This window comes from Ptiloglossa arizonensis, chromosome 2 (assembly GCF_051014685.1).
Source record: "Ptiloglossa arizonensis isolate GNS036 chromosome 2, iyPtiAriz1_principal, whole genome shotgun sequence".
Classification (NCBI taxonomy): Eukaryota; Metazoa; Arthropoda; class Insecta; order Hymenoptera; family Colletidae; genus Ptiloglossa; species Ptiloglossa arizonensis.
In genome coordinates, this window is record NC_135049.1 from 25,841,461 (window position 1) to 26,127,649 (window position 286,189).

The 286,189-nt window shown below is 47.8% G+C and overlaps 14 protein-coding genes and 1 long non-coding RNA gene across 38 annotated transcripts; 10 read left to right on the forward strand and 5 right to left on the reverse strand.

Moving 5' to 3' along the window:
* Positions 1–461: 461 nt before the first annotated feature.
* On the reverse strand, positions 462–3,849 carry LOC143143808 (85/88 kDa calcium-independent phospholipase A2-like). Its single transcript, XM_076305522.1, has 3 exons — positions 3,237–3,849; positions 3,078–3,168; positions 462–2,795 (listed from the first exon to the last, which is right to left on the reverse strand). Exons 1-3 carry the CDS (start codon positions 3,458–3,460, stop codon positions 723–725), a joined length of 2,388 nt encoding a protein of 795 aa, XP_076161637.1. The 5' UTR covers positions 3,461–3,849; the 3' UTR covers positions 462–722.
* On the forward strand, positions 3,809–5,876 carry LOC143143811 (uncharacterized). 2 transcript variants are annotated; one of them, XR_012991252.1, is made up of 4 exons: positions 3,809–4,103; positions 4,350–4,478; positions 4,577–4,713; positions 4,894–5,876. It is a non-coding gene; the product is annotated as an uncharacterized LOC143143811 (long non-coding RNA). The 2 variants fall into 2 exon arrangements; XR_012991253.1 differs by having other exon boundaries at positions 3,810–4,103; positions 4,379–4,478.
* A 4,501-nt stretch (positions 5,877–10,377) lies between these two features.
* Sei (potassium voltage-gated channel seizure) lies at positions 10,378–146,487 on the forward strand. 15 transcript variants are annotated; one of them, XM_076305041.1, is made up of 27 exons: positions 10,378–10,512; positions 36,169–36,399; positions 53,142–53,300; positions 58,449–58,599; positions 58,876–58,971; positions 78,272–78,458; positions 80,047–80,215; positions 81,957–82,025; positions 83,688–83,812; positions 84,304–84,384; positions 122,043–122,286; positions 122,826–123,007; positions 124,745–124,765; positions 130,749–130,903; positions 131,193–131,313; positions 131,386–131,506; positions 131,595–131,904; positions 132,664–133,000; positions 136,391–136,459; positions 137,448–137,632; positions 137,799–137,923; positions 139,647–139,742; positions 140,113–140,253; positions 140,785–141,112; positions 142,045–142,122; positions 144,121–144,360; positions 145,363–146,487. In XM_076305041.1, the coding sequence occupies exons 1-27, from the start codon at positions 10,437–10,439 to the stop codon at positions 145,691–145,693; spliced, it is 4,428 nt and encodes a 1,475-aa protein (XP_076161156.1). In that variant the 5' UTR covers positions 10,378–10,436; the 3' UTR covers positions 145,694–146,487. The 15 variants fall into 15 exon arrangements, with proteins under 15 accessions (XP_076161156.1, XP_076161157.1, XP_076161162.1 ...); XM_076305042.1 differs by having other exon boundaries at positions 144,124–144,360; XM_076305047.1 differs by lacking the exon at positions 142,045–142,122.
* An 8,714-nt stretch (positions 146,488–155,201) lies between these two features.
* Mccc2 (methylcrotonyl-CoA carboxylase subunit 2) lies at positions 155,202–162,951 on the forward strand. 2 transcript variants are annotated; one of them, XM_076327757.1, is made up of 9 exons: positions 155,202–155,476; positions 158,815–159,068; positions 159,141–159,412; positions 160,004–160,151; positions 160,734–161,149; positions 161,225–161,359; positions 161,757–161,893; positions 162,500–162,585; positions 162,652–162,951. In XM_076327757.1, the coding sequence occupies exons 1-9, from the start codon at positions 155,366–155,368 to the stop codon at positions 162,767–162,769; spliced, it is 1,677 nt and encodes a 558-aa protein (XP_076183872.1). In that variant the 5' UTR covers positions 155,202–155,365; the 3' UTR covers positions 162,770–162,951. The 2 variants fall into 2 exon arrangements, with proteins under 2 accessions (XP_076183872.1, XP_076183873.1); XM_076327758.1 differs by having other exon boundaries at positions 155,362–155,476; positions 158,685–159,068.
* A 97-nt stretch (positions 162,952–163,048) lies between these two features.
* On the reverse strand, positions 163,049–204,390 carry Qsm (Zona pelucida superfamily protein qsm). 2 transcript variants are annotated; one of them, XM_076327759.1, is made up of 8 exons: positions 203,918–204,390; positions 170,136–170,237; positions 169,882–169,991; positions 169,324–169,499; positions 165,299–165,529; positions 164,791–164,938; positions 164,029–164,173; positions 163,049–163,966 (listed from the first exon to the last, which is right to left on the reverse strand). In XM_076327759.1, exons 1-8 carry the CDS (start codon positions 203,988–203,990, stop codon positions 163,722–163,724), a joined length of 1,230 nt encoding a protein of 409 aa, XP_076183874.1. In that variant the 5' UTR covers positions 203,991–204,390; the 3' UTR covers positions 163,049–163,721. The 2 variants fall into 2 exon arrangements, with proteins under 2 accessions (XP_076183874.1, XP_076183875.1); XM_076327760.1 differs by lacking the exon at positions 203,918–204,390 and adding an exon at positions 177,553–177,682.
* A 5,133-nt stretch (positions 204,391–209,523) lies between these two features.
* Positions 209,524–215,761, reverse strand: Conv (insulin like growth factor binding protein acid labile subunit convoluted). Its single transcript, XM_076304219.1, has 11 exons — positions 215,509–215,761; positions 214,481–214,768; positions 214,167–214,404; positions 213,855–214,101; positions 213,080–213,334; positions 212,696–213,012; positions 212,321–212,618; positions 211,763–212,243; positions 211,428–211,691; positions 211,128–211,356; positions 209,524–210,302 (listed from the first exon to the last, which is right to left on the reverse strand). Exons 1-11 carry the CDS (start codon positions 215,759–215,761, stop codon positions 209,966–209,968), a joined length of 3,207 nt encoding a protein of 1,068 aa, XP_076160334.1. The 3' UTR covers positions 209,524–209,965.
* Positions 215,762–221,759: 5,998 nt separating this feature from the next.
* On the forward strand, positions 221,760–223,196 carry LOC143143247 (uncharacterized). The gene is made up of 4 exons (XM_076304301.1): positions 221,760–222,129; positions 222,191–222,234; positions 222,311–222,576; positions 222,641–223,196. Exons 1-4 carry the CDS (start codon positions 222,090–222,092, stop codon positions 222,747–222,749), a joined length of 459 nt encoding a protein of 152 aa, XP_076160416.1. The 5' UTR covers positions 221,760–222,089; the 3' UTR covers positions 222,750–223,196.
* Positions 223,197–224,737: 1,541 nt separating this feature from the next.
* LOC143154876 (uncharacterized) lies at positions 224,738–235,594 on the reverse strand. The gene is made up of 13 exons (XM_076326900.1): positions 235,513–235,594; positions 234,746–234,863; positions 233,866–234,624; positions 233,522–233,631; positions 233,350–233,450; positions 233,211–233,251; positions 232,716–233,143; positions 232,654–232,667; positions 232,462–232,562; positions 231,851–231,956; positions 230,071–231,612; positions 226,617–229,563; positions 224,738–226,560 (listed from the first exon to the last, which is right to left on the reverse strand). Exons 1-13 carry the CDS (start codon positions 235,592–235,594, stop codon positions 224,738–224,740), a joined length of 8,172 nt encoding a protein of 2,723 aa, XP_076183015.1.
* A 44-nt stretch (positions 235,595–235,638) lies between these two features.
* On the forward strand, positions 235,639–237,364 carry LOC143143606 (uncharacterized). The gene is made up of 3 exons (XM_076305027.1): positions 235,639–235,858; positions 236,056–236,196; positions 237,159–237,364. Exons 1-3 carry the CDS (start codon positions 235,639–235,641, stop codon positions 237,362–237,364), a joined length of 567 nt encoding a protein of 188 aa, XP_076161142.1.
* Positions 237,365–239,898: 2,534 nt separating this feature from the next.
* LOC143154877 (uncharacterized) lies at positions 239,899–240,596 on the forward strand. The gene is made up of 3 exons (XM_076326901.1): positions 239,899–240,091; positions 240,179–240,279; positions 240,381–240,596. Exons 1-3 carry the CDS (start codon positions 239,899–239,901, stop codon positions 240,594–240,596), a joined length of 510 nt encoding a protein of 169 aa, XP_076183016.1.
* Positions 240,597–244,901: 4,305 nt separating this feature from the next.
* Positions 244,902–248,909, forward strand: LOC143154878 (uncharacterized). The gene is made up of 8 exons (XM_076326902.1): positions 244,902–244,978; positions 245,127–245,275; positions 245,329–245,475; positions 245,570–245,968; positions 247,414–247,545; positions 247,644–247,856; positions 248,352–248,781; positions 248,867–248,909. Exons 1-8 carry the CDS (start codon positions 244,902–244,904, stop codon positions 248,907–248,909), a joined length of 1,590 nt encoding a protein of 529 aa, XP_076183017.1.
* A 4,778-nt stretch (positions 248,910–253,687) lies between these two features.
* LOC143143576 (uncharacterized) lies at positions 253,688–258,520 on the forward strand. The gene is made up of 2 exons (XM_076304966.1): positions 253,688–254,000; positions 258,174–258,520. The coding sequence occupies exons 1-2, from the start codon at positions 253,688–253,690 to the stop codon at positions 258,518–258,520; spliced, it is 660 nt and encodes a 219-aa protein (XP_076161081.1).
* A 3,021-nt stretch (positions 258,521–261,541) lies between these two features.
* Positions 261,542–263,378, forward strand: LOC143143038 (uncharacterized). Its single transcript, XM_076303878.1, has 3 exons — positions 261,542–261,646; positions 261,738–261,941; positions 263,160–263,378. The coding sequence occupies exons 1-3, from the start codon at positions 261,542–261,544 to the stop codon at positions 263,376–263,378; spliced, it is 528 nt and encodes a 175-aa protein (XP_076159993.1).
* A 143-nt stretch (positions 263,379–263,521) lies between these two features.
* Positions 263,522–282,355, forward strand: LOC143143039 (U-scoloptoxin(01)-Cw1a). 3 transcript variants are annotated; one of them, XM_076303879.1, is made up of 6 exons: positions 263,522–264,033; positions 278,496–279,065; positions 279,241–279,312; positions 281,720–281,842; positions 281,969–282,070; positions 282,160–282,355. In XM_076303879.1, the coding sequence occupies exons 3-6, from the start codon at positions 279,241–279,243 to the stop codon at positions 282,235–282,237; spliced, it is 375 nt and encodes a 124-aa protein (XP_076159994.1). In that variant the 5' UTR covers positions 263,522–264,033; positions 278,496–279,065; the 3' UTR covers positions 282,238–282,355. The 3 variants fall into 3 exon arrangements, with proteins under 3 accessions (XP_076159994.1, XP_076159996.1, XP_076159995.1); XM_076303881.1 differs by having other exon boundaries at positions 278,578–279,065; XM_076303880.1 differs by lacking the exon at positions 263,522–264,033 and having other exon boundaries at positions 273,188–279,065.
* LOC143143036 (uncharacterized) lies at positions 264,732–273,358 on the reverse strand. Of its 5 annotated transcripts, none has more exons than XM_076303875.1 (5): positions 273,312–273,358; positions 267,237–267,417; positions 266,496–266,717; positions 266,109–266,255; positions 264,732–265,709 (listed from the first exon to the last, which is right to left on the reverse strand). In XM_076303875.1, the coding sequence occupies exons 2-5, from the start codon at positions 267,339–267,341 to the stop codon at positions 265,191–265,193; spliced, it is 993 nt and encodes a 330-aa protein (XP_076159990.1). In that variant the 5' UTR covers positions 267,342–267,417; positions 273,312–273,358; the 3' UTR covers positions 264,732–265,190. The 5 variants fall into 5 exon arrangements, with proteins under 5 accessions (XP_076159990.1, XP_076159991.1, XP_076159987.1 ...); XM_076303876.1 differs by lacking the exon at positions 273,312–273,358 and adding an exon at positions 272,756–272,798; XM_076303872.1 differs by lacking the exon at positions 273,312–273,358 and adding an exon at positions 271,376–271,859.
* Positions 282,356–286,189: the final 3,834 nt, after the last annotated feature.

The following is a 286,189-nucleotide window of genomic DNA, read 5'->3' on the forward strand; positions in this document are numbered from 1 at the left end:
TTATCGAGACTCACAGCTTACCTTTGATGCTGCTGATGGATCGTGAGAGATTAAAATGAAACAAGAGTCGATGCAGCCTAGAAATTTAAAACTGTGTCAGTCTGACAACACAAATACCCAACGACACTGTATTAAAAACAACGGATTAACTTTTTTATTTTGCTCTGCATGAAAATTGTTTTAACATACTACTGATATTCCGATTAAAATAAGACTGAATGTGACATAGTTTAAACCATATTTATCTACTAATATGCATTGAGTTGCACATAATTGACTTATAAAAAATAATTAATGTAATTACAGGGAAAGATTCTATGTATGTAGGAAAGTATTAACAATTTATAAGTAATCGTTTTGGAAGAACTCACTAAGGATGGGGTTCAAGAAATGACTTATGAAGGTTACAATTATGAAATTCCAATAAAATAAATAATGTATTTGAAAAATAAAAATTTTATAAATAAAGAACACCAGTACGAATCAACGCATGGTGTTAGATCTGAAAAATATTTTTTTTGAAAAACAGATCAAATTCACAAGATACACGGTAAAGTACGTAAAAATGAATCGATCAAGAATTCGGTGTATTAACTTTTCGTGGACGACCCATAGTGTTACATATTTTAATATTCGCCATCCCCGAAGGGTTAACTAAATTAGTCTAATCATATGAGTCAACGACTCTTTTACTCTTTCAATACAGGTACTATATCAATTTTCTAGATACCGCTATAATCATCGCGATTTAACACAACAGCTAATTCGTTTATTTGAGACCTATTCGCGTGCATGAACGCTTTCGCGGTCCATATCATATCAGCCAGAACCTCGTCACTCTTTTCGTCCATGGCTATATTCTGCGACAATTGAGGATTAAATCTATAATAGGGCACTCCAATCATGGAGCACCAGTTTCTAGCACGGTCGACAACCCTTCCGTCGCAGGCAGTTGCCTGATCTACCAGCAGTTCCGCAAGAACCGATATACCCATGGCTATCTTCGCAGTATCCCATAGAGTCTCGGGTAGAAAAATATCAATGTCCTTCAATGGGCTAGTAGGTACCAGCCCTGTGCCAAGAGAGACAACCAAGGACAGAGGAGTGACTTTTTCGCGGCCAATAGCACCCAGAGCTAGATTGTACTCGTGAATCTCGGTCATGGCGTCCAAAGTTGGATTGTTCGCTATCAATCCACCGTCGAGGAATTTGCCAAAGGCTCGAAAGTACGAAGGAGCGGCACCGGTCGCCCTTGCCGCATGCCAAACCAATTGTTTGGTCGGTGACAAAGCAGCGCTGGATTCAGAGTTCTCGAAAATACGCAGTAGAGCACTCGGCGAATCATAGTTCCGAAATAAGTGAAGATCGACGGGTTTCTTATCCGCCAAGACACCGGTGATCATTATTTTTGGTTTTTTGAGATTCGACATAACCGCGGTCGCTCCCAAACTGTCCTTCAATACCTTCTCCAAACCTTCGCTACTGTACGGTCGGGATCCAACGAAAGCTTCCTCTTTGATTCGGAAGTAGAGTGCCTGGCATTCTCGCAAAGATTTGCCAGACGCGAGACCGAGAGCTAAAATTCCACCGGTCGACGTACCAGCGATCCAATCGAAACATTCTACGATTGGTTTCTTTAGAACCGACTCGATCTCCAGTAGAGTTTGCACGAGAACCAAACCGCGAATCCCGCCTCCGTCGAGACTGAGAAGTCGTCCGCCTTTGATCTGCTTGTTTCCCTGTGATGCCATCTTATCCATACCGGCGACATGAAGCATTTGGTCTAGAACTGTACGAGGAACAGCCTTGGGAGGCTGCGGTGGACCAATGCCAATGAAATTTTCATTGTGCTTGCAACCTTGATGGCAGTTCACCATATCTGGTGGACAACGCTGAGCTCCCACTGCGTCTAGAATGTACAGTATCTTCTGACCGTCGTTGCTCTCGATATTCACTCGGTGACGTGGCGTTTCCGACTTCCAATTTTCAGCATCGATATCCGCACCAAAGCCTATCAGAGTTTGAACTATAGGCAACGTACCTTCGGTAACCGCCAAATGCAACGGAGTATTGCCATCCTTGTCAACAATATTCACGGAAGCCATATGACTCAAAAGAGCCACTATACACGGTAATCGTTTCCTCATTGCCATTATATGTAAGGCCGTGCGTCCGTCAAAGTTCTGAGCATCTATATCACAATTCATTTCGATCAAAGCGTTAATAACTTCTCGACTTAGAGACCAGTGCAGTGGTGTGCCACCGAACTTCATATCATCGGAATGAAGAACATTTTGTTTACTGTGAAGTAGGTCCCTGACGTAACCCGGACTAGAAGGTTGTCCCTCGGAAGCAGGAATGTTGACATCTGCTCCAATCAGAAGAAGCGCTTTAACGCATTCTGGTTTATTATTGAGACACGCAACATGCATTGGCGTGTAACCATCACTGTTACGGCTATTCAGACAGTTTGGCAGATCCCCACCAAGAGCTAAAATTATTTCTTTGGTAGATAGGGCTGCGTAATGATACACAGTATTGGCACTATGATCTAAATGTTCCAAGGAACATTTAGCTTCTATCAGCATTTGTACCATACGCAGATTATTGGTTTGTACAGCAACTTGGAGAGGCGATATTCCTGTATTTGAATCTCCACTATTTATTTGGCTACTCACAGCATCATAAGTGAAAGCATTGTAAAGGGCTAAATGAGCCGCCAAATGTGCCAATGTCCAAGTAGGATTCTGTACTAAGGTGTCGCATAACTTTTGTATCTTACCCACGTTACATATCTGTATAATAAAATTGTAATAATTAGTAATCTAGAATGTTTTATGCCTTAATCCATTTGCCATCGAACTGGTTCCTAATAATCAATACAATTAACTTTGAATAAAATATTTATGCGGGGCTACTGAAGACATTAATAAGCACAGATAAAGATCTTATAATCTATCTATGTTTTGAATAAATGGATAAGGCTGCAATAGAATCTGACAGATAAGTAAAATACTGTTGACAGCAAATACATTGAGAAATTTCAGTGTATACCTGTGGAGACAACCACTAGTTACCTCGCGACAAATTTGTATAAGTAATGGAACTTTGTCTTTGTACATTAGGAAATGGATTTCTGCTTGCTCCTTATCGTCAGATCTGTATAAACTAGAAACATTTTAACAGATTTAGTATCGCAGTCTTTAAAATGGAACAGAACGTATCAAATTTGTTACCTATATGCTTGATATAATGTTTCTGTGCACGGTCTATGAAAGACGATCTCATACTTTTCGCAATCTTTTTTTCCAGGACCATAAAGTATAATACTATCCTCACGACAATGAATATGCCGATTACCGTATTGTTCAGGTTTGACATCTTGAACTAGGTTCGGCGGTACATCCGGATGTACAATATTTCGAAAAACATTGTTAGCAATCGTTCCCAACCAAGCCATAATGAATAATTTTTAGGTTACCAATGTGAACAATGCAACTTTCAATCGACCAACAAGACTGTTTCAACGATTCAGCACGTTGCATAAGTTGTTATTAGTCATTTCTTAGATTTAGATTGATGAATCGTAGGTACGCAAAAAAAGCAATGAAAATTACTAACAGAGTTGACAATCTTGAGATTAATCGCAAACAAAATATAGAATAAACATTTCATCTTACGGGGGTGGTATTCTAGGATCTGAATTATCGACCTTACAAAATACGAGTGATTTTGGGGCGACCTCTTCGTTTAAAAATGCGGATTTTGTAAACTGTATTCAAGCGAAGTATCAGTCAGCACATGTAAACATAGAAACCTCATTTTTGCAAGTACATCGTTGAAAACCTACTAACTTAGAAAATATTGTAACAAAAAGTTCCGTTTTCAAAATTATGTGTCTGTAAGTTTAATATCTTGGTTGTATTAGTATACATTGTATACTGCATTCCTTTCAAATAGGCCGTAGGAAAGACAGAAATCGAGACACGCGTCTCTCGAAGTAGTGGATAATCATTAGTTTTGGATTTTTCGGAAATTGTGAGCTGTTTTCACACGACGCATGTTTTTCCTGTTGGTTCAAAGATGCCATCAAATTAACGAAGGTTAGGAAATAGTTTACACTTCTACTCTCAGAACGAGTAGTTTAATATTTTATAGTACAACACGACTTGGATCGATTAATGTATTTCAAAATATGATCCCATTTAACACATCGAGTGTCGCGCGAACCGACATGTTTTACTTTCTGTTTAAACTGTTTTGATAATTTCGTATAAAAAAATAATAGTATCATGAAATGTATTATAGTAAGTAGATCGTAAAAGTACGGTAATAATGTACATTTCCAGTGATGCTATAAAAATCCTTACTTATCCAGCGCCATATTGAATTTCCCTCACCACTATCGTACTAACACGTACCATGTACGAAAATTTGGTACTTTGGACAACGTCGGAGAATCGAGTTAGTAAGCAAGTGTAAGGTTTAAAAAAAAAAACACAAAAACGAAATTATAAAAAATACACTAATAATTGACCAACTTGAATAAAAGCATAATTATGCTGGGTAACTTTAGGGAATTATCAACAGTCTCGTTCAACGAAGCAGATAGGACTCCCATTCCAGGAACAAGTTAACCTTACAAAAATCACTATTAGAGAGGAACGAAGCCGGTAACGGTCTTCCACGAACGGAACAAAGATTTACGACAAGGTCAGTGACTTTCATAATCGAATTACAAACTGTGACTCGAGCAAGAAAGAACGAATAATATTGGTTAGGTTGAGGTTAGGATATTTTCGAAATACGTACGAATATCTACTCAGGAGGACAGAGCCACGTATCTGTCATAAATCGGTAACGGTCCAACATCTATTTGAATTGCCATTGCAGAAACAGAATCTATCCGGACACGACTCTGACTTCCAGGAACGCACGAAGAAGACTATCTACTATCTAATTGAGCCAAACAGGTTTTAACGCGGGAGGTCTTATCCAAAAGGTAGTATCGCGAGGAGTGCTACCTTGGTACAATAAAAGGATAAGAAATTTGGTTGGAAAAAATTATTATTCTATACGCTAATAGTAATTATGCGTACAAAAAATAAAAAGTTAAACGTTAAACTTTATCGAGAAAAAAAAATCGTACATAAAAATATACAGTATAGATAGATCGAATTAACTTTTCCAGAAAAATTGAATCGATATTTTCTCATGCTGTTCGTATCGTTGTTTTTAATCGATCTTTGGTCGATGTTTCACGTTTATTCGCTCGTAATTTCAATTCGCGTCGAACATGCTCGATTATATTTAAATAAAGCGATCCAGCTAGGTGCGAATAACTTTAGGACAACTGTATAACAGCTATTCTCGAACGATTCGTGTTTTGGATTCTTGTCACCGTAAAACACATTATCTTGTTAGCGAGTTTTCAAGATATTTAAATAATACCACTTGTCCATATTTTCCTTAACGATTTCTAAATTTCTAATTCCCACCGATGAAACACAACCCTGTATCTTAACACCGTCTCAATAGTTGGATCAAAGTTTCGTATTCTCCAGTTTCCGCCAAATTTTTATTTTACCATTATTTACGAACAAATTAATTTTGCTTTCATTCAAAGAGCTGACATTTTTCCAAAAACTATAATCTTTATCGACAACGTTCAGCGAATTCTAATCATTATTTTCTATTCCTAATACTTATAGCGGCTTTGATCGGGCTATACGACCGTGATATTCGTATCTTATCACGCGAAGTAACGACGCACTCGTTAGTTTATTAGTTTTTAACAAAGAACGAGTCGAAGTTTTCAACGAAGAACGCGAGCGTAGAAAATGTATTTGCCGAGCGAGTTTTGGCGCTGTCTTCTTCGATTTCTCGCGCGCATTGGAAATTCCAGTGAGAAATAAAGTTACGTTCCGTCGGTGACATCGTGTACGTAAATATTAATTTTTTACGCGCACTTTCATCTTATCGGATATTTCTAAGAACACGACGTATCGACGAGACCGTGTTACGGTTGTCGTCGTTCGCGTACGATTTCTCGATATTTAATTCATCGATTCGAACGAGTTCGATTTATCCGCGATCGATCACGAAGAACGGTACCACGGTAAAATGGCTCTACGCTCGTACCGACCGTTGCGTGTCACGAGTTTGCGTTTCCTCGCGTTCGAACGATTTCTTCGAGATGCAATGTTTCAACGGAAGGTGTCAAAATAATCGAGGCTGACGGAACGCTATCGATAGACGATATCGATAACTAATCGGGAATCTCGCAAATCGCGTTAGACGAATCGTAGAAGCAACCGCGACGTGGAAAGTCGTAACGCGTTCAATCGTGGGTAGAAAATTTCTTTTTCGATCGTTGGCGAAGTTTCGGTGTTATCAACGACGGAAAATGAGACAAAAATGGCGCCAGTGGATGTCAACGAATACCGTGCTAAATCGATACGATCGTGGTCGTTCGTGGCTGGTTGTTTCGATATTTCACACTTTTCAACGTAGAAACCGCCAATTAACCTCGATGATCCGCGAAATGGTATCCGGTCGGCAAAAACGGTAACCGTTTGTCTCGACGACAGCTAATTTACACCCGTGAGCGCGTTCTTTGTCGGAAGGCGATCGTTCGCAACGATTTATAATTAACCTTGCGTTCGAGCGCGAGGTACAACGAAACGTAGAGAGGGAACGGTTAAACGAAAAGAGAGGACACGTTGCACGAGTGACGGATCGACCGGCAATGCGCGTTGCGATCGAAACGAAACAAACGAAACTGCCACGGTTGGTAACGATTTCGTATTTTCCGAAACATCGCCGTCCAATCCCCTTCCGCTGTTAAATATCGAACGATCTTTCAACGACGCGTACGGTACAGTCTCGAGAGCAACGTTTCATTTTCGATTCGATTCGCTACTCGGTAATTCCTCGTCCATCGAGATCCCCGTTGCGACGCGTTGCGATCGTTGACGATCGCTTCGCCGATACTTGTTCAATTTTTTGTTCAGGAACTCGTGACCGACCGGGACGGTTCTCGCGGCGATCGTTCGTCCGCGCACGGTATCGAGATCCTCGAGGCATCGTCGTCCCGTTGCGTTCGTACCGCGTCCTTCGTCGAAGCGATCGCGTACGAACAGTGGCGAAAATCGGCGCGAGAATTCGATCGGTTCCGCTCGCCAAGAAATCCAGATTATCCGCGACTCGTCGTTGGCCGGTGGCCGGTGTCCGGTGGCCGGTGGATCGGTGTGGATTCCAGTCGGCGGAACGAGGACGACACGGTGCAGAAAGGGACGCGGGACCTTATCAATATTATCACTGGCTGGCGAGGGGGCTACGATAGGGCGGCGTAATCGGGTGGTGTGGGACGTTGGTGGGGACTCGGTTACGTATCACGCAGGCGCGAGCCGACGACCCCCCTAACCTACCGTCGTCGCCGGCGTCGTCCTCCTCGTCGTCGTCGTCGTCGCCGTCGCCGAGAGAGACGTCGGCCCGTCGTGCCTCCTCGTATTTTCAGTACCGACCGAACGACGGCGACTAACCAAACCACGGAACAATCCCTCCCGGAAGAAGAAGCCACCGTTCGCGTAGATCGTCTCTTCGCTCGGCACGCGGCATTGTGACGGCTCTCGACGCCGGTAAATTCGCACCGATCAAAAGCCAGCAGCACGCGGGAAAGCAACAGTGTTCGCCGACCTGGCACGAGCGGTTACCTACCACCAGTGCCGGCTTCGAATGGGACCGTTCACCGACGGAACCGTCGCACGCACCGGATACCCTCGCGGGGAACGATCGTACGTACAGTGACGCAGGAACCTCGATCTCGTTACTCGTCCGCGAGGCGTGGCGAACGAACACGCTCCGAGGGAACGAGCGATACGGAGCTACGGGGACCTTTCGCCTGTGAACGCTGGAGGCTTCTATCGTTCGTTTTCGTCGTCGATGATCCCTACCGAGGAGAAACAACAACGGCAGCGACGACAACACCACCAGCCACCGTGAACGAACGAAACGAATCGAACGAACGAACCGGGGAAAGTTGTTACGGTGCTTTCGGTGGGCAGTGTCAGTGGCCGTCGCCAACAGGTTACACGAGCCGATGAGTATTTCGAGAAATATCGGGGAGTAGTCGTAAGAGCCCGCTCGCTCGCTCGCGTTGCCAGTTATTGTCGCGGAGAATGAAGAAGAAGTACAAAAATAACTGTCCCTGAGCTCGTCGCTGAAAATGCACAACCGGATCACCCCCGCGAAGCAGGACACTCGATTCAGGGTAGCGTGCCGCGTTACGGGCTACTCCTAACACGCTGGAAACGGGGATCGACGTTCGAAACCTCTAACCACCAACGAACGAACGAACGAACAGATCGGCCGAGATTCGTTTACGTGTAAACGCGAACGCGAACGCGTACAACCACCACGTGCCTTTCTTCTCGCATTCGAGACACACGCGTCCATCTTTCTCGGCTTCCGCACCCGTTGGTTCGTTTCTTTCTCTCTCTCTCTCTCTCTCTCTCTCTCTCTCTCTCTCTCTCTCTCTCTCTCTCTCTCTCTCTCTCTCTTTTTTCTCTCTCTTTTTTTTTTCGTTCTTCCCTACCCCCGTTCCCTCTCCGCCATCCCCTCTCTCCGCCCCGTCGGCCCCCACCACTCCGTCCCCCATCGAATCGGCCATGACACTCGCAATTTTTTACCTTCCCACGATCGACGATCTCGCGGGCGAGAAACAGGTGACGGCGTACGGGCACTCGGTGGCGTGTCATCGTTGAACTCGTGGCATCGACGGCAGCGCACACGTTCCTCGACGTATACACATATATACACACACACACACACGGACACGTACACATACACGCATACGTACGTAGACACAGGCCACGGCGACCGACTCGTAGAAATGTCCGCACAATGCGCGTCTCCGAGACGTCGTCCGCTGTTCGTTACTCCGGATGCAGAGAAGTTTGACTTGGAGACGACGAGGTCGAGTCTCCTCCGTATCCTCCGCGAGTCGTCCGTCGCCGAGAAGAAGGTGCGGTTACCACGGCCGCGATCAACGAGACAGCTTTCCAATTTCTGCGAAGACGTCGAAGCGCGTTCCACGAGACGCGTCGTTGTCCTTTGGTCCTGGTGAAACGACACGAGGAGGAACGAGAGGAACAAGAAGAAGAAGAAGAAGAAGAAGAAGAAGAAGAGGAAAAAGAAAAAGAAGAGGAGGAACGAGGAGCACACCGTGAATACCGTGCGGGAAGTGTCGTTGGTGTTCGAGGTGGACCGTAACGGTGGTACCGAGCCAGAAGGGTGGGAAAGGGTGTCGTATCGGGGACGAATCGAGTTACGCGCGAATCCTCGAACCCGTAACCCACGTTTCCCAGATTCGTCGTTCCAGGTACCCTGTACCGGTATCTCGTGGGAACGTAACGTGGCGCAGGGTGTATCGACTATAAATAGATGTTTTCTCGCGTGGATCGTACGTCTTGAGCCGAGCGGACATCCGAACAGAGATTATATATACGGTCGGGCCTCGTGACACGCACGTCGAGACGACGCGAGACGACGCGAGACCGACCGACCTTCCCCGTGTCCTTGGATACTCGACGAGTAGGATGAAACCATAAGTCACCGCTACGGGACCCCCACCCACCCCCTACCCCATTCCGCTGCTGCCGCGAGCGTACCTTTACTCGTATCTAGGGTAGAAAAGAGAACCGGGTCCAAAGGAAGTCGAGCAAAGACGTCCAGCCTTCTCGAGGAAAAGAAAAAGGGGACTTAAGCGCGTTGACTCTGTCCAGATACGTGTACCCGAATTTTCTACCATCGGCACACCAGGATACAACGATCGTCTCGCGCCGTACCAATAATTTAGGGGGACGCTCGGAGAGAACGCGAGCGCGGTAAACGCACCACGCGTCGTCTCAACCTTTAAGTGGAACTTCCTTGGTGGCCACTTCTCCTCGTTTACTATCCTCGATACTCTCCCTGACCCCGTCCCTACGTCCCCCATCCATCCATCCATCCAACCCTTTTTCTACGCAACGAGTCGAAAGCTGAACGAAAAGGAACAACGTCGTCCGATTAGCAACGAATCTTCTACCTTCTACTTTCTCGTTCTTCGTTTCGTTGATACTTTTTTCTTCAAACACCCACTCCTCCCACCCCTCCACCCACACCCCCGTTCCGTTTCTCGCCCTACGAAAAGAACCGCGCAGCGCTCGGAGAACGAACTGTGACGAGCCTCGCCGATTATTAGCTGGTGCTTCTCTCTGTCCTCGATAATCGTTATGCTCAACTCGTGCTGTGCTTTTTTCTACCGTGCTTGTACGCATGCTGCGAGTGTTTTCTCAGTGCTCTAGTGTTACGCGTTAATTATCACACAGGCTTAACGAGCCCTCGATCGAACGCCAAACGTCTCGTCGGCCCAGTTACCTGGGAATATTCCTGAGATGCCTGTTAGACGTGGTCACGTGGCGCCCAGGACAACAATCATCGAAACCATCATAAGGAAGTTCGACACCCACGGTGAGTAGTCGTTCGAGTTGTTCGTTTCACCCCCGTGTCGTTACCGGTGAAGAAATTTCACCAATCGTCGAGACGAGTGTCCCGTTTTCCACGATTCGATCGAATCGGGCTACCACCTTCGATACCGTGACTTCTTCTCGATCGTTGTTTTTTCGTTTTTCTCGTCTTTGGTAAGGTTCGATCGAGCGACGAGAAGGAAACAAAGAGACGATCGGTGAGCGTGCACGTTGACGAAACGTTTCGTCGAAACGGACGAAAGACACGGTTACGGATCAGAGCCCGGGTTCGAGCTCGATGCGATAAAATTATCGAAGGTTGTGTACAAAAATAAACGACAGAGGTCGATACCGTCGAATAAAGAGAGCCGGGAACTGTCGATTGAATAAATTGTGCACGTTGCGCGTCTCGGTTTCCGTCGATGTACCAACGATTTCTTCTTTTCTGTAAATTATTTCGAGGAGGAACTATACCGTGTCGTTAATTGGGAGAGTAACGAACGCGAGGGGGTGCCATCGAACGAATCGATCGGATGTAAAGAGAGAATCGTGAGAATCGTCTGGGCAACGAGAATTTCGAGAAAAAACGAGGGAACGAGTTTCAAAGTCGAAATTTTCCAATCTTTCGGTAAACGAGCCTTCGAACGATAGCAGATTGTATCGTAGAACAGCGAACAATTGTTCGGACAAACGGATCGTAACTGGTACGGTTTGTTTACGCACTTGGAACGAAGGAATTGTTCGCTCGTCTCGATTTTTCTAAAAGTTAAGAAACCTTAAAATTGACTCGTTAACCGAGACACCGGTTGTCCTCGGTTCGGTTCAGTTTCGCGTCTGTACGTCGCTCGCAATTGTGCCCGCGCCATTACGAAACAAGGTAACTAGTCGAGAAACTACTTATCGCAATTATTTTCAACTCGGTCATCTTTTTCCCATTACGTGTCTATTTAATTAACGAGATACGTTCGACGCGTCATTCGTCTCTGGCAACAGAAATGGGTTAAGGGGAACGCGGTACCATCGTTAAGCAGAAACGTGGACAATGTTGAGTAATTTTCGTTTACAATTAGTCGCGGATTCTACAAAGATTCGCCGGCAGGTACGACCGAGCGCGAATCTTTTTTCGTTGCGTAAAAATTGCGGATCTTTCGTTCTCGATCGATCTCGAATGTTACGAGTTTACGTGCACGTGCTCGTTGCCGAGTTTGTTTTTCATTAATTCATCACGTGCTGTTTACACGTAGATCAAACATCGATAAAAGGCACTCGCGTAATGGAATATTTTATTTAAAAGTGGACGATCTATTTCACAGTTCGACGTCCACTCGTAGACCGTTTGTAATGGCTCGCGTTCGAAATCGTTTGCGCTTTTCTATTTCCGTTTATACATTCGATCGGACCATCGGGATAAACCCTAACGAATTATGGAGAAATTTTCATTTATATTACGACTCGTTCGAACGATGAAAATATTACGAGGGAAAGTCAGTTATGGAAAAAGTTACGAAAAGTTGCTCGTCCGTCTATAAACTTTACGAATTTCCCGAACAGAAAGGAATTTATTCGAAATCGATAAATTCTGCCCCTCGGTTTGATTTTCCTTCAAATTTTTCGCACTCGTAGATCCGTGTAGTCGTTGCAAATCCCCCTTTAAATTTCCCACCAAGTTTATAGGGGAAGTGCCGCTCGACGAAGATCCTAAATAAATATGAACGATCGAAGATACTTTAACGAGCCCTCCACCGAAGGCTATTATTTCGCACGATTTATTCGATCGAAAGAAATTCGCATTAACGGTTGCATCGCAACGATAACTGATACCATCTCGATTGCATCTATATCGAACCTTTTTAACGTCCTTTCGGACGACACGAGAATCGATCGCGATTTATACGCTACCTGTGAAATTTGTCGATCCAAAAATAACGCAAATAATGCGTCGAGAAGATCCGAAAACGTAATTATCTCCAGGTCTATGCTTTACCGGGTAACGCTATTTACGTACACTTCTACTCGAGATCCTCTTCGTCCCAATCGTCTGCAGCCGGTTTTGTACACGGAAATGGATATTTGCAACGTTTATTTAGCAATACGGATGATCCCGAAGTGGTAGCTTTAATCTCGAAACGATTAAATATTCCAAATGTGAAATAAAAGGACACGGTTCAATTGGAAAGAACTCTCGAATTACAAATAAAAAGATCTCTCGAAATTGTAAAGAAAATTCACCACGTGGATTGTTATCGATCGTACGACCGAAACCGAGAAAATTTCGAGCGAATCCGATGTCGAGCGAAGGGCTTGGAATTTCGTTAATTTCGAATAAAGTCCTTTGCGTCGTCCATTTGTAACGCGTTTGTCGACGTCTTTGATTCGATTGTACGCTTGAAACGGTGCGGTAACGTCGAATACCAAAAGACGAAAACTACAATGGAAGTACGGAAGCTATTGATTTTTCACCGTAAGCGAGGAAAATCTTAACGCGCAGTTGCAAAATTCGTACGTGGATAATCGAGACGCGGGAATCGAACACGATGGAAAGTGTACTCGGAATTCGGCGACACCGTGTCGCGAACGATGAATAATTAGAAAACGAACGATAGAAATAAACATTCGACGATCATTTCGCGCAACGTGCACGTTACGAACGATTCGAGCTTTGTCGGGTTTTCGCGCGCGTGCTTCGTCGATATTGTAAGCTCCCAAGTGTTACGCGGTGACATTGGATCCTCTTGTAAGTTCGTGTCGCGCGGTGTGTTTGTACTTCTCGCGATACGTTTCGTAAACGCAGAGAGCTCGAAGAACTTGGTCGAGGAAACGGTTGTGCTTCGATTTGGTCCGTGGATGACGTTCGAAAGCCACGAATCGTCGAGTTGCGAGAATTTTGTAATCGATGAAGCAACGAGCGCGAGCACGGCGACAATCGCAGCGAATAACATTTTCGTCGATCACCGGGGAGAAGTTATTTTTCATCGGCTCGTGCGCGCGGAAAACGGTTCGATGGTTTTCGAAAGTGAAACTTTAATCTCGAAGACGAGCCGCGAAACGAACCAAGACAGAGTTTGACGATCCGACGAACGAAACGTGGAATTTGACGTGTTAAACGCGTGAAAATCGTGCGTGGATAGACATCGGAGGGTAAACGGGAACGATGCCAAAGCTGGACGTACGTTAGCTTTACAGGTAAGATTAAAAATATTACTTTATACGGTTGAGAAATAAACGGCAGGAACTTACGGGACGATCTAATACATTATGGACCTAATTTGTCGATCGTGTCCATGGAGTATTATGTCCTTACACCGGTGTTGAAACGATCCGATACGAATGTACAATATTGTACCGGGTCTATTATTCCCCGAAGGCCAAGTGAACAACTACAATTATTCGAAGAATAATTTAAAAAGACGTTAGCCGTAGAACGAGGATAAGTGGGCACACGGTGGATACTCTAAAAATTTAGTAGAATCGATCGAAAACAACAGCCCGAACAATAGAAAATCGTAAAAGATACGTTGAAAAATATTCACTTTACGTTTGCCCGTAAGTAGGGTTTGTTTCGAAAGTAAAGATACACGAACGATTCCTATTGTGGCGTTTCTTTTGTGTGTCCACATTATGCATACTTGCGAACACCGCTTTTGTTATTATTCCGAGAAACGCTGGACTTTTATACCGTATCGTAACAGTAGTAATGGAGACGGAACGATTCCGTATCGATTATTCGTACTTACGTAATGTATTCCATGGTGACTAACGCCCGAGCGAGTTTAACGAACGATTTTCGGTGCGAACGACTGTACGTTAATCGCGTTAACGCGACGTTCGAGCCACCAATCTAATAAAGCGAAATTGATTCCGCCGTTTATTCTCGGGAGTCCGTTGACGCTTCTTTTCATAATATCCGGGATTGTGGAAAGTTTAATGAAAGTTTCTCGAGTGGCGGGCGCCGTTTCCTTTTCCACGGGAAAAGATTAAAATAAAGTTAGCGGCTACGTAGGATCGTCGTTCCGACCGGCTCGATATAATCGAAGTTTTTCCAAGTGCTCTACCTGGGATATGGAACGAGCAGGCATCGAGCCAGAACTCCGTTTTCAATATTATTTAAAACATCTCGACGGAGGCGAGGGTTTACGGTGGGGGTGGGCTCGGTTAAACGGAGGAAAGGGGTAGTTCTGTTTCACAATGGGACAATGCATGTCACTGGCAATATCACTCGAGGCATGCCCGAAGTCCTTGCAAGGGAACGGACCTGGAGAAAACCGACAGGGTTGGGGCTTTGGATTGATTGTACAGAAACGAAGGAGAAGCCGGCGATTTCTTTCGCATTGTCGCGATTCACTGACGTCAGTTTCCTCAAGGAAGATTAGTCGTCGCGGTGAATTTCTTACGCGGATTCCCGGCGAACTTGACAATCGGTCTCGACTCCGTTCGAGAACCCTCGTCTGTTTATCGTTTCCGTTGAGAGCATCGTTGGCCGACCCAACCGTCCCCCTTGTTACGTTCCCTCGCAATTAAATATAGCCAAACAGGAGGAATGCCAATTAACGACCGTCTCCTTGCGTCATAGCTGTGTTTCTAATTTAGCTTCCTTGTGTTTCGTATAAAAAGATTTCGCCGATCTTCCAAAAGAATACGGCGCGTGTTCTCCCGGTTTCGTTGCATCTGGTAAAAATGGTTCGGTTCGCGGATTTATTTATCTAGAATTTCTACGTAACTGGAGGAATCGTTGTCTCCGCGCGAACGATGGTTCGGTTCGCGGGGTGCACGAATCGCGCAATAATCCCGGAGAGATTTCCCCGTTAAACAATTTCGCGAAACGATTGAATTAGAGACGAGAGTCGATTAACCGTGAATCGCGTTTTAATTTATCGGAGATTTAAAAGAGAAGAGACCGATCGAAACGAACGTTCGCTTTGCATTCCCGTTGATTAATTCACCTTCTGCATCGAGCAACGTACAAGGAAGTAGGGATCGCGTCAATAACAAGACGGATGGTCTTTGTTCGTGCCTTCGCGCGGAAGAAAGTTAAACTAATAGCGTCCGAATAAAAAAGGCCGTTTGAAAAATCTTGCCTCGGTGGCGCGGTTCTGTTGCATGTCTGCCGGGGGAGGGGGGAGGGGGGGGGGGGGGGGGGGGACCAAAAAAACAGTGTGCACCGAAGAATTTGCGTGGCGGTGACGTGCCAACAAAGACCATAAGTCGATGATAAAGTGCCGAACTCGCATTTTTAGCTTCGTGTCTTACCACCTTAAATGCGCTCCCTCTCTTCGTCTTCGATCTGTGCAACTTTTTGCGGTTAATTCGGAGCGCAGCGCGCGGCGTGGACGCGCAATAATCGAGCGTGGTCGAGCTCGACGTCGGTTCGTTGTCGAAACAGAACGAAACTTTTCATCGTGGGTGAGATCTCCGAATCGAAATTCGTTTCCATGATCGTCGACGATCGACACGTATTCGCCAACTCACCGAGACACGAGTGCATTCGCAGTGGAGCTCGCGCGGATTAAGTGCTACGAAAGAGCCCCTAATTCTTCGCCCGAAGGATCGTCCGGTGCCAAAAGATACGATTCTCGGGAAAACATTTTGTCGCGTCGATGATAAAACTCGTCGAAACGTTGGAATTTTTGAAAGGGACGATCGCGACCCAGTTCGCGGAAACTTGTCGCGTTTAGGTGTACGTTTGTCGTTACGATGAATTCGGTGCACGTTTAATGCAATCGCGAGGGCAATGTTAGCGACATCGACGAGTCGCGCAATCATCGTGCAACCGACCGACTCCTGCTGTTCGTCGATTAATCGTTATCGATGGATCGTCGATGTTCCGATTAACGATTGTCTTCGTTCCTGCGGCAGAACCTCGATAATCCGAACACCGTTTGCGCAAACTTTGGTCAATCGAGGCTCGATCAACCGAACGTTGTTTAGTCGAATTTCGGTGAACCGTAGATCGTTAAAACAACGCCGTTCAATGAACGTTTCTCCGCTCGTATTCTCTCGTATACTTTGAAAGATGAACGAGAACATGGCGACGCAATTTTACATAACATGTCGCAGCGTCGAAAAGGCGAACGGAAAACGATAACACTGATCGCGCGGGGCTCGATGAAATTATAGAAATAGTTGTCGCGAGCCGCGGGGACGACCAACAAGAAGAAGACAATTGTAATAGAATTTTTCCACATCACCGAGCATTTCCACCGTTGTAGAAATAGTTTTGAAACAGTATCCGACCTAAATAAAAAGTAATTCCGTACGAAGCAACGATATTAAGAAGTGTATATATATATATGTATCGATCGGTAGATGAGAAAGATTGGAAAATGAGAATGGAGAGTCTACAGCTTTTTGGCTTACTTCGACCGTAGAATATTCCTCGACGAACGATCCCTTCTCTCTGTGAGGAACCAATTGTTCGATTATTTGCAAGAATCGATTATCCGAATATTGTGCTCTCAATTGGTCCGGACGATCGAGATTGTACCGTGTTTCGTCGCGATCTGCCCGGTTTCCTTGCTCTTTGCCCGCTTAATTCGTTTCGTGGTTTTTCCGCGCGAAAATTTCAACCGGATTTCTATAAGCATCCAAACGGAAAAACGAGTCGATGAGGTTGAGTATCATCGTTCGTTGACAAAAGCCGCGGCTGTCGTACAGAAGGGCGCGCGGTAATAGGTATTAACGCGATAAATTCTTGGGAAACCTTTGGAACGCCAATTTATATAATAAAAAATATGTATGCCAGCCCCTTCAGGGTGGGCTTTTGTCCCAGTGGCATTGCTGTCCGTCAAGCCTTGGCTTCTAATCTGACGTCCTCTCTATAGCACGGTACATCCAACCGCGTTCACTCATTTTTTTTTTTTTTTCCCTTCCACCTTTCTCCGCTCCTTCCTCATCAGCCAGCCATCTTTTCGATACTCTTCAGCTGTCCGCTTGTATCGTAATCGAATACGACGTTCGAGGGCAATCTATCTCGCACGCAAATACCGACAAATTGCATCTGCGAGCCTTGAAAAAGCTAAATAGTTTCTAACGACGACTGCGTAATCGATTAAAACGTTTCTAACGCGAACGTTTCTTACGCGAGTGACAAACGAGCTCCGCCGACTGCTCCTTGGACGAGTCGAACCCTTTGTACCGTTCGAAATGGTGATCCGGTACGAAAAACAGGACGTGGAAAAGCCGGAGCGTGTACGCTTTCCTCGCAAAACGCAACCACCGCTTCGGAATTAATTCATCTTTCCTCGAACGTTTCAAAACCGCGTTCTTCGACGAACCGGTGTAACGAGACGAGGGTCCAGCGAGTTCATCTATCGATTTCGATAGTTTTTCGATCGTTGAGAATTTCTCTATCGTGTAAAGATTTGGATGATCGTTTCTCTTTAGCTTCTTCCTTTAGTATAGAAAATCTCGTTCGTCGCGTTAATTATTGTATCGGATTTAAGGCGGGCCGTAGTTAACATTTCAACATCGTAATCCAGGAAAGCGTTTCTAGAACGAGTGATAAAATCAAACACTATTGTATATACGCACGTGGAACAATCTGAAAGAAAATTTCGACGCAAGATTACGCGAACCTACAGAGTGTCGACGAGAGTTCCGTTGTCCAGAGATCACTGCAAGATTAATAATCGTAATATTGAACGGGACAATTTCGCAACATTCAACACTGAACAGAATTATCGCGAAAGATTAACACCTGAAACGACACAAGTATCAAATACTTCGAACAACGTAACGATTTGCAAAATGGTGCTTGAAAATTGTCCCGTTGAACATTCTCGGACACCGTTGCACTCGTTCTCATCGTGGAACGATATTCCCCAAATATACGAGCTACAGTTATCGAATTCAAGTCGCTCGGACGCGCGACAATGTTTATTTTTAATTTTAAGGGGATCGTTCAGGTGTAAATTTTCCTTTACGTTCTTCGAGTTCTTGGAATCGAAGTCTCGATCGTACAGTTAACCTCAGAATAAATAGACTGTACATAATAACTTCCATAACTCGTACCAGTTACGTAACTACCAAAAATAATTCGAATCTTCGCGGTGAGATTGGACACCGATGACATCATTTTGTACACGAGATACGTCCAAGTACCATTGCGTTTTCTGTGTTACGAGAAAGTTTCCTTTCTCCTTTTCGATTCTTTCGTTGCATCGTACCGTACGTATTTCGAGTTCTTGCTCCGATTAGATATCCCGATCGCAGTACCGTGTAATTTTATTTTCCACTTTGGTAATGTTGCAACATTTCCGTAAACGAGCAGCTGGAAGGTCGAAACGTTGAAAATTTCAATGCGCATCGCGTTCGCTACGGTATCACGTTTCACCGGTGCCACGAACGATAACTAATCGCGTAAAATATTAACGACGAGAAGTTACAATCGGCTCGCGAGTATTTTCTCCGAAAAAGAGAAAAGAAGGAGGAAAAAAAAAAAAAAAGAAACGAAAGAAATTGTTGAACTGGCCGAGGCCGTCGGGTGTGCCTGCGAATTAAGATAAGGGTCCGGAAAAAGGAAGTTTCCGATATCGCGAAAGGTACGGGAGGGGAGGTCCGGAAGACTCGTGAAATTACATTCGAGCGGGTTCCGTTTCGATGTAAACAGAAATGTCGTTTGAAATACGGTCGGTTCAGGAAGCTAAGATTAGGGATAATCGTGTTATTAATCATGTTTAGGGGGTTATTCGTGTCAAGGACAGGTGGTTCGTTAAGCCCGCCCTGAATTGTGCTCACGCGTACACGACTCGGTCGAAAATGTGACACCAGGAACCTGGCACGAGCTTTCGTTTTCGTGTACGAAGCTATTAAAAGTCGACAATTGGTACCGCCGGTGCTTTAAATTGTACTTCGCGGCAGGAAGCTGATATCGTTGTTGTTGCTTATAAATTTCTCTTATCTCGTTCACCGTTTCATTTCTACCGTGTTGTAAAAACGGGTCCAACTTTTCCCGCGATCGTCAACGATACGGCAAATTCTTGCGGGATGTTCGCGAACGAGATTCGTTAACGAGAAACGTTACGTAAGATCTCGAACGTAAGATCGGTTTTTCGTCGCGCGTTGCTTCTCTCCGGAATTCGAACCGTTTGTAAAAATTCGTCGACGATAGTTCGTAAAGGAAATCTCTTTCGGTGCGGCGCGATCGTAACGAAAAGTTCTCGCGTTCGCGTGAATTCGACTCTCTAAATTTACAATCGATTTCCGGTGTTGCTACGGCGCCGAAAACTCGGGGAATATCGGTCTCCGGGAGAATCGTACGCTGGTCGAACGTCGATTCGATGTTCTTCTCTGGCGATCGGTCGTGTCGAGACGGTGGTTCGTAACAGCGCGGCGGGTACGAATTCATAAATTCCAATTGGATCGGTGATTCATCGACGTCAACGACGTCGACGACGACGACGACGACGATGGACCGGGGCCGGCTAGATCGGGACCTCGAGGAGCTCTCTGACCCACTTATCCCTTGACTCGCGTAGCGAAAATCGCGCGCCAAACGAAACGGAAGAAAGGCGTCGTTTGCGTCACGTGGCTTTCGCTATCTTCCACCGAGTATCTCTCTCGGACGTTGTCGCGTTCGCGGGGCCAGGAACCGATAACGACCGATCGTGGAATTCATCGAAACTGCAACGAATGTACACGCAACCCGTTTTCGTATCCACGTTTTCGCGTTTTTACTTGTCCGCGATGTTCCCTCCATTGCCATTTACGCGCGGCGTACGTGTACATAATCACGAGGATACGTGCGCTGCCGCGCGATAAATTCGTCCAGAAGCTTTGGGCTGCTGCCAGCATGGATATTTAAAATTCTCCGCGGTCCTCCACGAACCCCCTGGTTCTTTTTTTCTCGACCGTGGCGAAGGAGAAGGAGAGCCGACCAGCGAGGGGCCGAAGGAGGAGCAAGGTATCGCAATCTATGGATCTATCGATGCTAATGGATGGGTTCATCGAAGCGGTTGCCAATCGAACCGATTGCTATAATTACTCCGGCTTCGAATGCATTATTCACGGTCGTCGCTCGCGAGGAGGGACGCGATTATGAATAATTCGACGGCGTAGATTTTTTTCACCGGTGAAAATGTCGGTTATCGTCTCGTCGTTGTTACCAAATTCTCGGTAACCGCCTAACGGACGCGAGATCGAACGTTAAATTAAATATTCGATCAGTGGCGTTTTCGAACGAACGTTCGATCGCCGTCGGGGTAACTCGAAAGAGTCCTTTCGTTCGTTTTCAATTTCTGCATGGTCCCGGTGGTGGTTGATTTCGCGAGAAGCTTTCCACCGACGAACTTTACGGACCGTCCTCCCGAAATTGTTACACGAGCCGGGAAACTTGGAGCAAGACGTCCCGTAAAGGGTCGCCCCGTGATGCCCTTCGCTCGCAAAATTGCACAATACTCGTTGCTATTCGTGTTTGCGCGATGCACACTGGTATTTACTTTCTCTCGACCGACTCTCGACCGACTTTTAACGAAATGCACACCGTCTCCCTCGTTCTCAAAACGAAACGACGCTCGGAGATAACTCGAGACTAATTAAGCCCGGTCTTCGGACTAAATATTTTTCCAAGACGGGTTGCACGAAGATGGGTGGGTGGCTGGTTTCTCTACGTGCGATGGCCCGTAAGGTCGAAAGAGGAACGAATCGGTTGCCACGAATCCCGTAACCAGAGCACGGGAAACAGCCGCCAAAGATAATACGGAGAGCCGAGTCGAAGCAGGAAACATTCGGCAAATATTAAAGGCAATCTCGAGCGAGTCGACGCAGCGTATTTACGAACGTGGATTTGGAGGCACCAACAGGAACGACGGACTTTTCGATATCTTCGAGCGAGCCTTTCCACGGCCTTGATTCTGAGATTGTCCGTAAGCTGCGTTTCGCAGCTTTTACGCACGTACCCGTATTCGCGTATTTATTTCGTTTGGAAATACGCGCGGTGGTATTTTTAACCGTGTCGAAATATACAGGTGTGGTGTTCGTTCGAGCGGTTTCTTTTCCCTCTCGGCGGTGTAACTCGTCGTTTCGTCTCATTCCCGATTCCCCGGGGGCAAATTTTCCACAAACTCTCCCGCGACGCGAACGTGTGTACACTCGTTCCGCGGAAAGAGTCACGCGTCCCGGCGAAGAAGACGCGTTCTCTCGTCTCGCCTCGTCTCGTCTCGTCTCGTCTCCTCTCCTCTCGTCTCGCCTCGCCACCAATCGGGAGCTTAACGCCTGCGAGAGAGCTTTATTAGAATCGCGGGATCCGCGACGTGAAAATAGAATCGGAAACTGTTCTAGCTAAATCGGGAGCACCCGGTCCTTCGTCGATTTATCGTTGAATCGATTCCCCGGTACGATTTCGGTTTCTTTTCGCGCGACGAGCCGAACCGCGACACCGGATGGATCCCATCCGTTCGCGTTGTTCGATCGTTCGCACGACAGGGAAGAGATCATTAATTTTGAAACGTGTTACTCACCGTCGCGAGTGTACTCGCTGCTTCGAAGATCGCTTTGCAAAGCGTTGATCGAAACACGCCCTCGTTCCGTTCGCGGAACACCGACGTACGTATAAATAATCGTTGCTCGATGTCGATCGAATCGACCTTCGCTTCCGGTCGAAGAGTTCCGACGGTTTTTCGAACGACGTCGGGACGAGCGCAAAATCGTCCGTGCCCGCGACGTCCCGCGTGGCGTCCGTGATTTAACGTAGAACACATGCGTCGCTAAAATATCTTTCGAAATCGAGTACCGACTGGCCTAGGCACCATTCAAATTAGCGTTATAAATATCGCGCGATACCTCGCTGGAACCACTTTCGTCTACCGAGATACACGAAGGAATTCCTCGCCGAGAATCATCGCCAGGTGTCACCGAATTCTTCCGATCGAATTCGAAGCGGATCAATTTCGAACGAGCGATCGATCGATCGATCCGATTCTGTAAATTCGAACGCGTGTACACTTCGTCGAGTACGTCGAGATACTCGAATTCCACGACTAGAAATTTTCGAAGCACTCAACGCGACTAATTATCCCATTTCGTGGGATTCTCGCCGGTTCGGGGCTCCCCTTTGAGCGTCCAGCTGCGCGGTTTATTATTTTTCATTTTCTCGATGCTCCGCAGTCGATTTACAGCTCTTTGAAGATCCCACCCTTCGTTCGTACAGTGCACTTCTCGGTGCATTTGCAACACCACATGGTAACAATCGTTCGAAGCGTTGCCTCGCGCATCGGGGTCATGAAACCGGATGAATTCCCAGGCTTTATTGGCGATCAGCTTTAGAAGAATCACCGATAGGCTTATTTTTCTTGAAACGAAAATTGGCTATCGAAGAATACCTTCGCATTCGCGATTCTATGAGATGAAAATAAACCACGTTGAGCGTGAAATTTCACAGAAATCTCTATTCACCGATGTCCCGGCATTGAAAGCTAGAAGACCGTAATTATTCTTCGTGATTTTTATTTCAACGAGGATCTACACGTTTCCAATTTAACGCGATTCTCTGTCTTGAAACCGTGTCGATCGAATTTCGTCGCATTTCCATCCACGCTCCGTTTCGTACCGTTTCTACCGTATAGATGTATACTTTGTAATAAAAACGTTACTCGAAACGATATTTATGCGTGTAATTCTCAGTTGAAAGATTCGTTGATCAATTTTCTAAACTTCGAGTTGCTATAGATGGCAGATTATAGTGTGTACGCGTAAATAATTTTCAATGTAAACGTGTCCGAAACCGAAGGAAAATATTGTGGCAAGATTGGAGCGAAATTGGTCGAGGAATGCTAGACAAATTTTTGATTTCTCAATTTAAAAAATTAGAGTCAATCTAAGCTGCTAAATTTCGACTCACTTTTAAAATTTCCTTAATTCGCAATAGTATTCGTACTGACAAACAAACAGAAAATTCTCTTACCGATCATTATTCAGTATTTATTCAACTCGATAAGAAAACCTAACAAGTAATTCGATTCGAATTGAAAAATCAGTTGTTTAATTCGAATCAACGGTATGATAAGTCAGACCACGGCGTTATAGGTGAAATATTAAGTTTTGTATTTAAATGAACGTATATATTTATTGCTCTTTGACATCGACGTACACATCCATTAACGTAAGATCTTTCGATCTATGACTTACAGCTGTGAATTTATCGCGAGTCTATAGCTCGCGAAAAACACACCGAATCGTTTCTCTTGTACTTTGTTTGCATATCGCAAAAAATCAATCGTTCGTTTTTCGTATCCTCTTCGCGAACCTAATCTTTTCCACTTTCGACGCGTAAAATACACACGCGACACGCGGACCCATCGATAATGCTCGAAAGATGTTACGAATTAATCAAAAACAAACGTATCGACGAATCAAACAGGCTCAATTCGAGCAACAAAGTGCGATCAGATACGAGCGTAATTTTTTTAAACGTGACCCATTTATCGAGCTGATCTTTTTCGTCGGTGCATCGTCGAATTATCATTTTCCCTCTTAAATCTACGAAACCGATGAAACGCATTATGCACCGTGCGGCTTTATAAACCCGCTAATCCCGCGTGGTCTTAACGTTACATCGAACTTCTCAAAATTAGATTTTACCGCGTAACGGATCAACTGTTGCACTTCCGAACGAGAAAGTCGATCGCGTAATATCGCGGCAACGTTGAGAGCACCCGGTATTAATAACGCGATTGTAACAGTTTCGGGTATTCGTCAAAAGCTGTGGTCCGATTTGGATAGCGGTACAAATAAGGTAACCCGACCACTGTTTCGATCGTAATATCGATGTGTATTTACCAAAAGTGTCTGTTGACTTATCAACACCTACACGAAAATTTACCAAAAGTGTCCGTTGACTTATCGGTACCTACACGAAAATTTAGTAAAAGTGTCTGTTGACTTATCAACACCTACACGAAAATTTAGCAAAAGTGTCCGTTGACTTAGCAACACCTACACAAAAATTTACCGGAAGTGTCCGTTGAGTTATCGATACCTATACGAAACTTTACCAAAAGTGTCCGTTGACTTATCAACATCTACATGAAAATTTACCAAAAGTGTCTGTTGACTGATCAACACCTACACGAAAATTTACCAAAAGTGTCCGTTGAGTTATCAACACCTACACTAAAATTTACCAAAAGTGTTCTGTGACTTATCGACACCTACACGAAAATTTACCAAAAATGTCCGCTGACTTAGCAACACCTACACAAAAATTTACCAGAAGTGTCCGTTGAGTTATCGATACCTACACGAAAATTTACCAAAAGTGTCCGTTGACTTATCAACACCTACACGAAAATTTAGCAAAAGTGTTCTGTAACATATCGACGCGTAAAATTTCGCTGCGGTATTTTCATCGCGATCATTCGTTAAACTCGTAGAGTTAATCTTTCGCGATACGAATAGATTACGATTAATCTCGGTTCACCGATAGGATCGATCGGCCCGAACGCGCGGTCGGTTTACCGTCTCGTGACGCAGTTCCTCGAAATATTCCGATGCGTTGAGTTACGGGCTGCGGATTTTAAAACTGTCGTTCTTTCGTAGAACTTCTATTTTCTTCGACGACACGGGCGCACCGCAAGTGCGTTCTTGGCACGGGAAGCTCGCTGCATACTTGAACGGAGTCCCCGTGGACATCGGTTTAAAGAAACCGCACACGACGATGACTAACGTCACCGGGGGAGAAAGAAAAAGGAACATGGAAGGAAAGTTACCGGACCCATTCACATCCGACGATTCCAACGGGCCTCGTAATTCAACGAGCCCGCTCCACTTTCGCGACTCTTAAGTAGCGCGTCTCGATGGTACACACGTTGGCTGTATAAACGTACACGTGAACATCCGTGGGAGACGTCATCGGTTTTAACGCGATAATTCCAGCTTTCGTCTACTCGAGATAATCGTACTTTCGGAACTCGTTGTTTTTTTTCGTTCCAACGGTTTTATTTTCGCTCCGAGTATCGTAACGCGAGTTCCGCGAGCACGATCGAGTTAAACGATCGCGGAGATCGCGAAATTTTTCGCTGGAACTACCGTCGTGCGAAGCGAACGAGATTGCCCGGATAAAAAATATTGTTCCGATAACAAACAGGGAAGTGCGTGTAATAACAAACACGGGTTATACTCCGTTTGGATGTTTACGTAGAAATTCAATGTATTGAAAAAAAAGTAGGTCCATTGAAATATACGCGGAGGAATTTGTTCACCTCGAGTCACGATTCGTACAAATTACAGATTATATTACTCTTTTTATGAAACACACGATATCTACATCTCTCGCGTAGCTTTTATTCGCTATTACTAAAATTGTGTTTTTTTTCCTCTCCCCCTGCCGAGCGGTAAATAAAAAACGTAATCGGATTAACGGTCAACGATTACGATTACTGTATAATCAAGCCGGTGATTAATGATTACGATCGTCGAGCGATCGATAATTATGATTAACGAGGAACAGAAATAACGAGAGCGAATGTAACCATCGGACACGATTAACTCGTTGATCGTTAATCACGAAACGATTGAAACTTTTGATTATCATCGAATCGACGAGTTTGCAATAAAAAGCTGATGGAATTAAAAATTTGTTTGTTTTAGGTACGATAAACGGCGCGAAATTTATTTACATAAATAGAGACGACGTTTCGAGCGGTAAGTATTTCGGTCCGCTTCGGATCAAAATACTTGCCGGCCGAAACGTCGTCTTTATTTATGTAAATAAATGTTTTACCGTTTATCGCTACCAACGCCGACGTTTCTTTACGATGATAAAAAAAAAATCTAAAACGAGCCGGTAAAAAAAATAAAGTAACCTTTCGTCGAACGATCAGAAATTGTGCGTACAGTTTTACGATTATTACGAACGTCGATCGATTTTAAAAACGATCGCGAAACGATCGATTACCCTCCAACTTTTGTTCGGGGGTAGGAAACCGTGCGTAAGACCGATAACTCGAGTTCCACGATGAATCAAATTTCCTATGGAAAGCGGCATCATCGACAATTTTTGTCAAAGAGCAAACAAAGTCTCTCTGGAGCGCACTCGATGAGTATGCAAGGCGCTACTCAGCTTCCATACATTTTAAATAAGAGTGTAAACAGTGGCGGGGAATTTTTTTTTCGCTCGATACTCGAGCTACTTTTAATATCTTATCGTTGAAGTGGAAAATCGTCGATTCCCCGCGTTCTTTTTTTTCTTTTTCGAGGAAAATTTTTCGTCGTCGACTTTCAAGCTCCGCGCGCTCGGGTGTGCCGCTCGCGAAATATCGGGTCCCCATGGTGTGCGTTGTAATTCCGGCTTCTTAAAATTTCTGGTCCCGAAAGGATCGAAAAGAAGAAGAGAAAGGTGAACAAAAGGCCCTCGCCGTAGTTTCACGTGCAAACGCGTTACCCTCGCCCGAGTGATATTGCGATTCAACTACCCTCTTCGTTCTAGCACACTATCGACAGGTTGGAGGCGTTCCGTCTTCTTTCTTTTTTCTTTTTTCTCCCCTTCTCGCTTCTTTTTTTCTCATACACTTGTATCGCGACATCGGGAACCTCTTCGACCTGGGTCACAGCCGGACCACGGGCCGGTTCTATGTTTATACATAGGATGTTTAAACCGTACCGCGTGCGCGAATTTAACTTGAACGCGACGGCAAGGTCGCTCCAGCTTGTCACAACATTGCCAGGGGCCTAGCGTGACTCCATCGTATTTTCGGGTTTTCTGTAAGACGAATCGGCCACTCGTTTATCGTTCAAGGACTCCCGGAGGGATAAATCGAGAATCACCGTGGCGAGTATCGATGCCGGACGATTTACCATACGCGAAGTATAACCCGGTGGAGTTTAATTGAATTGGACGATCGTTTATAACAGCCGCGCGAAAGAATTAGTGGCAGGAAGCTTCTGGGAGATCTCTCGGTTTCGGTGTTGAATCGGTATACGTCCTTCTTTTGGGCTATTTACGACCCCGATGTTACAATTTATTACGAGAGAAAACATGTATCGTCGATCGTTACGTTTGTTTATTTAGTTTCATCGGGCGGAACAGCTTCACGAACAACCCGCAAAGTCCATAGCTCACGGTTGTCAAAATACACGATTATTTTAATTTCTCTCGAAGATCGTTCGCATTTAACGCGTACCATTCTAGAACCACTCAACGTTCTTCGCGTTGATTCGTAATTCGGTGTATTTCCTTCGGTTCAACGTCGAAAGTAATATTTTTCGATTTGGTTGAAACTTTGCGCGTTTCTGAAAATGTTACTTTACACGTTCGGGGAAGCAGTCGATGCCAAAGAGAAAATACCAAGCTGATTAAAAGATAGGAGAAATTGTATACGTAACTGTACAGACTGTGCGCATATCGCGTACATAAATCAGTCTTATCGTCTAACTCGCGACACCAATGGTATATCATCGACCATGAGACACAGAAGGAATGCTTAGGTAGCTCGGTCTGTGGAAAATTAAGGGACAACACGAATGGTAGAGAAATTGATTCTTGGATCTGGGAAGAGCCATCGATGTTCATGCATTTTTATCGCATTGTGTTTCACAGCGATTGTCGCATAAGAACGATCGAATCGCGTTAACGTTGGTTAACAACGGTTAACGTTGTTCCGATGGTTTCTCGGCTACGAATTTCCCAGCCATCGCCGTCTATTAGCGATCGAAATATCGTTAGTTTAATCGTCGAGGCTTTAAACAAAAACCACCTTTGAAGGGCGATAAATTTCATCCGTTTGTAACACGAACGACATTAAAGGCGTCCGTTATGTTACTGCACGCGAAAGATAAAAGGAACGTCGCACCGTTCACCGTAAATGTGAAATATCGATTTAAAAGTGCTATATTCTGTAAATTAATACACGTCGTGGAGCATTTGCCACAACTTTGAACACTCGTATCGTCGTCGAGGGTAACGAAAATTCGTTACACGATTACGATTACACGTATTTACAACTGACCAAACGGAGGAATTAAGCTCCGAAGTTTAAGCGAGTTAGAGTTTGTAAAAAATCTACGAACGTTGCTTACTTTCGATGCAACTCAAAAAATAACAGCACCTTAACCGTCGTCGTCTCGACTTGCGGAGATATTTTAGTTCGGATGGTAGTTTCAGAGATGATATTTACAAATCGAGAGGACATTCGTTTTTTTTCCAGGTCTACAAAATGAATTTTCTCTTTTATCACATTTTCTACAAGTATACAGCGTCTGGTATACGCGTGTCAAGTATTATACCGAAATTCGAAATAGGAACGAAATTACACCGTCTTCGAAGCACAATGCGCATAAAGTTTCTCTAATCTTTTCTTAGATAACTTCTTTACTATACCTGTGATCTTTTCATACAAATAACACGTTATACTTTCATAAGTATATTAGTAGATTCTCAATTCTAAGTCGTGAATCTTCCTACGAACCCGATATTACCGATTCGAGTAACAAAGTTTTACAAGTGTCACCGTAGAAAAAGCGTGCAAAATTTTAAAAGTATTTCCCTCGAGAATACGCGTGAACTGGTCCCCAATTCGAAAATACCTACTAAATCTTCGAACCGCGTGTTTGGAACTGTTCGAGTCGTACAATTTTCGAAGACTCGAACTCGAAATGTAAAACCTCCTTCAAAAAAATAAAAAAACGATTTTTCAAAGCTTTTGGAATACCCACCCTACCGAAGCTATCACGAAAAGTAAATCGATGCCATACGCGCAAGTAGAATATGGATAGGGTCCGGTCACTTTATCTCGCGAATGCTGACCCGAACGTCTGACCCAATACGCACGCACGGATGGTTCTTCTTTCTCCGTGGAATACTGTCATCGTAAAAAATGACGATACGCGATCGTTCGGTTTGGCGTGTGAAAAGTTCTCGAAACTTCGCCGAGTCCTCCCACCGCTCGAGTTCCATTTATTTTTCCGAAGAGTGGAACGCGTCGATCGTGGTACAACTGGCGCGAAAAAAGATTCGTTCGCGAATGGCAAGCGACGTTGGCTGTTCGCGTTTACGAAATCCGTGGGATTAAGGGCCCCGTGGTCGGTTTAGCGACTCGGAAAGATAAGAGCTCGGGCGGTCAGTATTCTGGAACAGCACGGATAGCAAAGTAGTTCTCGCGGCTAAGTGACATCCTTGGCAAAGGGCCCAGCCCTGCGAGGCTGTCGGGGCTGTCTCCGATGCGAACTCGGCAAAATCTATTTCTAGTTCGGCCGATAAACTCGGCCCGAGATTCGTGAAAAGAACTGCGTCGGGTTCTTCGTCACCCGCTCGCGTTCTGTATTTGTTTTCCGTGCGTCTTTGTCCCGCGGCTGCGGCGTATTTACCGATATCGAACCTTTCGTACGGTTCGCCCGTGAAAACGAATATTTCTTTTTCCCTTCCTGGAAATTTTAAACCGCGCGGAACACGGTTCGGAAGATCGTTGGATGGAAAGTTGGAAAATCGACGAAGTCGAGGCGAATTGAACGATATCTGCGCGCGAGCGAAGACGGATGCCGGCCATGTTGTTTCCTCGATAGATCAATATTTATTTTTACGACGGAAAAGGTACGTTTTCTCGAAATAGGTGTAAACACGCGAGCAATGTTCGCGAAAACTGTTTCTCTCCGGCCTTCGAGGGAAAAAAAAAAATTCCCAAGGAGACCACTTTTTTTCAATGTTCTCGATAAAACGAAACGTATGCCTTTTTTCAAAATCTCATACCCGCGGTTCGGTGAAATATTCCTTCACCTTGTTACGAAGTATTTGGAGAGAAACAAGGGTCGTTCAGGGCGGAGAGGCGGATTTTGAAGTCGGGGAAATGAGGTTTCGAGGGCCCCTCGGATTTGAGGGAAATTGCTGGGAAAAATGGCACTTTGTGTTCTTTCTCGAATATCTTCGGTTGTTTTTGCGTAACGAGAAAAAGCACACCGCGGAACAGTTTCTCGGCGAACGATTAGACGAATGGATGCGTGAAATTTCGAAATTCACGTTTTCAAATCGAATCTGCGAACCGGTTGTAAAATCGTTGACGAACACTCGAACCCGTGGACACTTGGACTTTGAATATCACAGTCGCGTATCGCGGAAAGGGATTCGTTACTCCGGGCGATCTCGAGCGATCGATTTTTCGCGTCGATTTCCCGAAGCGAGCGTAAAAAATTGTTGGCAATTAATCTTTGCCGGACGAAGGGATACCTTGCTCCGTTTCACCTACGGTACAATAGTGGAAAGGAGTATTAATCACGGTTAAACTACCGAACGCAACGCTGTCGTGTCCAGCACCGTTTAGAATTAGTCCGCAATTACTATCGATCGGTCGGAATCACAGAATAAAACCATGTCGAGTTTCTTGCGGAATAATCGAAGTCAAAGCTGGCAAAACAAAATAAATTATTCCGTTTCAGCGCCTCGGCTACGAGGCGGCGTACTTATCCACCGCGGAATGCTCGATACACGTTCGGAGTAATTAAACAAACTTTACCGTGAAACAAATTGAAATACTCGTAGCGGGTGGAAAAATTCGATAACGAATGCAGTCAATGTCGACGAAACTTTTGATCGATACTCGCGTACGTAGCAACGTAAAACCCGCTCGTATCCGGCTACGACGTGCCGAGTTGTGCGTAACTCTAACGATAAATATTTACCGGTTTCGCTTCACGAATCTCGGGTTAATTAGCGAAAGGAACACACGGGGTTTCTCTTATCGTAGCTACGAAACGGTTCTTGGGATCGTCGCTCCTCCGCAATTGCGAGCATTTTAGCTGAAACGATGGCGGAAAATGTGATATCCGTGGAACAAAGAGGCGGATGAAACGAGAGAGTCCGCGCGAGAAAATGAAAACGAGGAGCAGGAATTTATGGCTTAGCGGGGGGAAGATTAAATTATTCCGGTAGTTACGCGAGAGCGCCGTTTTAATTCTTCCGCGGTGCAAAAATATTCGGTTGCTTCCGCATTAGGCGAAAAAGAGGAGAGGGGAAAAAACAAACAAAATGAAAAAAAAAACAAAAATAGAAAAATTCAACGAGCAAACGAAACATCGAACGCGTGTTTTATTCCGCGAGTTGCCGTTCCGGGTTTACGACCGTCGAACGAATTAAATTACACCCGGAAATATCGGACGCGTTTCGAAAAGCTCGAGTTTGTTACGAGATTGTTCCGGGAACAAATTTTCGCGGCCAACTTCGTTAACTCGATCGAAAGTAAAGTAACTTCCCGTCAATTTTCCCGCGACGTTCCGTTACGTCGAAAACAAATTTTCTTTCTACGTCGTTTGGCGCAACGTTACGATCGAAAACGTGTATCGGTGTTCCGTGACCGGTTTCGATCGGTTCAGTTCTTGGCGCGCACGTATCGGTACGATTCGATTCTCCAAGTGACGATCGGTCGTGATCAGTGTGTATCGAATGGTTCGTTCGAATCGTCCGTTCGAATCGTCCGTTCGAATCGATACGATTCGATTCTTCAAGTGACGATCGGTCTTGATCACTGTGTATCGAATGGTCCGTTCGAATCGATACGATTCGATTCTCCAAGTGACGATCGATCGTGATCACTGTGTATCGAACGGTCCGTTCGAATCCTCCGTTCGAATGGTCCATTCGACTCGTCGTTCCTGAACGCTCTAGCGATCGGTCGTCGCGCAATATTCGCGATAATGGCACGTCCTGCGTAATGTTGATCAACAATAGGCACGGGCCGCGCGTTCCAGCGCATTTTCAATTTCCCTTCATTAAACGCGTTTGTCCTTCGCAGAATGTTTAGGTATTAGCGAGGGTAGACGAGGGGCGCGGCTCGACGGTAGCCGTGGCACGCGGTGCAATTCAATGTGCACGAGGCTGACATTTCTCTCGGATTCTGGTACGACGTCGGTACTCTTGCGACGCACTTGAAAATCGTCCTCGAATTAACGCGCACGGATTCGCCGTTTCTCCGAAATTTCCATCGTCGATTCGATCGGCTGGTTCGCGGCGGTGCGACGCGTTAAACGATGTAACGGAGAGGCGACACGGATGCCGGTCGATCGTAGCGTTGTATTTTCCATTATTCGGAGCCTCCGGATCGATCGGTCGCTTATTAAACCGTTGATATTACGAACGTGTATTTTACGCGTAAATTTTACACGATTCGATGGGCAAAAAGTGCTGCCGGATGACATTCGTCGCGCATTAATTCGAAACTCTGCCCGACCAACGGTACGATAAACGTACCGTCGATTGCTACGTAACAAAGTGGCGGATCGGGACGAAAAGTGAACACACCGAGTGAACATTAAATTCGAGTACGTACTCTTCTTACGCGAATTTAAATCGGAGTAACGCGTGCCACTTTTCTTTTAATACCGATACAGCTCACGGACAATGTACAATCGACGAGAGAATTACTTGGCGTTGTTTTATCAATTTCGATCGAAAGACGGTGTCGCGATTTTACTCGCGATTGTGTATTTAAAAATTTTTTTAAATAAACTACGTGGTTCGTTCGTAACGTTCGTCGATAAAATATAGATTTCTCGTACAGAGGCGCAAGTGCACTCGTTTCGCGTCAAACATCGTATTCGAACCAACGGTTATTATTTTAATAATCGTCGAGGGTTTCGTTGAAAATTCAATCATTTGATCCGCGATAAACTAATTAAACGTATTACGCGCTCGATTTGTCTCGAACAGCTTTACAAGAGATCGATCAAGTACGCGACCTTGGTATTGGTTTTTCTCTTAATTTATCGTTTCTTCGCTCGTTTCGGGATTTGGTTACGGACAGGTGGAAATTAATCGGAAATGTGGCGTGTACATTTTTTCGTACGAAGCTACGTTTTCGAGATAATTGATTTTCGACATTTTTGGGACACGTGTACGATCGAGCACGACTTTCCTAACGCACCTGCTCGCTCTTCATTATTTCGACTCGTGTCGGTGTTTGCAAACATTTACGGCAGCCTCGTATTATTTGTTTTAATTCGCCTGGTACGAAAATATTCTAATGTTTACAAACACCGGTACAAGCTGGAGCAAAATTTACCGATGGGTCGCGTCGATCGAATTGTATTCACTCGCGTACCCGAAAAGATTAAATTCGATTCTCTCGAGAACGAAATTTTTCGTAAAATGTACTACTTTACGTTCTCGATTTACTTCTTCACGGAGAATCGTCCCTCGATCGTCGATTTAATAACAAAATACTACATTTTGCGGAGACTTCGTACACACGATATGGCAAAAATGTTATTAATTTATCGTTTATAATTTACCACGTATAAGTACGTTTCGTACGGACTCTATCGTAATTATTTTCGACGAATATCGAGGGGTATTCGCTCGTCAAAATAGTTCGAGTCTTTATCGGGACGATGTTCGACCTTTGCCCGAATAATATTACGGTATTTTAACAAACCTCGAAAGATATTTCGGTTCGATATAGCGGCGGTTCTGCCACGAGAAGTCGGTTCGTTGAACATTCAAGGTTGACAAACACCTGGTACATTTATTTCTTTAACAACCCTTGTAAAATTTGCTCCGTATGTTCGCGTGTGATATCGCAGATTGCCACTCAAGGCTTCCATTGCGGTTGCCTCGAATAATGTACACAGTCTGTAAATACTTCGGATCAGTGGAACGTTAAGTTACGTATCGCAATTAGAGTTGTCAGCAGCAAATAAAGTGTTCTCGTAGACGACGCCCGGTGCACCAGAAACCAGCGTATCCTCCACCGTAACATCGATTCGAGAATTCAATTCGAATCGACTACTCGCGTTACAATTTCTTTTTTTCTCGCAATTTCCACATTCTAATTTTTCCATCGATATCCGAACAATTTTTCAACCCGGTCTACTTCGAACCGATATCGTATTTTTACGTAGAAAAAGAATTTCGCAACGATTGTAAAAAAAACTTGCCCGTAAGTACCACGATTTTTGTATCGAATAATTCTCCTTCTTTTTTTTTCCCCTTACGCTTTAACGTCTCGTCCGGTTACGAAATCATAATTTTCCATTGTTCCGTGGAACAATTGGTTCGCCTTAAATAGACCACCGTCTACCAGTCAAGGTATTCGTTTCTCTCTAGCCGAAACGGATGCAAGCGTGTCCGTGCGAGCCGACTTTAGCATTGCGTGTGTAGATTTCATACGAAAAGGAGTTCCTTTGACACGTACGGTGAAAAATGTCCAAAAAGTGTCCCCGTCGCTCGAAACGAGCCGAATTAACCGAGGCTTACGACGTCTGCGGCGGACAAGCTTAACGGCTGCTACCAAAATATTTTATGGTGTGCACTGTAATGCTGATGCCGGATTTAGGACGAAGGTCGCAATGGGAACGAGAAATTTCGCGATTTTGCTATTCTAGAACCTCCTAGCGCCGGACGACTCGATGCGACGAGACATTTTATTTTTGTTGCTCTCTCGGATCTAAACCGTCCGGTCCTACGTCCGTCTGGTCGATAATTTTGATCGGTGTTTCGCGAAAGTTTCCAAAGAAACAAAAAAAAAAAAAGAAATCTTCTCCAAGAAAAATTTTCCATGCGCAGAGAAAATTTTCCAACCTCGAAACGACGAACGTTTTCGCGGTTTTCTTTCGACGAAAATCGTCGCGTTTTTCGACCACCACCCACGCGATTCGCCCCCGCCTTAATTTTGAAGAATCGACGATCTATAAATACCGCGCGTCCAGAATCGTCCGTTCCCGTTAACTGGTCCATCTCTGCCGCGTGCTTAACAAGAAAAGTTAATTTCGGATATACTCGGAAGGCACGCCAACTACCTGCGCTAATGAGCCGATGAAACTTCACTGTAACCGAGGCTCCCTCTGTTCTCGGTCGTTCTGTACATTCCAGCAACCCCGGATTTATTTTAATGCTCTACGCACGTCCGAGAGAGACACACTACACTCCCCTCGTAACAAACATTCGAGATTTGCGACACGGAATACGAGCCACGTTCCATGAAAATCAGAAGAGCTACCGGGTAGATGGCTCTTCAAAGACACGTGGTCCGCATAAAATTTCACCGGTCCCTCGATCCCCGGAACCGTCTTCCTCGGATCTAGAACCAGCCACGTACAAACGTAATTCATTGCGGCTAATCTTTCCTCCGAATCCCATCGGATCAACACCGATATTATTATTCGTCCACCGGATACGACCGTCCGTTAATTTCCTAAAATCTATACCCGGTATCGACACGGTTGCGAGAATACTGCCTTCGTTCGTGAATACAACGCGCGCAAAGTTTACGAGGATCGCACGGAAGGAACCGGTCGCGATGGAAAATTACGAATCGGTAAATAAAGATATGCCGGTATTCTCGTAAATCGGTACGACGTCACTCCGGTATTTTCACAAACGGTATTTCCATCGATCGTACCAGTGTTTTCCAGAGTGGGCGCCAAGAAAATTTTTAATCTAGAAAACGACTCGAATAACTTTTTTCTTTCGATGTACCGGTCGATCGAGTCGAAGAATCGTGGCGGTGTATTTTTCGGATATTTTCAACCACTTGTGCAAGAAGGAGTAGTTCTTTCTTACGATCTTTCGAAAAGATTGAGAAGCGTTTATTTAAATAGAAGTGCGTTCTTGCGAAACGTAACCGATAAATATCGATGCAACACCGTGTTTGTTTTATTCCGGTGCCGGTCTCCGTCTCGGTTTCAACCGAGTTGGATCGGTCGTGGATCGCTACTATTAAAATCGATTCGTCGATGTTCTCGTTTTCAGATCGAAGTTTTTTAGTGGCCAACGCTCAACACGGACTATGTCACATAATATACTGCTCGGACGGTTTCTGCCGGCTGACGGGCTTCTCGAGGGCGGAAGTGATGCAGAGACCGGCGATCTGCGAGTTCCTTCATGGACCAATGACGTCGCCCCATGCGGTCGCAGCCCTCCGCGACGCCCTCGCCGCCGGCGTCGAAAAGCATTTCGAGATCCTCTACTACAGGAAAGACGGTGAGTTTCACGAATCGACCATTTCTTCCTTCCTATTTATTAATTTTACGTCCAATCGGTACCGATCGCTTCGATGCCCCGCGAATTTTGCTACCCCTAATTTTCTTCCATTTTTCGCCGAGCACGAAAACTTTCATAATTTACACCTTTCGGAATCACTTCGTTTTACATTTTCAAGTACGATGTTCTAAGCTAATGCACGAGAAAGCGAGTCAGCGAGCTCCTCACTTCCAGTATAATGTTCGCGGAGGGAAGTTTGCACTTTCCTCGAATTCTTTTTCTTTTCTTATCGAATGAAATCGTCGCGGTCTCCGAATCTCGTCGGCGAGGCGAAATTCCATTCGATGCGAGAACCGTTAAGGAGAAGTTTATTCCGGTCGTAGGATGTTCCGGTAGCGCGGCTCGCGTTTCGCGGAACGAGAAGTAAAAATTTGGAACCGGTACTGGCACGGTACCCGCGGCCCGAAGTGTCGTACGTAACGGGGAACCGGACATCCTGAATTCCGATCCGGTGTGTCGACTAATCCCGTCTTGGCAAGCCCTTTTACCTTTCCGGGGGACATTGTTTCTCGGATTCTCGAGAATAGACAAAGCGATTTGTACCACTGCCAACGCGTTCTCTTAGAAACTCTCTCGCCATTTACGTTGTTCTTCGTCTACGTGTACGGCAATCGATATTTATTCCGAGCGATTATCCGGCGAACGGGCACGGAAACTCGCGAAGACCCGCGTAAACAGGAAAACCACCGGCGCTCGGTACGCGAATCGCGCTCCAACGGGAAATATTAACGTTAAATTCCATCGTTAACGGTACACGCCCGCGCGGAATCACATTTCTTCTTTCATCGAATTACGCGGCGTCGATGAACACAACCGAAGGTTGATTCGATGTTTATTTAAATGCGTGTCCCGTTTTTGCGTCGAGCAGCTGCAAAGTTCCCTCCAAAGTACTTTCCAGTCCTAGAAACCCCGTCACTGGTATTAGCGATCTTTACATCGCTGTTAGACCTCGCCGTACGATCGTTTCTCCTCTATAAAGTTTAGCGTTTTAATAATTCCGTTTGCTCGTGCGTTTCCACGAATGCGTGGGAAATTCATCGGTGAATCGCAACGATCCCGAATCACCTACGCGAACGAATCAACGATCGTTGATCATCGATCGGCGATATTCGCGATACCACGAAACTTTCGGATCGGAGTTACAATTTTGAAAAATAGGAACAACAATTCCACGACTCGTTTTCTCCAAAGTACAAACGTATTCCAATTGTTCCGTTTGGTTGCTCGCGGAGAACGGAAATCCTGTCGTATCGGTGCAATTTTCCCTAATAGAACTTCGAGTTCGTTCGATTTCCGGGAACGTGACCATCGGGCGGGGCGAAAAGAAACGAAACGTACAACGATGCATCGTTTAACGCGAAAAATATATCAACGTGTCAAGATACCCGGGGTTATCGCACGGTAGAGATTCTTTTTTCTCCCAAATGTATGGTCCGCGACCGTAACGGATCGTTGTCACGGCCTCGCTTCAACGGGCCGCCCTTTTTCTCGATCTAAATGGATTCGGCCGAGTTACCACGAAGATAATAAACATTTGACCTGCCAAAAAGTTGCGTCCCGACGATACAACCGTACACGGATATCCTCGTGATCGCGGTAACGCAAATTCCTGGACAAGTGTGAGATTTAGAATCGCTTTCCAAGACAACTTTATCAGCGCTTTGTAACCCTGAATTTACATATTTCAGTGGTGATTGTGATTTTCCGGACACGAGTCGTCGCTAGAACTCTCCAGGGTTTGTAAGAACCGTTACGTTATTTAGAGCGGGAAAATTGAATTTATTCGCGGGCCGATGGTTGGCTCGGACTCGATTTTGCCGTAGTGTCTGACCTTAGGCGCGGTGAGATCAATAGTCACTACTGTATAATTTATCATAGTCATAGCTCGAGGCCTCTTGGCCCACCTGAGTTCCCGGTTCGGTTCCCCCCGACTTTCGATTCGAACTTTTATAAAGAAATACCACTTATTAAAATTCGTTCGGTCCACTTTACGAATACCTTCCCCGTTTCTCTCCGTATTCGTAGACATTTCAATTGTTTCCAGGTACTTCGGTAACGGAACTTTCGCGTTGGTAAACAATCCTCGGTTTTAAACGAAATCGAACCAGATACGGGAAATTTAATAACAACGGTCAACGAGATCCGTCGAGTTTCACGCAGATCGCGATGCGGAGTGCATCGATCTGTTTTCGAGAGATTCGACGCGAAAACACGTAGGGATCCACTCGTAGTCACGCGCAGTGACGGGACCGAAACGCGTTTTAATACCGTCGTTGCGTTTACGTTCAACATTGATGCTCCATTGCGCCAAGTGTTTTCAAACGATTCGGAACTCGTTCAGATACGCGTTTAGCGTAACGATACCCATCGGTTGCATCGAGTTTCATATCCGTTTAATCGCATTCGGAACTCGCGTACAAAATACACCACCGTGACGTTCCACGGGCATCGATGATTAGTAATCTTCGATGATTACAATCCGACGAAGATCTTTTCACCGTGGAATATCTTTTACCTCGAACATTTTTCCGATAGAATATTTCTATACTAAAAGTTGTACGAGGTAGGCATTTTTTGCGGATTTAGAATTTAGCGAATCTTTCAAATTTGAAAGGAGGACGCAAATCTTATTTCCACTTGTGTTATATAATACTTTACTTTCAACTTTAACGCAAGTTAAAGTGTTCGCAATAAGAAATCATTCGTTTTTGCAATTTTATCACCAAGCTGATTTCGTTTTTTTAATAAATATAGGCATACCGTGCAGTCAGCACGGCTTAGATTCTGGGTCGGTGTCGTAAAGAAAATCATAACTTTTTTCTTTTTTTTTTAACCCACAAGTCACTCGAAAGTCACGCGAAATTAAGAATAGCACTTAACGTTGGTAAATCTTTTTCCGCTCTCGTCGTTTCGATCGAAGTATTCGTATTTAGGGATTGGACAGAGCTGGATTCCTTCCACAATTTTGTAAGTTGTCGCATCAATGTTCTTATTTTTTGGGTCACGAATATAAGTGTACGCGTACTTTACACACTCGTGTTCTTAGAACCGGAAGAGTAAGAATATCGATGCGACAATTTACAGAATTGCGAAAGAAATTCTCTCTGTTCTAATCCCAAATAGCAACACCCGAGATGCAGCGAGAACAAAATACCACCTTGTCAACGATTAACGAAAACAGGTGCAGTTCGAACGAATCTCAGAATCGAAGTTTATCCGTCCTTTGACTGTAAACGAATAAATTTAAAAAGAAACGCATCGACGGTTATTAATCCCACGAATAACGAGGCAGCCACCATCGCGTCATAAATTCTGTCCCGTTCAAAGTCTTTAACGAGCGATGCATTGCACAAGGATAGAAAGGTTCCGGATTTGTTGCCCGTTTGGAAAAACAATCGATGATTAAGTTAACCGGTCATTACGGATTTCGAAACGAAAGAGAACGAACGCACGGTGGATAGGATTAATCGATAAAATAAAGAAGAATTTACGAGGATGTAAATAAGTCGCGAGCTTCGTTGTCGTATTTTTCTTTTTCATTTTCGTTCGATTTGTAACACTTGCGTTGCTTGATTTCGCGTTGGCACCGTAAGCGGTAAAAATGGAGCACAGATCACGATTAAACATTGTCGTACATGCGGATCGTTGTAAAACGGATCCTCGCGAAGGAGAATACGTCTACCAACAACGATACCGTTGTCGATCGGGACAAAGGGATCCTTGAAAGTTTAACCATAGATCCTGGTAATACCGCGTAAAAAACATCGTAAAGGTATTCCGTTACCTGGATTTATTCTTGATCGAATAAATCGCCTCTCGGACGATAAACCGTACTCGTAGTCGTTAACAATGTTCAGATTTCAACGGTACCGCGCGAAACGTCGACGAACTCGCGCTATCGACACCGTGGACATCGATGAATCGATCGATCGAACGATAAGAACCGTTCGTTCGTGTACTCTAGCGAGAACACGGTCCTCGAGAATCGAAACGTATCGATATTAACGAGGATGTCGTCGGATCGGTCCCGTTGCTAGCCACGTGTGAAGTGCACAAAGGGAAAGAAATAGGGGGTGAAGGGGGTTGGGTGTGTGGGTGGTGGTGCCGCGTGAAAGAGCTGAAAAGCAGAAAGTAGTCTGCTCCGACCACCTGCAGCCAGCTCTAGACGGTCTGGCACGGTACGCCGCGTTTCCACTGAATCTGCACGGGCATATTACACGTCACGGATTTCCCACTTTGACGGAACGAACTCTCATTGTTGCCTACGATATTCCTCGCCGGTAGGACGTCGGAGGAATTGATCGCCGGGGGTATGAAACGCACCCTACCACTTTGCAACCCTCTGTGGGGTGTTGCGGCGAAACGTTGACCGCGACGGTTCCGCGATCGCGCTGCGGGAGAGCGGTTGATTTCGGCCTGGTTTTTCCCCACTTCCCGTTTCCGTCTCGCTGTTAAACGTCAATTGGACGTTCGTGTCTGTTGTTTTTCTACGGTGCTGGCGAATACATCTGCCCCCCGCCCGTCCCCCTTCGTACCCCCCAGGGACGAGGATCGAAATGTCAAGGGGTGACGGGACCGTTGGATTCCATGCCGCGTTGATTACAGAGGTTTCGCGAGCTCGTCTTTCCCTCCCATTCATGCGCCGTAAACGAACGTTCGTCGACGTCGGGCCACGCTGGATATGTCCGAGTTTCGTTTCACGGTGGTAGGCCGCGGGTCGCGCGTATCGCGGCGTAGAGGCGAGTGTAAAGTTTCGCAGAACCGACCTTGAGCCACGTCGCGGCGCAACCCTGAAAGATTCCGAGCGCATGGAAAATTGATCGACGAACGACCCGAGTTCGAAACTACGACTCGTCGAGCGGACGGGCTAATTACGAGCGGCTCGGATCAAAGAGTCCTCCTCGATGGCTTTTCGGGTTGCTCGTTGGAGAATGGTAACGGTTCTCTCGCATCGAATCGAGTCTGCGTACTGGATAGCGCGCAACGGTTGCGAATCGACAACTGCGGACAACGGAGGGAACTTTTATCGAACGAGTCAACCAGCGGTGAAAATACCTGGCGTTTTCTCGTTTCGTCCCGGTGAAAGTAACCGTGGATTTTCTCGCGTCGCGAATGTTTCCATTCGAAGGAGCCCAGGTACCGTTCGCGTTAACCACCGTTTCTGCGCGGCGTTTGGACACTCATCGGTGAAAACGATCCGCGCGATGGAAAATCGGGGATCGCGTATGCGAGAGTATCGATATCGGGCTTGGTCGACACCATCGGCAGCCGTGTGGCTATTTCGCGGAGACCACCTCGAGAGCACTCTCTCGCGTTGTTACGCAACCGTGCGATCGCGAGGACGCCGCTTCAAGCGGCCAAGAATAGTCGTGCTCGTGTTCCACCCCCTTCTCTTGTTCCTGAAAACGCCCAGCCCTCCCCCTTCCGTCGATCGTACCCCCTTTTCGCGTCTTCCCACCAGGTACACCGTAGTGTAGTCAATGACATCACGGTAAGGCGGTCGGCCTCCCCTTTCTGCGCCATTCGGGCAACGCGGCGCGGGGCGGCGCGGGGCGGCGTGGTGCGGCGTGGCGCGGCGTGGCGCGGCGTGGCGCGGCGTCGGCACGTGACGTCACTCTCGAGTCGCTTTTTCCACGGTTCTCGTGTCTTTGGCACTTTTCTTCCACGACGATGTTTGGCAAATAGTCTCGGTAGGAAAAAGTAGCTCAGCGATCGGGCTCCTCTCGAGCGTCGTCTTCGTTGGAACGCTTTTTGATCGAGTGTCGTCGGACTTTGTCGTTAACTTAACGGTGGACGATGATCGGAAACTTGCGAACGATCGATCCGATACGACGATGAAATACGCTCCGAGGCGAGGGGGGAGTTTTCTTCGCATCGATTTCGCGGGTACACGCGTGTATACACCGCCCGCGGCTAAAGTCTAGGAGAGTTTCGAATCGCTTGGACGGTAAGGAATATCGAAACGGTTTTTGCTAAAAATTCGCGTGCAACGGATCGCGGAAGAAAAGTATTTCGAAGCTCGAAGCCTCGACATTGAAATCCTATTAAGCGATTACCCTGGTGATGTTTTTCCAAGCAGCGGTATCGCTTCCAAGCCGATCGTGTCGAATAGATTTAAATTCCTCGACATCGAGGTTGCGCACGAGCTTTAAACCATGTTTCTCTCAATCGTTACCAACGTGTACCTTTACGTTTGATCGCCTCTAACGAGTCGTCGCGATTTAAAGGGAAGGGTTTCCAAAGTGGCGCAACTCGTGTCGTCGATAAAAGATAGTCTTCGCGAACGTACCTTCGGGTTTGGAACTTTCCAACGGAATCGTGGATAACGCGGGTCATCGAGACGAATAAGTGGAGCGTTGAAATTTTGTCAAAGTTAGAACGAACGTTTCGGACGTTAAAACAGAACCGAGAGACACCCCTACCGTCTGTACTCGTTCGAAATTATTAGGTCGGATTTCTGATTCCGGATTCTCGTATTTCGATCCAACGTAGCCTTCCTTCTCCGCTGTCCCGCGATTCGTTCTTACCATCGCCGACGAAGCGTGATAACACTTGGCCGAAGACGTTTTAACAAAGACGAGCTCCGCGAAGACTACCTATTTGGAAAGTTTCTCTTCTCGGCGTAATCCTTATTAGCATTTTCATTGCGTTACGAGGACCGAGAATATTTTGTCAAGAGGTCGATCGGTACGGGGATCTAAAAAGTTTCCTCGAACAAACCTGCGTCCCTGTTCCACTCGGTGGTTACACGGTTATTTTCTCGCGCAACATCCATCGTTCCACGCTTTTCTCACCCCTTTCGCGTCTTCTCTCGCGTCCCGAATGTTCCTTCGGACCCGAGCTTCCCGTGACGTCACGGGACAACGACCCTTCGGCTCCAGCCGCGTTCACGAGCGCGTTGCGCGCTCGACTCGCGGCCCTCTCGAGTACACGCCTCTGTCCTCCGAATTTCGAAAGCTCCGCCAGGGGACCGGTGCGCTAAGATATCGCCTAAGGTGCGAGCTTGCAGTCTCACCGACGACGGCGAGCCGAGTTTAGTGTCGCTCCATCGTCGTTCGCGTTTCGACCAAGTCGACCGCGATCTCGCGACAATTTCCTCGCCGATTTTCACGTGGACGCGAGCGATTCGAGCGCTGAGAGCCAAAGTGCGAGTTTGCAATCTTCTCGACGACCAAGAGTCGAGTTTAGTGTCGCTCCATCATCGTTCGCGTTTTGGCAAATCGTCTTTGTGGAAGTCAATCGCGATCTCGCGACAAATTCGTCGCCGATTTTCACGTGGACGCGATCGATTCGAGCGCTCAGATATCGCCCAAGGTGCGAGCTTGCAACCTCCTCGACGACGAAGAGTCGAGTTTAGTGACGCTCAATCGACGACCGTGCTCTCGCGACGAATTCGTGGTCGATTTTCACATCGACTCGAAACAAACCAGGTGGACGAACGAGTGGCTCATCATCGACCAGGAGAAACGTACACCGATCTCTGGACAACTACGCGTAGGAAACGCGAGTTCCGCTCGTCGCGTCGACGAGGCGACAAATTCGCCGATGTAAATACACGGATGTCGCTGGCGGGGTGCGATTAAAACGAACGCGGAGATTATTACCTGTTGAGCCGCAACGGTGCCCGTCAATTTCCGTGGCTCCGTCGTTGAACTCGAGCCTCCTCTCCTCGTGGAAATTTCGCTTCCGTGGAATTGATTCGCTCACGAGAACCGCACGGGATGCGAGAGAAAGCGATGAGCTGCGTCGCGGAGAGCCCGGAAGACCACCGCGAATGGATCCCCATGAAATTGTAGGTTAATTTTACTCGCTTCCCGTGATTTCTCGCGCTCCGCTTGTTCGGCCACCACCGAGGCCTCCAAGTTCGCTCATTAAGAACGCCATTAGTCCGTGGGAACAGCGGTGAACGTTCATCGCGAAACGCGGACCACCACCGCGGCAACTTTTATGAATTTTTCACCGATCGTTCGTTTACTTTCCCGCTTCGTCCTCGACGACGATTTCTCACCGTTTCCGCGAATGCGAAAACCGTTCGATCGCGGATTGCTCGCGACCAAAGGATCGTTGGTAAGAAAAGATAGAAGTTCGAGTTACCGCGACGATGTATTTTCTACGTCAAATGGCTTATTTTCACGCGGAGCGTATTCCTCGCCGGGATTCGTCTACCGGAAACCGGTAAACGTCGCGAACCAACTTCGAATCGGAGATTCGTGGAACGTTCTCGAAGATCGAGTAACGAGAGACGAATCGGGGCATTGTTAAGGATCGAGAGCGTCGTGTTTCGTTTTCCGATCGAGAGCCGGGCAGAAGCACCGCTCGAAGGAACCTAGTCGCTACGGAAAGGAGACGCTACGTCCGGCTCGACGATCGTCGAACGATGATATTTCTGAATTCGATGACCGGGCAGCTTTTCAAAGGCGCTCAGCCGACTTCGTGGTCGGGCCGTGGAGGACTACTCCCGTTCGAAGAACGAGAAACGAGACAAGAGAAACGAAAAGGTCAGGTGACCGGGCTCTTCTCGTAACAAAGGGTGGTTGCTTCGCAGAAGGGGAAGGTCGAATTCACGGCAGTCCGTTCGATATAATCCAGTCTCCGTTGTTCCGAGGAAGACCGCCACGGATAAGGGACATCGTCGGGGCAAACGTCCACTTTTCACGAGATCGTAGACCTCGTGTTTGGAGAACCTTGAACGATCTCCGTGCGATTCGACGAGCGTACCTCTTCCACGGTTATCTCGAGTTGCAAGACTCGCGACTCCGGTTCACCGGTCAGGTATCGTGGAAACGAGGATTTCGTAGTCGCGATTCCATGGACGAGAATAACCTTTGTACCTCGAGGATGACGAGTACGCGGCCAGCGTACTCGCAGGCTTCGATTCGGCTCGGGGTTCGAGTTTCGTTGGTTGCGCGTTGTCGAAACGTTTCGATCCAGCTTGTTTATCCGATCGCGATTCTCTCGGACGAAACTAAAGATAGGTGTCTAGCTTCGTCGTAGGTAAATCGAATCACCCTTGGAGATCGTTGAACTCCCGTTGGACGAACCTTGGAAGATCATCTACTCGACAGCCGATATGTTCCCGCTGCACCTTGACGTTGGCCAAAATAGATGGCTTCTGTCCATCTCTCGTCGTTCCGATCAACTCCGCGTTATAGTCGCGCGTAATTAGGGTCATCCGCAGTAAACCAGGTGAACGTCTCCCTTCCCGTTGCCCCTTTGCGGACGCTTGACATTTTCCTGGGCCGGTCACGTGGCCGTTTTTGGCAACTACACCGGCCGGACGGCCGGACGGACGGACGAACGGAGTTCTCGCGATTCGCAAGCCCGAAAGCACACTTCGAAAAGGGAGCGAACCTGAGAGAGAAGGAGGGACGGAGACGCGAAGGAAGAAGAGGAAAGCGCATGCTATTTCTGTGCACTGCTTGGCCTGCAGCACACGTTTCCACGTCACAGGGGCATTGCACTCGGTGACGTCACGAGGGCACAGCGTCATCGACCAATTGGAGGGAGCCGTTAACCCATTAACCACTCGGCTGTTCGTTCCACTGCGGTATCGTGACCTCCTCGCTATCCGCCAATCGTTTCACCAGGTACCGGGACCTCGTCACGTGATAATTGCCAGACGTTTCACGATTATCCGAATCCCTATTTTCGTTGGGACTAACCGTCGCCCCGACTCCAGGTGGATCGTTGCAGAATCTTTATTTGGATTTCGTTCCGAGTTGCGAGACTCGCGAGATTTATTCCGTTGGATGCGTCGTCCGGGCTCCAAGTTCTCCAACGGTTTTCGATTCGCGGTATTCGGCTGCACCGTGACTGCCTCCGATCGCTCGAATTTTCATTTCAATTTCGTTCGAAATTGCGAGACTTTCGAGAACCGTTAAATTAGATAAATTCGGGATCGGAGTTCTCGGATTCAAGTTCACCGTGTATTCGACTACGCAGGTCACTCCAGAAGTTCGAACTCCAGAATTTTCATTTCAATTTTATTCGAAATTGCAAGACTTTTGCGACCAGCTCGATTAAATAAATTCAGAATCAGACGGTTTCAAGTTCACTGTGTATTCGACTACATAGGTTACTCCAGAATTTTTATTTCAATTTCATTCGAAATTGCAAGACTTTCGATAACGGTCCGATGAAATAAATTCAGGATCGAAGTTCTCGAACGATTTCAAGTTTACTGTGTATTCGACTACACAGGTCACTCCAGAAGTTCGAACTCCAGAATTTTTACTTCAATTTCATTCGAAATTGCAAGACTTTCGAGACCAGCCCGATAGAATAAATGCAAGCTCAGAGTTCTCCTTTAGAAAATTGCGTTCGAGATATCGAGCCACACGAGAACTTCGTTGAACGCGTCGAACGCACCGATACCCGAAGACAGTGTCGACGACTCCGCGGTCTTGCATCGTTAAGATGTATCGATCTCGTCGATCCGTGGTTTTAAACTCGCGACAAGTTCGAACGCAAACTGATCGAGTAATTTTGTGTTTCCACGTGAAACGCAACCTTCCCTTCGAAGGTTTCTTAATTCAGGGGTGGCGATTATCAATTATCAGTTCGGCGGCTCGTGCACAAGGTCAGCGCGCGCAAGCACGCAATAGCTGGATCAGGAAGGGCCATGTGTAAATTAGTCGCACGAATTAGAGTGGACTCGATGTATTTTCGGAGAAGGGGGGGACCCCGAGGGGGATGCTTATTTATAGTATCCGCTCGGTAGTACGCCGGTGCAATTTTAGAAGTTCATTTGGCTATCTTCGCCCTAGTCGTGGTATCATCGATGCTCGTCCCTTGTTTTTTCCATCGATCGTTACGCGACACGAATTCGTTCGATCGCCCCCCGTTCGAGGATCCAGTTTCGATCGTTTCACGGGAACGTGTGTCGATTTTCCACGTTTCGATTTCGGAATTTACATCCTCGAATCGCAGCTGCCCGTGGCGTTACACCGTTTCCTTCGATCCATCGTCCGAGCGGATCTTTCCTCGAAATGTATACACGGTTGTTCTCCGTGTCGTGGCGGCTAAAAATACAGCGAGACGACCTTTGAGATCGTATCGGGTAATATTGCAACTTGGTCGAACGAATTTCGAGGTAAAAGTTGTACGCGAAAAATACACGCGAGGGATCGGTTTCCGAGTGGTCGAAGACGCGTTGGATTTTGCGTTAGTTTCGCGTCGAGTTCGCCCGGAGTACGAAACCGAACGGAGCAGGGGTGGCCCGCGACAGAATTTTTATTCGATCGCGCGTGCCTCGACGGTTGCAAAGCGTCTTAGAATTCTGCACGTGTAAACCCTATCGTGAGAACATTAGAAGTATCAACACGAGTTTATTAGTGTCTGCGCGTCGCCGTCTCGAAATAGATACAGACCATTGGACTCTCTCGAGGGCGTAGTCATCGCAAAACTGTTACACGCTCGAGAACTGTTACACCGACATTCGTCATAAAGCGGTCCGGCGTGCACGAAGTTATCGTCCTCGAGTTCCTAACGTCCAGCCCAGTTTACCGAACCGATGGTTAAATCGTTCGTTCGTCGCGCTGGAAAACCGTGTCGTCCCGCGTCGTCGCTACGTTACGCTCGAAAGATCGCATCGATTCTACCGACGATCGTTTTATCCGTGCGATCGGAGTGGCTCGGTGGGCACGTTTCGCGATCGAGGGTTCGGTAATTGGTCGAACGATAGGAGAAATTCGTTCGCGCGAGATGACAAAGTTACCAACCACCTGTCCAGAACGATGAACATCGTTGCAACGGAAAAGCTCGGGAACCGCTTCGGGCCTCGTCCCCGTAAAGAGGTTGTTTCGTTAAAATCTCGAGCTCGCGGAAAGTAAACGGGCCTCGCGAGAATCGATCGTCCGTGTTTTATCTACCGGATGGATTATCGGTTTCTGTTTTCTTTTTTTTTCGTTTTCTTCTTCTTCTTCTTTTTTTCCTTTTCGCAAGGAAAGAATCCTCGAGACGACGCAGCCTGTTGAAAGAGAGGCACCCTCCGCATCCCTCCGATACTCGTCCTCCTTTTCTCACCAAGAAGGTTGCGCTGAATGGAATCTGGGTACGTTCACCCTCGTTGCTCGCGCATCCTTCTTTCCGTTTCTCAGGCCCCACTCTTTATTTTCTCGCACTCCCGGCCCCCGTCCCGGCTCGTCCACGGTTCTCTTGGCCTCCTTGTCGGTTCGAAAGCTGCAGCCACGAGGACCTAACGAGACCGGACTACTCGACCGAAACAAAGCAAGTGTTCTCAACGTCCCTCGGGTAACGCCTCGCGGTCCTCTAAACTGCATCTTGGATTTTGATCAACAAAGTCGTTCGCGCGCCGCCTTTTACGGATTCCCTCCGCGCGGAATTAACGAAGAGACGCGTACCCGTGCCGCGAAAACGAACGGCCCGTCTAGCGGGCGCTCGCTCCTCCTTCTTTCTTCGTTCCGCAACGGTTCAAGAGTGACTTCAATTAAGTCGGAGTACCACTGGAATTCTCGCTGGTTACTCGTTTCGCTCAGAGGTTCCTACGGGTTCGGGTATCCCGCGGCCAAGAGAGGGGAAAATAAGGGTACGCGGCGTGCTCCCCGGTTGCTCGCTCCTCCGTTCCTTTTCCTCACGGGTCGTTTGATTTTACCCGCGAGTGATAATCGATCACGCGACGGTTGGAACCGGAATCGCGTACGTGGCTCCCGGCGGTCCCTCCGGCCTCACTTTAATTAACATTATTTCGTCGTACTCTTCCTTTCTTTCGTCTTTCGAGCGACCTGGAACTTAAGCAACCAGAACCTAACGAAGCCAGAACAAAGCAAGCGTCCTCGCCTTCTGGGCTGCGCTTACCTCGCCGACTGTAATTGAGATCATCGTTAAGACGGTCCGCGTACCCAGCTGTTTACCTTATCGTTCCAACTTCCGCCAACTATTCGACCGATTCGTAACCTTTCCCCGAGATTCCTCGTCCCTTCCTCTTCTCGTTCTCTCTCCTCTTTTTTTTATTTTTAAGCTCGTTTCACGGTTCCAACCGGGGAGCTCTCTTTTTTACCGTCGGTTTTTACGATTCGGTGCGCGCGTATTTTCGAAACATCGGCCCCGTAAAGTCGGCTCCCCGGTCGCGTTTCTCGTTCGGTTCTTGGGACGCGAGTCGCCAACGTTCACCGGGAAACGTTTCGAAGCTGCGAACCGATCGTACCTTGGCTCTCGTCGGAGTGGAAAACCCTGTTTCCGGTAATATCGTTCGATACTTCCGGATTACGCGCAGACACCCGTCCGACGATTTATGCGCTTCCACGGTTCGCGATCGAATCTACGACGGATCGATCACGGGTGTCTGGAACGCCGCGGAAACAACTTTCGTTCCGATTTCGGTTAGGGATTCCAGAGATTATTCGTTTTCGAGTGCACACTCGGACGAGCGTTCCTATATGAAACATCGCGTTCGATATCGGTTTCGAGAACGATACCAGAGAGAGATAGAGAGAGAAACGGGGGGATGGGTTCGTGTACACGATCGAGTTTTCAGAAGACGAACAATCCAATCCGAAGGCTGGAAGTGCCGTCGGCTAACTACGCGCGGATCGAGTTACTCCGGGGACTTTAAAATTAATCACCGCAACGGGGACGCGAGAGTTAACGGATGACGGTTAACGGATGAAAAGAGACTCGTGTCGGTGATATCCCACGGGCGAACGGAGCGTCTTCCCAGGCGATTCCGCGACCACGCGAAACTTTAATACGACGCTCTTACGGCGGCAATCGCGCGAAAAATGAAACGGAAGCCGAAGACGAGAAAAGCGCAAACCCGCGAATCCGCGACGCGCGTTTCCTACCGGCCCGGTGTTCGCTTCTCTCTCTCGCGCGGTTTGCGTTTCGCTCGGACCGAACGAGCCGGCTGTGCGTGACCCGTCTGCGTGCGTAATTCCACCGAGACAAAGCGAAACCGAGGGAAAATGGAAACGGAGAAAGAAAGCCAGCCGCCGGTGGATCGATAGGACAGCTCGCTGTGACGTTGCCGAAGAAACCACACGTATTGCACATATTAGCCCCTATCTAGACGCGAGGAACGACCTGGAAGAGCGTCCCACTGTTCTCCTCGTCGAACGATCGCTCGATACTTTCCTATCGCGGAGACCTTCTCCTCGAGTGGCGAACCTTGTTAGCCTCCGCGAAGGAAACTCGGCGAAGGAACGCTCGTCCGCGAATACCGAGCGAAACGTTCCCGGTAACGATTTTTCCGTTTCCGTTTTCGTTGCTATCTACCAATAGGCAGGTTTCGCGAACGATACAGCTCGCACGGTTCGTTTCTCGAGACCGTAGACCCGCGAAGAGAGGGAAGAATCGAAGTCGGTCGGCTCGCGGTCTTTCTAGCCCGAGCGGACCGAGACGTAATTCGCAATCCGATCTCGCGCACGAAACTCATCATTGCTGACGTTCCACGTCGATGACGTTCGGGATCGAGGATCCAGGTGGCCGGTGGCACTCTTGGCACGCTTATCCGGCCGATTACGCGCCAGCGGCGTGCCAGGGTGTTTTCCATCCGAGCTGGTTGCGCAAGCGGGCCCGCGTCCGAATCGGGAATCCGAAGGCTGCCTAGCGGCCGCGCTTTCGTCCGCGGGACACACTTTCCTTTTGTCGAGCCCTTTTGGATACGGTCCAAGGTACCTTGACTCGTAAACACGCTGGCTAATTAGTTGCGTCCGCGGAGCCGCGGCGAAAGCTGCCTCCTTCTCGTCGTCGTCGTCGTCGTCGTCGTAGTATTTTATCGCCTTGTTACCGCGGCTACGGGATTACGTGACCTTGACGAGTTTTACAAAGGTCGATCGTACGATCATCGCACCATCGGATGGATAAATCGATAAATAATTTCGAATCGGTGCTGGTTCTTGTCCGGGAACGATCTGTTCGTCGACGAGAGTGGAACATCGATTTGTAAAGTTTTTCTTCTCGCGACGAACGTTTCCAAGAAACTTGTTTCGATTCGAGGGTTCGTCGAGACGCGAGTGCATCGATTTTGTTTTCAAAATCCCGGTTAATCGCGCAGCTCGACGAACAGGGACGAGCGTTACGCTCGACGCTTTACGTCGAATGTAATTTGGAACTTTTCGAGGTAAGAGCGCGACGAAGTGTTCGCGATCGATCGCCTCGAATTTGTCAAATCGAAGAAAACCGTTTCGTCGTTCGTAACGACGATCGCGACAGTGGTGGTATCGCAGTGACGAGATTCCTTTTCCGTTTTTAACTTTCCGACGAACGTTCGACGAAAGATCGTCCATTTCGTCGTCGAGGTGGTTTCGTTTCTTTTCGATCGCGAACGCGAGTTACTCGGTGAATCGACTACACCTGGGCGTGAAAATTTCAGTAGCTCTCCGTTTAAAAGTGGATACTCGAAATACTTTTTTTTATTTTCGGAGCAACGTCCGTTACAACGTCGGTTCTCTCGCTTATTCGCGCATTAAGGATTCATTAGGTGCACGAGATGGTCCTTGTGACGCAGATTGCTTTTACGTTGCGATGGAATAATTTTCATCGCTGGTATAAACATTGTCTGGCGACAGTTTCAAGAATCTCCTTGGCGGGGTATCGTGTAGGTAAAACCTGATTCTCGAAACCGTGAACAGAATGAAAAAAAAGAAAGTTACGGAGGATTGGTACGAATTTGAACGATCGGTTTCGAGAAACGAGACACAGTGGACATATAATTATACTGGACGAAGATATTAAAAAATATTCTAGACGATTCTCCGGAGAAAGATCAAACGATTGTCGTCGGTCTTCGAGTAATCGTTCCATCCATTTTGAGTTCTCCAATCGTATCCGAAACGATCGCGCCGAATCGTTGGAAATTTCGAATCCCAGTGGCGCGTTGCGAGTACGATTCGCGCGAGTTAACCGACGTCTTTCGTTTGCGCTTTACGTAGGTCGTATTTTAAACACAGCTAACGTCCTTTTTCGCTCGATTTTCGCTCGATTTTCGCGAAATTGTACCCTCGATGGAGAACGTGGCTCTATGTTCGCGACACGGTACGGCCTATCGAGAAAGCGACGCAATCGCGCTTACCCCACTTAGCAGTTTTACGCGGGTGCTGCAACAATCTTCGCTTTACGGCTGCATTACCGTTAACGACGCTCGGGATAAATATTTGGATCGAATCCAGATGCGTTTTATAGGAAGTCGGGCAGGGTTTTATCGTCGGTTCTTTTATTCGCCTAGCGTCGAACAAGACGCGCGCGTTTAACGAGCCCGTTCTAATAGACGTCCACTAAACGTCGATCCCGAATATTTATCGCGCCAGATATCCGTGGCCTGCGGCCGTTTAACGCGACCAATAAGAGCGTATTCTTTTTTCTTTTTTTTCTTTTTTTTTTTTTCCTTCGCACGCATGAACGCGCGCGTCCGTCTGCCCGACCGCGCGAGTTCTTTGTTTCGCGTCGAGAGATCGATATTCGCGACTTTGCGAACGAACCCGGCCGAGTTTGCGCCAAAAATTGAATACCAGCGAAGTAGACGGACGGTGTGTCGCGAATTTTCGCGAGCCGAAGTATCGCGAGGTATCGCGAAACCGGGACGAGCGTGTACCGTTTTCACGGAGGAAACAAGTCCACGATATTCGTCGCGCGTCGCGACGCCACGAGTCACGGCTATTCCTCGTGAAAGTTTCGCGAATACGCGGCCGCGTATGCTAATCGAATTTGCGAATTGTTTGTCACAGGCACCAAGTTCTTGTGCAGCGAAGTGATAGCGTTGATAAGGAGCGAGGTGGACGACATCTGCTTGCAAATCATAAACTTCGAGGATCTGAGCTCCCAGCCACCGCCGCCGCCTGCAATTCCGCCCCCGAGCCAGACCAACAACAGGCTCGTCACACGCTGTAAGTTACAATTTTTTTTCTTTCTTTCTTTCTCTTTCTTTCTTTCTTTCCCTGGATGTTTCTCGTTTCCCGACGCGATCGCTCTTCACCCGATGAAATGTCCGTAATATCGCAAATTGGGAAATTTTACGTTCGATTCGCGTTCGCGGTCGTTGTTCCCCTAGGTAACGAGGCAACCCTTTGACGAATCGTTTGTATCGCGAACGGAAGGGATCTCCGGCGAGCGTCTTTTATTTTTCGATGCACGCGGTTCGAATTATCGACGTTGTTCGAGCGTTGCGTACTCGATGGTTCTCGATACGCAATTTACGATAGCCAGGAACGACGAACTCGAGGGGGCTGAACGCAATTCGATTCCACCGATGTCGCGACGATGACAGCCTCGAGCACGGACACCGAAGAAATATATCGCTACCGCGGATCTGTTTGTTCCATTTATTTCCACAGACGTTCCGTGTGTGTCTTTTCCTTTTTTTTTCTTTTTTTTTTTTCCACGCTTTGCTTTCGTTGTGCAACGACGAGGACACTAGGTCACGTAGTTAAGTGTTAACACTGGGTGTGTCTGTAGCAGAGTACTCGAAGCGCACTGTGACCTTCCTTGCCACAGACCGATGTACGAAAGGTGCTCGTGAAAATTACCACCGAGCCGCTCTTTTCTCTCGGACCAGACGGAGTGTACCGAATTATTTTCTCGAACACCCAATGAAATTCCATCGTATAAATTGTCCGCCATTCGTCTCTGGTCTCTCGATTGAAAAAAAAATCTAATTCCGCTTAAAATCGGTTAATCCGCCCGATCGAAGGGTTAAACGAAGCTCACGGATTGGTCGGATGAACCGTCGAGCGAATACTAAGCGAATTGCTGGAATTAAGTTTCGTGGATGCAAGAGGGGAATTTGGAGCTCGATGGAGGGAATCTGTTCCGAAGGGTTTTCCTTGTTAGTATTATTTAAACGCGAAGCTGAACGTTCACGGGATACAAAATTAACGCAGCGTTTAATTCCGTTTACGAGATTTATTCGAGCTGTTCCGCGTTGTTCTTATTTGCCCGATTAAGAAGGAAGGTGCAAATATTGCACACTCTCCTATCTCGCCAATTTTTCACCGGAGACTGTGCTTCGAGTGCAATCTCACGAGCACCCTTCGCATAATAAAACGAGTCGAAACTAATTAAAATAATTAACCTCGCAACGCTCGGTTGTTTAAGCGTCCCGCGGGCTCGCCGAGTCGCGATATTCAATGAGAAATTAATATTTTCCGAATATTTCGCGGGGAACTAATAAACCAGCGTGGCAAATTCCGGCGATTTTTCTCGATAATTTTTGTTTATCGTTAAAAATTTCTATCGAGGAAACTTTCGAACAACGTGTTTCCCGTATCGCTTTCTGCGCGCATAAGAACACAAAGTACTCGAGGTAACGTATTGCAAAATTAATTTATAACGCATCGCGATCCCGTAAACGTTTCAAATACGGGAACTTACGGTCTAGTGTGAAATCACTCTATATTATCGACATATTTTTCACGCAGATTCGCTTATTTTCGGGTCGTACCGTCATTTTGAAAACACCGTGTAAAATTCTTACCTTTTCCCTGCAAAAATTGCAAATAGAGCCCAATCTCTTCGAATGAAAAATGTCACTCTACATTTTCGATTCGTCTTTTCATATAGATTCGCCCCATTTCGATCTACACCATCAGTTTAGGAACCCCCGTGTAAAATTCTTCCCTTTTCCCGCAAATATTACAAATAGATCTCAATCTCTTCGAATGAAAAATGTCACTCTACATTTTCGATTCGTCTTTTCACGTAGATTCGCTCCTTTTCGATCTACACCATCAGTTTAGGAACCCCCGTGTAAAATTCTTACCTTTTCCCCGCAAAAATTGCAAATAGATCTCAATCTCTTCGAATGAAATATGTCACTCTACATTTACGATTCGTCTTTTCACGTAGATTCGCCCCATTTCGATCCACACCACCAGTTTAGGAACCCCCGTGTAAAATTGTTAGCATTTTCCCCGCAAAAATGAGAAATAGGATTCTCAGGGTCCGTTCGCGGAAAGGAGAGGACGCGGTCAGCGATCGGGATGCGTCGCGTTCAGTCCAGGATGTTCGAGCGATCGGTGAACTCAGTGGCACTCGAGTCCCGTGAAGACGGAACGCACGGTTGACGCTTAACACGATATCCTGGCAAGACGTTTCGTGCCGCGCTCGCATATAGTTTCCTGCGGCTTTTAAGCCGGAGGATCATTATTTTCTGCTGCACCGATCGGTATAAGACAGCGTCGCCGACATTCAGGGCCGGGCCGCTGGCAACTGGGCCATGTAACACACGACGTAGCTCTCATTGTGACGAAGATTATTACAATCGGAGATCGGGGTCAGATTTGTCCGCATAATGAGCCGTGGCAACGATATCCTGCGCCATTCTCGAATTACTCTTTTGCACGTCCTTCCGCGTGTCACGTTTCGGCTAGCGTGTTCGATCGTTCGGACGAAGGCGTCACGGGTCCGAACGAAACTTTCCTTTTATTTTATCTCTCGCCTCGCGAGCCGAACGGGACTACCTTACCGGGAAGGTTTTTTTAGATCTAGCTAGAGGGACCCTCTCGAACTCCACGAGACCGTAATTGATCCAACGAGTTCCCCTACTCGCCGAATCTCTCCGTGCTTCGGAAACGACCGGCTGTTCGAGCTCGTAATCGACAAAGAGAACACTGGCAAAAAGAACAAACCGTACCGTCGCTACGGTATCTCTTTGAAACGAACGACCGATTCTTCCCCTGCGCTCGCGCTTGAGAGTATTTTTTCGAAAAAATTTTCCCAAACGGCTGGAGATATTCCCAATCGAGGGATCGTTGCACCGAACGGTGGCGATCCTCGCGAAGTTTTCGCGCCGGAGCGTGTTCGTATTTCGAAACACACGGCCCGTACACGCCGCTCACACGTAAAGAGGAAGAGACACGCGTGGTCACGTTTTATATCTGGAGTGTTCGCGGAACTATTTTTAGAATGACGCCGCAGAACAGTCGCTGGACGTGTGTGGCGCGCCTAACAGTTAACCCTGACCCGGTAATAAATGTTCTACCCCCGTATAGGATGCTATAGACACCCCACCTACGGGTTGATAATCCAACTCCCTTCCCCCCCACCTTCTCCCACACACACCCCCAGCCCCTGCGAACGAATCAGCTGATGGTTACAACGCTGGAAACGAAATTGATTATTAAAATGGACACGGAGCTGTCGGCCGAACGATCGAGCTGCACGCGCGCCTCTTCCGACTCGATTATTCATTGTACACTTTTCAAGATTTTCACGTGCAATTTAGCCGGTTTCGAGCGTACGCGAACAAGCCGCGATCCGAACGCACGACGTTTCACGCATCGGGTGTTATACGAACGAGTTCTCAAGGGGGGAGACTCGAGAGAAACGTTGAAATAAAAGCGACTCTTGATGAACGTTTTTTTTTTTTTTTACAACACCTTTCGCGTACCAGAATATAAAATTTGTTTCTTTTTATTTTCGGTTACAATTTATCGACTTGTCGCTAAGCAATGTATGTTACTCTCCGTGGACATTCTTGTCTAGCCATTTTTTCTATCGATCCAGTGTAAAACGTTGAACGCAATTTTTTTCCAATAGAATCGCTCATCGTTCGAATCTAAATTTCGATTTAAATGTAAAATTAATCCCCCGGACGAGTTTCACGAGGGTAAACTATGTTTCGTTCGGGCGAAAGAGATTCGAGTTTTCGAATTTCTTAGTTTTCCGGTTCGCCGGGAAATTCGGCGAAAGAAAAATTGTCCGTTGCTCGAAAAATTGTATTTTTCTCTCGTTCGGCGCGTACGTTTTCTCTCGTTCCTTCCATCGGCGTGCGAAACTCTCGGCTTTTTTTCCCTTCTGGACGACACAACCGACGCGTTGCGTCGCATTTTTATCGATTCCTGGTGATATCGAGAGGGACCCATGACCCGTAAAAGGGACAATTGGGATACGATCAATTTTCAGGCCACGTTTCCCAAGGAAATGCCACTCGGATGGACACCGTACGGAACGAGGCGTTGGTTCTTTCGACGTTTAATAACGATCGATGGCGGCGCGCGGCAAAGAAAATTACCGCCATCGTTTCCAATCACCGACACCGGGGCTCTCGTGTCCTTTTTATTAATCTTCGCTTTCCCGGAGTCTCGCCATTATAAATTCTTTTTACGCGTCCTATTTTACTATCCGCCGGCGCTCGTCTCTATCGCCGTGATCGATACGTATCGCGTACACGGAATTGGAATCGTTTCCCGCTTCGAATCGAACAAATTCTCCACGTCCTCGTCGAATTTTCCGTTTTCGATCCTGTCGTCGACACCGCGTCCAATCCTAAAATCGCAAACGGACGTCGTGTATTCGCGCTACGAGGTTCAACGACTCGGGTTTGGCGCAAAATCAAAGAACTTCCGGAGGATCGCGAAGAATCGTCGAAATTTGCGTGCCAACGATCCAATTGTCCGTGTAACGGATAAACTGAAAATTTCGCGAGACTCGGTGTTCCGGTACGAGACGGAATTTGATTTCTCGGAGATCCTGGCCCGTGTCCTTTATCCCCGATACGCGTTCCGTGCTCCCGTTTCCTTATGCCTCGGCGAAAGTTTGTTTAATCCGACCGGTGACTAACTTCGTCTACGTGTAACTCGCTCTCGAGTTCCCGGCTCTCTGAGAAAAATATATTGCGTAAAGTAACACGTACGGAATGTCACGGTGGCGCACGAAAACTTTCCCACGGAATATCGCACCGTGCGAAATGCAACGACCTCGAGAGTGCACTTCGCCAACCGTGGAGAATAAGAACACGGAGTTTGACGAGGAAACGAAAAAATTGTCCGATGAGAATCGAGCGCGGTGTCTCCGATCGTTGTCTCGTGTTTCGTTCGGAGAATCCGAGGATCGAAGTCGTGGAAAAATTTCGATTCGATCCGGAAAGAATTTCGCGACGAAAATCGTATTCGGGTATTTTGTTTCCCGCGGTGAGGGAACCTGGGTAATCCGTGATCGACGATACGGTACATTTTCGCAATATATTTTCTCCGGTACATAGTTAGCAGTTTTTACTAACAATCACTAATAAGATTCAATGACGTTGACTCGAGCAGTCGACAGGGCAAGGGCGTCCTTTCGTGCTGGCCTCTCCAGAACCGGTGTCGTTGGTCCACCGAGGGTCAGGAATCGACCGAGAAACACGACCAACTTACCTCATCGACTTGCTGACGGGACCATCCTCGACGAGGACGCTTCTGAGAACTGGTGAGTCTTGAAACTTTCCTTAAATACGCTCCGAAAGTTCGCTTATCGAATCACAATCGAAGCTACGAAATCTGATAAATAATCCGTAGTATCGTTTCCACGAGTATTCTTCTTCTATTGTTTTTTTCTTTTTTTTTTTTTTTTTTACTTTTCTTCTTCCCCTCCCCCGGTGTACAAGTACAAAGTTTGCAACGGTTCGATTTGTAATTAAACGTCAACGACGACACCATTTAACGCAACGACCGATAACAAGGCATTTCGTCTCTCGAATTGCAGTCAAAGCTACGAAGATCGATGGTCGTCTATTGGAAAGTTGTTAGATGCGTATCGCCCTATTTTATTTACGAGCATCTTGCCGGTAGAGAATATCAGGTTCGTAACGAAGCTTTGGTTCGTATTAAAATAAAGATAACGTTTATACACGTAACCGATTTTAGGACAAGACGGTTTTACCATCGCACAAGTAGTTCTAGATCGTTAAAGATAGAAATAAGTTTCGGTGTGAGAAAAATTTCGTATTCGACGTATCCGGTGCAACGTGTCACGAGTGGCGGAGGAGGAATTACGTTACGACGAAATAAATTGCGCGGGAGAAAATATTCGCCGAAATAAGCTGCAACACGGTTTCAAGGTTCAAGTTGACCCACTTCTTCCTCATAGTCGCGTACAGAACCGAAAATGTATCGGTATAAAATTTTAACACGGCACCGAACGGATGCACACTCGACTCGGAATATCGAAACGAGATAGGGTCGATATACGTCGATCGTCGACGGGTTAACTCGCGTCGATTCTCGATGCGATTCGTCTTGCGCGTAGCGCGAGTTCCACGATTTCGAAGTTGGTCGAGTTCGCCGTCGGTGGGTGTTTCGTCGTACTGCGGTCTTGTACAGAAGCCAATTAAGAAACTGACGAAGCTGACCTAACTAAGTGCACTCGGCGCGTTAATGATACACTGCATTGTTCTGCGCGCGTTCCCAGCATCTTAACAATAATACTGGCATTCGACGGACCCCCCGCGAACTCCGAATGGCCATTTCGATACCTCGTTAACCCCTTCCGCGGTTTCCTCGGTGTAATCGATTTCCGGGTAAGGTGGCCAACAACTCGCGGCACCGGTCCCGATCGTTTTATACGCGTCGTTTCGTCCAATTGAAATTCAGCGACGTCGCGAACCCTCCCCCCGGCAATAATTTTCAATACGCTGCTGCGAATTGATCGTAACTTTTATCGCGCCGTGGATATTCAACGTTACAACGAGCTCTTACGTTCCTGCCTGTAAGTAGTCGCGAGTAACGTCGAATAAATTTCTCTTTTTTTTTTTTATGGAAAGAAAACGTCCCTTAACGGCCGCAGCGATCACGTACCGACTATTAAGAAAAGGAAATTTATTTCGAACGCGCGTATGCACGTATCGACGAATTTAGCAAGACCTTGTGCCCGGTGGTGCGAGAAGTGGGGGTTGCGAACCAGCGACCTCGGCCGCGTGCGATTCCCCTGCAACCAGCGTTTTCGATAAGGGCAAATGTCCCGCTCGGTGAACAGACCCGATCGCGAGTCGTAATCTGCGCCCACGATCGTTTAAGTTCCTAGAGTACTCTATTACGCTGCCCTTTGCCCGTGGAAGACTCGATTCTGCCTTTGGAAGCTCTATACCGTTTCGAAATGACCGGACATTTTTGTCGATTTTTCTACAACGAGCATTTTCGGTAAGAGCAAACGTCCCTGTCCGTGATTAGAGCCGATTGCAAGTCGTAATCTACACACACGAAGGCTTAAATTTGTAAAGTACTCTATTACAGTGCCCTTTGTCCGTAGAAGGTTCGATCCTACTTTTGGAAGCTCTCTGTCTGAACATTTTTGTCGATTTTTCTACAACGAGCATATTTCGGTAAAAGCAAACGTCCCAGTCCGTGATTAGAGACGACTGCAAGTCGTAATCCGTGCACACGATCGTTTAAATTCGTAGAGTATTATAGTGCCCTTTGCCCGCGGAAGGCGCGATTCTGCCCTCGAAAGCTGTTTGCCCGGGCACGCTAGAAACTGGAGCACGTGGCACCATGGCGTTTCCATCATCGCTTGTGCAAGTTGTCGAGGCTGTACGTTCGTACCATTGGCGTTTGAGACGAATGCACCCGTGTCACCGCCGGGGTCCATTAATTCTTTACGTGTGAGGTGAAAGTCACCAGCTCCGGCGCCGACCAACGAAGGAAGAGGAGTTGGTACCGGTGCCGTTGACTTTCTTCTCAGATGGAAAGAATTAATGGATTCCGGTGGTGACACGGAGCATTCGTCTCAGGTGTCAACGAAAGGTATGTATCCGCTATCGTTGACACGATTGCGTTTATACGATTCGGTCGAACGACTGAACGAATATTAACGAAACTTTGTATTTGAGGTCTTTGTTCTCGTTTCAAGATTCGATTCGATTTTGAGAAAAATTACGAATTCAACGCAAAGTTAAAATAACGTTTCCTCTAACTTGTGTAATAAATTGCATCCTTGAACAACATTTTGTACGCTCGAGTATCTAGCTGGGAACGTGAAACGGTGGCCATCTTTGCGAAAAGTTTCCGGTTCGAGTCTCGCGAGAGTTGTCCCGCTAAAGATAATTAACAATTAAATAATTTCAAAATGTACAATTCGTCGCTCCGGGCTTGATATTTTTCATACTCTTCGGTTCGACCACCGTTCGGTTTTTCAAATTCGTGAATTAATCCGATCGTGAAAATATCCCGTTCTCTAAATAATTATTTTCATCGATGGAAGTAGTATCGAAGCGAAACGTCGGAAATTATCGCGACGTGTTTACATTTCTCAGTTCGCGCGTTTGAAGTATTTTCTCATCGTTTTGTGTATTTAAAAAATTCTAAACGAGCGAATTCATAATTCGACGATTAAACATTTCCTTTTCAACGGTACGATTGTTCACGTTCGATGGTAGTTGCAATATTCGCGGAAAAATACAGGGTAAACCGTAGAGAGGGAGTTTCGAAATTATTACCAGGAAAGGGGCACTCCTGGCACGGTGAAGTGTCGCGGTGAAAAAATTCAGAACGAAATTGAAAGTCGACGTACGTGCGCGATTGCGTTGCAACGGAATAGGAATATTTCGTCGTAGAGATTTTTGTTTGCCAACATAGGAAAAACATGGCACTCGGGGCCAGAACGATCGAAACCAGACGCGAGATCAAATATTGGCAGTTGCCCGGGTAAACAGTAGCTCCGTTTGGTACCACCGAATTGATTAAGGGTTTCGTAAACAACTCTCGTCGATAAGCAATCGTGCGATATCTCCCGCATGAATGAGTCACGCATCGGTGAATGAATTCTTTTCGTGTCTATCGCTGTCACCGAAGAAACGATTCGTACGTACTTCGTGTCGCGAGGCAATTGACCCGCGCGCCGAATGTCTCCTGGGAAATGTATCTCGACGTTCGATGAATCGTAAATCCTCGAGAATTTATGGACAAGGAAGTAAAAGTTGTTTATAGTGCACGTGAGTTTCGACGGTATCCGATTGTCCGGTTATTACAACTTTTCAACGTTTCCCTTTCGCGAAGTAACATCCAAGTTTCGATCGTACACGTTCCTCGGTTGTTTCGCGATCGATGCATGCAGCGAAAAATAATTTCGGATCGATATCGGTTGCTCTCGGTGACTATTTTGCCCCGTTAACTATTGACGAAAGAGTTTTCCAAGGAGAAATTGCCTTTCCTCGTTCAAAAATTAATCGTAGCTTGCAACTAATCGATGCCGTTAAGTTAAATAGCACCCCGGATGGAAAGAAACTGCGGTAAAGGAGAAATTCGAAGGAACAGAAGACGCTTCGGCTCGTTCTTGCCACGAAACGAGACTTCGGCTCGGTTTCGCCGATTTCCTTTTTCGCGTTCTCCTTCGTGGCTCGTTCCCTCGGTTTCGTAGTCGACGATCGATCGGATATCCCTAGCTAGAAGCGATTCCGGCCTTGGCAATTGTATCGCAACAATTGCTATCGTCGACGCCGCAATCTCGCGACCGATCTCTCGACAGCGTTATCTTTCGGTTCGCTTTTATCACCGGACGCTTCTTAAACTTTCCACGTACCTTTTCCCGTTCCGTTGATCATTGCAAGTTTCGCGCTAAGGGAAGCAACTTCTATTTTCAGCGAGAGTCCTGGTAATAAATCTGTTTCGCGTGAATTGTAGTGGATCTTCTCGAAACGATATTTCATTCCGTTTCGTGGGCTACGCGAGGAGACTCGTTAATACTCGGATAAGTTCCGAATTAACGATCGTTTTGCTCGAATATCGACCCCGAGTATCGTTCCTGCGAAACAAATTTCATAATTCTCGTTTCTTTCGTACGCGTTCTTCGATTCGATCGATCCACCGATGCAACGAAAGATAACAATATCGTTGCGGACAATTCACGGTGAACGATCTTCTAGAATATTTATAATCGATGGAAAAAAAAATTGGTATCGTTGAAAATATTATTCGATACACCTTTTCTTGTGTTTATTTACCGTTCACGAATACACCGGAATCGTAGAATTTCACCGCGACGATGTTAAACGACTCGTCGAAAGGTCGAGTATGGATCATCACCTTCCGACCTGTGGAAATATTTCTCGCATTTGTCAGCGTTGTAAACTGAAGTTATGTTTACCACGAGTCGAGCCGGAAGCTCGGAGAAAAATATGTTTTCGACGGTATTTCCGATAAAAGGCACCTGACCCGGTCGCAGTTTCTCGTCGAGTCTGAGTCTCGAAGACAAATGCGACTTATATTTCTGGACAACTATCGCGAAAGGGACGTCGCAAGGAACCGAGGATGCACGGGATCGTCCCTTTCGCATTGGCACCGGGCAAAGTTCGAGGGACCGATAAAGGGTGGGGACCATTGTAAATTCGATTAGCCCGTTGACCCAATTCTCGAAGCGGACGATCGGGTTGATTTTTCTTCGAGGTCGATCAAAGAATCTGCCGGTTACATCGCGCGATTCTTCGCAGACGCATCGATCTCGCGAGTGCAACGCGGGATGCACCGGAATGCGATGCATCCGCGACGAGTGAACTCGAATAATTCGTCGTCAACGTTGTCGTCGTGGTCGGTTTGCCAATAAGCGCGTATAATAATTTTTCATTAATTTTTCACGATATTTACGTTCTTAGGGGCACCGGGCAAACAGTGCACGCTCGTAATGAATATGCAACGCGTGTCCCGTGTATATCATTTAACGGCAAACGGGAACGCGTGCACACTGTTGTGGTACGTGTCGATCTAATCGAGTTCGATTCGAATGGATAGCATCGACCCGACGTCGACCGTACACCATTTCGGTTTTAATGGTTTTACGATCGGAACGGTATCGATCATTTAAGAATTATTGTAAACCGATGACGATCCCGCGCGAACAACTTTACGTACACCCGACACGTACGAATAATTCCCCAACGGTGACATAATTTAAAAGCGGTCATGGAAAAATTATTTTTATAAATAATTCATGCGATATCCGATGCGTATCGTCGCGCGTGTCGCGTACGGTTTAAACTCCTCTGGCAAAAGCTGAACGGTTTTGTTGTTCGAAGTACAACAACCCAAACGGAAAATATTCGTTCCGCGATAAACGAACGAATGGATGCGCGAGAAGTGCCGAAAATGGTCGCGACAATTCACCATCGTGTAAATTTTCGTTACCGAATGATGTTTCTGCGTTTTGCTTTCGAGAAGTAAACAAGTGTAATTTGAAAAACGTTGTACAATTGCTGGATTTTTAAACGTAAATGTACAAAGTCGCGTGGACAATCGTTCGGGGATTGTTCGATCGCTTCAAAGTAATGAAAAAAGATCGTATAAACATTTTTTGTGTTGTTGAAACTAATACATACTGCGTATTCTACTCAACTGTTTACAAACAACGTGCAATGTCTTTCATACGATTCGTATCCTCTCGTATCGAGCTCTAAATCAGTTCAGTTTGTTTTTTTTCTATAAGAGAAATATCTGTCGCACTACCGTGCTGCGATTTATTTACACAAATGTAAGATCGAGTGCAAAAATACAGAGTTACTTTAATTTCGAATCGACCGATGTTTATTTCATGTACGGACAGAGCAATCGCGTAAACGACAAGACATTTCCTGGCATGCATTGGAATGCAAGGTACTCGTTTCGAGCATCTCCCGTGAAGGTAATCAGATACGAAATAACAGAACGCGAAACGTTGTATCTTGCGAACAAGGTGAACTGGGACGTATGTACGTTCATATGAATTTTTCTTTTTTTTTCATTGTTTTTAGATGCTGAATAAACTCCTGAAGTATCGTCCACTCGTTACGTTACACCCCGCATACAGTAATTTCCGCTCTCGAGCGACACAATTGAGACGCTCGTACCGATGAAGCATGTTTATGTTTCCCTAGTGTTTCGTAATAGGGATGATTCCGCTACTTGAACCTGGAATAATCTGTAAATGTTATTTCAATGCAGAAAATCACCGTACTCGGTGTAATACAATTACGATAAAGGGTTTCGTCGGTTTTTGAACGTATACTGTTCACCTCGAGTCGACGAAAGGAAGGACAATTTTACAAAATTGAAGATACCGCATTAACAATTTCCTACCCACGCTGTTAACGGGAAGCAGAAGTTTCTTCGAACCATCTTCGAGGAACATGACCTTTGAGAAAACGCTGTTCTTCGTATTGCATGTAGGAAGATCTGAATTATTTACGACAGGGTCTAACGAAATAACAAGCACTGGTAACAGATCTTTACTGCGAATACGTCTCTAACCTTTCGAGTGAAATTTCAACTAAATAAATGGTAACTCAAAAATCGTAAGCGTAGGAAAACGAGCATCGTTTAAATGTATTTAATTTGAATATTTCGATCGTGATACGTTTCTCTTCTCTTTGACAACTTGTATAATTTTAATTCCGTATAACGCAAAAATACACAAGTCGCGCAGCCTTTATTTGTTGCTTCCGAGCATCCTCGGATAATATAATGGCAATCCTATGAATGGGTATTTCGCGAACAAAAGGAGGTAGATCAAATCATGAATAATCTTTCGAATATAGTTTCACTGCCTGGTAGTAATAACTGTAAGGTATCTTAACTATGCACAAGTACCGTAACGTGAGTTGCAGTTAAATTTTTTAGGATTCGAAACTTTGACCGTGAGGCAACTTTTTGTTTATAAAACACGGTGGAAGTACGGGAGGAAACAAAGTTACTTATTAACGAACGTACCCGGCGAGTAAATTGAAGCCTTTACTGCACGACCTTAAATAGATTTAACGTTACGACGAACAAGAAAGTGATTCAACCAAATACTATTATGGATTGATATTCACGAACTCTGACACCGCTGTTATTAATTTTTTTTATCGAAGGAGATGAAACACAATCGGCTATCGACAGACACTTATTTTAGACGACCGCGTTCTAAATGATCGTAGATGACGATTCGAACATTTGGTTTCAACATTGACTATTAAAGTATTTCGTACGTCCACATTTCGACCTTGCTTTAAGGACATAGTGTAGCGTAACACTGTGTGTGCACGATGAAACAGAACCTAAAGATAAAATTCTACAGTACGAAAACAATATATGTATACACCGTGAGCCAAAATTCGTGCGAACGGGGTCAAGGAGATTCTATGGCTCAAAATAAGACAAAGATATACAACAATAAAATTGAATCGGTGACTTCGTTTTCGAAAAAAATGTATTTGAAAATCGAGCATCGTTCGAATGCATTTCCATTGAATATTTAAATATTCGGTTAACCATTTATATTATACGTTAAAAAGACAGTAGCGATAGTAAACAGTGTCCAACATTGTATCCTATAAAAACAACAATTACAGTAGCCGTTTGTAGCGAAATTGTTAACGCCAGTAATTATTTAGGTGCACGTGTATTGGATAAATGTTTGAACGAATTTTTCTCGAAAACGAAGCCATTGATTCGAGTTTGTTATTCTTTATTTCTGTTTTATTTTGAGTCATAGAATCTCCTTGATCCCATTTTGGTTCGCAATGTATTTATATATACACACAGACGCACATGCACACATATACACCAAAGGACTGTACATTTATTTCATATTTACAGTTAAGTATTCTCTAAAGTGGTGGTAATTATTTACATTAGAAGCGATCCCACCAATTTCAATGACCTTGATAAATACGATAAGCGATCGTTTTGGGTCAAGGTTATACTTCACGAGACTTCAACTTTATCGATATTCTTTAATCCGGAGGATACATTTTCGTTAACGCGGCGATATGGCTCGCAAAAAAAGAAAAAATTAATTAATCCGAACAATTTATAGGACATGACTTTCGAGTGACCTCGAATAATGAAAATCGTGCGTTCGTTTGGAAAAGAAGGAAAATATGTACTCGTTATTCCGGATCGAAATGCGATCGTTATTTTTACTTCATTTTCGATGTTACTTTTACTTCGTTTTCGATGTTACTTTTACTTTATTTTCGATGTTGCTTTTACTTCATTTTCGATGTTACTCTTACTTCATCTTCGATGTTACTTTTACTTCGTTTTCATTTACTGCATCGTTGCGATCGTTACTTTTACATCGTTTATTTTCCGTAGAGACGTTTAAAAAATTAAGTTCACCACGATGTTTGTGGCAACAAAAACAGTCATGCGAGAAAGAATTTGGCGAGCTTGTATCGCAAGGGGGAACGAAAGGAGAGTCTGGTTTAAGGGGAATGCGATACCACGCGTAAGTAGAATGCGAACAGCGAGTCATTTTGCTTTACGAAGGTTGACTATAACGTTCGACCCGATACGCTCGCACGGAATGTCTTTCTTCCTCTGCAAAATACCACCGACGCTACGGAATTTATCGAAAGCGTGAAACGATCATCGATTCGTTGTATTTGAAAATCTATGGAAGTCAACAGAAACCATTTCGAACACCTCGAAGTCAAATACGTACACATTGTGTACGTATGCGCGTGTGCACCGAAAGAAATGCACATTCGGTGAAATTTCTATAAGAAAGGAGAGTATAGTGATTTATTGGCAATTTGTATAATCCGAGCTGGGAATTGGGACTGAACGTCGCCTGCTGGAACGTGCTGGAATCTCGAAAACTCGAGTCTGTTTTCACGTTGGAATTTAATAGTCGTCCCCGTGCACGCGAGTTCCAGAGATAATTTTCCATAACGGATAATCAGCGGAGTTGAAAACGAACCTCGTTACGAGTTCGAGTCTGGAAACGTTGTCGATCGACTTTCTAAAAACCTATCATAGGTAACGATCGACCGATAAATTCGACGACTCGGTTTCCCATCGAAGGTTAACAAACGACAGAAACGACGAAAACGAGCTCACAGAACGATAGTCGAGGTTCGAGCTTCGACGAACGACAGAAGCAACGAGGAGCAACAAAATCGATAACGAGGCGCGTTAACGAACGACACGAGTAACGAAAATCAAGCGTCGAAATTAACGATCTCGTTTCAAAGGTTAACAAAGTGCAATCGCCGGTGCAACGAAGCTCGTCACCGATACGGGATTACGAACATCGGTGTTTTCGAACTCGAGGAAGAAAGAGATCCCTGGTCGTGATTTTCGACGATGGTTGCGATCCCTCGAAACGGCGCGGGAGCGTATCGGTGCTGGCTTGCGACCATTTATAGCCGAAAGCTCGATTCGCACGCAAGAGGACCCTCGCGCGACATAAACAATCCCCGGAACTGGGAAGCACGAGGAACGACAGAGAATAATGCGATCGTGGCCCACGACCTTGGTTTCGGACAGGAACTAACGGAGACAGTGCACACGGTGGGGTTCCTCTCTTCAAGGTGAACACGGTGTACCGCTCGACACGCGACCGAGCCGGGAACGATCGGAAAGTTGCGCGACGATGACGGATACCTTGGAAATTCTGACGAACAACCGGAGGAAAAGTTTCTAGCCGGGCGACGGGACACGCGACGGTAATTTCTGCTGCGACGATACGGATCTGACGAGGGAAGAAAAAAAAGAAAGAAAAAAAAACTCCGTAAAAGGGCCGACGAATTTCGAACGGGGCTACAGAGGGCGAGACGAAGGTTCCGAGATCGACGAGCGAGCGAGCGCCTTCGTCAACAGCGAAAACGTTCCTTGATTCCTATCTCGAGGCTAATTGTTAAACGGCGAACTTTCCTTTTTTTCTCCTACCTTTTTCACGAGGTCGTTAAGGCAATCCGTGTAACGGAAGCTCGAACTCTGAAATCCACGCGAAACGACCAATGTGCAACGTTCCTTGGTATTTAATCGCTACGAAATCGAGAACTCCCGATTAGCGTTGTTTCGCGAAATCGTGGAAAATCGAAACGTTCCAGCGACACGAACGAACTTCCATCGGAACGAAACTTCCACCGGTGACTTCTTTCGTAGAGATCGAGATTCTCAGTTGACGCGATTCATCGATTTCGGTGTACCCAGCGATCCTCGAACATCGATCGAAACAACGTCTCGCGAATGAAATCGCTCGAAGTGCATCGGCGAGCGCGACGAGCAATCGTCGCGGACTCGATCGTCCAGTTTCTCGGAAGTTCTCGGTGAGAAAGTTTCGGCCGACTTACCGATTAATCCAGAAGCTTCGGCAAAGCCGCAGCTTTACGGTGACAAAGAGGAATGTCCCGGTTTTACTGCGCACTTCAAGGTGAGGCACGTTAACACGCAACGTCGCGGCACGGGGATTGAGAAACGGCCAGGTGAATGCGACAAGGCTACTCGGAAAGAACAGAAACGCGTTTTCCTCCTCCGTGTTTCGAACGCTCCGCTATTCCAGACATCGTTCGTTTGAACTTTGACTGAAAGCGTTTCCGTGCTCGCGTTAATGAGCAAGAATTCTTTTCGCCTACGTTTATTCCTCAAGAGCGATGCCTACCCTTTTCGTCCGCGTTTCTAAACGCGAGACGCGCTCTATAAAAATAATTCGGAACGCTGTCAGCTACAAAATGTCGTTTCGCTCCGAGTGTCCGTATCTCGAGACACGGCACCGTGCCGTTTTTCAACCGCGCGCGAAAAATATTTCGCGTATCGTTTCCGAGACCGAGTGCGTCGGAATATAAAAAAAAGAAAGAAAAAAAAAAAAAAGAACGTTTCTTACCGGAGTTTTCAGGGTCGTCGATTTTTTTTCTTTTTTTTTTCTCTCGTATCTCGTAGCGAACATTAATATGTATCCAGCTGTACACGGAGCACGACCTTGAGCGAACCTTGAACTTTTACCGTACCGTCGGAGACAAATTAGATAATTAGGTATCCCGCCGAAAACCGGGACACCCTGTACAGCGTTTCGTTCGTCCAGCGATACTTTCGCGAGTATTGTTCTCGTTTCGAGCGCTCTCGAGAGAGAAAAGGAAAAAAGAAAGAAGAAACAAGCTATTTAAAACCGATCGTACCGACACTCGATCCTTCGAGCGGACGTAGATTACAGAATTACGACTTCTTTGGACGGGGTAACGCGACCAACGGTAACAATATATTTAACCGAACCGCCTTAAGGAAATCAAGAGCCGACCGCTATAAATTTCTTTAAAAAAAAAAAAAAAAGAAAAAAAAAAGAAAATACTTCTCCAAACCGGCCTGAAAGGGGCTGGCGCGTATATAGGCCGGTTCTTTCAGCGATCGTGAAAAGACAGGGACCTCGTGTGAATAAACAGGCCTGTGAATGAACCGGCTGAATAAAAACAAACGAAAAAAAAAGGAGAGAGAGAAAGAGAGAGAGAGAGAGAGAGAGGAAAAGGCACGGAGGAGGATGAATGGAGGCGTTCGTCCGAGCCTGAAGATTTTATCTCGCGTCAGAGAGCGTGCGTGACCATGATGTAAATCGAAAGCTGCATTAAGCTCGCAGCCGCGTCGACGGGAAGCAATGCATCGGCGTCCGAGCCGCGTGTCGATTCCATCCGATCGTCGCTGGACCGGAAATGGAGACGAGGGCCGATTAATACACGTTTCGTGGCCGTTTCGCGGTAACACGGGACGCACGCCCTGAAAATAAATGGAGGACGGCTCGTTAGCCCGAGACCATCGCGATTACTCGCGACGTTGGAGAAACGGTTCGAGCGAAACGGAGCTTTAATTCCGGGCTGGTAACGGACCAACTAATTCCCTACACCGACGAAAGCATCAGCTTTCCGAACCGACGGAGTTTCACGAGCGATACGGGAGCGTATCGGTGCCCGAGTTTGCTTTTTCGTTCGCGAAAGAAGTCGCTGGAAGTTTCTGGCTTCGAGTCCGGTACACGTTTCCCGGTCGTTACCGGGCTTCGATGGAAAGAGTTCGATCGTTTCGACGAGTCGATCTTCTTCCGGCGATCGGACTCGTCGCGATGGTTTTTCAATTGGTGGGAACCCGCTCGTCGCGGAACCCGTTCATCCGGATGATCGGGACGTCCTCGTGCACCGCGGAGCCATTCGTTCGTAACTTGGAACAACGAGGAACGTTTAACATAGTTGTAGGTGTAATATGCGCAGCGAGGGAGTTCCAGACGGCCAGCCGAGAGACAGAGAGTATTACTGTATCGCGACAAGTGGATTCGATACAGTTCGGAACCGAAGCCATTTGCGGCCATGCTTCGTCGAATGGTTCGGAGGCCCAACCGAGACGGGCGCAGACCTCGTTCGTCTCGATCTTTCATCAGAAATAGCGATTCAATAATTCCAGGCTTACCGGAAAATACGATAAAATTCGATCACGGGACGAAGAATCTTGTTCGAAATTGACGAGAGCCGCCGTAGGCTGTGGACTCTCTTTGTACATTTTTCACGTTCGTGGATCTGTACGGTTGTGAAACTTTGATGTTAATTTTTCCTTAAATTCGTCGGAGACGATAACGGGGAGAGGGGATAGAAGATATTTTAACGAGACGTTGATGGAAAAAATGGAAAAAGAACGGTTTTCACGTGTAAATATTACTTCGCGCACGATTTGCGTCTTTCTTTTTTTTTTTTTTTTTAATTACTCGACCGAGGTAACGAAGTTGACGCGAACGCACAGCGTGAAGTAGAAACAATGTCGCGATTAATTCGAACACTTCTGGTACAACAGTCGCGAGGTTTTTTAACCAGAAAACCGTATACGAATCGCGCATTGGAAAGGTATACGCGTTAAAAAATATATTTAGCCCGTGGGCCGATACAGTTTCAGATACGGATACTTTCAAAGGAAAAATGATCAAACGAACAATTTAAAGCGTTAATCCCATAGCTGAAAAAAAAGAGAGAAGGTAAATATTTAAACTACAGCGCAAGTAACCCAAGGCAAACTATGCACCGAGCAACGATGGGTCGTAGAAAGCGTGAGCATTTCATTCAAACGCTTTAAACATCTGCAAAGAACCGTTGCACCCATAAAAGTAGCAACATTGCACGAAGACTGCGGAATCGCTGGCGCAATACGCAGTGCATTTTACTATCGTTTATTTCGTAACAGGGATGATCCTCAAGTGGCGGGTTTAATTTTAAAACAACGTCCCGAAACTCGAAGAACGTGGCTCGATTGAAAATGAGAACGAAGAACTTTGAAATCACGAATGAAAATTCGTAAAGTCTCAAAGACGTTACACCTCGATAAATGTTAAAAGTTACATCTTCGATTCTTTGACGATCGAGAAAATTTGTTGTCAAAATCGGGACAATTTACATTCTGTTGCAACGATTAATATATTTCTCTGTACGATGTATTTCCAATTGAAATAATTTTCTCTGATCGATAAATCGATGTAAATCGTGCGAGATAATAATGACACGTGGAGAGTATATTTCTTAACAAGAGTTTCCGCACGCAAATTCACGGTGTAAATTTTACTCTTTCGAGTGTCTCGTCTGGATTCAACTCACCTACGAGCGTAAGAACCGAAATTAATGAAACGACGACCGACGAGAATTGAAAAACGATCGGCCGTGACGAATAGTTGGACAATGACTGCGCGCAAGGGTGGAAAGGGTCACCCAAGATTGTATATTTCAAGGCAAAACTCGCCTACTTCGGGGTGAGCTTCGCGTGCACGTAACCACCGTGCGGAGAGTTTCAGACACGAGTGACAAAAAGTAGAAGCTTCGAGCGGGTAGCTGCTCGAAAGCTCGCGGTCCCCGTTATTTATCGAAACGCGACGGTGTGTAGATTTCCGCGAAAGTCATCCCGGCGATAAATTGCCACGATAGAGCCCCATGGAGCTGGTATTGCCGAAAAATCGCGGGATCGGAACGCGTTCGGGCCGTTCGGTTGTTTCGGAGTAACGTGTTGTCCGCGCGTGCAATTGAGAAACGTTCCGCGCGGAAACAGTCGAGCACGGACCATTGGAAACGGACGTTTTCCGCGTATTGCGATTAAAGATAGCGTCGATACCGAAATTCGAACGAGCCAGTTCCAACGAGACTCGCGAACCGATTCGTTTCGCGGGTCGTTCGAACGAGAGACTCGCGAGAATTTCGAACGTTTCGAAGGCGAGCTGTATTTTAAAAATCGGAGAATCAACGATCACGATGACGATGACGACGAGGACGAGGAGGAGGACGATAGGTCGCAGCACACGGTTCCGTTACGTGCCAGTTTTCTATCGAGCCGCTTCGTTGTAGTTGTTTTCCGAGGCCTTCGCGTGCGAACACGCACTCGTCGATCCGATGGAGCAGAGTATTCCATTTGGTCCGCAATTAACAAGAAATTGCCAACGGAAATTTACCGGGTCAGAGTAATTTCGTCGACGGAACGGACGCCGACATCGAAACGATTTTCACGAAATTAACATTTTCTTAATCTCGTTCCAGAAATTTCGTCTTCCCTCGTACCTGCTTCGAACTCGAATCCCGAATTTCACGCGTACGTTTTACAGTCACTGCGCGGTACGCATCAAGGTGAAAAGAGTCGAAAGTTATCGAGATTAATCGAGAGCCTAAACGGCACGTGGAACACAGAATTCGATAAAAAGCAGAAGTGGCGGTCAGCGCACGCGAGTGCAGTTCCGTTCTCAGCCCGCGTGGTGATTCTTTGAACGCGTTAGCGTGCGAATGTAGGGTGGACAGCGCGGGGCGTGGAAACGCGACAAAAACTTACGATTCATTAGCTATTCTTCGGACGAAACAACAACCGGCTGATTAAAACTATGAATATTTAACGGTGACCACTACGATCCGAGAAACGCGATCAACCTCGCGGGAAAATATCGTACGGAGCGGCTTTGCAACCTTCGATGGGTACCGTTTCAACGGTTTTCCGACTTTACGGGGACGGGGACCTGGCTACGCGTGTTTCGTTTTATTTAAATTCATTTCGATTCTCAAAGCAGCGGGTGTGTTTGATCGCGCGCTTTTCGAATTCGATTCGCGGGAGCCCGAGCACCCCTCTTTCTTGTTCAAGGAGAACGAAATTCGTTCGATGTTTCTATTTTCTCATCGAAACGAAAAAAAAAAGAAAAAAGAAGAAAAACCGAATAACAGAGCAACCGTGTGATTCGATTTTCATGAAAATTCGTGGAAACGAGGCGAGAATTTACCACGTCCGATCACGCCTGCCGAAAAACCAGCTGCACGCGGATGGTTCGCAATAACGAATCGTATTAAACCAACACCTATGCAAATGCACGACAGCAATTTACCACTTTTTAGACATGTAAATTCCTTGAACCCACCCAACAATAGCGTGCTACGCCGCAAGGTAAAGTTGCTCCGTTGAAAGGAGGGCGGGAAACGGGCGACGCGGGGAACGGGGACGGGTCGGATGACGGGGGAAAAAAACGCTAGTCCATTATATGGATCTATTTGTATTACGAAATCATTCTGTCAACACGACCACCGAGGAATCGATGTCAGGGTTGTCTAGCCGCCGCGAACGTCGATAAATCCACCGCGTTTTCGATCGCGACCGGTGACAAACCACCATCGCTCGAGGAGGGACTGGCGATTGCAGAGGCCGAGCAGAACCGGAAACGAGACGAAAGAAGGTAGAAGGAGGTGGATCTGGTCGCCTTACATTTTATTTCGGACCCACCTTTCGTGGAAACGAGTTTAGTTCCTTCCTTCGTGAGGAGGGGCGAGACCACCGCGAAGGTCGAGATCGAATCGACGAGCTTTGCGACAGTGACGATGCAAAACGTTACCTTACGATTTTTGTACTCGACGTTGACATCGGTGAGCTTGGTAAAATCTCACTCGAATCAAAATACGAGAAGCTTGTGTCTCGCGAAAAGCAGACCTTGCGGATAAACAGGCAAGCCGCTCGGGAGGATATTTCCATAAAGGAGATAATCGATCGGCTCGACGAATCGAGAACAATAATTTTAAACAGCAGTCCGTTCCGATGCAACCGGATCTGAATTTCAATATCGCGAATCGATGGGTTTTATATTCTTATCGCTCGTTCGAGAAGTCGACCCGGAATTTCGAGAATACTCTCTCGTTGGGTCACGAGGGCTTCGAACGGTTTGCCATTATTTTTACAAAATTCTCTTATTTGACAAAGTATCCACGATTCGATTGCAATCCAGACGGTTCGTAGTTCGACGAATATTTAATAATTGTTCGATCGTGACGAATTTTTTCTTTTTTTTGCACAACTATGCGCGCACAAACACAACCGTGTCGTCTTTAAATTCGAATGGACGTTCAAAGTACTACCGGATAGCGAGTTCTAACAACGCAATACGTAAACAATACTCGATAGTATTACGGTTAGTATCCCCTTCGGGGAGTGGTTGCATTATTATCTCTAGTCACGTTTTCAATTTTTTTTATGTCATCGTCTCTCTCTTTCTCTCTTTCTCTCTCTTTTTCGTCGAGAACCTCGTTTATTTCCATGCCTTTCCTCCGTCAACTTTCGAGCCACGGATTAAATTCTCTTTGACTTTGGAAAATCGTGCAACATTTCTAACAGCGAGTGTAATTCCCCGGCTGATCGTTCATTCCCTAAGATGTTCGAGTATCGTAACCTTCGCGCGTTCCGCTCGTTTCGAGAATTTTATTTTCGTCGTTGTCGTTACCGTCGATTGTTACGTGCACTTTATTTAAAAAAAAAAAAAAAAAAAAAAAAAAAGAAGGCGTGTGCCCGGCAAAGACACGCAAACACCCGTATCGATCGCGTCGCGAACTCATCCATCGATCGCAATGCGAGGATACGAGTACCTTGAAAAATGAACGTTAAACGTTCGCCGAATTGTTAACGAGCCGGCGAAAAATCGTGGCATCGTTGGCTTAGGTGGTACCTCGAGTTTCGAGACACTTCGCGAGAATACCAATCGGGGGGTTCTCGATTCGTTCCAGAATTCGTTTTCTTTTTTTTTTTTTCTTCTTCTTCGCTCCCTCGTTTCCCTAGGCGTCGGATAAATCGTCGCGACGCGAAGACTCGCGACTCGACCTAACGAAATTACGAGCATCCCCCCGTCCCAGCCCCTCGATGCATACAAATGGCCGTTCAGAGACAGAGCGGCGCGGCTACGAAAGTAGAGAAAGGTCGTCGAATGGGGTTGATTTGTTCCACCGTTGATATATGTGTGCCGATGGACGTATCGTTACGAGAGTCCCGAGCGAGCGAGCTAGCGGCGCGCGGGAAATTCTCATTACGAGTTCGAAATGGTTGGAAATGTTCCAAACGAAACTACCCTGAACTTGTCTCCGCCCTAACAACGCCGATACAAGTTTCCCCGTGTCCCTACGAGCCAGCCTCGGCCAGCTACGAAATTTCTACCAGACATCGCTGCGCCACCGCGGTCCGAATTTCCGCGAAATCGAACGGACCTCCTTACGCGATTTCCGTGTTAACGCGGCCACGGTTCCTCTCCGTGCGAACTTTATGCCCAATTATCGAGAACCTTTCGACTTTCGGTGACGTTTCTTGGCAAATGTTCCGACAAACGTCGCCGATGCGCGTCCACCATCGCGAAGAAACACGTCCGATGTTTCACGCGCCAACACCCATGAGCGCGAATACCAATCCGAAACCGATCCTCGCGGATTAAATTTCTCGAAAAATGCGACCCATCGTGTTTGCGTACCGGGATCGATTATTCGGGAGTCTTTCGAGCATACGAGTTCTCTCTTAACTCTTCGTCGTCGAAATCTTGCGTCAGAGGAGCTATTACGTTACAAGATGTTAAAAATCGCTCGAGCACGATTCCAAAGTACGTTGACAACAGTATCGCAGATCCATCGATTTCTCCTCCGCACCTGTAACTTTTACTTTCGATTGTTCCGTGATTCTTACGACGAATCTGTAATTTTTTTCTTTACCGTAAGAAGCGTTTACCTCTGTTCGTAATTAAACGAATAAAGTTAGGTCTCGGAGAGGTCGCGGTTGAAAATCGTAATCTCCGGTGACTCGCCGGGCTATTGAAATCTCCGAGAAACGGGGCGTCGTAGATTTACGCGTGTTCGCGCAAATTCTTGTCGAATTTCCGTTGGAAAACAGGAACTTGTAAATTACGGGTGAGAGAGGAGACGGTCCGCGGCAGTTTTTCAAACGCCTTGCCAGATACGTCCAACACTCGTAGCTTGGTAAACTCGGCGCGGAAACTCGTCTATAAAACATCGCGCCGGTCGTTGGTTCGTTCCCGCGTGGATCGGGAGGGGGTCGGTTCGAGGGTGCACAAGTGCATCGGGTTGGAGGTTAACAAAACAAAGTCCAGCCCCGTTTACATTACGGTTCACACGCACGGACCGTTTCTCTGTATCGCGTTGCGGCCCGTCAGCTTCTGTATCGATTGGCAAGTCTGACCTAACACTGACACACTTCACTCGCCAAGTCTGACCTCTGTTCCGTATCGACCATTGCCATAATCTTACGGGTTTCCAGTATTTATCGCGGGACACTTTTACCGGGAATATTCGGGATCACGCGAGTCTCGGCTCTATAGGCTTTCGAGTTTCATTATCGACGACACGATTCGGAAACGTTTTCTCGATGGAACCGAGGGCGTCGTCGTCGTCGTCGACGTCGTCGAGCGTAACAACGCCGTGTTACGGTCAATGTTTATCGAACGAAGCAACGACCACGTCGCGATAAGAGCAAGATTTCGAGCCCGTGGAACACGATCGAACGTTCCACCGAAACGTTCGCGTGTATCGATATCGATCGTTTTCGATGGAAAAATCGAGGGTTCGACGAGCGTACGCGGCGACGAATTACGCGCGAGGATCTCGACGATTTCCTTCTACACGCGTAGTATCGCTAGACGTTCCAAGTGTCGCGAATTACGTTTCTCGTTCGTCGATTCCGGGGGTTCGCGACGCAACGTCGAGACGCGTATTCTCCCTACGGAATATTTTCGTCAGCGGAGAGTAATTTTCGGTCACGGATAACGTCCCGTCCCCTGTATCGATTCGTCGTAAATTTCTGCGTTAAGCTCTATTTTCTTTCCATTTTCGAGCCAGCACCCGAGTACCCCGAAACGCGGACAGGAATTCCTTTTGTCCGCGTGTACACTTCGAACTGTAACGAACGTTGGAACCGTATTGTTTTTTTTTTTCGTTTCTTCTTTTTCGGGATTCGATGGTTCGCGCGGCAATAAATGAAGCGTTTGCACGCGGTCGCGTAGCTACGACGAGTATTCGCGTCACCGTAGCGAAAGAAGCGTCGGGTTTACGTTATTTCGTTCGTTCTCGTTGGCCGATCGGCCACGGACGATTCGCTCTCGTCTAATGGGATCCGACTTCTATATTTTCCAGCCCACTAACATGTGGTTCGCCCACAATGATGGAATCTTGGGGTCCTGGAAGGACTGGCACTCCACCGCCCGCTCTTCCACCCCCGCCAGCTGGGAGCAACAATGGTGGTGCAGGGTTTGCGGTAACCGCAAACGTTGCACAGCCCAGCACCACTGCACCGATTGCCAGTCCCGAGGGGGTGAGCGACGTAAGTAACGAGAAAGGACGTCCCGTTTAAACGGCCGTGAGGGAACAACACCGAATTCGAAACGGAAACGCTCTCGACGAGACGCGAATTCGATTCGAGCCGAAACGCGCGTTCAATTTCTTCTCCGAAGAGTTTCTTCTTTCGAGCGCGTACGCGTTGTGCACAGATGCGTTTAAAAGATCGCTCAGAATTTCGCATGCGGATTCAGCTCGCGAACTCGGGCGTTTCAGTCACCGTTCAGGGTCGACGTTTTCTCCAAGGTACGAACGGTCGTTCGGGAAAGAGATTCTTTTTTTTTTCTTTTTCTCTTTCATTTTTTTACGCCCAATGACGCGTACCTAAGTCATAGAATTGGAGCACGCGTAAACCGGTCGAGGGTAGCGGGGACTGAAAACCACCCCTCGCGTTCACTCCTTCCATCCGTTTCAATTTCAACCGAGGCATCCCCGATGGTCGAACTTAATGGACGTCGGTTGCGTTATCGAGCCGGGGTAATAGAATCGGTGGCGCATATACGGAATTGCTCGTTGCAACGGGAATCACGGAATTTAAAAGACTCGCGGGTATACCCAACGGTGTCAACGTTGCACCGTGTAACGCGCATCGGTTCGATCCTCCGAAGCGTTCCCTTTCTACGTTCGGTCGCCGGTATTGCTTCTCGTATCCCGATCTATACACACCGAAACTGTACGTAATAATTTACTCGGTCGTGTAATATGCGCTGCCGTTACGATCGATACAAGGATAACGTTTCGCGGCTCGATCGAACCGAGCAATTGCGATGTCGGCACCTCGTGTCGTTTCTATTATTTTCCCGCGAGTAATGGTAAATGCTCGAATCGAGATGAACGTTTCGAGAGAAATTACGAAGACACCGAAACTGTCTTCAAGACCCTCCCGTATTTTGTCCAGTGAGGGTGGATAGAAACGTTTCTCTGGAACGCGTTAGACGAAATCTTACCACTCGAGTATTCTATTCTCGTTTCAACGTGCGAGCGAGTCTGTAGAAAAACCTGGTACACGGACTGCGACTTCTTACGGTTTTTTGACCTCTCTCTATCGCGCATTCGTTGAAAAAATGTTCGAAAAACGTCATTTTAAATAAAAAAGAAAGATCGCGAAAATATTCTCTGTACAGTCTCCGAGCAAAGATGAAAGTACAGTTGCACGTTTCTTTCCGTCGGAAGGTGTCGCGAGCCGTTGGCTGTTCGACGAAACGCGTAACCATAGGAATCGGCGAGTGGATCGCGGGTCTCGATAAAGGTTCGCGCTGTTTACGGGATAACTCGGCTCGCCGGTTTTCCGACCGTAATATCCTCTCCCATCTACGAGCCTTAGCCTTAAACCGTGCCCTCAACCCCGAAAGCGGCTCCGTCCCACCCTCCGTCGTTCCCCGAGCCCTCTGTAAATTCAGTCCGATCGCGTGCACCCGCTTGAAAACACGCCCGGTATCGATCGTGTGTCGTAGGAGTGTACGCGATCGCGGCGATATTTTCAGCCGGGTGTCGCGTGAAACGGAAGTCCGAGTCAAGGGTAGGTTGTACGGGGATTGTCAGTGGACGGGACACGATGATTTTGCTGTTTCCAGGTCTCCCAAAAGTCCGGTATATGGGAGGGTGGGAACTTTTCGTCCACCGGAGGCGCGGAGGGACCGTCACGGAGCGTGTCGCACGCGGCGAGCTTGGACGCGATCTCGAGGAGGGCGGTGAAACCGGAAACGGCGAGGACGCCTATTCGCAGCCTTACCTGCAGCGTTTGTAAGTAGACACGCGTCTCGTACGAACCGTGGCTGCTCGTTGTTACGTTCTGTTTTCGTGTTCTCGGTATTTTTTACGTGGGTTGCCTCTTTACGTACTAGCTCGTGCTTTTTTCTGTGGAACGGCGACTTTGTTACATATATATATATTTTTTTTTTTCTCTCTCATGGCGTTCGATTATTACACATAGGTGTTTGCATTCTGCCCCGTGTCACCCTTTCGTTCCGCGTAGAGACAGGAGGAGAGGTTTCGGTCGCGTTCCCGCGACACGAACGACACCCGACTGTTCCTGGAACGGGTTCGTTGGTGCCCGATGAAACGTCCGTCCGATCAACGATGGTCTCGAGTCTCCGATCGTTGTCGGTGCTTTCGCACGGTTCTCGACTTACGGTACCCGCGCCGAGCGAGCGGGCGGGCGGACGCGAGCCTCCAAGTACGCGCGCTGCAGCGAAATTCCGATTAACGAGCGCGGAGGATAATGCTGCCGCATGCGATATTTCGTGTCGCGAATGTTGACAGATAGTGACCGCGCGTGTCCCACCGTTCCAGCTAAAAGCTTTCGTGCGACGGAGTTACCGATGATGGACGATCCGTGTCCGAACGGGTTCTCGTATTTGATAATCGATACGAAATTCCTCACGGAGATACACCGGCTCCGTGCAAGTTTCGCGTTTACTTTCGGTATACGTCGTCCACGTTCACCCCGGGATTTCTCTTCGCGAGGAACGTATCCGGAGAAGGTTCGACGAAACTCGAAACGCGCCAGAGTCGTAACGGAGATGGACGGTTTCGACGAGAGTTCGAGTAATCGGGAAACGGTTACTCGCGTTTCGAGGTAACCTCGTTTCTTTCGAGTACGAGTCCTGGCTACGAGAACCTCGCGAAATCGAGACCGCGTTCTAGGTAGGTGTCGAGAATACGTCGTTGCGCGATTCCTCGTAACAACGAGGGAACTCGAACGTTTCGAACGTGTCCCTTCGAACAACGAGAATTCTTCGTCGTTCCGCTTATCCGGACGTATCAACGGGTCGACCGCCACGTTGGTTTTGCCAATTAACGTCCGCGACGTTCGTTCGGACGGTAGCGCGTACAGTGAGTGTACTTATCGTTCAATCGTATCGCCAACGAGAGCAATTTACCATTACGGTTTACGAGTATCTCTGGGATGCGCAATCGTTGCAATTTCGGTGCACCGTGACCCATTGTGGCGATCGAAGACGTCGACTCGCGACGAGTCGAGCGATGCGTCTCGTTGGCTGATTGATTCGCGGAGCGTGTGACGAGTTCGGTAGCTTCGACGCGTAACCGTACGGAACGACGTCTCGTTGCCGATCGAGGATGCGCACGGGCCTAGAGGGACGCGTTATCGAAACGCGTAATCGATACGCGTGTTCGTAACGCGGGAAGGCTCGCTATCTGTCAACGGGCCGAGAGCTCGAAAATCGAAAGAGCCGCGCGCTAGAGTCGTGACTCGTGAAAGCGGCGCGAGTTGGCGCCTGTTTACCGAACGCAACTACCCTCTCCGACTACCACCCCCACCCCCGACCCCACCACCGCCCTCTCGGAGCCCCGACCGCGTTCCGAGAACGAACGCCCTCGTGTTTCCGTTCCCGTCGATCGTCCCCTACTCCCCAGCCGTACCCCGGCCGCGCATTTCCGAGTTCCTCGTTAAATCAGGCCCGACCGTACCCACCGGTAGGATGTGTAAATCCAAAAGTCAAACCACAGAAACGTATTTTAGTAGCGGGCCGAGGGAGCGAACACGTCACCCTCGAGCGACGGCCAGCGACAGTCGATAATCTCACCGAAGGTAAAACAGAATGGAGCAGCCAGACTGCTCCCCCTTTGGTTTTTCTTTTAACCGACCGAGCGCCGGCGAGTTTGCACCCCTTTTACAACTTACCAAGCGCTTGCGGCTTACTTTTTTTGGTCATGAGCTTACCAGAGATAACGTACCGTTGTCCGATCGAGCTTTCATAGGCCTGTTCTTTTCTTTTTTTTTTATATATATATATACTGCCACCACCACCACCACCACCACCACCACTACCACTACCACTACCACTACCACCACCACCACCGTCACCGTCCACCTATACATCGCTACTACTTACTCTTTATCCGTTTACATTATCTACTCTCTCGTCTTCTCGCGTATCCTCTCGGCGCGCGGTTTACGAGACCAACACCGGTAGCATCGGCTCCGGCAGCCATTTTGTGCACCCGTGACATTCGCTACGAAACGTACGCTTCGAACCAAGAGTATCAATTTCGATGGTGAACCAATCGACCAGCATCGAGACCCGTCTCGGTCCCGATACCCGCGAATATCGACTCCTCGGAGTATCCAAGCTCGAACTCGGAACGCATCGGTCACGCTTTTCTCACCACGGGGCGAAACTGGCCGACCTCTACACCGGCTTTTTCTTTTCTCCTCGATCACGAACGACCGCCATTTCCGGGCGTGGTCCGAACGGATTCCTGGAAACGGTCCGAGAGGAACGGACAGCAACCGTCGCGACTTCATTGTACAAATCATCGTCAAAATCATCCCCGTTCTACTCCCCGTTACTCTTTTATACGTGTATGTGTATATATAAATATACATACGCGCATACATAGACACACACGCAAAAGTGTATATACATGCACGTATAAACGTTATAAATAATTGTACACACTACTCGAGAGTAGGAGTTACTGCATCGTCATTTTTCAGAATAATTACACGGTCTTTTTACAAACATTTAAACGATCTTTCTTTCACAGGTATGCAGCTTCTAGTGCGAATTGACTAACTTGTTAACGTCACACTATTTAACGCTTTTAGATCGGAGATATAGGCTCGGTTGTTCCGTTGGTTGGTTTCTACACTACACGTGCGTAGGCTCTACGTTCGCCGCCATACCGTTTTTTTCTTTTTTTTTTAGTTTTCACACATGTCGAGTAATTGTAACCTTTCGTTGGACCGTTTACCGTACAATAGCATCGGCCACGAGATCTGCGGCGCTTCGTCATCGCATCGTATTTTACATTTAGACTAGTGCGTGTGGTTGTAATTGGTGTTACTGTAAAAGGTTTGTCGGAATACTGTAACGTTGATGTGCGAGTTTGATTTCGTATAGTTTTTCTAGACCTCGAGCCGATCGATTTGTTTGCGTACCATTTTTCTTCTTTTTTTCAATTCTCTTCTTTCTTCTTCTTTTTTTTTCATTTTGCGCCTCGAACGCTCTCGACGACAGAGAAAGCGTAACGCATCGAAGTTTGCCAAATCGATTCGCGCAAACTGCGGTTAGTACGCCAGGTTTATCACATTTACCAATTATTTGAGAGACACACGTTGGATAGTTTTGATTTAATCGAGCCTGTATTTCACACGTATAGTTTTGTAACAATAATAGGTTAAAGAATATCGTCGATCGGCACGGAGAAACGATTCGACCGAGTTTGACGCGAGTATTTATGTTTTTAGCAACTAAACATTCGAAAATCTTTCCTGGCGTCGCGTCCGAAAGCGACTTGCAGAAATGGCGGACGTCCAAGGACCGGAAGTCGCCGTCCCTCAGCCAGATGGGACCGGATTCCATCAAACACAAAGTAAGCCGTCAACTTTTTCACCGACCTACGCATACTCGAACCAACCGATCGTAACGCGATAAAAATACTCCGGACGGTAATAGAGGGTGTTGCGAAAATTTCTCCCGTATCGCGTTTTTAAATAGCTTTCAGAGAGAGAAAAAGAAAAAAACGAACGAACGAACGAAAGACCGTTGATTCGTATCGTCGAAGTGCATTTCCACATTTTCAAAGGTTTCCAGGAACCTTGCTCTTTAAGAGAGCTCGAGAATAGAAATCGAAGACCAACGGGTCGAGCAATCTCTCTCTCGTATCGTATCGCGTGTCGTACGAGTCGCGAATAAATAAATTAATAAATCTGCCCTACGTCCGATCGAATCACGGGACGAATTTTCGTAACACCTGGCACGTCCGTTGAATCGATTCGATAAATCGATTTTCCACGACCGTACCATCCGTATCTCGGAGCTTCACTTTTTCGATCTAACTTTCCTCGGTGTTCTCTGTTTCAGTTTTCCTTGCAGGACAACGGATCCGCAAAATACTTCCAAGGAGCCATGCACGCATCGAACATGGGAGAGAAGGTTGCCCAGGTAAGCCAGCTACCCCCAGAAATCCCACCGAGTCGGGGAGTTTCTTAATAGCGAACTCGTCGCGGCGTTGTAAGTTGAAAACTATGAAGACGGGCGCAAGGTATCGGCTTATAGAGAACTTGCTCGAAAGCAACACGCGGCCGAGATGCCTCGAATTTATATGCAAATTGCGAGCTTCTCTTGCGAGCCGCGTTGTCGCCTTGGAAGTTTCGCGGAAGGACGGAACGTGACGCTCCCTCTCGCGGGGAATACCCTAATAGAGTCACGTTACCGAACTTTTTTCTTTTCTTTTTTTCTCTCTTTTTTTTTTTCTTTACACGAGAGTCTCGGGGACGTTGGAAATTCCATCGGTCGCGTCTCGTGCGTGCCGTGGGTTTTTTCCTCTTTCTTTTTTTTCGCGAATCGAGAAAGCATCGGTAGTAGCTGTTCGTCGACGCGAGACAAACGCGACAGTTGCGTACCACGAACGGCTGTTGAGAAACTCCCGATCCAAGGGAAGGTTTCGTTGTCGAAACTTTTCCTTGCGAGCTCGGTAAATACCTGTTTCCGATGCGTGTACGGTTTTACGGTACGCTCAAGGCGAAATTGGAATTTTCTTCGCGAACCTCGTGAATCCCGATTACGCGATGCCCCGTGAAAATGGGGTTGGCCTTTAATAAAGTAGGCGGGGCCGGGAGAAGAGAGCTCCGGGTTATCGACGAGCGCTTCATTTTCGATCTTAAATATTAATACAGCTTCCGGGCTTGTTCCGTTTGCACGGAGAATTTCTTTACGAGTTTCGAAAGTTTCGTTAAGCGCGCGGAAAATGTTTAGAGATTCCGCTCGTAAATTATTCCCGGCTCGTAGCTCGAGAATATATACGTGCCGGTTCGCGACGCAGCTATTCCACTGCCGTCTGACCAACACGTACACCCGTATTCCCCTGGCGTAACGCGATAGTCGTCCGACACACGCCGTCTCGTTCCACCGCACGGTGGGACACCGTGAACTCCCCTATCCTTCATCTCGCGGTATCGGTGTACAAACTATTTCCCAGGAGAGCAGTCCTTGTTTACCACCGGAGATATACTTTAACGCGGTACGTGTTCTTCGTCCGACATTCTATGCGCTGTTCCACTGATTTTACGGAATACCGCGAGAGGTCGTCGGTTCGTTCCAGCTATCTCCGAATAGGATAATAAGCTTTATTTTTCGGTAAGGAGGAGGTGTACCGTGGCAGAGGCTGCGCGTTCGATGCGCAACGTGCTCTTCCATCGATTTCGGAGAAAATTCGACGAGACGTTATCGATTGCTCCGCGCATACGTACGAACGGGGAGTATGGATCTTATTCGACGAAAAATGTTTCACTTCGAGGGGAAAAGTATACTCGTATGTAGGTCATTCGTCGCGTCTGATATATTCCGTGTTATTTCACCGGACCTGTACAGAGGGCTTCGCTTGCGTTCAGTTTGCGGAATTTACATCACATTTTTCGTAACTACGAATCGTTCGAGCTGTTTCTTAAAATTCAACGAATCGGTGCAGATTTCGATCCAAATTTCTGCGCAATCTTTGCGTCGTTGGAAATTTTCTCGATGTTGGAAGCAGGTATTTAGCAGGACGTCGACTTTTCTTTTCCTCTCTCCGGTTTGTAGCGAGACACGGATCACGGTTCGTTGCTACGAGATTTTTAGCTTCGTCGAGGTACGTACGGTAGAAGCACGGGTCTTTATCGTGACACCCTATCGTAACACGGCCCTGACTGGCGCCAATCGGTCTGCGTCGCAGTCTTATGGGCGGGAATCCTCCGCAGCGTGGGATTTCCACAAATTGCCGCCGGTTTTACGACACTATTACACGCCCGGTTTTCCAACATTACTTACACGATTCTCCGAGTGGAATTTATACCGTTCTCCGATAACGCGACCACAATTTCTCGCACAACCGAGTGGCCAGAAATACCGGAAGCGACAATTCCACGGAACCAAATTTACGCTTACGAAATCGGAGCGTCTTCGAGCGTCCGTTCGGTATCCGCTCGAGAACATTTCCGAACACGAGTTCTTCTGCGTCGATGTAAATTCTACGAGTTCGCGAACGCGAAGTAACATCGAGTTACGCGCAAACGCGTCGACGATAAAGAATAAATATTTCTCGAAATTGTGCCACGCGTTTCATCCGATATTAATTGTCGTGTTTCGCGTACGATGATTCGATGTTCCGTTTATTGCTCGTACAATCGCTTCACCTTCGCGATCTCGTAGAACGAGATTACGAAAAGAGGTCCAAAAAAGTTCTCGAGCGAGTACTCGACGCTCGAACGATGTCTCTCGCTCGTAAACCGAGAAACGGAAACGTGGTTTGCGTGGCAACTGCCAAAAAAAAAAAAACAAAACAAAAAAAAATCTCTACAATGGTGGATATTCGATCGCTCTTGGATCGCGACGAGTAGCGGTTGATTCTCGCGCGGATCGAAGGAACGAAGATTTCCACCGAGTTCTCGTCGAAGATCAAGTGTCGGCTTATACTTTGCACGCTCCTCTCGTCATTGCTTTTCTCCTCGGTCGAGGATGGATGGATGGATGGATAGACGGATGGGTGGGCGTAGAAGCCACTCGATCGGTCTCGCTCGGGGGCGGCGGCCTTTAAACAATTTCCTTGTTTGAAATAGCTACGATGCCTCGGCCAACACGCTTATCGACTCGTAGAGGGTCAAATGTCTCGAGGTTTTCGGTACGGGCCGAGGGATGCTCGGGCGTTTCTCGTCGAGCACGCGCGACTTATTCGCGACCATTTTCACCGGTTGCGTTCCTTTCGACGAGAATTACACCTTTTCGAGAAACCGTTTACTCGTCGAGACACGAATCGTGTTCGCCGAGGGAATCGACCGGTAAAACGACTCGATCGACCCAACGATTCTCTCGCTTTCCTATCGAACCGGTCCTCGAAAGCTCGCGGCTAACCGAACCAACCGATATTTCTCTCTAATCGATACGCATGGCTCGTTTATGGAGATTTTCGCGCGAAACGACCATAAGAGGAAGAAGAATTTACGAGACCGATATAAAACAGCGATCGACTCGGGGAACGTTAAAAGCTTCTTGAAATTTCCACGGGGTTCGGTGTTCAATTCCTATATACATGTATATACACGCGCGTATCGTAATTGCTCGGTTCTCGAAGAGTGGAATCCTTTAATGCTTCGCTAAACGACTTTCCGGGATTTTTGGGGTTAGGTGGCCAGTGTACGCGTTCAAGGATCGGTAATCGAAGCACACGCGACGTCTCCGGGCAAACCGACCACACGCGACGAACTTTTGGCCCGGTCGTTCACTTCGCGATACGTTGCTCTCGAACAACCGTTGCGTCGTTCGAATTTCGCGGAATAATGGACCGATTGCCGATACATCGTTCGGTAAATTGATACCGAGCCGACGTCGTACGGCCTATCGACGTTTTCTTTGTAGAGGCGGACGAGCCAGTCCGAATTGCATTTAAACCGGCAGGCGGTTTTCCACGCCCCGACGTACAATCGTTGGAGCTCGTCATCGTTTCTAAAGCTATTTACGTCGGGCGAACCCAAAGCCGCCGATATCGATAACCGATACCCGCGCTTGTTTTTTCAGCCTCGTCTCAAACAATGTTGCGACGATGTCGCGGAAACTATTACGGTGAATTAAAGACACGCCTATTGTTACCCTCGTAACAAAGGGATCCGATCTTGGGAATCCCTTAATAACCGCAGAAATATTCCATTGTCCGCGTGCAAATCTCCCGCTTCCCGTCCGACAAAGCGAGGACGACCATTTCGGAATTGCGTGTACTCGGAAATTAGTTCCAACAAGGCGTTACCAATTACTCGTAATTATCCCGTGGAAACTAGGGGACAACGTTACGAGAGTAACGGACGTCCGCGTTCGATCGAGTTTCTAACATTTTATAACACCCTCGTCGCGCAATTGAGCCTCGATCGGTAATACTCGTCGATCGAGAAACGAGTATCGTCGATTTCCCGTCTACCTTGACATTTTCCAAACGGACCACCGAGAGAGAACCGAAGACTCGCTCGAAGAACGATCACGGAGCGACCGAACGGAGAACGAAGCGAGAAGCGAGGCAAATCGAAGCGAAAGGTGTTAGGTGATCCAGAGATCGAGAGAACGGGCCTCGTAACGGATCGTTTGATCTCGGTTTGAACAAGAACTATGGTTCGACTGTCGCGAATTTTTATCGCGACTGCTCGCGTAACCGCGTCGTCGAAGACACGATTTCTCTCGTCGACTTCGAGAGAGCCAACCGAGGACGTACACTTCCGATACGTTTCGCGACGCACCGTTGAAACCGTTAATAATTCCATTAGCACTCCCGACTTCGCGAGCTGCGCTCGCTGTTGATTTTCCAAACCTCGAACTTATCCGTACCCTATATAACGCTCTGGCGCGCTCTCAATTGGAGCGCACGAGGATCTCGTTGGTAAAGATTCGGCATAAATTTCCGCGTATGGTCTACCGCGAATTGGGTTGCATCGCGAACGGAACTGAGCACGATACTCGATACGATTTCGAAGCGGACCGATGTCCTTTTCGGCTCGTTCGATCATCATCGAAGATGAGGAGATCGTCATCTCGAGATCGAAAGTTCAGGCGCGAGTTTTTCCTTGGTGCCAAGATGGACGTCGCGCGATCTCGAGGGAAAACAATCGTACGAAAAATTGAAAAAAGAAACGGATAAAATTCGCGGTCTTTTCCATCGTTGGTTTCTCTCACGCGTCGATCGGTAGGTCGAATTCGCGGTTCGGTCTAACCTTGGAGGTTCTTATTTAACGTAAACCGTTCCACGATCCGACGTAACGAACACACTCCCACCTCTGGAACGTTCTCAGTCGATAGCAGCTCGAGGCTCCGATTGTTTCCCTCTCCCGTCTCTCTGGGAAATTCTCGGTGTAGGTTGCAAGTGCCCTAACCAGTATCGAGCCGTTTTCGCGTTATCGTTTCCAGCGATCGACCGGATATTCCGGTTCGTAGGAACGAAAAACAAAGCCCCTCGAGGTACAAAGCGAAACGACGAGGAGATTTTCGAGCGAAGGGGAGCGCGACGAATACCGATCGTCGCGAGGAGACGCAAACCCGCCCGAACAAAAACGGTTCCTCGCTCTCGAGAGGAGAAGAGCGGAAGAGAAGAGGAAGAAGAGGAGGAAGAGGAAACGTTTTCAAAGAGGAAGATCGCGAAAAGGGGTATCCCCCAGAAGGGTGGAGGAAGGGGCGTGGGGCTCGGGGGATCGAGTTAGCCCCGTCACCCTAAAAGCGGACGGTTCGCGCGAGTGCGAGGAACCGGAAAGAGGAAAGGTGTCGGCGGGCTTGGAGAGGGTGGCGGGGTAACGGGTTGGCAAAGGCTCGCCGACAGAAGGCGCTACCGTCAGTGTCGCAGTATCCCCCGTCCTGCCCGGCTGGTTGCACCGTCGCCACTCCGTCCATACCATCCCCGAAGGAACGCGCAGCACATGTAAACGGTGAATAAGACCGAGTAAGCTCGGGACGCGCGAGAACGCGGCGCGACGCGACGGTACGAGACGGTACGACGCGTTAATCGGTAAACTCGGCTCGCGCGATCAACGGGAGGACGCGGGATCGTCGCGACGCACCCGATGATCCGTCGATCGATGACGCTCGAGGTAACCGGCGGCGTCGAGATCGTAGGTGGTGCGTACGGCCGCGGTGAGTGCCCATCCGTGTCGATTCGAACCGAGGAGGTCGGCTCGGGATAGGTCGGTGTCTGGCCGCCGCGTAGTCGAGGATCCCCGATCGATTCGTTCTCGGATCGTCGCGCCGCGAAGGGGACTCGTCGCGCGAACTCTCGAGGAAACGAGCGAGCCAATGACCACGCCGGAAGGTTGCTGTGCCGTCCTCGACGCGGTGATCGTGACGTGGATGTGCATCGGCGCGTCGTTGTCTTCGTCCTCCGAGTCCTCCTCGTCGTCCTCGTCGTCGTTGTCGTCGTCGTCGTCGTCGTCGTCGTCGTCGGTGGTGCTGGTGGTGGTGGTGGTAGTGGTGGTGGTGGTGGTGGTGGACCCCTTTGAGAACTCGGCCCCTTTTGTTCGCGTACCGAGGCAACTCGACGGGAAGCCAGGATCCTCGAAAGGCCACGTGTTCTCCGGCGAAGATACCGTACCGAGGGAAGAACCACCGGTAATCGATGGAGGAACGCACGGATCGACGAATCGTACGCGATTCGATCGTTTTTCGCGACGCTGAACGTCCCCGCCCCGTCGCGAGTCGTTCGCGAGTCGTTCGCGAGTCGTTCGCGCGTGTGGTATCAACGCAGGGAAATTTCGAACGCTCGACGATCTCGGTCTCGGTGGTCATCCTCCCCCCACCCGGTCCGTGCACGCATACACACGCCCCTCACGTGCTCCGAACGGAGTTCTCCGGTCGCGCGAGTTACGAACGCGCGTTAACCGAACGATATCCGTGGAACGGATCCAACTCGCTCGGCGGTGAACCGTACCACCGTATTAGGCGTCACCCTTGCTCGCGGGGCCGGTGGGAACGGGGCGAGGCAGTACCGTGTGCCGGATTACGCTCCATGGCTGACATTAGGAATCGATAGCCGCGCAGAAAGTCGTCGGTAACGCTACCGGGCGAACCGCCGCGTAAAGGAATCGTCGTCGAGATCGCGCGGTAAGAAACGAACACGCGATTCGTTTCCATCGGGACGCGAAAGATCGCGAGATATTCGTGCGCGGTTCGAGACGCGTTACGCGTTACGCGTTCGCGTATTTGGTCGACGATCCTCGCGTTCGAGCGGCTCGGTCGATCGACCACGGGAGGGTGCGGAAACCGCGATTCCCATCCGGCGCGAGTTTAAAATGGCCGCGCCCGCGGAGGACGGATATCTGGGACAACCGAGGAGACACCGTGTACGGACGTTCTCCCTGCTCCTGTCGTAACGAAGCCGCCAACTGGACTGCCGCGTATATATTTTTTGTTTCTTTTTTTTTTTGTTTTTCTTTCACGGCATTCCGCAGGAAACGAAGCCCGTAATGCACCGGGAACACGCGGCCGCATGCACCGTGCCAAATGCGTCTCGTCGAGAGGGTCCACTTTCCTTTCGTCGACAAAATCAATGGCCTCCATCCCGAGCGCGGGCCACCTGCCAAAATATTTCCTGACCCAGAAGACACCTTGGTAACCGGAGCCAGATGCAGAGGGTGGGCGGTGGAAAATGTTTCTAGATTTCCTTGGTGCCGGATCTCCGCAATCGGCGCACTACGCGAGTGGCGAACGGTAACGCGGGATCTCTTATGTAAGGAACTGCGCCCGGATCGGTTGCCGTCGCGTCGAATTCGACAGTGGCCGGTCGATAGTCGAGACCGACTCGCCGAACCGAGAAACGAACAACACCGTGGCAGGAAACCGATCGCGGTGACTCGTTCCGCGAACGAGCTCCGAATCGCGAACCTTTCGACGAACCGTTCCCGAATTGGTGTCTCGTTCGCGCGGATTACCAGCTTTTCCCGTATCTCTCCGAGTGACTCGAAACCGTAACAGTGCGTTTGGTGTCCAATCTCCTTCGTTTCGTTTTTCTTCTTTTCTGTTTTTTTTTTTTCGAATTTCGAATCTCGCACGAATCGTCAAGGAACCGGAGATCTCGAAGGTGCGTTTCGTCGTATATTAAACCGAGCGAGAAACACGGTCGCGCACGAACCGAGTGAATTATTACGCGCGGCACGAAATTGCACAAGGTTAGCGCGAATTTCCGAAAAATCGATACCGCCCCGTATCGCGGGATCCCGCGTAGAAACGAGCGGATCGAAACGGTCGCTCGGCCGCTTGAAAAATTCATCGGCTCGCGGTTCCTTCGTGGCTGATTCGTATTCTATCGATCCCGTCGTTAACGTTTCTTTAATTCACCGCATAGCCGGTTGTAATTCGTTTTTCATCGCGAACGATTCGACGACGAATCGAATCGAGCGCCGCGGACATCGGAAATAAATAGACGGTCCCCTCGATCGATCGATTTTCCATTAGCCGTCTTCTCGACCAATTACTCGCCGTCCCGTGTTTCTCGAACAGTCGTCGATCCGCGACGGATAAATTCTAAGGATCCGAGCGCGTTGAATTCTCTTCGATTATTTTCGGTCGTCGACCGAACTAGCGATCCACCGTTCGCGTTCGACGAATTTATTACTCGCTTTTGATCCGTGGACGATCGACGTCGCGACCAAACGATCGATGACCCGATCGCTGGTAACTCGAATCGCTCTGTTCGCGGATCGACGAACTTTACCGTAATTTCCGATCGGTCGATTCTCCGGGTGAAAATTTCGCGAAAGACGAACCAGTGCACGAGAATTTCGCGAGAAACAAAATTGGACAAAAGTGATCCAATCGTCGAAGAATTACCCCGTTGCACCGTACGAGAGATTCAAGGATCCAAGTATTCCGCAGGATGCTGAAAACGATCGATCGAGTCCCTTCGAAAAATTCTCGCGTTCCCTTCGTCGATCTCGCGAGCGATTCGGTGGCTGGTCGATTATGAAAAACGAAGGTCGGAGGTAAAAATAATAACGCGAGCGTCGCGATGATTCGAAGGCGTCCGCGATCGTAGAGAAAAACTACTATCCTCGGTGATCGAGTTCCTTTCGATCGTGGTTGTTCCCGCGTGATCGTCCACGTTGAAACTTATTTGTTCGTTTCCACGAGGCAACCGGCGAAGGTCGTAGCCACGGAGTGATCAATGACGGGCGTCCCCGCGTCGCGGCGTAACCACCGACTATACCTCTTACCGACTTACGTGCGATCGCATTCGGTGCACGTAAAGCCCTAACCGCCTCCTCTATCGCCGCTCGCCGCTCGCCGTCGTTGTAGACGCTCCCCGACGCTCCCCTCTGCGTCGCTCCACCGGCACGGCGCTACATTATTTCTCAGCTTAAGTCCCACTTTCGTCTACGAGGGAACAACTCGCGCAGAATCGAGCGGATCGGAGCCGGTGTACGCGTGCACGGACAGAGGACGCGTGCAGTGCCGCGCGCGGGCGCGGGCGGGTTCTCGCCGTCGAAACGCAACGCCACCGTGTCCGCGGAGTTACGACGCCGGGCGTCGCCGCGGGAGATTCGATGCGCACGGAGCGTCGTTCGATCGCACCGCGCGTTACGTTATCGTGTCGATCGAGATCTCGCCGACGAACGAACGCCACTTGGGAACGTTGTTCTCGAGAAGGAGAGGGAGGGTTTTCGGTGCGACCGTTAAATCGGGGATCGTCGAGCGACGCGTATCGAAGGGCGCGAGTTCTCTCACGGCCAAGAACGATCCACGATACCGGTGATACCGAGACCACCCGGTTCGATATCGAGTCGATTTCGTTTCTATCGGTCGGGCAACGAGAGAACGATCGGTTCCTTCGAGCGCGGTCCAACGTTCGCGACGCGATCGAACGCGGTTCGATTCTGACGAGAACGATCCCAAGACCAGAATCCTCGCGACCCACGATTCCTATTGGACGCGACCACAGCCCGTGAGATTCGTAACGAAAGACTGCCGCGCGTCCCGAACGCGGGTGACACCACCGAGTCCGGTAGACACGGCTCGACGTATCCGCGCGTACGGGCATCGATCGGGCCCTGCGCGCGAGCAACGCTCGTATAATTTCGCCCAATGACCGGTGTAACGGCCGACGGGATACCCGGAAACGATGCTCGATGCTCCTGGTGATCGATCGAGAGGATCGCGTCGAAACGAGCCAACGTTCGCCGCGAGACGGAACGATCCCCGTTTCAAGATCGATCGATCGAGTCGGGGTTTCGAGTAAACAACCAGCGACAGGGACCCGACCAGACGGGTTACGCGCGCGCTTCCTAGCGCATCTTCAAACGGTCCAAGTCAATCCGTTCAAAGTGACAACCAAACCGTTCCTGCCCACTGTTCGTCCACGAAGAGAGCCGAAGGTCCGATTTGCATGGAAACCGCCCGAATGCCCTAAATGAGCGATGACGGCGAAAGGGTGACCGACACCGATCAGGAGTGGTCCCATAAAGATTGCTGGCAAGACGAGAGCGAGAGGGATACCGAGGACGAGGCCGCCGACTCTTGTGAACTGGCGCCCCACAGTGCGATGAGCGTGGGGGCTGGCAGGATTGACTCCCCCAGCCCCCAGGACATCAGGCTCCTCCACGATCTCGTCGAGGACCTCGCCAAGGAACAGGACGAGAAGGCCAAGCCGCGCGCCGAGCAGGTGAGCCACTCGAGATATCGAGATTAACGAGTTTCTGCGATTCGCGATCGGTGAGTCGTAACGCTCCGCAACGTTGAAACGCGTAGACGACGATTGTACACTAACGGTGAAAATAGAACGCGCACGTTCCGTGTTTTCCTTTCTTATCTGTCTCGGCCGGTTCACTCGTATCTAGTCGCAATTAGTGCCTACCGAAACGTTATCAACGATTTACGGTTTAATAGTTGCGCTAATTAAGATACGGGCGCAACGAAGCGCCAGACACGGAAGCGCGATTGGGAACCGAGGCTCCGATTTCTGCGTACAATTGCGAGTCTCTCCTTCGAGATTAAGAGTCATCGGTAGGAAAACTAACGCTCGAGTCGATCGTTCTCCAATGGAGGAAAATCTACTCTCGGAAAATTAATCGGCGTTAACGGTTGCACAGGTTTTTCATCCAACCGTTCGATGAAACTGGAACCGGAAACTCGTACGATTGCACCGACGATCGCAAATTTATTTACGAGTTACCGTCAACGACGTTTCGGCAATTGTCCATTTAGCGTTTCTCGAACCATGGTCCGTGGACCCCCCGCCGGGTGTTCGCGAACGTGTTAAGTGGGCCCGCGAGCTCGAGAAACAGGAGGGGGTAAAAAAAAAGGAAAAGAAAAGTTGCTTCTTGTAGGTTATTTTTACCAAAAGCATCCGTCAGAAGTTTTCCCGTCTTCGATGGCAAAAGAGTGGAAAAGAGGACGAAAAGCGAAAAGTTTGGAACAATTGCAATTTTTCGTACACTCTCGTCAACGTTGTTCCGTACGCGTAACGTACACGTCGCTTTTCGTTGTTTCCGTTAAAGGGAACGGAAGCCGGCACGTTTTATTGAATTTTTTCCCGCGCAACGAGATACTTTGACCCAAAAGCAAAGTACCCGATAAGAATTTCCTTTAATACCATTCGATGCGAAAGATTGAATTATTATTATCATCGAACGATAGGTATCGGATCGACTCGGAAAACGAGCCACCAGAGACCATTCATATTTTTTTCATTCTCGTTTTAGCGCATCGTTTTGTCGTTCGAAACGTTCGAACGAAACGATATCGAATCTTTTGGGTGGGAAATACAATTTTAAAATGCAAAAATATGTTTCTTTTTACCGAAGAGATAATTTAATCTTACCTGAGGTACGTTTCTGTAGTTTCTCGAGAAGGCAAAGCTCGAGAAACATTGCTCCCTTGATCGTTCGATCGTAATCTACGGCACATCGGCGTACCGGAAGACGATTAAAAATTTGTACACGTTTATCGCAAACGACACGGTGCGAGCAGGCTCGTTTGAAAATTTCGCGCGTCTCGAAGAAATCTCGTCAGTTCCGCGCCAAATTTATCGTGAAGGTAACGCGAAAGGACTCCACGAGAGAGTCGCTTCTTCTTGCGCTTCAAAAGTGCATTCGTTGCGTTACATGCCGCCGTGAACACGAGATCTTTCGTCGGTGCACCGACTCGTGCAACCGCTTCACCGTGTCGCACGCGGGAGGGAAAAAAATTTACGACGCGTGTAGCGCCGGGTACCAGACACTCGGAAACGTTCCGATTGTACGATCAAAGCTTCCTCGTACCGATAGAATTATGCGAACAATTTCAACGCGCACCCGCTGGTGCATCCTCGTTTCTCGAAAGTCTTCGAATGTCTCGAGGATCGTCGAAACCAACGTGGTCGAACCTCAAAGCATCGAGAGCCTCGAAGTCAACGACCGCGTTGAATTTCGAAAGTTTCGAAAATCTCGTACATTCCCGTTAATTCGAAAACCGCGCGCAATCACCCCACCGTGGAAACCTTTCGGTCGAAGGAAACGAATGCTCAAAGTAGGTTGAAAAACTACGAGAGAAAAATCGTTGAACGTCCACCATTAGCCTCGAGCGAAATTCTCCGGCCCTTATGGATGTCGGTAGGTCAAGTGCTTTAGATGTGTTCCCGGCATCGTTTCAAATGATGCTCGCCATGAAAGAAGGAAAAGCAACGTCTTCTCGGTTCCCGCGACACCGAACTGGGTTAGGATTTATCGATGTCTCTGAATTCTCAGCACACTTGCAAGGTTAGCCATGGTTGCGCGACCCAGATCGCGTGATTTATACGTTTCGATGGCGTCGACGCGAGCACCGATAGGGCCGGTACCGTTGCACCGACTTAATTCGATCCGAGCCGTGCGATTTGCAATGGAAATACGCGGAAGATTGCACTTAACCGGTCGACGGTGCTCCGCGTGTCGAGCTTCGCGGAGAGAAGAAAAAAAAACAAAAAAAAAAACAGAGAAAAAGAAAAAACAATACGCGAAGCTATTGTTCGGAACGAATCGGTGCGGTCGTCGTGGAAAATTGTCGAGAAAGCTCTCGTCGTCCGAGGATTCGCGGAAACGATGAAATCCGCCCGCTGCTTTTTCTTGTATTTCACTTCTCGGAAGAGAACGCTACGTCGGAGGTAAACATTTTTGAGACCGACGAGTACAAGATTTCTCGCTCCCCACCCCCCCTAAATTACAACGCTTTACCGTAGGCGGCTGCGAGCAAACATTTCATCCGTGTACGCTGTTCGCCGATTTCGTATTTCGTAGGCGCAATTCTCGAGAACCCATCCACGCAACGAGAACGATCCGTTCGTTCAATTTGCGTACCCGTGTTCCTCGAAGGTACGCGAAACGATGCTGGAAATTGTCACGCGTGACTCGTCGAACGATGCGGAGAATATCAACCGTTGAGTATCCAACTCTTCGAGGTAATCGCGCGCGTGGATCGACATCGGATGGATTTCTTTTTTTTTTTAATCGAATTTCCTCGTCTCCGCGAGACCGTCATTCGGAGATCTCGACGAGCGAGTCGTTGACTCGTCGAACGATGCACTTTTTGAACAGAACCCAAGAAAACGTTCGAAAATACCCGTCGAACGATGCAGAGAGTGTAGACGTAGTACGAAATTTCTATCCCGCAACGTCCTTGGGCGCGTGGGCGGACGTCGATGGATTCTCGTAATTAAATACCGTCACCGGGGGATCGTCTTTCGGAGATCTCGACGAGCGAGTCGAACGAGAAACGTTTAAAAAAGATACTCGAAATGGTCGAACGATGCGGTATCGAGCGTAAAGTATCTATCCCGTTGAGGTCGTTGCGCGGTCACGACGTCCGTTAAATAAATTTCCTCGTCTTCTCGCGGGACCGTGTTACTCGACCGAAAGCATCGACCGTTGAGTTTCTATTATCCCATGGTGGCGGTCCGAGAGCGTGCCGCGACATCGCTGGATTCTCGTAATTAAGTTTCACCGTCTCCGTGGACCGTTTCCCGGATATTCTCGGCGAGCAGGTGGACATCCGAGAGCGGATATCCGCCCGAACGCGTACACGAGTGCGATACTCGATCCTCGACGAACGACCGTGGACGAATCTTCGTCGTCGTGGATTCGAAAAGATTATCATCGAGATCGAGCGTAATTCTCGGAGCGAACGAGAGAATTGTTCCTCGTTCAATTCTCGAGATTGTACGAGCGCGAGTGCACACAGATTGGAGGTACTCGAAGAGTTCTCTTCGAAGAGATTCGAAAGGAGAATCGAAAATCGTTTACGCGGAGGCCGAGACGAAAGAATCGAGTTACGCGTAAAACGGAGGAAGAACGAGAATCGCGTTGGCGCATAAATACGAAGCTCGATATCGGAAGGGTTCGAGGAGAAACGGAAACGAGAGGCGGATGTTGGCACGTGGAATCGACGTTGCGTCCAAGAGGCGCGCGATACGTCGAAAAGTTGGACGTCGAAATGTCGGCAGTGAGAAGAGAAACGTTTATCGTCGTCTTTTGTACGGTATCGGCCGATCGAGCGGGCAACGTCGACCGAGGAGTTCTCGTTCTCTTATTTCGCGAGTTTCTCGCCCCGAGGAGGCGACGACACGAGACTCGCGAGTCACGAGAAGCCCTCACCGCGGCGAAAGTAGCCCGTAAACGGACAATATTTCCCCGTTAGAGGGAAACAAGGTTCGAAACGGAGAAAGGAAGGAACGGAAGTGGGTTTCGAAACGACACGGCCGGCCTACACGCGTTCTCGTCTACTCGCGAAGTGGTTCCCCGCGACGAGAGCCACGTAAGCGAAGTAGAGGCAAGTTGGTTCGATGCAAAGCCCCTCGAGTGTCCAAGACGGATCGTTCCTCGAGAGCCGGCACGAGGTAAACGCGAGAGCCGACGACGGAACTGCGACGAAAGGTGATCTCTGTTGCTGAACGTGCCGGGTATCGCGTGGCGCATCGCGACACGATCGAAGGGTAAAAGAAACGGTCGAAGCCGGATCGAAACGTTCCCGAGCGAAACGACGCCAGGCGGAGCCAAAGGTCCGCGTAAAATCGAGGAAAGCTCGAGCCGAGACACGGGTCGTGGTACTTTAAAACGCGTATCGCGGCGATCTCCGCGAGTTTCCTAGAAAAAATCTAGGCCAGTCTCTGGGAGAAGGAAGCTCCATCGTTGGAGAGGGGAGAGAGCGGGTGGGTGGTGTATCCCTGGCGAAAGAAAGTTAGCCAAGAAACAAAGAACGATCGACCACCGGACCGTAGAGTCGGTGGTCGAAAATCGATGTCGAACGCGTACAACGGCCGAGTAGATTGGCTCGATACAAATTGGAGTAAAATGGGACGCGCGAGCGTTTGAAGAACACTCGGGGCGATGTTACACGGTGACGTGTATCTCTGGGTGACATCCGCGACAACGCAGACCCTCGGATCCTCGCGAGTCCTCCAACGAATCTAGGCCGAGAAGAAAACAGCTTGTTTGGGAAGAGAGCTGGCAAAGAAAAGCCAACCGAGCGAGAAAAAAGAGAGAGGGAGATGGGATGAGAGCGAGAGAGAGAGAGGGAGAGAGAAAGGGAAAAGAAGCGGAGAAAAGTCGAAAGTTGGACAAAAGTCCAAGGGGGGCGGGGCGTTCCGGTTCGACCTTCGAGAACGAGTCAAGTGCGTTCGGTAGGGGATCGAAAGGTCCCCTAAGAAGCGCGTTACCGAGATTCGTACTCGGGGGCGTATAAAAGCCGCGGAATGTCAAGTTCCCCGAAAAAGAATCTAGGCCAGACCGGTTCGGGAAAAAGTCGAGGCGTTCGGAGGCGAGAGGAGGAAAAGCGGTCCGAAAGAAGGGACGAAGAAAGGACGAACGAGCCGCGGAGCGCGCGACTGCACATTGTGCAGTCGAATGGCAGAGCGGGGGGCTTCTCGCGCAGAATCTCCGCTCGGGCGCACAGGCGCACACGCGGCGGGTACGCTCGCGGTACGGGCGCGAATCAATAAGCGTAAGTACAGGTGGGTCGTCGTCGGTGGCTCGGCGTCGGTGGCGGCACGGGCGCGCATCAGAAAGCGACGCTGACGACACGGCTGGCTCCGGGACGCTCTCGTCCCGCACCAACGGACGCGCGCTTCGGCTTCGTCGGGAACCGAGCAGCGGGGGAAACGGAAACGTTGGTGCGTGTGTCGTTCGATCGAACATCGGACCGTCCGTTCGTATTACGTTCGGCTTGTGGCCAGCCGCGCGTACACCGTGTGTGCGCGAGAGAGAGAGAGAGAGTCACGGGAATGTCGGCCGCGGTGCGAGTCCAGAGGACCGAGAGCCACGGCCACGGACGCGCCGGACCCGGCCGCGACGCTTACCACGATATACCATAACCCGATTACAACGGTCCTGCGAACCGAACCGTGCCTACGACACGAGATACGCTGCGCCCACCTGCGACCGAGACCGTCTCGACGTACCTTGAACGGGACGCGTTCATCGACGCGGTGACCAACCATCGAGAGACCAACGAGAGACCACCACCACCACCACCGATAGGAGCACTCGCGCGAGCACTCGGATCGCGGATCGAATCGCGCGGTGATAGCTACACCGACTCGGCTCCTTTCAACGCGGCACGCCGCGCGATATGGACTCGCTCGGCATCGTTCCCGCCTCGTCCGTCCCGACGCGCAGTCGACGGCAGAGCAGCGCGCGAGATTGGCGCGGGGTCTCCGGGCGAACCAGTCCATCCACGGCCGAGGATCAAGGTGCTGTACGCTCCACGGGCTCTCTCGAACGCGACGGTTCTCGGGTGAACGGAAAATGCGAGTGACGCGCGAGCACGAACAACGGGGTACGTCGAACCGGATGAATCCCTCGCGGCGAGCCGCGGGATCGATCCACCTTACGGAGTGTTGCGATCGGTTCGTTCGTTTCGTCTTGGACGCGGATCGCGAATAGACACCCGGTATCCTCTTCCCGGTGATCCCCGTGTACAACGGTCTCTGCTCGCCGTGACCGTCGTCGGAGACCAAGAGGAACACCCAGCGAGCGTCGTTCGTCCAGTTTCGCGGTGTAAAATCGATCGTCGGCCTCCGTAGAATTCGCGTTAGCCTTGGTAACTCGCGCGGGGAACGTCCCGGTACGCGGAAACAAGGCCACCAGGGAGCGTGGACTCTTCGTTGGGACGTAGAGAGAGAGAGAGAGATAGAGAGAGAGAGAGAGGGTGAGAGAGGGAGAGCGAGCGAGTGTAAGAGAGAGAGAGCATGGTGTAGTTTGGACCGACAGGAAATTGGAACATTAACGGATCGAGCCTCGTAACGATGGAATCTCGCGCATCCGTGGTGGATTCGTCGGTATTAGCTCGTGCCAAATCCGTCGAAGGCTTCGCTCGCAGTGGGCCCGTATTTCGCGCGTCGCGTCTACAAACAGAACGCTCGAGAGGACTTTGAAGCCTCGACCGTGCGTTCGCGGTGGACCGTGCGTACGATAAACGCGATCCGAGTTCGATCGTCGATCGTCGATCGAGGAAACGGTTACGCGCGTCGCGCATCTCGCGTTGCCGTGCCAGCGGACACCGTCTACCGGGAGGAAACGAGCCGAGGGTGGAAGACGTGGGAAAGAACGAGGCGGACGCGGAGACGGAGGAAACGGGAACCGGAAGAAAACGAACAAGGGACGAAGCCGCACGGAACCCCCTTTCTTTTTCCCCATATTTTTTTCTTTCGCGATATCGTGCTTGCGCATTGCGCAATATTTCCGTGAAAGGCGAGAGCAAACCGAAACGGGGCCGGAGTGGGGAGAAGGACGAAGAAACGGAGACAGAGAGGGTGAAAGACGAACGCGGAGAGGCAAGGTGAACGTTGCGGAGCACGGAGAAACGGAGAGGGGAGACGGACGGACAGAGAGAGAGACAGAGAGAGAGAGAGAGAGAGAGAGAGACAAAGAGTATAAAAAACAAATCGTGATCGAGACTGACACTTGAGAAAGTCATTTTTTCCCAACTGAGACTGTCGTCGTGTTCCATCCATTTCGTATTACTAATTACTAATTATTAATTGTCGGCGCGTGATCGAGCGTTAAGTTTAAGTCAACGACCCTTTTACATTTTATACCGATGTTTTAAGAGAAGGACGAACGACTCGTCGATCTGTCCGACCGATTCAGCGCGGGCCGAGACGACGATGCCAGGAACGGACACGATTTTCACGCGACTTAACCTCTAGGCCGAAGCAAACGCATCGTCGCGATTAACGAACGATCGAACGAAACCGGAACAACCACCGGAACGAACGGTGTAACGAACGAGTCGACGCGCCGAACGCGCGCATACCGTACCGTACGATCGGAACGCAAACGCGTTAAACGCGCGGGAATCGAACGGGAATCGATTCACCGAATCGACGCGACGCGAGACGACGCGACGCGCCGCGCCGCGCCGCGACCCAAGTGGAACACCGACCGGAAGAGAAGAGTCACCGAGAAAACGTCAACAGCTTACCCAACTGTCTTTCAAAACGTCGAAGTATTAGCCTAGAAACGCGCAGTTTTTGTATTCACGTATCGAGGAGATAGATCCGATTTACGATCGACGAACCAAGAGGAGACCGCGTTACGAAACGATCGGACGATCCACGAGGAGAGGAGGATCGCAGTGTGAAATAGGTCGTCGAACACTCCGCCAAAATTCAGCTGTTCAAGGAAAAATTGTCCAAGTCCCAGCCTCCGGGATTGCCCTCGAGGGAAGAGCGGATAGCACTGAGATCGGTGAAAGGTCAATTGGAGACGGCTGCTCGGTCGACCAATCGTCTGCCGCCTCCGGTGGTGATAAGGAGGAAGCAGATCCCGCCGAGGTCCGTGTCAGCCAAACAGCAGGACTCGAGTGTCGCGGAGTCTAGTGTCTCGGACGAGGGTGCTCGATCCGTGAAAGAAGAATCGAACGCCGTAGCCGCCGGCAGGAATTCCTACGAGTGGTCCCCGCGGCACGCGAACCAGCGGGAGCATCCTTTCTGGGCATCGTCGGAGACCGAGAAGGCCTCCGCGCAGCAGGAAGCTCGACGAAAGTGGGGCTTCCTGGCGAAATCGGCATCCGCGAACGGTACCGCGAGGGTATTCACGGAGGCTGGAACCACATCGACCAGTTCCTCCTCTTACGATCGCGATCTACCGGGACTCTCGCGACGACCGATCGAGAACCTTTCATCGGAGCTAACCGGAAAGAAACCTGGAACCTCCGGACACCGCTTCGCCAGCAGGATCACCGACAGCACCTCGTCCGAATTTCAAGAGGAGAGCGAGCTATCGTCCGAGGAGAGAGACGCGTTGATCGAGGGATCGAAAACTCCGTTGACCGTCTACAGACACCGACTGACCAAGTTCGGCGCGCGAAGGAGGATCGTGGCCGCTTCGTCGTCCGCGAGGGATCACTTCGTCGCCGGTGATCGTTTGCTCGGTCTCAGGGAGAACGATTCCTCCAGCTCGTCGACTCTCCGATCCCCCGCCGAGGACATCCGCGACACCGATCGGGTTCGCGCGGACAAGGAGAACCTCGCGGTCGATCCCACCTCCGCTCGGACCGCCTCCGCGCCGAACACTTTGTCCCTCGGTAGGAAGATCTCATCTTGGACGAAAGAGGGCAAGGATCTGCTGGTGAAGTCGGTATCCTCGGCAAACACGCTCGCCCCGACGACGATGACCTGCATAAAGTCCCCTCGAGCGATGTCGGAGCATCTCTTGGGGCAACTGGAGGTCCCTGTGACGCCAGCGGTACTCGGCGCGCTGCGTGTCAAAGGTGGATCGCTCAAGGAGGGGGAGAGGACCGAAAGGGTGACCGATGTGCCGCGACAGAGATGGAGCAGCGTCAGGGTCAAGGGTGGTAGTACGAAGAGTCTCTTACTGGAGAACGGAGGACCGCAAGCCAAGCCGCTCAAGGGTGCTCCCGGCCCAGAGGTATTCTTAGTAGTTGATTAAGATGTTTACCGCATTAATTAAGACCCACTTCTCCGTTCGGTCTCGCTCCACACGGATCACACCGTACACACGCGTGACACACACACACACACACACGCGCGCACACTCGCAAACAGAGACACACCATTCGCATACTCGCCCGCGCGCCCTCCCCTTTATTTTACACGTACAAGCGCGCGTCGTTGTCTCTCGAGAGTAACAAAAGAGAAACGGACGACCGAAAAGACGACGCGTGGACCAGCGCAGTCGGTCCAATAAAGAATCGTCCATACACACGAGATACATCACCCAGCCTTGTCTCCCTCCTTTTCGAAGACAAACGCATCGACGAGATCGAATTGGTTCGCGAGTGTAAAAGGACGCCGTAGAAATTCCCAAGTGTTTGGGAATCGCTGCGCGGAAACGTCTCTTTGCATTCCGTTAAGTGTCTCGCACCGTAGAAGGTGCACGATCTCAACACCTTGGGAGAAAGATTCTTGCCCGAGAATCGAGAATCGGCAAGGACCTGCTCGTTCGAAGGACCACCTGTCGTTCGGTCAACGACGCTCGATGCGTCGAATCGACTCGAACCGGTTCCACGGATCGTCGCGATCGGTCCCCAGGAACGAAACACCCTTCGACGTTCGAGGGTTCGTCGTCAACGTTCCAAATCCGTTTTACGCACGATCGAATCGAGCATCGACGCGTCGGTCCATCGACCGTGCTCGATACCTCGTACCCGCGGTAACCATTTTACCCAAAGATACTCGCATCGTTCGACGAGAACCTCTCGGAGAAACGGTTTGGTTTGCCCGTTGAATCGTCATCGAGTTCCTCGCGATACCCGCTTTAGGAATACGCCGTAAAGAGCCACTTACCGAAGATTACTTCGAGACTTTTGCGTTTCGATCCACCTAGGCGGTAGTTCGTGTCCGCGTACTCGCTCGAACAATGGACCGCCGATGATTGTACTCTGTTCTCTTCCGTACCGAGAGCGAGTTCTCGAGGGTTTCGTTGCCAAGACTCCTTCCCTTTGATCCACGATTTCGTTCCCCCTTCGACCAGACGCAAGACGGTACGTCGTTGTTTCATTTACACGTGTCCTTCGTTGCGCGCTCTTCGTCGCAAACGAGCCATCCACGGTACGTGTAACGCTCGAAAAAAACAAACACCTCATCCTCGACCAAAGTGTCTGTCGAATTGATTAAGTGTTTGCAAGGTCGCGCTCGAGTCAATCGATGACTCTTCGAGTCCACTCTTCGAGTCCACTCTTCGAGTCCACTCTTCGAGTCCACTCTTCGAGTCCTCTCTTCGAGTCCTCTCCTCGAGTCCTCTCCACGAGTCCTCTCTTCGCGTCGAGCTCTACGCAATCCTCTCGAGGTGTCTCCGGCCCTCCGTTCGCTGGCGACGATCTCGCGAAACTTACCGGTCGTAGTTCCGGCCGATCGATCGCTCGAATCGCGGGCCAGAGCGTCTCCTTCGATATTTCGTTGAACGGTGCAACACGGTCACCGACACGGCCTACTTGGACGAGTTCGGTTGCGCCGGGAACGAAACGATCGAAGCTCGTTCCTTTCGTAGAAGGAAGAACGTCGCTGCCCTCGTTAACGTAATCGTCCCGCTTACCCCCGACAACGATCGGCTCGCGGACGAACCTGCAATTTCGGCCGAGCAACTCGTTCCCTACGCGTTGTTTTCTCAGGAAACACCATCGACGACTTCGATCGACGCGTCGGTTATGGCGAAGAGGGATAAACACGCGTCTCCATCGACTACGCGGGCCAGTGGTTGTATTTGCGCTATTTTCAGAACGCATATATACATTCCGGTGCAGTACTAACCTGCTCGAAAACGTGAGACGCGTTTCGAGGGGAGACATTCTTTGATCTTTCTTATTTTTGGCACAGCGTCCGCTTCGCGAACCATAGGGTCGTTCCCGTTAGGGGTTCTCGAGTAGCCGGAAGGTGGTACGAGTTCCGTGAAACAATCTCGTTCTCGATACGTTTCGGTTCGACGTTCGATCGTTCGAGAACGACCGGGATCGTAAACAGCGAACGATCACTGGGTGGATACGTTCTCGATTTTTCCATTGAAATCGTTTCGCCACGATACGCGTTATCGTCGCGAATCATCGTCGTTGTACCGTGCAAAGCGAATGGAAAATCGTGGTAGAACCGTAGGGTAATTCTACGTAACGAAATTAGGAAAGAATTCCGCGTACAATCTTCTCGTCCGGGGCTTCGTTCTCGAGAGAATCGAATTTGAAGTTTCCACGACTACGCGACGCGATTTACTTATCGTCTATTGCATCGTCGGTATTTCCGTCCGTGCTGGTGCTTATAAACATTCGCGACGATACTGTAGCAAGTATCCGAGTAGAGTTCGACGTCCGAGTCGTAGTTCATCGGGCCGAGTAACACCGTTCGTTTCGTTTCGTTTGTTGCGAATGATCCAGTTACGACAACGCGTTCCAATCGAGAACACGTTGACGCGCCGCTCGCTTTGGCGGCTCTACCGGAAATGGTAACTAAAAATTGACAATACGTTACAATCCGTGTACGTCGAGCTCTGTTGGTTACGCAGCAACGGGACGGACATTCGCAGGAGTTACTTGCAAAGCAATAGAACGAAATAAAAGGTAACGAACTTCGAATTCGATTTTCTCGAAAAATGGTACATCTTTCTCCGATTCTTTTACACGGAATTACCTCCTGTCCGGTTGTACCTCGAGTTTCCACCCACTCTAGTGAGCATCATCGCGGTACCGTACGCGAACGAGTCGATCGATACTCGAATTTCATCGATCCGCGTTGTTCTCGCCGGATCGTACGTTGCTCGAATCCCGGTGTATCGAACACGGACCGATACTCTTTGTAATCGGGCCAACCGAAACTATCGTCGAGCGCTCGCACGCTCGCTCGCTCGCTCGTTCGCGATCGTATCGCGACACGAACGCCGAACAAAAGACACCGGGAGGGGAGAGCATCGGTAGACGCGTATCGTAATAACGCTTTCGTTTCCAACGCCGATAATTTCGCGAGAAATTGCGGGAGATCGGCTCGCGGTCGCGCGGGCGGTCGCGTGGGGAGAAGTTGGTCGGGGGAGGACGGTAATCGCGGGAGAGACGTAATTTAATTGAACGTCAAAGACAGGCGCGCTGAAAGCGGAGACGGATGAAATTAATTTAGTCGATACGCTCTTTTCTCCCGGCGTTTCGCGGGGAACGCTCGCGCGAATTAATACCCTGAAAGCCATTATATCATCCGGGCGAAGACAAACGGAGACGCGCGGCGCGGCTTGTTTTCCACGAGTTGGAAATGAATGCCGCAAAATCCGATCCGCAGTCACGGATCACAATTAAGGAACTACTTCAGCGCCGCGGTTGCTCAAGGGTGTTCCGTTTTTTCTTTTTCTCTTTTTTTTTTCTTCCGTTTTTTTTTCTTCGTTTTTTTTTTTTTTTTTAATTAATTCGGTCTCACGCTCACCTGCCTACCTAGAAATAACGAGGCCGTTTCCTCGAGCGTGTTAAGTGCAACTTTTCCCGTCGATCGTTTCTTTTTTTTTTTTTTTTTTTGTTTTTTTTTTTCATTCGTTCGCCGAGCCTCGGCAGCGACGCTCTTCGCGTTCGTCACGGTGGTATCGATATAACCGCCGTGGGAGCGGAGTTCGCGGCTCGGGGAATTCGATCGCGGAAGAAACCAACGACGTCCGGGGACGCTGCGAAGTATCCGCGCGAACCAGCCGCTTAAACGTCACGGAAATAGAGTTTCTCCGGTCGGTCGAGCGCAATGGTAATTCCGTGGATACATCGAGGAAGTGAAACGTCGGGAAAGTAAAGCGTCGTTGGTGACCGAGCGATCTCTCCAATTGGAATATTCCCCTTGGGGAGTTTCGTTCGCGCGGGACGAGATCGTGCAGCTCGATCCGGCGAACGCGGAAATCTCGAAACGAGAGTACGCGACCAGTGGCTGGCGTGCTACGCTCGGTGTGTTTCCGCGAAGTTCGAGCCGAGTTTTTAGGTTAACGATCGCGTAGAACGCGTACGGCATATCGGGGCGTGTTTCTGGATAGCCGCCGCCGCCGGCGGAATTTCATTTGTGTACGCGACCGGGCTTTCTGTGTTTCGTCTGAAAATGGCCGGTACACGCGGTCCCGGTCATATTTACGGATTAGATGCCTGAAAACACATCCGCGAGACCATCTCGTCCCGTTGCTCGCCAATAATTGTGCTTTACGGCGTTTCCCTCGACTTTACGACCGTGTATACCGACTCGAGGGAAACCTACCGGGTGTGCTGGAAATTGACGCGTACTTGAAAAAAAAGGTGCTCGTTCAGTCGCGGGAAAGCGATCGAAACTATCGAATATAACGCGTCGAATAAAACTCGCCAAGCTTCCAAGAGTGTTCGTCCGATCGTTGCTCGTTCCATCCACTCACGCTCGCGTTTTGTAAACATTGACGATGGTATTATCTACTTCGACCGATTGGAGTCGGTTAGAGAGCAGACCGAGTGGTAGATAACACCGTGGCATCGTCAATGTTTGCGAATACCGATGTAAGTAGAAGTAACCGGCAATGGACGGACGCGAACCTTTCGATTCCGTTTCATCGAGAACGTAGCCTCGCGCGTGAAAATTGTATCCCACGTTTTCGAGGAACGATCTCCTGGAAGATTTCCCCGTGATTTTCGATTCTCTGTTGTCGGTGTCGTCCCCGAAGATTTCGAATAAACGAAAACGCTCCGTCGAGCGTCGCAGTTTCGTCGTCGAACGGACCGTGGAGACGATTCCTGTAACTTTCACCGGAATTCGTTCAAACGGGCCGACTTTTTCATCTCCGCGGCTTCGTCGCGTGATTAACGACGTGACGCACACGCGACGAGAAAGATTTTTTAGGTCAGCTCGCGACGTATTTCGCTCGGGACTCGAGAAACCGTGAAAAACTTGCCGAGAAAATCGTTAAATCATCGCGGAATGTGCTCCCGAATCATTGACAATAAATACCGGCTAAATCGAGAATATAAACGTCACCCTCGAGCGAGATATAAATAATTAAACACCGGATATCTCTCTCTCTCTCTCTCTCTCTCTCCGTGGTGACAAGTCACTCGCGAGTGAACATTTTCGAGTAATTTCTTTCGCGCGGGTGGCGCGAAAAAGAAGAAAACAGAGAGAGAGAGAGAGAGAGAGAGAGAAAGAGAAAATAAAATAAAATAAAAAAATGAAAGAAGAAAGAAAAGAAATTCAAGAATTTTCGTCGCCGAGTATCCGTCGGCGAAACCGTGGCTGTTATGGATCACGTTTCAGCCGTGTTCTCCATTCGTCGAGTTCTGTTTTTAGCAAAGTGACACATTTTCGTGGTGCTGGGTGTTGTTCAATTACGCTAATTATTCGTTTACTAGCGGCCAGTGGGCGCATCGCTGTAAACAGGGGAGTTCATTCATAAAAAGAAAATTGAAGTACAAGTACAAGGTCGTGTAATTAATAACGCGGGACGAAAACGAAGGCTCTCGTGTTCTGTGCGCGCAACGAGATCGTTCTTTTATCGGGGAACGCGAAACGCGAAACGCGAAACGCGCGTGCTTCCTTTCGATTCTTCGGGGATATTATTTATTCCATTTGGCGAGCTTCGATGGCCCCGAGGATGTCAAAATAGATCGCGATTATACAAAATGTCAATAGTGCGTTTAATACGACCTTTCGATACTTCCCGATCGATACGTTGCGAGCTTAACGCGGTGTAACAAAGGATCGGCCAATGATCCGCGAATAAACCGTTCGAGCGATCGCGTACATATTTATATCGAATATGTATCGCATCGATCGGCTGCTCCGCGCGTTGTCGAATTTCGATCGTCTCTGTTTCCAAGCCTGTTTCGTTTCGAGCGATCTTCCTCGCGAAACTCTTCCGAATTGGTACACCGAAACGTTGGTCGTTGAAATCCGTTTCTCGATCCTACGGGTCTCTTTACCTTGGCTCGATTTCAATTAATATGTTCACAGTTCTCTATTATTCTTTTATTCGCTGTTCATTTATCGCGCGCGAACGTTTCAGCCCCGAGCGCTCGTTTAAAAGAACAAACTTCCCTAATTGCGGATAAAAATACAATGGCGATTATTCCGTGCAACGATGTATTATATTTAAGATTTTCTCGTTGAGCGTTCTTCGATCGTTGTTCGAGGAATCACGCGTCGTCGATGTCGGAGCAATTTATGCTCCGTGCCAAAAGATCCGACCAGTTTTTTCTGCCGAGTCCGTTCTATTTTTGATTTTTACGATGTGGCTCATTACGCGCGCGGCCGGATGTCAGCGCGTTACATTAACGCTCGCGTTTCTTCCTCTTTCGATATTGTATTTCGAAGCGATCAATTTTTCAAACGCCACTCCAGCAAGGGAGATCCTTATCGCATCTCCCGCTCCCTTTCGTGCTCGACTTCTAGATACGATCGAGCGTTTCGTTCAGTGACGTAACCAGCAATTCCGGAACCTGCGTGCCGAAATCGACGACGTGGACTTTTTCGAAGGAAGTTCGATACATTCCTTGCAACTTTCTGCAACATTTGCGAAGAAACGGAGCGATATTTTCAATTTTGGAAGAAACGTAACCGATGAAACCTGCCAAGCGATATTCGACGAGATCGAGCAAGATTTTCGTATTACTCTATCTTTATCGTTTACCACGCGTTCAGTTTTGAAGAAACGATCGAAAGTTGACCGATACTACGTTTCTCGTTAGTTTGTCACCGAGTCGATTGTTTGCACGCGCTTTGGGCGCGTTGTATATCCGTAGTTACGTCACTGGTTTTATTTCCGCGGCGCAAAAATGTTTCGTCGCAAGCTCGATCAAAATGTTCACCTCCGGTGGTAAATTACACCGCCTCGGTTTCGCGGTCGATTCGAAATTTTACAATCGACGCAACGAGAAACGGAGGATGACATTTTGGAATTGTTTTCCGTTAAAGTTCGCGTTCCGTTTAAATTAATTTCAATCGTTTGGAAAGCTTTCAGGATCATCGACGATAATTTTACGTCCGCCACGATAAAACGATAGACTGTAAAATCTCTCTTTATTGGGAATCCGAAGCGACGATTGCGGAGAAATCGACGAGGTCTTTCGAATCGATACCGGTGTTCGATGATTCGATTTACGATATGCAAATCGCGAAAGTTTGCTTCGCAACGGAAACGATGTTAAAATCGCCAAATGTTTTCCATTCCCGTCACGGTGGTTAAACTCGAATCAAAGAAAAGAAATCGATCGCTTAATTGAGCACGATTTACAGGGTGTAGGAATTAAGGCGTGGTTTAAATACGAGTCACCATTGTCACGCAATAATGATGTAAAAGTGAATTATTTACCCAGTCGTAACTGGGTTAAGTCATGCCTGCTGCACGAAGTATAAAAAGAGTAAAATATTCGTAGCGAGTTGTGGCATTAATGTGCTCCATCGAAGTGGAAGAATGTAATTCGCATGAGTTACGTTTAGCTGACATTTCAGGACCGCTTTTAACTTTGCCCGGCGAACATTTTCTGCGAGTATCTGCAAGAAATTTTCCATATCGAATTCGGCCGTCAATCTTAATTTAGCTCGAGGAACGTTTCTCATTGAACAAGGTCGAAAGAAATCATTCGCTGGAATAATCGTTTAAGAATCGATTCTAGAATTCTCATTCTGACCAATTTTACGAAATTCGGATCGGAGATTCCATTCATTTCTACCAAAATTTACACGAACTCGTCCGAAACGAGATTTCGCGGTTTATTCTAAACTTTCGACCAATTGATCTTAAATTCTTACTCTCGAGTCTCAACGTTTCGGTTAGGAATACCATTTTTATTCTACGCGTATCTTTTCAGCTTTTCACGGTTTGAGTTTCCAATGGTTAATATTTAATATTTCCCAGTGCCCAGTTTCACAGTCCTCGTCTTGTTCATTAAAAATTTACACCACTCGAAACATTCAAACACGATCCGCCTTCGTGCACGGTAATCCCTTTTGCGGAGCTAAAGTCGGTCGCGTTACGAGATTAACGTAGTATAACGAAGGATTGACTGTCGATCCGTCAATAAGCTGTCTACTTAAGCCGCGTAACCAGTTTCGAGCCCTAAAAATTGAACGATACGCGAAATTCATTTTCGCGGAGAAACCACGGAACACGCGTCGATTTCAAACTTCGTATGTACGTTTATTCATATTTTTTCAAGCTGCAGCCATTTTTTCCAGTACAAATAATTGTACGTAGAAATAATACACGACCGTTCACGGTTCGTCTGCCAAAACATACGCCCACGTTTGTCGCGATAACTTTCGTTCCATCGTCCCGAGTAAATAACTCAAAACGATCCATATTTCCCAAATGCAGTACGCGTATCCATCGTCCGAGCTGGCAGAAATAAAAAAGCTTGGAAATCGAAGAAATTTAATTCTTCGGGTTCATTTCAATCAAAAGACATCGGGTTTATTTCGATCAAAAGGATAGCCAAATTATAAGCCGATCGATCTCTCGGTTTTCCAAATATCTCGTTAATCGACTTAAAAAACCTTTCGAGAGAAACAACTTTAAAGTTTCGAGCACAGGACACAGGATGAAGGTGTACACGAAGTTTGGTTCAAAGTCCTATTATCAATTTTTCGAATTCACGGTAATCCTTCCGGTCGAAACTCGAAACTTCAAGGTGTAAAAAAAAAAAAAATTGTTTTTCTTTGCCTTCGAACTAGGCAGACCTCTTATTACGTATTAACGCCGACCTTCTTTTTATCTTCGAACTTACGAGTCACTTTATTTCCTCTCTTGATGTTCTACAACATTTTACACATGTTTCTGTTCGTAATATTAGAAATCATCCTCTTCTCCTTCTTAAAACACATGGAGCAGTTTACGGTCATTACAATCGTGCGAACCGTCTCATTGTAAACGATAATCGTTTGGTAAAATTCTCGAGTTTTTCGTCGATTCAATTCAGATACTGTGCTCTTCTCAGCCTCGATTGTTCTTCTCATTGCACTATGTGCAATGTATTGTATCTCTTTTGTCACAAAGGGCGCAACACTTTGCATCTCTTCGTACAAATAATCTCTCGTTACTATTATCGAAACGTATATAAACTGCGATTCAAAGTTCCACGATATCGATAATTTCTTGAAAGAATTAATTCCGCGGATCTCCAAACTAGCTGGACCTCCTAACGCGTAAATGTCTATCGCCAATGGTTAGTTTCTTTCGCTCGTTCTACGGAATATTCAATGATTTCCGAACATTCGGAAAAGCTTCGCAAGAAAATCGTACCGAACGAATTTTCGTTCATCGATCACCGATCGAGAGGATCGAGCGAGGAACAATTCCGCGGAGAGTTTGATCGTTTCATCGCCGTATAATCGGAGCGGTTCGTTGGTTGGTTCTTTCGTTGTTCGACAACCGAACGAAATTGGGGCCGGGGATAACAACCCGTCGTCGTTTGCCGCCTCTGGCGTCTCATCGTCGGACAATAAAATCGTGCAGAGCTGGTCTCCCGCCCTCCTACCCCGTGACATCTAGTTTCGGCTTGGTGATCGTCGGGGCAGATGTTTTCCGAAAGCGTCGTCGGGGCGTTCGGCGTTGCTCGCAGAAACGGGCCTTCTCTCCTCTTTAGTTTTAACGCGCGTACGCGAGCGTGCGGCCGCGAGATCGACGCTCGGGAAGCTCTGCCGAAATTAGATCGTCGCGCTGGAATTCTCCTCGGTCCTCTCGTCGACGAAGGCTTCGCGCGAGGCTCCTCCGTCGTTTCGTGGAAACGTTCTCTCGCGATGGAATAAAGGGAAAAGGAAAAGAAAAAAAAAAAAAAAAGGAAAAAAGAAAAAAAGGAAAAGAAGAAACAGTTTCCAGCGCCAGGCTCTCCCAACTGCGCGAATTTCGTTGGATACCACCGTGATCCGTATCTCGACGCATCGAATCGAAGGATCGAAAGTTCATCCGTGTCGCGAACCCTTCGTTCTCTCGTAGAATCCTTCGTCGAAAAGATTCACCGACCCGATCGTCCTCGAAGGTCTCCGAAGAAGCGATCCGGAAATATTTCCTGAACCGAACGGTCGAGATCCCGTTGCGATCCCGCTGCAACAGGGGGCCGGTTGTGCGCGTCTCCGCGAGACGGATCGGTGACGTCCAGCGTAAATTTTGAACGACGAACGGCTCGTCGAATTCAGGCCGATTGGAAGATCGCTTGTTGCGCACCGTCCTAGGGTTTCCGACTAATCGGATACGAGTTTGGACGCAACGGGGAGATAAGCCACGAGGAACATCTCGTACCATCGATGAACCGATCTCGTTGGAAACGCAGGGGAATCGGACGGTGAAGGTCTGCCGGAAAGCTGGGCGGCTCGCCGCCGATATTAACCAGACGCGGGAATATTCGAGTAGGGGTTATTCGAGGAGAGAAAAATAACAGGGGAATAGCGATCCCGTCGAGTGTATTTTCGCAAACGGGAACGATGTTACCGATTCCCGTTGATCTCTACCTTCGCGGAGGGATCGCGTGTTCGTGACAGTCGTTCGAAGGGGAACGCCGTGGAAGGTTGTGGTCGTCGGTGTGCAAGAGTGTGGAACAGGTGGTTCCTTGAACGTTGCTTATTTTCACTGTCGAGTTTGAAATACGTCGAGCACTCGAGTTGCTGGCGCCGTGGAGAGACGCTCTCTCGTTCGTCTGAGAATGACTCTGGAATTTTTTATCAAAGTCTCAGCAACCATGATGCGCTCCTACTTCGCGAAAGGCAAGAAGCAGAAGTTCGGCTCGACCCTGTCGACGGTAATCGATGTTCGTATCCGTTTTGCGTTATTCTACCACTCGTCGTTACTTTTTCAACGAACGGACCCGAGACCCGTCCCGATGCCGCGCAAACTGCTCGTTTACCTTCGAAATCGATACTCTTGCGGTAAACGCTCGTGCCAAGGACTCGGGGCTGATCCGGACGCGCGGCTATCCTACCGATACGTACCAGCTACCCCGGAGTCTCGATACACTCTTTCAATTAGCAACTTATCGAAAGTAACTTACCGACGATGCTTCGTATCGAGTGGGTGCTCCTCGTTGATCCTCCACCGTATCCTCGAATCATCGAACCGGTAACGTTCGACGATTTTACTCGCGAACGTAATAATACCGTTTATCGATTTCCGTTTTCGATATTTACTCGTCTCCACGAGCCGTTCCTCGCGCCGAAGATTCGCCGCGAATCAACCCGCGCTCTCCTCGGCGCAGTAAATTCTCGTATTGTGGAATTTCGTGTTCAATTCTCGTAACACGGCTCGTTACATTACCAGAGACGTAAATCAAAACGTCGTGTCTGCGCGTATTCATGGGCCCATTAATACGGAAACGCGTTTCGTGGGGGAGGCTAGGGGCGGGAGGGAGAAGGAGGAGGAGGAGGATACGCGTATCCAGCCCGAAATACGCGGAGCATTAAATCGACCACGGCCACCCCGGTTGAATCCCGGGTCGAGGAGCTTTCATTAAACCGACCTGTTATTTACAACGCGGACAAGCGCGGACCCGGCGACAGGGGATTCAACTATCGCACTTTGACAGCGGTTTCCTTTTCACGGAGGCTGGATTACATCCGAACGCGAACATGAACGCGAACGCGAACGCGCGCGCTTTCTCGTTGACGCGACCTGATTTCAGAATCGCGCGTCCAAGTGTCGATAAGTCTGATGAATTTCTGGATTCATCGGGCCGCGGTGAAGTTTCTATACGAAGAATGGAGAATTTCACAAGGACGCCGGATGGAAAAATATTCGCGAACGAGCGCCCGCGCAGCCATCGACCGAGCGAAAATTCCCGAGCGCGGGAAACCTATTAACTCGGATTTAATGGATTTCGTAAAAACGCCGCTCGCCGAGATATTTCCTGGAGCCTGTCCAGAAAAGATAACCGAAATCCGCATCAAAGGACCGTGCCGCCGCTATTCGTGGCGCGCGTTCCAACATTTTTTATTAATTAACGTGCAACGTCCGCCGTTGGTTCCGCCCATCCCGATGTTTCGCTTCGATTCTCGATGCAGCACGTGTGCGGTTTAGAATTTCGGCGAGCGAGCTCGAAACGATCGCCCCTGCATATATTAACGGAAAAGAGGTCATTTCCGCGTGCCTTCTGGGAACGACGTTGCGAAGGAATCTGCCAACTGATCGCGGGCAACCGTTCTCGATGATTCTGCGCCCACCGTTTTCCTCGTAACGAGGAAAGTTCACGGGATTCGGGCGATATTTGAGAAATCAACCGGAGAACCGTTCTTTCTCGTCGCGATTCGAGAGGGTGAAATCAACGAGCGAGAAGAACAAAAATATTGATTTTTCTCTCTCGCGGGAAGAAAGTAATCCACCTTCGGTAGAGACGTCGACGCTCGAGGTGAACCGCGTTCAAATAATTATCGAAAAATGAAACGAATACGAAAAGTGTTTACTTGGATACCGTCTCGACGTTTCGCGACGTTCCGGAGATACACCGCGAGAAGTATCTGTATTTTCATCGATCGATGATTTCACCCTCTCGAATCGTAACTTGGTTACGGTTGAAAAAGTTACGATTCGTACCTTGAAGTCCACTTTGAGGAAGGAACGTTTCGATCGATGCACTTTGCGTTTGTTCGCCCGATGCGTTGCACCGCTTCTTCCCCCGATTCGTTGAACGGTGACGAGGAACCATTATATTCGGCAGGAACTATTCGATGATTCCAGGTCACGGTGTGATTTAACTACCACCGTGTAATGCTGTTCTCTTCATCCCGGTGCTCACATTCGATTACTTCAACTAGCCTGTTAGTCAGCCCACGCTGCTATTAATTGATCAGGAATTCCTCGATGTGCTCGTCGAGATACCAGCTGCTCCGTTCTGCGCTCTAATTGGTAATTAAATCTGTGTGCCCTGCTAGACTGGCTCGCGTTCGAATCAGTTGAATTCGTTCAAAGCAGTCCGATCTTCCCGTGCCCGGAGTTACGTTTTTTAACGGGAGTCCCGGCGCGATCGGATTCTCGTCTCGAAAATATCTCTTTCGACGCGATTTTAATCGATCAGAGGTCCCTCGTTGCGCCAGCCGAGGCATTACCTCCCGTATTCCGTGCTCTAATTAGCAATTAAGTCCGCGTGCCAGCCGGGCTCGTCCAAATTGATATCACCGGGTTTCGTCCAGAAGCGTGTCGTCTTTTTCAAACTTGGGATCAATTTCGTACGAATTTTCAGAACCGATAGGGGCCTTCCGTTCGGGAAACGATTGTCGAAAGATCGAGAAAACGACTCGCGACGAAGCACATCCGATCGAATTCATTTTTCCCTCTCTTTGTCGTTCCTCGACATCCGGCTATACTTGTACACGAGCGTGTCGCGCGGACGCTCGTAAGAAACTGGGCCAGTAGACTCTACCTGCGTCCAAAGACGAGTAATTTTTGCTCCAAGTAATTAGGAGCTCGGAATTTTCAGAACCATTCTCGAAATATCGAGAAAACGTATTGGAAGGGAACGCACCGAACCGGGTTCGTTTTCTTTCCGTCTTCGATCGTTCTTCGATCTCTGACTTTACGTATACACTCACACACACACGTGTGTCACGCAGATGCTCAGCCCTTCGCGCAAGGAACTGGGGCAATAGACTGTACCTAAATATAGTGCTGTACCAAGATTAATCGATTTGGGGTCGGAATTGACTTAGACCGAGTGTAACAACGTTCTAAACGGATCCCCTACGATTACCAGCGAGGATTCGTTGGCTTCCTCTTCCTCGCAAAAATGTTTCCCCATCGATCCGTTCCTCGAACGCTTTCTTTCGAGACATCGACGAAGGACACGTCCAGTTTCGTCCGCCAACAGCCATAAAACAAACGTATCCCCCGATGGCGTTCGCTCATCGAGACCGGCGTCTCATTCTCTAGGAAATTCACGATCCGTTCGAGGGGATGTTCCCGATATACCTCGGAAGACGGCCTTTTATAGCGTCTCCGTTTCCGTTTCACCGGGCGGTAAATCGATAGCAATACTTTAAAAGGCCACTTTTCCTCGGCGAAACCTCATTGTTTGCGTTCCTTGGATAAAATCCATGGCCCCTCGTTATTTCTCCGGCTGAAACTCGTAGCTCCGCATTAATTCGTGCCTCGTTAGGAATAACGAACATTCTTGAACGCTTCAATGACGAAGGGTGATCGAAACGAGGCTGCCAGGTCGCGACCTCGCGTCCTCGTGCCCACGTATATTGTGCACGTACGAGAGAAACGCGTCCCGAGCAACACGCTTGCTCGACCGGTAAGTGCAGCTGCACGAATAAAAGATAATCCATCCGAATTTACATTTTACTCTACGACTGTCCGTTTTTCTTCCACCGGAGATAAAGGCTCGCGATGAGAAATCGATGTCCCAGAGTGTCCAACGCGGAGACGGATTTCTGCGAGTTGAAAACCACTTTCGAACAATTTGCACCGTGGTGTCCGACGAAACGACGCTCAGCGCCGGACCCACCGGTAACGATCGATTGTTTATCGTTATCCAGGTGTCATCGATCGAACCACCAGCCACGAGCACGTCGACCAGGTGGAAAATAGATTCGCTGGGTGGCGATGCGCGCTCGTTCGGTCGATGTTTCGAACGACGAGTACCCTCGGTAAGGGTGAGTTTTAGGGGTGCGCGAGAACCCGAAACTTTCGGCTCGGGAATGTTTATTCGGGATCGAGTACGGACGATGGAAATATCTCGAAAATTCTACCGATATTCTGAGCTCGAGATACACGGTGAAGTATTTTTAAAGGAATTTTTCATCGTAATTCGGAGCATCGATAACGTCGATGATGTTTACAATTGATGGACTATTAGTGTAAATCGTACGGAACGTATTTCTCGAAAGTTTCCAGTCGAGAACGTTTATTCGAGATCCAGTCGAGACGATGAAAAACACCTTGAGATTTTTACCGATAATTTGGCATTGCAAAACCGATAAATGAGTAAAAGTTTCTTTTTCATTCTTGCCAGTATTTCGGTATGTTAATATTTACGATAAATAAAATACATTTTTTGCGCGAATATCTGACGATAGTCACGTGTAAGGTTGTGCCTAACCTTCGAGCCAATATCGTCAAATAAATCGAACTATTCTACGAAAAATCGGTTGCAGCGCGAAGGAGAACTAAATATTCAACGCGGGTCGTTCGATTCCAAAAGAATCGTATTTTCGCGAAGGAAAGATTAAAGAAAAATGTATAAAACTGGTGCACGATTTCCAAGCGACCAGTCAACGAGTCGTAGAATCCGCGAGAGCTCTAATTTGTCGAGTAATTAGATCGCAATTAGAGGGTCGTGGTCCCTCAAAATTGTGCGTTTCGCGCACACACCTCTTCGAGAACTCTCGAAAACGTTCGTTCTCAATATTTACCTGCATTACACGTTCGATATCGATCGTTCTCTAGAACGAAGAAACGATCGAATATTTTCATCGAAAACTTCGGTAGATTCGATCCACGTTCGTTCGTGCGACAAAGTCCCTTTCGAATTTATTCTTCGAGCCAGAGGAATGTTTTCGCGTGGCAAGATTCGCGTCTCGAACGAGAGGAAACTTACTCGGACCCGGGTAAACCGTTTTCCCTCGAGAAGTTAGTTCGTGTAACCGCGTTTCGGTGTTCTGGCGGGCCACGTGTTTGTACACCGGCCGTGGGTTTCGAGGTCGATTGTACAATTGGCTTCGCGAGGATCGTGACACCGGTGTGACAGCGTCAGGGGTTTCTCAGCCGTTTAAAATTCCGTCGAAAGCGACAAGACACACGAGCGTGACGAGCGGGACGAGCGGGAGACAAAGACGACCGTTCGTGCGACGACGAGAGAAAAAGAAAAAAAACAGAGTCCATCGGCGAACGGAGCGACGAAAAGACGGTAGATTCTCGATCGAGCGACTCGTCCGGGTAATAAACAGACCGTTACTCCCGGTGCCGAGTCCGCTCGGCGTTGTCCAAACAAACGGGCGGAATAAACCGCGAGCCGGCGCGGCGCGGAGAAAAATAAATGGAGCAGCACCGTCAGCGCCATTAAACGGGGGGAGGGGTGGTAAGCACGGCGGAGAGGAAGAAGCGGGCGCGACGATGATCGTTCCTCGGCGATTAGTTCCGATTAGAATGGTGCACGGCATCCTGGGAGGCTCGTGATTGGTCTGGCCGAGATCGCGAAGGCAGTCGCTATTAAGGTAATAAGGCTAACCCTTCTAAGGTTGTACACTTGGAAACGAGGCGTAGGGTGTGACGACGGCGGTTGTCCTAACCCACACGCGCGCGCACGCATACACACACACACACGCATATACACAGTATATATACACACACACACACACACGAGCGCGTAAACACACACGTAGGTCTCTCGGTGGTCTCTCTCTCTCTCTCTCTCACTCTCTCTGTCTGTCTGTCTCTCTCTCCCGCGCTCCCTCGTCCTCCCCTTCGGCAATCGAACGCCGCCACCCTTCGCGGTCCGCATTGCATCAGTGTGAGGCTAGCACTCGTCCAGGACTCTTCCGGTTCTTCCTCGCCGCGTTGTAAACAAGCGATATCGCCGGTATTCCACGGGCCGACGCGAGCTTTCGTCCAGCTGGATCGATGTCCTCGACTACTCGAGGGAGGGCACCCGTTCGAGTCGACGGTCGTTTCGTCGTCGGCTTTCCGTTTCGCGCTCGATAAAACGGCGAGACGAGACCGGGCCGCGATACGGGCGTAAAATTCCCGAATACCGGTTCGGCTCGCTTCGATCTCGCTTCGATCTCGCGCCGGTTGTGCTCGATACGATCGCGGTGTACCTAACGTATTCTCTACGTACGTATGGACGTACGTGCGCGCGTGTACCTTCGGTGGCCGGTAGTTCCTAGTTACGATCGAAACTCACTCGGAGCCAAGTACACGTGTACAGGCTTTGTGCCCGGTAAGAAGTACAGTGCGACAAGTGTTTACTTATGGTCGATCGGTGGCCGTGGTCTCGTTGCAAAACTTACACAAAGACGGGCCTAAATGGCAGAAAGCCCTATTAGCAACTCGAAACGCTACTACGCCAGACAGGTTAGCTCTGTTCGTCGTACAGGAGAATCATTTTTCTTTCGCGGTGGGAGGATTTTTGGTCACGCGCGAACCTCGACGATCGTTCGGTCCCGTCCTCGATGACTTTCCATTTTCAATGAAACGTTTCGATCGTTCGATTCTCGGTCCGGACGATTCCGGACGGTTGGCCAGCACGGATGCTTCGATACGCGTCCGAGAGTTCTCGTTGATCATCGGTGTTCGTTTTCGGCGAGGATTGGTATTCCCGCGAAATTGATTATTCCTTGGCCAGGGGAGTCGGAGGATCGTTCGAATATTTATAACGTTGGAAGAGGAAGCGCGCGGGTGGTTTCTCGAATGGGGTTGCTTCTTGTGTAATAATAGTTCCCCGCGGAGTGGCTTCTAGCGAAGAAGCAGATTAAAATTACGAGATGTATATAAACGTGATAGATGTTGAACTCGAAGGAGACCCCTTTCTCTTCCGTTCGACAAAGAGAAACGCTACAATGCGAAGCGACGACAAAAGGCGTGCGTATTTTTTCACCTTTTCGCCCGCGTCGGCGTTCGCGGGACGAGGAGTGAAATTTATAAATAGAAAAAAGAAAAAAAACGGTGCAGAAGTCGTTCCGCGAAAAGGAAATTTAAAGTACACCCGTATCGAGCCCGAACGAGACGCGAAATGTTTTCCCTCTTTGTTCGTTTCTCCGACGGTGGATGAACGCAAAGATGTGCGCGCCTTTCGACTACCTGTACCCTCGTTTTTTTTTTTTTTTTTATCAAATGTCACAACAGACGAGAAGCAAAAGCTTTAAATTTCTTTCGCGCGGCGTTCGCTGGAGGAGTTACAACCGCGGTGACGGTTCTGCGACTCGATGAAAATCCTTATCGGATCGAATCGGTGCAACGGTCGAAAAATAATGCAACACCGGTGTTAGTCGTTTTCCTTGGCCGAGATTCGGCTCGTTGCAACGCAACCAAACGATCGAAGCGTAAAGTCGAGCCGAATTCTTCGTGTTCCTCTTCGGTTTGTTTAGCGTCTCAGCAAGAAACTTCTAAACATCCTGCGAAGGTAGACTCGCATAAAATTCACCTTCCTGGAGAGAACAACGTCGGATCGTTGAATTCTTTCTTCGAGTACTTGCTCCATTAGGGAAGAAAAATTCTTGTCGAATCTGTCCTCTCCCAAGGTGTTGATACCGTGTGCTCCAGGTGCTGTCCCTTGGAAACGATATTCTCCCAGAGTACAAATTACAGTCTCCTAGAATCGGCAAGTGGACCATACTGCACTACTCACCTTTCAAGGCGGTCTGGGACTGGGTGATACTACTGCTCGTAATGTATACAGCCATTGTCACCCCGTACGTTGCCGCCTTCGTCCTGTCGGATTCAGATTACAGCAGCAAGAAGAACAAAAAGTACAGTGACGACCCCATCGTCATCATAGACTTCATAGGTGAGACAATGATCGAGATTGGCCCGATTCCGTTCGAATTGCCCGACCAGAGATTTTTTTTATCGACCGGTTACGCTCCTATCGGAGATTCCCTTCGACTTTAGGAATATATTGTACCGATTGCGGCGTTGGACGAACGTCGAGTAAAATCACCGCGTGGAACGTTATCGCTATTTGATATCCGTCCACGATTGTTTACGTTGCGGTTACATTGTTCAAAGGGACTCCCGTCGCGTCGACGTACACGACGTTCCATTAAACGTGTCCTAAAATGAGAAACTTTGAAAGCTCGCGACTTGGCAACGAAGCATTCGCGATCCGTACAATATACTTCCGAAGGAACATCTTGTTTATTATTTGCTCTTCTTTTTTCTTCAAATTTGCGCGTCGTTGAAATCGAAGAAGCGATCGATGATTTTTTCTTCTATTTTTTTTCGATCGTTGTTTCGAGAGAACCGTTCACTGGTCAAAGGCAAACGAAAGCGTCGTCGTTGTTCCAGCACGTGGCAAACGTTCTTACTAAAATTTTGGTTTTTCAGTTGACGTCACTTTCATAGTGGACATCATCATAAATTTTCGCACGACTTTCGTGAATAGCAACGACGAAGTGGTGTCCCATCCTGCAAAGATAGCCGTCCATTACCTGAAGGGTTGGTTCATCATCGACCTGGTGGCTGCCATACCCTTCGACCTTTTCCTCGTTGGCTCCGATACTGACGAGGTAAGTTACGTCGCACGCTTCACGTTTTCCGAGAATCTTCTTTGCAGGCTGACTCTAATCGCCGTGAAGTCACTTCCAATTCATTTCTCCGATTCGAAGAAGTTACGAAAGTTTAAACAAGAAGCGTCGAAACGACCGTTGAATTTCTCGGCTTCTCTCGTCAGAATTTGACAAAAAGTATCGGTTACGTTTACGAAACGATTCAAGGTGTCCGGGTATCACGGGGATGAGTAACGTTTAACGCTGATTCGTCGCTGGTTGTTATCGTTCGGACGCGTGTGGCTAAAAACGAGTGGGCAAATGGAAAAGCTCGAATAGCATAAACGAAAGAGGAAGTGATTTGATGGACGATCGGATCTTCGGCTGAAGTTTCTAGAATGTCGATGTTAGCTCGTAAATATGATTAGGATGACATGCCGAGCCCAAGTTAAGTGCCCATAGGTGTGTCTTACCGGATTGGTGCTTAGTTCGTTTTCCCTTTTTTCGACGTTTCTCGGTGTTGAATGAGTTCTTTTTTTCTTTGTCGAAAAGTTAGTCGGTTCGACATACATATATTTAATGTGCACACAATCTACGTACCGGCAGACGAGAAAGAACTTCAACGGATTCTCGTTGTCTGGAACGATTCCACACAAGTTTCACGAGTGGTACACGTACGTTATGCGTCGGTCGTATAAAAGAAGATAGAAACGAAAAAAAAAAAAAAGAAAAGAAACAAAAAAAAAAAACGCAACGCGTTCTTTCGAAAGGAAAAATTTCGTTGCGCGTGAATTCATTCGAGAAGATGCACGTATCGATGGTCGCGTTGCAACGCGATCGACTCGCGTATTCGAATTCCGTGCAACGAGGTAAAAGATCATTTTTACAAGCAACGCGACTCGTTCGATTAAATTTGTACCTGTACACACACGTATGCATACACACCTAATCTATACACGTGTAAGTAAGTCTAGTCTCTCGCTGTGCAGATTTCTGCTCTCTGGTTGTCAAAGTGTTAGACTTTATTGTCAATTCCTTGTCAAGATTCTCTTCTATGTATTCTTTTCCCCGTGTCTCGTTTCGTTCACCATTCTGTTTTGTTTTTTTTTTCTTTTTTTTTTTAATCAATTATCGTTTCCGTTTAACGTTTCGTTTTACTCTGTCTCATAATTTCTCGTGTATTCTTCGTCGCTCCTCCGCGAAGGAATTTAGCGTACGCCTTTTCTCTTTTTGGTTTCTCGGATACGCTCGTCGGAAAAAAAAAAGAAAGAAATATGTCGCGGTAATAAAGGGAGAGGTGAAATTCGAACGCAGAATCGACGGTGCGATAAAAATGCACCTGCGAGTAATCTATGCGACCTCCATCTTCCCCGAGTCCCTCTCGATGGAGGAGCGAAAATAGGACGGCGTAATTTTAATTGCGCGCGCAGGAAAAGTTATTTCGCGACCACGATGCGTAAATTAATTACACCGCGAGAAACCGGCGAGAGTTTCGTGTCTAGGCAAACGAATCGAATCACATTCTAGCGAATTCCGACGAGAGGAGAGACACTTTTTTTAACGACCACGTAAATTATAAGTCTCCGTTTCTCGACGAAACTTGTTCGACGAGAGAAAGAAAAAGAGTGAGAATAATCCCCGCTTTCATTTCTGTGTTGTTCTTTTTTTTTATATTTTTTTTTCTGTTCTTTCTCAACAACAATTAAATCACGAAATCATGAAGGAACGAATTTTAACCTCAGTTTAACGTTTTCGTAGCTCGGCTTGGACAAGGACGAGGTTAGTTGACACACATTCACACAGAAAAATTACTCACAGGCTGACGTTTTTTTTTTTCTTTAATGAAACGCAGATTTCGACTTACACGTTTTATACACACTAATGATTGAAAGTCACCAACGCAACCATGAATTTCTTCTATCTGTTTCTATTTCTTTCTACTTCCTTTCTGTCACTCTCACACTTTCTCACTGTCTCTATCTGTTCCTATCATGTACAATTTTAATTGCTTAAAAACACGTCACACATTGCGATATATCTAATCTTTTTATTGCACAAATTTATTTTCCATAATGGGACTCATTTTTTCTCGATGTTCCACGTGTTCGTTTCCCACCGTTTTCACGCGACCATACCCTGTACTCACGAACACGCGCACACACAATTATATATACACGCATACACGCACACACATCTACTACGCACACGAGTACACCAACAAAAGAAGAAGTTAACTCAACCAACCCCACGATTTATCAAGAAAGTCCGAGCGAAGTCGATCGACACTTTGTACGGTATCGAAATCATCGATCATTTTCCTTTAATCCGAAGAACGATGCAACAAGTTTGCTGCAATTCCTGGTAAAGTAGAAAATGTTATATGTTTCGCGATAATATAATACGACGAAAGCATTGCGAAATATCTAACATTCCGTTCGTTGCGTTTACGCGATTCTCATGGTTTCCGATCGTTACACAAATGAGAGCGAAACTTCGGAATAGCAAAATTGATAAATATTTATTTTCTTCCGGAAGCGATAAATTGCGATCGACTTCCTCCAGACCTGCAGCGTACTAAATTTCTCGATGGTAAACCTTGAAGAGGTCTGCATGTCTACAGTAAAGTATTTACCAAGAACGATTCTGTAAATAATTTACCTATGTACGATCACTTGGTAGGAGAATCGACTTGCATCAGAGTATGATACCGTAGCGTTAAAAATACCTTCTTTTTTTCTAAGCCTTGTATCCCCGAGCATACAAGCGTTTTTGTAAAATACATCATCAAAAGTACGAGTACGAATGGAGCAAAGAAATGAAAGATGTTTCGTAATCGGCATTTGATAAGAATATTGTACCACCTGTATATATATGTATATATTGTACACATATATGTATATGTGTATACAATATGTATATATATGTACACATACGTCCCGATTAGATAGTCGATAGTTTTAGACGATTATTCCTAACAAATATTGATATACGTGAAACGGATCGATATTTTTCGCATTTCTCATCGATTATCCATCTCTTCTTCGCCCCCATTTTCGTGCAACGCAGTGGACGCAGTTCCTCGTGTATCAATACCTGTTGAGAATAATACCAATAGTTAGAGCGTTCTTTGTAGTTAGTCGATCGACGGTTCGTTGACCAAATATCGATGCTCAAGAACGAATAACATTTTTTCATTTTTTCTCCATCGACCGTATGTCACCTGAATTGTGTAATATTGTGGCACGAATTAGATAATCTCCGTAAATCGAAGCCGTTCGAGCCTGATTGAAACATTGAAACCGCAAATGGAAATTAGAATCATAAAATGGTCCTGGTTGTTTTCTAACGAACGTTTACAACAATCTCCACGGAACGTTTAGTACATTCTGTCTCGTTGTTTGAGCCTGTTGCATTCCAGCTTCTCCGTTTTGTTTCCAGAGAATGCAAGGTACAGTTGCAAAGCGATACTTCCATCCGTTTCTTTTTCTTTTTATTTCTTTTTTTTTTTTCGTTCTTTTACGGTAAAATCGCAAAACGTTCGTTCCGTTCGCTTAACCGAGTATCGTTGTTTCGCGACTGCGCCGAACGCGACGATTCGAGTTTTGGGGGCTGCAGGATCGATTCGTGTCCGATCAACGACAAAGAAAGAAACAGGATCGAAGGTTCGACGAGCAAGCGCATCGTTGTAAAAGACCGATCTCTCGCGGTCGGAATCAACCTGTTCCGAAAGTCACAGGCACGTGTCTGCCCACATATACGACACCACACGCATCGAATTCGCGAACGATAACCGTCGTACCATCGTTATCCATCGAAAAATGTTCGATCGTTCGATTTTGTACGGCGCAACTCGTGTCGCTCGTTCCCGTATCATCGTCACGGTCGAGTATTTCGTGAACGATTCGACTCGGATAATAGTACAGTCTAACGAAGAAGAACTAAGAGAGAAAGAAAATAAAGAAAAATGAGGATAACGGGAGCTACGAAATTGCTGGTGTCCTCTAACGTCCGTAAATGTTCCGGCAATTGTCGTGTCTTTGCAATCGCACGATCAGCCACACGAGTCACATACACACGAACACACCCGCACAAGGTACACGTAACTCGAGCATAGACACGGAACGACACGCGAGAGACACAGCGGATCACATAACGACACAACGAAAGCACCCCCGAAAACGAACGATTTTTCCAGCGGGATTTTTTAACGAACGTATGTAAGCTTTATGGCGTTTCCTCTCTGGATTCTATTAAAAGACTCTGTTGGTCCTGTTTTTACGTTGTCGAGCTTTGTTTCGTACCTTTTATTGTTACGCTTATGTTGCAAGCTGTATAAAGTACCGTAAAAGCCCGGCCTGACATAATAAGTTTTGCGTACGTTTATCATTGAGCGATTCTTTGATTCGGTTGTTTCTAACAATGTGTTTTGTCATTTTTGCGCTTTGATACAGACCGAGAACTCATCTTGTTGTCTATCATGTTTTTTGTACATGTATCTGTTACACACATGTATACCTGGATATTTTTTTTCTTTCGTTACACGATAAGTGACCATGCGTGTGTGTTTTCTATCGCTTGAACGCTTCGTCTTCTTTTCACCTACGTGTAATGTGTTTTGTATAACGAGCGCAGGTTGCTAGGAGATTTTTACACGCGGGACGGGCATCGACCGTTATTGCGATCAGATTTTCGTTCATCACCGTGCATTGAAGATTAAACGTGCCTCGGTTATCTCGTTCGCTCCAACGTACGTCTATCGAACGGAGAACGCACGGAGATTCGCGAAACTTCGAAATAACGGACCGCGAAACGGAATCGAATCGTTACGAGGTAAACTCTTAAACACCATCAACGTACTCAAAACTCCGAACAGAGATTAATGGGAATACACTCCGCTGCGTGTATTTACGCTTTCGTCGTTGATCAATTTCGGCGAAATTAACGTTAGAAATCGTACGCTGCTCGTACGGTCGATCGACGATTTAATCGAACAGAGATCAATTTTCAAAGTTCCGAGACGGTGTCGGACACTACCGTGTACGAAAGTAAAGACGAAAGTGTCGACATCGAAATTCACATCTCTGCGTTAAACGTTCCAACAACCGTATAGCTCGTTCGGTGTTTAAACAACCGTGTAATCCATCGTTCGAGGACGATATCTAACGTATCCGATCTCCGGATACCGGACTACCACTCGACGTATTTCGAATACCCTGGGTAGCAATTATACGACCGTAGCTTATCGCCGAGGCAACGAACATCCATGACATTCGAACCGTTTCACCGGAAGATAAGATCACTCCCGGACAATAAGACCAACTATCAAGAGTTCCAAGCTTCCACGATCTTTTCCGATGAGCTGGCTCGCGTGTACATCGTAATAACGTTTCTCGTGACTATCGGGCCGCGGCTATCAAACGTCCTCGGATATTCTTGGCAATCCGAGGCCGAATAAAAGACGAACGGTTCGCGTTCATCTCCGGCCAGGGCGATCGCTGACCGATTTATCGAGGAATCTTCAAAGCACTGCGACCACTCGAACGAAATAAAAATGATCGAGTACGGTAATCATCGTACCTCGAGTATTTCTTTTTCTTTTTTTTCCTCTTCGTTTCCTCGTCGCGAGCAAAGCATTCGAGCCAAATTGTATTCGACGACGATTGCGAGATCCGAGACCTTAAACAATTCTATGGAAATACAGTGGACCGGTTCGTTGAGCACGGTTGAGAAAGAAATTGTCGCGTCTGATCGACAGAGCGGTTTTCGATCCGACGGATCGTTACGCGTAGCTGTATCCTCTTCGCGTGTAAAAATCACCGAGCAACCCGTGCACCAAGTATCGAGTTCGAGACTATCGTTAGCAAACAACTAGACGAATGGTTCAGTTTTGGTTGGAGCGTAGTCGACTTTGCATGATAGTCGGTACGACGCGTTGTTCGATCGAACGACGCGACTTCCACGGTAATTTCGAGGTATCGGGCTTCGAAACGAAGACCGCTGTCGAATCTCGAAGCAACCGCAGGTAAGACCGTTGGAGGGAAGCATGTAAATACTACCTCTGTTACGAAAGGAATGTTTGCAACGACGGCTGTGTACGCAAATGTCACTTGCAACGATTCTTAACCGCGACTGCTCGTGAGTTGGATTTCGATCGATGAAAGAGAGAGTCGGTGGTTCACGACCGTAACGAACGATCGGTGTATATTTGTTGAAACGATAACGAATATAACGACAACCCGAGCTCCGATTTCACGTACACGTAGCTTTTTCTCACTGCGAGTAACAAACGTCCATCTAATAGCGTTACATCCTTTGATCGATTCTTATCGACTATGATACGTTTCGAGCGGATCTTACAATTAGTAAGTACTGTGTCTATCTTTTCTCAATTTTTCTTACACGGACAACAAAATTTGTACATAACGATCGTAACCGATTGAACCCGGACGACCGAATAGCACACATAGGGTTTTGCAAGTTAAATGTTAATGTTCTTAGAGTTTGTCATTGGGAATGCATTTAACCAAGCAGAATATCTGCTCACGAGTCAGCTGAATATCGTCGCGGGTGTCGTTCTCGGGGTTCTTTCGCGCGTTTAAAAATATCGACGCCAGCTCGAGATCGCGCGCGCACTGCGTATCGATCGGAATCGAATCGTAGTTGCTCTTACCAATTCGGAGGAACATCTCGCTCTCGGTATTCGTTCACTGTTCCAGAAAGTGTCGTACGTATTGCGCGATGGCTTCTGTCTGACCTAAAAATGACCGGACACGTTTCGATCGATCGAACACGGGAACGACATTCGCGTATTAGAGATTCCTCGTAAGACCTACAATTACAACAATAACTCGGACTATGGAACTGACTTTGGCGATATTGAAAAAAAAAAAAGAACAAAACAAACAAACGAAAAGGAAGGCTCGATGGGAACCCGGTTACGCGGAACACTCGGTTCTAGGACGCCGATGCATCGAGGGCGAATTTATTGTCCGCGACTTTTTGCAACGAGTATCGTATTTTTTCTCCGGTTATCGTTTTCCTCTCAAAGTATACGTTTCTGTGTAACTTTGTCCGTTGGTACGAGCCGATCGGTTTTATTTAAAGTCTCGATTGCTCGAACATCGAAATTATTAAACGGGCAGTTGACGAATTCTTTGTTCGTAATTAAAGAAAGGAAATACGAACGCGATCGAGGAACGGGAGGTATCGTGTAACATTTCGCTACGAGAAATTACTTCTTCGAAAGAATCGTTGTACAATGTAAAATCGTGAAAATGATACGCGTATCGAGTGAAGAAAATGAAACTATGGTCAAAACGTGGACAGAGTTACTTACCGTACACGCGAAGGTAGAACCGAAACGTGCGTACAATGTATAAATTGAATGTAAGTAAATTTCGATTTTCAGATCGGGAATGGCGCGAAATTTGAAAATTTCACCGCGCGTGTTATATTAAATCGTTCGTCGATACGATTACGCATTTGATCTCTTGTTCTTGCGGCACGAGCGTTCTTTCTGTTCGGTGATCGCGACCGTTCGGAAAAATTGAACGAAACTGTCGTTTCGGGGGCAAGGTACGAAACGAGATGTCGAAAATGGCGTTCGAGGTCGCGATTAAATACGTAGGACGCGTTGTTGTCGCCGGTATCGGATCGCCGACCAAAGTCAGTTCTCTGTACCTTCGATGGAAAACTCGAGTAAAGAACAAGAGACTCGTACGGCCGAGTGTGAGATCGACAAAGTGTGACGTGTTCTTTGCAGACGACCACCTTGATAGGACTCTTGAAGACGGCACGTCTTCTGCGACTCGTCAGAGTAGCTAGGAAGATCGACAGGTACAGCGAATATGGAGCCGCGGTTTTGCTCCTTTTGATGGCCACCTTCGCTCTTATTGCTCACTGGATGGCGTGCATATGGTAAATTATCCCGCCCAAAAATTGTGGTATTTTCTCTATGGTATTGAAACGCCCCTCGATTACGAAAAGAATTAGCGAATAGTAGTAGAATGATCATTGAGTGTCGAGAAAGTAGTTAGCGATCATTATTGTTTTTTTTTTTTCAATTCCTAACGTTCATGCTTTACCGAGAGTCAATGTTCCTTGCGTGATAGAATGTTTGTTTACAAACACTAGAGATTGTTTATTGCATCCGAGGACGATCGTCGATGGGTGAGAGTCGCGAACGATGAATTCTTTTTCGTTGAAGGTACGCTATAGGGAACGCGGAAAGACCAACGTTGAAGAGCAAAGTCGGTTGGCTCGACATTCTGGCGAACGACACGCATCAGTTTTATTTTCACAACAACACCGGAGGGCCGAGTACAAAGGTGAACGAAACTCGCGAATCGGTATCCCAGTTTCAGCACGGTGTACAAACTGAACCGTTTCTTCGATTTCAGAGCCGCTATATCACAGCACTGTACTTCACCTTTAGTAGTTTAACGTCCGTGGGCTTTGGAAACGTGGCTCCGAACACGGACACCGAGAAGATATTTACCATAATCGTTATGTTAATCGGATGTAAGTAGGCCACACGAAACCAATTTAATCGTTTACAATTGATCGTTGTTACTCGTCAGACTGATCCGTCGATCCATTGTTTCCCCAGCTCTAATGTACGCCAGTATCTTCGGTAACGTCTCGGCGATCATTCAGAGGCTTTACAGCGGTACGGCAAGATACCATACGCAGATGCTTCGAGTTCGAGAGTTCATAAGATTTCATCAGATCCCGAATCCGCTTCGTCAACGGCTGGAAGAGTACTTCCAGCACGCTTGGACCTATACGAACGGTATCGACATGAACAGTGTTCTGAAAGGATTCCCTGAGTGCCTTCAGGCGGACATCTGTCTTCATCTGAATAGAAACCTTTTAAACAACTGTAGAGCCTTCGCGGGTGCCAGTCCCGGTTGTTTAAGGTACTAGATATTTTTCAATGATTTATTCCAACTGTTTCGTATGCCTTTTTCGCACGAACGACAGGATCTTCGATCCAGTCCGATGTTAAAACACGGAGTAAGGAATACGGTAGCCACGAACTAGACGAATTCGGTGAACATGGGTCTCGAAATTGTTATCGACGAACGTAGAGCCAATTTACGTTACTTGTCAGAGCTAATTAGATACAAATTACCGTCAACTCTAGTTACAATTATTGCAAATACGATCAAAATTCGGATACAATACCCACTTATTGGACAGGATCGGTGAATACAGGTCTCCGAATGGTTATCGACAAACGTAGAGGCAATTTACGTTACTTGTGAAAGCTAATTACGTACAAACTATCGTTACCTCTAATTTATAGTTATCGCGGATACGATCTAAATTCGGATACAATGTACACCTATTGGACAGGATCGGTGGACACGGGTCTTGAAATTGTTATTGACAAACGTGGTGGCAATTTACGTTACTTGTGAAAGTTAATTGGATACGAATTATCGTTGGTTACAATTATTCCAAATACGATCGAAATTGAAATACGATATCCACCCGTTGGACAGGATCGGTGAACACGGATCTCGATATGGACACCGAGGAACCTGGAGGCAATTTAGATTACTTGTGAAAATAAATTAGACGCGAAACTAGCTTTAAATTTAGTTTTAAGTGTTGCGAGTACGATGAACATTCGGTAATTGTATGTTCGTTTAATCGATTATTTTTTCCACCAGGGCATTATCGTTAAAATTTAAAACCACACACGCACCACCCGGTGATACGTTAGTTCATAAAGGAGACGTGCTGACGTCCTTGTACTTCATATCGCGTGGCAGCATAGAGATATTAAAGAACGACGTGGTGATGGCTATCCTGGCCAAGGACGACATATTCGGGGAGAATCCTTGCATACACCCGACCGTCGGCAAGTCGTCTTGCAACGTACGCGTTTTGACTTACTGTGATCTGCACAAGATACACAGGGACGATTTGCTCGACGTTCTGGCCCTTTATCCGGAGTTCTCCAATCACTTTAGCCAGAATCTCGAGATCACTTTTAATCTGCGAGACGTACGTACCGCTCGATTTGCTTCTTCTCTAATAGCTCGTAATGCGAATGTACAGGTTCGGAATCGTGGTACAACCGAGAACGGTAGGGCGGTCCTTTCTGTTAAAATAAATAACAATATATATACGTAGAGAGAGAGTAACATTTTCTCGCGCGAACCTTTCCTTTCGAGAATACGATCTGATCTTGTTCGAGTACAATTTGGCGAACGTGTCCATCCGTTATTATTTTTTCGCTGTGTCTACTCGCATATAGTAACAGCAATAAATGCTGTTTGTAAACTATCAATGACAGCGATACGGAGTACGTGGTTTGTCGCAAGAGTAAAGAGACCGTACCGATACGAGCGTTCCCGTGTCACATTTTCAAGGATCGGCACGATCGTCTTCGAAGTAGGCCCCTTGGAAAGCGATATGCCGATGAAGACGTTTTTTCCAGTCCTCGAAGCTATGCTGGAAATCTTTATCCTTTCAAGCGTCCACTTGGCCGACCGCGGCCTTTTGAAAGTTTTCAATTGTTCGAAAATGACGACTTTCGAGACGAGTTTTAATCTTGGGAAGGATAGAAAGAAGTCACAGGGATTGAGATCTGGGGAATAGGGGGTCTGGGACATTGTTCGAAATTTCTGTGCGGTAAAATATTCCTTCGTAAATTGTGCACCATGGGCACGCGCGTTATCATAATAGAGCAAGAGAAGTGTTTCCATATTTTACGTTCGTGCGGTACAAATTCTTGATGCGCCAATCTCTAATAAGAAAAAAATTAATAATTATTTTAAAGGTCGTTTTTATTCAATTGAAAACACTGAAAAGGTTTCAATCGGTCGAATGGAAGCTTCAACGGATAAAAATTTCCAGCAATTGACTCGAGAAATGAGTATCGTTTCCCAAGGGAACTACTTGATCGAAGGTGATCGCATTGATTCTTCAACGTGTCACATGGACCGACTTTTATAAATATAGTCTCGTTACCTCTGCAACGGACCACGTATGTATGTATAATTTATTTATTTAACGCGACATCAGCTTAAAAGCCATTAGCGATCACTGCAAGGTAGATTTTTAATTTAATTTTAAATTTAACAAACAACCGATCGCGTACATTTGAAAATTGTGTACAACGATATTTAAACTTTAGATTTCTTTAATCGATCGCTAATGGTAAGTTAACTTTTATTTTCGATTATACTTCGTCGAGTATTTTTGTCCTCTCTAGATAACTTATTATTCTTGATACATGTTTCTTATCGTTCGAACAGAAACGTGTTCTTCTTCGCGTATGTTCACGTGCACATTCTCTTATCATTGTATTTTATTACAATCGGTATAGTAGGAAAGTGGTACAATTCATCCTTTGCTACTAGATAAAGGTGAATCAATCTACAGTGTTCTATTCTTAATCGAGTGATTAAGATTTGTTCCCTCTGAACAGAGTAAAGGCTGGATTATTTAAAAATATATTTCTTCTAACATTCTTCAAACTATTCCCGATTCTGTTTGTCGAAAATCTGTTTTATAGTATTTCTACGCGTCTTCCTCTTTCTATTTTAGAATTTTATCTAACCCAATAGCGAGTGAACCGTATCGTTATCGTGATTCGTTAAAAATTGATTTCACTCGATTATCAAATACGCGATCGTGTCCTGGATTTTTTGATACAACCTCGAACGTATAGAACGAGACGTTATAGTCAGCCTTCTTCAAGCAAAATTACTCGACGTTATCCACATTCTACTTACGCCTGATCCAACATTCTCCTCGATCCGAGATTCTTCTTTCTTTCTTTCTTCTCACAATATATAAAAATTTCATTTTTCGATATTCTAAGGGCATTGCTTTTCCTTCGACTAAAAGATTCGAGATCGTTGTAAGGCTCCTAATGCTATTCATAGTCCTGAATTGTGAAGAGAATTTAATGAATTTACCACATCGCTTGCTCGGTAAATTATTAAAGAATAGTCGAGAAGAGACTCTTCTTTCTTTCTTTGTACAATACACGGCAACTTCGTTCTCTGATATTCTAAGGGCATCGCTTTTCCTTCATCTAAAAGACTCGATATTGGCGTAAGGCTCCTAACGCTATTCATAGTCCTGAATTGTGAAGAGAATTTAACGAATTTACCACGTAGCTTGCTCCGTAATTTATTAAAGAGTAGTCGAGGTTTTACATAGCTGTAGATTTGTATATCTTCGGTAATATTTTATCGTACACTCTTCAGATTTTAGCTGACAGTAGCCGTATAATATTCAACCATTTTTGTGCAGTCGTTTTTTTTGTTTCGATGCAATTTAATCTTGCTAATTTCTTTTCGTTTTATATACATACCATAAATTCTATTTTATTGTTCGAAAAGTTCACACGTTTTTTGAAGACGTTGTGCGTTCTTTTATATTGCTCGTCATTCGTTGAACTTATTATTTCAGAATTGGTTAAAATCGTACGATAAATCGATGAATATTCAAAATTAATTTTCTTGAAGGTAAAGTCTCGTTTGAAAAAATTTTATTCCACATTTCCAACTTATTTTTCCAGGAAGAATTGCCTATTGTTCGGTTGTACTACGAATTGCGTTCCACCCCGTATAAAGCGACAAAACAATCTTTACGAAAAAATAAATTTGAGAACGAAATATCCGAGACTGTCATCGAAGATATTTTTCTTGTTCTCATAATTTATAAAGAATAATAATCGTAACCTAGAAAGTACAACACTTTACACTATCAGTGGCGATTAAATCAAGATGCAACTATTCAAAGAAATAGCAACTAAAGTAACTGCTTGCTTGTAAACAATTACGAAAACACAATGTAGTCTCCGCACGCTTGATATTTATTACAACGTTTAAATGTCCAATCGTGATTTCGGTTCTTTTCGGCAACCAATAGAATTGTACATAAACACGATTGTATAACGCGTTAAAAGAGGAACACAAAATCGATATAAATTTTTTCAAATTATACGTACAAAATTAGTTACGATCGGACTTGCGTATCGTACAAGTAACTGTGTATCTTAACGAAATAAAAATCCATCGAGACGAAAGATCCGTCCTATGAGTCCAATCGTAATTAAATCTTCGCGTTTGATGTAAGAAAAAAGATACATCAATTTTGTATTCCTTTTTCACGGTGTTAGACGATTATGTTCATAGATCGGTACGTTTATTTATCGAAATAACTGTCCCGCTTGCGGGGTCTACGATTGAATTTTCGTAGAAATCGAAAGAAAATTGAATTCACCGATACCGGTGGAAGCTATTATCTTTAACATCGAAAGTAGTTAACAGGATCATTGTAAGTATTAAATATCCTAAGGACACATGTATTTATCATGATATACTTTGAGATGCTTGAGTAACACGTATTAAAATTACTATAAATTTACTTTAATAGAAAGTCAACGTAAGCCAAATTTTTTACGAGTTACATCGTCAGAAGCGGAAAAGCCTGCTCTTTAACAAGGTTTGTGTTTCGCGTTGATACGACTTTCCCTTTCCGAGATATCGTCGTTTAATGTGGAGGGTCGTTTGTAATATTTACCGTTTCCGTCTCGTTCGCACGCAATCGGGCCTCTCTCTTTCTCTCTCTCTCTCTCTTTTTCTCTCTCGCACGTCTTCACTGACCTGACCCAAGGTATTTAGTCACGTGTGCGCTGGCCAGTGACAGCAGCCGAGATCAACGGTTTTTACTATTGCCGCTCGTGACGTACGCACTTCCGGGAAATAAGTAGGTCACGGAGTTTCGACTTCCATTCAACCCTCGCCCTATACATTTCAAACGTGAACTTTGAAGTTCTATATCTCGGGAACTAATCGAGATATCAACTTGAAACAAAATGTACCTTCAAGAGCATCATTTTCTCGATCATACGTGCACACTTAACTCAACAGTTTTGCGATTCTTCTGGTTGCGTCCTTTGATCAGTTCTCACACTATCTCATCGGTTTTAAATAGATGAACACGCAAGTCGCTCGGTTTCTTTTGTTCTTCACGTTCGATGGCGAAGAATTTGGTAAAAATTTGTTCGGTCCTGGGTACGAGTTTGCCCAATTGCGCAACAATTCTACGATTCGATCGATCCGGTTGAACCTCTTCAGGAACCACGTCGAGGATAACGAGAACTTTTATACGCGAAAACGATACGATTTTTCACGTTTAAAAACGCGAACGATTCGCACATGTTTCGAAAATTAACACAAACGCTTCGTTCTCGAAGACGATCCACGATCGATCGAAACGTAGAACTGTCGCGCGATCGTGGGCACAGTTGTGCCCAAGATCCAACTGGTTTCTATCTTATCTGTTTTTCTTTTTCTTAATTTTGCTCGATTATGTAACGTTCACGCATCGATTGCAGATATTTTAAAAAATTGGACGTCCGATTTCTGGACTCGAATGAAATACAATATTTTCGTTTCCTCGATTTGACGAAGCGATCGGTAACTTGCAGGAGGAACAGGCCGGTGTCGATCCAATGTCAGCAAGGTTTCCTGTCAGCACTCCAACGGACGTCGAGGTCGATGCTAGGAGATTCGCTTTCCGTCCACCAAGATACCGTCGAGGACCAGGAGGTCCTGGCACCAATCTTATCCCCAATTGTCGACAAGACTCCTTACAGGGTGATCAGGAAGACTAGTAAGTCCACTCGCGATACTTTCGTACGATAGTTGCGCGAGGCTGGAATCTTTCTTTCATCGAAATATACGTTTTCGCGAAGCAACGATTCTTTCGTACAGAAGAAACAGACTCTCGTTTGTGTTCCGAGCTTTCTCACTCGAACGTCCTCGTTTTCGATTCACAGCGACAAAACAAGCGGTCATGGAATTTTGGAGTTCAGCACCGATAAAGCCGGTCAGGACGTAACACCTCTGAACCTAGATTTCGACGAACCGAAGCAAAGAAGCTCCACCTTGAACTCCATAACCGGTAAGAACGATCATCCCTTTTCACCTCCGTCGATCAATTTTACTCCGTTTTTTATTTTTATTTTTCCTTCGGAGTAATGCCTTCTATCGATTCTCTCTTGTTTGCCTCTACTTTCTGTCTGAGGAATGTTGTTCTCTGCACGACAAATAGAATTTTTAATACTCGATAAGGACACGTTCACGATTTTCGGTTCTGGTTACAAAGGGAGAGTTTGCTATTGTACGGTCACGGAAGATCCTTATGATTCAAGAAGGTACACTTGAATCGTGCTTCGCAACACCCGCCACATTGACGCTTACCATTATAGAATAACCGTAATACGAAAGATATAGAAGCATCTTGAGACATCATTGTACATAAAGAGCTCGGCTTTCTCCCCCCCCCCCCCAACCCTCACCCTCCTGTTTCTCTTGTTTACTCGACTCGTTGTACAAATTTAGACCATTTAGTATCTTCCAAGAGAACAGTTTTTCCGGCCCGGTTAACAACTTTATTGCGAAAAGGTAATTCCGATTCCCCACGTTGCAGAGTGCGGTAATTACAGTTTGCTCTAATTACACAGTAGTCGTGGAGTGAAAGCGGAGAGTGAACGCGAACCGTTCCCTTTTGCTGTTACGCTCGAATCGAAGCTTTATAATTTCATTAACACGCTTCACAGTACAGCCGTTAAACCGAGGGACAAGTTTTGCTTAAGAATCCGTAACCTTTCGCGTTACGTTCCATCGATGGTGGAAACGTTCTCTCGTATCGAAAGAAAACAAGGGACAGTTTCCGTAAGTGTCCCGTAGGAAGTCCATTATCGACGAATCCGTGAAACGGGAAACGGTTGAACTGTACTGGGATCGTTTCGAAGGTTGAATCTAATTCTATCAGAAACGATTAAAACGCTTGGACGTAGTCGAGCGATCGTTTCCAAAAGAGATCGAAATAATTCGTTCCAAGTGAAACGATCTTGCGAAACGATAAAAGAAGGAACTGGAGATAGAAGTACTTTTCTAAACGACAGAAGGAGGATAAGGAAGTAATTCGACCCTCGCAAACACCTCCCCGTTTCCACTCCACGTTCGCCAGACCACGACCTCGATCGGATACATTTTGATTCAATTGCCACTCGCTCGTGTTTCATAAAGATCTTCGTTCTTCCGTAGAATTTCTCGAGAATCTCGTCTTCGTAGCGTAGTTCGTACTTCACGAGCTTTACTTCGATCGATCTGTCTGGCCCTTACGTTTACCTCGTTTTTCTGTCAGCTAAAACATCCCGTTGACCCGATCGCCTCGATCGACCAGCTACGCTCTTCGGGACGATCGATCATCGAAATCCGTATGTCGAGACGTGCGCAGTTGGCGCGAAAATCGTGCAATTGTACGCGAGACGGTGCTCCAATTGGCGTCGGAGTATTTCGTGCATCTTTCGAGGGTTTCGATCGATTCGTTTTTTTTTTTAAGAAACGTCGACCTTCTCTTGTAGATAGGGTCGAAACGGTACGAGCTACTCGAACAACAACGCTGGTACACGACTGTAAATATCGCAAAGGGCCGTCTTTGTTCTCGAATATCGATAGAAACGATCAATCGAACGAAAATCTCGGAGCGAGAGGATCCATTTCGGCCCGAAGCGGAGAACAGCGTAAATTCGAGGCGATCGGGTCGGGCGTGCAGCGTTAAGCTTTGCGTTTGCGTTTGACTCCCGAGTTCGTTAACACCTTGAAACCTGGTTGTTCAGGCATGCTAACCCATCTCAAGCGCAGCATACCGGACCTACGACAGCACAAGATTCATCTGCAGCCACTTACGAGTCACGATTACCTCGCCAAGCAGAGTAAGTATCCATCTGGCGAATTAGACAGGCCAGTTTTCATATGAAATCGTCGCCACGGACGAACTCGTTTAGCGATGTTACACGTGATCGGCTGGCGGGCGTCAACGCGCAAGAAACGGCACGTTTATTACGCCCCTGGAAGTTCTCGCGAGAGTTTCGATCTCTCTCTCTCTCTCTCTCTCTATCTATCTCTGACTTTCTCTCTTCTCTCTTCTCTCTACCCTCTTCTCTCTTTCTTTTCTCTTCTCTCTTCTCTCTTCTCTCTTCTCTCTTTGTTCCGTTTTCTTGGAGACAAGAGACACTTTTAGAGGGTAGAAAGGCTCGCGCTAGCTCCCGTGGCGGTACTGATTCTGTGCCTGGGTTTATCCAGTGACCACCCCGTTGACGAAACCAGCACGGAGGAGCTCCGCCGCCGGTGAAAGCTGCCTCAGCCAGAACGCGGTGCATCCGACGTCGACGACGTCCAGTCATTACACCACGCCGTCGCCGCCGCAGCATCCCCAGTCTCACGGTGGGTTATTTCACCTCGGTTGTGTTCGATGTTTCTTGCGGCCGGTTTATGTACACACGCTCGGAATTTCTCCCGTTACCTGGAACATTCCGTCGATTCGACGCGAACTCGTGGTCGTCGGTGTTTGCGCGACGGTAACGACAGAAATTGGACAACGAACGCAACGGGGGTAACCGAAAAACGGTAATTACGGTAGACGTTCGAAGAGAAAGAAAAAAAAGAAAAGAAAAGCAAAAAAGACAATCTCGAGTAGGGACGATCGAACCATCGATCGAATCGAGAACGCAAAGTAGTACGTCGAGACGAAGTAGTCGGTGTTGTCGAGACAACCGGTGTCGTAGAATCGGTGTTGTAGAATTTTACGAGACCGTTGCTCGGGATTTTGTAGTTTCGATGGAATCTCGAGCAATCGATAACGCGGAGAATGGACTTAGGCCAACGTTCGTAACGCTCGCAACACCGACGATTCTGTCGACCGTGCGATATCTTTCGATACTAACCGAACGGATCTTGGTACGTTGTAATGTTCAGGTGACTTTCAAAGCGGACCAGGCCGGCCTATAGAAGAAATAAACGCCAGAATAGACCAGCTGTCGCGGCAGGTGTCCTCTCTCGAGCACTCGATGGCAGGAGATATCAGATTGATCTTGACTTTGCTTCAACAAACGCTTAATTCGTCGAGAGAGAGCTCCAGCATCGAGATGATGCCCGGTACCGCACCAGCTGGAACAGCCAAACAAAGTAGCAGACCTCCGGCATTGGTCCAGCGATCGGCAAGCGAACCGCAACCACCGACAGCTCCGCCATCGAGCAACGGAAACGGAAAGATCCAACCCAGCACGTCTCACGGTTTGTTTAGGTGAGTGCTCGCGATTCACCATCGATTAGAAATCCCGATGATCCTAGTGGTAACGCGCGAAAAAGATCTGCGTCTGTTCGTTGTCGCGCGGTCAACCGGTGTGTCCATTCTTACACTAGTATTTTTAATCTATTATTACACTAGCATTTGTAACACACGGAACCGATACTTTCGTGGAATATTTTACGAAGCAACGAAATCGACGACAAAGTAGTTGGCGAAATTGTCGAGGATAGCTTCATCCCGTAAAGTTGTGTATCCCGAACTGCACGTCCCGTAATTGTTCCCCGGCATACAAATACGGGGTGTTTGGTAACAACAGGTGTCAGAAACTACGAGTCCCTTGCTTCTGACATCTTTCGCGAGTATTCTCAGAGATTAATGACAGGAATGCGAAACTTCCAACGTAATTTCTCTCGATTCGTACAGATTCACCCATTGAACTGCCGAACACCCTGTACACAGTGTTTCCTCGAAATTGGTGTATACGCGAAGATAGACATTTTTGACAAATTTGCTTCTCGCTTCTATCGATCTTGAATCGAGAAATTGCATTGGTTTGCACCGATTTCGAGTCGAAACGAATCTTATGCACCTCCTTCTGTTCTCCCGAAAGTGTACTTTGTGATCCTCGACATTTGTTCTTTTTTTTGAAATTTGAAAGAAACAACGCCGTCTTTTTCGCACGACACCTTCACGTTAGTCTGTCTGTCATAGCGAGAATAACATGCGAGAACAACTCTCTGTCCCTTTGTTTCGTTCTATTTTTCTCTATCCAAATCAATCCGGTCGAGATGTTTAAAATCCAACGCGACCGATTATTATTCGATATACGTAGAGAACGTTGTGTGTGTGTGTTCTTAATCATTTTTTCAAGTAGAAATTGATTCTGTTTTTCCTAGGAAGTAATCGATGTTTTTATTCTTGGAAAGCTTTCTTTCGAAATCCCTGGATCAGTTGCATTTGATTTCGGCGTCTTTTATTTTGGAAAGATTGGACAAGTTCCGAAGGTGACCATACTCATACTCTTCTTTGAAACCCTTTTGCGAGCAGTGTCGCGCAAGTAGAAACGAAACAGGAACATTCAAATGCAAATGAAAACTGCGAAACGGTAACGCTGCTAGTTCCCTGCGTTCGCAAATTCGCTAATTATTTTCCTTTTTCTTAACGTCGTAAGTACCTAATCACGTTGAACGATACCTCGTTTCTCTTTTTACCTCTCTCTCTCTCTTACCTTTTTCTTCGTATTCTTTTTTTTTTCTTTTTTTTTTTTTTTTATTCTCTTCCAAAACGAGAATTAAAATCGATAATCGACATCGACATTTATTTGGGAATCGTTTCGACACCTCTTAGAATGGTTTTCATTTTTCGTTTAAGGATACTAGTGCTAGACCTTTTATTACTATGTACATTGCGATCGATCCCCCTTACGTAATCGCTGATCCGATCTTTCTTTTTCATTATTAGACATTGACCGAGCATTTTTCACACGACGCGTTCGTAGACGATTCGATTCGTTCTGTAACGTAGCACGTTTGGAAGCTCGAGAGTAAACACGTGGAAGAACGAAGTCAATTTTCTTGGTTCGTTTGTTCCTAGACGACGCCACTTCGATTACGATACCATTCTTGATCAATTTGAAGGAAAATTTCCAAGAAAATCGTTTTAGAGAGTTTCCGCTTTCCTTTACTCGTACACTAGAACAGACGTTGAGACAATGCTTACCGTTGATACCAAACTGTGCACACGCTTAGAGAACTATACAAACGATAATATTCGAACGTTTCGGAGATCACAAATACCGTCGATGAATATTTTCAAACCGAACGAACAACGACCGTAGCGTCGTTAATTCACCGTCGCACGGATTCTGTACGTTTCTCGTAAACGAGTGAAAATTATTCAGCGGGAAAGTACTTGTTAGAAGACACGTAGAAAAACTTTGCACGAACGGTATAGAAACATCCCAACGTCCGCATTGTTCGCATTTATGGAATCTGAACAGTAAACGGAGTCACGCGCGACAGTTTCTGACTTTTCATTCGCTTGAATGACGAATCACGTGACAGATAAGATCACCCTTTAACGATTGTACACCGCTTAACAAAACTTGCCTTCATAGCAACTTAAAATATCCTTTCGTGATGGAAAGAGGTAAGAAACTCAACTAGTAGTTGGTCCCCGCGAGTATGAACCGCCACTATGTAGGACATGTGTTATCATTAGTGCACAAGCATACGTATGATTTGCTAGACCCGTTTAGAAGTACGCGGTGCAATCTCGATAGTTTTATTACTTGTAATCTCAGTCATCGAGGGATCTTCCAGCGAGCGAACGAAACATTCTTTACGACGTTCGAAGGGTTGAATAATGGTGTATCGAACCTGTCGAAGACTAAGGAAAATTCGTAGCGGAAAATCAAAAATGAACACGCACAAATACATTTTCCATTTCGTCGTTCAGTCGCCAATTGTCGCTGAACTCGCTGCGATTCGAAAGCATCGAATTTTACCACCACCGAGTGCCCCTCGAAATCTGAACGTCTCGTTCATCCTTATTCAACCTTTGGAGCCGATCGAACACCCAAAACCACTCGGCTGGAAGATCTCTCCGTCGACCATCGAAACCGAACGCGTCGCCAATTTCCGATCTTTTCTCGTTAAAGCTATCGAGATTCTACCACGTTTCCCTTTAGCGCTCGATAAAAGTTTCCCTCGTACTCCTATCGAACACTAGCGTGACAAGAAAACAACGACGACTCGGTATCGAGAGAGCCGATCTTGTAGAGTAACCAGAATGTCGATGTCAGATTACCAAGAGGTTACATAGGAGTCCCAATCAGCCAGACTTGCGACACTGTTCGGGACACTTAGAGGAATTAGAGGCCTATCGAATCCCCTTGTACATAATCACGTGCTTCAAGTATATTTCGCTGCTACTCGTAGCGGGACGCGAGTGCCGCTGCCCGTTCTCGGCAAACCGTTCATTCCTCGCTTTTCCATCTGCAGCAGACCATCGACGAGGGAGCCAACGTCGACGTCCTCTGGAACGTCTCGTTTGACCGTGACGTCCGATACATCCGCGTTGGCGACCGCCCTCCAGACGGCGTTGAACGGAAGAACGGCACCCACGAGATCGCAGAGCCAACCTGTCGACCTGGCGGTCCCACCGAACGCGCAGCAGGGTCACCTGCCCCACGCGTGGCACAGCCAACCTGCTGCATTTAGGAGAGGAGAGTTCAGGAGCGGGTACGTTACGCGTTTATTTAACCTCCTTCGGACCATGAACGGCCAATTAGCGACTCGTGGCTCGCTCGATATCTTTCTTCGATTTTCTTGGGAGAGTCTTCGCTCTTTGGGACGTTTGGTACGCAGATCCGAGAGAAAGGACACGGTTTTATTTTGGCGATTATTGTCTTAACGTCGTCGAACGAGAAAATGGAAACCAGTAGAGAAAGAAACTCCTGTGGCTCTTGGCAGAGTCCCTGTCCCTGCTTTCGACGAAGGTGGTTGGAAACTTTGCAAATTCGTTCCGAGCTCCCAGCAAGAGGATTGTTCGGCAAATGCTTCGTCTAACGGGAAAATAGTATTCGTTGAACAATGTTTATTGATATTTATTTTACATTTTACGAACGAACGTTACGAATACGTTGGAATTTTCCTCCAAGATTTATAAAGGGCGGTGCCCGTAGTAAGTAAGGCACTGTCACTTTACAGGGATTTAAGTTCGTTCCTTTTGTTCGTTTATCCGACCGGAAAAAGAATTATATCGCGTCCGGTGGCCTTTCGGGAAAAGTAAGTCAGATATTGGGTAAAAATGTTTCGTTTACGAGTCACGGGGCTTAATTGGCGCCGTGTTTCGTGCTCGCGATAACGAAGTTGACACGAATACACGCCGCCGCGAAATAAAAGCAAACGATCCTGCAGATAATTACATATTTGTTTTCCCCTGCCGGTGTTCCAATTCTTCGTGTATAATTAAGCTTTGAATAATCCATTCGATAAATACATATGTATATCCTCTGTTCCGTATCGTGGAACAATCGGTGGAGTTACAGAGCTGTTTGTCGAGATCTCGGGGAAAAATGTGTATTTTTGCGATCGGAGCTACCGTGGCGTGTAATCAAAGTGCGAGCTATCGAAGCGAGCCGGTCGCTTTTTAAAATTTCATCGACACCGACCTTCGTCGGCTAGGGAAAATCGTTGTTGCTGTATCGCTTCACGAGACACGCGGGTTTTTTCGGACCTTAGGTACAGCTCGTTCAACAAACGATCGGAGCCAGAGGGGGACGATCCTTGGAGCTGCGTGGTATCCGTGACCGATCGAGGTGGCAGCCAACGTCCTCGAAGTAGCGACTCCCGAAAGGAATCGACCAATCACCGTGGTTCCAGCGATCTGGCGAGCAGTCAACGCTCCGAGAGCAGACAAACGGCTCAGGAAGGCGCGGCGCAGGCCTCGGGACCGCGACAGGAGTCCTCCAGGCAGACCAGCGAGGACATGTCCTGGGAGTTCACGATAAACGAGGCACCGATCGCGAGATTGGAGTCCCTCGACGAACTCGATCAGGATCACGGTAGTTAAGGCCAAGGTTTACGCTTCATTTTGAAGTAACTTCGGCTCGCTTGCGACTGAAACGCGAGGCGTCGTCGAGCAAACGACTCGACTCGACGACCAAACGATCATTCGGATGGCTGTGGACTCCTTCCGTTTCCTTCTCGAGGAAAATGTTGCGCCAGGATACGCGACGCGCCCGGTCGCTCGATTCTCTCCAAGAGATCCACTCCGATCGTGTCCCGTTCGACCGTAGCCATTATCGAATCATTCTCGATACACGAGTTATCGATTTGCAACGAGTCCACGAATCCACGAATTTTATTCGAAACGACGATTTTAAACGATTCTCGATATTGGTTACCTCTCGAGCGACTACGATCCCTTTCGTTCATTTGTTTCGCTACTTACGCATTAAGATAGTCCGGGTACGGCCATTTTCTCGAGAACGCGTCGGTCTTCTCTTAGATTTTCTTCGCACAACGTGTCACCGATCTTGAAACGACGCAAACAATTAGCGAGTTCGGCCGCTCCGTCGAAATCGTTATTTATTTCTCGAACGCGGTCGACTATTTTTTGCCCGTGGAATATTTACCCGTCGATCCTCCCGTAAAGGACATTTCTCGTTCGATCGAATCGCCGAGGGATCGTTAGGAAAAAATCGAACGGCCGGTGTTCAGCGATATCGACGAAGTACACGCAAAGACGTAAGCTTGCGGAGCGAAAAGACAAGAGGAATGAATTGAGCGCGAACAGAGAGCACGAGCGGCGTCGCAGAACAAAACGAAAGTTCTATACACACACACACACACACACAGAGAGACACACACGCACGCACACGCGCGCACACGAACACAGAGATACACACGAATACACTGTCCCGTGGCATCATCTTAATCCGACCGCAGAAACGAGAAATTGCCTTCGAGGTTTCTACTCTCGTATCGATGCTATTTCCTTCGAGCAATTTTTTAATCGAACAACCGATATACACGCGTGTACACACAAAAGAAACACACACAGACACAGGCACACGTACACACAGATATATATTCCCCTCGAGGCAGCGCGAAACTCGCGATCAATTTCGTTCTCGGACGAAGAAAGCTTTCATTGAACGATTTTCGTTGAACGACGATACACCGGCGGGAAGCGTACGTACAGAGGGGAGGGAATTTATAATAAAATAATGAAAGTACAAGACGGCGAAAGATCGACTTTCGTGAAATTAAAAATAAAAGAGAGAAAAAAAGAAAAAAGAAAAAAAAATAGGAACGGTACGATGGGAGAGTGAAGCGGAGCTCGTGGAATTTCTCGAATTTTTCAAAGTCCTTTGCGTCACGGTGAAAAACGCGTAGTTATCGAAATTAAAATATATCGACTGAGAGAGCACCTTCTTTTTTTAATGCTTATAGGCGTGGTTTCGACACGAGCGCGCATCGAACGCGGGTTAACACGGCGCGGCGTAGCATTTTGCGAACCGTGTAAAGCAGCTGTAAGCCGCGTATGACGCGCGGCGCGCGCGCAACCGTTTTACATCGTTTACACGATCTTGTACCTCGCCGCGTCACCCTGTGCCCGATGCGCGCTCAGCCTTGAAATCGAAGTAAAACTTAACCAACAGGGAGACTAAAGAAACGTAAAAGTTTATCGAAGCGTGTAGATGCACGCGTTAAGTAACGTTGCGACTTTCGGGCGATATCATACGTGTAAGTTAAGCAAGGGCATTGTCTGTGAACGGAACGTTGAACAACTCCGATGAAAAAAAAAAACCAGTAAAGGAGAAGAAAAAAAAAAGTGAAAAAAAGAAAAAAGAACACACACACACACACGCACACACGGAGACACACAGACAGACACACGTTAAACCGCGAGAAACAATTTTGAGTGCCACCTACGAGCAAAACTGCAATGTCCTTTATACAGACAAAGAAACAATTAACGAGAAAATACGAGGCAAGGGAAACATGGAAAATTATTACGAAGAGAATTTAGATAATTACTAATATTCTTACTATTATTATTGTTATTATTATTACGATGATTATTATTATTATATTACATTATTATTGCCATAAAGTAGGGAAGAAACGCAAGCGCGATGGGGAGGAGGCGGAGAAATATAATACCGACGGTATAAAATCGTAAAAATGGAAAAAAAAAAAGAGTAACAATTGCCTGCGCAATAACGATATATAAATAATTATACATATTATATATATATGTGCGTGAGTACGTATATACATTCGCGCGTGTGTATGCGTATACACGTTGTAAAAATTTTTTACAAAGTATCTCGAATTAATTATTGCTCCTAAGCGTACGTTGGTTTCTCTTCCTCTCTTTTCGTTCTCGACCTCCCGAGTTTACTTTTTCACCCAAGCCCCCTGCCCAACCCCCCGACCCCCCCCCCCCACGATTTATCACACAGTGATAAGGGTGAAAAGAGGTGATCAATGATCCCTTGAACAATCTCTGGAACGGTTCTGTTACTCGGGCGTAGATTTCGAACGTTATTTACCATTGTCTGTTCAATTCTTTGGGACCTTTTAGACGATACGTGTTCATTGAAAAATTTATTTCGTATTATTAGGCGTCTACCGTGAAGAGCATTCGTATTCGAACGACCAGCGATCGAGATCGATATCCTATCCGTGTCGGTAGCGATCTCGATACCGTACCACGTGTTTCGATATTAAAAATCGTTAACGATCGGGGTGTGTTTGCGATTAATAAACATCGTGCTCGAAATCGAACGTCGGTCCAAATTACCAACGATCGGGAAATCAACGGACAGAAATTTCGATCGCCAGTGATTACGATCCGGATCCGTGTCAACGTTTTCCATTGCCAGCAATGCGAAACGTGTGAGAAATTGTCGCCCGGTCGAGGAAAACGGAAGTAAACGAAGGAGTAAAACGATCAAAGAAACGAAAGATAAATCAACGTGATTAGAGGAAGCGTGGAAGAGCTTGATCAAGGATCATCGGTCACTGATCTATTCGTTCTTTGCTCAGTATTTTAGGCTGTAAATGATACCGATACATTCGATGTAACGATTAAACGACTCGTAGTTACTTTGTAACGAGAGGAGCAGCGGCGCAGCGCTAATGAGAAGCAGCTTTTTAATTACAGATAGATGATTATCTTTGATTATTACTTATCAGTAGTACACGCAGCACACGTGGATTTCCGCACTTAGGTACACGGCGAAGCGATACGGTTTTATTGTACTTTTAAACGGATGTTCGACGTGGTCCGAACAGAGAACAGCAGTGGTCGAACGGAAACTTATACTTTTTCCATGTATGTCGTATTTTCCTTCGATTAAAAGTTCAAGGAAATTCCTTTCGAACGATACCTGTCCAGATTCCGAGCGTACGAGTTTCTTCGAATAATCATTTATTTCATCGATGGTGAAGCAAATTCTCAATTTCTGGTTCAATTGGATATTTTTCTTTGAAATATCAATGTCACTGCTGTTCTCGAATTCCGCTCTACGAACGTATCGACGAAGATGCGACGCGAACGAAGCGACCACTTTTATCGAAAACATGATCGCGTTCGATCGACCGTAGCAAACCCCTACGATTTTCAAATTCGCCATTGTTTCTTGCCCGTGAGAAAATGAGTACCGAAAAAATTGATTAAAACTTTACCTCGTTGCGTCGATTTCGAGCCGAGTACTCGTACCTTTCGTTCATCGTGTACGAATTAACTGCTCACGGTTCCTCCGGACAAAAGAACAAAAGTAATCGGTTCACTTTAAGCGGGAATAGAATCTTCGCCGATTATGCTTGACGCGTGATTGGCCAAAAAAAGGTAACGACGAAAATACGCGAACGAACGAGACTCGGGCTCGAAATCGCGCAGAAGGTGTTAGGGACTTTTTCGAATTCGCGATCGAATTCTTCCGAAACCGACACCAAGTCCTCGACGTTCAACAAAGTTCAACCGTTCTCGGATCGACGCGAAACTGTACCTCGATATCGGGTTTATCTAAAATCACCGAGTTAAACTCGAGCTTCCAGCAACTTCGTCGATCGTCGTTTCCACCGAGCGAGAACGAACGCGTACATCTCGGACCGCATAGTCCTCGCACGAATGGCTTCGGGTATCTCGATTAACATTTCCGGGACGAACGAAAAAAAAAAAAAAAACGAAACAATACACACACACACACACACACCCATACACACATACCCAAACACAGACGACTGTCATCGATGATATGTACATACATACATACAAGCATATATATACATATGTATCCGTTTTTTTTTTTTAATCGAAGCTGCCTCTCGCTTTTGAATTCTACCGCGGCTGAATCGAGAGATGGAGGGTGATGGGGTGAGGAGACACGGTCGAGACGTTCGAAAGGATGTTGTTCGAGGTAGATTCGTGCCAGGACCGAGATCAAGTCGTCACGACCAGGCTGTGCGACGGAATTCCGTCAGGGGTGCTCCTCGATGTACAACTCGCGAAATAGTTCGTTAAGAGCTGTGTCGTAACCTCGTGCGAATTTGCATACGTTGAATCTCCCGTTTGCGCGTAATTCGACCAATTCTTGACACAACCGCGGTTTATAGGCTCGCGCGTGTTACAATTTTCTTCGAAATTTGCGAGCGTGCACGTCCGTCACCGTATCGAGAATCTCGAACGATCGATGTTCAACGATACGGTGATGGACGTGTCACGCGTAACGTAGTCACGGATCATGCGGGGGATGGTAAACAGTCGAGGATCTCCCGTCGCGGAATGCGTCTTTCGTTTGTAAAAAGTTTAAGCGAATTGATAAGATTAAGGAGAGGACGATGATGGGAAGATAATTGATATCCTATCCGCGGTAGATGAATTTACTCGCGTTTTTTCCCAAATTACGCAATTTAAGATTGTTCTGTATATATATATATGACATACTCTTGGATCGTATCGATTATAACGGTGAGCGCACTGATTTGTAACACGTAACAAGAAAATTTGTTCGAGAGATACAGAGAGAAACAGAGAGAAAAAGAGAGAGAGAAAGAGTGACAGAGAGAGTATGTGAGAGAGAGAGCGAGAGAGAGTGAGCGAGAGAACGAGAGAGAAAGAGAGAGAGTACGAGAGAGGGAAAGAAAAAGAGGGAGAGAGTGTGTTTGGGGTGTGTGTGTGTGTGTGTGTGCACGCAAGAGAGAGAGAGAGAAAGTCGAGCGAAAGGAAAAGCGAGAACGAACGAGAAAACGAGAGGGTCGTGTCCAAAAATGTGTGTAAATGTGCGCGTGAAAGGGAAGAAAATGAAAGAGAGCGAGAGTGAGCGACAGTGAGCGAGAAAAAGAGAGAAAAAGAGGGAGAGAGAGAGTGGGAGAGAGAGGGAGAAAGAAAGAAAGAGAGAGAAAGAGAGAAAGACAGTCAGACAGAACGAGCACGAGAAGAAAAGATTTTTGTACCACCCCCTTAAATCAATTCCTGCTCTTCACCGAAAGCACCCTCCGATTAAAGAAAATCGCACGAGCGTCTTTATTCTTACTCACGTCGAGAAAGAAATTCTTCGCAAGATTTATCCGAAGAACGAAACGAGTTCGCTTGAACGAAAAATCGCCTCGAATTTTTTACAGCAGAGCTCAATAAAAAAACGTTCGCATTCAACGACCGTACTTTCTTCAACACACACATATATCTATATATATATGTGTGTATATATATCGGTATATTGGAACCGTACCGATCGCATTTTTGTCTCCTTTCCTTTGATTTTAACATTTTCGCCGCCATGCGCTCAACTTTACATTCGCACATCGTATCGGTCACCGGTGACCGACGCTTCGAACTAGCAACGTCTTCTCGAAATCCTAACACTTGTAAACTGCGATGTATCGCATTCGAAACGAACGGAGAAATACGATGAACTCACGTTGGTGACGAACACGTTCAACGACGCAAAGATCCTTGATTTCTGCGTCTCGATTCGAACTTCCCTTAATTTTCGATAACGATCGAAGGGAATCTTCCCCGCTTTGGCATCGAAAGGGAGAAATTGAAAATCTGCGTCACGTCGAGTCTCCTTCGTTTCGAAAAAAAAAAGGGAGAAAAATAATTCGAACAGAAATTTCGTTACACTTGTTAAAATTTTCTTTTTCTTTTTTAGCAATACGTGACCGTTTCAAAAATGATAAACCGTTGAAAACTTTTCGAATTGAAAAAGTAGAAGCGGAGAAACTAACGCGAAATTTGCGAGAAAAGTGTGAAAAGGAACAGAGCCTTTTTCATTGTGAGCGAAACGCACGTGAATTCTCCCTCTTTTCAAAATCAACGAGTCGAACACGACAATGTCTGTGATAACGATGCACTGCGATCACGAGAGTATTTATCCGAAACGATTGAGAACAATCCTATTCGTCGCGCAGTGATCAATTATTCGATGCTCGTTCAAGGGAAACACCGCGAAAGATAGACACACAATGTTACGAAACGCAAGGGTGGCACGGTAGCGAGCGCAGGAAATGGTGGGGGTGGCGGTGGTGTACCGGTGGCGACGAAGCCGTGTTGTGTAAATCTATAAGTTTTCATATATTGCATAAAATATGTTTATTACATATTTTCACTATGCCGACACGTTTGTGTGCCTCACTACCCTCCTGCCACGTATTTATCCTACGACTTCTACCTTGATTTTTCTCCGCGCGCGGGGTTGCGACGTGACCGCGCCCCGGTTCCGCATTCGAACGCAATTTGTCTTCGAATGTCGAATTCGAATCTCCGAATGGCAGAAACGAGATCGAACGGATGATCGAACGAACGGGGGAAAAAGAAAAGAAATTTTTAAAAAAGAGAACAACGCAACTGTAGGATACGCGAAAAAGAAACGATAACGCTCGCTGCTAAGTATTATCAGTTCGGAATAAATCGCGAAAGAAGAGGGACAAACTCTTATAAATAATATACGTATATTATGATTACGATTACGATTATTATTATTATTATTATTGGTTTCGACAGAGAGAAATTACTGTACTGAGAGAATTTGTATCTTCTTTTCCCACCTATAGTTGCTTACATTTGTATACGGCAAGAATATATTAAAAGATTATGTAAGTAGTTTTTTAAACGATCCGACGAGAGTTTCCTTTTTCACATTGTCTCGCATATGCGATTTCGTCTCTGTTTTCGTTCTTTATTTCGATGAATAATAGTCTTACAATTTTTTACGAGCGGATAGCTAACAAAGAATAGTAGACTCGCATAGTAGGACCAGTATGAAATTTTCTTCGAATTTGGGAGTAAGAGTTTTACGAAAATATGTGCAGTTCTCGTTTTGCAATTGGAAAATTATTAAGAGTGGCCGTCGACAAAATTCGCCAGAACGATTTTAGACGATTTCGAAGCGTATTTTAAATTTTTTCGTTTCTTCAATGGTGCCACATCGATCCAACGATTAAAAAAATGACAGGATCGCAGAATATGACCCGATAGGGTGAAAGGTAAATCGTCTTTTTCAAAAAAGTATCAAAGTTCTACAATTGAAATAGACGAAGTATTCACATAATAAACCTAGTAACCAATGGAATATGTGATGCGACTGGGGACGCTCTAGAGCCTCATCATTTCAAAATGGAACAAGATTACAGTGCTATTAATGGTAAAAACTCAAATTAACAGCTTCGATAAATTTCATCATCTTTTATAGCTTTATATTCAAGAAATGGTAATTAACCAACTTCAACAATGTGAGAACAAATGGAACTTGAAATTTGTTAATACAATGCGTGAAACTAAGAATTAGTTACACGCTATTGTAGCACTTAATTAATATTTTCCAAGTGACATTAATTTGAAATTTCACTGTATTTCATATTCTAACAGAGAAATGATCACAAAACTTTGAAGTTTAATATTTCTTTGTTTGTTTGATAATTGCAGAAGTGCGTAAAGCAGCATTTTTCAAAGCATCTTACAGTTCAAGGAGAAGGCAACGGAAAATGTTTAACATTTTAACTAAAATATTTCTTCCTTTCTATACAATGCTCGTCAGAATTTAAGAATTGTACCATTTTAAACCTTTCACTTATTTTATGAGCAAAAATTTCCATTTCTTTTTAGAAGATAGGAGGCCTTCCACAAAGTTTAAAACCTGCTGAACAAAGGAAAGGAAGAAAAGAAAAGAGTTCCTGTTACTAACAATGAATTTTTCATATCGCTATTCAAAAATCTGACACTACTTTAATCTTTACATTTTACAGAATAGTTACTACAAGGGGCTCCAAGGATTCTGTTATTTTAATCTGTGTCTAGAATTGGTTAATATAGACTATTTTGTTACTTTTTTTGTTTGTAAATGTCAGTGTCACTGATTGATCCCCTCAAAGCATATACTCAACGATTGGGAAATACCAACGTCGAAAGGACTCTTACAGACACTGTTAAACCAATGTTGGAAGAACGTTACTCTAGATACAACTGAAAAATTAATTCAAAAGATGTCTAAGATTGTTTAAGTGATAAAGAAGTCCAAAGGAAGACATTTAGACAAAAAGACTGTTTAAGATGACATCGGCACAAAATTATATAATATTAACTCGTGTGTGAACTGTACCCTTGCTAAAATAAAGTAAGATACTCTCAACAACCACAAAAAATAATTTCCTATCCAAACTTTTGCAGACAATGTATATATTTTTACATTTTATTAAAATATTCAAAGTCTTCTCTTAAATAATCATTCTAAGCTTGTAGTTGAGTTCATTCGAAAGACATTTTTCCTACTAGAGTTGAATAAAATTTTACCAGGGATTGACTCAATGTCTCCTTTATATAGATATATATTGTCTTTAGAAAAAAGAAAATTCTTTCGCTTGGTTATATATCGCACAATCCTCTAAACACATGTTATTCTACATATATTCTACATATTAAAATCAATCCAACAAACATTAAACTATCGGTAAAGTTCTTATGTTTGAATATGAATTATAATTTAAATTTTGAGTTAAATATATAGCAAATTTCACTTTGACAACTTTTACCAATCATTCAAGAACACTTCGTTCCATAACGATAATCTCTCAAGCACATAACCTCTTGTGTTTCAAGGTATAAGATATAGGAGTATCTACTATACTGTGCTACCTGTCTGTGTAGGCCGAACATGCTAAAAAATAGTAAATTATGAATGATATGATCATTTAATATTATAACTGCGTGACAATTAAATACAAGTTTCATAATCTTTGAGTAAAGTCTACTCAAGGTTGCCAACTGTACTAATCATGTAGAACTACGTAAAAATCTATCAAATCTAACCTTAATTTATTTTTTACCAATATTACAACTTTATATCTTATATAAGTTAATAAACGATGAAAGATATATTTTTGTTTCTCACTAAAGGGCAGTAGAAATTTACTTATTGTAGTATATGTATATTAGAATTTTAACATTTTAAACGAATAATTTTAATTTACATAACATAAACGTCAAAACTTTACCTCACTTTCATATTTTTCCTCAATAAATGCTGCCTCTATCTCAACTATAAATTACTGGAATTATAAGTTAAACCGGAATTACGGTTATGTAAATGCTACTATAAGTGCGATTGGTTCTTTGAAACAAGAGAATTGCGCTGTTTTCACCGTAGTATATAGTGCACGAATTGTTGAAAGTATAATACGTGTAAGATTGCATGTGTTCGAAAAAGTTGAATCAAACAGCAACCAGTATATAATGTTGAGGAAGTTTAACTTATTAACCAGACACTGGCGCTTCCTTACGAGGACGTTCCATGATGAAGCGATTATTGGCAGCGCGCAAGACGTGAATTCGCCAGTTTATCAGGTTAGAAAGATGATACATATGCTTCATATTAATAAAAAATCAAGACTGAATTTACTTCCTTCAAAATGAAGTAAGCAATTTCTAATATTACGTATGTAACTGGTTTTATTACCCATTGATCGCAATAAAGTTATTTATTTCTGTGGGGCAAAATATGATGGCACGAGTTATATATGACGATACACAAATATATAAACATGTTCTAAAATGGTGTTTACTTATATTAATTGCGAATATTAAATTCTTTAGAAGTCCATGGACAAATCTTTTGATCAATTGTCTTAGTTACGATCGATAACATCAACTATTTAAATATTATGAATATTTATGCCATGTAACATTTTCTTGGAGATTCTCGATGCTAAGTAGGAATTGCAACATCGGTTGATAAGAAGTCAAAGGTCATAATATTATCAAGAAAACTGAGCTACCTTACAAAGTACCAACTTTAATGCAATAGGAACCAAAAAATTTGGTACTTATTTGTCGTTAATAAAAATTGATGAATTTTAAATTTAGAATCGCACAAAAGCAAAGTAGGTAACGAAAGAAACATATTCGAATTACTCGCAATGAATTTATTCATTTTTACGGGTTAAAAAATTTTTCAATATCGTAATATAACATTCTAAATTCGCAGTCAATTAGTTAGGTACTATCCGCCAGGAAGAATTATTGTTCGTTGCGGGTTGCGAACTTAATTATTTAACACATCGGATAAGCAGAATACTGTAAAATAGAACATTTTTGTAATGGCTATGAAGGTTTGAATATATTAATGAAACGAAGGAATGCGATTGTACCTCCAATGTATTCATGTACTTCAATAAATTCATTTCAAGTAACACCAGAGGTTTTCTTTTTTTCCTTCGTGTGATTTCATTTCTTTAACCCAATCCTATTACATTGCTAAACCTTCCCGGAATTTCTTGGAAATGACGTTATTTCCACGAAATCCCAGAAATTCTGAGAAATGACGTCATTTCAAAGAAACTCCGCGGATTGAAGCTTGGCGGGAATTTCAAATCAATTTCGGAACTTTTGTTAAATTTTTCAGCGATTTTGAAACTTTGGTATCGGGAGAACATGATACTGGAGGAGGTATTCCTTTGTTCGGGGATTGTTGCTTGAATGATTCGTAGCAATACAGGAAAGGGAAAGGAAAGTTGTAATGAAAAAATACGATATATTCTGAATGTATTTGGTTTATTTAATCATATATACTTATGCGTCACAAAAATTTGTCCACGTTACAATATATCATTTATTCTTGTATAAAAACTCACTAGTGTAAGCACACAACTGATTAGCTTGGCATTATTTGCGATGGCCAATTCTTCCAAGTAGAAAGTTTCTGACATATTCTTTCGCGTCAGAAAACATGGAAAGTAACGATACTTTATTCGATAGATTAATTTTACATTTGTTTAATTCTTATAATGTAAACGATAAAAGCTATTTTAAATTCGCAGCCAATTAGCTCGATGTTACTCATGACGAAGAATTATTGTTCGTCGCGAGTAATACCGATTACCAGGTCTCACCACGTGGAGGTTGCCGCGAGCGGAGACCCGGAGGGAGATAGATGGAATCGATGTTCCATCGATCTCCCTCGATACGCGATACAAACGAAGTTACCAAACCAAGGAAATGAAAGGAATCGAAGTTCCTTCGACCTCCTGGTTCAGTTCTGCCGAGCAATTACGTTATGGAAAAATGAGGCAAAATTGGGAAAGACGCGACGCGAACCGTGTAGTTGGTCCTACTAGCTCGATCCCGTTTCCCCTCAGTAGGTCCGATTCGAGAGAAAACAAGCGACGCCATCCACTCCACCAGGGGAATGCCCCGTTTCTCTCAACTCCGTGTCGGCACACGCAGACCGTGGACCCGACTGTTGAAGCTTTACGAAGAGAGGGTCTTGTTCCGGAGGGTTCCGCAGGGACCGGGAAAAATGCCTGCTCCTGCGTTCGCAACATGCCCTCTCTGGAAGCGGACGCACCGGAAGAGACGGCGATAGACCGTTCGGGCCAGCTACACGGCCGGTCACTTGCTTATGCAACGAGCAGAGCTGGCCGGACTGTGAGACGAGGATGCGAGCAAAAATAAGCTAAAGATTGGACAATTGCTCGGCAGATCACAGATGTTTGTACACGGTGGCCTTAAAACAAACTTACTCTAAGCTTAACTAAAGATCCCACGGCGGTAACCATGAGAAAGTCCTCTTGTGCCTACCTAAGAGAAACCTAAAGTCAAGGCGTGATAGAAAATGGAAATGAAATTGGTTAGTGATTAAATACGGTCGTACAGTAAGAAAGAAAATAAATGAAGCAATGACGGAAAAAGAAATATGAATTCCATCTATCTCCCTCCGGGTCTCCGCTCGCAGCAACCTCCACGTGGTGAGACCTGGTAATCGGTATTACTCGCGACGAACAATAATTCTTCGTCATGAGTAACATCGAGCTAATTGGCTGCGAATTTAAATTATTATATCACGATATTGAAAAAATTTGTAACGTTTAAGAATGTGTAAAACTTATATGAAATAAATTCACTGCGAATAACTATACATATAGGCACTTTCGTAAACTTTAGCGTTAATTTATAACTATTTATGACCAAAAGGAATTAAACAATTTTATATCACGATATTGGAGAAACTCTCTTCAATTTTTGAAGATTAATTACCACTTTCGAACGTTTTTATTTTTTATGTTACGTCTCATTTTTCGAAAAGCTTAGGTCTTTACAAAAATTCATATTTTTCGAAAACTGTGTGTAATACAATAATCTGGTTCCCGAATTCGTTTTTTGAGAGTTTGGTTCTACAAGGATCATTCACTGGTTATCGAATGGCAAAAATTATAGCGAACAATGTTACAAATTAGAGCGTGTAATAGAATGCGATCGAATTCACTTGCAAAGTATACGTTTGATATATAATTTTGTACCTGCTTCTAGAAGTTCACATCTCACGGCTGTCGAGGTTGTATACATTTAGGTTAGAAGGGTTGCGAATAAAAAGTAACACATTCTTATTTAATATTTAATTTCGGAATTAAGAAAATTCTTGACAATATTCTTTCGTTTGTAAGAGAGAAATAGTATATTTGGACCATCTACCAATGCGTGTGTCTATATTTTCAACTGGTTCCTATATTTTTAATCGTGCGATTACAATTCGGCATGAAGTGCATCGTTGTTGCAGTTATAAGTGAACTCCACGAGAAAGAATGATTCGACGTCTTTTAAACGCTCGTAGCACCGAGAAGATTAAACGTCGTATATTTTTTAACCAACTGATCGACGAGTTCGAAGTAAAAGGAAGTTCTTTCCAGGAGAATTATTTGCAAATGGAGTCCCTGGTGCGTAAATTAAAGAAGACCGTTGAAAAAATCGTAGAAGGTGGCGAGGAGTCAGCGAGGGAAAGGCACATGAAAAAAGGCAAACTTTTAGCGCGAGAACGTATTAACGTTCTCATCGATCCAACGTCCCCGTTTCTTGAATTTTCACAACTTGCTGGTCACGAGCTGTACGGTAACGAGAATGTGCCAGCTGGTGGTATTATCACTGGCATAGGTAGAGTGGAAGGGTAAATATCGTCGATTCGATGCATCTACGTAGAAAAAGGAAGTCCTTCGTTGAAATGTAATTATTTCGTTAGGGTCGAGTGCGTAATTGCTGCGAACGACGCAACAGTCAAGGGTGGCACTTATTATCCCATCACGGTGAAGAAGCATTTAAGGGCTCAAGAAATCGCGGAGGAGAATCACTTACCGTGCATATACTTAGTGGACAGCGGTGGCGCGAATCTGCCCAGGCAAGCCGACGTGTTTGCCGATAAATGGCATTTTGGAAGAGCCTTTTACAACCAGGCAAATATGAGCGCAAAGGGAATTGCACAAATCGCGGTAATCATGGGGAGTTGTACCGCAGGTCTGGCTACTATTCATTTACTCCGCTTAATGATTTTAATCGCCACGACAATAGATCGTGGCACGCGAAAAGTTTTCCAAATCTTTCAAAACTTTGCATCGTTCGTCGGACGAATTTCTATGCTATTTTTGAACTTACACTCTCTCAAGGATCTATCGATATTGTTGGTCGTGTTTAATAAAAATCGGAAGCTTTAAAGGGCGAAGAAGCGTTCGAATTTCATTGTTTAACCGATTCGGGCAGCATTTGTTCCGCATTCGACGAGCTGAATAATTCTTTTGCGATACTGTGGCGGTGAAATAGAACGTTTTCGTTACTCGTGTTTGGGCACAAGTGAAATTGACAATTTGGAAAATGTTATCGCTGTGCACGCGACAAGAACGATATTCGTAAACCGACGAGGAAAAGAATTGCAATTTTAATGTACGTCCGTTCCGGTGAATCTTAAAAATCTTTTCAATTGTTTCGTTACCGATGATCAGAACTGGTGCGCGCGAACTTCGTTCACGTATCGTGCGTATCGGTGTATAAAGTTTCAAGAAATTATCGTCTAGCACGATGCTTTACCTTGTCCTCGATCAATGTGTACAGGGGGTGCGTATGTACCAGCGATGGCCGACGAGAATATCATTGTTGGCAAACAAGCTACCATCTTTCTGGCTGGACCACCCTTGGTGAAGTCTTCCACCGGTGAAGACATAACTGCGGAGGAGTTGGGCGGCGCATCGCTTCATTGCCGGTAATTAACGCGTATGATAAGAGGTTACACGTGTACCTGAATACTTGGAAACCCATCGAAGTATTACTTTCGTCGAGTCGTCTATTTTCACTAAAGAATCTAAACTTTTGCGATTGTAGCAATTGACCGCATCGTTGTACATACATAGAAGATTCGTTCCTACCAAGAAAACACGTCGGAGGGCAATACCTGTATATCCTCGACATGTAAACAATTTTAGGACGATATTCTATTTGGATATTCTTCGATACGCGTACTTTCGAACGAAAGCAAATTGGATCGATAAAAGTTAACAGTTTCCAAAGAAGAAGATTCTACACTCGATTCGTTTCTTTAACTGTTCAAGCATGTGCAACCTCTTAAGTCAACGCGTAAGTAGACCGAAACCAACGGGTCGTGAGTTCTGAACCGTTAAATTATCCAGGTAGTTTAATACATTAGATACACACCTGGCCTGTCTGTACTCCAATGACGGTCAATACAAGTTCAAACTCACGGTCTAACTGCTTCTGTCACAGGAATTCCATACGTTTCTTTTTCTTTACACGTGAAATCAAGTACACGTAACCATTTGACTTTCAGAATATCAGGAGTCACAGATCACTACGCCATGGACGACTATCACGCTCTCCACCTGACCCGTCAAATTGTCAGGGACTTGAATAGGCAGAGGCAGATGGACGTGAAGGTTGAGAAGCAGGTGGAAGTGCCTGTCCACGCGGTCGATGAAATTTATGGTATCGTTGGAACCAACTTGAAACGACCTTACGATGTCAGGGAAGTGATCGCCAGGATCGTGGATGGTTCCAAGTTTCACGAGTTCAAGGCGCAATACGGTGAAACGTTGGTCACGGGATTCGCGAGGATCTACGGCTACCCTGTGGGTATAATCGCCAACAATGGCGTAATCTTCTCGGAGAGCGCGTTAAAGGGCGCTCATTTTGTGCAACTTTGCGCTCAGAGGAAGATACCTCTGCTCTTCTTACAGAACATTACAGGCATGTACCTCTCGTACGTTTCTTTGCAATTTCAGTCTCGCGTTACCATGTGCAAATAATATCCTCGTTGTGCAGGGTTTATGGTGGGCAAGGACGCCGAGGCAGGCGGCATTGCCAAGAATGGAGCGAAACTTGTAACCGCTGTATCTTGCGCCAAAGTGCCCAAGATTACGGTGATAATTGGGGGCTCGTACGGAGCAGGGAATTACGGTATCGTATCAACGTTTTAATTAACACGTTCACCGCACCCCGAATCACGCATGTATCCTGACCTGTATACGTACGCAGCCGTGGTAGGTGGAAGACTGGAGCGATATCATCTACAATAACTCGAGAGTCTAAAATAATTTAACACGTTTACTATCTCCGTAAGCAGAAATGGGCACATCGTTCACACGTAGGAAGCTTTAGCCTCTCAGGTCCTGTGTAACTACTCTACACAATTTTGCAATTAATCGGATCAATTAAAAGTGGTTAGCGATCAATGATTGTGTCGTCTGTTGTGCCTGACGAAGGTTTTCTTAAAAAGGCACGGTTTATACCCGAAAACCTTTGGCAGTGTCAGTTTTGTCGAAATCAATGTACATCTTGATGAATTTTAACGCAGGTATGTGCGGCCGATCTTATTCCCCAAGATTCCTCTACTTCTGGCCGAATGCCAGGATATCTGTGATGGGAGGTGAGCAGGCTAGTGGGGTGTTGGCTCAAATCGCGAAGGATCAGTATCTGCGAAATGGGAAGCAGGTAGTGTTAAGAATTGGAACGATTAGCCGATTAAGGAGAATGCGATACCATAAGTAAAAGAAACCAGGTGTAGTAACCGTGTAAAGGAAAAGAAAAAACAAGTTCGATCAACGGAATGCAAAGTCTTGTCATCTAGTTTGCCATCCAAGACCGTACCGACTATACGGTAGTTAAAATTTGTCTTCGTTCTGGCAAAATGAAGCTAGTGCCTCGAAACAAATACTTTCTTTATAAAAACGGTCGAGTATCGAATTTTATTACAAATGAGACAATTCGAATGTCTTCTACACTTTGCACTTGATTTCGCTCAAAACGTACTCTCGCGGATCGTATTACCCTTTAGTCGTAGGCTTAACGAAAAACGATTAAACTACCTAACCTAGTCGTATTGATCGTTTTGGTCAAACTGATTTTTCAAACTTCCACTTGTACCAGTATTGCGATTCGTTTCGTTTGCATCGATGGTCATCATCGATTATAGAGTCCAGAAATTTATCCAAGGTTTCTCCACTTGGTTCTCGTCATTCGCGTAGAACTCGCTGCGTTTTAGATCTAAATGCCTCATGTATCTATGACTTAACAATGTTCTTCCGATGATTTCAACAGTGGACCAAAGAAAACGAGGAAAGAATCAAGAAGCCGATCTTGACTCAGTTCGAAGAGGAGAGTCATCCGTTCTACTCCAGCGCCAGGTAAGTTTTAATCTCGTTGCGGGAAACCGATTTGGGGACATTGTTCATGCAGTTTGATTATTTCAGGCTCTGGGACGATGGTGTGATCGATCCGGTTGACACCAGACTGGTGCTCGGTCTGAGTTTATCGGCTGCGCTCAACGCGCCTATTCCGGAATCGAAATTCGGAATTTTCCGTATGTAAATGAAGCGGCTCGGGCTAAATCGATGACCTGCAAATATGAATGTACAACCGAACTGTAACGTGATCGTTACTCTACATCCGATATTACTTTAAATCAAAGATATATATATAGATATATTTTTATACGGAATCATCATGTATACATGAGTGTTAAACATTCCAATATATATATGTATTTTTTATGTTTCTGCGCGCGTATTCGTTCACGCCGTCTCCCTTCTCCTCTCCGACGGACAGGGATGAGCTTCTTCGCGGAGGCGAGAAATAACGGGCCACGAGTCTACGCGTATCGTCGCGTTTCTTCTCGCTTTATTAATAGCTATTTTACACTTGCGGGTCGTTCTGTTATAATTACGTCGAGATAATAGCAGCAATTAATTACCCTCGTGGTCGTCTATGTTTGCTTAAGTCGTACCGCGATGTTACAGTTCGTCGCGCGACTAGGTCTTCGGCATTCTCCGCTCGCAAAGGCCAATTTTCATCCGGCCGGTCTAGCGATTGTATTATCAAGCGATTGTTCGCGACAATTAAGAACGCGTAAAGAGAGATAGAGAGAGATAGAGAGAGAAAGAAAGGAAGGAAGAACGCGCGAGAAGATAGATCGAAAATTCGGCGGTCGCAGAGCGGAGAAATTTCTTGAGCACGGTTCCATTTATGTCAGCCCAGAATCAAAGCTTCGCAATTGTTCACCCTATAATAACCTGTGTGTTTTCCGAAGTGGGTCGACTTCCATTTCGATTCGATATCACACGAAGTGGTTGCGTGTCGACGGACGCGATCAAAAGTCACCGTTTCTCCCTACGTGTAAAGGAAAAAGAATTATACTAACGTCCGGCGGGAGATACGGCCCGTTCTTTTCAACGGTACACCCGAATCCCGTCGGCTCTCAAGCTGTTTTCTATTTACAATCGTCGATCCGTTCGTCGGCTTTCGAATTCTCCCCTCCCGGATCCTACAAGAGCTTGCAGAGACAGAGGAGGACGAGGACGATGGCGTAGGGCATCGTTCTACACGAGGAGCCGTTCATCTCCGTTTCCGTGACCTTGTACTTGAACTGTTCGTTGACTTCTTGCGCGATGAAAGCTCTCTCTTCCGTCCTGATCGTCGTCGGAGCTGTCTGCTCTCTCACCTCTTCCGCGATCACCGCCCTAGCTTTCGTCCTGTTCTTACCCTTTCTGATGTACAGTTCCGAGAGAGCTGCGAGAAACCTTCGGTTAAACGGTGCCGAAACTGGAACGATCGATCGCAACGAATTTTACCTTTGTCGACCACCGCGTCCTCCTCGAAATCGACCTTGATGAACGTCGACATGGTCACCTCGAAGATCTTGTTCTTGTCGGTGCTCGAGACTTCTATGGCTCTCCTCTTTCTACCGAAACCTACTTGACCGTTGCTGCATTCGATCTGAAAAATAGTTAATTAGCGAACCTCGACCGGGAAGAGTGCGATTTCGATCGGTGCTGTCCAACTCGAGCCACCTCTGTCCACGTTACCATAGTAACGCGAGATTAACTCGCTTCGTCGAGAATCGAATTAGCCTCGATGTAGATTACGCGTTCTCGTGTTTATAGCTCGACACTGTTCACGAACACCATCTCGATCTAGCGGTGGACAACGACCTGGGATCGCGTATCCAGTGTCGGATGACGCTATTTGTAAAACTACGTAGACGACTAACCTATTATCGCCTTCTTCGTAAAAGATCCGAGTAACGAGACGAAAAATTTCAGGGTTCGGGGTAAGTGGAATTCGAACAGTCTTGACTAACTTTTTCTCGTTCGTAGGCCACGCGAAAGCTGACCGAAACATCGACGCGACTTGAAATTCCTTCCAGCGTCGATCTTTTTTTCAGCAGCGATACGAGTACCGTGAGAAACCTTACGTAGCACTTATCTCAGAACCTCTACGATTAACGACTTCTCTGGTAGAAAAAAATCCAGAGAGGAGGCTCCCGTGGACAGCGCTGATTTAAACGAAGCTCGGACACTTTGCTTGCACGTGACGCGCAAGAATCGACGTACCCCTTGGCACTTGTCCAAGCAGACGTTCACTGTGCCGCGAAACTGAACGTATGTGCTTTCCGGAAACTTGAACGCCCGGAATTTCGCCGTCAGGAAGTCACCGTCCACGGTGTTGAAGTTCTCGAACAGGTACGGGTCCACGGAACACCTGAAAGCGAACAGATTGTGTAGAATTCCCGCGCAACGACTGCGGCTAATTGGAAACCTTATTCCTTTGGTTACTGTGGAGGAACTGTGGAGTTTGCACGGACTTTGAATCGACACTGCGAACGGTTGCGGTTGCGTTTATCCGTCCAGGTGTTATTTAATGAAAAATCGATCTATCGTTTTTAAAGAAGAAACATCTACTCGATAAATTGTACTCTTCAATTTCGTATATTTATCAGCCGCGGATCAACGTACTTATCAAAGTTCGAACAGGACGAACGGATAGAGACATCTTTTGGAAAGAGGAGTGTAAATTTCTCGAGATCGAAAAGGTGTCTCGATCGATGTACTCTTAAATTACCCGTTAATGATGATCGTTTCCTCCTGCGATTTAGTGTCGGTGACCAACATGTAGCTGACCAATAGCCCATAAACCGGCGCCGAGTGATTGTCCAAGAAGATTTCCATCTGCAGAGGTGTGCCCGGACTGACGTTCAGCTCACCGGTGACCAGTGTGCCACCTTGCCGTACACCGACCCCTAGAATCGGTACCGGCGCCGACTCGGAGATCTCGCCCCTGATCTCGACCATGCTGACGCGTGAAACAAACGATGCATTTATTAAAATTTCGTTCTCGCGGTGAAGGTTGTTCGTACGCGCGAAACGGAACTCGATTTATCGCCCGAACGGGAAACGCCCTTCGGTGCGTAAAATCGAGCGCAAGAGTAAATAATAGACGAAACGACACGCAATGTTTTCCAAGCGATAATAGTACGAGATCCCGTTGTACGCAATCATGGGATTGGTGCAAGAAATCCAGAACGAAAGGAAATCGTCCGAAGAAATTTCCTTCGAATCTTTTCAATCGCGTTACAATGATTTCTGTTCCAAGGAGATTAGCATTATAACGTTGCGCTGCATCTGGCGAACGGAACGATGCGTACGAATGCAATTTCCGGGCAAAAACCACCGAACGAACGGCATCTCGCGACATCCAGTGACAAGATCGCGATGATCTACATGTTTCGGTGGACAGTTACGGGAGAATCGAGCGCGACCTGGGCTACTTTCGAGAGTCGTCCTCGTCGTCCTCGTCGTCCTCGTCGTTGTCGTCGTCGAGTCTCTGTCCGTCACCTGAATCATGGGCTCTGCTTTTGCAGAATCATCCGTAGTTTCCGCGGAACCGGGCGTCCCGTAGATTGAACGGTGCGGGCTATAAACGGTACTGAAGTCACGGAACGATGACGAAGGGGAAAAATAAAAGGCAATGAAGTTTCCCGTTTGGCCTGCAGCGAGTCAAAGTGCGAGCAGTTCCAGGAAACGGTGGTTCGGGGGACGGAAACTATGAAAATTCAAGGAGAGACAATGGTACGGGTATAAACGTCCACCGTCGATATGGTTTCTTTTTTTTTGTCCGTGTACAGTGTTGTTTTTGCTTCTAAATTTGAATCTTTTTACTGCAATTGGACTTTGTGCAATTTAGAACGAAAGCGACTGAGAAGCAATTATAGATGAATTTTGCGACATACCCAGAATGAGAAATTGTAATACGGTGCAAAGTAATAATGTTGCATTTTTAAAGCGTTCCGGATATCCCGTGCTCGCTCTCGACAATAATCGAACGCGCGTATGAATTTTGCGAATTATATCCGTAACAACATCTTGATTATTTGAAAGCTTTCGCAATAACGTATACGAACATTCGATCACACTTTCCTTTGCATCCGTAAATACCGATCGATCGAGAAAGTTATATCCACGTAGCATCACGACCAGAAAGTACAAGAAAAGAGAGTAGAAACTTCAAAGTAATGGTAAAACGTTGCCGATAAACGAATCGAGCGCACTTTTAATCCCATTCCCGACCGAACTTTGAACGATCGATAGTTTCGAAGTGTCCGTAACAATTCGACGATCGTTTCGGCGCAAACCGAAATAAACTTAGAAACAGCTCGCAACGCGAATGATACGTATTTGTAACGCGAACGGTCGCGCATCTAGGATCCGAGTCTGTACAACAATAAGAATAATCGTCTCTGTCGGCTCGAGGGACGCGCGTAGCCGTCGCCGTCGCCGTCGCCGTCGCCATCGAGTGGCATCCGAAGTATTCCCGAGCCGATCGATCGTTCCTCAATGTAGTCGAGCGATGCGGGCGGCGATCCCTAATCGCGATGAACGCATCCGATCGGCTAGGCATGCAATTCCATCGGCTTCGTGGAAGCAGAAACAGTTATCAAGATCGAGAAAGAATTTTCAGCGTGGTGCGTGGCTCGCGACCCCGCGGTATCGGCCGCGCGCGATAATTCAACAATAAAGGCTTGTTACGGCTTCCTGGTCGAGAGGCGACATCGGGGATCCGTGGAATCCGCTGGATAGCCGTCGCGAGCTACGATCGATTAGTGCCAATAAATTAGCTTAGCCGCAAAACAGGAACGGGAGAAAAATCGCGCCGCGAGTTTCTGCCCGAGTCCCGGGTGTATACCGCGAAGAATGTCGCCTCGGCGAGAAGTGAGTTTCGTCGACGGGAAACAGGAAGAGAGGCCCCCGCCTGACAGCCGTCCTCCGCTCCCTGGCAAGCTAAAATTGCATTACGGCTTTTCTACCACCTGTCCGCGAACGCTCGGCAAGCAAACACGCGGCGTAAATCACAATTTGGCAAGCGATCGCTGGGAAACTCGAATACCCGTGGACCGTCCACCATGAATTTACCGACTTTCGCGATGCATCTACGAATGGTAGAAACAACTGGAATTATGACGGAGAAACGAGACGCTGGACGAGGACAAGGAAAAGCTTACGAGACCGTTGACCACGCGAGAATTATAGTATTTATGCGTTGCGCGCGTTTACTTTTGAGTGGCATACTATATGTACCCGACTTGATCCGGGTTTAGTCGACACCTTAGGGGTCTTTTGTCCTCTTCGGTGGAAGTTTGAAAATTTACTTCCGACGTTTCTCTGGAAGAGAACCTTTTTATGGTTCTTTTTATTTGCGATAGAATTATGAAAGAAGGTTCGAAGATGTTTTTGTCAAGGTTGCGCGTTTGGGGGGTCCTATCGACGTTCGATTAATTTCGAATCCCCTCGAATCGGCACGCGAAGTGTCGTTGATGTTCAGAAAGTTCTCGAACTTTTCCTCACGGGGTGATTAACGTTCGTCGGACGATAAGTCACCTGTCGTAGACGAGGAAAAAGAATCACCTCGGATTGCGCCTTGTCCAGCCGAAGCTTTTTACCGCGGGTACGCGGGGAACACGATTGACTCGCGAAGTGAGTTTTATCGAGCGCGTGGAAAAAGGAAGGGAGGTTCTGTGACGCGACGCGTTCAAGGCTAAAATTACATTTCAGGTTTTCCAGCACCTGCGTGCTACGGTCTCGATGAATAAATGGATCGTGGAACCGCGAGTCGGCTGGACGACCACGACCACCGAAACGATCAACGTCTCCATTGTCTACGGTTCCGATCTTGTCGCGACGTCGACCATTTTCTAGCCGCGATCCTCGCTTAATTACGGAATGGGTCTAGAAACTGGGCAAACGACGCGGAACGACGAGAATCGATATACCGTCTCTTAAAAAAAAACAAAAAAAAATAGACGCGCTCGTCTAAAATAAAATCTGGTCGTGCAAAGTGAAGCTTGTTGAACGCTTCGATATTGCCCTGTTCTAGAAACCTTTCCACGTAGCCGTACCTGAATTTTTCGGACCACGAAACAACGAAAATCGACCTGTCTCTCAACATCGAGATACGCGACGATTAAAAAGAAATCCGTTTCTAAAAAAACGAAATGCATTGAACGGTGCAATATTTTTCTCTGAATTTTCTCGAGATCGAAGAGAAGCTATCGTACAAGCCGTTCGGTTTCTAGAATCTACCGTACTCCGAAGAACAAACGACCATTCTAAAACAAATACGTCTCGCCTTATCCGTCCGAAGAGGTTAACGAACGCGTAGGCCTCTGAAAATATTTGACAAAGGCCCGGTCGACTCGACGTCTCTTGGGTCTCGTGGTCCGTCTCCTTACCAGAATTTGCATCTTTTCGTAAAAATGAAAACGGTGTCTCTGATCTTTGTCCGATCAGGGACGGTTCGTTTCACCGGGAGCAATCGCGCAAACTTTCGAAACGCTTCGTGCGTTCCTGAACCGCTCGCGAACCAAGGGAAAGCTTCGCGGCAGCTATCCCAACTATTACTTTTCGATGCTACTTACTGGCTACTAGCGTCTATTAAGAAGAGGCCGTACTCGACGCAACTGTTGCGCGTGCAGAATCGGTCGGCCGCGTTCAACAGCTGTTCGGTTCGGTCTTTGTTGGCGCGCTCGCGAACGGCGCTGTGCAGCGAGTTAAACGACTTTTGAAACAAGTATTAAACGCAGAAGCACTCACTCGGGTTCCTGAAAGCCTGCTGGAAATACGCTGCGCCGAACCGTGGTGTGATTGGACGCGATCGAGATACCGGGCTTCACCAGGACCTCGGTGATAACGCACTTCACCGTGAACGTGTGCTTGCTGGAATCCGCGGGCTCCTCCACTATTATCCGATGGAAGTACACCTTCTGACCCTGTGACAACGAGAATCGCGGCGCGTTCACGGTTACGTTCTCCTCACTCGCGAATCGTGGCCTCACGATCGTCCGAAAGTTCGTCGCGAGGATTCGCTCTCGTTTCGCGATAATCGAGATTTCTTTCGCGCGTACAGGCGATAAACTCCGTGTGGATCGATCGCGCCTCGATTCCAGGTGCCGAGAGACGCGACGAGAACGGAAAATTCATCGCGAAAGTCGTGTTAACGGCGCGTTATCGGCGCGACGAACTCGGTTCGAGCGACATAAATCACCGGCGCATCGACATCGGTTAAATTACACGCTCGATCATTTTAATTATTCGGAAGTCGTAGCCGTCCCGCCGCGTTATCGGCGATCAGACCTCGTAATTATGTCCTACCGTGACTTTGTTAACGACTTTCGTGATACCGCATCGTAATATGTCCTCCTCCAGGAGCGATAATCGGAACGTGGCGACGCCGTTGCTCAGCCGAGCTTTGCAAGCCTCGTCTGCAAAAGAAGATACGTTTCAGCGTGTAAAATACGCTCGCGCGAGAGCGAGCGCGAGCGCGCGTCCCTGCTTCCCGTTTATATTTCACGGCCACGCCGGTAATGCCGGGCCTCGCGGAGACAGAAACACGGATCGATCTTTACCTGGAAAGTCCTTCAGCTGCTGGAGATATATACTCGCCCGCGGACTGCTCCTCACGATGTCGACCTCCATCCACTGCTCGGAGCATCTCACTTTGCTCTGAACTGAAACGAACAAGCGAGAAGAAATTTTAGAATATTTCGTTCGCGTAATTACGATCCACCGCTTGGAAAGAATCGCGACGAATTGAACTTTTCCGCTCGCGGTACGGTCTTTCCTTCGATGGACGAAAATAAAAAATTCGAAGTCCGCAAACTCTTCTCTACCATTACGAGTAACCGTAATCTTTAATACGGAATTTGTATTATACGCTTGTACAGCAGATACAAAGCGAATATTAAAATCATTGCATTTGTTGCGTTGCAACTGTTCCCACAGTTTCTACTCGCATCGGTTGCATTTTTCTTTTTTTTTTACGCCAAAACGGTACATTCGCTTTCTAATATCTATTTTCAAATATCGAGTACGAACAAACGCGCAATGTCTATGCGTTCTTACGCAAAAACCAAGCGCGAATTTAACTTTGAAATCATTCCGATTCCGTTCGCGATTCATTGTACGTTATTAAACGAAGTATATTGAATGGCAGTTACCGGGGCATTGACAGCTATCGGTACATCGAGCCTGTACAAATTAATATCGGAGGGAAAAGGATTCCGCGAAAAATGCTCCGTCGTTGGGAACGATTTCGCGTTGTCGGTCCGAGGGATATTAACAATCCTTGATATCCCGGGAGTGGATTTTACTCGTTCGCGGCGCTTAAAAATATCGAACAGTATGTTAAACCCGTGGAATATATACGCGTTTACGTCGAGCGATACGCTAATATTATTATACCAGTTTACAAAACGCGTACAGTTTGCGTACGTTCGTTCTCGCATTAATCGGCAGACGCTGTAAGTGTATAAAATCTCCGGGCTGCCAATAATGCATGACCAGTTCGATGTCCGAATGGAATGTAGTCGCGTTGATTAACAGATAAGTATAGCCGAACAACTTTAATAAGAGCCCTCGGGAGCTGCTCGAGCACAGTGGGGACGATACTTTGCTACCTTGCTTCGATCCTCCTGCGGTCCCATTGGGCTCTCTCGCGGCCAAGGGCAAACGCCCCTGCCCTTGGGCAGAGCCCGAGGCACGCGCTGCGAGTGGATCACGATCCTCGCACACGCGCGCCTTGGAATTCATCGAGCATCCTATCGCGATATTATTCGTCTTCGAGGAGTACCTCGACGAGGTATTTTGGGAACGACGCAGATACGGTCTCGGAACGCTGACCGAGATATCGTCTCGCAGACGCCCAACCGACGCATCCTTCACCATCTCGATAACCGTGTCTGTGGATAGAAGAACGACTACGATCGTTCTCCGCGATCCAGAGATTTACATCGAATCATCTTTCGTCGATTTTACACAGCTCTGCAAACTTTGCACGAATTTGAATGAGAATCTTAGGCAAGAGACAGGTGAACAATCGTGAGTTTACGAGCTTTTAAGTAAAATTGGGAAACTGAGGAAAGAAATTCCAAAGAATGGTTCGGAGTGGAGGAAAGAAGAAATCTTCGGATCGAATTCGGAGAATGGAATGCAAATCTATAGAGTTTCTCGTTTAGAAATGATTTACGAGCTTCGCGTAAATCGATACGGTATTAAATTTCGAAATTTCGTAGAAATTTGTGGCAGTGGCGCATCTCGCGCGGTCGATACGTTTCTCTACTGGTTTCTTCCTTGATAAATCTCTCGACTTTCGTTTTCCTGCAGTTGCTCGCGCTTTTACAATTTCCTGTTTCTCGAGGACTCGCGCGAGTCTCGAACGTTGTTCCCTCCTGTGTTTTTCTCGGTTTTCCATGAATTTTCCTAGCTCGCTTTCTCCGTTAACTGGCTTTCTCTATTTCCACTCTTGTCCTTCTTTTATTTATCCCTGTCTGTGCGTCGGCGGCTCGACGACTCGGCCAGTTCTTGCTCGAACCTCCGCTGGACGCGTTGCCTTATTACGCGCGCGATTATCGGCCGTTTGTTTCGTTGCACCGTTATCGTTATCTCCGTCGTTGTCCGCGGTAAATGAAATCGTGCGACTTGTCCACTTCGCGCGATCCTGAACTCGTGCATTTTTTTTCTCACCGTTCCGCAAAGAAACTACCTTTGCGAATAATATCGAGCAAGCGGACAGGGTATCGTCGAACGCCGCGAACGCGATACACGATGGTAATTAAAACAATAACGCGTCTTGCGGAGATAACATCGATACGTCGAAAATGCAGGTTCGGAGTAAATATACGAACGATCGTGGGGAGCGACCATAGTCGTCCGTCATGCGTAAGTAGCGTCTCGGGGAGAGCGACCATGGTCGCTCGTCGTATAGGAACGTCTTCTCGAGAACGACTATAATCACCGGTCGTAGCAAAACGATGAAAAACGGTTACGTGCCCCCCTCGAACGTAAATTCTCGTACGTTCAAGGTCGTTGGAAGGTCTCGTCGAACCTCGTCGATTTCGTCGCGACGTCCGTTGGGAAACGAAGGAAAAATTGTTAGAACAATACCCGAGAACAGGTCCGTGGTTGGGGAAAATGCGGTCTTCGATCGTGGCTCGGAGCGCCAATGAAAATCACGAGTTTATCGTTAATTTTGTCAGCGGTGGGGCCCCGGTGGGACCCCGGTGGGGAGGGCCGGTTAATTGGGGCCAACAACCGTGCGCGTAAAAGTCGCGCGGTGACTTCCTCGATGCGGTTGCAAAATTCACGCACCGAGCTCGCCGAGTTGTACGGAAATTGTAATTCAAGTAGCCGAAAGAATATCGAACCAGTTTGGCGGCGGACGGTGTAAAATAACCGTGCGCGATGTCGTCCACGTTGGAAGGAACGTTTTGGAAAAAGTGGGAGAAGAGTCGGTGCCGGTGGATTCGAAACGCGCAGCACGAGATATATCCCGGCGCGTAGACCGAGGAAAAGAAGACGAAGAAGAAGGGGAGTCTGGCCGTAGCCGCAAACTAACTTGCAGTATACCACGGTAATTGCCCCATAAAGTCGTAAACGTCCCGACCTTGAAAAGCGAGCACCTCGACACCGAGTGCTCCGGAGAGACCCCGCGCTGATGTATATCCCACTGGGTTGGTCCCTGTTTATTCGCGGTACTCGATGATAGATACTTTCACCGTTCGCGAGTAATGTCCGCGCGATACACCGAAACCACTGGTTTACATTATCGCGATGCGAAAGAACCCTGTATACCGGCCGCGAGGTACGGAGAAGAGCTAAGAAGAAATCGCCGCGTATCCCGCGTGATCGTTTCCTCTACGGATAATTGAATTTCCAGCCGTAAATCTCGATCCAGAAATAAACGCTGGACGAAGACGCCGGTGCGACGGACGCCGATCGACGACTAATTCGATCGCGGCCGTGTACACGGTGGTTCCCTTCGCGACCGCGCCATCCTATAATGGCCATCGACCGGACGGATTAGAAAATTAAACGACCGATAATTGGGACCGGGGCAGGATCGACGAACGGGAAACGATTTCGTCCGACAATCGTACTACGAGTCTTACGACGCGCATCGAGGATAGCGTACGGATATCCAATTCGAGCGAATCGTGTTCGACGATCCCGGGGGGAACGGCGATGTTTCAGCGCGAGGGACGCCGCGCGCGCACGCATCTACGCGGACCGAGCTATAACTCACGGTGAAGTATCATCGTCGCGTGCGCAACAGGGTGTCGAAGAATGCGGTGAACCTTCTCTGGGACAAGGGAACCGACTCGAAGAAATTTCACGCGAGCGACCCGTTCCCTCGCGAATGGTAAACACCACCGATCTTCCGTGCTCGCCTCTCTTCGAGGTTCGCGCTCGTTTCGAGGTAGCTGCGGTCGCGTCGAACGAGACTACCACGCCGATCGAAACCCTGGAATTCGCGACGAACACGGTCCGCCGTAACGACGGATTCGATCGATCGAATTCGATCAACGATCTACTCCCCGAAACCGATTAATTTAACATAGAAGTACGTTCATCGTTCGAGTTCGGATCGAGCGAATAAAGTTTACCTTTTTTTATCGTCCTCGAACGAAACGATAACTCGACCGTCGACCGACATCGAAGCCCTTACAAAGGGCGAGCAATAACAGTGGACCGTGATTCTAGTTTCTCGTGTGCATCGGTTCGCGAAAAATATAGATCCTAGGTGCGCGCTTACAATCTCTCGTTAACCCCGGGGCGTTCCTCGAGTGTACTTCGACCCATCGCATCCTCGTAACGTATCGTTTCTCTACGGTTGAAACAATCGCGATAGATTCCACCGGACGTATTACAATGTTACTCGTCTGGTCGCGTCGCAGAGTCGGAAACTCGAGTTCCACGCATTGGCGACACCTTTGACGCAACTGACGGGTACGGGTAACGCGTCGCGAACGTCAGCTGCAAAGCCAAACAAACGGTTTCGTCGACCGGAGGATAAAATCGAGAGTCACGGATCGATTCAAAGTGGGAGGAACATCCTCCGCGACGTAACCACTTCCGTTCGCGACCTCGCCGATTCGTTAACGAGTACCGTCGCGTCGCGAGGTCTCCTCGATGATGATTCCCGTCGTTTCCCCTCCCATTTGTCATCCGTGAGCCGGCGCGATCGATATCGGTGGGCCCCGTGTAACGTCACCCGCGCCGCTCGTGTCTCAGCGCGGATCCACGGGTTCCGCGTGTCCATCAGCGCGCGGTAAACGCGTAAATTACGTGACCGCGCGGCGTGTCGCTTTCAAATAGCCCCGGGGACCGGCGGTCTTTTCCATTAGCAAGTTTAAACGCTCTTCTAGGTAGCACCACCACCACCACCACCACCATCACCACCTGTGCGATCCTACGACGATCTCCCCGCGAAGGTCCGTGACCTTAAACATCTCTCCCTCCTCTTTCGTTCGTTCCTCTCCTTTCGTCCTTCTCTTTTTTCCATTTTCGACATCCGCTAGGTTTTTGCCCCGGTTCGTTTATTTGCACCGGGTACCAGGTTCAAAGATTCCCGGCCCGACCGCCATGTCGAGAATCGTCCGCGTTCGCTTCGTTTTCTTCCTCTGGCTCGCGCTGATTCTCGTTCCTTCGTCTGTTACCGTTCGCCTCTTTGTGTTTTGATCCGCGGCGTCGCGTCGCTCCGAAGTCGCCGGTCGCCGCGAGAGATCCTGCACCTCCCATTCTCTAACTCTCTCTCTCTCTCTCTCTTCGTCCCTTTCCCTTTCCCTTTCCCTTTCCCCCACCTCTCGGGGCCCGTGTGTCCCTTCGCGGTGTCATTTATTTACCCCGCTGTCAGCCGCGTCGGACGACTTCCTGTTTCGGTTCTTCAACGTCGCGTCCACGGGGCCCCAAAGGCGAACCAGCGACCGGTGGCTTTTTCTACCGAACGTCGGACACTCTCGTCCCATTGTCCTCGTAATTTATGCCGCCGATAGGGATCCGTTTTCATCGCTCGGGTATAGCCGCGTCTCCCTCCGCTTCGAACCGAACCGCGGGACGAGCTTAATCTTCGTTTCGGAGGACGTACAATTTGCGACTTATTTTAAAACGTTGCCAAGGATACGAGAATACAAGTTTCGAACGGTGGAAATTATCCGATTTTGAATTATCGATAGCACGATGCAGCTGTATCTCGATCGTAGATACGTAGGTACGCGGTCAGCGCGCGGTCGTCTTTTCTTGCGTCTACGCGGTGTCGAACTACTCAACCAACTTTAATCCAATTCGGGAAAATATTTAAGAGAACATTAAATTCGTACAAAGTTTTATTTTTATAAAAACAACGAATCCAACGACCACGGTCCAAGTCCGACACGACGAACGAACAGAAATATATAATTCCACTATTGGTAACTAAAGGTTGGTAATGATTCGCGTCAATTGAAATTCGTACTTTCGAGTATTGTAAGAATACCGCGGATCGACGCGAAAGAAAATCGAAAATTTTCTGTCCGCCAAACGACCGTCTAAAGTCGCGTCCCCGCGAGCGGAAGCCGCTACGTCGAACCTTTCGCTACTGGCAAGAATCGATGCTTTTCGAAAACCACCGCTTCGTTCGGGAGACAACGTCGTAAATAATAGTTGCGCGTAAACCGCGTAGATGGTTCGCGGACCGTACGGTTGGGTTTATAGTAGCGAAAGGCTTAAGTAAGGAGAGAGAGAGAGAGAGAGAGAGGGACGCGATGCGCTTCCGCTGCACGCCCGTAACTTACCAGCGACTTTTATTCTCGACGAGGACGCAGTTCGCTACGACCAGGTGTCATCGAAACGACGCACCGTGCGCGTCGTTTGTTCGTGCTTGGCGGTAAACGACGTTCTCGCTCGTCGAATCGTGCCTCCCGAGGCATATGGCTCGGTTCGTGTCGCGCGGTGCGCTTTCAGTTGTCGCGAGCTCGAAACGCTAGATGGCGTTGCAGCGGAGACGAACCGAGCGACTGTAAACGGGGTACGTACCTCCGCCATCGGTGAAACAACCATGCGAGAAAATACGATTATTCCGCGAACGAATTTCATTCTCGCGCGAAAGATTTTGCGTACTACGAACCGAACCAGCTTTCAATTCTGTGGACGAATCGGAGTCGATGAGAACAAAATTTAAGAGTTAGAAGACGTTTGGAGAAATGCGGAGTCTCGAAAGGAGCGAAAGCAACGCGTCGAGAAAGGTTACGGTAGGGGAAACGTGAATGAGAAGACCGAGAAAGAGGATACAAAATTATTGAATGGGAAACGTACGAGATTTGAAAGTGGTCGAACGGTGTCTTCCAATTTACGATCACCGACCGATATAAAAAGTATCGAATACGCAGTGTCTCCAGACGCGGAACTGATTTTACGACAGTCGAAGCAGTTCCAAGTGTGTTTGGGCATCGAAAGTTGGCGACGCAATTAACTTCGGAACGTTTAAAGCACACGATCGGTCGCCCGGATGACACCTAGCTGATAAATGCTGGCTCGATTCTCGGATCGATAACCCAGTGCGATCGCGACATGTTTATACACGAGTCTTTCACAAATATTTTTTTAGTCGCAAACATTTCTGTACGCGGAATCACTGCCTCGCAAACGCTACGTCATCCGTATTCGAAAATACTGCGTCATCCTAGGGATCGTGTTCTCCGTAAACCTTACTGTGTCCCCTCGCCCCCTCTTCCGCTTCCAACGCCTTGAAAAACCCAATGCACTTTTCTCCGCGAAACGATCGATGTACGTGTCTTCGAGTAAACCAGTATTTTAGGTTCAAGAGTACACGGGATGTCTCGGGATTTAACGATCGACCGATACCGGTATGTTCTACGACTAGAAATTAGAAAAAAAATGTCTACACGGTCGAATTAAGGTTTTGTTAAAAAGTTAACGACGCGAATACGAAATCGCTCGAAACTTGTTCTCAGCGTATTATAAAATACGAAGAAGTCGATAACTGTTTACCTCGTGTACGGTCGTTGTGTTTACCATCCGAAATCGTCGAAAGTAATCCGTGTCGCTTCTATTAGCATCGATAACTATCGTTAGTTGCGCAACTTAGCTCCGCTCAATGATGTCAGTCTTGCACCGACGAGCATGGTCAGCGTTTTGAAATGGAGTAGTAACAGTAAGAGTCTAATGGGAGCTATATTTATCACCTTCGGCGATGTCAAATGGTAAACACGACGCACGTAGACACGTTACATAAATATCATCGACTTATTCTCACACCGTAACGTACTACCAGCAACTTTATCATAATTTCGTATTTTTCGTTCATCGCTCAACCATCGAACAAATATTCCGAACAAAGCGGTCGCGTAGCCAACGACGAATCGCACGTACGAAAATCGTGGAAAAGCAATTCTTTCTTCGATGCGAATCGAAGATTGCCTCGAGTTCTTCGAACTTAAAAATTTTTTATAAAAAGTATCGGGATATTTAAATTGAAAATCGATCGATCGTGATCAATTCACCGTCTCGTTCCCCCGAATACGATATCCCGCGCACTCTCCTCGCTGATCGGACTCCGCGTTTCGCAGTTAAGCGCGTAGTTACCCGCTCGGAGTATACAGGCGCGCGCGTAACGATCGTTCGGTCCGAAACTCGGCTCGTTCCCGCGCAAGTTCGACGCCGGTAGACGCCAACGGCGTCCGTGACCCCCTCGCGTCTTCCCCCTCTTTGTTATTCCCGGTTTCTTGCTGGTATCCGCGGTCCATTGGGTCGTTGAATCCGAGAAACACGCACCACCCAGCACCGAGAGCCGAGAAGCGTTTCGTTTCGTTTCCTCCTCGTCCTCCTCGGGTCTGTATCCGAGATTAAGATCTCGAGCTTGGGAAGAGGTCGGGGCCGAGCTCTCTGGCCTCGCGCGTGTCCCCGCGACCTTCTTCGTTGCACCGGTGTCGACGTATTCCGCTTTGTAATCGCGAGACGCTTTCTGTTTCTATCGACGGGACATCCTCGAGGAGTTTGATCCTCGCCGCTCGCGATGCAATTACGCTCTCGAATCGGGACCGAGGCGACGCGTCGCGAGTTAACTTCGACGTCGGTTCGACGCCAGTTTGACGCCGCTTTGACACTCTTTCTCGGAGCGTGACTCGGGAACCGGTATCGGCGCGTGGAGCCCTCGCGGCGATCTTTATTTCGCCTGGCGATCCGACGCGGATAACGTCCGTGCGGCGAAGACGTGCTCGTAGATCCCCGGGTGGATCCACGACCCTGAACTTTGTCCCCATCCTCGTCCTCCCTCCACCGCGGGAGGACCTTCTTTATTTCTCGCGTTTCCTCGTGCTTCGCGGAGCACGCGACCATCGAGATAGAGGTCCGCGAGAAAGAGAATCGGTCGACGAGTGACCGGTTTCACTGTCGATAGCAGAGATATTCCACCCGGATTTGCATGAATATTCCTCGGAGCGTTCTCCGCTTCCGGTCGGTGTCTCTCTCCCTCGCGTGCCAGGCCGAGCGTCTTTTCTCCGACTGTCTCGTAAAGTTGGCGAGGGAACGGGGTGGAATTGATGTAAATTGCGGCAACGGTACGATCGTTGGGATTACAATAATTTGAGGCCATTACCGTCCGAGTGTTAAGACCAGAGCGAAGCCGCGTAATTACGCGTCATCGCGCGATCCTGCGTTCCGCGTGTTGCGATCACGATGCTCGGCTGGCCAGGGATCAAGGACACTCGTATCGAGGGGCAGCGCGGTCAGACGGGGAACCGAGATTCTTTGTCAAACGAGCTAGACGTACGGGTAATTTCCGTATTAATCGTGCTCGATTCTCCGCGAACTTGGAATCTTCGTTTCGACGGGGTATCCGACCTCGATGAAGCGGAACGGAGTCGTTTTTAAAGGTACCCTTCGAAACTGTTCACCGATACTCGATCGAATATACGGGTGACGATCTATCGGGATTTGTTTTACCATTTGTTCGTTTCGTAACCGCTCAGCTATCTCCGATTTATCCGAAATCGTTATCGTTGTTTGTGAATGTTTCGTCTTTCGAATTCCAACAGTGAGAATTCTGTAATATTTTTCGAGTCCCGTCTAATCGAATATATTTTATTTTTATTCAACGCGTTCGTTGCAAAGTTAACGGAACATCGATCGCATCGTGATGTTCGTTATTGTTATCGAGCGTCTACTTCGAGACACCGTTCCTGTAAATCTTCCGTAGAAAAATCTTCGTAAACGACAACGATCGCGCATCGTGCGCGTTGAAGAACGGAAAATTCACGGTGGAAATTCATGGGCGACGGTTTCGTCGGCTTCCGTGTGCCGGTATTTCCACGGTGGCCGGCACGAACGTACAAGTACCTCGTTGTTTAAAATCTTGCGGTAATACGCGACCCACGCTGTGCTGTTCGTGTCCTCGACGGAATACGTCGAAGAAGAATAACTTTCTTATCGCGATCGACGACGAACAGTCGAATCCTTTACCTTTTCGAGTCCTCTTTGAGCTTGTACGGTGTACGCTCGTAAAATCGCAAGTACAAATCTGTTTACACACGGTTGTCCGCGCTAAAAGGTTTATTGCCGCGGAAGAGACAGCACAAAGGACGGATGAACATTTTTTTCTCGCACTCCCCCTTTTTATTCTTTGCCCGTGCATCGATTCATCGAAACGATCGTATCTGCGACGGATGCTCGAATTTCCGAATTCCCTTTCAAGAGCACGTTTTTAACGGTTCGGAGGGTAGAAAGAATTTATCGTCGTACATTTCTAGCCGATATTTACATCTGGATATATATATTTTTCGGAAAGAAGCGAACAACGAACGGTCGATCCGCGAGCACCGGAGCAGATCGTATCGTGGCATTGTTCTCTGTTCCTCGTGGACTCGACTTCTCCTATCTTTGACGGAATACGTCGAAGAAGAATACCTTCTTATCGCGATCGACGATGAACAGTCGAATCCTTCAACTTCGAGATCTCTTGGAGCTTCTCGATCCATTCCCCAGTGCTACGTTTAGACACGGTTATCGACGTTAAAAGGTTTATCACCGTGGATATCCCACACGGATATCCGCTTTTTACACGTGCATCGGTGCATCGAAATGCACCAAGACGTTATATACACGTATCCGTGACACGTGCGAACAGAAGCGAAATTATCGCTACGATAAAAATGATACTTTCTGTACATTTTTGTCTCAAGTTTCGCAAATTTACACGTATACATTCGAAAACTGCAATATTTTCTACAGATGCGTCGTCGATAAATACAGTATTGATACACGTTTCTCTGTATATTCAAAAAGCACATTTTGAAATATTTGAAAAAAAAAAACAACAACTTTTCGCGCGAAACACGGGTGTAGAGTATTCTTTCTCCCGTCGTTCTCGATCGAAGCGTTTAATTCCATTCGCTTCGAGACTGTTCGAAAGCGTTTAATTTCGGACCTGTACTGTTCATCGATTCGTCCATTCGAATGCAACGCTTATCGCGTTCTCTCGATGTTCCGAACGTACGACGAAATTCTCGACGAACGGTCCAACGTTCGGCCCCGTTTTCCACGTAAGCCGTGCTGCGCCGCGAAAGGGTGGAAATCCGGTACGACGACGCGATTAGCATTCGCGATCCGTCCACCGCGCGTTGCGGCGTTAACTGTAAACCGAGACGGCGGCTCGTTGGACTGTTAATCTTCGGAAGAACGAAATACTCGGAAATTTCCACGGCCGGCAATTAAGCCGGCCGATAAACGCCACGCGGAATCGAGCGAAACCGAACAGGAAGCTCGAACGTGGGCGTGCCCTTCGCACGGTGGTATCCTTTTTCGCGCCTCCACCGAACCCGTGAGAAATCGATCGCACCTTGCAATTAGAGACATTGTGGCTCGCGAAACGAAACCACCTTTCGTTCCACCGACAAACAAATTGTCCGATTTGCGACCAACCGCGACCGTACCGAGATGATATAACTATCGTCCGCGCGGCTCGATCGCTTCTAACGTGTTGCCCGATAGAGTCGGCAGGGGTGCCGAACCCCCGCTGATCCTACGGGATTCAGGTGTAAACGTCATCTATATATGTGTGTGTGTGTGTGTGTGTGATGCAACGACCGTGAGACGTTGCAAGCCGTGTATTCTTCGACGCGCTATGATCGTTCGAAACCGATTCGAAAGAATCGCGAAAGGTTCCAAAAGTTCGCTCGAGTGTAAAACTGTCGCGAATTGCTTCCGAGAGTGTTTCGAAGCGACTCTTGAACACAGTTCCCACTGGTGAGAAACACTCTCGATCTATTTTACCCTAGAGCGAACAGGTGGCTCGAGGTAGACCCGAATATACGAAGAAACGACAGTTGACTCTCGTGGTGCTCGAGTAATAAAGAACGAGGTTGGTTCGCGTAGTTTGTCCATCGGAGTGTCCCATGCACAGGAATTAGAACGGAGAGGACACTCGGCGATCGCCGTGGGACTGCAACACGATCTCGAGACCACGGCGCCGAGGCTCCCGAAGTCACGATTACCTTTTTCGAATTTTCGCAAAGGCCGCGTATCGTGTACCCGGACTTACAGTTAACTCTCGCCGGATTCGCGGAAGCAACGGGCTCCTCCGCTCGAAAGCGACAGATTCGATCGTTTCACGTACCGATGAGCCATCCGTCACCGCGACATCCTCGCTAATCCGTATCCGACAAATGAAGCGGCTCTACAAATTGACAACTCGCGAATCGCGTAAACGGGAGTTACTTAATCGCTGCATCCTGGCGTCGATTCGTTCGCGAGGAACGCGCGACATTAATCGCGACGATCTCCGAGCGCGTCAATGAACTCTTAGCGATACAATATCGATGAAACGATGGAATAAAATAATAATATATTTGCCGATCGTTCAGTCGAAAACGAGAAAACATTTTCGTTCGAAAAGAAAACGTAACGCGTCTTCTTCTCTTCTTCGAGGTCGCATCGAATTTTCATATTCGAAGCTGTACGTGTCCAGCTGCATCCTGAAATGGTTGCACATTGAATGCATAATCGTCGCGTAACGATCGCGAAGCAATTAAGTACGCGTCGATGGATTCGATAAATGAGAATTGTGCGCGTCACAGTGACAATAAATGCGATCGCACGTTTTTCTCGCGCGTTTTGCCATTAACCGTACCAAACGTGTATAAATTCGTGTTAAAATAATAAAAGTCGCTAGGTCTCGGATCACTTTCTCTGCAGACAGCAGAACGATGTAATCGTTTGCGCGAAGAATGTGTCAAATTATACGAGGTCGGACAAGGGCTGAACCTTTGCGTTTTAGTAGCCGCGAGAATACACTTGGCGAATCGCTAATTCGCGCGTCGCCTCTTTACGCGATTCAAGTGCCCCGCGTTGTTGTTCATCGATCTACACGCGCGAGCATGAGTTATCTTCTTCGTAACAATGCAACCGTTCCGTCGCGCGTGGTGTGCGCTTCCTAGCGCGAAGTATGTATTTGGAAAAAGATGCGATTAATTCTCACGTCCGTCGGATTTCTTCAACCGAAACCTAACATTCCAGAGCCTAACATTCCTTGACCCTTGCACTGTACTGCTTGATACTAATAACCGGGCCTGGGACTCTCTATCGAGCGAACATCGACGAAATTTTTCGAGAAGGATTATGGCCGGTTTGAAGTTTCTTAACATTTTTTTTTTTTTTTTGAAGTTTATACGATTTTAGGAATCTCCGAAAAAAATTCTTTCAACGAAGGCCGATTTTTCGTACGCGGAATAAGTTTGCAAAAATTCGAGCAGATCGGTCCAGCCGTGTTCAAAATATTCCTGTCACGTGTTTTAGAAACACGGTTTCGAAAGAAACGAGTTTTAAGTTGGACGCGAGGTCGAAACGCGTAGAAATTTTTTTTTTTTAATGTACATCGAGTCGTTCACTTCGGGACTATAAAGCGAGCCTTTCGCAGACTCAGCTGCCTCTGGAACGTTTATTTTTGCTCGTCTGTGAAGTATTCTTGCATCTTTTGTCGCATGTTGCGCTCGATGCTCGGCTTGGCTCGGAATACTCGCGAGCATGTTGTCCGTAGAAATTTTCATGTCATGCATAATCTTCGATAGAGGCGACGTGTCTTCATCGAAGCCATACGCACGTGACAATGAAAGCTGTCAATTGGACGGTAAGAGTATCGCTATTGTTAGTCCTCCGAGTGATTTTTCATATCGTATTATCGAGACTCTTGTTTTTCTTTCGCGCAAAACATCTCCATTAACGTATATTTATTTCTCTAGAACTCTTCGAAATCGACTCGTTACGTTTCACGATCAAGAAACAAAGTTCTACGATGATCTGATCCAAACTTACGTTCTTACAAATTTGAAAAATTCGTTTCAATCCCTTCCTAGAACTTATCCACCTACGCGAAAAAAATAGAATTTATTTTTTGAAAAATCGAACGAACGAGAAATTTAAAGTGCGAAACTATCCGATCAATTTTCTCCGTATGATTCCAATGTACTATGTACACATCTCGTTACAACCCAAGCGTTATGATCTGGTCTCATAAAACAAGTTTTTCAAACGGTTGGATAACTTTTCTGAGAAACTACTTATTCGATTAATTTAAATTTTAAATCGTGTGTTCCCGCTAACATTCTTTATCGTTCCAAGTACTGGTTTTTTTTTTTTTGGACTATTTTAGAAAACTTCGCAAAAGCTTGTTGTCGTCAAATAAATCTTAAATATTCGTCTAATTTCCAAAATCATAATTTTATTCAATTTCGATCCTTAGAATCAGAGATATCCGATTGATGCGACTCGATAACGTCTATATTTTCCATATACGTTAATATTTTTTTATGAAAATTATTGAAAATGTTGTTCAAAGTACATACTCTTTGTACACCCGTGAAAGAATTACATTAAACATTCCGTAAGATCGACAAAAAATCCCAAATATCGGGAATTTTGATCGGTAAAACTCTGCGACAGTTTAAAGTGACTCTGTGAACTATTTACAAGGATTGGGATAATAGCCTCTGGAAGTTGAACGTCAATCTCAGCGTACATCAATAATGCATTCGCTGAACTGAAGCAAGGTAGACACGAAGTTCGTTCGAGGATGTCGAGCTTCCATTAGAAACGTACGACAGCAATTCGAAGCGGATGGTTAAACGATCGTATCCCGTTTTTTTAACGCAGAAAGCTTTTCCAGGCTCGCGTTCCGTACTGACAAACTCTGATCGTTTGTGATTACAATCGGCGACGCAAAAACTTCCAAGGACGATAAACACACGAGCGATGTATCCGTTGCATCGTTTTTCCAAAGACTCCGTCTTCTACTCGTAACGCAGTCGGTCCTCTCGCAGTAACGAATCGAAATAAAAGTAACGACTCGACTTTCTGGAGAACGTAGCCACGGTTGAAAAAATTGCACACCGCGTTGATCCCTTATTTTCTCACGTGGAATTACCCTTTGGCCATCGCACCGCGTCGTTCCACTCGGGCTTGCATTTCGATCGCACGGTGGACGTCTGGGAGTAATAAAAGCTTCGAATCTTCTCCATTCCGTGCGCGAAGCACGAGACGCGAGCGGAAGGCGTAGCGCACTACGTAACAGGATCGAAAGTTCGTAATCGATGCGAGGCAGGTTGGCCGCGAGAGTGATAAAACAGGAGCGGCTGAGACTTCGTAACGGTGATTTCATTCCGGTTCCTTTGGCCGTGGCGATACACACCGGCCCGATTACGACGGCTGCCAGCGGTAAATCACTGATCATCGGTGATCATTAGCGGACCGCGATTCTGTCGATAGGACCGCGGGAAACGACGGAATCGCCTCGAAAGCGACTGCATATGGTCGCTGGGATCGCTTGGGGACTGCTCGCTGTAACATCGGCTACAACCACCGATATCTCGCTGGTATCTTCCCGATACCTTCTCGCTAAGTGCGCGGTCACTCGATAATCCTATCTACTTCGAGGAACTACGTTTTTTCCTACCCTCTTGCCCGGTGTTGCGCGATTCTGATATATGAAACGTATAAACGCGGAACAAAGAGGGAACGACCAGTTAACAATTGTCGACCTTACGATCCCAAGTGTAACGTATCGCTCGACACCTCCGTGGAGATCCACCGAGCTGGGAGAATCCCGGTCCAGCCTCTTCTCCCATCGTGCGTGTCGGTTTCGAGCAGAAGTACGCGATCCTTGTAAACCCGTGTAACTCCACACAAGGGAAACTCAACCTCTGGATCGAATTTACCAGTTGTGCGTCAACATTGCGTCGAATATGTACAAACGAGCATCGAACGATTCTTTGCGAAAAGTACGACACAAAGTATATCGATCGGATACTTTGTACTCCCTTCGGTGAGTACTATAAGCTCCCGAAGTCTTGGATCTTTTTTCGTGCTCTGTATATAGATGATCCAAGAATCTGCTTGCATCGTTCTTAATTTGCAAGAGGCTATCCGTGCACTACCGTACGGAGAATTTCGTTGGGCGTTTAGTCCGCCATTGTGAATGAAATCGCTATCGAAAAGAAGTCACGATAGACTGGTCAAATGCCAGTCACGATAATACTGTTTACTTCGAAGCAACCGTAACACGCCAGCAGCAGATGTTTTCTGTTTGTAAACACGAGTAAAAACGATATCGTTAGCGTGAATTCGCATCGTGTTTACGACCGAATCGACGAAATACGTGAAGAGAGTCCTGACAACGTTCAACCTAAGTAAACTTTGAATAAATAAATGATCATAAATGATCTTGTACGAAAGAACAACCTACTCAAGTCGACGAATTCGATAAGTAACAAAAGAAAAAGATCGACTTGTAATCAAGGAGACACTTCCACCTGGATCAATGTTTGCCAACGGAGCCTCTCAGACTCCATGAAACAGCTCTAGGGTCGAATGCTATCCAAAGTGTTGATTTCTATAACGTTTCTTCCAGATTGTCCGTGAATTCCTTTCTTTCGCGGGAGGGTGGAAAAAAAATCGTCGAGCGATAGCGATCGAGTCGGTTCGGGGACAGATCAAAGGGGATCGAATATTATACAAGCTTCGTTAAGGTTTGCAACGGCCCTTTGTCGAGATTTTGCTTTTTCCAGCGAATCCGTGGATTCCATCGGTTTCTTCGACGCGAGAAGAAACGGTCGTCGAGCGATCCGATCGACTTCTAAGACGTTCGTACGAGTCGGTTCGATGGTAGACCAAAGGGGATCGAATATCATAGAAGGTTCGTTAACTTTTGCAACCGTCCTTTGTCGAGATTTCGCTTTTTCCAGAGAATCGGTGGATTCCATCGAGTTTCTTCGACGCGAGAAGAAATGGTCGTCGAGCGATCCGATCGACTTCTAAGACGTCCGTACCGGTCGGTTCGAAGGTAGATCAAAGGGGTTCGAAGATTATGCAAGATGCGTTAACTTTCGCGATCGCTTTCCGTCGAGATGTTACTTTTTCCAAAGTGGTACGTGGATTCCATTTGTTTCTTCTCGCCTCGAAGAAACAGTGGTCGAACGATCGGTCGTCTAAACGACACCGATGCATTCGTTGTCCACTGGTTCGCGACCGGTCACGAAACGCAACCGGGACAAAGAGCAAGGTGCATCGCGCGCGGGCGCTCGCACTCGCCACTCGCCGAATGAATAATTTATCACGGCGGCGATCCGTGCACGAATTATGCGCGTATCCGGCGATTACCGTTACCCGCATTTTCGGTAATCGCGGGAACGCGATTAAATCAACGCCGCGCGATTATTTAAACAATTTTACGCCTCGGCTCGCCGGCGCATAAAACGTTCACACGCGTCGTTACGTGACCGGTTCGATGCGCATTTTTTCGGTCCGCATTCTTCGCGTGTATTGTACGCGAGACGTAACGAGCTTCGATTCCTCTCGAGGAAGAATTCGCGGTATTCCATCGTCAGTCACGATTTCGGTCCAAGCTGAGATTCCTTAATTACGATCGACGCGTAACGGGACCTCGCCGATGCATTTGTTCCTCGCGAAAAAACGATCGGCGAAAATTGCGCGCGGTTTCGACATTTACCCGTGTTCAAGTCCACGTTGTTGAAATCCTCTTCGTTCGAAGTTCCGTGATGGATTTTCAGCGAGCACGAAGTTTGCGAGCCGACTCGTCGCTCGAAACTCGCGAGTTACCTCTATCGATAAAATCGATTTAACTACGTTTGCATCTGTATAGCAATCTTCGTTGGTATTGGTAATATTGAGTTGGCAATATTGAACGAACGTGCTTCTAAATCAATTCCTTACGTTCGATACGTTGCGAAGAGACTCGGTAAATGATAAAAGTTAACTTTACGTCGAAAGAAGCGATCGTGGGGCCCTGTGTCGTTACACGTTTCTCGGTGAGCGGCACTACGAGCTCCATAAAATTTCTTAAGAAGATATAATATAAAATTCTCTCGATGAACATTTAAATTACTCTTACATTTTAACGTTTAACGCAACGAGTCGCGGCTCATACTCTGCGAATTCCTGGTTCGTAGAGTATCCAGATTAACTTGGCTGTTCTTGAAATCTTTTTTCCGTTCCTTGGTTTATTTGTTTCTTTATTCGTTTCAAGTTGATACAAAATCTAGAGAACCGATCTTAATTGAATCTTCGCTATTACATTTCGCATACATTACGGAATAAGATAAGCTATTTATCGCGTAATCGTGTTATCATGTAAAACACATGTAAATAAAATTCAGTCGTGTTTGTTACCACGTCGCGGGAAAACGGTGAGAGGAATCGCGATGCAATTTGAAACGTAATCATAGAGTAGCCTTAAAGTATAAGCTATTTCTTTCGGGACGGTGGAGGGGTTGTAGGAAGCGCTGAAACGGTAGTCGCGAATGCTATCTCGCTTACCTTTACTTTTATAAAACGAAAGTTACTTTTGATACGTTTCCAAAGAGTGTTCAAAATCGCCAATGTTCGATAAATTACGGTACAATGCTCACTCGAGGAACCGAGTTACAAATACTGTTACAAAACTTACTGCGTCGAACCGGTGTTAACGCAGAACTGGTCGAGACTAAAGTCCGTGTTACTTGCAATTCGTTCGAGTCTGGTTAAGAACTATTTTCTAGGCCGATCGAGTATCGCGACTGTTAGCTTTAACTCGAATACGCATCGCGGAACTGTAAATTTTACGATATCTCGTTGGAAACTAAAACATCGAGATGTTAAAATGCGCGTGTTTGGAAAAAGAGAACAATCTCCGAGGACAGCAATTTCCAGGACCTTGATCTCTCGCTAAAGCAGTCGAACGAGATTTTATCGTTCTCGCCCTATTCGCGTGCCGGTGAACCTTTTTCTTTTTTTTTTCGAACACTCGTTCCAGAGATCTTTCGAAAGTAATACCTTTCGATTGACCGTAAACACGTATTTTTCGCGCAATTTTTCTCTCATTCAGATCCGTTCGAACGCGAACGAATTTCTTCCACTGGAACGTAACGCTCGAAGAAGAATCCAATCGCAAAAGGAAGGAATCGATATTCTCGAGTGAACGTGGCGTATCGTCCACGACGGGGCGATAACTTTCCCGGTAATCGCGATTTTCTGATAAATCGCGCGTTGCGGGCGTGGCGAATGTATCGAAAGTAGAACGAGAACGTATCGCGTTAGACGCAGCGTGATAATTTATGGAGAAATTATTCGAGGGACGATAATCCCTGGTCGTTCAAAGGGACTTCCTCGTACTGTCGCCGTTCGAGATATCGAATCGGGCTGGATCTATCTCCGGGCGACTTCCGGCACGGTTTGTTATCCAGACTTTGTAGCTCTCGACCCGAGCGCGGAATACATTTTCCAGAGGATACTCGCGCGCTTATCTGATCAAGGGATTTAATTGTTTCCTCGAGAGTTCGTCCTTCCCTCGTTGATTCTCGGGCGTCTCCCGAGGGGAAATAACATCGGAGCTCCTGGATCCCGCTGGAAATTACGACAACCTGATTCTTGTCACTCCGAAATTATTCACTGCTCGCGGAAATCCGATACCTCCTTTTCAGATTCCGTGAAAAATTACACGAGCCTACGGTTTAATTAGCGATCGTTGGGAAAACACCAAGATGGAACGACCACGCGATGTCGCGTTACTCGCTATTAGATAAGAAAGACAGTTCAAAGGAAAGAAGTAAACCGAGCTGTACCTTCGTTCTTCCCAGATGGTCTACTTCTGTTTATCTTCTACGGAAAACACGTACCGCGACGTAGACCCGTGTTTGTCGAACATATCGACCGAGACAAAGCCACGACGATTCCACGAAACTGGAAATACTCGGTTACTCCAAAATGGACGAACGGATAAGATAAACTCAGAATTTCTCATTGATTTTGGCATTAATTTTTGTACGCTCGTTTTATCAAACAAGGAGATCTTTCAGTTATTGTACTTATCGAATTACTATTTAGAAATCATAAGAGATTCTATTTCCATGCAAACTTTTCGTTACTGTAAACCGAAGAATAGCCGAAAGCTAGGATCGAGAACGTTTCGAAAAATCGATCGTTCGTTCTACCACGACGAATAATTATATTCGTTACGAAGCAAGCTCCAACCACCGCGACGACGAACACTTACATTCGCTACAAAGCGAGCCGGTCTCCTAAACTCGAACGAAAAGTATACGTCTCGACTGGATTCCATCGACCTCCGCGTTCCCCGAAATAAATCCTCGTTAAGCCAGCTTGAACCGTAACGAACGAATTTCGAGAGACCACTGTTCGAACCGAGTGGAAAGAAAGTCGAACGCCAACAAAGAATCGCGTAACGACTTAATGCGATTAAGTCGATCGTAAATACCACGTTTCGCCCAGAAGCTGCTTATTTTCACGAAACGATCGTCACGGCGGTGAAAATTGCTCGGCGTTTTGCGCGTCGTTAATTTATTTTTAATTCGAGCCGTGTCGTTACCGGTACACCGTAACGTGCAATTATTGCGAGGTATAAGTAAACTGTTCGCGGCGGAGCGCGAATAGTACGCGAAGGCCAGATTTATTGCGTCTGATAGCCGGACTAACGATCGAAGAGCGCATTGGCAGAGAAGAGGAATTTTCTGGTACAGCGGCTGACGAAAGACACGCACGAACGACGCGTGCGTCTGGGAACCTATACGCGCGATCCAGCCGCGATAACGCGCGAGCGAGCGACCGAGCGAGCAAGCGAGCGAACGAACGCGTGGCGGTGCATACTCGACACGCTTCCCTGAAGAAGACGGCTTTTTAATCCTTACAAATGCGCTGCTTGTAAATCTGGAAGTATTCGGTTCCTCCAGGCCTCCGCGTACCTGCTACTCGTTGCACAGGGTGTAAAAGAAATATTTACCCAGGCCTCGACCGTACCGGACAATCTACCGTAGAATCGTTCACCCGGTCCTTGAAATTACAAAACTTTCCTTTGATTTTCGTCCAACCGTTGCACTAACATTTACTCGATACCAAAATTCGAAATAAGGATTCGAATATTGGAGCGTATAAGTGACATTTTATATTCTCACGGGGATATTTCTATCGGTGTGGAGAACTTTGAACGAGTTTTTCTCGAAACTACTTTTTAGAAGATGGTCTCTTCTGAATTACTTATTCTGAAGGACTTATTCTATAAACGTTCCTTCGTGGCAAGTGCCATAATTATAAACGTATCGTAATTCTTGTTCCAACACTTTTCGTACCTGTTACGAAGACAATTGCGTGGATTAAGAAATTTTAAATTATTCGTTTCGGACCGACGAAATGCGTATAATAGTCACTGCCATGGAGCAATGCGAATCTAACGACTCGTGTTCCAGTTGGTAACATTTTCCTACGCGAAAATTATCATTTTCTTCGAAAATACGCGAAAAAAACTACTCTTCGTACTTTCGTCGCAAAAAGAAGATTACATTATCCACTTTCGATCCCAAAACGTGAAAGAAGAATACACTCTCGATCCTCTTCCATTCGCTCGGGTTACGGTTAGCTAACAATACGCCTGGCAGACTATAGTCGCGTCGTAGAGAGTTGGAAAGATACCGCGAATCGCATTCGATCCGTCTAACCGAGAATTACTCAACGACTCGTGGTCTCGTAATACCGGAACGCGCGAAAAAAAAGGCACGATGATCTGCTTTCGAGGTTAGGATCGTTCAAGGTCGATCTCTACCGATCCAGAGGCTCGGCTCGTCTCGCGTATCGTTCGCCAACTTTGCGGTACAAATTTTCGTCGAGAGTTACTCGTTACCCGGCACCGTCACGCTCACCAATCGGACTAATTGCCAGCAATAACCTCCGACGTATTTCTGTATCGATACACCTCGAGCACCCGATGGTATCGCGCCGCGATCGTCTCTCGCGACGCCGGTTTTTCTCCAGGGAATGTCGTCCAGCGCGAATCAGTCACGCATCGCGGTGTCGTTGCAATTTTATCCGCGATTCGACGCGCTAATTGCTCTCGAGAGCCGCTCGAGAATTCGCGCAAACGCGATTCGTTAACGACCGTTATAATCGTCCCTCCCCACCGGATCTCTCGTTGATACGATGCCGAAGATACGAAACGATCGAACGCCGGCAGTTTCGTTAACCGTGCGTTTCATTGCCGTTACTTTACGGCCAGTGTCGCCTCTTCTCGCAACGGGTCCTCCTATCCGATCGAGGAAATCCTCGCGCGGTTATTTCGTCGATTCTTTTCTTTCTTTCTCTCTCTTCGATCGTTTCATTTCTTTTCTCTCGTTGAACGAATCCCCCGAAGAAATCGCCGCCCGTTGGACTTTCACCGGTCCTTCCACCCTTATCCCATTAAGATTGCCCGTTCCGTTCGCGTTATGCACTTCCTCTCGAACACCGGCGTAATTATTGCGTTCGTTAGCATTAATTCTTCACGAATCTCACCGTGAAGTTACGTTTAACGCGATCTCCGCGGCGAATCTATCCCCTATCAATTTATTAATGTTTCCTCGATTGTAACGGCGGCCGAGCACCTGAACGCTTTGTCGTTCGGTGCTCGGTTGCACGGAACGACCGAGCCCCGCTTCGTTCTCGCGGAAACGGGAAACGACGCGCGGGGACCTCGAATCTCGAACGAGAAAATCGCCGCGCGCGAGAAACATCGAAACGCTACGTTGATATTAATCGATCTCGAATTCATTCGTCGAATTGGATTCAATCGGTTCGCCCTCTCGATCGATCGTTTTTGAGATATTGGTAAAGTAGACAATTCGGAGAACCTAGTTTTAGAAAATGTTACATCTACTTATCTGTCGTCAACGAGGAGTATTCTTCCACAGGGAGAACAAAAGACGTCGAAGAGAAAGAACGAATTTATACGGGCGTTAAAACGTAGAATGAACGAAGAAAGAAACCAGAAAGGAATGGAATGGAAAACAGAAGAACGAAATCGGTAAAAAAGGAAGGAATGTTACATATTCGCGTATTGCAAAGATCGTAAAGCGTTTGAACGCAGGAAATGAATCACCGAGAAGATCAACGACTTCGCGAGAAGCGTTGGCATTCGTAACAATGCGTGCCGAGCGGTTGCGTTTGCCGAGAATTTTAAACGCGAAGAATTATCCGGACAATTTCCCCGGGAGATATCGTGCTGGTCGTTTCCCTTTGCGATCGATCGGTATCGAAACTCCGTTCGATCTTTCGGCCGATCGCGGGCCCCGATTCGATCCGCTTCTTCGAGGACGGACGGTCTTCCATAATGGAAACACCATCGTCTTTGTTAATGAATTACGGATGACTGGCGACTTTCAGGAATCGTGGAACCGTCGTGAAAGACGCGAGAACGATCGATGACCACGCGCGGCGATCGTGGTTCTCAATGACGAGGCGAGGCTGCAAAGTTTGCCCGGCATTCGGTCGATCGTTATCGATCGCGAGAACGAGCGATCGTTCGATCGAACGAGCGGGACGGAAAGTTCGTTACGGGACAGATCGAAGGTAAAAGACGATCGATCGAACCCGCCGATGGAACAGACGCGGAAGAAATTGGCGACGAACGACATCGCGATGAAACGTACCGAGTCGATGACAGAGATACGACGATTCGCTGGTGAGTCGATTATACGCCGTTTCGTTAGAGATTGCTACTTTGCGAGCAACGCGAGACCGGCTTGAAATTGCGTCCCAGATGCGTAGATCCGGTAGGTGGAAATCCTTGAAGCCGAACTACTGAACTCCTCTAATGTGTTTCACTTTTAAAGCCTCTCTGCGAGACTGAGAAAATCGAGCCACGACCGTGGAAAAAAACACCGAAGACTGCGCACCGTGAACCGAGCGATTCGTTGTAAATACCACTTGCTCGGTCAAATACAGAGAACGCTTGAACCGAGTCTAATAACGAACGTTGAACATTTTTACATCGGGTCGTTGCATAAATTTTGCCGGTTAGCGTACATCTACCGTAGAATTAATGTTTGAACAGAACGCGCGCTTACATGGGCGTTGGAATCGTCAAAGGAGTCGATTTGGCCCGTTCTGGATTTCTTTTTAAAATCGAGTTAAACATCAACGGTGCTTTTCTACGGTGAGGAACATTCAAACGGAGAACTAATATTCGTTAATTAATTCGCTCTTTCAACGTCTAAATAATTTCGAGGATACGTCCGACACTAATAGGACTACGTTCGCCATTGGTGGTTCCGGCGTTAAAATATGCACCGATTGTCCGTTGATACGAACAGAACTTGCACAGGGATCTAATATCATTCGTTACACTTTTGCAAATGTACCGCGAGCGGCGAGGTTATCGGAGATTCCTGTATTTCGAACGAAACGCGAAAATTATTGTTTGGAAAATTCTCGCGATTCCACAGTAGAACGTTGGAACGTCTCCTCGAAAGAAGCTGCTGTCGTATTGAGAAATTTAAGGAATCTTTCCTGGAACGCTTGGAACAACCGTTGGATGACTATGTGTTTATCTCGACTCGGTTGTTTTTGTCAACGTTTCGAACGCTTTCTCTTTTGTGTCGTCCCGAAGCATTAGTCCTTGTAGTCGAGTCATCAACTCCTCCTCCTTTGGCTAAAAGATGAGAACGATAGTTTGTCCGTAATCGGGAAAATCAGAAACCGTTCACAGTCACGTTTCTACTTGAAATTCAACTAGTAAAATATCCGTGAAATTTGTCGTTTAAACGTACATTGAACAAGGCACGCTTGCCTTAAAAATGGTACACGTTGGGCCAATGTATTTCTACGTACCCACCGATTCTAAGATCTTCGATTTTTCAACCCTTTGATTTTCCAATGGACTCTTCGTCCCCGTTAGATCGAACGATCGACTACCGTGTTCTCTTCCGGATATCCGACGAAAATCGCTCGATGGACGAACACCGCTCCCGTGGATCGTAAAATAGCGGAACCTCGACGAATCCGGTACGCCTCCGCCGGAAAGAAAAAAGTGTACGGGGTCCCGTGATCGTGGACGGTCTCCCGAGAAGATATTCGCGGCCTAAAACGGAGGCGCGGTACCGGTGGGCGATTTTTACGGCGATCGTTGCCACGAAGAAGCTTATACGGCATCGAGAGACGATCGTCGACGCGAGGAATTCGCCCGTGGGTGCTCCTGTCTGTTCTTCGTCTCCACACGCACAGGCCACGCGTGCCCACGCATTCACGGTGACACGCGTGCACCGCGCGAGTGGTTCGACCGGTATCCGCCATATTTGGCTGGGGGAACAGCCGCGTGAACTACAGAGACGTAGAAATCCACCGCGAGAAGAGGTCACCGCGAGATATCGCCGCGAGGGTAAAGCTTTCCGTCTCGAAATCTCCGAAAATCCACTCGAGCCCGCGAGAACGGTTGAAAATATTTTCGGTGACGCGAACGTATTATTTACCAGAGTCCCGCGAAGGCCACCCGAAATAATTACGATGGACGCGAGAGTACACCCTCGTTTCTTCGAAAGAGGAATTCTTCTCCATGGTAACACGCGTACGAACGATTCGAACGACTCGGGACGCAACGATTGTTCGATATCGAAGTCAGTGTCTTCTAGGGGAGAAATATCGACTTTTCATTCTCTTTCCAAAGAAACGTTAAGACTGAGTTTGCCTTGCGCGCGCTACGAGCAGTACAGTGATCTATCCGAACGTTTGCAACATCGTTAGTTTTTACGAACGTGTATTTTCCGAGCCATACATCTCGGAACGTTAAAGAATATTTATACAGAAAGCGATGAAAAGCATAGTCGAGGTTCCACGTTCTGGAAAACTAGCCGAAAATTATATTTAATCGCGACGTTTCGCTGGAGTCTCCTCCTTGAAATTACAACAGGTGCTCCAAGTCCATTTACGGTAATGCGGTATTGCGGTCGTTGCATCGCCGAATCGTGTACACCGTACCGATCGCAGCACACGCTTCTTTCATTGTATTCGCTCTGTCGTATGTAGGTTAGGCTTAATAGCGGCTCGATCGAGCCTCGGCCTTTACACCACCCTCTGTATTGCGCAATCTTACGCGCGGCAATAAAGTCGTTATTATTATTATTATTATTATTATTATCGTTTCGAGCTTTTTGTCCGCGGCGTAATGGTTCTTCGAATCTCGAGGAACAGTTTTTACGGAATCATCGGGTATCCGTGGTTCGTCGTTTAAGAAGATGCCTCTCGGTCTTTGAAATCCTAACGGCGGGTTTTTATCGGAAAAGCTTTCCACGGCGAATGACGTTTACGAGGGAATAACGTACGCAACACGGTACGGATCGTTAAAGAAGCGACGAAGAATGGACGCCGCGCTTCTTCCTCCGATGTATCACCATTCACGCGCGGTAGACGGAAAAAGTTGCGTGTCAAAGATCACGATCCTTTGCCGATCGTTCTCTCCGGCGAACGGTGTAATAACTGTACAAACTTTTCTCTAGCCGGTGCTGGCCTTTGCCGGGGCAATTTTCTCGATTTCCATGCGCGGGGAAGAGCGACGCGAACCGATCGTCGAACGAACGAACGAACGGCCATGACCCGATTACGTTCCTCGAAAAAAAGCGGGAAACGCGTCCAACTGGGTCGATCCTCCAGGGAAAAAGTAGATCCGTCGAGTATCGAAGAGAAAGAAAGTGCAACCACGATACGTAATTGTCCACCAGGCGATAGTTTGTTTCTTCCACGATGAAACTACAGAGTTCTCCGCTCGTCCAGCGCTCCTCCCGGTTCTTGTCCCTTTGTTCGAAAAAGGCGCGAAAGAAGGCCCGACTCGGGTATACCGAGAATCGGTTATTTTTCAATGGTCTCCCGTGGCTAGAAATCGGATCAATGATTTGGAACTTTTTGGAATTTCGTCTGGAGGTTACGCGACGAGAGAAACTACTGCTCGAAACGAAAGAATATCCGATGTGAAATACGGTATTGGAAACGAGCGGTTGGCTACGACTTCGTGACATTGCACGAGCAAGACATCGTGACGTACGCGAGACGTCACTGTAACCAGTTTGCGTTCGAACGATGCACAACTCGAAGACGAGAGCGAGCACGTCGACGGTGAGTGGCAAAGGCGGACAAAGGATGTCGTAAAATGTTGCTAGGTCGTTCTCGTAGGGAGTCCCTCGCTTCTGTTTGGACGCGAGAACTTTCGAAAAAATGATCTGCTTACGATCGTTATCGAGAAACGTGAGCGATCTTCGATTTTCGAAACGGTGCACCGCGCAGAAATTGTACGCGTCGAGTGAAATTCAAACGTGTGTTACGATCAAGGTCGTGCAAGGTCAGAAACGAAAGAAACTGCAATTACCGGTATTGCTCGCCGATAAAAGGTACCCGCGAGATCGCGAAACGGTCCGAGGACGCGTCCGGTAGGTTATTTTTCGATAGCTCGGCTTTTATCGGGCAGAGAACAGGGGTGAACGAGAAACTCGCATCGAAACGCGAAGGAAAGTCGTTCCGTTTCCTTTCGGCGACCGAATCGTAGCTATTAGCCGCGAGGTAGCGATCGGGGGATCGATCGGAGGCCGATAACTGGGCCTTCTAAGGAGATCGAGGATCGAGTTACCGATCTTGGAAATGCCGGCGATTCGTTTTCAAGACCTCCCAGACCGGAGAAGGCCGTTTCGATTTCAGGCATGACGGTCGGCGACAGGATCCTCCGGGAGCTTTCCGAGGCCCGGTTCGCGGACCGCGCGGGCCTTTTTTTCCCGTTCGCGTGTCTGCGATCGTCGAGAATTTCCCCTCTCGGTCCATCTCGGTTCGAGTTCGCGACTCGTAATTACTCGTCGCGTTTACCTCGAGCGATCCCGGCCGGTGGTCTCGGGCAAAAATGAATGAAAATGGGGCCCGTAGGACGGGGTGGGTCGGTTTGCTGAAAACCGGAGTGCCGGTCGTTTTGGCTTTTTCTTTCCGCGGGTACGGCCGGCGACGTCCAACGTCCGTGCAGATTGGCAACCGGTTTTCCTATGGCCTCTCCCAGCCGATTCCTCACTCCCACTCTCACCCCCACCATCCGATTCCCATACCAGGCTCTGGCATTCACCGCGTCCTCCGCGTCCTCCTCGTCCAGGGCCGCCGCGTTATCCCGTCTTCTCCCTTTCTTCGTCGCCTCCTTATCTACGCTCCCGACCGCACGACCGTTTCTACCTTCGTCCGTTTCTACCTTCGTCCTGTTCTACGTTCGTCCTATTCTACGCGAGAAACGGAAGACGCCGCCTGTTACGCCGGACGTTACGCGGAGCTTCGACCTCGACGTCTCCGATTCTTTTCGTCGCTTCGACGACGTTGTTCGAACAGGCTACGACACTGCCGACACCCACGCTCGATTCACTTTTCCGCGAATGCTTATTTTGCATACAAGGCGAGCGCTCGATCGCGAGGCGCTGCCTTGCAATTAAATGCCCGGCGACCTCCGGCGTGTACCTCGGATACCCTGTCCGCGAGACTCTCTCGCCAACTCGTTAACCAACAACTCGGTTTATCGTTTTCGGTTTCGCTCGTTCCTTTTTTCGTTCCGCCCTTCGCGTTTCGGTTTTTATCAACCGAACACCGTACGCCCCTTTCGGACGAAACCGGCCACTTTGGGCGGAACGCCGGCCCGATATCTCGGTAACCATCGAGCGTAAGTAGCTCCAAGCGAAATCCATTCGTTTCGAGCCCGAGCCGATTACGGAAGCGATCGTTTTTATCGCGACGCGGAAATTCGTACGTTTCTCGTAACGTTCGTGACTCGAGTCACGGTTGCCAATTCGGCTATGCAAATCGATGACGTTCTCGCGAGAAAGTTGCCGAGAATTTTGCGAAACTTTACCGCGTTATTGTTTCTGAGCTAATTACGCGGTACATCGTTGAAATTTTCGATCGCGCGAACATTTACGCGCACGTTTCATGGGACATATTACCGAGAATGTATTCATTTTCGATGCACTCTGAATAGTACAAGTACCGATAGATACGATATCTCCTACGTGTTTCAAAAAATTTCACAGCCGAGGAAAAGAGAAATTTCTGAAATCGATCGTACACGTGGAACGGAAGAAGTGAAAATTAACCGATCGGTGAATCCAACGTCGGACAAATTACACCAAACGAGTCTTTCTCCTCGACCTTCAAAAATACAAAATCAAACATAACACGATATTATTACTCGCGAATTTTAAATTCGTCGCGCTTTCCCTTCCTCGTTGAAATTTCTTTTCACTCGTTTTCCTCGAGGACCGCTCGACGCGGGAAAATTCGTGAAAAGTTTCAACGATCGTAAGGGCGTGGTCCTGGTTGGTCGGTATTGTTCGTAAGAACGTTGTTTAGACGCGCGATCCCGCGAGAACGCGATAACGAAGATGTTTACGATCGTGGACGATTCGTAGGTTCGAGCGGCGCGACGGTGGCCAATCGCGGTTGGATTCCTGAACTCACGCAGGCGCGAGAGCGGTCGATAACCGCTAAATTCGCGAACTCACGCAAACACGGGAGAGCGGCGAGGATCGAGCCTCGAGAAACGTACAGCGCGGCGGGTCGTTTCGATGAAATTCGATATTACGAATGTCTCTCCCTCCGCCCTTTAATTGCCTCGAATTATCGCCGTTGCGCAGATGGACGACCGTTGTTCCAGCCACCAATAGGCACGCGAATCCGTTATACTTTTTGCACAACGCAATGCACGATCGCGACTGGACACGTTCGAGCGACCGTAAATCGTCCCCGCGTCTAGTAGTACCCTAAACGATAGCGAGTTAATAACGCGCGAAGACCGGTGGACGGGTCACGCGAACCTCTCGACGTTCGTTGGTCATTTTTTTCCCCCGTAACAAGCCCATCCGCGAGATTTCAGAGCTTCTCGTGGTATCGTTGGTTCCGCTCCAGTTGGAGAGGCCGTTCGCAGTCCGAGCGTGCTCGTCTATCTCGAAATCGTCCCGATTTCGCGGAAAGGACGCGATACGAGTCCGGTGCGCCACGCTGCATTCGAAGTTGGCCCGAGCCGCGCGTTACCACGACCGTAATTGCGAATCTATCTCGGCGATATCGAGAGCCGATGCTACGGAATACAGAAAAACTATCCAGAGTCTGATCTCGCGAGCGGAATAACAAAACGCTGGAAAGAATACCTGTAGCCGTGCTTCCAAGAATACAGCCTCTCCCTACTCTTTCGGACCGATCGTGTCCAGAACGCAAAGCTTGCTCGCTACGACCCCATTAACCGAGTATGCAAACCGACAAATGCCCGGAGTTTAAATACCGCGTCGACCGAGCATCGAGTACCAACGAACGAACGAACGAACGAGTCGTCCAATGGAAATAAATGAACGCGCGATCGTTCGTCCCGTGAACGCTAAATTTTCTTCTCGAGGACATTCCACAAGAGTTTCCCTGCTATATTTTCAAGAAAATGTATCCGAACGTACGAACGCGAGATTTGGAATCGTCGAGATGCCGGTAGCCGCTTCGAGGCGGGGTCCGTGGTTCCGTGGGTACGTCGCTGCTCGACCCTTGGTACTCTCGTTATTCCTCATTCCTTGCCACGTGTTTCAGCCGATCGCGAAACGCACGGGATAGGTAGTACCACCTCTGCGAGCTGGTTTTCGCTTTCCCGCGAGAATCCTCCGAGCGTAGTTTTCGAGTTCCAGTAGCGAGAAAAGTAGAGACGGGCCGCGATACCTCGAAACCGCGTCGATTACTATTTCATTTCGCCACGAACCGTTGCGGCCTGACCACTTTATTTTAATCGGGCAACCTCGATTTATTCCGCGATTGAACGCGTTTCTTGCGTTACGCTCGATCTCCGCTTTTTCATTTCCTCCGAGCCGAGACGAGCACAGCCGAGACGTTCAACACACGGTTGAATATATCGAATCGAAGGGGCTTCCGACACACTGTTGCAACCATCGAAGCTTCCTCTCGTTCTTTTATTTTCGAACGATGCTCTTTGCGCTTTGTATTTTTGCCGAGGGATCCTCGAACCGGCTCCCTTTTACTCGCCTCTTACGACCAGCAGAGTATACCGTGACGAGAGAGTAACATCGCGAGAGTAATAAAAGTAAAAGTACCACGTTGCAGAAATTTCTGCCACATTATCGGAGAAACCATCATCTCGTATCTGTAACGCCGATATTGTTCGCGTTGAATTGTTCGCGACAACGATATCGTTCGTACGGGACAATTCGGATATTAAGATTACCGAATTCTGTGCAGAAAATTTTCATTCAATTTGATTTATCTCCTCGGAGCGCGGTAGCTCTCTCGTTGCGAAAACGAAACATCAACGATCGCAAATCGGAGAGGAAACGCTCTTTATCGAATTTTTCGACTCGCTTCGTTCGAGATTCTCGTATCGTCCAAGAAATTTCAAGCATCTCGGACTTGCTCTCCCGTTTGGAATTTCTTCGCGCGTTCTCATTCATCGATCCTTTTACCAGCGACTCGATACCTTCTAGACGCCACCAGGGACGAGACTTTTTTGCGCAGCAAGTAGACGTACCGCGCGACGAGAACGAACGAGTTAAATCGAATTTTCACCTTCTCTCGCTCACGCGGGACGAATCCGAAGCAGGTGGACAGATGTAGTCGAGGACGAAAACCAGCACCGCCTCTGGCTGTCTACTGTCCCCCTCTCCTCGTCCGAACCGTGGAAAACTCGTCCAATTTCCGGACAGAGACGAAACATCCTCGAACGATCACGAGATCGATCGGTGGCCAGACGAGTTCCTTCGCGAGGACGCGTATCCTCCGAACCGAAAAGGAAAGAGATCCGGAGCGCGACTCGAAGCGTGGAAAAGTCACTTTCCGCTTCACCTTCCCTTTCTTTTCGCGACGGAAAGAATCCACGCGTCGCGAGATCTCGAGGATCGCTCCGATCGCGTCCGTTCCAGGGACGAACGGGGTCATCGGGCGCGAATTCCGCCCCGTAACGCTCGCGGGTAACCAGCTTCGAGCGGTTCGTCTCCAATTGGATGCACGATCGAAAAGCGTGCTTCGTGGAAAATTTAGAGAACGTACAACGGAACGCAAATCTAGACAAGGGAGTACCTCGGGGAGAAATTTTCAACTCTCTTCTACCATTAAGCGAGAGTTTCGTGCTCGCGAATACCTAGACCGAGTGCTCGCAACCCCATTGATCCGAAGATCACGAACCATAATAATATCTACCTCCTGGTATTCGCCATTACCGGGGCGTCTAACTCGGAATAACTAGACTTCTCGTCGTTTTCGAATCGTCGAGAACGTGTATGGTAATTCCAGTCCCCAGCGGTTGCAAAGATGTTTAATCTTGGTACGTTTTCGCTGCAGAGTTTAACCCTGCCGCGTTCCTCTATACTTTACGAACCGATTCCTCGGTCCTCTTCTTGCGTTGTAAAGTCAAGATACGAGTTTCGTGCATTCGGGACACTTTCAACCGAAAGTGAAAACGCTTCGAGGTTTCACGGGTAATTTTGTAGACGAAAGTGTTCGATTTCTTAACCATGGAGCATATCGGCGTTGCTACAATTGCCAGATATTCGAGTTCTGGACTTTAGTTTTCACAACCAGGACTCGAAATAATTCTACCGAGATAATTCTCTCAATTTTTCGAATCATCGAGTACGGAGGAGTCCAGAGTCCGGTTTCCTGTAAATGCAGGAAACTTCGTTCTAGCGTGATTTTTGCCTCGAGAGTTTAACACGATTTCAAAGGGGGTTAGATACGACCCGGAAGGACGAACAGGGACAATGAATTTCACCGAGCCGGGTGAATTCGCGGGGCAACGGGGAAACGAGGAAGAATAATCGATCGCGGTCGATCGGTCCGCACGACGTAGCCCCGTTAAACTTACGCCGAAGGAATTAACTCGAAGAAGCGAATTACCTCGAGGAAGCGATCAAGAACAATACGTCTTCCGTTCGATTTCGCAAAAACGCTGCGTCGTGTACGATCAAAGAGTGCCGAGATCTATCCTTTCCCTCTGTAGGAGCGCGTCGTCGGTTTCTTACGGATTCGCGACCGATCCGTGATTAATTCTCTCGCGATACAGAGGTAGAGGCCGTCGAACGTTCTCTTTTACTTTCATCGTTGCGATTCTAGCAACGTGTCGGTGTACCGACGCGCTCGTAACCGTGACTGACGCAACGAGAATCGAACAACGAGATTTACGAGAACCTCCGTGATTCATCGCGCAACGTCGTTATTGTTCGCGCGAAAATCACGCGCGGCCCCGAGGCTTTCGCGCGGTATTATTAGAATCCTTGCGCAATTCTTACCGTGGCTTTCGCGAAAGTGGGTACGTAACGCGAGGACTCGTCCCACATACGCCGATACACAGCGCCGGCTGTGCGCGCATTGTGCGCCTTCCCTGCCGGAACATCTGGACGAATCAATTCGACGAACGCGTCGAAATTCGGTCGCAACGAGTGCGTGCGCGTTCGAAAGATCGGTGAACGGTTCTCGAGCAGGTAAAATTGCAAATGCGACGGAAAATAAATATTTCGCTCCGACTGGACGCGAACTCGAAACAGACGAACACGATTCGTAGAGAGTTCGACCTAACCCGGACGCGAACCGAAAACGGATCTCGCGTGATGTCTATCGGTGAGAAATGGAGTCGACTCGAACCGACTGTTCCACGGGACGAAACGATCGAACGAGCGCGAAGAGATACGGTGTTCCGTTGCGAAGAGGAGCCTCTCGAAAACCAACCTCTCGGTGGCCAATGGTCCGCGATTGGAGCCAACGACATTTCCGTCGAGTTCGCGAACAAAAGAGCCTACGATTACCCTAAGCGTCGCGGGTGAGAATTACCGGCATTCTCCACGGTTCGCGCAATCTCCATCCCCGGTACCGGGAGAGGAGGAACGACCAAGGAACGGGAGATTCGTGAGATACGAGAGCGCGGAATGGACGGAGCGAGAACGTCCGTCGGCCTTGAGTCGTCTCTACGTCCGTCCGTCCGTCCGTCCGTAGGTACGGCACGTGACGTCGCGGTGAATCGTGAAATTTAGTGCGCGATTCGCGAATCGCGAATCGTCTTCTCACTCACCGTTCGCGCGCGCCGCGCCGAGGAGGAATATCCAGCAGAGCAGGGCCAACGGTGTCCGGAATCCGGTCTCCATGTTCAAACGGGGTCGTCGATCGGGATCCCGAGGGGTTGAAACCGCGACGAAAGGGAGGAGAAAAGGGACTAGAGAGGGAGGGAGAAGGGAGGAAGAAGGAGGAAGGAACGGAGTTTTCGCTCTAGCCGCAGGAAAGTCTCATTTAGTCGGATTGCCGTTGATCCCCGTGGTGGAGTTTTTCTCACCGTCGTTGCGACGTTCACCGGTGGGATCCGCGTTCGACGCGTCGCACGACACACAAAAGGACCCTGAGGAACGAACCGAGAAAGAGACGCGAGCCAGCCGGAGATGTTCCCCGTGCGAGAACGCGAGAGACACTGACGGGCCCCGCTCCACCGCGGCGGGAGAGTTCGAACCGTGCCCCGACGCGCACCAGACCCACGGGGCCGGACGTCGACGCGGAACGGGGCAATATCTTTTTAACGGCGCGCACGTGAGGATCGACCGGTGCGCACCGACGCTACGAAACCGACCGTACAAATACCATTCGGACCGAAATTCACGACGAGGGGCCTCCGTCGGGGACCAATCGGGCCCTTGCCGCGCGAAACTCGACCAACCGTTTCAACAACGAAACGTCGTTTGTTTACCCGTCGTCGCGCGACCTTCGCAGACGTTCCTCCTTCCATTTGTCTCGTTCGTTTCTTCTCCGTTTATTTATCGCCCGGACCGCGCGATCTTTGCTCGCGCAAATAAGAAACGAGCGGATCGCGACGCGATTGGACGCCGGACTCCTTTCGCTTACCGGGCCCGCGAAACGAAATAATATTATTATTTTACCGAATACTTTCCACATCCGTTTCCCGCGCGTATATTTGCATACGCCGTAAACGCGGGGCTCCGCTCACGATCGAACGTACAAACGGTTTATACAGCACTGGCTGTATATGGTCACCGATGGTCCTCGGATGTGTGTACAGGATGAGTCACCCGACTGGATCACCTTATAAAAGTCGCAACGATACGCAATAATGCCACGGATACAGAAACACACGAACGTGTGTCGCGCCCGCTCGTTAATCGGTTACGCGTTCGCGTGCAACGTAATGGACAGATAGAGCTTCGTTTACGTTGCAAATTATTCAAAGGATATCTCAACGCGACGCCATCGTCGCTTGAAATTTCTCTCGAGGCCTTCGAAACGTCTCATCGCCCCGGAGAAATCGGCCACGACACCGAATCGTTTCGTTCGCAAAATTTATCGCGAACAATCGCAACCAACAATCCGTTCTTTGGGGGAAAAACGATACGTTTATTTAACCGGGATCGAGCCAGTTCGAACAATTTCGTTGAAGGGAAACTAACTCCGCAAGTACTCATACTACATCGGTATCGTTGTACCGTTTTACACGGCGTTTCGTACTCTTTGTATCTCGATAAAAAAGCAAGACGATCGAACGACGATAACGCTTCGTTCGTTTGAAAGGTTTTCTCGCGCAAGAAACGGTTCGCGATCAATTTAGGAAGATCTTGATCGTACGACCTTCGAACGCTCTTGCGTCTTGCGTTTCAATGGTCGTATTTTCTCAAGAAAACGAACAAGAAAAACGGTCGACGACCTTAATGGTAATCGTCTCGTAGAAAAATTTTCGAACGTTCTCGCCTCGAGAGGATCGAGCCGAGCGCACGGTCCTGAATTCCGATAGATCCGACCACTCGCCGAAAACGAGTTCGCGGCTCTCGAGACGTTAACGTCGGAAACGTCTTTGAGAAATTGGAAGGGTCCCCGGTTGGTTCGCGAAGCGTTCCTCCCGCTGAACGATCCTTCGCGTTCTGGCCGTGAATTAACGAGTCCCGCATCTCTCGGGCCCGACGGACGTCCCGAATATTTCCACGTCGATTTACGGTGGCTACGAAATCGATTACACGGCTCGAAACCACGACGGTGTTCCCTCTATCTCCCTTTTTGTCTTCGGGGCGAGCACGGAACGACGTCCGACCGTAGGCGTAGAGATTCACGAAGGACTCGCGTCGATCGCGCGAGTCACTGTCCAAAGTGGACTATGTAAATGCGTTCGTCCAGCCTGGGGAACTGGTCGTCCTGTTTACCGCGCTAAATCTTCCCCTGGAAATCTTCCAGCCGAGTCACTCTTTAATTCTATTTATAACTTTCCACCACCGCCGCCGCCACCGAGGACGCTACTCGAACCGGAATAAATAATTGGAAATCAATACGCGGGTCGATCGCGGATCGGCGATCCTCCGCGAGCTAGGAGATTCATGATTTATGGCGGATGGCGGCCGATCGATAATTAATTATTGCGTTAGCGGAGGAAGTCGCGGAGCGTAGAGTCGGGTCAACGAAACCGAGGCTCGTCGCGGTCGAGAGGGAGGGAGGGAGGGAGGGAGTACGCGCGCATAAATTTATTCCACGCCGAACAGCCTTGGGGCCTTATGGTCCGACCGGGGCCCAGACAAACGGATGTCTGCCGCTGGTAGACAGCCGCGAACAACCGTCGTCTTCGTGGCCGTTCGTGTGCGCTCGTGCACCCTCGTGGACGCTCGTGCACGCTCGTACGGTACCACGGCCCATCGCCGGGCCCACGGGTGAAAGTGTCCAAGGATTTCGTAACGAGCCCACCGATACCGATTACGCTCGCGACGTGAAATCGTTCGACTTCGTAACGACCGCCGCGGTTTCAGGCTAATTGGACTCCTTCCTCGGCGACTGCCTCGCAAATATTCGATAATTAAAGCGATCGCACGAAAGAACATTTCCGGTAAGCCGTTATCGCGGCCGATCCATCCCTATCTCGCCCGGAGATCGCGAGTAATCCTTAACGACTCGCTGTCTCGACGGAGGAGCGTATTTCCGTCGCATCCTGCGGGATCGCGTCTCGATCGTCCATTATTCGATTCGTTTGTCGGGGACGTTCACTGGAACCACCGTGGCCGAAATTATTATATCCGAACGGAACCGTCGTTCCTTTTCGAATGTCTCACCTTCTGGTTTTTGCTCGACGAAAAACGTCTACACGTTCGAGCGACTCCATTGGAGGCGTTCGAACCGGGTGAGATCTCGCTGGAATCGAGAACGAACGCGATCCATTAATTGCCCGGTTCGGTCCGCGCGATTCCAACGACGAACTCCTCGGCCGGATCGTTCGGTTCGATGCCGGTACACGGTTCACCAGTCGGATGCCTTCCTCGAACTTCCCGGAGAGTCGTTCAACGGAGGCATTTATCTCTTATTCTTTCTTTTTTTTTCACCTTTGTTCTCCTCCGTTCCCATGCCACGGGCGTGTTAGAAGGGTTACCCGATAAATAAATAAATGGAAACAAAAGCGAAGAGTCCCTACGCGGTTTCGCGGTAGAGACGGCTCGAAGGGTCGATTGTTTTTTCCGTTGGAGTCGTAAGCCGATAACGATCGCGCACGCCATGCGTTTACCGATTCAATGTCCCGTTAAGCGTCGACGAAACAGGCTCGCGTTCCTGCCGCGGAATCTCGAGGATCTCTCGAAATTAAGGCCCGGTTGGACGTTGAACGGTCCCCGTTGGATCCTACACTCGAGTTATCCTCCCGAACCGATGGACGCGCATCGAGCCGGGGACGTCGCGTGGACGATCGCGTTGACGCTGTTAATCTCTACGGTGGATCGTTTTTTGCGGAAGCGACAACTTCCACGGGACCTCGGCCTCATTAGAAAGCCCCTACGAGTCGTTCCTCTTCCTCCGGGATAACCGTGGATGCTAATTATAAAGCGGGGAATAATGAAATCATCTTGCCGCGCGGGGCTCGCGAGCCAGCCCGCTGACTTCCTTGAGAACTTTTTCACTCGGGCCACGAGAGAAACGCCTTTATTAGCGGCGGTACAACGCGCTCTGTGGAATTAGGCTCGCGGGATTAGCCACTCGGAGTTATTAAGACAAATTGTTCGCTAATCGTCCCAACCTCTCAGCCGGTCTAACGATCTTAAATTATTCGCCGCTCCCGTCTTTGTCCTCGCGGTCCTCGCGGTCCTCGCGTCGTTCGACCTCTCTGCTCCAGTCACCCTGCCTCGATCGCGTTCTCGTTTTCGCGATCGATCGATCGATCATCGTGGAATCCGCCTCGGGACCTTGTCCGCTAGACGAGCTGTACCTGGAACCTTTTTTCGTCGATGTTCCAAAGACCTTGTGCGCGCGTATATCTTGCGCCGGCGATCGACGAAAACGAATTCTTGGTTATTTGCTTCAACGTAGCGAAAGATGGAGGATAGGACGAGACGGTAACGGGTTAGGAACAATGCTCGGTGTCCTCGAGTCGAGCCGTATCTGGAAGCTATCGTGTTATCGATATTTCGAAGACCTTGCGCGCGCATGAACCTTGTAGCGATCAACGGGAATCAATTTTTGTCCAATTGTTTGATCACTCTGGAAGGTGGAGCGTAAGATGAGACGAGAGTAACCAGACGAAAGTAATGCTCGGTGTTTTCAAGTTGCGCTACGTACGGTGACCATTGTACCGGTATTCCAAAGATCTACGCTATAGACAGGTCCTGCGATCAACGAAGGAGAATTTTTGGTTACGCGCTTCACCGTTGCGATCCTTGGGCACAATAACCCGATTTATCGTTCCGGAAGGCAGAGAATAAGACGAGACGGTAACGGAGTGAGAATAATGCCTCGTGTCTTTAAGTCGATGAGCTATATCTGGAAGCTATTGTACCGATACCACAAAGACCTTGCGCGCACACGAGCCTTGTGCTAGCAATTAATGGAAGTGCATTCTTGTTCTCGAAGGCAGAGAATAAAACGAGACGGTAACTCTCGTCTTTAAGTCGACGAGCTACACCTGGAAGCTATTACACCGATATTCCAAAGACCTCGCGTGCATGCCCACGGATCTTGCGGTAATAATCAACGGAAGTGCATTTTTGGTTATTTGTTTTACAATGCAACGCGATAACCCGATTTATCGTTCCGGAAGGTAGAGAATAAAACGAGCCGATAACTCTCGTCTTTCGTTCGATGAATTGTACCGCGAAGATATCGTGCTATCGATACACGACCGTGTACAGGGTGTCTCGTTTAAGTTGACGCAATCTACGGTACACGAATGAAGCAAACGATGGAACCTTTCGCGATTCACGATGCCGAGAGGAGATTCGAATCAACGTTATACGGTTTTTCGATCCGCGGACGATTTCAAATTTTCCCGACGCTCGTTCGAGACGTTTCAAATTGCGAGAAATTGCAACGAACACTCGCAACCGGGATTGTGAGAATCTGCACCCAGCGAATTTCATTACTTCCATCTGTGGTTGTCTTCTATCGCGTGCATCTCTTCGTTCGTGCAGTACGAGCTTGAGAAAACTTTTCAACTAATAACTCCGTTCGAATCCCCTCTCGAAATTACTAAGAGACGCGTTTCACCTTTTTCTTTTTCGATTAGTCGTCGACGAGACGTTTCGTAGCCTCGACGTAAACGAAACACTCTCTACGTCCGATAATACCGATGCAACGAAGATTCGCGTACACGGGTCCTGCGGTAGCGATCGACGAAAGTGCATCTCGGCTGTTTGCTTCACGATGCAACTCGTGCGCGGAACAACTCGATTTATCGTTCCGGAAGATCGAGAACGAGACGAGAGGGTAACAACGTAAAACTACAGTAACGTCTAGTGACTTGTAGTCGATCGACCCGAGCGACCCATGATCTTTCGACGAACGATCCGAGACTCGTCCCGCGGTAACGCGCGCGCGATAAACTCCCGTAGGTCCGGTCTGAAGACCACTCGGTCAGCGTATATTTTTACAAAAATAAATACACTCGACGATCAACGTCCTCGCAGTTCTGGTAACGCGTACAACCTATGTACAGCCACGTGACCACGCCGCGACATCGATTACGATCGCGTTCGCTATTTACACGGTTAATTGCGGGACCTACGAAACATTGCGTAGCCCGATTCACAGCACGGCGCTTCGCTCGAAACAGCCGCGAGGAACATTCTCCGCGGTGGTGTCGCGAGAGACGCACTCTTCTTCCACGTCACGCTAAAATGCCGCAGAACAGAGCGATTAGGATCAGGGACACGGTACCCGTGAACCTCGTCGACGAGTCGAACGCGCTCTGCGCCAGAAGCTGACACTGGGAGCTCCGGAAGTGCTTCACGTTCCCCTCGGAGTCCCTCGCGAGGACGCAGAGCTCGTACTTCGATCTCGAATCCTGGAGGTCCGGGATCTTGAACGACCGCTCGCTGTAGATTAGATCCTTCTCGATGGCCGACTTGCTGCTTCCGGACTCACGGACCACCACGTAGAAGTCACCGATGTCCTCTCGCGACGTCACGTACCAGGTCGCCTTCCAGCTCTTGTCGTCCTCGTCGCTGGAAAATACACAGGAGGTGAGCTTCCGGATACGTTCCTTCGGGATCTTACACTCTATCGCGAACCAAACGATCCAGAGCCATCGAAACGCAAGTTTCTTTAAGTTTCTAAGGCGCGTACCAGGGTCGATCTCGAACTTTAGGGTGTCCCAATAGTCACCGGTCGATTCGAATTTCCCGCTGTTTTTGTAACGTCGAACCGATTAAATTGAAACTTGATACACGTCGTTTGGACGGATCGGAAATTAATCGTGGAAAAGTGCACGGTGAAAGAACGCGTGAAAATTATTCAGGCATCCTTCAGTACCGGTCAAAATCTTGGTACATCAACTGCATTTGCATTAGGCACTTAAATCTGAACTGCAAGATTGAATATTTCACCGTACATTAATCCTTGCGCATTGTCCGTACGATTTTACTATTACCAAGAGGAAGATTCGTAGCTTTCTTCTCAACAAAATAAACAATTACGACGTTAAGTAATGTGTAACGTTTCCATAGAATATATATCAATTATCATAATTTACTTTGATAATTTTTGCTGTCTATGCACATAAACGAAGAGTAACGAAACACTTATGTTACATTCTTAATCAAAATTAAAAAGTGCTTCGCACATTGATACAAGTACCCAAACTTTTAACCGATAGTGTATTTAAATAAAATTTAAATACCGCAGCATCTGCGGGGAAGATCGCGAGCTCATCGAAACGGGAGTTGTAAACTTAAAGACACTTGAGATTCGATCGTGTCACGCTTTGGATCGTCCGGTTCGTTGTTTCCTACGCATAAGTAAGAATACCGATCGCTTGAGAAAATACGCACTACTCGATGTTTCGATACTTCACGTCCGGAGTGATGTCGAATTCGGGGAACTCCTTGACCTCCCTGTCCCCGCAACCCATCAGGTCCTCGGTGATTTCGGACACGCGTTTCTCAGCGAGGAAATTCGGAGTCCGGCAGCTGACGTTCGTCCACTCCTCCGGTATTTCCGTGTGCGTGTTCAGCCATCTTTTCAACGGCCTCGCGTAGCAGTCGCAGTGTAACGGGTTCCCTGAAAATCGTGTTTCATCGCGCGTTACTCTCCGTGTCCGTGTGCCACGGCGAGTGTACGGGAATCGTTACCGGAATAACGCAGCTCGGTGCCGTTTTCGATGATCTTCATGAAAACGTCGTCGAACGCTTCGATCTCGTTCGACTCCAGGTCGAGGACCTTGAGATTCGGCAACGGTAGAATTTTATGCAACGGTACGCGTGTCAGATGATTGTGACCCAGATGCAAATTGGTAAGATTCAACGGTGGATCGAACACGTCCCGTTCCGAGAGGTCGTTGATCTCGTTGTAAGAAAGATCCAGCGTCTGCACCGCCGTTAGGTTCCCGATCACGTCTGAAGCAAGTTTAAGAGCGCGCGATAAATGAGAAACCTTGGTAACATTCTGGAGCCAATCGATCACTCACATCTCCGAATCTCGTTGATGGTGTTGTGAGCGATGTTCAACGAGCGAACCTTCTTCGTGCCGATGGTGAGCTCGTAGGTCAACACGGGCATGGTGTTGTACGATAGATCGATCTCTCTAAGTCTGTACGGGATCCACGGGTCGTTCGGGAAGGTTTTCTTGGTGACGAAGGAGATCTTGTTGCGACTCAGATTGATCCTCTCCAGGGACAAACAATCGTCCAGGAGGCCGTGAGTCTTGTTGTCCAGGCTCTCCAGTTTGTTACGGGAGAGATCGAGCGTTCTCAAGGAGACGAGGCCCTGGAACGCTCCGTTTGGAATATGGTCGAGATCGTTACCGGTCAGGTTCAACGTCAACAGTTGCAGCAGCCCTTCGAAGGCGCGACTGCTCACGTTCCATATTCGGTTGTTGGCCAGATTCAATTCGAACACTATCGGCAGACGTCCGAACGCCGATTTCCCCAGCTCGGTCAGTTGGTTGTCCTGAAACGATCGTTCGCGAGATAACCCTCCTTGTTGATTTTACGACACGAGACATAAATTCGGTCGAATTTTTCAACCTGCATGTAGAGGTACTGCAAACTGCTCAGAGTGCTCAACGCCTCCCAAGGTGGTTTCGTTACGTTGTTCGATCGAAGATTCAGTGTTCTCAGGGTCAGCAGGTTCTCGAAGCTCCCGTACTTGAGATTGTCGGCCAGTCGATTCCTGGAGAAGTCCAACGAAAGTAGAGCGTTCATCGACGGCCACACGTCCACGGTGGGTATCTCCTCGAGCAGGTTGTCGGAGAACTCCAAGTGGGCCAAGGAGATCGGCAACTGAAAGATCTTCGTCAGCCGGTTGCTCCTGACCGTCAGGGACCTACGAATCGATACGCCGCGTCACATCGACGAATCAGAATCTAACGTCTACGATCGCACACGAAAATGAACCGTCACCTGCAGCTCGGCAACCTGGTCAGACTGCCACGAGCGACGTCGTTCAATCGATTGTAGCTCATGTCCAGCTCCAAGAGCGTCGGCAATGGTCCGAACGTCGATGGTTTGATCTTCTCCATGGAGTTGTGCGACAAGTTCAAGAATCGAAGACTGAACAACGTTTGGAACACCGCGTTGTGTATCTCGGACAGGTTGTTGTGGGACAGATCGATCGTGTGCAACTCGTACAACTTGGGGAAGGTTTGACGAGGCACCGAGTGTATCAGGTTGTGGGAAACGTTCAGGATCTTCAGACCGGTCATGTTGTGCAGCGGCACCTGAAATCATCGAAGCTAGTCTCGTTTCCCAGAGTTGTCGACGATCGCGTTCGACGTTCTACGACACCTGGTTCAGAGCGGTGAACAGATTGTAACTGAGCTGCAGTTCGGTGGCGTAGGTGGCGCTGTCGAACGAGTACTTGGAAATGTTATCGAGCTTGTTGCGACTCAGGTCTAGCACGGTCATGTTCACGCAGTTCTCGAAGGCTCCCGGCTCTATCTTGGAGATTTCGTTGCGCGATAGGTTCACCGTCGCCAGATAGAGGTCCTTGAAGGATAACTTCTCCACCACGGTCACGAAATTCTCGGACACGTCCAGCAACTACGAAAGAATAGGGATAAACGAACGTGACGAGAAATCTTTGAAGCTTTATCGATGTCACCAGTTCTTGTACGCCTAATCGAACTTTGCGCGAGTGGACGAAGAAACGACCCGGTGTTTACCGTGCACGACTCGCTTTGTATAGTCACACATGGTCTTGGTACGTCTCGTGTACTTTCTTTGTCACTCGATTCGGTTAAGTGTATCGTTGTAGCCAATAATACGCTACCACCGAGAGTACGAGCAATTAGACCAATTAGATACCTTCCGCAGGACTTCTCGCGAGCCGTGCACAGTACTTGTACCGTAACTTGTGTACGAAGAAACGGATTTGAGACGCGTACTTTGCTCGAATGCTACGGTCTGCCCCGAGCTGTGTGCAACATCGTCTTTTGAAATTTCGATCAGCAGGCGTCCAAGCATGGAAATGGTACAACTTCGACTCAGAGAGTCACCAGAGAGGCGATGCATCTAGAAACGAGATTTGGAGAAAGGACAAGAACGTTATCGAACGGAGTACCTCGGCGAACTGCAGCTGATTGAACATCTGGAAATCGATCTTCTTGATGAAGTTCCTGGCTAAGTCGATGGTACCTATCCTGGTGACCGGTCCAAAGGTTCCCCTGCCCACGTCGTTGATCTGATTGTCGCTGAGGAACAGTCTCGCCAAGAAACGCATCCCTCGGAAGGTGTTCGAGTCGAGCTTCCTGATTTTGTTGTGGCTCAGGTTCAGCACCTTCAGCAGGGAGTTCCTCGCGAATGTGCCTCTGCGATCGAGAAAGCGCGAACGATAGAACGCGGGACGAAACGAATTTCCCCGTGTGTCGCGTACCTCTTCAGATCGGCGATCGCGTTGTGCGACAAATTGCACCAGCCCATTTTGGTCAGGTCGGCCAAATGAGAACCGTCCAGCTTGTTGATCAGATTGTGGGACAGGTCCAAGTACTCGGTGTCCCTCAAACCTTTGAACTGGTTCTTTTTCAACTCCTTGATCTCGTTGCCGTGGAGATCGAGTTTCTTCAGCTTCTTCATGCCGGTCAACGCGTCCACGGGCAGCGAGGTGAGAGATCCTGGCAAATACGAGAGGGTAGGTCGAACAGAAGATCGTAAACGAGCTGAGATTCCTTATCGCGTAAGGGAACGTACCGTTGCTGATCTCCAGTTTCTCGATTTTCGCGGCAGCCCCACTATCGGCGAAGCTGTCACCCGGCATGGCGACGATCCGATGACCGGTGATGCTGAGGATGCTCAGATTGCCGAGAATCTGCAACGCCTCCCGCGGGAACTTCTCCAGCGCGCTGTTCGTCACGTAGAGCTCCTGGAGCGTCCTGTTCACCCCGAGGAAACTGTGCTCCTCGATCAGTCTCAACGGGGTGTCGACGAACCTCAGAACTCGGACATCCAGGGAATAAAGCGCCGGCCCGTAAAAACGCGCTTCGAACGGAACACGAACGAGAACACGGAGTGTAATTGCGGTGCTTCGACGAAACGAGCGGGACGCTGCAATTTCGTTTCCCGCCACGCTTCATAAACCCTAACCGGACGACGATTTCGCCACTTTCCTCGCTGGACGTTGGTTTCTTGGGTTTCCGGCCGTCTCGAGATTTACTCGACGCTTTTCTCACCGAGGACCAGACATCTCGCGCAACAGTGTCGCGAAAGAATTAGTTTCCGAAATTATTGTAACACGTTTAGTATTCGCTCGGTAAAAATGCAACGTCTCGTAAATAAATTTACGTTTATCCCTTTACTCCGAATTTTCAAGGAAATATAATATTTCGTCCCCCGATCTAAGAAACGCGAGATGTCTCCTCCTTGGTAACGAAAGGGTCAAATGCAACGTGTACCTCGCCTCGGTGTACGATATACTATCTTTACGTCGGATTCGAGTAACGAAATCATCCCCCTGTGTATACTTACTTTTACTATAGATAATTTCTGTGCGATAACAAACGTTTACCTTTTTGTAACGAACTTGTACTACGAATTGAATTTACCAAATTTTTACTATATCTGTACCGCAAGAAATGTCACGAGGCAATAGTGTGTTTTAATTACACCAATAACGATTCACTCACCCGTTTGGGATCCGTTACGAGTACGTATCGATAACGGTACGATGGAATTCGGCACGAGTGGCCGAAATTTGAGTAAACTGGTTACGAGATACCCACCTATGTTACATTTGTACAGAACGAGCTCCTCGATGGGCATGCCCTCGTTGCCCAAATTGGAAAAGGCCAAACTGAGGCTGGCCAGATTGGTGTTCTCGCAACGGACGTAGAGTCCTCTGTCGCTGCCGCGTAAACACACGCAGGGGAAGATGTACTTGGTCTCTCTGGGACATCTGAAACGCGGCCCGGGTGGAACGTAGCCGCCCATGGCGGGCAGGACCATGGACCAGATTAACGGGAGAAGAAGTATCATCTGTGAAACCAAACATCGAACGTTACTTCGATAACGTTCGTACTTAGCCAACGAGGCTTGCGCCTAAAAAACCTATCGATCGGAGATCGATTATAGAATATATAGTAACTTTATATAGTAACGAGGTATCACACTGGACGTCGTCGAGAAAGGTCCACGGAGAATAACAATATTTATTGCTCCGCAGAAAATTAATAAATCGTAAAAAAACAAAATTTGTATCTTGGAATCTTCAAGAACGTGTACGAAAAGCGACGAAAACATCGAGGTTCTACGTTACAGAGAAAGATTGCCGAATATCGCTTTTATTTTAACATTTCACTCGCGTCTCTACCTCTAAGGGTGAAAGTGAATTTATGAAAAAGCTCCGAGTACCTTGCTTCGAAGGAAAGTACTTTCTTCCCGAAACTCATCGGGAATTCTTTAAAAAGCGCGAAACGCGATGGTGAACGCCGAGGACTCTCCGCGTTCAATGCGCGCGTTTTTCGCTCGCGGTGACTCGCTCGGCGTTGGCCTTCCAACGGACGGAATCGTCGTAGCGAAAGGTTAGAAAAAAGAAATATGACGACACGGAAAAAAAAAGGAAAACAATCGCTCGAAACCGTACAAGTTTTATTAGTCACCGTGGCTGTCGTAATCGCGCCGTTTTGCGCGAAACGTGAGAAAGTTTTCCCCGCGCTGCCGGTCCGTTGGCCCCGCGTTCGATCCGCGTCGCGATAACGCGCTCACAGATACGCGTATAACCGCGCCAATTAAATTTTTCCTCGATCCGAAACGCGACCCTCGAATTAACCGGCTTTCCGTTTTCCTCGATTTCGATTCGAAGAAATCGTGACGCATCGGGTTTCGAAAGACTCCGTTGTCCGGGGAAAGAAGAATTTGCCGCGGGAGGCACACCGGAATATTTCCACCGGAAAACCGGAAGTAACCGTTTCAAAATTTACTCGATCTTCGCAAAGGCAAACTTGCGAAACCGACGATCAACCGTGCTCGAATTTATCCGCATTCAACGAACGAAGAATCACTTTAATAGCGCAAACTTTTCCATTTTCAAAGCTTCGAATCGCTCTCTCTCGAGGGGTGAAATTCGTCTTCGAGCAGAAACGTGTCCATGTGTAAACCGTTCCAAGCGTGAAACGTTCGTGCGATGAACGGGAGGCAATATTAAAATTTGAGTAGCACGGTAACTGATCGAAGCGTTCGTCGATTATTTCTCCTCGACTGGTCGATTTTTGGAGGTCGCTGAAAAATCGACGTCCCACGCTAAGATGAATCATCCGGTGAGCTCGTGACGATGGTCGTTGACAAAAATGCGAATTTCGTGGGCGCTGGCGTCGAGGCGAGACTAATTCGTTGCGCGGCTCGCCGCTACCGGTACGCTCTCCGAAACAAAGAAGTCGTAAAGAGACGAACGACCTCGTCGCCGTTGACGCTGACGCTTCCTCGGGCGCAGCGTGGCCGCGAGGAATCGCGTGCAACGTCTTATCCTCCGTGTATCTGTTTAAGCTGCGATCCGGGCTGACAATTCCGCCCACGAAGTTACCCGCGATGAAAGATAAATCATAGCCGGCGGCTCGTCGGGAACAATTACGTTAATTAACTTTTTACAAATACTCTGGACAAAGGGGTGTAATTTGCCGCGACACGATCGCCCGCCGCCGTGTGTCGCGCAACGAGAAGACGAGCTATCGGAAACGCGCGCGCCATCGCCGACGCGCTCGGTCGGAGCGGCCGAGTTTACACGGAAAGTGAAACGAACGGCGATCCGCGCTCGAATGCAAATACTTTCTTCGAGATTAGCGGATTCTCCGCGATAACGATCCAACGAGGAAACAACCCGTTGCAACGTCGATTCGGACAAATCTACGCTCGAAACCGCGCGCCGCGATCCGGACGAATTCGACTCGTGTTTCAACGCGACCACGATCGCGAACAGTTTTCCTTTTTCTTCGCGCGTGTGTTCTACTTCGACCGCGTGATCGTTGGCAATTTTCCAATAAATCGATCCTCTCGAGCACCGTGGATTTTATTTCGTTCTCTGGAACGTTGGAGGGAAAAGTGCACGCTCGACAACGAGAGTCGTCAAAAGCAAGAGTACTCGCTCTCCAAAACGCGAGTTACGTTCAAAACGAGACTTTCAACCGACTTTCAACGCGTCGACGACCGCGAAGCTTTTTCGTTTTTCTCTACAAGAGTCTACTCCTTCGACCGTGTAATCGTTTCCTTGGTAAATTTCCTATTGAACCGATCCATTCGACGGATTTTCATTTTCTCGACTTTGGAAGCAAAAGTACCAGCTCGAAACGCTGTAACGGGAATTCTACCCGATCGCGAAGATTGTTTACTTTTCCATCAGTAATTGTCCATTAAACGGATCCTTTCCACGATCGAAACCACCGTCGACAGTTTCAGTCCTCTGCTTCGTTCTTGGAATCCTTTGCTCGGTAATTTTCTATTAACCTTTTCGCCGCTCGGTCCGTAAGTCGCGCGACTAGATTGAATTTTCCCACCACTTTCGACTCGCGAGTCCAGAAGTCGCGTGTCCGTACGTTGCACTCGCGGAATAAAAGCAAACAGAGATCGCGTTACGAGAGCAATAGGTTTGTCGTACGACGAAACTCATCGAACAACCTGGTACCTCTACGAACGTACGAAAGAGACGGAGAGTAAAGTATTCGGTTTCTTTCGAAAGTCGTCACCGGTTTCTAACCGAGAAACGACCGGAGAAGCGACGCGACGAAATTTTGAAACTCGATTCCAAAATAGTCCACAACGACGAACAAGTAAAAAAAGACGCGGTGTATAACTGTCCAGATTGTAACGTTACTCCGTGCACGCGGTGTATCGAAATTTACCGTTTCGAAACCGACTATTAAACATCGAGGAGAGTATTCTCGCGTTAATTTACAACGAACGGAGTCGATCGTAGTCTCGAAGGGAGGAAATATCGACGAAAGGGTCGAACCACCCTTTAGCGATCGAAGCCATCGTCGACGATTCAATCCTCTCGAAGTCGTCGACAAAAGTTCGCTTCGGGCTCAAAAAGCGCTATCTCGTAGCACTCGTTTTACAACTTTTTTTCAAACACGATCCAAACACGGTCCGCGCGGAGCTCACCGTTAGATCGTGGGCAAGCGTTTACTATAAAGAGGACGCGCGTTCTCGAGGAAAGCGTGGGCCAGCTACGATTGCGACTCGAGCGTGTTTTTTTTTTTTCTTTCTTATTATTTAAACGGGTCGATGATGCGCGAAGGCGATCGAAGCGTAAACGGCAGCCTTGGGAGGAGGCGTTTAAAAAGGTCGACGAGAAAAGGTGAGGAGGACGCCGGTCGAGAATCGATCGGTGGAAAGAAGATCGTCGACGACGAGGTCTACGACGACGAGTCTCGAGATTCGTGGCGGACACGAGCGCTCTCGAGGCCCGCCGAGCCGAGAAACGCGCGTCGGCGCGCTCTATTACGGTTCCAGTAATCTAGTAATTCAGAGAGCGAGAAGGTAAAAAGAAACGCGCGGTGATCTAGTTTCGCTTCTCGTTCGTGCAACGTTCTCGAACACGATACGAGGCTACCGCGACCGTGGACACGCCGCTCTGCGAAACCGTTCCCCGAGAAGCCTCGAAAAATCTTTCTCGCGACGGTAACGAGGGTCCACGTTAACACGCACCGAAACGAAAATCTCCAACGATGGAACGATTCTTCGACCAGTTTTCTACGTTTCTACGCGATCGAATCGCGAGCACGCGCGTACTTTCCTTACCTCGAACGCAGTACTTTCCCCGAGTATCGCGCTCGACGTTGAACACCGTGGTGTCTTTTGACAAGTTGTCGCGGACAGAGTCGTACACGGAACGAAAACACACTCGTTCCTTTCACTTGTTTCGAAGCGACCTTAGCGCGGCGGCTGCTCCCGCAACCGATGAACCGAGTCACTCGGATTTCGAACTCGTATTAAAAAATTCGTTCGCACCGGTTCTGGTGACGTAACCTCGCGAACGCACGACACCCGAGATTTCTTTCCGCTTTACGGCCAGTGTAACCGGGACCGAGCCCGGAACATCGGCCGGTGAATCGACACGTAGGGAACCGCCGCGTTATTAATTTCGCGTCAGGCGCGAAGACGTTAACGGGGAACAATTAAGAGGAGATCCAACCTCGTGAGAAAGCCTGTTTCCGTTCGTGGTTCGCGGAAGGAATAACCGAGGCGCGTGGAAAATACAATAAAACCGCGTTCCACTTTCCGAGGCCAATTAATGTTATTATAACAGCCGGGGGGAAAGCTCGAGGAATCTGGAATACAACGTCGATTGTTCGCTCGGTAGCGAGTTCGATCTCGATTACCAGGAATTCGAAATCGTCGAATCGAGGTATCGAAAGAACGACGGATCGGTCGTTTTTATCGTCGAGTCGCGACGATTTTCGTTTCACCGGTTGTCCTTGCGAGGGACCTCGTCCCGGGTAACGATCGGGAAGGTTTTCGCTCGTCTCGGTAACGCGATACGTTCTCGCGATCGATGAAATCCTGTTCGGGGTTGGAAGGTAAATCGATCGTCGCGAGATCGACGACGAAAAGTCTGCCCCCTTCTGGCGAACTGCCCACGGATCGAAAGCCGCGGAACGAGATCGAAAGTTCGTCGTCGTCGTCGAACCGGAAAACCGTCACGGTATTTAGCGGTTTAATTACGCGCGTGTCTCCGACCACGCGTTGAAATCGCCGCACGGGCTGGTATCAGCGTGAACGCACGTGGATCTGTCGCGCAGGAGGGATACACCCTTTGTGCTCGAACGATCCGCAACCTTGGTCACCGATACAGATTGCACGAGAACGCGCGAAAAATTGCGCGATGATTCGTCGAGGTAAAACTCGCGCGTAAATTCCTTTCTTCTTCGCCGAAGAGGAAAATGAAAAACAAAATACCTTGTTGTTGCGCTCGAAACGATTCCGAAAGCGCGATTCCGAGCGTGGTTTCTTTTAAAACGACCTTGTCCTCGGGTCACGTATTCGTCCCGCGAAAAATTGCGCGACGTTTCGTCGAGGTAAGGGAAACTCGCGCGTAAATTCCTCTTCTCTTCGCCGAAGAGGAAACGAAAAAAAAAAATACCTTGTCGTTGCGCTCGAAACGATTCCGAAAGCGCGATTCCGAGCGTGGTTGGTTTCAAGACGACCTTGTCCTCGGGTCACATATTCGTCGCTCGGGCAGTCGGTGTTTCTCTTGACACGCGCGGTCGGGCTAGCGAGCGCGCGCGCGGATCCAGGATCGAGAGGAGGGAAGTGGAGTTCACGAAAACGTTTCACCGTGTCTCTGTCTTCGAGACATTCTGGCCAGGTGGTTCCTGGATGAGGCTGCCGTGAAAACTGAGCCGTGGCTCCGAGCTAGAAGAGAAAGGCGGCCCGAGTGAGCGAGACCTCTCTCATTGGCAGTTGATACGCGCTGTCCTTTCGTGGACACGCGACTCTCTGACTCCGAAACGTTTCCACGGGACTGGGACGCCGAGGTTGCGCTCGATTGGTTCGTCGTTCGCCACCACCGTGACCAAGATCGCGTTTCAGTTCCTTCGACGAGCAAAAATGATTTCCACCTCGTTCTGTGTTCCATCGTTCGCGGTCGAAAATCATCGATCGAAACGAGCTTGGCGGATCGTCCCGAGGCGATCGTTTCGTTGTTCTCGAGAATAATAATATTTCGGTTCGGATCGTCCGCGTAGACGCACGGCCCTGAGAGCAACGCTCCTGGTAGAAGAAAGTCAACGCCGGAACGAGGGCCGCTATTGGTCAACGCGGGTGAAAGTCTCGCTCGGAACTCGGTTACCTGGCTTCTTCGACCACCAGTGACACCTGTCGGACACCTGAAAATTATCCCGCGATTTCCCATCGATGTTGTCGTTCGAACGATTCGCAACGGATGCTCGACATTATCGATGCGTATCGATTTTACGTCGAGGATTCTCCGTCGAACTCCGACGCGTTCACCTACCGTTACCAAAGTACACTGTACGCGAACGTACGCTTCCGTTCTCCTCCGGTGGTGGTTAAAAATACGACAATTTCGTAGCAAAAGTCCCTGAACGTAGAACGGAAGAACGGTTTAAACGACCGCCGGTATTTTCGAAGTGTCGCGAAACGAGCGGATATCCCGGTTAACCGTCGTTTAGAACGTAACGAGAAACAGCGTCACGGCTTTCGAGAAATTACGCGCTCATTAAGGTCGATAAGTTCCCCGAGCAGCACGACGAGCCGTAGCGCCAGTGAGAACGCTGGTTGCATCGGCCGAGTACCAGGATCGGTTGTCTCCTCGCGCGAACTTGGCAAATCGTTCTCGGGAGGATCGAGCATGGGACGTCCGTTGTCGTTCGAGGGTCTCCTGTTGCTCCGTAAGTAGGAACCGAACGTAACAAACCGAAACTATACGCTTGAAAACGGCTCGTCTCGCAGGTTGCTCGATCGCGGTGGTCGCTTTACCAACCTTGGGTCACGTCGTAAGGAATCACGCTCGTTCGAAAGGTAACAGACGTTATCGGATCACGTTTAAAGGAAGCTCTTCGTCCTCGACAGGATCGACACCGTCTCGAGACGTACGAGGATCTCTCCGCGGAATCGAGCGATCTCGATCTATTCGGTAACCTGACCTTTCGATTCACCTGCGAGGGCAGACCGATAGGCTTGTACGCCGATCCGGACTACGACTGTCGCGTGTTCCACGCGTGCGACGATCACGGTCAAGGATTCCCGGTGATCTGTCCAAACGACACGCTCTTCGATCAAAAGGAACGAGTCTGCTCGGACGAGGGGCGCGTCGACTGCGCGCACGCGGACGAATGGTGCCTCGATTTATATTAACCGATCTCGATTTTCACGTACCAGTAATCGATCTCTCTTTGCCAGGTTCTACTTGAACGAGCTACCGTACTCCGTGGAAACGACGGACGAAGACGACGAGACCATGGACGAGAGGAGAGAAGTACCCTCGGTTCTACCCCTGCTGACTCGTTGACCATTTTACGTTTACGCATCATCCACTTGCGAAACGACGTTGTTCGAACGGTCGAAATCTTGCGAATCGGAACGCGTAAAAAATTGCATCGATGCTTCTCTACCTGCAAACCCAGACGAGATCGTTTTATCGCGAATCTCGAGCTTTGTCTCGCGGGAAAGTTTCAACAGGGAACGCGAATATTCGGTAATAGAAAATGTTTCGCGAGACGTTAGAAACGCGAGGTACGTTCACGTTCGAACAACGTCGGAAATTAGCAATACTCGTTTCGTACTGTGTCCGATTGTCAAGAATAAAAGCAACGATCGATCTCTTAATCGGAAGAAACGATACTCGCTTTGTAAAAATCGAGCGTACCATTTTCCACGGAAAATGTTCGCTACGTAACGAATACCGTATCGCGTTGGAAACACTAACCGATTGTGAAAAATAAAAGCTCCACTTTCTTCCATTTCCCACCGTGTATTGTGCGCGTGTGATCGATGTACCCGCTTACGCACCTTTTCCAAAACTGCTCGCCTCCTATTCGCGCCGAGTAAAACTTGCTCCGAGATTGCATCGCGAACCCACGAGCTCCGCGAAACGCTTTCCGGCGTGTAAAATCCGCTCGCGGATTCCTCCCGTTCGGTGAGGTCTCCCGTCGCGCGATAAGGTAAGCGCCGCGAGTCTTAAAATCCACGAGGCGGTCGTGCACGCGAAATAAAAGGAGAAGCTCGAACGAGCGTGTTCCCGAGGACGAGTCCCGGCGTTAAATTATCGCGAGTCCCGGGTTTTCGTTTTGCCGCGGTACCCTTCGATCCGCGAAGAGTTCAACGCTCGATCGCGTGATCTCGCGCGCCGTTTGCTCGCTCGCTCGCTATCGCTACCTCCAGATGCAACGTTCGACTCGGTAAAAACCCGAGCAAATAGAGAACCAACCGAGAGGGGACCTTCGTCTCGAACCGAGAATAATCTCGGGCTTATCTCGACCATGACCTTTCGAGGCGAGCTCCGCCGGTCCTTGAGGCTCTCCACTGAGGGTTTCCGATACAACGGAGAGTTCAGCGAGAAACCTTTCTTCTTTTTCTTCTTCTTCTTCTTCTTCATCGTTTGCGTTCTTTTCCTCCTTTTCTCGAAGACTCGTGGAACGCTCGAGGATCGAGATCGAGAAACGGAATTGCTCGAAGCGTTCGAGCGAAGGAAGCGAGGGTGCGTGGATTCCCAGACGTTTATTCTCGCAAACGTAGAAATCGACGAGAATCGCCGACCGTCTTACAAACTAAGGGTTTTACAATATTCCGACCCAGGTTACGGTCTTTAATATTATCGAGCGCATCGAGTACATGGAGATCGATTAGAGAAAATAGCGTAATGGAGAGAAACTGTTATAACCGTCACCCGTGAAATCCCCTGGGAACGAAACAAGTGAACAGGACCCGAACCGTTCGTTCCCGACTACTAAAGGAAAAAGTAAAAAAAAAAAACAGAAAAAAAGGAAAGAAAAAACAACCGAGTCCGTGCTAACGAACGAAGAAGTCTACGTGGAAATTCCCGGTAAGATCGGAGAGGGACCACCGACGATCGTCGGTCGTTTACGGAAGAAAATTAAAGCTAGCCCAATAGAAACGTTCGCTGTCGACGAAACAAACGACGAACCCCGCGACCAACGGAGTCGCGTCCTAACTCTTAGTAGACCAAGTGCCGTGCGTTAACTACGATTCTACGAGAGTACAAACCGCTAATCGTTCACCCTAGAACCCTCGTGCTACTTAAAAAAAAAAAAAAAAAAAATAATAGTAATTCCCTCTCTCGGACGAGACCGCGCGCAAGTCTAATCGAAGCGAACGCATCCCGAGTTCTCCCCCCTCGAAAAAAAAAAATAATCAAGAAACATACGGTATCCGTCCGAGACGTCGTCTATCCTTATCGCTACAGCCGCCGGATCGATTATCGGCGACATCGATATTCTACCTCTAAAGTAACATCTCGTTCGCGAGGATTCGCTCGTCCTACAGACCGCGATAACGAGAACCGGACCCATAATGAATCGGCCAGGAGATGCCTGGTCCCACCTTGTTGTTGTCGTAAACGTACTTGATCTGCGGATGATCGTTCGAACCGAAGAAGGAGTCTCGGATTATCCCTACCATGGCCGAGCCCATGGCCATGTTGCTGATCAACCCGGCCATGGACGCGGCTGCCCGCGCGTGGCTCACGGCCATCTGGAGCAGAAAGGACAACACCAGCCCGACACCGGGCATCATCTGCATCATCTTGTCCCTCATGGCTCTGCCCAGGTGGCTCATGGAGCTGGTCATCTTTCTCGAGACGATCTCGTCATCCAGTCGCGGCAACTTCACGATCAGACCCGTTCTCCTGTTCGTCTCCCGTTCGTCGTCGATGATCTTGTTCTCGTCGACGTCGGCCAGCTTCTCCACCACGGACTCCTTCGGATACTTCTCCGAGCGTTTCTCCAGGAGAGCCTTGAAGAAGTTCTTGGCCCGTTTCTGTCTCTGCTTCTCCTCCTGGTCCCTGGAGGACTCTTTCTCGAAGTCGTACGTCACCTGGCTCTTCAGCGACAGAACCTTCGGCACGTTGGTGTCCTTCCCCGCCTCGACGGACACGATGTCCACCTTGTCCGTCTCGTTCGGCGCTTCTTCCATGGATCTCAGCCGGTGATCCAGGTTCTGCAACTTGTGAGCCAACCTGCTGTGCAATCGGGGACCGAAGAGGACACCGAAAGCGTTGTAAGCGTCCTCCAGACCGAAGTACTTGGCGCTGTCGGTGTCCACGTCGGAGTCGTTCGTCTTGATCTTGTCGAGAAACATCGTGATTATCTCGTCGTCGTTCATCGATCTCTTGATGTCGACGAACTCCTCGCTGTCCTTCAGAAACTGGATATCGGCCTCCCTCGAGCCGTCGATGCTCCTCTCCCGTTTCTCCTTCTCCTTCTTCGGTTTCTCGCCATCCGGCCGCTGATCCAACACCTCCTCCATGATGTCGCTGATGATCGTCAGTATGCTGGGCAGGTTCTTGTTGTCCTTGAGCTTGGCGCCCCTGCCCTCCCTGTAACCGGAGAAGCTGATCCCCAGTTCACCGTTCCCGTAGCCCCTGATCTTCAAGAAGCTCACGTTCGTCTGGAACTTGTCGTCGGCCAGTTTACCGTACCAGTCGAGCAGGAAGTGCTCGATCGACTCCTTCCTCGTCAGCAGCTCCTTCTCGAAGTCGCTCGTGGTCATCCCGAAGAACTCTTGCACCTGGTGTTCCGTGTCCAACGAACGACCGAAAATCCCAAACGACGGGAAAGACGGCAGGGAGGGCAGATTGCTCATGATCAGAGGCCAGATGAAGATACCCAAGCACCTGATGAAACTGAAACCCGTGATGCACTGGATAACCTGCTGCGCGAGACCTCTGCTCGATGGTTCCTGGTCCAAGTCCTCGACGACCTTCAAGATCTCGAACTGATCGGCGGTCAGGGAGCTCCGTACCGTGGAGTTCAAAGTGTCGACGAAGTAATCCTTCGGTTCGACGGGCGCGTTGCTGGCGGATCTCGCGGTCTCCCGGATCTTGATCAATAGCTGAAGATACTCGGACTCCGTGATGTTTGGAAAAGTCGGTGAGGAGGAGGAACTCTTGGGTTGTCCGTCGGTCCCGTAATAGGTGTCCAAGAGTTCCACGCTCCTGCGGTTTCTGGCGTTCGACGACGATTTCGAGTCCCCCGTCTCTGCTCGTTGCTGAACGACGTCGGATAAACGAACCTTCTCCTTCGAGACGTCTAAAAGAATTCCTGGTGGTTGGCCTGCGTATTCGGGTACCGCTCCTTGATTATCTGCAAACAGGACATTGGTAAAACACAACGATCCACGGTTTCAGCGAGTACCGAACTAACGACAGATTCACCTACTGACGGCGTAATCGCGGGCGTTCCTTGGATCTCCGACCGTGAGAAAAACTGCGATCCCGGGACGCCCTGCTCCGAGTAGCCGGGGAATCGTGGAAACGTCGGTATCTGAGGAATCCCGTCCGTCGGCTGAGAGATACCGTCGGGCAGCTGGACCAGTCCACCGGGGAACTGTGAAATGCCTGGAACAGTCTGAACGGAACCGGCAAACTCCGGCAGAGCGGGGAGCGGTTCGAGCGAAATCTGAGGAACGGAGGGCAACTGGGCGAACAGATCGTTGAAGTTGGAGAAGTCCGGCAACGAAGGAACGTACTCCTTCAGGGTGGGCCAGCTGACGGTCTGCGTGCAGGCTACGAAGTTGTAGCCCTTGGTGCACTCCAGCATCCTCGCGATGTACGTCGCCCTCGCGGAATCCGGTATCCCGTGCTCCACCAGCCTAACGATGTGCTCCTGCCTCTTGGTCAGATGAGAGAACGGGAAATTGCCGGCGTCCAGGTAGGATCGTTCGAGTTTGGGCCCCGACTTTGGCAAAAAGTTGCTCAGAACGTTCTCTATCCTCTCCTCGGCCTCCTGCAGCAGCAATCCCTCGGTTTTCTGGCTCGACGTGTTCTCCTGGACCTGTCTCTCCGAATTCGGGGATTTCTCGGCGAGGAACACTTGGAATCGGATCCTGGGCATGTTCTGGTAGCCACCGAAATTGGGGAAGCTCGGCAGGAACGGATAAGTCTGGGCGATGGTAGGCCAAGTGACGTCTCTGGTGCATTCCAAGAAGTTCTTCTCTCTCATGCAACGCGTCATCTTGCTGATGTAGTTCGGGCGTACCGGGACGGGCAACAGACTCTCCGCGACCTGCATGACGTTCATCTGTTGCTCCGTGAGAAAACCGGAGAACTCTTGCGACCTGACGGGCACCGGTGAACCGGGCAGGTTCGGAATCGAGATCTGCACAGCCTTCAGGATGTTCAGGATCACCGACTCGGGTACCTCGTTGAAGATAGGGAAGAATCTGGTGTCGGTGATGGTCACGGTAGTGTCGCCGTGTTGTCCGGTCTTCACGTCGGTTTCCGCGAGCGGACGCACGTCCGTGCTGGATTCCGTCAGGTTGTGTTTCACGGACGAGGACGCGCTGCCGTTGCTCGGCGAGTTGGCGAGGATCCCGAAATTGGGGAAGTTGGGCAACCAGGGGAAGTACTGGGTCAAGGTCGGCCAGATCACGTCCCTGCTGCACACTATGAAGTTGTTGATTCGTAGACACGTGATCAGACTTTCGGTGAAATTGGTGCGTATGCTCTGGGGCAGCAGGCTGTCCACGATGTTCACGATGTTCTGTTGCTGATCGGTGATCAGGTCGAGGAACTGTTGGTTCTTGGTCGTCGAAGGCACGGTCGCTCGGTTCAGATTCAACGATTGCAGCTGAACGGATCGAAGAATGTTGAATATCACCGATTCCGGATGCTCGGTGAACAACGGAACGAACCTGGTGCCGGTCACGCTGATCACCGGGGCGTTCTGCGGTATCTTGTTTCGGGACTCCTTCTCCTGGAAACGACTCGCGACGATCTTCTCGGCCTCGATGCCCGAGACCACTCGTTCCTGCGCCTGTTCACCGATCGCGGTCTCTTTCGTTCCCTGACGTTCCCGCGCCTCCGTCGAATCGATCCCTTCCTTCCGCTCTCTCGGAATCGGGAACTCGGGCAGGTTGGGCACGTACCTGGCGATCGTCGGCCACATCACGTACCTGGCGCAATCGACGAAGTTGTCGGTTCTCTGAAGATAGACGAGAACCTCGGTCACGAGGGCCGGTCGAGCTACGGACGGTATCAGGCATTCGACCACGCGCAGTATGTCGAGCTGACTCTTCGTGAACGTCGTGAACGTTATCACGTTCCCTGTCAGGATGAACGGCGATACCTCCGTGGATTTCGGAATGGAATCTCGCACCTTCAGCAGAGTCTCCATGATCTTCGCCTCCACTTCGTTCGAAGACTTCAGAATCTCCGGACTGTTCTTCAACAATACGAAGGTAGGCGTACCTGTCACCCGTTGCTCGGGAGTGGCACCGATCGGCCAGTAAGAACCGAGATCCGGGAGACCAGGGATCTCCGGAATGTTCGGTACCTCGGGGACGTAATTGAAGATGTCCGGGAGACCTGGGATCTGAAAGTCCGGCAACAGAACCGAGATGTCCGGAAGCGTGGGTATGAACTGTCTGACGATGGGCCAGGTCGAGTACTTGATGCAGGTCAGGTAGTTGTACTCCTTCATGCAGTTGACGGTCTTCTGAACGAATTCCGGGCGGAACGAGACCGGGATCAGTTGCTCGGCCATGTTGATGGTCAACAGTTGATCCTGGGGTATCAGAGCGACGTACGAGTCCGTGGATCGGTCGAGGAAGGACGGTGAGGTCGATATCCGTGGCTGTTCCTTCAGAGTGTTCTGGAGTACCCGTATGATCACCGCTTCCGGTCTCGGCTTCCTGGATCTGGTCGCGTCGGCGTCCACCACCTCGGGCAGCTCGCCAACGTCTCCCGAGTAACTGGGGAACGGAAGAATCGGATACTGGGGATACCAATCGACCACGGGGTACCAGTTCTGGTAATCCGGGAACGCCGGTAGCGCGGGGAAGTATTGCTTGATCATGGGCCAGGCGAAGTACTTGACGCAGCTGAAGTACTCGAATCTCCTGACGCAAGAGAACATCCTATCGGAGTAATCTTGGCGCAACGTCAGGGGCAACAGTTTCTCGGCCATCTGAAGGATACTCATCTGGTTGGAGGTGAGCAGTTCCTTCAGCGTCTCGTTCTCCGGATCGACGTACGACACCAGGGTCTCGTCGCTCGGATACGATTCCAGAGCATCCTGCAGTATGTTGTACACCACGGTCTCCGGTGTGATCAGTCTCAGCTGGTGTAGATTCTGAGCCCTGCCGGACTTTTCTCTGTTGCCCTGAAACAAATCAAACACGTTTATCTCGATCGGTAGGTTGTCCAAACTCTGACTGATGGCTCCCGGGAGATTGTCCATCACGATCGGCCAAACGAAGATCTTTATGCAATTGAAGACGCTGAGCCCTCCGATGCACTCCGCCAGGTTTGCAACGAACGATTGCCGGTCTCTCGGGGCTATCAATCGCTCGGCGCACAGGACGATCCGTAGCTGAGCGTCGGTCAGCCCGAGATCCTTCGCGTTGCTCGCGTACGACTCGTTGAACGGTTCTTCGGGCTTCTTCGAGATCACGATCCTCTCCAATGTGTTCAGCAGCTGGTTCTCCGTGAATTTCGGTATACCGGGTAGTATCTCGGTGGCTTGTTCCTTCAAGCGTAGCAGAAACGTCCTGTTCCCGATCTGCTCTTGAATCGCCATGGCTTGATCCCTCCATCTCTTAAGAGTGTTACCGCCTAACGATTGCCTAGGGTGTATTAGTTTAATATCGTTTACCTTGTTCCTGCGCTCGTTCTGGACGTTCTCCCGCGTGAAAGCGACCTCGTCCATCCCGACCTCCCGTTTCGAGTTGAGAACCTTGGCCTCGTCCAGTTTGTCCGAGTTTTGGGCGTCCAGGGCGTCGTCGCGGATCGATATCAGCTTCTTGATCTGACCCTCGACGATCGACTGTTGCTCCCCGTCGGGTATCTTCTTCTCCTCGGCGTTCAGGTATACGGTGGAGCTCTTGCGTCTGGATTTACCGGGGGTGTCGTCCAAGTACCTGAACTCCCTGTCCTTGTTCGACTCCTCGTCCGCTTCGGGGTTCGAGTTCTCGTCCGAGACGATTTTCTCCTTGTCTTGATCGGCGTCGTCGATCGTCACCGATTTTCGAAAATAATCGGGGATCTCGTCCTTCGACTCCTGGCTCTCCTGAACGGGACTTTCCTCCGTCACGGACTCCGCGGCCGGAGATCTTTTCGGCTCGAGTCCTTTTCCAGAGTCTTGTTCCTCGTTCGCGACTGGTTTGGCTCCTTGGTCCGCGGGTTGTCCAACTTCGAGCAACCTTTTGCGTGAACCGGGATCGCTGGCCACCGCGTCGTCAACGTTTTCCCGAAGAGCCGCGCCGTCCGGGTCGAGCTGCACGTCGAACCTCCTTATCCCTTCGTTCTCGAGTTTCTCGATCCGCTCGAGCGGTACCGTCTCGGTGTCCCGAGTCTCGGACTTACCGACCATGGCCACGTCGTTTCTCCTTCTCTTCTTGGCCACGGTGGGTTCCAGGTTCTCCTGTTTCAAGGTCTCGGCGATCCTGATGTCCGCGTGGTCCTTCTTCGGCCTCTTTTTCTCGACGTCGAGTTCCTGAAGCGACGCCAAGGTGTTCTCGGGCGACTCGTCGTCGTCGTCGTGGTCGCCGCTCTTCCCTTTGTCCCCAATCGTCGGCTGCGAAATCTTCCCTTGGCCAGTCCCCGGTTCCTCAGACTGGACCTTCTCATCCTCAGCGGCATCGTTCCGCGCGTGTAGGAGCTTCCCTCGCGGGGGTTCGGCTCGGTTAGCGTTCTCCTGGTTCTTGGTTATCTCGATACCGGGTTCGCGATCGAGCGCGGAACGCTCGGTCCCGGGCTGGGCCAGGCCCTCTTCATCGCGAGGCACGCTCCGCGCTCGGCCGTCGTGGAGAACGAACGCGAGGAGGACGAGGCAGAGGAAGGGACGGGGGAAGAGGCAGAAGGTACTCGTTGGCTGTGGGCGTCGCGAGTCGAGTGCTCTCATGGTCGCGGTCGAGAGGCGAATGTCTCGGCCGCCTCCGAGCCGGTCTATGGTCACCCATGCCGGAGAGGTATGGTAATACACATACCACCGTCCGGGCAGCGGGGAACGAAGACGACCGTGAGAGTGTACGCGGAGGGCTCGACCAACGAGACGCGGGGAATCGCGAGACTGTGTGGATAGGCAACAGCCGGGCATTTCCATTTTTACCTTGCCCCCTCTCGCGTGCCTACACGGGGTTGCCAGGAGATCGGGTTCACGGTCTAACGGGTGTAGATGCGTTCGTCTCGACGCCTCCTACGATCGGTTCGTCGAAAACAAAGATTCGCGGATCGCTCGCTCGCGACGATTACGTTCACCGCGCTCGAGATCGTTCCGATGCACGTGAAATTACCTTATACCCTTCGTCTTCGTAAAATCGTCTCGCAACGATTAGTTTTCACCTTCGACGTCCGCTACGTGAAATTCTATCCACTGGTTCGATACTCGGCGAGCTCGTCCACCGCAATCGAGCGTATCGTTGCCACGCACTTACCTTATTTCGATTCGTTCTACGTCCGAGATCCAAGAATCGTTTCGATACACTCCCATCGATCGCTACCTTTCGTTCGTTCGTCTTTTTTATAATATTTGCCCTCGACCTGTTCAAATTTTATTTTCATCGTCGTTGTCCGTAAACTGTGACCGAGGTTAGGTTCGCTAACGGCATTTCACGCTGCACCTTGTCTCTTACTCGCGCGTCTCGCGCGACGAAGACGTTCGACGAGCGAGACGGTGACGATCGGTTTCTCTCGGTCCGATTCTACAATTTTTGTACAATTTTTCGATACATTCGCTCAGCGAATTTCCACGCGTCGAGTATCGTTCAGTCGGTGCCCGACTTTTGAAATAAATTAACGACTACGAAAATGATTTTTAACTAGACTGGAACGAAAAATACCGAATGTTACAGCCGGCGAACACGGCGCATATATATTGGTTGTATACGCACGTTGAATGTTTCGAAATTGCGCTCAAAGTACTCTACCGTGTGTATCATATTTTCGAGTAATTCGAAACCAAAAACTATTCCTCGAGTGTTTACGCGCAACAGAACTCTACTCGGCTGATGTTTGTATACAAAACTCGCCACGCCGGACTCGTTACAGAAATTTCATTTTCAATTTCCAATCGCACACGTCTCCTATAATTACATCGATTCCTCGTTCGTTATCGCTAACCGGTTTCTCGAATCGCTCGATTTGTCGCTAATTCGTTTCGTAACGCTGAACATTCGGCATATTACCCACACTGTACACAGTTCTGTACAGTTAAACGCTGTATAAAATGTATTTATACTCTGTTCTCGTTACCTATGTAACAGAAGATTCATCTCGTTAATAACGACGAATCGATATTACGATAGAAAGTAAAGTACGCGTAAGAAGCGGGAGGTTGATAAAACGTTGTTGCTAACCCCGATCTTGGTAGGCGATAGAAAGACAAGGAAGTCAACCGGATTAGCGCGAGGGGTCGTATCGGGTTTGCGTTAAATTCCAAAGCGGAGGTTTGTTCTCCGTTCGGATTATCAGAGCGACGACATTGTTGCACGAGAACGGTGGTGGTGTAGCCAACCACCGGGCAGTATCCAGTTCTGTTTCTTCTTGCGGCCAGGACGGTAATGAGCCAATTAGCCTTGAGGCAGTGGTGCTCGGAAAATAACGCTGTACGTAGATAGCTCTCCGCGCAACATCTAACGCGGACGAGGATCGCGGCACTCGGCCGCTCGTTCCTCATATTCGGTGAAACATTTCTGTCCGCTCGTGGCTCTTCCTCGGAACCGTGGCGGCTGCTAGGGTCGACGTACGTTCACCGGTACGCGTTACACGCTGGAAAAAAGTCGTCCCCTAGGTTACAGAATGGCCGGGGGCGGTGCGCGAAGCCGGCTACCAGCTACCTTCGAACGAGTCGCGGTTAATGGATACAGGGAACCGAGATTCTCGCGATTTTCACGCACGACCCGAGAGACTTTGCTCGCGAGTTAACGTTCTTTACCTCGACGACACCGGTCCCTCGATCTTTGCGGAAACAGAACCGTACCGGGTTCACACGTGCTCGGGGATCATTTTTATTCTCGGCGATCCGTTCGATCCGCGCTGAAAAACAATTAAACGATATTTACGTGCGATGGAAACATTGCTCGCGAGTCACCGTTCTTTCTTTTCACCTTTTTTTCCGTTCAATTTCCACGAAAGAAATTGTTCGATATCAACATCCGAAACTTTGTTCGCGAGTCGCTGTTTCTTCTTCTCGACGACTCTGGTCGCTCGATCTACGCTAAAAAAAATTAAACGATATCCACGTACGATGGAAACATTGCTCGCGAGACACCGTTCTTTTTTTTTATCTTTCGTTTCTGTTCAATTTCCACGAAAAAAATTGTTCGACATCGACACCGGAGACTCTGTTCGCGACTCGCTGTTTCTTCTTCTGGACGACGTCCGGTCGCTCGAACTCCGCGGCGAGTGATCGATCGTCGTCGACGCACCGGTTTCGGAAAAATGGTTCCACGGTATCGAGCGCTCGATCGCGGTTGGCGAGCCCTCGGTTGTTTTTCTAGCTGACTTCGATTCAAGGTCACGTTGTCGTAGGTCGTTAAACTCGTCTTCGACGCTCGCAGCAACGCAGCGCGCGATCGCGGCGATACGGCGCTCCGCGTACGACGAAACCTCGGTGACCTTGGAACGACCTTGGTGGCGGATTCGTACGCGTTCGTCGTCGAACGATCGCGGGACACCGGTGTCGTCTTTTCGGCGACATCCACGTCGCGAAACGAGGTACGAGGTGCTCGCGAATAAACGGGAGGCGCGAGCTTCGAAACAAAGGTTTCGCTCGTTCCCTCGCCAAGTGTATTTGAATAATCTGTTCTCTCGCGACGACCTCGGTGTCGTTTTTAACGAGCGCGTTGAACGAACCTTTCGAGCCTTGGCTGCGATCGAGAACGCTGCGCGAGTCGAGGAAAAAAGGAGGAGGAAGACCGCGGGGGAAGAAGCGAGCGAACGGAGGATGCGGCTCGAACAAAGTGTAGACCGGGTTTCAGGTTCGTACGGGCTTTCTGGTTCTGGCGCAAGGGTTGTATTTTTAATCCTTGAGAGAATCGAGTGCAGGGGGGACGACCAGGGAGGAAGAGGAGCCTCCCGGTCGCAAGGAGGGTCAAGAATTTTTACGAGGCGGCTTATTTTCCAAGATGGCCTCCCCCGTTTCCATGTTCGGCCTTCTTCTTCCCTCTTTCCCTGCCCGGATTCACCGAGCACGGCCAACGCGGCAAACCTGTACCAGATTTCTTCCTTTTATCCGGCGAGCGGCTGGCTGCTCTTAAGGCGCGTTCACAACGCGTGAGCGCACTCTCTCGTCGAGACGACTCGAGTCGTTCGATTCGAGTCTCGTTTACGGAGCAAACCCGTGGAAAAGACGCGATCCGAGCGGATCGTCGGTAAGTTTCGCACCGATTCGAGCCACGACGACCGGGAGGTCGGCGAGCGGTCTACTCGCTGGGAAAGTAATTACCGCTGGCAATTACGCGGAGATTGCGGACCATTCGCGTTAACCTCGCCGCCGCGACGAAACGGCTACTCGTTCGCGCGGAATTAACAGGTCGTGAAGCGCGATTAAAACCGCGCTCGGACGGGGGACCAGTTCCCACTTTTGATCGCGCGTCGATCCACGGCTCGAGGGAAACGCGTGTATTTCGAATATGATCGTCGTCGATGAAAATCGATCGCGGAGTTTTCACGATCGAAAGGTTCTTCCGAGCGAAGAGACGAGGAGCGTAGGAGCGACGTACGACGCGAGCGCGACAGTGACGTAGAAAGTGGGACACGGTGGGTTCGTTCGTCGTACGAAAAATCGAAAAGAGGACGCCGTCTGGCAGAGGCGTGCTCGCGAACGGTCTCGAGGAACGCTCGTGGACGACGAAAGAGAACGAGGAGTTCCGTGGGCGATCGTACGAGTGAAAAATGCGTGCCTGGAAACCCAACGAGGCGCGATCATCGACCGAGCGCGCGGACCGAGCGCGCGGAGCGTTCTATCGGCGTTCATCGAAAAGCGTACCGCGGCGCGTATCCACGAAATTCGTGACGGTGCGCAGATCCACCGCGCAACGCGTCGAGCGATCTTTTCGAGTTCGAAAGGCGCGGTGGCCGTTCCCCCGAATCATACTGCGGCTCGTGCGGGTTCGATCGACAACGTTCGTGGTGCTCGTCGTGGCTTCGAAACGCTCCGAGGCCACGGATAAACCCATCGCGGGCGTCGATGAGGAGGATCACGTGAGCAACCGGTTCGACAATGCGCCCGATTGGTTGGACGCTTACGTGCGCGCTACTCGCGTGCACTTTTTCGAAAATCGCGATCTCCGCTAGCCTCGTCGGAAGCGCGCGCGTCGAAGCGGGACGCGCCGAAGTCACGAAGCTTTTGCCGGTACGCGAGGACCACGTCGTGGACCCCGACGTCAAGGAGCTCGGGAAGTACATCGACGAGTTGTTCGATACCGGGAACGAGACTCGAGGTGAGTTCGATGCGCGGCGAGACGCGGATCTTTCCGCGAATTTCGACGCGCCCTGGAAACCGTACAGTTTCGCGCGTCGCTTCGTTCGATGATTTCTCGAATCGTACGAAGACTCGACGCGCGCATATTCGTAAGAGAGGAGCGTTCCATCGTGAGAGATTTTTAACAACGGATACGCGTTTTTTTGAAAAATACAGATGCGACCACCGGCAGACAGGCGCGCACCTTCGGGGTCAAGCGACTACAGTTCATGATGATGCCGATGGTGTACAAAATGGGGGTGATGATGACCATGCTGACCGTATTGACGCTGATCTCGTTGAAGGGACTGCTGATCGGTAAGTAGGGATCACTGGGTAGAGGGAACGCGTTCCGCGAAACGTTAACGGTGCGTAAGTGCACGAGGCTCGCATACGCGATCAGGAGACATCGACGACCCATTTCATCGATAAGGCCTCATCGCGGTTCGGCGGTCTGGCTTTGGTCGCGTAGAACCAAATTTTACCGGTGGACCTACTTTCTATCGTCGCGCCTTTGTTCGATAATTCGATTCGATGCTCGAACCTTTCGCGTTCGTGTTTAATTCACGAGTACGTCTCTGCTAGAAACTGTTACAAGCCGAGTCGAGTTTACGAAGAATTCGATTGTTCGCGTTCGGCCTCTCACCGCGGGAAAATCGTCCAGCACCGATCGATCGACAAGACCGAGTCTAGAGATCGAACGTTCGAAACGATGGACGATTATCTTGCTCCTCTTCGCCCGGTCGACACCAAAGTCTACGAACTACGGACGCGTAACCCGGTTAGTCTGTAACTCGAGACGCGACTCGCTAAGAATCGTGTACAAATCTACGTTCAAACCCGTTTCGATCTTTCCTGAAACCCTTCGTTGGACAATCGTGTACGAGTCAACGAAAAAGAGACTCGTACGGTCGAGACAAACTGAGAAACTTATTTCGACCCTAGAGAGAACTCACCGTGCTCCGTGTGTTCCTGGAAATGTGAGACGCGACTCGTTGAGAATGAATGTTTCCAATCGTATCGTTCGAAGATCAAACGATCCAACTTACGAAAGATAAGTACCAATATCGAAACCTGACAATCATTTCTTCGTAATGCACGAAGTGTATACTTCTATAAGCGTATACTTTCGTCGTTACTTTAGTTTACAAACGGTTGAAAATTGCACGCTCCCTTTGTAAGTAAAAAGTGTCCACCGCGAAGGTGAACGTTCTGTGTCTTCAGTCGCGACGTTTCGTTCGCAATTACGCCGGATTTCATGGACGTTAATTTCGTTGCAGGTGCCACACTGCTGATGCTGAAAATCGGCACGATAATCGCAAAATTGTCGTCCGGTTGGCAGCAACACCAACCATCGGCTCTGTCCTCGCAACCGATCCACGTGCACGTGCACAATAGCCCAGCGATCGGTCATCATCAACCGTACAGCGGCTGGATGCAGCACAGCGGCCCGGGGGACGAGGACCATTATTATTACAGAGGATAACCGGGAAACGTTTCGAGAGCATCCTCTCGCGGACGGAGAACTGTTTCATCGGCGACCACAAACGGAACCAGGCTATCGCACATCGTCCGCGATCGTGTCTCCTTTTTTTTCCTCTCTCGTCGTTCGTTTCTACCGCTGTTGCGGTTTTCACCCGACGACGATCGACGATCGAGCGGATCGAAAGCCCCGGCTTAGAACGAATTTCGCGTCCGGTCTACGGGCGCGTGCTCCGCGAACCAAAGGAAGTATACGGATTCGCTGTGTCCTGTAAATCGCGGTAAATCGACGGGAACGAGCAAAAAGTATGGAATAATTCCGTTCGGCTAGCTACTCGGATGAATCGCGTCGAACGTGCACCGACGTTCCTTCCGCGATGGAAACGCGTTCCTCGCGGCGAGAACGCGGTTAATCGGTAGGTAAGAATTTTTAGCGTTTCGATAATCGTCGAAAGAATTTCGACCAATTGCGTTTTTAGAGAGAGGACCCAATAACGGGAACGAACGAGACGGAAATCAACGGCAAAGTTTTCTAATTGCAAACGCAATTCGAGAAACAAGATTTTCCAATTGGAAAACGTAACTCGAGAAACAAGATTTTCCAATTGGAAAATTCAGTTCGAGAAACAAGATATTCGAATTGGAAAACGCAACTCGAGAAACAAGATTTTCCAATTGGAAAACGCAACTCGAGAAACAAGATTTTCCAATTGGAAAATGCAGTTCGAGAAACAAGATTTTCCAATTGGAAAACGCAACTCGAGAAACAAGATATTCGAATTGGAAAACGCAACTCGAAAAACAAGATATTCGAATTGGAAAACGCAACTCGAGAAACAAGATATTCGAATTGGAAAACGCAACTCGAAGAACAAGATTTTCCAATTGGAAAATGCAGTTCGAGAAACAAGATTTTCCAATTGGAAAACGCAACTCGAGAAACAAGGCGCGGTTTCTTCGCGGATAGAGTGTCGATGTATGGCTAGCCATTATCACATGGAAGCGTTAAGATAAGATTCTCGAGTAATCGTTTCGAAGCTGCCGAGTACGTACGTCCATGTTGTCGCGAAGAAAGTTGCACTCTCGACACCGAATTGTAAATTAATCGTAACGCGTTCCTCGGAACGAGCTCTTGGAACATTAAAGCGCTCGTTTCGATCGCTCGCGAGAAACGTATTGCGCTCTGGTCGAGTAGACGCGCGAGATAATTTCGCGTTGGAAGTTACTTTTCCCGAGAATCAGCGATTCGAGACAATTCTATATTTTTTACTCGCACTTTCCAGAGGGATCCATCCGGTCGATGGAACGACCCGTGCGCGCGTAGTGAAATTGTAACTATAAAAGTACGTAATTTAACGCTTAGCGTCGATCGTTCAACTAGGAGTCAGAGAAATCAAAAGTCTCCGGTTCTGCCCGAGGAACAACGACACGCAGGACCAAACCGTAAAACCAAAATCGCAGACAAGCTACTCGTAAGTGTAAGGAATAACCGTGTTTACCTCACGTTGCTACTAATTTACTCGTAAGGAAGCCGCTGCGCTACCAGCCGTACGTCCACGTAATTTATAACACTACCATGTATCGTCGTAGAAATTATTTATTAAATCCATTGTCACGTTGACCGTTGTTGTGCCCACTCTTCCAGCGAAAAGATCGTTTCGTACTCGTAGAATTGACGACGATATCGTCTCGACGGCGAACAGGTCGCGAAATTTGTTTACCAAATTCATCATCGGGTTGATCGTTGTTGCGGCTGGCTCTTCCAGCGAGAAGATCGTTTCGCGTTCGATGAATCGACGACAATATCGATCGTCTCGACGACGAAGAGATCGCGTAATCTCCGCGTGGCGAGAAAACACGATCGTTGGACGAATCGACGTTGATCGTCTCGAGGACGATGAGATCGCGTAATCTTCGAGACGAGGAGAAAACGATCGTTCGGTTCCGGATGAACGACAGTGGTCGATCGTCTCCTCGTCGAGACGGTTGTAAAACCGAGAGGATCGTTTTCAAGGAGCCAGGTTGAATTTTCCGCGCTTCAAGGTCGGCCGCGTCCGCTCGCTCGAGTCGACGATCAGCAACGCCGCGAGCGCGTTCTAACGACATCGAGCGGCTGCACAACCCAGTTTCCTGGCTTTAGTGGGGTAAGCGTAGAGCGAAAAAGGAAAAATGTCTGTTCTCCGCTCGGCGTATCGGGCAGTGCTCTCTTCGCCGACCGAATGCGAGCACGCGTTACATCCGCGCGAAATCCTCGCAGCGTCCGATGCCCGGCTGCGCGAGTATGCCTCGTTCTCCTTGATCGATCGTGGATTACGTCGTGGATCGATCCGGATTACGCGATACGGGCGCGCGATAACGGTGGTTAACTGTGCGCGGGATCGTTTTCTGCTCCGGTAACGAGCGAGCGATCGGGTGACGGAAAATGCGACACGCGCGGTCCTCGAGGAACGATCCGAGCCCCTGAACGACCGAAAGCGTGCGAGTAGATTCGACTCTTTTGGAAAGTGGGTCCCGCGAGTCGTCCGCGATACGTAAACCATGAATGGAGCGGAAGCGACACTCTGGTGCCTCTGTTTCGCGTACGCGTTCGTAGGACTCGTTCGAGCATCTCAGGAAACGGAGCTCGATGGTTCGAACGATACGGTACGATTCGATGTCTGTCGTGGAGTCGAGCTGCACGTCGCGAACAACGAGGCGAGCCTCGTTGTAAAAATGTCGACGTTTTTCGACGGTACGTACACACGAGTAACATTGGTACACACGTTGGTCGTACGGTGAGAGAGCCACGCACGCGCAAATATCGCGATTCTCGTTTCAGGGAACGAAATCGAGCCGAGAGGGAAACGCAGAATGAAATTCAACTCCAGTACTCTGCACAAGATCGGAATGGCGATGATGATGGCCCCCATGGTGATGCAGGTGCGAATATTGTTTTCGTAGCGAGTACTCGCGACCAACGGGTCTCGAACTCGATGTATTTGCAAGGTCTTGTTTTTCTTTTATTTTTTTTTATTTTTCAGTTGATGTCGTTGCCGGGCACCCTCGCCTCCATAAAGTTCAGTCTGCTAAGGAGTCTCGTCGTGGGGAAGATCGCGTTGCTCGTGATACTCTTCAACATATTTCGTAAATCGCAACGATCGGAGGTGGTGCTGGTCCATAAACCGGAATACCACGAGCACTATTATCACACTTATCACCAACCGGAAGACGACGACGAAGGATGGCTGGGTAGATGAAGCGACGCGCTGCGCGAGCATCGAAGTCTCCGTGTTTGGGTCAAGGGGAGAGACTCGGGTGAAACGTTAACGCAAAAGTGATTCTCGACGATCTTTCACAACACGCGAAACCTCCATGTTTTCGTCCTATATATTCTTTAACGCTTCAAGATGCACCATCTTTTATTTTTAGTAGGATTTATCGGTTTTTTGCAAACTAATAAATGTTACTCTTCGTGCAGTGTAGCATTCGTTCACGTTGATCTGGATCAAAATATCAAACGGAGTTTCTTTCGTAACGAAATTACGCACGATACTAAATGCTGCTTAAGAAGTACAAAATTAACGATAACACGCGGAAATTTCTCTCAAATTTCCAGAGGAATCTTAAAGAATATATATACAAGGATAGACGAAAACACCGAGGTTCTGTGTTACAAAAAACTTACCGAAAACCACTTTTATACGAACCGTTTTCTCGAGTCTGTTCCCTTAAGCGTCGAATAACGTCTCCGTGGATGTAACAATTTGCGTTTAAATACGTATTGTACACGTCATATTTTCGTGGAAGTATCATCTCCACGTTCCAATTGCAATTGGACTGGAAAATTGCAACCAGCTCTGATTCGCGAAATTCGGTTTACGGTCGAATATCGTGGAAACGAGAGAATTCTATCGGAACGTGGTTAAATTACGCGAGTTAAGGAGAGCGTATAAAACGAGATAATTGAACCGTATTTGAACGCAAATTCCGCGAATATCCGTTTCTATTGTACGCATAATTTAGTACTCTTTCTGCGCGAAAGTCGAGACACGGTGTTACCGCGAGGTTCAACATCCGATAAGGAACGTCCCGATACGCTGTTACCTCGCACCGATTTGTATCGCGCGCTCAAAAATATATACCAACGATCGTATTACGAGCATCCACGTAATCGAGCGACGCTCTAACACCGCTATTAAATTAATAATGGACCTCGAAGGAAGAGTCCGGTCAAGTGGTCAATGGCGAGATATTTAGTGACCCACTTTGTGTCGCGCGTAACGGCATTTCGGTCCAGATACTACGGCGATCGACTCTGTCTGCGTACCGGTTTTCCCTTTTCTCTGCCAGCTTAATTCAACGTCGAAATCGAAATTATTATAATCACGATCGGTTTCGTCCGCGATTTCGGCGCGCAGCAACAAAACGACATTGTTCGAGTTTTTCGAAACACGGTTAACGACGAGTCCCCCAACGTTTCGTCGTAGAAATTTCCGAGAACTAGACTCGCGTGGACGAAGCGTACGAGTCGCTGTACGCGCATACCTCTTAGACGAGGAAATTATAATCGCAGCCAGTATCGATGGGTTTTATTTCCAAGATGATTCCACTTGTACGTTGAAGCGTGGAGAACATTCGTACGGTTGCTGGAAGACCACGCGTTAGTCGGTAAAACCATGATTAACGAAGATGGAAAGAAAAGTCTTCGATGTTACACGGATGCGAAGAATTATGCGTACACGGGAGTGAATCTTGGAATTTAATCGCGCGACGACGATAAATAAGAAAGGACGAGCGGGATCTCCGTTTCGTAACCTAATTTTGCCGATCGAGGGAAATAGCGATGGTACTTGCGAACACAGTACCGAAAAGAAAAATGGAAGTGTTCTAAACGTTGCACACGATGAATCGCGCGAGAAAGACCTGGACATTGTCACTGTCGTCGAACAATTACCACAATGGGTAACATCGATTATCGTCGGGAAATGTCTCCGCGTTTTCAAGGATACGATCGGTAGGAACGTTGCCCGCCAACTGTCGATCGTTGGACGCGAACATCGGTCGTGTTAGGGGCACGTAACGAGAGTCCTGTCAGTGTTCAATTTATTTCCCCAAGGCCTCGATATTCGCGGTGCGTATACGTGCCAGAAACCCACCTTCCGTTCGTACATTGTATCGTTAGTATGCCACCGTCATCGATCCTTTATCGACAGCTCGCCATACCGAGCCGTATCGCTATACCGTTTTCTAAACTACAAAATGCACGATGCACGACGCATACGTGGCAAATCGACAATCGAACCAGGCCTAATCTTTGTATGCCTGGAAGCTTGAACGACGTGAAAGCATTCGACTCTTTTCTGAAATCTATCGTCGCGTTTCTAATTTCCACGAATATCAAATCCAGCGGAGAACCGTTCGAACGTTGATAAATTTTTCGCGCTACGCAAGAGAATCCATCGTTATTGTCCACGGAGACCTAGCGTTCACCTTCAACGATACAAATTAACGCCGTTTATTCTTCGTGTACCATCGTATACGGTTTCGATCGTTATTTATTAACGTAATCGTCCCTTTCACTGGGATTCGTCGTATCCCGCGAAGAAACCGCAGACGTCCAGTACCAGATGTTACCGCGCTGACATTATAAACATCGATTCTTTCGTTAGATTACGCGAGGCTTTCGGTTCTCCTCGATTAATCTCCACTCTTTGATCCCGCGAGGGAAAAATCTCTGGGACGCAATGTCCGTGATAAAGCAACGCTCCCGATCTTCGCGGTGGAACGTTACGAAACGGGTGGAGGATCATTTTTATCCCGAACAACGGAATTTTTCCGGACCAAGTGTCGCGGTGGTAACTCGCCTAATGCGTTTTGTAACCGGATATCGCGGTGCGGACAACTCGACATCCCTCCGTGTTATTCGCATAGACGCGAGAACGACAGATCTTGGAAAAAATCGCGAGTATTTGGTTGGATGTTTTCCTCAAACTTTTACAGAAATTATTCTACACTTGTATCCATTGTGACGTTCTTTCGAAATCATCCGCGATGAAAAAAATCGAGTCGGTCGAGTCAGGTGGTCCACCGCGTGTTTTGTCAAAATATTTTCCAAAACCTTTGCTATGTTTATTTACACCGCTCTTCTCGCTACTTTCCTCCGTTATAATGACAATTACTGGCAATTTGTACATTGAATAAAATGTTAAGAATTTTTATTTAAATTCTTCACTCGAGTAATTTCAATTCCAAATTTATATTGGAATTTAACGTTACTCGTATAAACTTAAGTGTACTATTAAGTATTAAATCGTCCTTAAGTTCGTGACGTTTGTTTCCCTGTCGCGTGAAACAATATTTTAATCTTACCCATGAAGCCTAACGTCCAGCTTCGGGATCGTTCTCATTTTCTTCAAACGTCTGTGACACACTCCTCGTTTCGTTCGTCAGATTACGAATTCGATCGGCTCGTGATTCATCTTCCAGATTAAAAGTTACCTTTTGAAATCTATCGAACCATTTTCTGCACGTACGAGCCGATAAAACCCTTTCCGTGAACGACGCAAATGTTACTTGCTGCACTCGTTGTCGTATTCCCTTTTCGGAGCTCATGCAACGCGGGATAACAAAAATGGACACGCGCATCGTTCGTTTATTTTTCTGGATATTAAATATAAAATTCTTACGTCACGATCCGTGTCTTTCGAACGCCTGCTACGAACTAAACCCAAGCACAATAGTTTAGTCCTCCGTATTGCATTTATAAAACGTAAGGCGAGAAGTATAAACACACCGTGCTCGCGCTCGTCGCGGCACGAACTTGTAGGACAACGTAATACATTTTTGCTCGAATTGTCATCGATACTCTGTTCGACGAAATAAATGTAATTTTTCAAAATTATTCAAAACAGCAACTCGTCTACATAATTTGAGCAAATTTTATCGCATTGCCTTCCAGTTAAGACACCATGGAAGTAAATAATACCATACGCTTCCTTTCCGTTTACTCCGTCCACTTTCAGAACACGTACGCTCGTAAAGATTCCTACTTCTCGAAGTAGTCGCTGTGGTTTTTCTAATCCGAACAAGCGCCGGTCGACACAATTATTCCTTCTTCAACCGCTCGAATTTTATCGCGACCCGATACCAGAACCGTCACCGGCGTCGATGAGCGTTCGAAAGTCCAGCTGAGAAACGTTACGTCCGAACATCGAAGTCCGAGCCAAGATGTCCATCACATCGTAGGTAACTATATCGGTTACCTAAGTTAAGTACCGCTCGGCCATTGAAAAACAGACGGTAGAGTTCCAACGAATTTTTTACTGCCGAACCGTCTACCGTATAGTCAACTGTTTAACTATTTACGGTAACTGAAAACGGGGAATAGATTATCATACTTGTTGTGCGTTTCGAAAACCTCCAAGTGAGCACGAATTTTTATACTTTTCTTTTTCTTAATTGTACGCATTGCTCTTGTACGATTCGAAAGGATTCCCTAGTTCTTGAAGAAAGTAATAACAATAATAAAGAATTACGCGTATTGCCCTTGTACGATTTAGAAGATGTCCTCCGTAAATAATAGTAATAATCTTTTCTATCCGCGTGAAGATCTAAGCGTCAAGCATTCGGTGCTCCCCGCGTAAAAATCCGTTACTCGAGTTTCAAATCAATAGTATCTCCCGCGTACGAACTAGCCGATCGTTTCAAACGCGCCTCGACTTCGAACGTTTCCCTTCTCCCGTTCGATTCCTTTATTTTACATTCTCGTTTTTGCACACGACGTACAGACCCGAAACTCGTCTACGCGAACAATCTTTGCAACGAGAAATCGAGATACGAACGCTCGTTGGGATACACGCGTATGACGGTTGCCCAATGAGTTTCTCGCGGCTGGTTCAGTCGCGATGGGCCCTTGGATACATTCCGAATGCGACTCGTAACGATGACCGCGGAATAAGACTCGAATAATACGAGACGTATTTGCGTAAGAGATTGCGAGAGACGCGGCGCAACTTTACAGCGTTTACGTTCCCATCGATGATAATTTATTACCCGCGCGAATGTTTACCGCGCCTGCAGCGTCTTCCAACAGATCTCGCTTCTCCCCGTGGAGGTGCAAACGATCCTCCGAAACGAGTACAGCTTCACGACGCACCGAGCGGACGGTCCACCGTGTGAATTTCCGAGCGTATTTCCCCGTATTTGTTCGACGACACGAAACGCGCGAAAGCGAACGTCGAGAATCCTCGTAAGTCTCCTAGGATTTTTACCAAGCTGTCTGGATTCCACGATTTCCTCTTCTCTCCGCGAATCCTTCGAACGGGGACGCGATTTTTTCTACGTTCGGTTACATCACGTTCGTACGCTCGATCGTCTTCACTCGGTCTTGCGATCTCGAAGCTGCAACAATCTCGAAACGACATTCTCGTGGAACTGCGTCCATCCGAAACAAACAGAGGAACGAGTACAAACGTTTGTTCGCGGAAAATGGGCCTCGATGTCCTGTGCCTTGTCCTTTGTTACGTTCTGTCGGGAAATCTCGCGACAGCGGACGAAACGGACAACCGGATCAGACCCTACGAATTTTCGTTCAACATCGTGGATTTCCAGCACAGATACGAGAAGAAAGGTAGGCAGAGAAGCGGAACTTGAGTAATTTAAGGAAGGCTGTGGAAACGATTTTCTTTCGATTTTAACGTATTCGAGGGTGTCGAGTTCAAGTTCGAATCCCGTAACCGTGTCTTTCTAAACGATCGATAAGATTCGCTCGTTGACGTCGGATTTTGAAAGTACGGTCAAATGTGCGACAAAGTTATCACCGTGCCGGTTGAGGGTCAATCGTAATAAATATTTGTTAATTCAAAGAGAGGAACGATTACCAAGCTCGAGGACAAGCTGCAAGAGTTGCTTCGCAACTCTGCAACCCTGTTATTCCTCTCAACTCCGCGAATGTTGCGGTTCAACTGTCAAATATACACAGAAAACTCTCTATCGATGTTTCTAAACAGAGACATTGTAGAGGTTGTTAACGAGAAATTGGTATACGGCACAGCAAATCTCTGTACGTTCGTCGCTCGAAACCGGACAGAGACGTAGCTACACGGTAGTGTAAATACACTCGCAATGTTGATATTTTTGCAACTGTTGCCAGAAGCTTTTACGTCTTGAGCACCATTATTGGCGATAGATGTTGCAGGCGTTTGCAAATCCTATCGACCGAGAATTCCGACTAATTTATGTTGAACATTATTTTAATTGTTTATTTTCTATCTTTGTCTTGCTACGTTTACCTCGCTCTGTCGCAATAATCCTTAATAATTATAAATTGTATTTATTTTAATAAAATTTAATACATACGCCGCGACCCCTTACGGAGGTACTCGTTTTTCTTGGGTCGAAAAGGTCGAGTTTTGTTTTCGCATAGTCCACGAGTGTTTAGATATACTCATTAACGTTATACGCATATAAATGGAGTTTCTCCAGCTGTTTCTTGGGTTAATTTGTTTCTATTCTTGTAGTCTTAGCGTATAAATAACACTTTATGTTTTCGTGTATATTTCTTCGAGGATCCTTACACGGTCCCGGTATTGCCGATTAGATCGAGTAGCAACGTTTTGTAAATATTAGAAACCGTACGAGAAACGTTGCACGTATTTTTTCCGAACAATCTTTTATCATTTCTGTGACGTCTGAAAAGATGGTCGATCGGTTGAGTCGGAATTTAATCCACGTGTGTTTTGTAAGTATCCCTCCTGCACCAGATACCAAAATTACAACTTATTTAATGTATTATCCATCCTTTTCTTCTCTCATTTTCTCAACGATTCTGTTATCTGCTACAAAGACTGCTTTTCAAATATTAATCTTCGTTATGTAAACATTGTTCATCTTCAAACGTGTACAAATATATAGGCAAAATTATCGATCCAAATACTTTGTAGTTTCTTCGAAAAAAAAAAAAAAATAAAGCAGTTATTACGTATTTTCGACTCGAGAAGAAACGAGTACCCCTTTAAGTAAGTTTTAGGATCGCGAAGTCGAGGCGAATTAATCGAATCTAAGTGTTTTAACGAGACGCTGACGGAATCATCACCGGGGAGTACGGATTCATAACCGCGGATGGTGTGTATCACGAAACCGGATACGCCACCGACAAGAACGGTGATTTCATTATCACCAGAATGAAAAACAGAAGGATCACCAGTCGTGAGTCTCCGAACTATTCAACTCGTGATGTTTCTTCGCGATTCGTAGCCCAGCGAACGAGAATCCATTTGCTCGAACGTTGATTTTATTTTCACAAGTGAAGGACGCGTTGGAGATATTCAAAGACAAACCGGAAGCTGCGAGGAAACTGGTCGAGGCTGTGGCGCAGGCATGCAGCAGTTGTAAGATCCAAGTGAAGCATCGCAAGATGAATGGCACCGAGTTGACTGCTCCAACGATCGCAACCTCATCTAAAACAAAAGTGGGTCCCGAACTGAAAGAAACGACGAAGACAGAAAACAAGAACACTGGTAAAAATTATCTCGCAATCTTAATACTTCGAACCTACCTCATTGCGATCCGAGGATTACTTTTATACGTTAAAGCAGAATTCTAATTTTGAAATGTTACAAATAATGAGATTTCACCGAAACTTTTACTAAGGAAACAAACGAAGTTGTGCAATTACGAATCTTTACTTATCTTTCAAGTAGCTATATGATTTTTTTTAATGATTATATGTATTGATTTTCTCTCGATAAATATCTTTCTTTTAATTTTTATTTATGGATTAACTTCTCGCAATTTATCAAGAAAAACACGGAACTTACCGTATGTAATTTTTCACACGGAGCTACGGAAGACGTCCACAGAAAATATTATCTTGTCGCGTTGACACGATTCTGTCGTATTAAATTACAAGAGTGACTCTATTATTGGAACTTGGAACGCACAGAAAGTTTATTATCCCAATTTTTCAGAACTCGTGTAACCATACATGTGTCACGATTCGATTGTTTTTACAGGTGAAGCGATTTCGAAGAATAAATCGCTCCAGGGAACAAACAAAGTACCCGAAGATACCAAAGATTCGTTCAACGCGAGAAAAGGAAAGAGTTTGTTGGAAAAAATCGTGAACACGATGGATACGGGCAAGAAATTGTTGAGGAAAAACGAAGTCGATCCGAACCCGAAGATAAACGATAGCGTTCTCGGGAAAATGACCAGCGATCTTTATTATCGATTCAATTATACGATTACGTCGCACGATCATCAAGAGGACGGATACAGAAGCGGCAAAAAAGATGGCAGCTATCGAGTACAAAGTGAAAATGGTGTCGACACACGGGTGAAGTATTTGTCGAACGAATTCGGTCATCAGCCCAACATTTCTTTCGTTCCCAGAGCCAATGGGACGACGGAGAACCAAAGTCTCAAGGGATATTCTTTTCTTTGGTATTGGTCGTGATCGATCGTCTTCTCTTGCGTAATATACCTTTCTTCGATAAGGGTTTTCTATAACAAGACAAAATTGTAACAGGAGAAACTTGATAAATTTCAATTTAGGTGTCGAATCAATCTGAATCAATCTCTCTTAAACCATCGATTTTCGCGTAAAATATAATTTATTACAAGGTTCTGCTATGTCTGTAAAGAAAAATCGATTCAATTCGTTCGCGTTTTCTGAAAGTTTGAAGCCTTGAAAAACACAACTGCAAAGTATCAGTACTCGACGAATTGCAGAAGTTATAGATAGTTGAATTAAATTTACTACAGATACTTTAAAATTGTACGCTAAAAGTATTTTCTTTCAAATAATACTTTTCTAGCTCGTTGACGTAATATCTCGGGAACGATTCGACCGATCGACTAGAAAATTTACACGCAAATAAAGCTATTCTACGAGATCTGAAAATGGTATTTTCTTATCGGATGCTGTCGTGTTTTAAACTTTTGAAATATTTTATTCCTTTCGGTACATGTAACACAACGTGTATCCAGATTTCGAAGATTCTCGATTTGTTTCTCCGCGATGACAGGAACAACTTCAACCAGACACCTTATCTCAACCTGTCCAAAGTGTAATGCGTTTCGCAATAAACATAAAACAGGATCTACGCTAAAAGACAATCTCGAGAATGCTAAGATTTAAATTCTATTTAAATTTCTATTTAAACTCATCGAAGAAACGAAGAAGAAAAAAAATTACTTAAATCCGATGACAAATTCTTTTTTACTCCAAGTGCCTGAGAAAATTTCAATGGTTTGTCAAAACTTGAACGAATAAACGCATCGAATTTGAAATTAGAACAATCGATGGTTTCGTTGAAAAAAATCATTACGTTCTTTAAACGAGAATCAACACTCTTGTTCAATTTTAATCGACCGTAAATTTATCCGATTCGACGCCTATATTGAAATGAATTATCGACAAGTTCGACGCGACCGATTATTAAGAATTTATCAGCTTCTAAGTTTGAAATTGAAATAAAGAATATATTAATATTCGATGGTTTTATTTCCTAGTTGGCTACCGAGTATTGCCTACATTCGTTTGATTTAACGACGCTCGAGGAATGTAGTTCTTCGTCGTTGACACGTTTTTTCGGATTCGTCTCTCTAACGTTAATTTGTGACCAACGCGTGAAACTCGTTCTGCAAAAAATCTAGTTTCACCGGTCAGAAGACACCGGTACGCGTTATGGCGCAGATCGAGGAGGCAATTCTGTTTCGTCGTGTAAAAATAATCAATTTTTTTTTTGCATTTTGCCAAAATCGATGGCCTTGGAAATATAGTTCGAGAACAGTTTGCATACGGAGTACGTAACAGATGTTTGTAACGGAGATACAACGGAGCAGTGCGTGCTAGAAATTAGGTGCGCCGTGGTTATGGAAATAACATCGTACATTGTTGCTCCTGTAACGCGTAAACTTCTTCTGGTTACCTTTTTGTTTACGCCGCGCGATATCGTCAATTCGAGTAACTGGAACGTTACACAGCAGATTATAGTAAAAAAAGTGAAAGAGTATTCAAAGTAAAAAAAGTTTCAAGTAACATTCGCAATGTTTTGCAATAGTTACGATGGAAAACCTCTGGTCGACACGTTTCAACAAATTCCATTGACACAACTGTCGAATTGTCATATTTAATCCTATTTTATCAATATCCAGAAAATTAATATTCATCTTGCTTATTAATATCTAGAAATGTAACATTCTGCTACGTTTTTCTGTCTTCGCGATCTTGATATATTTATTTTTAAAAAATAAACGACACGACGCTTAACGCGTTAGATGCGAACAAACGAAGGAACATGCGAGTTCCAGAAAATAAAGAATATAAAATGCAGTTAACTTTACACAATGGCAATACCGTAACCGACGAAGTTTCGCCGAAGCGCGACCGCCGAGAGCTGGAAACTTTGTAGGCGTTTTTCACGAAACTGTCGAGTTGGCAAAATATCTCGAAAACTATCTACCAATTTAAATATTCGCATTTAGAAGATTTGCCTTTATTATCGAGACTTCGAAGACATCGATTGATATATCTCGTTGCGTTGAAAAGTGAAATTTTACTCCGAAACATCGCTATTTCGACAATCTTTTATATCGTTCATATTATTTATTTTACTCTTTCGATTTTATCAATTTTTTCAACGATCAATGAAATCGTGTCAACGCGACTAGTATTACCCGAAACGTTTCGCACAGCTTGGTCCACCAGCTGGAAAATTATACGCACGTTCGCGAAAACCTTCGCAAAGCTACTCGAATCGTATGTAAATAAATCTGGAAAATTGTACATTCGATATTGACACGCTCCGGAAAAATTCTCGTAGCTTCCGCAATATTTGGTGTTCGAAAGCAGAATGGGGCCCTCGTGGTAAAAATTGCCCCACCGACGAAATACTTCCAAATTCGAACGGTGACTCGGAAATTTCGGAAGTATTAATCATCGAGCCGAGGGAGACGGAGAAACGTACGAGCGAGGGACTGGTTAAGCCGAAACGGGTCGTAACGTTGTGAATTATATTTTTTCCGTTTGTTTGAAAGTTGTACCTTGATCTCGCGATCCCAATTTTCTCTTTTACGCGCGACGATAAAGTTTACTTTTGGAGATCGTGCACGGGCAGTGTCTTTTTGTACGGTGAAATTTAACGCCGATTAGGCTCGGCTTCGCGAGTGTCGCGGTATTTCCATAAGTCGAGAACCGATTCGTAGCTTTTGCTAATCGATTAAACGAACGCGAAACGTTCACCGTGGGCGAGGATCGTTGCAGAAAAGCAGACCTCCTGCGCGGAAAAAGAACAACGTTCACGGTGAATCGCGCGGACAGCGATTCCTAAGTTGTTGTGACAGTTGTTCTGTTAGGTCGGAACACGCGAGCCCGTGTGCGCCTCTAAGAAGCGGAACGTCTTTATTATGGTAATCGAACGGGGCAGAAGTTCACGCAAGGCCGAAGCGACGCTTCGTTCTCTCGATCGTTGGCGCGGGACCACGATCGATTCCACGACGGGCGGAATATTATTAAAACGGTGAAAAAAAAAAGAAGAAAAAAAAAAATAAAGAACGAAAGAATCGCGAACCACGGCGCGTAAGAGATTCGCGTTACTCTTGGTCCCATGGCGTTTCGAAAGTAACGATTTCACTACGATTTCGTGTCCATTCGTTCTTTAAATAACGATAAAGATGGCCGGAATTAGGTTGTATTAGCATCCCGCCATAGTTCCATGCGGAATTTCTGTCGTCGGTCCACGTACGTGACCCACACGCGTGCCAAGTTGCACGCGCGCGAGATCCTAAATCCATTACTTTGTTTTCTTCTTTTTTTATTCCTCTCCGTGGTGGAACGAAGAACGAGGAAAGCCGGGTAGAAAACGCATTCCCGCAGCGGGAAACGGGCTTTTCGCGGGAATGGCAATTAGCGAATGCAAACTCGCCTCGTTCGAAACGTATAGTAACCTGGTCAACGCGAGCCAAACGCGCTTCCCGGATGACGAATTTTCGCACGTTGAAGAGACGAGACCGTTGCTCGAGGAAAATCGCCGATCGATCGGAACGAAATTAGAAACGGTGTCGTTAGAACCGAGGATATAGTTAGAAGCGAGGATAAACGTATCCGGGAATTTATTAATCGCGAACGAACCTTAAAGCGAGAGACGTTCCTTTCTTGCGTCTCGTCGCGTGCGGGAAGAAAAATAATCGCGAACGTAGACCCAGGATACTTCGAAATCGATGCATTTTTATCTTCACGACGCGTGCAATGTATTTACATCGTACAAAAATTGTTTCGAATTTCTCAACCAACGTTCGTCTTCGACAGGAGTAGATCCAACTGTTAAATGCCCGGTTCTTTTCGAAAGATGCAAATAAAATTGAAACAATTATTTTACTCGTTGCAGTGAGTAGTCATTGACCGAGAAACGAATCAAGGTTGAGAAAAACACACCGTAGAGATATCTACGTGAACGTCTATATAAATGAAAAGTAAATACTTAGTTCTACTACCGTGTACATTTAGAGATTAATTTTACAACGTAACGCGACCAGAGAAGAGAGTGCAGCAATGCGTTCGTTTAAAATTAAACATTCTAGAGAAAGTTAAACATTAGACTTTGCCGCGTTTCGAATGAATCGAATTGGCGAAAACGAAGTTACTTTTTCGAAATTCTTCTACCGCGAAGGAAAGATTTGACCGGATTCCCTTTATCCGAGTAGAAACGAGTAATCGTAACTCGGCGGAGTTTTCGATGGATGATCGATTCGTAGAAAGATGGAAACGGTACCGATAACGTTCCCGCTTGGCGCTACGAATCGAAAAGATTCGTTCGATGGTACCGATACACCGAACGCGTGGAAGATTTCAAATAATAAATTCACTCTCTCACGTCTATTCGTATGTCCGTGGTCGGTTCCCGTCTCGTGTACGAAGCGAGAGACTAAAATTCGGTCCCGTTCGCGGGAGCGGCCAGGCCGGGCCGGGCCTTGCCGGGCCGGGTCGGGCCCCACGAGGCGTCCAGAATTCCTCGAGGAGAGCCGGACGCCGCTGGGTTCGAACTAAGTGCGTGCCCACGCAAACGGTGGGCAGTGGGGGGATGCCGGTCGGTTCTCACCTGAAACAGGACCAACTCGATTGGCGGAAGTCCAGAAAGAAGGGGTTAGACTCTCATATATGTTCGATCACGCACCTTCCACAACCACTCGGTGCCCGTGACACGCGGTCCAAGGATATAAAAAGCGGAAGGCCAGAGCGCGAATTAAAGAAAAAACCGTTCGAGGGTGGAGATCGAGGGTCCGTTCGGTGAATTCGCGCGGTGACAGTGACTTTTAGCCCGATTATCGTTCTTCTCGCGAGGTAATCATGAGGATAGTGTCCGTCTTCCTGTTGCTGGGACTCGTCCTGTGCGCTCAGGGTGAACCGATCGAGGGGGAACGCGACGAGGAGAGCGTCCTGGACTGCGCGATAGAGGACGACGCCATGGGATGTCTCCGAACTCGACTAGCCCGAGACATGGATCGGATCGAGCAACGAGTAACCGGCGAGAAGACCGAGACACCGATCAGCGCGGTGATCGAGCAAGCCGGAAGCTTCGTCGCCGAGGTGGTCGACGATTTGCAAAATCCCGGGAGAGCGGAACAAGACGACGACGAGGAGACGGAGCTCGGCGAACAAGGTGAGAGGTTCCTCGGACGATAACCGTTCGCGAAATACGTATCTCGGAAGTGGCGCGAATCTCCAACTCCTCGATCGAACGGAGAATCGCAAATCGATTCGCGCGGCGCGTGAACCGCATGGTAAACTCGGCCCGTGAACTTTCCTTCGACTCTTCGCCGCTCGAATCTCGGTTAACTTTTACCGACCTTGAACCCGATTTAATTCTAGGCGCACACGGTCGTTCGATCAATGGCGTTGTAACGCGTTGTAACGCGTCGTGACTATTTCGAACCATCCTCGAACGTACCACGTTGCACCGAACTTCTACGAGAGACTAATCCGAGACCATTGCGGGAACCTCGAATAACTCGGAACGCACGAGATTGCAAGACGGATGGCGTTGCAACGCGCTTCTACGAACGACTATTTTGAATACAACGCGCTTCCACGAACAACTATTTCCAACCCAACACTATTCTACGAACGACTATTCTGAACTGAACGCGTTCCTACGAACGACTATTTCGAACCCATCGCCGAGTAACTCGATAACGCACGAGGTCGACCGATGTACCACGTTGCACCGAACCTCTACGAAAGACTGTTCCGAGGCAATCGCGCGTACGTCGAATAACTCGAAACGCGGGAGATCGCAGGACGAATCGTTGCACCGCGTTTCCACGAACGACTATTTCGAACCGGCGGGTAACGTTCACACGCGCCCAAGGTGTTCGAGACTCGTACGAGGAGAGACAATTATCACGGGACTCGTCGGGCGCAAGGTGATCACTCGCGCGAACGAGGAAATACTATACGTGTCTTTGGGTCAACGACGATCTTGAAATTCAGGATCGGATATGTCACCGACTTCGTCTCCGTTTGCGCGCGGTTTAATGGGACGACTCGGGTGAATCCACGGTAACGGTACCCGGGCCCGTTATCGTCGTTATCTTTTCGACCGAGTCGTCGGAAAATTGAACAATTTCGTGGACGCGTTACGCGGCACACGCGGCTCGCGCTGAAACCGACGAAACGGTTCCCTCCTCTCTCGCCGTCGCGATGAAAATCGTGACACATTTTTGAGAAAGCCGCCGCCGACGGAAAGAAATTCCATGGCCCCCACGAGCCGACGGTTTCTGGGTCACGCGACCGGGATGTCCCAAAACTCGACGCGCGCGATCGCTCGTACGAGTCCAACGGTCCTCTTCCGTGCACGATGGAACTCCAGCTGGACCGGCCCTTACGGCACCGAACCATCGATCGAACCAACGATCGATCGATCGGAAAATACGAACGATAGTTTTTCGTTCATCGGTCCACGAAACAACCCGTTGGTTCGCAAAATGGGAATTTTACAGCGGTGAACAACGCCCGTAACTCGAAACGGAAATTTTCAACCAGTAGGTTGCTCGATAAGACTACGTCGTTCGATAAAAGTTATTGAACAGTACAGTGCTAGGTTGCTCAACAAATTTATCGTTCGATGAAACTTATTCAACAACGAACGATAAACGATCATCGTTTTATCGAACGATTAACTTGTCGAGCAACCTATTAGGCGTTGGTGGTAACGAGTTCATTCTCTGCTCCAATTTGTACAATATAAATCCGTGGAATTCAAGATGTATCCAGTCGTGACCACTTTAGTACGATAGAGAACGAAATTAACGAGAGATCCGTGTCGTTAAATAACGATCGATTCGTCGAAGTAGATCGATCCCAAGGAAAGTGAAACGTCGCGGAACGCGACGATAATTTATCTGCCGATTGTTTTCGCGTAAAAAAGAAACCGGTTGAAGCCGGGCCGTATAATCAGGATCTACCGTCGAGTCAGAGGCTGTTTGTATCCGTTAAACGACGAGCATTGTTCTCGAGTAGGAAGAGTCTCGATGTTCCATTTTCGATCATCGAGTCTCGCGGGACGATCTCGTGCGTTTAGCGAGGCGTTTATCGCGAATTAACGCGAGCGTTCAACAGAGCGTTCTGGTAATCGGTTGTTTCTTTTATATCTTCTCGAAGTATGTACCTTTAAATTTTTATTACCTGTGCGAAAGCATTTCCTCGAGTTCGTAAAATTGCGCACTGTTTAAACTGGCCGATAGTATACTTCAACTTCCACTCGATAGATTTACTTAAAATTTGGAGAGAATTCTCGGCAGGTGTCTCTTTAACGCGGGAATTACATACTTTTGAATTTGACATATTTTCAATCTTTTCTACCGCGCTAAAGGCGAAGAAAACGCGAAAAATAATCGATACTCGAACTTCAAAAGTTGCCACTTTTAAAATTTAGAAAAGTGTCGTTACCGTAGTTCGTGTCAAAGCTACTTTCCTTCCGATCAAATTGGTATTTCATTTGTTCATTTCTCGCAATTTTTATTATTTGTAAAAATTCGTAAGTTCAGCGCAAACGTGGAGAGAAACGCGCGCGAGAACTCCGTGCCGAAAAGTTTTGCGCTCTCTTTGAAAAAGAATCGAGAATAAGTTTTCCGGCTAGATTGTTGAAAGAGTCCTCTCGAGAATCGGTGTTTGGTCACTTTCTTCGATGCGAACGCGATCGGGCATTGAAAATCGAACGAAAGCGCGCAAATGGACGAATTCGAACGTACTCGTTACCACCGATACCTAAGAACGCGCGATTCGCCCTGACGATTTGCTGCGATACGAATCGCGGCCATCGAGTCGACCGAAGAGAGTGAGTTCGCGGTAAGTAAACGAGACGAGTGTTTCCCTGGTTTCTGTGCCGATTTGCGCATTAATGTGGGCATGGCCGCGGGGAGGAGCAGCGGGAAAAATCGGTGCCACGGGTATCAGGAGCGTCTTCGTGATCGTAACGGTGTTACGGTGTCTTCTTCGATTCCCGCTCTGCCTAGAACGTGAAAAACAGGCCTAGACGAGCCGCGAAAAAATTTCATTCTTACGATTGCAACGATTCTAACCACCGTACCACCGTGTGTTTACGCATTGATCGTAGAAACGGTACCGAACGTAGAACGTACGTGTAAGTCGCCACCGTAAACAGAGGGGACATTGTTACATTCTTGCAACAACGTTTTGCATTATCCGCTTCAAATATCCCATTACGACGTCTTTCGACGTTTCGCTGCGAGCGCAACGATGCAGAAAATTATTCGTCTTCTTCGACGCGCGTTAATTAACTACCAATGATACGCCAATTACGCGCGTCGTATAAAGAGCATTAACTGTTAAAATTCTACTAACCTGGAGTTACGTTGGCACTCGAATTCGTTTCTCTCTACGTTTAACGCGCGCGTGTGTGTGTATTTTTAGATTTATTCGAACGATTATTTTATTTGCGAATTAATTGAACGATTGATATAATTATTACGATATTCCCTCTTATTTGGTTGCTCGAATCTCTTAATTAAAGATAACGACTCGATTATTTACATTTTAACGCGACCACGGCTCGTGCGAATGTTACTCGGTGCTGCTAATATGTCCCCGGTTTACGATGGCAATTTCTTGGTACCTTACGACCAAAAGTGCGATAAATTTCAACGAAAGGACGAACCCGATCGTTTCGAAGAAACGTAGATAGCGGTGGTCGTCGAGAGAAAGTCGAGATTTTTCGGGTTTCTATCCGTTATTGAGAGATCTTAATCGCGGCGACGCAGAAACGGTGTAATCCTTTTTGGTCATTTTTTGACATTCCTCGCTCGTTTCCCAATCCATTATTCAAAACCATAAACGGTACAGTTGATCATTCCTCCGTGTCGGTACTATTCAAATCTTTAATATCGCTCTACCACCTCTCGAAACTTCAACCTCGGTATTCGTCGTTTGAATTTAATTTCTTCATGCCCATCCTACACGTTTAACGTTCTGAACTTTGCGTTACTTGGAGTTCCATTCCGATCGTAAAAGGGCTTACAAAGCTATAAATAACGATAAATGAACAAATACGTAAAATACAATTACGTTTCGGAAAATATCCAACTCTTCTGCAATCAGAGATCTATGATCTTATTTGAATTAAATTTCCCATTTAAATGCTAAACGAACCCTACCGTTGACTACACAAAAGTGCACAGAGCGCAGTACAGTGCACTCTGTGCGTCCATTGCGGTACTGTCTCGCGAAAGAAACGATCCCGATGCGTATTGAACCACCCGGTCCTCGAAGTGTCACGCGCGCGTCGTTAAACGTCCCTTGCACTTTTTGTTCCCAGAGGAAGGACGCAGGAAGAAGTTCGGCAAGAAGAAGAGGAAGCAGCTGCAGAAGCTGTTGAGCCTGGCGATGCTGTTCAAGGCGAAGCTCAGCCTGTTGCTTCAGCTGATCTCCACCCACTTCCAGCTCAAGTTCTTCGCGATCGCCATCATCGGGCTGGTCATCAACGCGGCCAGGTTCTGGCTGGACCTGAAGAAGGCCCACCCGTCCAAGGTGATCTACTACGAGCACGCTCAGCACCAGCATCACTACGATCACGACGACCACGAGCACGGCTACTGGGGACGATCATCCGGGAACGAGACACCTCAGAATCTCGCTTACTCCGCTTACGCGCCCCAAGACTAACGGACGAGATACCATCGAAAACAGATGCGTCTCGTCGATGAAAGAGAAATAATCGCAGCGAAAACGTACGACCGAATCGTCGCTACGATTATTTTCACCGTGCTCAGGTCTCTAGTTAATTGTTGCGTACAATTCGAGCGAAGTTTCTCGATGTCCGTCGACGCGTCACGCGACGTATGTTATCCTTATGTATCGCGTCGAACTATTTATTTCTTTGTTATTTATGTTACGACACGCGAGTCACAGCGGAAATCGACCGAGGAACGAGATTCCCCTTACTCTCGCGCCGAGAGTCCACATCGAGCGCGTAACCGCTGTCGCGCGCCGTCCCGCGCTCCATACCTGCCAAATTATCTTAATTTATTCTATTTTATTTTATTTCTCTCTCCCTCTCGTTTGTTTAACAACACCTGTAAGAAACGTACAAGCAATAAATTATTTTGATAATAAACCCGTGAGGAACACCCGAACTCTACCCATCCGCGAGGAGCTCCGTCGAGAATCCGAGAGCTCGCGAACTCGTCTCGAGTATTCCGCGCGGATCGTAGATCGTCGATTTATCGACGGCGAATAAGAAGCACGATCGCGACGCCTCTGTCGCGAAAGTTCGCCGTATCAACTCCGCGGGCGTCTTTCTCCGCGGAGCGTGGACCGAGCGTACCCTTTACGTATTCCTCGTGGAACCCGCGCGCAGGAAAATGCGAGCGGAATCGTCAACGAGCGCCGATACTTACGGGCTGTTCACCTTGCCGCGAACGCGATCGAACGATAAACACTGGAGATTCGCGCGCCGATTCCCACGTTTTTATTTATCCCCCCTCCCCCCCTTCTAGAACCGGACAACGGGGAAAACGCTCCGGTTTCCGACGTACGAACGAACACGCAAAACCGGGAAACGTTCCACGAGGCTAGCACGAAACGCCGGAAACGACGACCGGAAAGTCACCAAAACGGATTACGTCTCACGGGTTATTTTCGACTCGGGAATACCGATTTCTGAACACGTACGTTGGTTCTCGAAAGGAACGGTGCCATAACCAGATGGAAGCATCCTTCGGAACAGGCCCGTAGCTTTCGATACGATTATCGTCAACCGCATTCCGATTCGTGTCGTTGAAAGTGTTCCTCGTTCACTCTCTCGTCGGTACCGAGTTACGCAAATTATGTACCGTTTATCGATACACGGTGTGACCCTACTCGCGAGAAGATCGATTCACGGTTCATCGAAGACGAAATCAAATCTTTCGCACGGTGTCGATAATTTCACTCTTGCGAGAGACAGCTATTTTTCAAACGCGATAGCGTTCCACTCGACTTGGATTGCATGTATACGTCCAAAATGTTCCGATACTGACATCGGAGAAGGAATGAAAACCGTAGACCGAATCGAATAAAAATCTCCAGGACGAACGATAACGATTGTCCGCGTTATTTACTTTTACACGTTTCTTTCTTCGTTTTCAATTGATTATTCTTTCGTAACGCGCGAGATACTCGTCCAATCGAAGAACAGTACAGATTCGAAATTATCCATTCTCGACTAAACTTGAAACTATGTGTAAAATACACAGAGCTACCGATGAGGACGAAAGCAGCGTAAAAGAAGTATACATATTATACATATTATATTACATATATACCAGCGCAAAGAGGGCAAAGAGCTACTTCCCATCCGTCGATTCCATTAGACGAAGCCCGGTATTACGAAATAGGCTAAAAATGCGAGTACATTGTAACGCTGTACATACAGCGGTCGAACCGGAACGAAATCTGGTTCCCAGGCGTTCTCCGTGAAAGATCGAGCTCCCGTTTCAGGAATCGGTGTTCTTTCATCTCGTGGCGAGCTTCGAGAAATATCTTCCGTGGATCACGACGATCGGACCCGTGAAAGATTATTCCCGCACGAGGCGGGCCGACCGCGTATATCACGGTTGCGATTTTCGTGATCCTCATGGTCAATGACCAGGGGACGGGCAGGGTTTCGTAACCGCGGTGGGGACCCCATGGAAACTGTTAAGTATTCACATCCCGAAGAACGGTCGGTCACCAGTTGCGGCCTTAACGAAGAACTTGGGAGCCGCGCGGCCGAGTCTGCCCTCGGTTTTTCGACGTCCGAAACCTCTTTTCGTAGCTCCGATTGGACCGCCGCCAACGAGACCACCGTGCCACATCCAAATCGATGGGATTCGTGAGAAGAAACGCTGAAATTATCCTTCCGCGGTACGTTTTATAAAATTTCGATCGCCCCGCCACGTTCGACTTTTTCTTAATCGGCTAACGAATTTCAATTCGCGCACGGCCGCCAGTTTTCGGAGAGGGGAGGGTTATTTCGATTCTATCGCCATTTGCATCCGACCTTCGTCGCGAGCACGTCCTCGGGTTACTCATAGAGAGAATTCGCCGCGACCGATTCCTTTCAGGAATACTCTTCCTTCGACGGAAGGACGTCTGGGTCTCGCGAAACTCTTAAGGGCATATTAATGCCTCTTTGTCGCGCGAAGCGAAGAAAGGAACTCGATCTTCGGCGAGAGCTCGATGGTTCGCGCGCGAAGAACACTATCCCGATCCTATGGGGGAAGCTTTGAGAAGGGTGGAACCACGGTGGTCGGAGAACCGCGCGATTATCGTCGCGGCGGGCAGGGTGGATTTATTCCGTCCCCGAGTGCACGAAGCGGTATCGTACGGCATATCGAAGTCGCAGAAATTTGCATCGGGCCTTCGAGGATGATGTGGACGTCTGGATGGTCATTGGCAGACCAAACGTGATGAAATTGCTAATTTCTGCCTACCGAGAATCGGCCATTCATACAATATTCAAGATCCTTACGCGCAGGTCGCTATATAACACCCTTCCGCGGGTCGAATCATCAGTCACCGCAGGATCCTCGAAGACGGAGCTCGATACGCCTTTAAAATCCCCCTGGAGCTCGTAACCGGAAACCGTGTACGGCCATTTCGGCGAAACGTCGTCTCGCGAGTTAAAACTCTGCAAATATACCTTTCGTTCGATCGGTCTGCGTCATGATTCGTAGAACGTACGCGATCGTGTTGCTGTTCGGCGTGCTCGCCGTTGTTTGGGCCCTTCCGCAGCAACCAAAGTCCAGGCGACCCGTACCGGAATTCAAGGTTTGTGTCCGTCCGAGCGCGGTGAGCTAGCACGGTGCACTTGGACGATTATTGGAAAATTCTATTTATGAAATTTCTCCGTGGATCTCAGAACAAAACCGGCGGCATGGAGCTGCCCGACAACGCTACCCTCATCCGAGAGAACATCGTCGACAATTTTTCCTGCCAGGAGAGAATCTACGGATATTACGCCGACATGGAGAACGACTGTCAGATCTTCCACGTCTGCATGCCGCAGACTAGGGGCGCGACCAGATGGAGCTTCATTTGTCCCGCCGAGACGGTCTTCAATCAGGTAAACGATTATTATTTTCGATTATGTTTCGCACGAATTCTTAGCTATAATTGTACCGAGTGTTCCACGCAACGGGTACAAAGTATATCTTTGGAACGCTGGTAGCTGGAAGATGTATCGTTGAGGCAAAGTTGAACGGTTCGGAACGAAACGTGCCTTAAAGCTACCAATTTATCAATTATTGCAATTTAAAGTTATTTATATTGTACAACGTAGTTTGGAAGAAACGTTCAAAGTGCGACGAAGGATCGTTCGAACGTTTGCTTTAATACGCGTGAATCAATTTCGGTAAGTAAATGAACTAAAGGAGTAGTTTTGAGAATCAAGAAAATTGTATACGATTAAACACAATTATTGCATACGTTTTAATACGAACAATGGTTAGAGGACCCACCTTTGCGTCACCTTGATCATCCGATTAAACAGACTTTTGTATAGCTTTTTATATAATCTGTCCATGTACGTAAAATTATTCTTTTTAACTCGTTAATAGTATTGCATCACACGCACACCCATACACATTGCACACATATTTTTTATAGCATCAAGTTCAGAGACTAAACCGATTCAAAGTCGGTATATTTTCAGTACTAAAACGTATTTTAATTACACCTGCATAAACAGCTGCATTGCCTTGCAGGAATATAAAATTTTCTTCGACTGGTCTATCGTAGCAATACTTTCCACCACTTATTCTCGCACTAGAGACGACTGAGAACAAATTCTTCAAACACGATATGCAACTCAACTCGATTCGTCCTATCTCGATTTCTATTAGTAGAAAATGTTTTCGTACTTTCTATTTGTTTACGTCGCAACGGTATTCCGAAAACTTTCTGCTTTTATCCATTCTTCTCCTTTGTTAAATACGTTTGCGCATACGTCATCGATAGTTGAGTCAAGCGCGATCGTTAATCACGATTACAGTTTCAATTGCCATCGAATCGATCGGTTAACGATAAAAACGCTAAAAAATCTGATCGAGAATCAATAATCGATACGTCGCGGAACGATTGGAAAGTCCCGATTCGCTATCGGAGATCACTCGATCGAGAACTACGATTCGCGATACTTTCCTATTGTCGTACGTTTTCCAGAGACCTCGATCGACGGATCGATAAACGTTTAAAGAAAAGAAAAAGAAATGCTCCGACGACCTCGGAATTGCCAAGTACCACGGCTCTATCCGCGATAAACTGTACTCGTTCGTTTTATCAGGCCACGTTCGTGTGCACTCGAACCGAAAACTCTATACCTTGCGAGGAGTCGGAGAGCTTCTACAATTTAAACGAGGCGATCGGCAAGGAGGTGGAGGAGGAAGAGAAAGACATGGAGCACGTCACCAAGGAATCGGAAGCCGTGGAACCGATCTCGAGCAAACCGCCGGCCAGAACATCGAGGATCTTGAACCGAAAGAAGTCGTCGCGACACCAATGATGCGCGACGTTCGTCGAGATGCGAGAATATTCGTCGATACGCGTACTGTGCGCGTCGTGGATGGTTAATCGACCGTATCCGCTCGACCGAAACACGATCGAGCGAAGAACAAGCTCGTCTAGCATTTAAGCGTCAATTGTAAACCGCGCGACACGGTTCTTATCGCGCTTCGAAAACGTTCGAACCGAGCGTACCATCGTGTGCAACGCGTGTAAAAAGTGTGCAATACATTAGAGATGTAATTTTGTAAATTTCAATAATCCCCGACCGTGAGAAATGTCGCAATAAAGTGGTCAAGGTGTCCGTAAAAAATTTATTGTACACAGTTATTGATACAAGTCGCTAATACTGGTAATCGGATGACTGATATAATCAAGCGGGAAAAAAGTCTCGCGCGCGGAAAAAGTGTTACACAAATGTCCCGAGCCTAGAACGAAAGGGGGGAGGAGAGGTCGGTGCGGAGGTTCGATACTTTTAAGAGGAAAACGAAAAAAAAAAAACGAAACAAAAGGGGAAAAAAAAGAAAAAACAACAAAGAGTGACTTAACGGCTAAACGAAGCGATATTTATAGTTAATACGGTGTCGAGAAGCGACGATTCTCTCGATCGTTTATGTACAACTGATATGTGTCGATATTGGTTTCGTGGCTTAACGGTAAGTTGAAAATAAATTAAATAATTAAGTAGGATAACGTATAATTTATCAGCGCAACGGGAGTTACTGTACATCGGAGAAGATGCGCATAGGGCGAAGATAAAAAAAAAAGAAAAAGAACACACACACGCACACACAAACGGGCTAGAAGTAAATCCAATCATTTTTTTTTTTTTAATTCGAACGATGTCGTATTTTCATGAAATCGAAAAGATCGTCGGGACGGGCCGGCGATCTTCGGTTCTTTTCTCCTATTCGGTATCTTTGGATAACTAGCCATTATGTCGTGGACAGGCAACGCCTATTCCTCCGCTCGTAAATGCCGATAAAATAATTAACAAACAACGATCGCGCCAAACTTTCGTGCCCGTAGAACGGTGTCGCGACGAGCCTGTTGAAAAAAGAAAAAAAAAAAAGAAAACGAGCACCCGAATTACGCGTTTCGATCTCGACTCAAGTGGTACGTGCGTTCTCGTCGAACGAAGCGGAATTTGAATCGATCCGCGCGTCGTCCATCTTCCAACGGTCACTGGCCTGAAACAACACTCGAGCAAATATCAAACAACGACCATAACGAAAACAATATTAAAACGACTCCGCGTTCGTCTCGTAAAATGTACTATTTATATTACTTTGTACAGATTTAGCTCCTATTTACAACGAGCGATCGACGATACGAGGGCCGCGCGAACTCTCGCGATCTCTCGCGATCTCTCTCACGTCTCCCGTCCTGTTCGCGAACAAAATATTAACACTTTCCTCTCGAAGGAGCTCGCGTCCAATCGACGCTCTTCGAGTCGACGAGTACGAATACACGCGATCGTCTCCTTTGTCTCGAACGCGATCGAGACGCGATTCGAGCGGTTCCCACATCCAGCGGAGGTACCCGAAGGAGGCAACGTTCGATCCTCGATTACGAAGCTCGAAATCGCGAGATGCGAGAGAAACAATCTCGAAAGAAACTTCTCCCTTCGCTTTGGAACCGTTCGAATCGCGTCGAAAATATTTCCTCGAAGGGAACGATCCGGCTGGTTCGGTTTCGAATAAAATGAAACGCGTTCGACGATGCACCCTGCGTCGTCCTCGGAGATCAAACGCTTCTCGATGGTCCTCGAGAGTCTCGAAGCGTCGATACGATCGCGATTAACAGGGACGAGCTAGGCCTCGGAATCCGCGGCCAGCTCGGCCTCCAATTCCTCGGGACTTCTGAGATCTATGGCGAACCTTTTCTTCGCCTTGTTGCCGGCCACCTCGGCCATTTTGTCCTGTGCTTTCACTGTCCTGGAATAGATGTCGAATGCCGTGGACAGAGCGTAGGTCAACTGTACGGCGTGGTACTTCGATTCGCATACGAAACCGTGACACTCGAACGGCGAGACTCGCCTGAAGTTCTCCGTCTCCCGTACCACGATCATGGAGAACACCCTTGTGTAGATCAGATCCTGTACACCGTAGGAGATCGTCTCGATGGCGTACATCTTCGCGAAGTGTTGGTTCTGTTTCCTCTTCTCGAGCGGGAGCAGAGCAACACCCTCCTGGGAAACGACCAACTTGACCAACGGTAGCATGGTCTTGGTCGGTAAGGCCTTAGCCGCGGCCACCATGTTATCGACCGGCCACCGCGTGTGCTTGATGCCCCAGAGGCCCCTGGCATCGTGAGAGCCCAGATATTTCACCTGAAAAGGGGTCCCCTTTAGTCTCCCACGCGCGACTCCGCTCAGGTAGTAATTAAACCTATACCGAGACCTTGGGCTCGTAGCGTACACCGGGACCCTGCACCGTGCGGGCTTTCGAAACGGAACGAGCACCATTTTTTTCTTTTCCAACGGAGCACCGCCTCGAGAGGACAGCGGACGCAAAAAGTGTAACGCGTTTGGTCGAGAAATTAGGAACATTCCGAACCCATTGTAACGGAGATCGCGCGTTTCGTTCTGCCTCGCGTCGACGAGTACCGGCCGAGTGAAACAGGTAAAAGGTAAACACCGAAAGAGAGAGAGAGATCTGTCTATGTACGGGTGTACGGGTGTACGGGTGTGCGCGAGTGTACACGCGCGGGCGTGTGTGCGTATACATACCTGGAACACCTGAGGCAGTTCGGTGGACCCTTCGAAGACGTTATCGTCGATGGACAGCCGGGATAGCTTCGACACCAGATCCTTCTTTTTGTCGTTGGTAGACACGGAGCTCTTGTCCTTCTTCATCTCCTCGGTGTCTCGACTAGCCTGCGCGAAAAACGGTGAAACCTCGTTTGCGTGCGTAACCACGGCCGCGGGACGAACAAAAGGAACGGTTGCGTTTACGAAAACGAACATCGACCCAACCACTCGCGTCTATATACGCGATACGCACCGATCGCGTTCGAGTTCGACGAAATCCCGCGACTCGGAGAACTCGGCGACCAATCGGCGAAACATCGCGATCGGTTCCTGCCAGAGCGGTTCGAACCGTTGATCGGTACTCACCGGACTGTTATCCAATCGGCCGGCTCTCTGCGCTTGTCCGGGCTTCACTTTCAGGTGATATTCGACCACGTTCGGTATGTTCGGCGGGTTGGAAAGGACTGAGGAAGCCGGAGAGGACGAAGAGGCGGTCGCTGGCCACTCAGGGACGGCGTTTCCGGCCTCGGTCGCCCCGGATAACGGCGCTGTCATCACCGATCCAGACCCACCAACGATCTCTCCCGCCTAACGAATTTCAAACTTTATTCGTTACCGTTCCTCCTGATTCGCGTCCCTCGCAACCAACGACGATTTTTCAACCATCGTTTCGAAATCGTACCACTTTTCGAATTATCCTACCCTGCGACTAACGTAACGGGATAAACCACGAAATAAAGAAAGGGAAAGAAATTTATTCGAATTTTGTTCGTTTGAAAATCGATCGTCGACGAATTCGATACGGTCTTACACCGTGCGGACTTTATTCGATACGAGGAATCGATTCGCGTAAAAAAAATTCGTTTTTACCGATTTGCAACCGATTGCACGTTGCAGTTGCACCGTTGCACTCTTTCACCCAGAGAAAGAGATCGCATTTCTCGAAAGCAAAGTTCGTTAAACGATGCAATTTTCCTCCACAATTTTCATCTTCGATCGAATCGAGGGCAATGTTAAATCGCAAAACAACGTAACGGCGCGTTTTTTCCGAGCGAATCGTTTTCGTTAAGATAAATTCGAGGTATTGTTACTTCGTGGAAAACGAACCTTATCCGTGAGATGACTATTGTTCCCGTCGCTTCTTCCAGCGGCTTTGACGTTCTCGGTGACACCCTCTCCCCTTCTCCTGAAACCAAAGTCTTCGTCCTCCATAACGATCCTTGGATCCTCTCGGTGCTGGAAATCTTCCTCTCTAGGCCAATTTGTTCTTTTCCCTTTTTCCGCGTACCTTGAATCGTACAAACGTAACGAACCTTCGTTATCGTTCTCCAAGATCGCTCACGTTAGAAAAAGCATTAAAGTACCGTGTCGAAACAATTACTAATTTCGTGAAACGTTTCAAATTTCGTACGATCAAAGGACAGAGCACAATCGCGACTATTTATTTCAATGGACGACCGAAAAGAACGAATCGAAAGCAATTGTTTCCTTTCGTCCGTAGAACCGAACGTTGCAACGAACCGTTTCTCGCATACGTTAAAAATAAAGTTAATTATCTCCAAATGTGTTACTTTGTTCGACATTGTACCTCGATACTTCTTTATTCGATACGAGGAATCGATTCGCGTAAAAAAAAATTCGTAAAGTTCCATCCAGTGGAACTCGCGCGATCGCACGTTGCAGTTGCACCGATGCACTCCCGGAGAAAGAGATCGCGCCGCTCGACGACAAAGTTCGTTAAACGATGCAATTTTCCCCCACAATTTCCATCATCGATAAGAACAGTGTTGTACACCCCGTGCTCCCGTATAATTTCGAATCCGTGTTCGATTCGTATCGAGAGCGTTCCGTGAGCGTTCGATGGAAATACACGTTGACGCGTAAAGCATTCGACACGCCCCGATGTCAGGGCACGGGAAACGAAACGATCGTAGAATTTACGATCGGGCAACGGTCGAAGGGGGAAGATTCACCCCTTCGTGGCCGTCATTATCGTCATCGTTCGGTCCCGAAACGCGCTCAGCCGCGGAATTAAAAAGAGGCCCGAACGTCTCGGTTTAAACCGGAAAACAGCTGTCGCGCAGCACGTGTTGCACCTTGCGCTCCGTCCGTATCGTTTCCGTCGCTCTGTTTCCGTCTGGTCGGCCAACGACGACCGTTTCTTTGGTAAACGCGTTACTCGCGTCGGTCTCGACTCGCGAGCGTTCCGAAAAAACTGTCGACGTTCACGTCGCGTCGAAACGAGAGATCGCGGCCGAACCGTCGAACCGAATCTGCGTTTCTGTTCGCGGTCACGCGATGCTATCGAGAATCCTAAATGCGCACGGGGGGCTCGGCAGCAGGAAATGAGTCAGGTGACCGACAGTCAGGTGAAAAGGGATTCATTAATGTATTCCGTCCGTTGGTCAGGTGCGAGCGTTCTCTTGTTCGAACTCCGATCGCGCTGTATCTCCGCGCTTCGTTACCGTTTCGACACCGATGGGGAAATTTCCACGCTCGACGTGCAACGAAAAAAGAAAAAAAAAAGACAGAAAAAAAACGTCGAAGTTTAACAAACGAGCCGACGCGCCCAGATTTTCGTCGCGGCGTTCGCGCGCGAGAAGTTCCACGCTCGGTACGAACCGGTTGCGAAGTATCGAATTCCGCCGACGTTTCCGAAGCGGAAACCGTACAGAAAATACGCCGGTGCGAATTTTAATTCGAACAGATTGAGAAAATAGCAGCATGGAACGCGGGCACGGTGTTTTGCCGCCATGGCTCGCCTGCCCCGACAGTGCCGTACTTAGCCGCCTTCGACTCGATAGTTTCATAAAACGGGGTACCTGTTTTTCACGATCTTCTCGCGTATTCTCGGACACGGAACCGTGGAAATGCGAGGAGCTATTAAACATTTCACTACTGACGATGGAAAATTTTCTCGATCGAGAATGAATCGCGTCGAACGATTACAGACGTTTACCGCGCGCGATCGATCGATTCGATTATCATAGTTTCGTCCATCGTAGGGTAAGGGTTGACCCTTCACGCTCGCAAGACGACTATCGGTGAAATTTGCAAAAGCAACTCGCGTTCCACCGCATCGTGGAAAATTGTAACACTTGGAGTAAACTCGGTTCGAAGAAGACAATTTCGATTCTTGCGGGGAAAAAATAGTTACCTATCCTCGGTGATTTTACGTGGACAGCGAAATGCATAAAAGGAAAAGTTATCCCGACTAAGAAATTGTAAAATGTTCATCGTGCTCGACGTTTGTCGCGTCCTTGATAGCGTTCGCGAGCGATCGGCAACGATCAGCGAACGTTGCAAAAACTTTCTTTTCTTCGCTATCGCTTTTTCGTTCTGGAAACATTCTCCGTGTTCGTTACTTCCGCCGCCGAGATTCGAAGGGGAAAATCCAGAGGCGAACGTGCCAAGTGTATTCCCAGGGACTTTACTCCTTTCCAAAAATTCCTTTGCGATAAAAATACAATCCCACGATCTATATCTACGAATATTTCATATTTCAAGTTTGCACGATTTTGCATCCGCGGTAAACACGAGTTTTCTCTTCCATCGAGAGTCAGTCGATGTCGCGATAGCCGAACAATTCTCGATCGAATCCTCTTCCGTCGTTCCGTTGTCTCCGTTTGCAAAAACAAAAGCAGAGATTACTTTCGAATCTCCGCGAACGTTCCGATAACTCTTTTTCTCTCGGTTTCCACCGCGCGAAACTATCGAGAGCCGTAACGTTCCGTGGTTGTTGTCGCGTATGAAATTGGAACGGAAGAATGTGCATTTCCAACGTGCGATAACCTTGATTTCCATCTACCATCTACATAAGTTTCGAGAAATCAACGAACGATCGACGCTAAATAGAACTTTCTATCGTTTTGTTTCTTTTCTTTGCAACAAGAAAATCGTATCGAAGAACCAACGGCGACGAAGCAACGGTCGCCTCCGAACTCGCGATTCGGGACGAGAGAAACTTCGCAAGGATCACCCGGTGGATATTGCAAAACAGGAAAAAGGTTTTTATTTGTTGGACGTTGTAATCAGATGCGGCGTAGAGACACGTGAAGTCGCGAGTGCCTCCGGAAGATCGGATTTCGTCCAACTTTAGTCGTTGCACTTTCATTTGTACCGGTCGACGTTAAATATTATTTTCGTCGTTCGACGTTGCCTTCGTCTCTCGAAGATTCGCTTCTCGAAGATATTTTCAAAAACCGCGTCGAACGTGCGCGAGGTGAAACCGTTGACTCGAGCCGCGAGGAGGCGTTCGTGAAATTTCGCGTCGCTTCTTTCTTGCAATAAGAAAAAAAAAAAAGGAAGAAACGAAAACTCGTGGAATTAACGTGAAAAAAAGTCTGTACATCGAGGATTCAAATGTTCGGGCCGTTCGAGCGACAACAGCTGGACAAGCTACGTTTCCGAGCACCTTGTATACTCGCGGCGTTCGTACACCTGTCGTCCAATTACACCCGCGTACAATACTAGAACTGTTAACGCGCGTGTCCACGTACCGGGTGCTCGTACGGTAATCGATTCGCAGTTCGCGAGGCGTTGCACGACGAAACTACGAGCAACGTTACGGCTAATTGCGATAGTTGGCGCATCTACGCGTAGCGAAGAAAAAGGCGCAGCATCGATGGTAACGGTATCGTACCGAGAACGAAACGGAGGAATAGACGGTCACCGCTCGTTATTACGGTTTTCCGTGATCTCCGTTACGCCTCGAGCGATCGTACGTCGACTTTGACGGTCGGTTCTCCCCCGACGTCGACGAGAATCAATCGCGTATCGGAAATCGAGCTCGTGCCACCGGACGGGAAGTCGGGAACTCGGTTTTCGCAGAGGGTAACAAGCGACACCGGAAGCCGCTGCTAGATGGGTGTACGACCGGAAGCTATTACGCCGTATCGCGAACGAACCTCGACGAATTTCAACCGTAACCCGGTCGTCGTTGTTCGTTGGAATCGATCGATGTTATTTTTCTTCGTTGACGACGAGTCGACGAGCGACTCCCCGATCGATCGACTCGCGACTTCTCCGCGAGTACAAGATGGAAGACGGTACTCCCGCGCGCGTGTTTCTCACGCCTCGACGAGTCGAAGACGCGACGAAGGAAGAACCACGGAAACGAGGACCGGGCGATTCGAGAATCGAATTGGAAAAGTTGTTCCCGGTTCTCGAGGTCGATCGAGCGATCGACGGTTCCCTTCCTGGAGGATCTCGCAGCGATCCGATCGGCGCGAATTTCGCTCGTTTACCTTCGCAGTCCTCGCGCGTTCGACGATCGACATCACCGAGGGAACACGGTCACGAAACACTTGTCCGTACGGCGCCTCGCGCACAGGTGCAACGGATCCTCCGGTATCTAAGGCAGCTGCGGGTACGCGTTACCAGGTATCCGGAAAGACGGTCGCGGACGTGGCTACCGGTCGAACGATCCGCGCCCGTTCAACCGCGAAACCGTTCTGAGGATGGACCGATCTAGGATCGGCGAACGATCGACGGCCAGCTGCCAGGTGCCGTGCGCGCGGTTGAAAATCTGGGACACGCTACGACGCGGCGCGGCGCGGCTCAGCTCGGCTCGGCTCGCCTCCGACTCGCGTCTCGACTCGCGTCTCGACCGATAAAACGCGCCGCGAAACTGCCACCATCGGCACGCTGCCACGACGCACGCGTGCGTACTGATGGGACCGATACGATACCGGCGATAGTCGACCGATCGGCCGCTCGCGCTACGCAAAATCGAACCGTATCGAAACTCGAACCGCGCGACAAATTTCGTTTCGCACCGCGGGAGAACCTGCCCTCCTCTAACGCTCGACGATCCACTTTTTCTTCGACTCGGATACCGTTCTATCATTCTTGCCGACGAATTCCTAACGAAACTTTCCACGATTGCAGTTTTACCGTGCGTAACGTTTATCGATCGAAACGCGCTCGAGGAAAGTGCGTTCGCACCTTCGATCCGAGTCCGCTACTACGAGAAAACTTGCGCTCGAGATGACTCATCGAACAGCACAGGGCTAGGTCGTTCGATAAGTTTCGTCGTTCGATAAACTTATCGAACAGTGCTGCGTCGAACAATACCGTTCGATAAGTTTTATCGAACGACAAAACTTGTCGAACGACCTACTATTTCTTCCGATCCGTCGCACGGTCTATTTGGTAGTTCCGCGTGAATGTTCGTTAACGCACAGGTGGGAGACATCGTAACCCTACGTACGGTAAATAAACGCGCGGACGAACAGCGAGGAACTACCGAGCGGAAAATTTACGCGAAACGTCGACGATCGAGAAACGAAAAGGAAAATCGCGACACGCGGAAATGTTACGGACGATCCAAAGTATTTCCCGATGTTTAAATACCGAAAAGAGCATTTCTTCTCCGAACGAAACAAAGAGCGGACGCGAGACTTTTCAATTCGTATCTAATAAAAACAAGTCGCTCCGCGGCCTCGAGGAATATTTTTGCACGCGCCGCTCGATAATTCCCGGTAATCTCGAATTTGTTTCTCTCCGGTCGAAAGGAACGATCGAGAGCGAACGTTACGCGATATTGCTCGTATCGACGGAGACTCGACCGTATCGAAGACTCGATGCGATGCATCGAACGACACGTGTCGAAAATTTGTACTCACTTTGCTCGAATCGACGCTACGAACTACGAAACGATCGTGAAACGTACACCGTTGCTCGATACGATGTAAACAACTGCTCGGAGACACGGTTTCCCTCCAATAGTTCGGCAGTGTTGCCGCGTTTGATCCAAAAGCAAAACTGTGTACACGCGTACACGGATACGCGCTTAGTAGTGTATTTTTCGAGTTCATTTTCGACGGAACGTTCGTCGAATCGGTTCGAGCGTTACCCAAAAATTACCAATCTCGATCGCTGGCCGGTATTCGTTGGAATTTTACGTTACTCGTGAATTTACCTTCGCGTTCACCGTACCGGACAAGGAATGACAAATACGCGCGTTCACGGGACTCGAACGCCCGTATACTTGGCGCACCCGTCAATTAAGGGACTCTAATTGAAAGTTAACGACTCGGTAGGTATCGTTGCTCAACCTGACGCGTGTCGGATGGCTTATCGTCGACGAACGAGAAACGTTGTATCTCTTCGACGTTCGGAAGAAGAAAAAAAAAAAAAAAGAAAAATTGAAGCAACCAACAAGAATGGAAGAAATCTTACCGAGACGCGTACCGCGCGCGGTGTCCTCACCGTCCCACCGCTCGTTTAATTAGTTTCTTCTTTCCTTCTGTTGCACGAGGATCAAAGTTTCCAACGAGTTTGCGTCACCGTCGCCATTGTTTTGCAAGAAATTATTTACATATATCGACCGTGTTAGACGAGAGCAGCCGATTCGAGAAAAGGGAGACGAGTTACCTTTGGATCCCGAGGATTCGCGCGTCACCGCTCCCGTCGAGTTTCCAGCGCGAGACGAGTTTCGTACGCGGAGAAGAGTTACCGTTAACACGGAAACGCGACGAGCGATATTTCCCGTGACTTTCCTCCTTGTTACCGATGCGTTCGCCGCGTTTCCAGCGACGCGCGCGATGCACGGTCGCGGCCGCGGCTCCCTTATCGCGTCGATTGCGATAATAAATCCGAAGCAATCGGGCGATAACAACGGCTCCACCTGGCGAGAGGACACGCGGGACCATCGAGCAAGTAGAACCGATCGGCTCTACCCCGGAATCGAGAAACGTGATTCGCGTATTCGTTTCGCGACGAAAGAGTTCGCGTCGACGGCGTACCGCTCGATGGAACGATGACGCCGATCGGAAGCTATTCGACCTTCGTTCGTCGAAGTGAAAAATTCGCCTCGCGGTCGTCGAGCTTTCGCATTTCTCGTTGTCGCTGCAACGAGATACACCGCTCGTCGATTTCATCGCGGGCGGGGGTGTCACCGTCCCGTAACCGCGCACGAAAATGTGGGACATCCTCGAGCAGCGATGCGCGGACGATTTGCCCGCGATGAACGTCCACGCGGCGATACGAGAGACCGGAGGAGGAACGCAACGCGGTGGAAACGTAATCGTAATTGTATTTCTCCATCGTCGCCTGTCGATAATCAAACGAACGCGGCGAGAACGAAATCGTACTCGTCCGGTGGTGTCTAGGATCGCGTCATAATCGACGTTCTATCGCTTACGTAATCGCGAGCCGTGGATACGATAAAATTCTAGCGGTGGCAGCGAGGTGTTGCGCAACGTAGATAGCGCCGGTTCGATTGTACGCGGCGCGGCGCGGTGCGTTCGTACGGGTTACGGAGATGCGGATAAAAATCGAGATGGAAATTAAAATAATTGGACAATCGGCGGACGCGCAGGAAACATCGATAAGGGAACGAGGAGCGAAAAGTTCCGAAAGACGGCGAGGCGATCGATCGAACGATCGATCGATCGTCGCTGGTGTATTCGACGGTACGGTGCAACGATGCGATCGGCGATGACGATCGGATTTCTAAACTCGGTGTAATTCATACGGGACGATACCGCGGCGGTATCGTAACGAAATATTTAATCGGGCCGACAGTGCTAGAAACGTGAGAAAGACTTTCATATATCGCTTATTGTGCGCGACAGGAAAGATGCTCGGAAGTCGACTCGTTATGAAATTACGAAAGCTCGTACCGGCTGAACATTACCGAGCGTGTGAAGATTCGGTACGACGCGGTAACCGTCGCTTCGTGACGAAAGTGTCCATTGGAACGAACGGTCTCGTTTCGATCGCCCTACCGAACCAACGGACCTGGAACGAACACGGCCCGATCTTTAACCGATAGCTCAGCCCCGCGATCGGACGTAACGCCACCCGCGCGTAATATCCGAAACGGGGACATTGAGATACATCGCGCGGATAAGATACTCGAAACCAGCGTCGGGCTCGCGTTAAATTGGGTAAACAAGAGGGGAAGGGAGAGACTTTCTAACGCGACCATAATGTTCCTAATAACGGGTTTCTTAACAAGTAGACGCGAGTTTTCTTCTCCATCAACGTCGGCATTTTCCTCGCGGCATCAAGATGATTCCGCGGCCATTCGCAATACCGAAAGAAACGCGCAGACCTTCTCACGGCTCTTGCCAGCGGATTTTGCAACCGCCCCGATATACAATTAACGATAATTTAATTCAAAACGACACCTCTTTTCGACTCGTGTACCTTTCCCCGTCGTTGCTCCTTTTCCGCGTACGTTTCGAGCGCGTCTCCAACTCGAATACGATTACGCGTTTACGTACTTACGTATATCGGTTAACTCGTATTGGCCGCTCCGAACGTTGCAAATTTAATCCTATCGATCCTCTTTCACGCGTTTCAACGCGATCGAACTCGAACAAAACGACGAAGAAACGAACCGACCGCGCATCGTTGTAAACCGTTCTCCCACATTTTCCCTACGGAAAAGTCTCTCGATAACTTTATCGTTCTCGACTTAATCTTATCACCGACGTCACAATACGCGTCGTTATCCGGCCGTGTCTCTCGGCGAGTTATCTCGCTCCACTTTAATCGATCGTTCTCTCACCGTCGACGTTTCTCGTTGCCCTTGCTGTTCTTTGCTCCCGTTTAAATTCGACCGAGACGATCTCGAGATCGTCAATTTCCCGACGAATTGCGTCTCGAGCGTGTACGAACGCGAATATTTTCGAAATCCAACGTTGAACGGATCGAGGCGGAAAATAGCGAAAAAAAACGACGCAGAACCTCGTTATCCGACTCGAGACGGAACCAAGAAGAGCCGTGGTCGGAGTCGGCCGTCTAATTCCGTAGAATTTGCACGTCAATCTGGAAAAGTTCGCGACCGGCAATTAAGGCCGCGCTAATTGGCACCGAACGCGCCTCGAAAATTGAGGGTCTGCCGAGAGGAAGAAGGAACGTGCAGCCGGCATGCAAACGAACGAACGAACGAACGATCCGATCGCGCCCGAGATTCCTCTTTTCCGCCTGTTCGACTAGAGCGAACGAGCGAGCGAACGAACGAACGTCTACCGACTTCCTGGTTCCCGAATGTACGACACTTTCTTCTGAATTAATTCCCTCGATAATACCGGTGATTGTACAAGTTTTCCCCCTCGACCCTTTTCCTCTTTAGGAGTGTTATTTAATTCGACGGTAATAACGATATCCGCGTTGCGCAACGCGCGCAGAAGAGCTTGGACCGTGATACGCGTAAACGCGCGAAAGGTGAGAACCGTCGTTAAACAGTGCCTCGACGATATGCGCTCGAATTAAAAACCAAGACCAAGACTAACGAGCGTGGGAGGAACAGAGTGGTAGGTGGGGGGCTGGTAGACGGATAATTCGACTTCGAAATTATTCGCGATCGAAACATCGAGTCGATCAAACTACCGAAAGCACCTGATCACGGATAAGACGGCGATAAATACTAATCGTCTCGATGGACACCTGGTCCGCGCGATCAGCGACGACACTCGAGCAATGTCTCCCACCGATTGTAATAATAAAAATATTTTGCACGCGCGCCGCTCCGTAATTGCTTCCCTCTTCGAGCTACCGACCGTCGAAAGTTGTACATTAAATTCAACGATGTAAACATTGTTCGATATTGCCGAGATAAGATAACGGAATGTAAACACTCGTAGCTAGAGAACCCGGACCAATTAACGTCGAAAATAACAGCGTTGGTCGAGTTTCTTCGAGCTGACGCGCGAATCGAAAAAGCTATCGCTCGATGATACAACGATTTCGAGCCCAGCTTCGACGATCGTTTGCGTCGTTGCGTAGAACGCATTTCTACGATTTCGACGCTCGTTTCGGTAACCATTCCGCGCACCGACGACGAGAGAGCAGCGATCTATTTCGCGATTTAAACAATTGTGAAGATTTCGACGAAAACGGGTGACGATCGCAACGTTCGATCTCTCGTCGATCGGTCGGGACAAGTTTCGATGGACCGTCGCGTTAATTTTCGGCTCGGGCACTCTTTGCTCGATAACACCGACCCGTTTCGGAGCTCGCCGGTATTTACAGCGTTTGCTCGTTCGTTCCGCCGTAGAATCCCACGGAAAAGTACACGCGCGTATCTGATCGATGGAATCCGTGAAATAATCTCGAGCATCCTCCCCGTGAAACAAACAAAGTGTAATTAATCGATAGGATCGCGTTCGATTCGCGAGAGGCGTCGGGCTCGACGAGCGAGGAGCTTCTCCGGAAGATGGACGATGCAGGAAGCGGTTTTGAAACGGGCAAAGTTTAAGGAAATCGAGGACTCTCCCTTTGGTCCTTGCAACGCTATCGTTTTCACGGTTGCGGAATCACCAGACGTTGCGTAAACGTTCGGTAACCACCTCTCTACTCCCGGTGAAAAAATAACGAGATTACCGGCTCGGAACTGTCCAGACTGCCGAAAAATACGATTGGAATTTTTTTCGCGACAGCCTTCGGTGGACTTTACTCGCAAATGCGCAAAAATATTTCTCTTTGCCTGTTGATACTGTTATTGGTATTTTTCTAGCGCGCGGAAACGTAGATAACGCGCGTGTAATCTCGTTACGTGTTTATTCTATCGAATAAAATATGTGCATCAGAGGTTTCATTCCGAACGAGTGAGCGCAATTTTGAACGGCAGATCGAGTACCGGAAACTCTACCGAAAAATTGTATTTATTGTTTCGCGATCGCGCGGAGGAAGTAATTGTGCAATTGTATATTACGAACGAACGGTCGAACCGAGGTCAGGGTGTCTATTATGAACGATCGTCGCACGCTGGATGATTTTTGTCCGTATAAAGTATACAACGGAGTCTACAACGGCTAGAACATTTATCAATACCGACGCAATTGTTGGCCAGACGGCGTATCGATCGGTCTCGTTCATTAGAAAAAATAACATCGGGGTAACTGAAAACGTGCATAATTTATTCACGAAAAGTGCAGTTCGTAATTTCGTTCGTAACGCGTTAAACGCGCGAAGCATCGCGCGGAATCTTCGACCGACCTCGAATCTCGATTTTTAATTTCTTTCGATTCGAGATAACTTGGGAACGCGTAACCAAGCCGTGGAGTCGAAGAAGTTCCAAGAGAGAATTACCTACCTGAAACCGCGAGTATTAATTAAATCGCAAATAACGAGTCGCTAATAAACCCCGCGTAAACCGTCCTCGTAAGCCATGGTCTCTTCGAAGAAAAAATCCAAGGTATTCCGTCCCTCGAAATTTGAAATCAAATTTCTGGTCGTTCGAGGACCGTCGATAAACGATTCGTTGAATATCCCCGAAATAATGCACATGTAGCGTAAGAATATTAACGGTGACATCGTTTAGCCGGTGATGCGGGCCGATTTGCGCGAATAAATCGCAACGTATTGTAAATCGGCGAAGAATTAGAAAAAATCGGTCCGCAAAATTTGCAGTAACAGCGGTTGCGCCGAGCCGCGCCAGGTGGAGTAATATCGAGTAATTCCGTGGATGGAAATGGGTTAAATTATTTGGAAGCTGGCGTTCCCGCGGCAACCCCTTCCGGTGGTAAACGTCGCCGGAGCGAGAAGTACGGGAAAAAGTCGCAACCCTGGTTCAAGTACAATCGAGTTACGAGCGTTTTCACGGGTGTAAGAGCACGAAGGGATTGCGTAAGAGAAGAATCTGTGGCATCGCAGAAGATCCCTCCCCTACCTCCCTGGGATCTTCTCTTTCTCCGTTCGTCCGGTGTGGGAGCCCCGGGAAAGAGGGGCTCTCAAGAACCCCCCCTTGTTCCTGCTCGATCTCTAAAGCCATATATATACCACCACTTCGTGGTAGCATCCTTCGAGAAAGAAACTTTGCCGGTAACACCGCGAAGACCGAACTCGCGTAGGCGGAGGTCCAGCGGATCAGGGGACCGGTGAGTGCGTTGTGCCGACGGGGAACAAGTATCGTACGGAGATAAATGAACACCACGCGGAAGGATACTGCGGATTAAGGTGATCGGATCTTTTTACGAGAAGGTGAGTCGAATCGTAACGCGATTCGAGGGAGAAACGACGCGCATCGAAGAGCCCGTGTATCTTCTCTCGCGTCGGGTACCGCTCGATCCGAGGGAAGGTTCGCTCGTTCGAATTGTTCTCCGATCGTTTTCGAGCGACGTCGATCGTTCCGTTGTATCAATTTTCTTTCTTTTAGATGATTTCGCGGTACCAAATTCTGTGCGCGATCCTGGTGTACGGCGCGGTGTTGTTGTACCAAGCGATGGCGGTAAGTAAACGGATTCGAGGACCCGCGGGAAATCCGAATGGAAAAGTCGAGCGGTGTTGCGCAATCCGCGACACACGACGGCGGGGTATCGTCTCGCCGGGACAATGCCTTTACGAAACTCGCGTTCGATTCAACCGCGAAATTATTATATTCGCGGCGGTTTCTCACGCGCAACAATGACAGAGGGCGGCCGGGTGTATATCTTCTCGCGTCATCTTCTTTCGGACGGCGGCGTGAAGTAATTCATTAATTAACACCCTGTTGCGCGAACGTGCTTTCACGCGGCGGCGTTACCGCTTCCTCGGGCAGAGTCGTTCGAAAAATTTTCCACCGAAAACGCGTCGCTTCGCGCCGCGCCGCGCCGCGCCGCGCCGCGACGCCGATTGCGCGAACGAAGGATCGCGCGCGAAGGATCCGCCTTCGATTCACGGAATTACGAAACCACGGGTAATTCGAACCCGCCTCTTTTTGTTCGCGATTTTATCCACGAGCAATCGTGCGACCGTCGAGCCGCGAGCGTATTCATTTTCACCGGAAACGATGACCGTGAACGCCGATCGAAACGGAAGGGAACCGAATTTTCAATGCCGCCGAGAGACAACGGACGGAGAAACGAAAATGATTAATTAATCCGAGGATCCTTATCGCGATTAACATTCACGGTTCGCGCTTCCAGAGATTCTCCTTTAATCGTGCAATAAAATCAACGTATCCCTGTCGCAATACGCAGGATTCCTCTCCGACATCCGCCATTCGCGACGCCTTCGTTAACCGGTCGACGTGGAATCCACGATACGCGGCACGAACTTGAACGTACGGCCGCCAATTGTACGAAATTTCGCGTCTCCGGAAAACGCGGGACGGTGTCGACGCTAGTTATCGAAAAACGACACCGAGAGTTCGCTTTCTCGAAATTGTTCCTCGGCTCGGCAATGGTTCCGTTAGCTCGTAATTCATCAACGCGGAACAATCGAGCGCGGTCGAGTAAAATGGAAAGAAACGATCGAATTAAACTTAAAATTTTTTATTTTCTTTTAGTTACTCGTCGTCCAGAGCTCTCGAAAATGTTGCACACCTTCGGTGGTAAATTTGTCGCGGTATCGAAAATATTACGCACCTTCGGTGAAAATTCTATCGATCGCGATAACGCGAGTTGAAATAATCATTTTTTTTTTCAAATTCGTCCCTCTCTCTCTCTCTTTCTCTCCGTGGAAGCTACTCGAGGGTACTCGCGATAAACCATGACCTATCCGAATTTCGCGCGCGAGGAGCTCGCCGGTAAGAGCCGTGGGTTCTCGACCGAGCGTCGAAATCTCCGGTCGCTTCGAGAGGGTGGAGGCCGTGTTTTGCGGTTGCGCGCGTACCGCTGGACGAGAAATCGAATACAAAGGCGCGGAGATGCGTATCCGCTCGCGGGGAACAATGTAACCCGACTTCCGGTCAGACATTGGCACGTGCACGCACTGGACTGGCTCGATCCAGCGTTTCGCGTGTCGCAACGGCCTCCTTTTTTTCCTCTCATCTCGACCGATGGCCAATTGCGAAAAAGATCTCACGCGGAGATCCCCTTCGGCCGTGGTCTAGACGTTCTTTAAGAACCGCTCGGATCATTAACCGCCGTTCGCGGAGAAGGGCTTCCTCGTGAACTCTCGAACCTCGACCGAACCCTTTGTTCCGAGCGCCGGAAGCGGCTGCGTTCGTTTACCATACAATCGCGACAAAATCGACTTTCGTTGCGAGGATCGCTTTTTCCCAAAACGGAGAGAGAGGGGGACAATTTATATATCGAAAAGAAAACCTCGACCGAGCGTTCTCGCACCGGAAGCGGCCGCGTTTATCGTACGATCGCGACGAACCGATCCACTTTCGCGGGGAAGTTTTCCCCAAAACGGAAGCAGAGAAGTTTACGCGTTAAGTAAAATTTCGGTCGCGACAAAATACTCCGATTTCTTGACAAAATTTGCTCGATCCCAAAAGAAAGGGCAGAGAAACATTTTGCGAAAAGAAAAATGGCCTCGTACCGGGAGCATTGATTTTCGCGGAGAATTTTCCTCTGTTTCAAAAACAGAGGGAGCGGTGAATCGAAAGAAAAAGAAAACATCGACAAAACGGATTACGAGCAAACGACGCATCGCGCTGAAACGCGATCACAGCGCGTGTTTTTTTATTGCAAAAGACGACACGCGACGACAACCGTCGGTACTGTTTCGACGGAGTCGCGAGGTAATCGATGCGAATAACCCTTTCCTCGATCGCGCGCGACTTGACGAATATTTGAATTTACATGTACGTAATCGATGTACAACGCGCAAAATACGCGAACACCTGACCGAGCAAACGACACCGGTGAAGGTTCGTCGAACGTTTGGAACGCCTCGCGAATGAATTTTATCGACCGACGTTTCAGCAAGTAGACGGTTACACGCCTGGCGTGGACTACCCGATCTACGATTCCGTGCCTTTCGGCCTGACGTTTACCTGCGGAGGCAAGTTACCTGGCTACTATGCCGACCCCGAAGCCAGATGTCAGGTAAATAGATCGCGCAAACTGCGCTCGAACGATCGTCCCCTTCTAAACACGATTCCGATCTCGGAACACGAACAACGCGAATTTGCCATTCGAAAGACCGTACGGAATTTAAAATTGTTTCGCCAGGTTTGGCACTGGTGCTTGCCAAATGGACGTCAGTTCAGCTTCCTCTGTCCAAACGGCACCGTCTTCAGCCAATCGGCGCGCGTCTGCGATTGGTGGTTCAAGGTGCGGCTTCAACGACTACTTCCTAGTTGGATCTCGTTCGCCGGATTCCCCTCGAAATGTGTATAATTTGTCTCTTCTGTTGATCGCAGGTCGATTGCAACGACTCGCCGAGATTGTACGGTATCAACGACGACCTCTACAGAGACGTGAATGGGAACAAGATTTAACTCGAACCGTATTCCTGCGAAACGTTCGTAAACGCGCGTCAACGAAGAACATATCCGTACACGTCTCTTGGTGGCGAGAGAGCAACTCGACGGAAACGAGTAACTTCGTCCACCGAGTTGCGAGTTCCTAACTTGCCGGCGGTGGAGCGCGCGAACAGGGCGCTGCAATACGTGTTCTCGGACGCTGAATTCCACGCGAACGGCGGCCAACCGTTCTTACGAAGCCGTTCGTATTTGTAGATACACTTTCCACCGAGCTCGATCCGCACACGCTCCGTCCGTTTCCATAGAACCGTTCAAATTCAACCGCACAGTTTGCTCCGACAGACGATCCGAATAGCTCTTAATCGCCTTATAACGAACTCGATCACTTCAATAAAAACAAACAACTGATGCATTAATCTCTCTCCTCTGAATCGAGCGAAACGGGTCACGCTTCGATCCCCCCGCCGCTTTATCGGGCGGTTTTTCTCCCGATCGATCGTAAAACACCGAGGAGGAAAAAGAAGGCTCGATCGCGCGGCAAAAGTCGAAATCGCGACGAACGATTTCTTGGCACGAACGGACGATAGAAAGCGAGCGGTCCTCGTCGAGCGGCCAGCACCGATCCCTACCTCTTCCCCGTCCGAGCCTCGCCATCGACAACGCGATACGCTTTTCCGTCCGCGTTTTGCATGCGCGCCTCGTCGCGCGCGGATACACCTTCTTTTTTCCCATCGTCCGCGACGAACTTTGAAATCGTCGCGACGACGACCCGTCGACCGCTCCGCGAAAGGATACGTCGCGACGCGCGCGTGTCCAATCGACCTACGCCACCACCAATTTCGAACCTCGTGTCCCGAGCGTTGCACAAACGAAATAGAAATTTTGGCCCGCCCATTTACGAAACTTCCGCCCGTCGAGGAGCACGATTCGAAACAACCGGACCAAAGACACCTCGAATGCCTACGTTACTCCGAACACGACCCCGTTGCGTCGACGACGCGAGCGAAATCAAAACGAATCTCCGTTGCACCGTCGCTATTGACCGAAGAAAGAAACATTACTCTTGGGACAAATTGCGAGACGGTTGTTCGTAAAGTCTGCGATCGACCAAAAATTCATCGGTGTCGTCCAAACAACCCTTGCTACAGGTAAGAGAAAGGAAGATACCACCGGGAACAAATTACCAGCGAGTCGTATCGACTTTGGCAAGGTTTACGAGCAACCGACAATTACTCGGTACCGTTCAAATTATCCTTGCTCGTAATACAGGTAAGAGGAAGACGGAGCAAGAAACAGCGACTCGCAAAATTTGCAATCTTACCCAATCGGTATTTACAACGCGGGCAAACAATAATCCTTGGTCGATGTAACGAGATTCTTCGAAAATAGCTGTCGAAAGTTTGGTATCTCTACTTTCAAACTGTAGAGCTTCGCTTGGTTCCGACCGTACAATGAGAATTTAGTTTACAATGATGCAACGCAAAGTACAATTGAAATTAACACCGAGTTAAATGGGGTACGAAAGCGTAAAGAAACTATTCTAAATTCGCAGCCGATTAGCTCGGTGTCACCCGCGACGAATAATCGTGCGTCGCGAGTAACACCGATTACCAGGTCTCACCACGTAGAGGTTGCTGCGAGCGGAGACCCGGAGGAGATAGATGGAATCGAAGTTCCATCGATCTCCCTCGATAAGCGATACAAACCAAGTTACCAAACCAAGGAAATGGAAGGAATCGAAGTTCCTTCGACCTCCTGGTTCAGTTCTGCCGAGCAATTACGTTATGGAAAAATGAGGCAAAATTGGGAAAGACGCGACGCGAACCGTGTAGTTGGTCCTACTAGCTCGATCCCGTTTCCCCTCAGTAGGTCCGATTCGAGAGAAAACAAGCGACGCCATCCACTCCACCAGGGGAATGCCCCGTTTCTCTCAACTCCGTGTCGGCACACGCAGACCGTGGACCCGACTGTTGAAGCTTTACGAAGAGAGGGTCTTGTTCCGGAGGGTTCCGCAGGGACCGGCAAAAATGCCTACTCCTGCGTTCGCAACATGCCCTCTCTGGAAGCGGACGCACCGGAAGAGACGGCGATAGACCGTTCGGACCAGCTACACGGCCGGTCACTTGCTTATGCAACGAGCAGAGCTGGCCGGACTGTGAGACGAGGATGCGAGCAAAAATAAGCTAAAGATTGGACAATTGCTCGGCAGATCACAGATATTTGTACACGGTGGCTTTAAAACAAACTTACTCTAAGCTTAACTAAAGATCCCACGGCGGTTGCCACGAGAAAATCCTCTTGTGCCTACCTAAGAGAAACCTAAAGTCAAGGCATGATAGAAAATGGAAATGAAATTGGTTAGTGATTAAATACGGTCGTACAGTAAGAAAGAAAATAAATGAAGCAATGACGGAAAATCAAATATGAACAAAGAAAAAATTGAAGAAAAGAAAAAAGGTTCGAGAGAGTGGTCGCCAGTACTGACCACCGCCTATCGGCGGTCAGGTGTGGTTCCGCCCTTCTCCGCGTTGGACCACCCTGGCCCTGAGGGTCGAGTTCCCCCAGAGGAGGAGCTCCTTCCGCCGCGGTGGCTCCCGGGCGAATGAAATTTTCGGCAACCGGAGGTTCTATTTATACCCTTGAGAAGGTAACTTACCGTTACTTTGATTTTATTTGTACGATTGAAGCGGATATTTCAAGAAATTGATGGCTTTTAAGCTATTATTTATACTAGGTCATTGTTAATAATTGTTTAAATTATGGTCCTACGATAGTTGTTAATAATTATAATAAATAAACATCAAGATATTGCAAAATCTGCGAAGGGGTACGGTTTCAGTGAATTTTTGTTCATACACACGATTGTAATTTACATTTACGTATATTCCCAATATTAGTAATGTGCATCTTATTTATACATTACAAATGATTAAACAACGGACTATTCGGAATTATAGGATTATCGGATTATCTGGTAACCGTATATGTTAATGAAACTTAAGAATACGTATGTAACTGTAATGTAGTTGAAGAAATTTATTTACAAGAAACAATGGAAGAAAGATGGTCATTTCTTCCTTCGTAAGACCCGTGAGTGGGCAAGAATTCTTCAACCCTGTCCATATTTTCTTCGATCCTGGTACTACGTACTTCTCAGAACGTAGGTATCTTTGTTTCCCTAGTAGCTGATCTCCCGGAGATACGATATCGAGGTAGTTGGTCGATCCCAGGTGCCTCCCGAACCTCGTCCTCCTCGGTGTCTGTTATTACGAGGAGGATGCTCGAGTCCATGCGCGGTATTATTAAACATTTGCGTGGAACTTTCCAACGAACACGTAACGCGTTAATATTCCGCGCGCGTGAAAAGCATACGTCAGAACCTTCCTCGAGCATATTGTGAGCGCAAATATCACGGGCGAATCCCGTACGCCTCGTTCTAAAATTCTTCGCGATCCCCTTTCAAAGATCAACAGGCGTGTCACCGAAGCGAGACGTCTTCGGAACAAGAAATTTGAAGCGGCTGACATTAAACGCTCGACTCGGAGTTACACCGAACGAATCGTTTCGTTCGATATAATCGGCTGGAAGCTCGACGTTCCGAGTTGTTTTGTCACAAGACGGACAAGGAGGAAGAAGAAAACGGGAGGTATCGTCCTCGAGGATGAAAGTACTCGACATCCTTAGAGGAAACTTTGAGAGAAGTATCAAAGTCACGGATAGGTACGCGCTGGATACTTCTTGCGGCGTTTCGACGCGTATAATAAAATAACCGATACTCTCAAGTTGTTCGATCGAAGTAATCGATAGCAGAGTAGAATAGAAAGTAATCGTTTTTAAGTTACTCTCGTTTTACGATACGATCTTTCCTCGCCGTTCTCGTTTTTCCCGATCCTGGTGCGGTCCACGGGTCTTTTTCGACCCACGTTTGCGACACACTTCTCCGCAACCGGAGCTCCGGCGTTTCGTT

Excerpts from the sequence above, each read along its gene's own strand:
- LOC143143808 (XM_076305522.1), bottom strand. The coding sequence starts at position 3,460 with ATGGCTTGGTTGGGAACGATTGCTAACAATGTTTTTCGAAATATTGTA. Across the intron at positions 3,169-3,236 it reads ACATTATATCAAGCATATAG|TTTATACAGATCTGACGATA; the intron begins GTAACAAATTTG and ends AAATGTTTCTAG. Across the intron at positions 2,796-3,077 it reads TTATACAAATTTGTCGCGAG|ATATGTAACGTGGGTAAGAT; the intron begins GTAACTAGTGGT and ends TTTATTATACAG.
- Sei (XM_076305041.1), top strand. The coding sequence starts at position 10,437 with ATGCCTGTTAGACGTGGTCACGTGGCGCCCAGGACAACAATCATCGAA. Across the intron at positions 10,513-36,168 it reads AAGGAAGTTCGACACCCACG|ATCGAAGTTTTTTAGTGGCC; the intron begins GTGAGTAGTCGT and ends TCTCGTTTTCAG. Across the intron at positions 140,254-140,784 it reads GCAGCATCCCCAGTCTCACG|GTGACTTTCAAAGCGGACCA; the intron begins GTGGGTTATTTC and ends TGTAATGTTCAG.
- Mccc2 (XM_076327757.1), top strand. The coding sequence starts at position 155,366 with ATGTTGAGGAAGTTTAACTTATTAACCAGACACTGGCGCTTCCTTACG. Across the intron at positions 160,152-160,733 it reads GGCGCATCGCTTCATTGCCG|AATATCAGGAGTCACAGATC; the intron begins GTAATTAACGCG and ends TTTGACTTTCAG. Across the intron at positions 162,586-162,651 it reads CCGTTCTACTCCAGCGCCAG|GCTCTGGGACGATGGTGTGA; the intron begins GTAAGTTTTAAT and ends TGATTATTTCAG.
- Qsm (XM_076327759.1), bottom strand. The coding sequence starts at position 203,990 with ATGGAGACCGGATTCCGGACACCGTTGGCCCTGCTCTGCTGGATATTC. Across the intron at positions 169,992-170,135 it reads GCAGCTGAAGGACTTTCCAG|ACGAGGCTTGCAAAGCTCGG; the intron begins GTAAAGATCGAT and ends CTTCTTTTGCAG. Across the intron at positions 165,530-169,323 it reads GCAGGCTTTCAGGAACCCGA|CATGGTCGAGATCAGGGGCG; the intron begins GTGAGTGCTTCT and ends TTCACGCGTCAG.
- Conv (XM_076304219.1), bottom strand. The coding sequence starts at position 215,761 with ATGATACTTCTTCTCCCGTTAATCTGGTCCATGGTCCTGCCCGCCATG. Across the intron at positions 214,769-215,508 it reads TCTGTACAAATGTAACATAG|CGCGTTTTTACGGGCCGGCG; the intron begins GTGGGTATCTCG and ends TTCCGTTCGAAG. Across the intron at positions 213,013-213,079 it reads TGTTCACCGCTCTGAACCAG|GTGCCGCTGCACAACATGAC; the intron begins GTGTCGTAGAAC and ends CGATGATTTCAG.
- LOC143143247 (XM_076304301.1), top strand. The coding sequence starts at position 222,090 with ATGGGACGTCCGTTGTCGTTCGAGGGTCTCCTGTTGCTCC. Across the intron at positions 222,235-222,310 it reads TACCAACCTTGGGTCACGTC|GATCGACACCGTCTCGAGAC; the intron begins GTAAGGAATCAC and ends CGTCCTCGACAG. Across the intron at positions 222,577-222,640 it reads TGCGCGCACGCGGACGAATG|GTTCTACTTGAACGAGCTAC; the intron begins GTGCCTCGATTT and ends TCTCTTTGCCAG.
- LOC143154876 (XM_076326900.1), bottom strand. The coding sequence starts at position 235,594 with ATGGGTTTATCCGTGGCCTCGGAGCGTTTCGAAGCCACGACGAGCACC. Across the intron at positions 234,625-234,745 it reads CTTTTCCACGGGTTTGCTCC|GTTTGCCGCGTTGGCCGTGC; the intron begins GTAAACGAGACT and ends AATCTGGTACAG. Across the intron at positions 231,613-231,850 it reads GTAGAACGAATCGAAATAAG|GAGGCGTCGAGACGAACGCA; the intron begins GTAAGTGCGTGG and ends AACCGATCGTAG.
- LOC143143606 (XM_076305027.1), top strand. The coding sequence starts at position 235,639 with ATGCGCCCGATTGGTTGGACGCTTACGTGCGCGCTACTCGCGTGCACT. Across the intron at positions 235,859-236,055 it reads TACCGGGAACGAGACTCGAG|ATGCGACCACCGGCAGACAG; the intron begins GTGAGTTCGATG and ends TGAAAAATACAG. Across the intron at positions 236,197-237,158 it reads GTTGAAGGGACTGCTGATCG|GTGCCACACTGCTGATGCTG; the intron begins GTAAGTAGGGAT and ends ATTTCGTTGCAG.
- LOC143154877 (XM_076326901.1), top strand. The coding sequence starts at position 239,899 with ATGAATGGAGCGGAAGCGACACTCTGGTGCCTCTGTTTCGCGTACGCG. Across the intron at positions 240,092-240,178 it reads AATGTCGACGTTTTTCGACG|GGAACGAAATCGAGCCGAGA; the intron begins GTACGTACACAC and ends TTCTCGTTTCAG. Across the intron at positions 240,280-240,380 it reads TGGCCCCCATGGTGATGCAG|TTGATGTCGTTGCCGGGCAC; the intron begins GTGCGAATATTG and ends TTTATTTTTCAG.
- LOC143154878 (XM_076326902.1), top strand. The coding sequence starts at position 244,902 with ATGTCCTCCGTAAATAATAGTAATAATCTTTTCTATCCGCGTGAAGAT. Across the intron at positions 244,979-245,126 it reads AAGCATTCGGTGCTCCCCGC|ACCCGAAACTCGTCTACGCG; the intron begins GTAAAAATCCGT and ends CACGACGTACAG. Across the intron at positions 245,476-245,569 it reads CAAACGATCCTCCGAAACGA|CGAACGTCGAGAATCCTCGT; the intron begins GTACAGCTTCAC and ends AACGCGCGAAAG.
- LOC143143576 (XM_076304966.1), top strand. The coding sequence starts at position 253,688 with ATGAGGATAGTGTCCGTCTTCCTGTTGCTGGGACTCGTCCTGTGCGCT. Across the intron at positions 254,001-258,173 it reads GACGGAGCTCGGCGAACAAG|AGGAAGGACGCAGGAAGAAG; the intron begins GTGAGAGGTTCC and ends TTTTGTTCCCAG.
- LOC143143038 (XM_076303878.1), top strand. The coding sequence starts at position 261,542 with ATGATTCGTAGAACGTACGCGATCGTGTTGCTGTTCGGCGTGCTCGCC. Across the intron at positions 261,647-261,737 it reads GACCCGTACCGGAATTCAAG|AACAAAACCGGCGGCATGGA; the intron begins GTTTGTGTCCGT and ends CGTGGATCTCAG. Across the intron at positions 261,942-263,159 it reads CCGAGACGGTCTTCAATCAG|GCCACGTTCGTGTGCACTCG; the intron begins GTAAACGATTAT and ends TCGTTTTATCAG.
- LOC143143036 (XM_076303875.1), bottom strand. The coding sequence starts at position 267,341 with ATGGAGGACGAAGACTTTGGTTTCAGGAGAAGGGGAGAGGGTGTCACC. Across the intron at positions 266,256-266,495 it reads GCCGATTGGATAACAGTCCG|GCTAGTCGAGACACCGAGGA; the intron begins GTGAGTACCGAT and ends TTTTTCGCGCAG. Across the intron at positions 265,710-266,108 it reads AACTGCCTCAGGTGTTCCAG|GTGAAATATCTGGGCTCTCA; the intron begins GTATGTATACGC and ends ACCCCTTTTCAG.
- LOC143143039 (XM_076303879.1), top strand. The coding sequence starts at position 279,241 with ATGATTTCGCGGTACCAAATTCTGTGCGCGATCCTGGTGTACGGCGCG. Across the intron at positions 279,313-281,719 it reads TGTTGTACCAAGCGATGGCG|CAAGTAGACGGTTACACGCC; the intron begins GTAAGTAAACGG and ends CCGACGTTTCAG. Across the intron at positions 282,071-282,159 it reads TCTGCGATTGGTGGTTCAAG|GTCGATTGCAACGACTCGCC; the intron begins GTGCGGCTTCAA and ends TGTTGATCGCAG.